The sequence below is a fragment of the Triturus cristatus genome, chromosome 5_1 (assembly GCF_964204655.1).
Source record: "Triturus cristatus chromosome 5_1, aTriCri1.1, whole genome shotgun sequence".
NCBI lineage: Eukaryota > Metazoa > Chordata > Amphibia > Caudata > Salamandridae > Triturus > Triturus cristatus.
Genome location: NC_140587.1, coordinates 39,014,032 through 39,298,384, shown reverse-complemented (window position 1 = coordinate 39,298,384; position 284,353 = coordinate 39,014,032). Strand labels below are relative to the sequence as shown.

The 284,353-nt window shown below is 45.5% G+C and overlaps 2 pseudogenes; both read right to left on the bottom strand.

Annotated features, from left to right (window-relative positions):
• Positions 1 to 68,363: 68,363 nt before the first annotated feature.
• On the bottom strand, positions 68,364 to 72,257 carry LOC146830100 (E3 SUMO-protein ligase KIAA1586-like; annotated as a pseudogene).
• Positions 72,258 to 92,104: 19,847 nt separating this feature from the next.
• On the bottom strand, positions 92,105 to 227,953 carry LOC146830099 (uncharacterized; annotated as a pseudogene).
• Between the last annotated feature and the right edge of the window lie 56,400 nt (positions 227,954 to 284,353).

The window sequence follows — 284,353 nt, the reverse complement described above, 5'->3', positions numbered from 1 at the left end:
GAAATTTTACCTCAGTGGGTACAAGAATGCCAAGTTAAATGCATGTTTTCATTTTGTTAATGCACTTTATTTTGGTAACTTTTTATTGAGTTTCAACTAGTCAAAATGCATCAAAAAAGTATGGGAACTCCGATCCGAGTGCAATTTATTTATTTTATTTTATTTTAAATGTTTTATATAGCCCTAGCTTGACCCGTAGGTATCAGAGCGCTTTACATACATACTGTAAAGAAAAAAACAGACAGAAATTGCATTACATAGTAGGCAGGCAGTAAGGAAGCAAAACCAGGGATAAAAAAAAAATACAGCATGGAAGATAAGGTGGTTAACACAGTCCGGTTACCAACTATCCTTGAATGTCAAGAGAGAGGAGTAAACTCGGATATTGAAGTCTAGGTTAGTTGACGTTGGTCAGGAAAGTATTTGTTAAGGAGATGGATTTTCAGGTCCCTTTTGAAACAGGAGAAGGAGGGGTTGCATCTGAGGACCCTAGGGAGAGCGTTCCACATCCTGGGAGCGTTGCCAGAGAACGATCGGTATTGTGTGGTTTTCTTTTTCAGTTTCGGAGGAATAAGAAGGAGTGAGTTGGAGCTTCTCAGCGTTCTGGATTGACCTGCTCTTACCAGTTTGTTGTTCAGGTAGTTAGGGGCCAGAGAGTGAAGGGTTTTGTGTGTGAAGCAGGCCAGTTTGTAAATACACCTCTTTTCCATGGGAAGCCAGTTGAGGGAGTTGAGAGCTGGAGTGATGTGATCAAATCTTTTTACTCCAGGTACGAGTCGAGCGGCCATGTTCAACACTGCCCTTAGAGGGGCTAGGTGAGCTTTTGGAGTCCCTGTTAGGATGGCGTTCCCGTAGTCGATTTTAGAGAGAACTAAGGATTGCACTACTGTCTTGAGGGAAAAAAAGGTTTCAATTTCTTGCGGTGTTTTAGAGAGAAAAGAGCACTTTTTGTAGAGTTTTTGATGTGGGCCTCCAAAGATAAGTTCTTGTCAATGGTGATGCCTAGAGACTTAACTTAGTCGGATAGGACGATGGGGCAGTTCAGGGCGACCAGATTCTTGAGCCACTCTTGGATTGGACGATGGTTGCTTTTTGGAGAGAGTAGGATTAGTTCTGTTTTATCTGGGTTGAGCTTTAAGTCGTTAGCGTTGAGCCAAGTTTGGCTCTCGGTTAGGGTGGCATTGAGGTGTTGGATGTTGTTGGGAGACTTGATTTTGAAATAGATTTGGGTGTCATCAGCATAAAGGTGGTAATTCACTCCAGCTTTTTTCAAGGTGATTGTGAGGGGCTCCATGAAATGATTGAAGAGGGTTGGGGAGAGGATCGAGCCTTGCGGAACCCCAAGTATGACTTTTGTTGGCTTCGAGAGACAGGAGTTGATTTTAATTTGTTGCGAGCGGTGTTGAAGGAAGGAGGTGAACCATTTTAGTACTGTGCCATTGATGCCGGAGCGCTTTGACAAGGTCTCCAGAAGCGCTTGATGATTTACTGTGTCGAATGCCACAGATAGGTCAATAAGGATGAGTAGGCAGGCATCACCTTCATCTAAAGCCTTGTGAATATCGTCAGAGACGTTAAGCATAGCTGTTTCCGTGCTACAGCCTTTCCTGAATCCTGATTGAAAGGTGTCGAGGAGGTTGAACTCATCAATGTGTTTGTTGAGTTGGTGGAGAACGCATTTCTCCAATGTTTTTGCAAGGAATGGGAGGTTGAAGATAGGTCTGAGGTTGTTGAGATCATTAGGGTCGGCCCCTGGTTTTTTGAGAATGGGTGTGATTTGTCCAAGTTGAAGGGAGTCTGGGACACAGCCTGAGGTGAGAGAGGCATTGATGATTTTTGTCCAGAAAGGGGAAATGGTGTTGTTAAGTTCTTTTATGATTGTCGATGGGATGGGGTCCATAGTGTGGGAGGAAGGCTTTAGGGTAGAAATTATACTGAAAACCTTATTTTCCGACATTAGCTCAAAGTCGGACCAATGCGCATTGTTTTTTAGCTGGAGGCAGAACTGATTGTCCTTGGTAAGAACTCTTTCTGAATGATCAGGGGTGGTTAGAGTGGGGCAGGTTAAGAGGGAAGGAGGGTTAGAGGTTTGGATGAAGGATTGATCAATTTTCGAGACTTTATTTGTGAAGAAGGTGGCAATTTCTTCACAACGCTCATTGGTGGCTTTGATTTCTTGAGAGGGAGTGCAGTTAGTTTGGCTTTTGACAATGTTGAAGAGTTATCTCCGTCTGTTTTTCGCCAGATCTAGTTGGCTGCAGAAGAAAGACGCCTTTTCACTGAAAATGTGTTTTTTGTATGCTTGCCGAGCAGATCTAAGGTGCGCTGGGTGTAAAGTCGAGGGGTTTAGTCTCCAAGACCTTTCCGTTTGTCTGAGTTGACGCCTTTCCTCATTCAGATCCACGTTAAACCAGGATTTAGATTTGGTTTGCCTCAATTGTTTGAGTTTGAGAGGAGCTGCTTGGTCTTGAACCTCTGTCATTTTTGAGTTAAAGTGTGTAGTGAGGTCATCGACCGTCGTTGATGAGGGTTGGAGTCGAAGATGGGCATGAATCCTGGATTCAAGTTCGGATAAAAGGATTGCTTTGATATTTCTGGTCCAGTGTTTGGGTTTGTCATCACGAATAGGTTGGTGGAAGACAAGTGCATCAATCTTGAACAGAATGAGGTGGTGGTTGGACCAGTCAATGGTAGAAATCGCTCTCAGAGAGACCAGATCATTGTTGGTAATGGTCACATCCAGTGTTGCACCTTTGATGTGAGTTGGTTTATTGCAGAGTTGTTTGAGGTTATATATTTCAAGTAGGTTGGATAGGTTCTGGGCAGTGGAGTCTTCTGGGTCGTTCCAGTGGTTATTGAGGTCACCCAGGAACACGTCTTTAGTGTTTGTCATGGAGAACCGTGATATTAGGTCTGTTAGTTCTTCGGGGAAAAGGGTACGCTCTCCAGGAGGATGGTAGATGGTGTGGAATTTGATGGGTGAGGTGCCCTTGGCAGTGAGTTCGAAACCCAGGTATTCAAACGATAGGTATTCTGCAGTTTTAAGTTTGGTAATCTGTATTCCTGCCTTGTGGATGATGGCTAGACCTCCCCCCATTTTGATCGGTCTGTCTTGTCTGATGATGGTGTACCCTGGAGGGGTGAGAATGTCAAGAATGGGGGTGGAGTGGACATTGAGCCAGGATTCAGTGAGGAAAGCGATGTCACTTTCTTCAGCGAGTAGAGCTTCGGCAATGTCTGTGGCATGTTGTACTGCTGATCTGCAGTTGAGGAGCATGCAAGAGAGAGGACGGGGAGCCTCGATGATGGGGGGAGTAAGGTGGTTAGAGGAGTACTGAGCAGGAGGTCTAGGTGAGTGGACATTTTTAGCGATTCTGTTAGTGCCAATAATAACAGGGATGGGAAAAGGGGCTGACTTCTGGCTCAAAGCGAGGTAAGAGTCGTTGATCTCATCAGGTTTCGGTATCGAAAAGGGTTGGCGATCCCGGTCGGGTCGAAGTGCCTGACTCGCTGACGGACTGGAGGGACAATGGGTGCAATGTGGGCCAAGGGAGCGGTATTGAGTGGGGTGGGGGGAATCTACCCAGGGAGAGGGAGCACGGCGGCTTGGTCCTGTTGAGAAGATCTTGTTGTAAGTATAGAAAATCAGCAGCAAGGGAGTTAATCTTCAGCTCCATTCTGTTCAGTTGCTGTGCTATTGAGCTGAAAAAGTTTAAGGTTTTAGGCAGGGGCCGAGAAAGACTTGGGTCTTTGGAGGGAGAGCGGACAGTGGTCGGGGATTGGACGGAATCAGTGGGGTTAGGAGAGGGGAAAGGTTGGACGCGGGGAGCCGGATTAGTAATGCTCCCATTCAAGGAGCTCAAAGGAGGAGTAGAGGGTCTACTGTCCAAGTGAGGAGGGAGAGAAATTCTAGGTAAGAAGTCAGAGTTCCGGGGAATGTCAATGAGATTAGCGGTGGAGGCAGGTTGTGTATGTAGGTGTGCAACAGCGAAGGGGGAGCGTGTAGTGATAATAGGGGGGAACGAGTTTATAGGATTGGTGACGACGTTGGCCATGGGGATGTCACGGGGGTTGTCATTGAGGTAATCGGTGGTGACCGATTGTGTCTGTGGATGTGGGAGGGGCAGTGTGCAGTGGTAGTAGGGGGGAGAGTGACCACTGGATTGGAGATGACATTGGACATGGGGGAAGTAAGGGTCGGGGGAAAAGGGTCTGTGTTGGAGGAAGAGGTAGTTTGTGAGGGAGGGTCCAGATTATCAGGGTTCGAGCGGAGAGCGCCTGTGGGGATTTCGGACGCGGGATCGCAGAGGTTAGAGTCCGAGCTGTCAAGATCTAGATCGGTCTTGTGGTGTTTGTTAATTGTGAGTTTGTTGTTCTTGGTGTGCTCAGTAGATGTAATAGTTGTGCGTGTTTGGCGCCGGAGAGTAATGATAGGGGTAGTGTGATTATAGTGAGTGATTGTGGAAGGCCATGAGTTGAAGAGAGGTTCTTCAGGGCAGGGAGATTGGACCAGTTCCACGTTATTACTAAGGGTGATGGTGGGTTGGGGAGATATGGTTTGACGGCTCAGTTGAGTTAACGAGGAAAGAAGTGTGGGGACGTGGCGGTAAAAAGTGGTGAGGTGCAGGTCGGTGGCCTGTATGAGAATGGTTCCAGTTCTGTAGATGTAGATGGTGAGTTCCCCTTTGAATGTCTGGGAGATGGTAGTGAAGATTTTTTCACCATAGGGAATGATTACTGACTTGGCGACTTGAAGGTGAAGAGAGAAGGTGGTTTTCCATTTAGCCGGGCGATTTGTGTAGAAAATGAAGTTAGTTTTCGTGTTGCTGTTGGTCGCTGTGTGGTAGGTATCTACAATGAGTGTTTGCGTGTGTTGTTTTCGAGTACTATGCTTGAAGTTCTTTTTTGCATTACTGGTCATTTTGTCTGGATTGATAATGGACCAGGAGTTGGGTTCGTAGCGCACAAGATTCGAGTTCCGGGTGGGGTAAGGTGGGCGCATGGTTGAACGGTAGAAATTCCGAGATACAATCAGGACTCAGGCTGAAGAAGAAATGCCGAGGCACAGTCCGGAATCAAGCATAAGGCAGGGTGGTAGTTATCATACAGTTATATGCAGTATATACACTAAACTTTAAAGTGCCATATTAACTGCAGTGTAAAACATTTATAGCTGTGTATTTCCTAAATCACAAGAGGTCAGGGCCCCACCAACCATGTTTTTACAGTATCTGCTGTGCCTTCAGGGGGGTGAGGGTGCAGTGCAGGCCCCAGCCTCTCAAACCTGAGCGAGAACCTCAAGCGAACTCCCGGTCCGCACCTGGACCAAGTCTAGTCAGGCACTCAGGCCAGCCGAGCCCTCACCCATCGGCAGTGCCACCTGGGCCACACTCGAAAACAAAGCCCCAGCCTCACCTTGAGCCGCAGTCACCACCATCGATCCAGGGATGCGGCGAAAACCAACGACCTGCCAGGGCACCTCTCCTGTCCCTTCTTGAAGCGTCCCGGCCACTGGCAGTGAGTCCTCATTCAGATAGGTTACCCAGCATGGGTCGAATGATCCGATATCAGCTCGGGGGTCTGATGTACGGGGTGCGAGGCCAAACAAGTATTACAGCTTGCTTGAGCAATCCTCAGCCTCGGAGCTCCCTCCTGGAGCTCCTCACCATCCGGCGGCCATGGTGGATGACATTTACTTTCCCGACCTCATAGCATTACTTGCCTCAGGACTCCTGTCACTACCCCTAACCTTTGACACTGAGACGTCTCACCTGTGCCAAGCTGTAAGGTCTCCACGCGCACTCCAAGGTCGTGAAGGGCACTGCCGGCTTGCCTCCGAAGACCCTGCTGAGAGCGCCTGGGGCTTCAGCTATCCCGCACTGCAACATCTTTATTCGTCGAAGGGTGCTGGAACAATTCAAATCACAGAGGGCTTCGATGTCTCGTCAGGGGTAGTAAGCGCTACATAAAAATGTAGTCTGTGGGATAGATCTGATGTTATTACAGACTATTGATAATACAGCAAAGCACTCCCACTTTGACCCAAGCGTTAACACTGTAACTTATTATGTACACGCCAAATCCTCAGCATACAGCAAAACAAGAAGAGGTGGGCTCCCCCTCATCAGCATGGGGCCGCCAGTCCAGAGGGTCAAAGAGCACAGGGGTCACCTGGTAGTACCTCACTGACCATCCGGGTACTTCACCCACTTGTCCCCAAGTCCAGTCCACAGCGGCAGTGCAGTTCTCAGCTAGCTTGCCCCACCCTGCACGTAGAGCACCAGCAGGGGGCAAGGTCGTAGATGGGGGCACTTCTATGCATTCCGCTCTGGGGGGGGTTTCCGCTATTTCCACTTCTGTGAACCCACCAGTTGTGCCTCTCAATGGCACCCCCGTCGTCAGGAGCCACTACAGGCACACAAAGTTCTCTCCACAGCCCACCCGCGGGGGCTCACGCTTCAGGCCTCCCCGGCATATCTGCAGCCTTCAAATTCAGGTCGCCAAGCCAGGAATCGCCACCAGCTGAACCAGTATTGCACCCAGATACCTCTGAGTAGCCACAAAGCAGTCCCGTCTAGGTCCCCTGCTGCAGTCCACCACAGCTAAAGGTGCCGTACCGGTTGAACAACAGCCGGAGGAAGCCGCAGCCCAGGTCCATTCCAGCGCTGATCCGCAGATCACAGAATCACCCCCGTACCTCAGGGGAACGTCTGTGTGCCCCCAGTGTAGGCCCATTCATCAATGCGGGTCGTGGTAGGCTCGCTGATGCACTTCGCACGACGCAGCCAGTGTCCTCGCCCTGGGGCTCAGAGTCGCACCCCCCAGGACCAGCCAGGAAGCTCACCACGCGGGTGACGGCCCAGTCTCACCGCCGTACTCTGCAACTCGTCTGTGCCGTCTACGGTCCTCGGATCTCCACCAACTACACTACAGCTCCCCGGTCTCTTCACAAGAGGGCCGCAACTTCCGCCGGTACCGCTTTCACCTTGGGCACCAGAGGCACCTGTGCACACTATACCTCACTTTGGTATAGTATGTACAGAGCCACCTTCCTACACAGGCTCATAACTCTGGTTGTATAATCACACGGGGATCAGTTATCACAGAACATTTCTTCAATAAACGTGCCCACTGGCAACTCCACACGATTATTCATAAATCCGGTCTCTCTTTGGGCGCCACATCAGTCCCAATGCAGTGGAAACGCCAGCAGTCAGGGAACACCACTGCTCTTCCCCATTCCTAACTTGCTTCACTAGGGACTTGCTGTATATTTCAGGTAGGGTTTTTATCTGCGGTAGGTGGTTATCTCGGCTCTGTTCAGTCTCCTGCCCAAGAACCTCCTGTCAGTGCCTCGGGTGAACCGGCCACGATGACCACCACGTGGTCAGTGAGCATGGGGGCGAGATTAAAGGCGTGGCTAAAAAGATTCACATTTTCTGAAACTATTTTGTTGATCTTCACCATCAGGTCAGTGCATCTAAAACAAGACACACCTTAAATGAAAAATAAATGCATGCTAAAGTAGTCAATGAGGGATGCACTATTTTACGTTGAGAAGGCTCTTTTAGTTAATGCGATATCTGCAGATATCTTTGTGTGCACCCACAGAGCCACATGATTGAGTTCTGGATGGTGAAGTGGGGAGTAGTGATGTCTGTTTTTAATCTTACGAGCTCCCACCCAGTAACAGAAAGTACTACTGCGCAGAATCGGACGGCTCTGGAGATCTCCAAGTGACATCAGCTCCTGTAAGCAGTATGTTCCTTGTGAAGGATAGGAGCATGGAGGGTTGCCAAGTGATGAACGGTGTGAACTACCAAGGGGACAATGGATTATTAGAATTTCGGAACTTTTGCTTGTGAACCATAGAAAAGATATACATTTGCTCTCTGCCATGCCAGGTCGCATGGGAAACCAGTCGAACATGAGAAAACTCGGAGAATTTACAAATTGAATTGGATTAGCCAATTGGAACAGTTTCTACCCCTAAAATTGTTGCATATTGATCTGAAGTAAGCCGGAATAGGGTATAAAAGACTCTGATCTGTCAAAGGGGGTTGGTTCATTGGGCTGATCGTGTATGGCGTTGGGTCTGCGTTGAACTGATGAAGATTTTCCTGGTTTACCTTGTGTTTCTTTAAAATTTGGGAAAGCTGTTTCATCTGATGAGTGATTATTGTTGCGGGCTGGACAGTTTATTCTGGAGATTGTAGCCGTGACTTTGAATATTGCATCCCTGTGATCGGAGGGTCACCAACTTTGAGATCTTGGTAAATGTAAAGGCAATGCAAAATATATTTGCTTATGTTTTAAAGATTTAATGATTTCCGGAAATAAAACAAACTATGTTTTATGCTGTAGCATCTGAATGCTAATGCGAAGAAAATTAATATTTGATAAACAAAAGTTGGATTAATAAGAAATGAGTTTGTGGTTCTTTTAATTAGGTACTGAAAATTAGTCAAATGTTTCCTAGGTTTTAATTGTGTTTTAGCCGGTTCTAAATCACCATCAACCAGTCCAACTAATTAATCCATCGACCAAGTGGTGGAGTGCCTTGATGTCAAAGTCAGGATTCTATAGGTGCAGATGTATATAATGTAAAGAAATTTACTCCCGACAGGTAACAAGGTACCCCCACATGTCCAGCGCTTTTCATCCTGTGTACAGATTCGAGTGAGACAAATGTGTGTTGGTGTTATGGGCCCTACCAATGAATGAATGTATTTATGATTGAGGTAGTGCGATGACGAGTCTGTGACATAGGGAGAATATGTAAATTTGCCCTTTCCGCTGGAGCAATTTTATTGGTAGCAGAGTTATTGTTTTATTGCATTGGTTTGGTAATTATTGATTTATGTTTAACAATTTATGTTGAGTTTGTGTTGCGTTTTATGTTGTGAAAAGTTTGAAGACTTCCGGGAAGTAGGAAGTTGGTTGCCCTGTATGTAGATGGGGAAACGTGTGGCAAGTGAAGTCGCACAGTGCATTATCTGGTTTCAAGGTGGTAACATCGTTGTGTGTTATCGGTAGGTACATTTACCGTATGAATGTGTGTGAGTGAAATAGCAATAGGTTCTCTTGTGAAACTCTGGTCTTAATTCTCAGGAGCATTGTAGTCTCCACATGTGTTTTATTCCCAGAGAAACGGTTATCCTTTTTGCTTGTTAGAAGGGTAGGGAAGAGGAAGGGCTACTTTATCGGCGAAACAGAATAATTCTGTGGTAGGGTAGAGGTAAGCGCTGCCTACTGGAAATACAGAATTGTTTTATGTTTTTACTAACAGATTTTGAGTAAAGAAAACATAAGAAAACGTTTGCCGATTAAAATTTTGTAAAGGAGGGGTCAGCAGAAGCAGAAGTAGCGAGAAAGGCTGACGTCAGACAGACCACGCTGGGATTGGTCAGCCGTAGAGAGACGAAGCTTTCACTGATTGGTGCGTTAGTGTGAGTCGCGCTAGGATTGGAGAGCTTCAGGAGTGACGTAGACGACCAGGATTGGTGCGATAGTGTGAGTCGCGCTGGGATTGGACAGAATAAGGAGAAGCCGTGAAAGAAGTGATTCGAAAAGCCTAATTGATTAAGAACTTGGAAAAAGAAAAATTATGTACTACGATCCACCTGAGAAAGAGAAAAAATCATGGTTTGGGAAAATCAAAAATGTATTTAAGAAGGATAAGCCGATTGTGACTAGGGAAGGTCAGATACTTCCTCCACTGAAATCGCCTGCATCTTTTATGGTAGCGAAATATGGGTACCATACATGTATCTGGTTGGAGAATTGGGCAAAGTATACCAAAGAAGATGGGGTACTAGCGTTTCCAGAAAGTGGTTCGTTTAGTTTGGCTGTATTATGAAATTTGAGATAAAGAATGATGAGGTTAGAACCGAAACCCAGACCTACCCAATTCGAGGCTTTGACGGAGTGGAAAGAAGAGATGTATGAAAGGGAAAGGCATCGGAGTGGAAGAAGGTACAATTACATGTTTGGTAGACATTGTGGTCAAGAAAGTCATGATGACCGAATGAGAAGATGGCGGAATGCGAATATGACTGATGATATGTTTACTCTGAGGAATACTGAAGAGACGAGTGGTAGAAAATATACAGAAAAGAGAAATAACACAGGGTCAGAAGGTTATAGATATGGAGTGAGTGAATCAGAGGATGAAGTGCTGGAGGACATGTTTTATAAAAATCCTCCCCCATATCAACCGAATTCTGCGTTACTGACGCAGAGTGTGCCGGTAAAAGAAACCATGATAAATAAAAATTTTGAGCAGACGCAACCTAATTTGGGAAAAATGAATCCATTTAAAGATTCCGAAATGCCACAACCCGTTAGAACTGGAAATGAAAATTCAGCTGAGTTAGCTAGAACTACACTGGAATTAACTGAGAAAATTAGAGAGTTAACTGAGAATATGGAAGCAGTGACCGTACCTGTTACTATAGGGCCGGTGATGCCTGTCTTTGATAAACAGAAAGATAGTGAGCATTGTTTAATAGTTTCCTACAATTGTGGTATACAAATAGAGCCAGAAAGAAGCGGTTCTGGAAGAAATGAATTGAAAAATATGGCAGGAACCTCAGGTTTGAGTACTCCAAAAAATTAATTTGACTGTAAATCAAAGCCCAGCAAGTAAGACACTTATGACAACAGAATCAGCAACAGAAACCCCGGAGAGAAATACGGATTAAATAAGAAGCAAGACAACCCCTGTAGGTCCAACTTCTGAAGAATTAAGTGATTGGTTAAGAAGTTTACAGAGAAAAGATACAGAACCACAACCTTTAGATGTAGCGAAATTGAAGGTAACATTAGAAGAATTAATCGTAGGAACCATTCCAACTGAAAAATTAAAAGCATATCAGGATGAGGAGCTAATGTTCCTCTGCAAAAGTATAACTTGGAGTGCGAGAACTTTGCATGAAAAATTAGAAGAGACAGCGAGTGAAATGGAAATTGATTTTGAGAAAATAAGATCGTTACAGAAACCGTATATTTTGTCATTTACCAATGATTTTCTGAGGCGAAGAGAAAAACCAGTTGAATGGTATCGACATGTGTCGAAAGTGTTGTGGATAGATCTGAACGGTCTTTTTGATATAATTGTACCTGCAGATTTATGGGCAGAATGTAAGATTACAATAGATTGGCCAACGCAAGAGTATCCTAGGGATCCTAAGACGGGAGCCCCTGATCCAGAAGTAATGAAAAAATATGATCAGGTAATTACTTTTTTGAAAAATAAAGTACCTCCAAAGGAAACTGACTGGATACAAATTGACAGAACTCACCAAGAGGTTAAAGAATCTGTTCATGCATACTATGAAAGGTTGTTGCTAGCTTTTAAACAATATAGTGGAGATGAGAAATTAAGTGAAAAGGATCTGAGTCATTTTGTGTATAGGTATGTTTATGGTTTAAAGCCAGAGGTTAGTGAAATGATCAAACAACGTACAGTAGATTGGCAGAATAAAAAGATAGATGAGGTGTTACGACATGCAAAATATTTTAGTGGTGAAATTGAAGCTAAACAACGTAAACTGAAAGAAAAGGCAATGTGGGCACAAGTTAAGGTAGCGGAGCAACAAGAAGCCCAGCTGATTGAACAAGCTAATGGCATGGGCCAAGCTAAACAAAAGTCTAATTTTGGTAAAGGAAAAGGACAGATCAGCCTAGGAAAAGCTAAAAAGAAGTGGCCATGTCATAATTGCGGAAAATTAGGGCATTGGAAATCCGAGTGTAAATTGCCACCGAGAGCTAATGGTGATAATGCATCATTGAATCCACAGGTGCAGAATGAGGTGAGTTGCCAAGTTGTTACCCAACAGTGTCAGGTGCCATAGCCACCTTTTCCACAGCACGTAAATCCTCAGAGATACAGTAATGAGACAGGATTCTACACCGAGGAACAGGTAACACGCTAGTGCTGTTTCGCAGTATTGGCTGCAACGCGATGAGAGTGAGTCAGAAGAGAGTTATTGACGGTGCCTAGGAGAGGAAGAGGAGTGCGTACTTGGCACAACTCTAGAGGTAGACCAGACAGGACCCTTTGTGGATGGAAAGGTAAATGAAGAAAACATTACTTTCCTAGTGGATACTGGTGCTACTCGTTCAACTGTTAGATCAGCTCACTGGTGAAACAATCCAAGTAGTTGGAGTCTCAAATAGACAGATAAAAACTTATCTTATGGATCCTGTAAAGGTTAAAATAGGTAAATTCACCGACATGCATAGATTTGTCGTGTGTGATACTAGTCCCGTAAATCTGTTGGGGAGAGATTTGTTGTGCAAAATGAATTTCACTATTTTCTGTACCCCTGATGGCATAGCTTTTGAAACTCCTGATGAAGATGTACTGTATAGAATGACAATAGCAAACTTAGAACCTGAAATCACTGAGGCATTTGTTGTATTTGATCCAGAGGGATTGCCTCAAGAGTTGAAGAAAACCGTAAAACCCGAAGTATGGGATTTCACAGGAGAAGATAATGGATTGATTAAAAGAGTAGATCCTGTGAAAATATTTGTAAATGAAGGAGTAAATTACCCGAATATTCCTCAGTATAAACTGACACCAGAAATAATTGCAGGAGTAACGCCTGTGATTGACAGAATGATTGAACAAGGAATTCTGAGAGAAATAATGAGTAGTCCATGTAATTCTCCGATCATGGGTTTGAAGAAACCAAATGGGACTTTTAGGATAGTACAGGATTTGAGAAAAGTGAATAAAATTGTTGTTCCATGCTGTCCCATTGTACCGAACCCTTCAGTAATCCTATATCAGATTCCCCATGATGCGGAATGGTACACAGTCATTGACTTGTGTCATGCTTTCTTTTCTATCCCATTGCACGCTGATAGCCAACACATTTTTGCGTTCCGGTTCGGCGAGCATATTTTGGCATGGTGCCGTATCCCTCAGGGGTATACAGAAAGTCCATCGATATTTAATCAGATTCTAAAGAAGTCCCTGGAAGATTTAAAAATGCCCGAAAGTTCAGTGCCCATGCAATACATCGATGACCTATTGGTGGCGTCGAAGAGACGAGAGGCATGTGTGGTGGACACAGTTGAACTGTTTTTTTTTTTTTTTTTTTTTTAAAACCTTTATTCGGATATTTCAGATACACAGCTATTCAGCCGACAACCCGGAGGTTCGGCAGCTCGTCAATCAACATGTGTAGTCTTCTATAGCTTTCAAGCAGGAGAGGAAAGAAGGTTTCAATTTTTAAAGTAAAACATAACAAGCAAGGCAATATACATCATGTGTTCGCGTCAGTTCCCACCGATGAGGCGGCCCCGTATCCAACATCAGATCAGCCCTCAGGTGTGGAGGGGAGGGAGAGGCAGAGGCACTAACTTTCTATCAGATTTCATCAGCGAAACTCAAGTCGGAAGTGGGGCTAGGGGGAAAGGTGCTCCTCTGGTGGGTCAGTGGCAGGAGGCAGGCAAATGTACCCCCTATACTGGTTCCAACCCCCCCACACCTTATGCCATTTCTTGGGCCTCCCCAGTGCACAATACACTGTTTTCTCCCGAAACATGCACCAGTCCATGTTATCCTTCCATGCATCCAGGGTGGGCGGGCTAGGGGACCCCCACAATCGTGCAATATCCCGCTTGGCTACCATATTACCAAGGGTCACCCATTGAGTCTGCGCAGCGTCGTAGTCTGTAGGGCCCCACACGTTCAAAAGACAGCGCCGCGCCTCTGAGTGCAACACAATACCCGTGACCTCCTGCATCACAACGTGAATCTGCTTCCACAATTCCGCAATCACACCACACTCCCATATAATGTGCAGAAAGGTGCCCACCATCCCGCAGCCCCTCTTACACAGCCCGTCCTCGGAGAAACCCATGTGGACCAACCGGGGGCCAGTGACATAGACTCTGTGGAGTATCTTAAGCTGGACCAACCGCAGCCTGGCGGGGATGGCAACCTCTTTCGGGGAGGAGACAGCGTACTGCCAGTCCTCATCGTCCAGCTCAAGACCGTCTCTAGTCCACTGGTCCCGCACCCCCAGGAGGAGATCGGTACGGACGTTCACCAGCTTCTTGTAGATGAGAGAGATTGTGCTCTCCGGCACATGGCCGTCCAAGATCCGGTCCTCCAGCGGAGAGGATTCAGGCACCTTCTCCCCCTCAACGAGGACTGACCGCAACGCATGGCGCACCTGCGCGTACCGGAAGTATTCCGTGCCCTCTAGCGCATATTCCGTCTGCAGCTCTTTAAATGACTTAATCCGCCCCTTGGCCAGCATGTCCCCCACCCTGGAGATACCAATCAGGTCCCATTTGTCGAAACCCTTAGAATGCCAGAGTTTCCCCAGCATGTCGGAGTCAAACAGCGGAGTGGCCAGTGTGAGTCTATCCTTCCACCCCAGGGAGTTCGTGACTGCCTTCCACACGTGCACCGCCACCCCGGTCGGCCCCGTGAGGGACCCAGCCGGGGCCCTTGAATAAAGTGCTCTATAGTAGCCACCACCCCGCAGCAACCACCGGTCCATAGCGAAGCCGGGGCTAAGCGCAGGACCGTAGACTCCGTGGTTGATCGCGCTCAGTTGGGAGGCCCAATAGTATCTCCGGATGTCAGGAAGCGCGATACCCCCGTCATACCAAGGGAGAGTTAATTTTGCTATCGCTATACGCGGGCGGCCGTCCCACAGCAGCGAACGTTGCAGACTCTCAACCTCCCGAAAGTAACTGGCCGGAACCAGCTCCTGGGTGTTCTGCAGGGCATAGAGAAAACGGGGAAGCGACATCATTTTAAAAAGCGCCGCACGACCGAGGAGGGAAAGCGGCAGCCGCCTCCAGCCTGCCACGTCCCGCCGCAGGCGCGCCAACGGAGGGAGCAGGTTTCGCTCATACCGTACCGTGGGGTCGGCCGAAATATAGATCCCAAGATACAGAAAACCCTCCCGGGCGATCTGGATCGGGCAATTCCGCGGGGGAACCGGAGCGTCTCCACACAGGGCGTACAGATATGACTTACCCCAGTTGATGGTGAGCCCCGAGTTCCTCCCGAAGGAAGTCAAGATGTCGCAGACAACTATAAGGGACTGCCGGGGTGAGGTAAGATAGAGCAGAATGTCGTCGGCATAGAGGGAAATGCGGTCCTCGTGGTCGGGGGACCAGCGAATCCCCCTCACGTCTGGGTGCCACCGTATCCATGCCGCTAGCGGCTCAAGGGCGAGAGCGAACAACAGCGGCGAGAGGGGACAACCCTGCCTGGTACCCCTTCCCAAGTCGAAGGGACTGGAGGCCCTCCCGTTAACTGCAACTTTGGCGAGAGGTCCTTCGTATAAGAGCCTCACCCAGCCCACAAATCCGGGCCCGAAGCCGAACTTCGCGAGCGCGGCCCACAAATATGCCCACTCAACCGTGTCGAACGCCATCGTTGCATCGAGCGCAGCCACCACAGCCGGTTCCCGCATCGTCCCGACCCTTGCGATCACACCATGAATGCGCCTAAGATTCAACGCAGTATTACGATGTGGGATGAATCCGGATTGGTCGGGGTGGATCAGGTCACCGACCACCCTGACTAGCCGGTTTGCGAGGATTTTAGCAAGGATCTTCGGCTCAGCATTAAGGAGCGAGATCGGCCTGTATGAATTGCACCTGTTTCTAGGCTTGCCATCTTTATGGATGACCACGATCGTTGCCAGGCGCTGGTTGAGCGGGAGGCAACCCGTCGCCCGCGCCTCCAGAAACATGGCTCGTAAATGCGGAGCGATCTTGTCCGGCTGGAGTTTGTAGAGCTCAATGGGCAGACCATTCGGACCCGAGGCCTTGCCCGGACGCAAAGAACGGATCGCCCCCGCAATCTCATCGACCGTGATGTCGCCATCAAGATCGTCCCTGTCCACGTCGGAGAGGCAAGGCAGGGCGAGATCGCGCAGGAGTGCACATGAGTCCTCCACTGGCCTGTCCGACACGGATGTATAGACCGTGTGGAAGTAATCCGCAAAGCACTGGACTATGCCATCCGGCTCCGTGACCGTGACGCCATCCTCCGTCACTAGGTCCGGCACTACTCGATTGACCCTCTCCTTCTTGTCCAGCCACGCGATCAATTTCCCGGCCTTGTCCCCGACGTCGTACAGTCGGCCCCGCTGTTCCCTACTCAGAGCCTTGGCTGCGTCAGTCGCGAGGGCCCTGTACTCCGATTGCTTAAGGCTCAATTTGTGCAGCGCCTCCTCCGTGACCTTCCCCTCCAGGGCCAGCTCCAGGTCTGCGATCTCCGCCTCAAGCTGGGCGACTTCCGCGTCTTTCTGACGCTTGGCCGCTGTAATCAAGGAGAGGGCCTCACCCCTAATCACGGTTTTGAATGCTTCCCACAAGGACACCGCCGACGTGACCGAACCGAGGTTTTCTTGAAAATAACGGTCGATCGCCTTAAGTACCTCACTACGAGTCACGGGGTCTCTAAGATGCCACGGGTTAATTGGGGCCACCCTACCACCCGCTCCTCTGGCAACATCCATACAGATCCACACCGGAGAATGGTCAGAAATACCTCGTGCCATGTGCCTGGCCTCAGAGACAAGGGAAGCGTGTGCAGCCAGAGTAAGGACATAATCAATTCTGGAGAGACTGCCATGCGCACCTGAGTGGAAAGTGTACTGCCGTTGTGTGGGATGCAACATTCTCCAACAATCGACCAGCCCTAGGGTATCTATGAAATCAGGAAGCCACTTCTGAGCCCCCCCCGAAACCCTCTGCGGGTGCCTGTCAATCAGGCCTGAGCCGACCGCATTAAAGTCACCACCCACCACCAACACTCCCTCTGGGAGATCCAGTACTGTCCTCTCTAAGTCCGCTAGGGTAGAGGGCTGCAATGCAGGGGGGACATAAACCGACACCAGGACCAGCGTCCTGCCCTCCCACCGTCCCGCTACTGCCGCAAAGCGCCCCCTATCGTCTACAGTAGTGGAGTCAACCTCAAATGGCAGAGAGGACCTGACTAGTATTCCCGCCCCTCTGGAACCCGAGGTGAACCCGGAATGCGCAACAAATTTATAACCTTTACGATTGAGTGCATGGCACGTGTTGCCAATCAAGTGCGTCTCTTGCAAGAGGACAATATCAGGGGCACATCTCTTCAGAAATTGCAGGACAATCCCACGCTTAATACGATCCCCCAGGCCATTCACATTCCAACTGAGTATTTTGAGGCCCCTACCCCCCATCCCAGCATGTAAGGAGACCACCACCACCCGCGTGGAACCCGACCCGAATCACAGGAGCTTGCATCTTAACGCCTTGCAGAACCAAAAACAACAACAACCCCAACAACAAACCCCACCCACCCCCCACCCTGCACCCCTGCGTAAGCTCTAAAGTGCCCCCCAACTTGCAGTGTGCCTGTCGCCCCTTATAAAACTAGTCTACGGAAAGAACCCCAGAGGAGGAAAAAGCTCCCCTACTGCCCCCGCCACCCCCCGGACTATCAACCTCCCGGAGGGACCGGAGTCATGGTACTTAAGTCCTGGTTCAATGTTCGTCACCAACACCATCTGCGCCACCAGAGCGTTCCACGTCAGGCCACCCTTGGGGCAGAGTGTCCAGCCAGTCTCCGACCCTGTCGGGTGCCTCAAAAAAGAAAGTTCGCTCTTCGAACACCACCCGCAACCTTGCCGGAAAAAGCATGGCATATTTTAGTCCCATCTCACGCAGTCTTCTCTTGACCGCCATGAAGCCTTGCCGCTGCTTTTGCACCATCTGGGTGAAGTCCGGATAAAAGCTTACAGTAGTGTTCTGGAATGGCAGCGGGCCGGCCATCCGCGATGCTTGTAGTATGGCATCTCGATCCCTGAAATTAAAGATCCGGGCGACAATCGGCCGTGGTGGGGCCCCCACCTTGGGCCTCCCGCCAGGAACTCTGTGGGCCCGTTCGACGGTAAAGAACTTGCTAAGGCCTTTGGGTGCCAGATGGTTCACCACCAGGTCCTCCACGAACAGGTCCACCGACTGTTCCTCCGAATTTTCCGGGACCCCAATGATGCGCACGTTGTTGCGCCTTGCACGGCCTTCAAAGTCTTCCAACCGACGGGCGAAGTGATCATTTGCTGTCCGGAGAGTAAGGACTTCCTGCTGGAGGCTGGAGACATCGCCCAGGAGGCCGGCAGTCTTGAGGTCCAAGGACTGAACCCGCTCATTAGTTTTGCCGAGGTCGGCCCGAACCAGATTGACGTCAATCGATATGGCATCTACTTTTTGTGCCAGGGTCTCAAATTGCTGCCCAATCGAGGACTTCATCCCTTCGATGGCCCCCATGATGTCCTGCAGGGTTAATTCTGTGGAGGGGGATGCCGCGTCCTTCGAGGCTTCCGATGTCGGGCCTGATCCGCCCGGGGACCCCCTCTGATGGGCATAGCGGTCCATGTTATTAGTCTGGGTGTAGGTGCCCCGCCTGGTGTTCTTGGGCTTCTGTTTTTCGGCGTCCGATCTGGTCGACATCGCAGTCTGCCGTGTAGACAATCTCCTGGCCCGAACAGGGTAAATGGGCATGCAACCAGTGGCTGGCGCCGCGCACGCCCCGTCCCGGGCGCCCTGGAGACTGGAAGGCGAAAGCGAAAGTGAAAGTGAAATCCCTCCCCTCCGCCGACTCTTCCCCAACCAGGCCGCTGTTGTTCAATTAGGGCACGGGCACTGTGCCAACGCAAGTCCCGGGCACCGTGCGGGGAGTAGGCCCCAAACTTCCAGGCGGTATAACTTCGGTCTCCGGTGGGCGATTTTGACCCGGACAGCAGCTCCCGCCTCAGCAGCGGCTCCCCTCCAATAGTCCGGGCATCAAGTACAGGATAATAGGCAGGATAGATGCCGGAGGGAGCGAGGGTCTCGGGAGCTCTAGGCTCACGCGGCCATCTTGATCACGCGCTAAGCTCCTCCCCCACAGTTGAACTGTTAAATCATTTGGCGGATGGAGGACTCAAAGTATCCCCACCGAAGTTACAGTTTTGTCAGAAGGAAGTACAATACTTAGGTCATAAGATTAAAAAGGGTCTGAGAAAGGTGACAATGGACAGGATTAGAATAATAAAAGGAATGAGAGCACCAATGACACAAAGAGAAGTTAGAATGTTTCTTGGGATGGTAGGATATTGTCGCCAGTGGATCAGCAACTTTTCACTGATTGTGAAACCATTGGTACGCTTGACAAAAAGTGATATGAAAGATCCCCTTGAGTTGAATAAACAAGAGATGAAGGCATATAGACAATTGAGAAACAGCTTTTGTGAAGCACCATCTCTTGGAATGCCTGATTACGAAAAGGAATTCGAGCTGTACTGCAGTGAGAGAGATGGATGTGCGCTTTCTGTGTTGGTACAAAGGCATGGAAGTCTAAGATGACCGATTGCATATTTTTCGGCTGTACTGGATCCTGTAGCTGTAGCATTGCCTGGTTGTTTAAAAGCAGAGGCTGCCACATGTAAGAGTTTGGAACAGAGTGAAGGAATCGTGATGGGATATCCTGTGAGAGTGTTTGTGCCCCATGATTTTGCGATCCTTTTGACAAGGAGCCAAACGCAATTTATGATGCATAGTCGTCTAACGAAATATGAATATGTCATTTTGGGTGCAACAAATGTGAGCCTTGTAAGGTGCCTTAATGTGAACCCTTTGACATTACTACCTGATGCTGTGAATGTGGAATTGAAGGACGATATTGATCGGAAGTGCTTGATTTCTGCACCAAACCACGTCCGGACATAAAAGATGTGCCTCTGAAAGAGAGTGACTGTGTGATGTTTGTGGATGGGTCATGTCTGTGAACTGGAGAAGGGATTTTGAGTGCTGCGTATGCCGTGTGTACTGTAACGGCTGTGTTAGAAGCATCTTGTTTGAAAGGAGTAAGAGCCGCTCAAGTTGCTGAGTTGTTTGCACTAATTAGGGCATGTAAGTTGGGAAAGAATCTGCGAGTCACTGTGGTGACCAACAGTCAGTATGGGTTTGGAATGGTGCACGATTTTGGGCAAATCTGGTCCCAAAGAGGGTTCTTGACGTCGAGTGGAACTCCAATCAGAAATGCTGAAATGGTTTTAAAATTACATGAGGCAATATAGCTGCTTAAACAAATTGCAGTCTTAAAATGCGCAGCGCATACAAAGGGAACGGACTACGTGTCAGCTGGCAATGAGTTTGCAAATGACATAGCGCAATCCTGTGCGTGGAATCAAAATTCTCTAAATAGAAATCGGGAGAGAGAAATGGAGTCATGTCCCTTGCTTTTTACTAACACTGTAAGTACATGGGATGAGGTAAGGCAGTTACAGGAAGAGGCAGGAGAAGAGGAAAAGAAACAGTGGATAAAAGCAGGATGCGCACCACGAGAAGTAGACAGAGTTTGGGTTTATCGTGATAGAAGACCAGTAATGCCTGATAGCATGATCTCTTCCATGGCTCACATAGGTAGGGATGCCATGATTAGACTTTTCAAACAGACCTGGTATAATGCAAAGTTTCGGCTTATAGCTGAGAGCCTTTGTCAGAGATGCATTATATGCCAGAAATATAATACATGAAGAAAAACAGTGGTGAGTTTGGGAACCATAGGATGGAAGGGAGGTCCTTTCACTAGAATGCAGATTGATTTAATTGAGATGCCCCCATGTAACCGGCTAAGATATGTTCTAGTAGTTGTCTGCCTGTTTTCACGTTGGGTGGAGGCTTACCCGACCAGAAGGAGTGATGGAGTTACTGTAGCGAAACGTCTATTGAGAGAGTTCATTCCTAGGTGTGGTTTCCCAGTAACAATTGAATCAGATAGAGGAAAGCATTTCCAAAATCAGATTATAAAATTGATTTGTGAAGCATTGAATGTACAACAGAAACTGCATTGTGCCTATCGCCCAGAGGCTTCTGGAGTGGTGGAACAAATTAATGGCACCATAAAGAACAGATTGGGGAAAATGTGTTTGGCCACAGGTCTAAAATGGCCAGATGTCTTGCCTCTTATGCTTAGGACTATTAGGTCAATTCCTGATAGGAGCACTGGTCTGAGCCCCCATGAAATTATCATGGGTAGAGCAATGAGACATGTTTTCATTCCTGTCAACAAACTACGCCTATATCTGATGACTTTGTCTTGGTTTATTGCAAGGGGTTGGCTGATACAGTTCATTCTGTGTTTCATCAGGTTGGACCAGATGCGACCACTCTCGAAAAGAAGCCAGCTCATGACTTGAGACCTTGAGATTGGGTACGCATCAAAGTACAAACAGAAGGAGAAATTGTCTGGTTCCACGCTGGGGGAAACCACGTTAAGTGATTCTGACCACAATGACTGCTGTGAAGTGTGCCAAGGTAAAGAATTGGATTCATGCTAGTCACACTCTTCGAGTTTCTGGTCCTGCAAATAAATCTGAAGATGAGCATCTGGAAGAGTTAGATACCAGCTCTGAATCAGAATCCGAAGAAACACGAACAAGAAGAACCTCAAAAGCAGGAGAAGCGGATTTAAGCCCAGTAGTGGGGCAGGAAAATATACCACTCAAGAGACGACTGGAAATTTCTGATACCAGCTCCAAATCAGAGACAGAACAAGTCAAGAAAGGATAAATGAAAATACTGGAGAAACTGAACAAGAAATCTTTGATAGAGAAGCACCAAGTACAAGCACGAGAGAAATTCCACCTGAAATCGTAGAAATTGAAGGTGAGGAATTGGATAAAGAGAGTGAGGGTAAGATTATTGCGGAAGACCCCCGAGGAGGTGTAGGGACGACACACCCAGGTAGAAGAAGGAGTAGTTAATCAGCAGGAAGATTGCGTGGAAGAAACACGAAGAGGGATACATGTAGATAGTGAACCTGAGGTTCTGAGAATAAAATCCAAAGAAAGTACAAGCCAGATCGATACTGAATCCGAAGAGAGTGAAAAAGAAAGCAAGGAGGGAAGAACTTTGAGGAAAAGGGCTTGGAAAACGGAGTGAGAAGGCAAAGGAACAAAGTTAAAGAGGCCGTCAAAAGAAGAAATTTGGCCCAACAAACTTAAAATATTGAAATACCGATTAACGAGAATAAAATCTTCCAATGCTGAACAAGTGAATGAAGTGTCTAGTCAAGAAAAATCAGAAGACACTGATCAGAAACACTTGCAAGAAGCAAGGAGGATAAAGAAACCGAACCAGAAGTACAAGTCACCGGAATGGACATATGTGGCACTTCCTGATATACAAGAGGAAGCAGATAGCCAAGAAAGTCTAGGAGTGACTGTGCAGGAAGTGGTTGAAGAAGAAGATTTGAAAATCCTGAGAGTTATCTTATCTAATATCAGAGAAGAAACGGATGATCAGGAAGTTCTGAACAAAGATTGTGAAAACAAAGACGATCCATGCACGGATTGAAATGACAAAGAAAGACTCAAGGAATTAAAGCTCCGGACATGAAACGTGACCAGAAAGAACTGAGTAGGCAATCAAAGCCTTAGGTTTAGACAAAGGTAAATTGTGGATGAAAAGAGGCTAAGTCAAAAGACACTGATCATTTCCGAAATGGCAAACACAGAAGGTAGAAAACCTACATATGGGTTTCTCCGAAGATGGTGCAAAATATGTTTTTGTTGTACAGGATTACTAATACTTGTCTGGATCATATTAGCAATAACAATTTCATTTAGAGTAACATTCGAAGAACACCAAGAACGGAACTAATAAGGGAAATATTGATGACAGTCATGTTCCTAAACTGGTAGATAGAACCGAATTTCACAAGGATAAGTCCATAAACGATTTTTCTAATAATGTTTTTTCAAAGTTACTGTATGAATATGTAAAGACTATGGAAGTTAGAGACTGTCATGTTTGCATGCAGTTACCTGCATCGGTGTCAGAGGGTGTCACCTATCATCACCTTCCTTTGACATATGGGATAACCTGTAGTGTGTTAGCTAGTTTGTTCTATAAAACAGGGAAATTAGAATACTATTATACTGATGTAGATAATGTTTTCTCACAAATACCTGTAGTTCCCGAACTAAACAAGGTGATTCCTGGTAGAATCTTAGGTGAATTTTTCTTGGAAACAAGGGAATTAACTTTAGAAGAAGTGTTTAAGAATAAACCTACTTGTAGTCTGAGAAAAGAAGAGAAAACATTCCTGAACATGGTAGAGGAGAGTTAAGATGCAAAGAAAAGTGTCTGGGGACAAGATGGAAACAACATTTTGGGATGCTAGAAAGGAAAACCATTTAAAGGGAGAAACAAATCCCGCAATGGCTTTAGATTGGCCTCAGAGAGGGAAATTGTGCATCAGTAGAGATAACACTGTTTATGATAATTACTTTGTAGGTGCAAGTGAATGCCATGACTTATATAAAATCATGGGAGGATGGGGATTTAAAGGAGGAAATGATCCGGTATTCCCTGGAATATATTACATCTGTGGGAACAGGTCTTATTATTGGTTACCGGACCACGGGTATGGCACATGCTACCTAGGCCTGGTCTTCCCAAAAATATTTCATGTGGGAGGGGGAGAGGACGGTTTGCACGAAATAGGTAGACAACTAACATGTAGAAGGAGGAAGAGTTGGTCAGAGATTATAGGGGATATTTTTGGAGCACTGATGCCAGCAGTTGGAATATCTCTGAATGCACATAAAATTAGAAAATTGTCCACAGTTGTACATCGTTTATGAACAAGCACAGCTGGAGGGTTCTTAATGGTGAATACCGAAATGGTTGCCATGAGAGCTATGATTATGCAAAATTAACTTGCCCTTGATATTATATTGGCCAAAGAGGGAGGAATCTGTGGAATGCTGAAGGTACAACATTGCTGTACTTACATTCCTGACGAAAGTCAAAACTTAAAGAAGTACATTAAGAATAGAACTGATTTGCATGAAGAAATTGTTCCACTGGAGGTTCAAAGTGTTTGGGAAAAACTTGGTAAAAGTTTTTCTACTATTAAGAATTTACAAACAAAATTAGGTAGCTCTTTTGTGGGTAAAATACTGATACCTGTGTGATAATAGTAGTACTGATATTGAGACTAGGATGTATGTGGTATAAAAAGACAAATTACAAAACAGGATAAAAAGAGAAGTTACGAAAAGAAAAGAGAAGGAAATAGGAGAAAGAAAAATAGAAGCTATAGAATTAGAAGAATTAAAAAGAAACTATGCACAAGAAAACAAGAGGAGATGATATGGGAAATACTAGGATGTAATCTAACAAATGCAGTAACTGAGTAACCATTTCTGTAGAATTTTTAATTTAGTGATTGGTGGTGATGTTGAAAATCACCAAAGAGGGGATTGATGGAGCAGGTAAAACAACATGTTGTATACCTCCTCTATTTTGCATTAAATTAATTACGTAATCATTCTAAGTATTAACTCGTACTAATTAGTTTGGAGTGTGACGACTAACCAACTTTTACACCTTAATAAACACGAGATACTTGTGGGACTAAAATGCGAACTGCATGGCAAACAATTAAAATAATTAAATGTGGTACGCAAACTAACCTTAGAATGTGGTGAAATAGAGAATTGCACGATTCATGACGCTTTTGTGATGGTTTGTGCTTCCAGTGCTGCAGAAGGGTGAGTATTATTGCTTTAAATGTTGCCACAAGCTAGGAAAATACTAATATATATTGAGATTAGCGTGGGATTAAACATTAGAATCTTCATTTCTATATTCTAATTACTGTTATGTCTCTTTTTGCTTAAGTTGGCATTCGGACCTGCTAAGCCGCAGTACTTAAGATGGAGCTCCTAGGGTGCCACCGTCATGTGAGCGCGATGTCTACTGCGCAGAATCGGATGGCTCTGGAGATCTCCAAGTGACCTCAGCTCCTGTAAGCAGTATGTCCCTTGTCAAGGATAGGAGCATGGAGGGTTGCCAAGTGATAAACGGTGTGAACTACCAAGGGGACAATGGATTATTATAACTCCGGAACTTTTGCCTGTGAACCACAGAAAAGATATACATGTGCTCTCTGCCATGCCAGGTCGCATGGCAAACCAGTCGAACATGAGAAAACTCGGAGAATTTACAAATTGAATTGGATTAGCCAATTGGAACAGTTTCTACCCCTAAAATTGTTGCATATTGATCTGAAGTAAGCCGGAATAGGGTATAAAAGACTCTGATCTGTCAAAGGGGGTTGGTTCATTGGGCTGATCGTCTATGGCGTTGGGTCTGCGTTGAACTGATGAAGATTTTCCTGGTTTACCTTGTGTTTCTTTAAAATTTGGGAAAGCTGTTTCATCTGATGAGTGATTATTGTTGCGGGCTGGACAGTTTATTCTGGAGATTGTAGCCGTGACTTTGAATATTGCATCCCTGTGATCGGAGGGTCACCAACTTTGAGATCTTGGTAAATATAAAGGCAATGCAAAATATATTTGCTTATGTTTAATGATTTCCGGAAGTAAAACAAACAATGTTGTATGCTGTAGCGTCTGAATGCTAATGCGAAGAAAATTAATATTATGTAAACAAACGTTGGATTAATAAGAAATGAGTTTGTGGTTCTTTTAATTAGGTACTGAAAACTAGTCAAATGTTTCCTAGGCTTCAATTGTGTTTTAGCCGGTTCTAAATCACCATCAACCAGTCCAACTAATTGGTCCATCGACCAAGTGGTGGAGTGCCTTGATGTCAAAGTCAGGATTCTATAGGTGCAGATGTATATAATGTAAAGAAATTTACTCCCGACCGGTAACAAGGTACCCCCACATGTTCAGGGCTTTTCCTCCTGTGTACAGATTTGAGTGAGACAAATGTGTGTTGGTGTTATGGGCCCCACCAATGAATGAATGTATGAATGAGGTAGTGTGATGACGACTCTGTGACATAGGGAGAGTATGTAAATTTGCACTTTCCGCTGGAGCAAATACATAAATACGATTTATTCTCCGTGTGAAACACAAAATATTTCCCGCCACACTCCCAGCCTTTCTGTGCCAGCCTGATACATAAACTAAGAAAAACACATCTCTAAATGGTGCAAACTAACAGGAATTGCTCCCTAGTATGGGTAAGCACATGCTGCAGAGATCACATGAACACTGCACAGTCGGTAGAGCGAGGAGCACTGCAGAGTCTGTAGAGTGAGGAACACTGCAGAGTCTGTAGAGTGAGGAGCACTGCAGAGTCTGAAGAGTGAGGAACACAGCAGAGTCTGTAGAGTGAAGAGCACTTCAGAGTCTGTAGAGTGAGGAACACAGCAGAGTCTGTAGAGTGAGGAGCACTGCAGAGTCTGTAGATTGTGGAGCACTTCAGAGTCTGTAGAGTGGAGAGCACTTCAGAGTCTGTAGAGTGAGGAAGAATGCAGAGTCTGTAGAGTGATTAGCACTGCAGAGTCTGTAGAGTGAGGAACATTGCAGAGTCTGTAGAGTGAGGAACACTGCAGAGTCTGTAGAGTGAGGAGCACTTCAGAGTCTGTAGAGTGAGGAACACTGCGGAGTCTGTAGAGTGATTAGCACTGCAGAGTCTGTAGAGTGAGGAGCACTGCAGAGTCTGTAGAGTGAGGAACACTGCAGAGTCTGTAGAGTGAGGAACACTACAGTCTGTAGAGTGAGGAGCACTGCAGAGTCTGTAGAGTGAGGAACACTGCAGAGTCTGTAGAGTGAGGAGCACTGCAGAGTCTGTAGAGTGAGGAACACTGCAGAGTCTGTAGAGTGATTAGCACTGCAGTATGTAGAGTGAGGAGCACTTCAGAGTCTGTAGAGTGAGGAACACTGCAGAGTCTGTAGAGTGATTAGCACTGCAGAGTATGTAGAGTGAGGAGCACTGCAGAGTCTGTAGAGTGAGGAACACTGCAGTGTCTGTAGAGTGAGGAACACTGCAGAGTCTGTAGAGTGAGGAGCACTGCAGAGTCCTTAGAGTGAGAAACAGTGCAGAGTCTGTAGAGTGATTAGCACTGCAGTCTGTAGAGTGAGGAGCACTGCAGAGTCTGTAGAGTGAGGAACACTGCAGTGTCTGTAGAGTGAGGAACACTGCAGAGTCTGTAGAGTGAGGAGCACTGCAGAGTCCTTAGAGTGAGAAACAGTGCAGAGTCTGTAGAGTGAGGAACGCTGCAGATTCAGTAGAGTGAAGAACACTGCAGAGTCTGTAGAGTGAGGAACACTGCAGAGTCTGTAGAGTGAGGAACACTACAGAGTCTGTAGATTGAGGAGCACTGCAGAGTCTGTGGATTGAGGAGCACTTCAGAGTCTGTAGAGTGAGGAACACTGCAGAGTCTGTAGAGTGAGGAACACTGCAGAGTCTGTAGAGAGATTAGCACTGCAGAGTCTGTAGAGTGAGGAGTATTGCAGAGTCTGTACAGTGAGGAACACTGCAGAGTCTGTAGAGGGAGGAACACTGCTGAGTCTGTAGAGTGAGGAACACTGCAGAGTCTGTAGAGTGAGGAACACTGCAGAGTCTGTAGAGTGAGGAACACTGCAGAGTCTGTAGATGGAGGAACACTGCAGAGTCTGTAGAGTGAGGAACACTGCAGTGTCTGTAGAGTGAGGAACACTGCAGAGTCTGTAGAGTGAGGAACACTGCAGAGTCTGTAGAGTGAGGAGTACTGCAGAGTCTGAAGAGTGAGGAACACTGCAGAGTCTGTAGAGGGAGGAACACTGCAGAGTCTGTAGAGTGAGGAACACTGCAGAGTCTGTAGAGTGAGGAACACTGCAGAGTCTGTAGAGTGAGGAACACTACAGTCTGTAAAGTGAGGAGCACTTCAGAGTCTGAAGATTGAGGAGCACTTCAGAGTCTGTAGAGTGAGGAACACTGCAGGGTCTGTAGAGTGATTAGCACTGCAGAGTCTGTAGAGGTAGGAGCACTGCAGAGTCTGTAGAGTGAGGAGCACTACAGAGTCAGTAGAGTGAGGAACACTGCAGAGTCTGTAGAGTGAGGAACACTGCAGAGTCTGTAGAGTGAGGAACACTACAGTCTATAGAGTGAGGAGCACTTCAGAGTCTGTAGAGTGAGGAACACTGCAGAGTCTGTAGAGTGAGGAACACTGCAGAGTCTGTAGAGTGAGGAACACTGCAGAGTCTGTAGAGTGAGGAGCACTGCAGAGTCTGTAGATTGAGGAGCACTTCAGAGTCTTTAGAGTGAGGAACACTGCAGGGTCTGTAGAGTGATTAGCACTGCAGAGACTGTAGAGTGAGGAGCACTGCAGAGTCTGCAGAGTGAGGAGCACTGCAGAGTCTGTAGAGTGAGGAACACTGCAGAGTATGTAGAGTGAGGAACACTGCAGAGTCTGTAGATTGAGGAGCACTGCAGAGTCTGTAGATTGAGGAGCACTTCAGAGTCTGTAGATTGAGGAGCACTTCAGAGTCTGTAGAGTGAGGAACACTTCAGAGTCTGTAGAGTGATTAGCACTGCAGAGTATGTAGAGTGAGGAGCACTGCAGAGTCTGTAGAGTGAGGAACACTGCAGTGTCTGTAGAGTGAGGAACACCTTAATAAGCACGAGATACTTGTGGGACTAAAATGCGAACTGCATGGCAAACAATTAAAATAATTAAATGTGGTACGCAAACTAACCTTAGAATGTGGTGAAATAGAGAATTGCACGATTCGTGACGCTTTTGTGATGGTTTGTGCTTCCAGTGCTGCAGAAGGGTGAGTATTATTGCTTTAAATGTTGCCACAAGCTAGGAAAATACTAATATATATTGAGATTAGCGTGGGATTAAACATTAGAATCTTCATTTCTATATTCTAATTACTGTTATGTCTCTTTTTGCTTAAGTTGGTATTCGGACCTGCTAAGCCGCAGTACTTAAGATGGAGCTCCAAGGGTGCCACCGTCATGTGAGCGCGATGTCTACTGCGCAGAATCGGATGGCTCTGGAGATCTCCAAGTGACCTCAGCTCCTGTAAGCAGTATGTCCCTTGTCAAGGATAGGAGCATGGAGGTTTGCCAAGTGATGAACGGTGTGAACTACCAAGGGGACAATGGATTATTAGAGTGATTAGCACTGCAGAGTCTGTAGAGTGAGGAGCACTGCAGAGTCTGTAGAGTGAGGAACACTGCAGAGTCTGTAGAGTGAGGAAAACTACAGTCTGTAGAGTGAGGAGCACTTCATAGTCTGTAGAGTGAGGAACACTGCAGAGTCTGTAGAGTGAGGAGCACTGCAGAGTCTGTAGAGTGAGGAACACTGCAGAGTCTGTAGAGTGAGGAGCACTGCAGAGTCTGTAGAGTGAGGAGCACTGCAGAGTCTGTAGAGTGAGGAACACTGCAGAGTCTGTAGAGTGAGGAGCACTGCAGAGTCTGTAGAGTGAGGAACACTGCAGAGTCTGTAGAGTGAGGAGCACTGCAGAGTCTGTAGAGTGAGGAGCACTGCAGAGTCTGTAGAGTGAGGAACACTGCAGAGTCTGTAGAGTGAGGAGCACTGCAGAGTCTGTAGAGTGAGGAACACTGCAGAGTCTGTAGAGTGAGGAGCACTGCAGAGTCTGTAGAGTGAGGAACACTGCAGAGTCTGTAGAGTGATTAGCACTGCAGTCTGTAGAGTGAGGAGCATTTCAGAGTCTGTAGAGTGAGGAACACTGCAGAGTCTGTAGAGTGAGGAACACTGCAGAGTCTGTAGAGTGAGGAGCACTGCAGAGTCTGTAAATTGAGGAGCACTTCAGAGTCTGTAGAGTGAGGAACACTGTAGGGTCTGTAGAGTGATTAGCACTGCAGAGTCTGTAGAGGGAGGAGCCCTGCAGAGTCTGTAGAGTGAGGAGCACTGCAGAGTCTGTAGAGTGAGGAACACTGCAGAGTCTGTAGAGTGAGGAACACTACAGTCTGTAGAGTGAGGAGCACTTCAGAGTCTGTAGAGTGAGGAACACTGCAGAGTCTGTAGAGTGAGGAGCACTGCAGAGTCTGTAAATTGAGGAGCACTTCAGAGTCTGTAGAGTGAGGAACACTGCAGGGTCTGTAGAGTGATTAGCACTGCAGAGTCTGTAGAGGGAGGAGCCCTGCAGAGTCTGTAGAGTGAGGAGCACTGCAGAGTCTGTAGAGTGAGGAACACTGCAGAGTCTGTAGAGTGAGGAACACTACAGTCTATAGAGTGAGGAGCACTTCAGAGTCTGTAGAGTGAGGAACACTGCAGAGTCTGTAGAGTGAGGAGCACTGCAGAGTCTGTAGAGTGAGGAACACTGCAGAGTCTGTAGAGTGAGGAGCACTGCAGATTCTGTAGAGTGAGGAACACTGCAGAGTCTGTAGAGTGATTAGCACTGCAGTCTGTAGAGTGAGGAGCACTGCAGAGTCTGTAGAGTGATTAGCACTGCAGAGTCTGTAGAGTGAGGAGCACTGCAGAGTCTGTAGAGTGAGGAGCACTGCAGAGTCTGTAGAGTGAGGAACACTGCAGGGTCTGTAGAGTGAGGAGCACTGCAGAGTCTGTAGAGTGAGGAACACTGAAGAGTCTGTAGAGTGAGGAGCACTGCAGAGTCTGTAGAGTGAGGAACACTGCAGAGTCTGTAGAGTGATTAGCACTGCAGTCTGTAGAGTGAGGAGCACTGCAGAGTCTGTAGAGTGAGGAACACTGCAGAGTCTGTAGAGTGAGGAACGCTGCAGAGTCTGTAGAGTGAGGAGCACTGCAGAGTCTGTAGATTGAGGAGCACTTCAGAGTCTTTAGAGTGAGGAACACTGCAGGGTCTGTAGAGTGATTAGCACTGCAGAGTCTGTAGAGTGAGGAGCACTGCAGAGTCTGTAGAGTGAGGAGCACTGCAGAGTCTGTAGCGTGAGGAACACTGCAGAGTATGTAGAGTGAGGAACACTGCAGAGTCTGTAGATTGAGGAGCACTGCAGAGTCTGTAGATTGAGGAGCACTTCAGAGTCTGTAGAGTGAGGGACACTTCAGAGTCTGTAGAGTGATTAGCACTGCAGAGTATGTAGAGTGAGGAGCACTGCAGAGTCTGTAGAGTGAGGAACACTGCAGTGTCTGTAGAGTGAGGAACACTGCAGAGTCTGTAGAGTGAGGAGCACTGCAGAGTCCTTAGAGTGAGAAACAGTGCAGAGTCTGTAGAGTGAGGAACGCTGCAGATTCAGTAGAGTGAAGAACACTGCAGAGTCTGTAGAGTGAGGAACACTACAGAGTCTGTAGATTGAGGAGCACTGCAGAGTCTGTAGATTGAGGAGCACTTCAGAGTCTGTAGAGTGAGGAACACTGCAGAGTCTGTAGAGTGAGGAACACTGCAGAGTCTGTAGAGTGAGGAACACTGCAGAGTCTGTAGATGGAGGAACACTGCAGAGTCTGTAGAGTGAGGAACACTGCAGAGTCTGTAGAGTGAGGAACACTGCAGAGTCTGTAGAGTGAGGAACACAGCAGAGTCTGTAGAGTGAGGAGTACTGCAGAGTCTGAAGAGTGAGGAACACTGCAGAGTCTGTAGAGGGAGGAACACTGCAGAGTCTGTAGAGTGAGGAACACTTCAGAGTCTGTAGAGTGAGGAACACTGCAGAGTCTGTAGAGTGAGGAGCACTGCAGAGTCTGTAGAGTGAGGAACACTGCAGAGTCTGTAGAGTGAGGAGCACTTTAGAGTCTGTAGAGTGAGGAACACTGCAGAGTCTGTAGAGTGATTAGCACTGCAGTCTGTAGAGTGAGGAGCACTGCAGAGTCTGTAGAGAGAGGAACACTGCAGAGTCTGTAGAGTGAGGAACGCTGCAGAGTCTGTAGAGTGAGGAGCACTGCAGAGTCTGTAGATTGAGGAGCACTTCAGAGTCTGTAGAGTGAGGAACACTGCAGAGTCTGTAGAGTGATTAGCACTGCAGAGTATGTAGAGTGAGGAGCACTGCAGAGTCTGTAGAGTGAGGAACACTGCAGTGTCTGTAGAGTGAGGAACACTGCAGAGTCTGTAGAGTGAGGAGCACTGCAGAGTCCTTAGAGTGAGAAACAGTGCAGAGTCTGTAGAGTGATTAGCACTGCAGTCTGTAGAGTGAGGAGCACTGCAGAGTCTGTAGAGTGAGGAACACTGCAGTGTCTGTAGAGTGAGGAACACTGCAGAGTCTGTAGAGTGAGGAGCACTGCAGAGTCCTTAGAGTGAGAAACAGTGCAGAGTCTGTAGAGTGAGGAACGCTGCAGATTCAGTAGAGTGAAGAACACTGCAGAGTCTGTAGAGTGAGGAACACTGCAGAGTCTGTAGAGTGAGGAACACTACAGAGTCTGTAGATTGAGGAGCACTGCAGAGTCTGTGGATTGAGGAGCACTTCAGAGTCTGTAGAGTGAGGAACACTGCAGAGTCTGTAGAGTGAGGAACACTGCAGAGTCTGTAGAGAGATTAGCACTGCAGAGTCTGTAGAGTGAGGAGTATTGCAGAGTCTGTACAGTGAGGAACACTGCAGAGTCTGTAGAGGGAGGAACACTGCTGAGTCTGTAGAGTGAGGAACACTGCAGAGTCTGTAGAGTGAGGAACACTGCAGAGTCTGTAGAGTGAGGAACACTGCAGAGTCTGTAGATGGAGGAACACTGCAGAGTCTGTAGAGTGAGGAACACTGCAGTGTCTGTAGAGTGAGGAACACTGCAGAGTCTGTAGAGTGAGGAACACTGCAGAGTCTGTAGAGTGAGGAGTACTGCAGAGTCTGAAGAGTGAGGAACACTGCAGAGTCTGTAGAGGGAGGAACACTGCAGAGTCTGTAGAGTGAGGAACACTGCAGAGTCTGTAGAGTGAGGAACACTGCAGAGTCTGTAGAGTGAGGAACACTACAGTCTGTAAAGTGAGGAGCACTTCAGAGTCTGAAGATTGAGGAGCACTTCAGAGTCTGTAGAGTGAGGAACACTGCAGGGTCTGTAGAGTGATTAGCACTGCAGAGTCTGTAGAGGTAGGAGCACTGCAGAGTCTGTAGAGTGAGGAGCACTACAGAGTCAGTAGAGTGAGGAACACTGCAGAGTCTGTAGAGTGAGGAACACTGCAGAGTCTGTAGAGTGAGGAACACTACAGTCTATAGAGTGAGGAGCACTTCAGAGTCTGTAGAGTTAGGAACACTGCAGAGTCTGTAGAGTGAGGAACACTGCAGAGTCTGTAGAGTGAGGAACACTGCAGAGTCTGTAGAGTGAGGAGCACTGCAGAGTCTGTAGATTGAGGAGCACTTCAGAGTCTTTAGAGTGAGGAACACTGCAGGGTCTGTAGAGTGATTAGCACTGCAGAGACTGTAGAGTGAGGAGCACTGCAGAGTCTGCAGAGTGAGGAGCACTGCAGAGTCTGTAGAGTGAGGAACACTGCAGAGTATGTAGAGTGAGGAACACTGCAGAGTCTGTAGATTGAGGAGCACTGCAGAGTCTGTAGATTGAGGAGCACTTCAGAGTCTGTAGATTGAGGAGCACTTCAGAGTCTGTAGAGTGAGGAACACTTCAGAGTCTGTAGAGTGATTAGCACTGCAGAGTATGTAGAGTGAGGAGCACTGCAGAGTCTGTAGAGTGAGGAACACTGCAGTGTCTGTAGAGTGAGGAACACCTTAATAAGCACGAGATACTTGTGGGACTAAAATGCGAACTGCATGGCAAACAATTAAAATAATTAAATGTGGTACGCAAACTAACCTTAGAATGTGGTGAAATAGAGAATTGCACGATTCGTGACGCTTTTGTGATGGTTTGTGCTTCCAGTGCTGCAGAAGGGTGAGTATTATTGCTTTAAATGTTGCCACAAGCTAGGAAAATACTAATATATATTGAGATTAGCGTGGGATTAAACATTAGAATCTTCATTTCTATATTCTAATTACTGTTATGTCTCTTTTTGCTTAAGTTGGTATTCGGACCTGCTAAGCCGCAGTACTTAAGATGGAGCTCCAAGGGTGCCACCGTCATGTGAGCGCGATGTCTACTGCGCAGAATCGGATGGCTCTGGAGATCTCCAAGTGACCTCAGCTCCTGTAAGCAGTATGTCCCTTGTCAAGGATAGGAGCATGGAGGTTTGCCAAGTGATGAACGGTGTGAACTACCAAGGGGACAATGGATTATTAGAGTGATTAGCACTGCAGAGTCTGTAGAGTGAGGAGCACTGCAGAGTCTGTAGAGTGAGGAACACTGCAGAGTCTGTAGAGTGAGGAAAACTACAGTCTGTAGAGTGAGGAGCACTTCATAGTCTGTAGAGTGAGGAACACTGCAGAGTCTGTAGAGTGAGGAGCACTGCAGAGTCTGTAGAGTGAGGAACACTGCAGAGTCTGTAGAGTGAGGAGCACTGCAGAGTCTGTAGAGTGAGGAGCACTGCAGAGTCTGTAGAGTGAGGAACACTGCAGAGTCTGTAGAGTGAGGAGCACTGCAGAGTCTGTAGAGTGAGGAACACTGCAGAGTCTGTAGAGTGAGGAGCACTGCAGAGTCTGTAGAGTGAGGAGCACTGCAGAGTCTGTAGAGTGAGGAACACTGCAGAGTCTGTAGAGTGAGGAGCACTGCAGAGTCTGTAGAGTGAGGAACACTGCAGAGTCTGTAGAGTGAGGAGCACTGCAGAGTCTGTAGAGTGAGGAACACTGCAGAGTCTGTAGAGTGATTAGCACTGCAGTCTGTAGAGTGAGGAGCATTTCAGAGTCTGTAGAGTGAGGAACACTGCAGAGTCTGTAGAGTGAGGAACACTGCAGAGTCTGTAGAGTGAGGAGCACTGCAGAGTCTGTAAATTGAGGAGCACTTCAGAGTCTGTAGAGTGAGGAACACTGTAGGGTCTGTAGAGTGATTAGCACTGCAGAGTCTGTAGAGGGAGGAGCCCTGCAGAGTCTGTAGAGTGAGGAGCACTGCAGAGTCTGTAGAGTGAGGAACACTGCAGAGTCTGTAGAGTGAGGAACACTACAGTCTGTAGAGTGAGGAGCACTTCAGAGTCTGTAGAGTGAGGAACACTGCAGAGTCTGTAGAGTGAGGAGCACTGCAGAGTCTGTAAATTGAGGAGCACTTCAGAGTCTGTAGAGTGAGGAACACTGCAGGGTCTGTAGAGTGATTAGCACTGCAGAGTCTGTAGAGGGAGGAGCCCTGCAGAGTCTGTAGAGTGAGGAGCACTGCAGAGTCTGTAGAGTGAGGAACACTGCAGAGTCTGTAGAGTGAGGAACACTACAGTCTATAGAGTGAGGAGCACTTCAGAGTCTGTAGAGTGAGGAACACTGCAGAGTCTGTAGAGTGAGGAGCACTGCAGAGTCTGTAGAGTGAGGAACACTGCAGAGTCTGTAGAGTGAGGAGCACTGCAGATTCTGTAGAGTGAGGAACACTGCAGAGTCTGTAGAGTGATTAGCACTGCAGTCTGTAGAGTGAGGAGCACTGCAGAGTCTGTAGAGTGATTAGCACTGCAGAGTCTGTAGAGTGAGGAGCACTGCAGAGTCTGTAGAGTGAGGAGCACTGCAGAGTCTGTAGAGTGAGGAACACTGCAGGGTCTGTAGAGTGAGGAGCACTGCAGAGTCTGTAGAGTGAGGAACACTGAAGAGTCTGTAGAGTGAGGAGCACTGCAGAGTCTGTAGAGTGAGGAACACTGCAGAGTCTGTAGAGTGATTAGCACTGCAGTCTGTAGAGTGAGGAGCACTGCAGAGTCTGTAGAGTGAGGAACACTGCAGAGTCTGTAGAGTGAGGAACGCTGCAGAGTCTGTAGAGTGAGGAGCACTGCAGAGTCTGTAGATTGAGGAGCACTTCAGAGTCTTTAGAGTGAGGAACACTGCAGGGTCTGTAGAGTGATTAGCACTGCAGAGTCTGTAGAGTGAGGAGCACTGCAGAGTCTGTAGAGTGAGGAGCACTGCAGAGTCTGTAGCGTGAGGAACACTGCAGAGTATGTAGAGTGAGGAACACTGCAGAGTCTGTAGATTGAGGAGCACTGCAGAGTCTGTAGATTGAGGAGCACTTCAGAGTCTGTAGAGTGAGGGACACTTCAGAGTCTGTAGAGTGATTAGCACTGCAGAGTATGTAGAGTGAGGAGCACTGCAGAGTCTGTAGAGTGAGGAACACTGCAGTGTCTGTAGAGTGAGGAACACTGCAGAGTCTGTAGAGTGAGGAGCACTGCAGAGTCCTTAGAGTGAGAAACAGTGCAGAGTCTGTAGAGTGAGGAACGCTGCAGATTCAGTAGAGTGAAGAACACTGCAGAGTCTGTAGAGTGAGGAACACTACAGAGTCTGTAGATTGAGGAGCACTGCAGAGTCTGTAGATTGAGGAGCACTTCAGAGTCTGTAGAGTGAGGAACACTGCAGAGTCTGTAGAGTGAGGAACACTGCAGAGTCTGTAGAGTGAGGAACACTGCAGAGTCTGTAGATGGAGGAACACTGCAGAGTCTGTAGAGTGAGGAACACTGCAGAGTCTGTAGAGTGAGGAACACTGCAGAGTCTGTAGAGTGAGGAACACAGCAGAGTCTGTAGAGTGAGGAGTACTGCAGAGTCTGAAGAGTGAGGAACACTGCAGAGTCTGTAGAGGGAGGAACACTGCAGAGTCTGTAGAGTGAGGAACACTTCAGAGTCTGTAGAGTGAGGAACACTGCAGAGTCTGTAGAGTGAGGAGCACTGCAGAGTCTGTAGAGTGAGGAACACTGCAGAGTCTGTAGAGTGAGGAGCACTTTAGAGTCTGTAGAGTGAGGAACACTGCAGAGTCTGTAGAGTGATTAGCACTGCAGTCTGTAGAGTGAGGAGCACTGCAGAGTCTGTAGAGAGAGGAACACTGCAGAGTCTGTAGAGTGAGGAACGCTGCAGAGTCTGTAGAGTGAGGAGCACTGCAGAGTCTGTAGATTGAGGAGCACTTCAGAGTCTTTAGAGTGAGGAACACTGCAGGGTCTGTAGAGTGATTAGCACTGCAGAGTCTGTAGAGTGAGGAGCACTGCAGAGTCTGTAGAGTGAGGAGCACTGCAGAGTCTGTAGAGTGAGGAACACTGCAGAGTATGTAGAGTGAGGAACACTGCAGAGTCTGTAGATTGAGGAGCACTGCAGAGTCTGTAGATTGAGGAGCACTTCAGAGTCTGTAGAGCGAGGGACACTTCAGAGTCTTTAGAGTGATTAGCACTGCAGAGTATGTAGAGTGAGGAGCACTGCAGAGTCTGTAGAGTGAGGAACACTGCAGAGTCTATAGAGTGAGGAGCACTGCAGAGTCCTTAGAGTGAGAAACAGTGCAGAGTCTGTAGAGTGAGGAATGCTGCAGATTCAGTAGAGTGAAGAACACTGCAGAGTCTGTAGAGTGAGGAACACTGCAGAGTCTGTAGAGTGAGGAACACTGCAGAGTCTGTAGATTGAGGAGCACTGCAGAGTCTGTAGATTGAGGAGCACTTCAGAGTCTGTAGAGTGAGGGACACTTCAGAGTCTGTAGAGTGATTAGCACTGCAGAGTCTGTAGAGTGAGGAGCACTGCAGAGTCTGTAGAGTGAGGAACACTGCAGTGTCTGTAGAGTGAGGAACACTGCAGTCTGTAGAGTGAGGAGCACTGCAGAGTCCTTAGAGTGAGAAACAGTGCAGAGTCTGTAGAGCGAGGAACGCTGCAGATTCTGTAGAGTGAAGAGCACTGCAGAGTCTGTAGAGTGAGGAACACTGCAGAGTCTGTAGAGTGAGGAGTACTGCAGAGTCTGTACAGTGAGGAACACTGCAGAGTCTGTAGAGGGAGGAACACTGCTGAGTCTGTAGAGTGAGGAACACCGCAGAGTCTGTAGAGTGAGGAACAGTAGAGGGAGGAACACTGCAGAGTCTGTAGAGTGAGGGACACTGCAGAGTCTGTAGAGTGAGGAGCACTGCAGAGTCTGTAGAGTGAGGAACACTGCAGAGTCTGTAGAGTGAGGAACACTGCAGAGTCTGTAGATTGAGGAGCACTGCAGAGTCTGTAGATTGAGGAGCACTTCAGAGTCTGTAGAGTGAGGGGCACTGCAGAGTCTGTAGAGTGAGGAACACTGCAGAGTCTGTAGAGTGAGGAGCACTGCAGAGTCTGTAGAGTGAGGAGCACTGCAGAGTCTGTAGAGTGAGGAACACTGCAGAGTCTGTAGAGTGAGGAGCACTGCAGAGTCTGTAGAGTGAGGAACACTGCAGAGTCTGTAGAGTGAGGAGCACTGCAGAGTCTGTAGAGTGAGGAACACTGCAGAGTCTGTAGAGTGATTAGCACTGCAGTCTGTAGAGTGAGGAGCATTTCAGAGTCTGTAGAGTGAGGAACACTGCAGAGTCTGTAGAGTGAGGAACACTGCAGAGTCTGTAGAGTGAGGAGCACTGCAGAGTCTGTAAATTGAGGAGCACTTCAGAGTCTGTAGAGTGAGGAACACTGCAGGGTCTGTAGAGTGATTAGCACTGCAGAGTCTGTAGAGGGAGGAGCCCTGCAGAGTCTGTAGAGTGAGGAGCACTGCAGAGTCTGTAGAGTGAGGAACACTGCAGAGTCTGTAGAGTGAGGAACACTACAGTCTATAGAGTGTGGAGCACTTCAGAGTCTGTAGAGTGAGGAACACTGCAGAGTCTGTAGAGTGAGGAGCACTGCAGAGTCTGTAGAGTGAGGAACACTGCAGAGTCTGTAGAGTGAGGAGCACTGCAGATTCTGTAGAGTGAGGAACACTGCAGAGTCTGTAGAGTGATTAGCACTGCAGTCTGTAGAGTGAGGAGCACTGCAGAGTCTGTAGAGTGAGGAGCACTGCAGAGTCTGTAGATTGAGGAGCACTTCAGAGCCTGTAGAGTGGGGAACACTGCAGGGTCTGTAGAGTGATTAGCACTGCAGAGTCTGTAGAGTGAGGAGCACTGCAGAGTCTGTAGAGTGAGGAGCACTGCAGAGTCTGTAGAGTGAGGAACACTGCAGGGTCTGTAGAGTGAGGAGCACTGCAGAGTCTGTAGAGTGAGGAACACTGAAGAGTCTGTAGAGTGAGGAGCACTGCAGAGTCTGTAGAGTGAGGAACACTGCAGAGTCTGTAGAGTGATTAGCACTGCAGTCTGTAGAGTGAGGAGCACTGCAGAGTCTGTAGAGTGAGGAACACTGCAGAGTCTGTAGAGTGAGGAACGCTGCAGAGTCTGTAGAGTGAGGAGCACTGCAGAGTCTGTAGATTGAGGAGCACTTCAGAGTCTTTAGAGTGAGGAACACTGCAGGGTCTGTAGAGTGATTAGCACTGCAGAGTCTGTAGAGTGAGGAGCACTGCAGAGTCTGTAGAGTGAGGAGCACTGCAGAGTCTGTAGCGTGAGGAACACTGCAGAGTATGTAGAGTGAGGAACACTGCAGAGTCTGTAGATTGAGGAGCACTGCAGAGTCTGTAGATTGAGGAGCACTTCAGAGTCTGTAGAGTGAGGGACACTTCAGAGTCTGTAGAGTGATTAGTACTGCAGAGTATGTAGAGTGAGGAGCACTGCAGAGTCTGTAGAGTGAGGAACACTGCAGTGTCTGTAGAGTGAGGAACACTGCAGAGTCTGTAGAGTGAGGAGCACTGCAGAGTCCTTAGAGTGAGAAACAGTGCAGAGTCTGTAGAGTGAGGAACGCTGCAGATTCAGTAGAGTGAAGAACACTGCAGAGTCTGTAGAGTGAGGAACACTACAGAGTCTGTAGATTGAGGAGCACTGCAGAGTCTGTAGATTGAGGAGCACTTCAGAGTCTGTAGAGTGAGGAACACTGCAGAGTCTGTAGAGTGAGGAACACTGCAGAGTCTGTAGAGTGAGGAACACTGCAGAGTCTGTAGATGGAGGAACACTGCAGAGTCTGTAGAGTGAGGAACACTGCAGAGTCTGTAGAGTGAGGAACACTGCAGAGTCTGTAGAGTGAGGAACACAGCAGAGTCTGTAGATGGAGGAACACTGCAGAGTCTGTAGAGTGAGGAACACTGCAGAGTCTGTAGAGTGAGGAACACTGCAGAGTCTGTAGAGTGAGGAACACAGCAGAGTCTGTAGAGTGAGGAGTACTGCAGAGTCTGAAGAGTGAGGAACACTGCAGAGTCTGTAGAGGGAGGAACACTGCAGAGTCTGTAGAGTGAGGAACACTTCAGAGTCTGTAGAGTGAGGAACACTGCCGAGTCTGTAGAGTGAGGAGCACTGCAGAGTCTGTAGAGTGAGGAACACTGCAGAGTCTGTAGAGTGAGGAGCACTGCAGAGTCTGTAGAGTGAGGAACACTGCAGAGTCTGTAGAGTGATTAGCACTGCAGTCTGTAGAGTGAGGAGCACTGCAGAGTCTGTAGAGTGAGGAACACTGCAGAGTCTGTAGAGTGAGGAACGCTGCAGAGTCTGTAGAGTGAGGAGCACTGCAGAGTCTGTAGATTGAGGAGCACTTCAGAGTCTTTAGAGTGAGGAACACTGCAGGGTCTGTAGAGTGATTAGCACTGCAGAGTCTGTAGAGTGAGGAGCACTGCAGAGTCTGTAGAGTGAGGAGCACTGCAGAGTCTGTAGAGTGAGGAACACTGCAGAGTATGTAGAGTGAGGAACACTGCAGAGTCTGTAGATTGAGGAGCACTGCAGAGTCTGTAGATTGAGGAGCACTTCAGAGTCTGTAGAGCGAGGGACACTTCAGAGTCTTTAGAGTGATTAGCACTGCAGAGTATGTAGAGTTAGGAGCACTGCAGAGTCTGTAGAGTGAGGAACACTGCAGTGTCTGTAGAGTGAGGAACACTGCAGAGTCTATAGAGTGAGGAGCACTGCAGAGTCCTTAGAGTGAGAAACAGTGCAGAGTCTGTAGAGTGAGGAATGCTGCAGATTCAGTAGAGTGAAGAACACTGCAGAGTCTGTAGAGTGAGGAACACTGCAGAGTCTGTAGAGTGAGGAACACTGCAGAGTCTGTAGATTGAGGAGCACTGCAGAGTCTGTAGATTGAGGAGCACTTCAGAGTCTGTAGAGTGAGGGACACTTCAGAGTCTGTAGAGTGATTAGCACTGCAGAGTCTGTAGAGTGAGGAGCACTGCAGAGTCTGTAGAGTGAGGAACACTGCAGTGTCTGTAGAGTTAGGAACACTGCAGTCTGTAGAGTGAGGAGCACTGCAGAGTCCTTAGAGTGAGAAACAGTGCAGAGTCTGTAGAGCGAGGAACGCTGCAGATTCTGTAGAGTGAAGAGCACTGCAGAGTCTGTAGAGTGAGGAACACTGCAGAGTCTGTAGAGTGAGGAGTACTGCAGAGTCTGTACAGTGAGGAACACTGCAGAGTCTGTAGAGGGAGGAACACTGCTGAGTCTGTAGAGTGAGGAACACCGCAGAGTCTGTAGAGTGAGGAACAGTAGAGGGAGGAACACTGCAGAGTCTGTAGAGTGAGGAACACTGCAGAGTCTGTAGAGTGAGGAGCACTGCAGAGTCTGTAGAGTGAGGAACACTGCAGAGTCTGTAGAGTGAGGAACACTGCAGAGTCTGTAGATTGAGGAGCACTGCAGAGTCTGTAGATTGAGGAGCACTTCAGAGTCTGTAGAGTGAGGGACACTGCAGAGTCTGTAGAGGGAGGAACAATGCTGAGTCTGTAGAGTGAGGAACACTGCAGAGTCTGTAGAGTGAGGAACACTGCAGAGTCTGTAGAGTGAGTGAGTAACTCACCCGACTGCTGCTCGTCGACAAGCACCTGGGATTGTGTCTCCCAGTCTGAGGCTTATCCGGTTAGCTTCATCTTGATATTCAACATTTCTTGTGGCTGAAGTTCTTCGCTAGGCTGGGTGGGGTGGGGCAGCGTGGGCAAGTTGGTTACGGGCTTTATATGAGTTGTGTCTAAGTGGACAGATACACATTATAAAAAGAGGAGTCTGATGAAATGTGCTTTACATGACTACCTCAGAGTGTACTTCCTGTATGGAATAGGTGGACGCTCTTTTCTTGTTTTGACTTTTTGAGTGAAAAGGAATTACCTATTACATATTATTTGTATGAATATTTGCTTGTTTTTCTTTGTCTTTTATATGTAATTGTTGTATATATGTGTTTATATATGTGTATACTGTATGTTTGAAAATAGTGTGATAAAACAGGATGAAGTATCTCCCTGGATTACTATAATTAAAATTTGCAATCATGTTTTCAATGGTATGTGATCGTTGCCTATTTTAAGCACGATATTGAATTACAGGACATTGTCCCTATAATAGGAGAATTTATAGTCCCCTTTTATAAAAGAGTATAGAGATCGATCCCTCCTTTCCAGTTTGTGTACTTACAAGGTAAGTGAACCGATAGTCACAGGCAGCAGCTCTCCTCTCCTCTCCCCGGCCGGCTGCAGTGGAGCTTTTCTTATTGTGTGTGCTTTGTCTGGTAGCCTCCCTTGTCCGCAAGAGACCAAAGGAAATAAGGGCGACCACCCGGCATGGAGGCAAATTCTGGACAGGACTGTAAAAATTCTGCTAGAAGAATCAAAATTCAAACCACAAATTCAGAATAAAAAGATCAGTTTTACAGACACATTGAAGGAGAGGCCGCACACCACTACTTCATCAGGGTATCTATTCACTGTTTTCTACCATCCACTGTTCATTCATCATCATCATCAAAATCCTTTATTCGATATTTAAAAAACATCATGAAAGTACAATATACAGTTAAAAACATTTCAGTACATTTCATTTTGCATTAACATTTAGGGAACCATTTGCATCAAGGCATTCAAAGTGACCCTCTAGTGTGTCTCAGTCTTATTGCAACTCTAATAAAGTTCATAATGCAAGCTAACGTCAATGGGTTCTCGGCCTTTTGTAAGTATAAAAGCGCAATTTTGGCATGTCTAAACTTCAATTGTTTTAAAAACCTTACTAAAAAGCGGCGTCTGGGTACTGAATAAAAAGGGCAAAGTAATTCAAAATGAAGGGTATCCTGCGGAGACCTATTGTCGCAGCCGCAGGTACCCTTCTGCTCAACCGTGGCAGTAAAGCCGGGCGGATCAGCCAAAAGGTGATGTAAAAGGTTGAGCCTCAAACGGGTAATTAAAAATCTATCTTGTGCATTATATAGTAAGGCAAGATATGGTCCTAGCCCTTCAGCTGACTTAACTGAGCTATAAATACGGACTGTAGATTTACTTTCTTCTGAGGCGGCTCTGTGTGCAATCTCCTTTGCCAAAAAAATTCTTTTAATGTTGGTTTTTTCCTCGGCGGTGATTGTTGTGGGTTCAGTAAAGAGATGCTCACGGTCTAATCCAGTCAAAGCACCCTTTACGTAACTCAACCATGGGATATCCATCCCCTTGTCTCTACCCATACAATCTCTAATTATTTGTCTGCTCAGGCCAGCCTCACTATTAGTCCAAATTCTTAACCAGGCCATAAGTGGTCTAACTTTAATCAGGTCCTCCATATATACCCTTCCCAGTTCTGCATGTGTGATATAAGCTGACGTGCTTTGTGGGATTTGTAAGACCTTCCTCAGGAATTTGTTTTCCTCAGTTTGAATTTGTGTGGAGTTTACAAAGCCACAAACTTCGGCCCCATACATTATCTTGGGACAACAAACTGAGCCATAGAGGTGCATGACCTGTTCAGGCGACCACCTGCCCAGCCTACGTCCATAGTTCATTATGGCCCCTGTTAATGCCACTACTTTTGCACTTCTCCCTTCCATTAAAAGTTTAAAATTTAAAAGCCCATCAAATAAAAGACACAGATAGGAAAAGGTTTTACGTGTGAGACGATTTTATAACAAAACTTTTTACATGGTTTAGAACCAGCCAACAGTATATATGACTTCGCTAAATTAGCCGATAAATCTAAACTAGCCATAAAGCTGACAAACCCATACAGCAAAGTCTGGAGGCCTTTCGGAGTTCGAGCTAAGAGTACCGCATCGTCGGCGTATAATAACACCGGTACTGCTCGTGCGCCTACTCTAGGGGTATCTACATTTAAACAACATAGTGCCTGTTCTAGCCCATTTATATATAGTGAGAACAAGAACGGGGCCAGGATACAGCCCTGGCGCACCCCGCTGGTGCAAAGGAAGGGAGCTGTAGTATCACCCTCCAAATTGTAACGCACTTTGGCGGAGGTGTTCCAGTGGAGTGCTTTTAAGATAACTACCAGGCCTTCATCTACCCCTAGTTTGATCATCAGGTTCCAGAGTTTTTCTCTATTAACATGGTCAAAAGCCGATGAGAGGTCCATGAACCCCATGTAAACCGACTGGTTACTTGCAATAGTGTATTTAGCTGTTAATAAATAGAGGTTCAGACACTGGTCTGTAGTTGACCTTCCTGTTCTGAACCCATATTGCAAGTCTGTTATTATATCATGTTCGTCAGCCCAGTCTAAAAGGCGATTCAGGACAACTCTCCCCAATACTTTGGCCGTTACATCAATTAAAGAAATCGGTCGGTAACACCTGGGGTCGTCCTTTTTTCCCTTTTTAAAAATTTGAACTATTGTGGCTGTCGACCAGGATCTTGGCATACCTGTGGAGACTGCCATGTTTATTACTCTAGTAAGGATGGGTGCCCAAAGATCAACTTTACTTAGGTAGAGATCCGGGGGGATACCGTCCGGGCCTGGGGCCTTGTTCTGCGTCAGCCCCTTGATCCCCACTACCAGTTCATCCACCGTGAATTCTACATTTGTCCTCCATGGGCAGATTACCCCGCCCCCCCCCCCCCGGTTGCTCATTAGCGTGGCTATACAGAACTTTGAAATGGTCAAACCATTGCTCCGTTAAAATGGTTGTGCCAATTTCCGGTGCAACCACGTCCTGGAAGCAAGGGTTGTTTATTATTTCCCAGAATGCCCTAGGGTCTTTTCTATCTGCAGCCTCCCGTAGGTTTTCCCATGTTTGTGATTGCAGAGCCAATTTCCTTGATTTGATAGCTTTTTTGTATGCTAACCTACATTGTGCAATACACCCCTTGTCTCTGGGGACCTTTTTTAGACTGTCTTTTAGTTCGTTATGGGCCCTAGAGCAATCTCTATTGAACCATCTAGGGGAGCATTTCATTGGCCCTGACACAGGAGATTTTAATAAGCCATCGATGACCTGTGCCATTGCCTCAAAGGCTTTAACCACCATAGAACCCTTAAGTGAGGTATCTAAGCACACCCCAATCATTTCTTTACCGTCCTCCACTGTTCATTCACTATGCTTACTATGTGATTGCCTCTACATGTGCTGCACATTATGTCCTTGTGCAATAGTAAATTAACACCCCGGAGCACAATGCCAAGAGCATCACCCCTACCCAAATGTACCCACTCTTTCTTGGAGAGAAACCAACAGCAAGATTTTGATTATGTTTCTAAACATTTTAAAACCCATGGCAGACAGTTTAGGGAACATTTAGGTAAGTGACGTTTTACCTTCTGCTAGTTTAGACAAGATGAGCAAAAACATCTTGCTCACCTCAATCTTCACTCGATCATTAAACCTAAAGAAATTACTGAGTTAATCACAACTTGTCTGTGGTCTCACAGCACTAGCGGGTGCGTCCAGGACTCTATATTTATCTCAAAACCGAAAGCGCAGAATACCAGACAAATAGAATCAAATAGCAGGATGAAATTGAGATCAGAGGGGAGATCCAGAGCAACAGATTCAAAGGGTTGGAAGAGAAGAACAAGGTGGGACAATTCCTAAAACCAGACAAGCCGGGGCCTGCCATGAGTATTGGAAAGCATTGTGCACCTGGGGAGTTGTCTTGGTAGAGAGGAGAGAAGAAAAAAAAGGACCTGTCAAGTGGTTAAGCAAGCAGCCCCCACTCACTCTGGAAAACTCTGCTGGTGCACTGGTCTGCTGATCATGCTTGTGGAGGGTGAGATGGGGCTGGACCACTTGGAAGGTTGTGCCCTGGGCAATTGCCCAATCTTTCCAGGTCTTAAAATGGTTCTGCAGTCGAACCAAGGCTGAACTAGTGATCTGACTCATCCCTAAGTGCCAATGTCCCTGCAGAATCTTCAAAATATTTGGGATGTAAATTGCACAAGCAAAATGCAAGAACATGATAAAGATTTTAAAATGTTAGATATTTTTCTTTCACATATGCTAGCATTTGCCTCTTAATATACAAGTGGACTCCAGACTGAACCGAAAAATCAGTTACCTTTCAATACCTTCTGTTAGACCTGTCAGCCCTTTGGGTGGTCCCTCCTCATCATTATTTATTTTGTCCCACTTTTGCCTCAAACCCTGTTATAATTTTTCCTTTTTGGGAACCACCAGACTTTTTAGTGTTGATGCAGGGTCAGGGAGCCATTTTCCCTACCCCTGGAACTTCTGTCTGAGGGCCTGAGACACAAAATGGTGGCCACCCATTGTCACCTGTGACATCACCAGAACTCACTGGAGGTTTCTAGAACCTTCTGTAACATTCTAGAACCCTGTGACAGTGGGAGGCAGTTTAGAATGTTGGGAGGCCATCTCAGGGTGGCAGTTGGCATCTGACTGGAGAAGAGAGAGGACAGATATAGAAGGAGGTCGGAGTAAGGCAGCAGGGGTGGAAACCAGTGCTTAGAGTGGGGTCCAGAAACCCACCCTTGATGCTAGTCCCTACTGACCAAGCCCAGCCTAAAGCCCTGTGTGGGACCAAGACCAGAAGAACTATCTTAAGGATCTGAACATTTGGAACAGGCCTTAAAGAGGAAAAACAGCAAGCTCCTGACCTGTTCAGCGGTGTCCTCCTGGAGTCCTGACGTCGAGAAGCCTGGAGACCTGGGGCCTGAGGTAGAGAAGCGGCGCTGACAGAAAGCAGACGTCGTACCCGGAGCCACCAGAGGTCAAGTGAGGGCGCCGACGGAGGTCGTGGAGAGGCGCCGGAGGTCGAGTAAGGAGTCACCTGAGGTCGAGGTGAGGCGTCGACGGGGGAGTGAAGACCGCCCACCGGAGTCGCCGGAAACTGAGGTGAAGCGCGCCGGAGGTCGGGAGTGGAGATCGCACTCCGGAGACACCCGGAGCGGGGAGACCGTGTCCCTGCGACGCCGGAAGGCGACATCGAGTCAAGACCGCCCAGCGACATCGAGTCGAGGCCGCCCAGCGACATCGATCCGGAGCCGCCTCACGGCGTCGACACGGCGCCGAGCGGAGCCGATCGTCGAGGAAGGGACAGTAAGTGGTAGAGGGGCGTCTAAGGCCCCGTGGAGCCCTAAAAGACCATTCTAGGGGCTAGAGGGGTGTTAGAACCAGCCTGGGAGTGCCAGGGGTGAACTAAGACTGGTGCAGTGACATCTATGAGGGGCTGTGTAGTTTGGAGGGCCAGATCTTTAGGTTACCCTGGTTCTGCCTCAGCTTAGGCCCCAGCCTTGACCAATCTAGGTGGGACACCCCCATGCCATCCAAATGACCACAAGCTGTGTATGGGCAAAGTAAGACCAAGTTACCTCATGAAAGTGATCTGATCTGTAACTGTCATTGATTGCTTTTCCTTATTTATTGAAGGTGCTTTATTTATTGTCTTCCACTAATTTATTCCTGCACTGTATTTATTGTCTGACTGTATTTATTTGCCGTCTGTATTTATTGCACATCTATTTATTCTTTGCTTAAGGAGGACCTGAACCTATTTATTGAAATTCCAAAGTAGCATTGTTTATTTGACCTGCTCTTTTAAAGGAAAATCCTATTGTATTGTATTTATGTTATGAAACCTGCAACTAAGAGAAAATAAGATAAAGACATATATATTTTCATCTTGACTTCCATAATTTTTACGGTGTAGTGTCGTTTTTGGAACGGATGAACGCATGGTTATTGTGAGGGTGTGACGTACGCTTAACACGGTGCCTGACCCCCAACCGCTCGAGCCAAGCTACCACTGTGCTGGGAACCTGGTGACTGCTGCTAACCCGGTTGCCCGGTTTCCAACATAAAATTGGTGTTCAGTGGTGGGATAGAGCTGTGCTTGCGTCTACTCGACAATAACTTTGGGTAGTCCATAGGCCTACACCGGGAGTTTTCTCCAAGCGGACTTCCTGATTTTGAGTTTTATTTTTTCCAAATTTACTTCTGGTGGTGGGAGGAGGTATTACAAAAGGTACCCCCCTGCATAGCTTCTGTAAGCAACTGTCTTCTATCCTGAGTGGGCAAAATGGAGTTTGTATTGGAGGATGTGGAAACTTACACTGTGGCCCAACTCAGAGAGTTTTGTCAGCGAGAGGGTTTTTTTTGTCCCCAAGGTGCAAAGAAGGGTGAGCTCCAGACCAGCTTGAGGGCTTGGGGGGAGGCACGACGAGAAAGTAAGGTTGAGAAGGAGGACAGGGATGGAGAGCCTGACAGCGAGGGGGCTGGTTTGTACCAAACTGAGGTGGGGAACCTATTAGCGGGGCCCAGAACACTTTCAAGGAAGGGCAGCAGTGTCTCTAGCAACGGCTTATTAGAAGCAGAATTAACTGACCGGAGGGAGAAAAGACAGCTCACATGGGAGTTGGCGAAGCTGGAGAAAGAAAAGGAGGAACGGAGGATGGCTCACGAGTTGAGGCTCAGGGAGATAGATCTCCAGATCCTACGGGTCGGGGCACACACTGTTCCTAATGGTGGCAGCGAAGAAAGAGAAATCACCAGGGAACCCAAACCTTATTTGCCAAAAGACATAGTAGCCAGCTATAGTGCGGGAGATGACATCGCCAAGTGGCTAGCGGCCTATGAGGTCTCTTTAAGAGTCCATGGGGTTCCAGAGAAATATTGAGGAGGGGGATTGTACAAATACATGCCTCCAGCTGGCAGGGATACATTATTGGCCCTAGAGCAGGATGAGCAGACCCACTACCCCACCATGAAAGTGGCGCTCGTGAGGAAGTTTGGACTAACACCCGAGAAGTACAGACAGAAGTTCCGGGGTAGCCACAAACTGGGCACACAGAATTGGGTGGATTTCCTGGACTATGCAAAGAAGGCATTAGAGGGTTGGATACAGGGCAGCGAGGTGAGGGACTACGAGGGGTTGTTTGATTTGATGTTGAAGGAACACCTGCTCGAAAAATGTTTCCCCGAACTGCGTCAACACCTGGTGGATAGCAAGCTGACCAAACCCCGGAAGCTTGCTGAGGAGGCGGACATTTGGGCTAGTACCCGGGTGTCCACAAGGGGGACTGGAGGGGACTCTCAAAAGACCGGACAGGGCGCCCCCCAGAAGAAAGAGGGAGGGGAAAAGAAAACGGAGTTCTCTAAAGGCCCCCAAAATGGTTTCCAAGGGAAGGGAACGGGATTCACCCCTAGGGCTAACCCACCCAGAAACCCTAATCCTGGCCAGAGTCAGCAGCCAAGGGTTGTCCATTGCTTTGAGTGCGGTGGTGTCGGACACTATAAGGGAGATGTGAAGTGCCCGAAAAGACCACCCCCTCCCATCGGAGGAAAGGCCCCAGGAGTAGCTAGTGTAGTGCTCGGGGAGGAGATGCCTTTAGATAAGGGAAGGGAGTGGGCGGGTGTCACTTTAGTGTCCCTGGGAGAACGGGAGATGGTTCCTAAGATCCAGGTGCCCGCAAATACCACAAAGTATGGGCAGTGGGTCACCATCAACGGCCAAAGAGGGGAGGCTCTGAGAGACACAGGAGCCAGTATGACTATGGTACGTAGCCAACTGGTGTCTCCAGAGCAGGTGATTCCCAATGTACTCCACCCTGCCGCGATGGCTGACGGCAGAATGGGCCACTATCCGGTGGCCGAGGTTCCATTTGAATGGGAAGGGGTTGCAGGGTTGCTTCGAGTTGCCGTAAGCCCTGCCGTGCCAGTCGATTGTCTGCTGGGGAATGACATGGAGCATAATGCTTGGAAGGAGGTGAAATACCGGACTCATGCTGAGATGCTGGGTACACCTGACTGGGCCTGTGTCAGCACAGGGTCTGCGACTACCCGGAGGGGGAGTTCGTTTAGGCGGGAGCCTGGAACAAAGGCACCGCCGGCTGCCGACCAAGGGAAGAACCGAGGGCAGGAGGAGCCTGCCTCGGCATCCGCGCCCCGTGTGACGGATAGGCCACCGGAGGTGGTGGACCAGGAGTCCGCAGAGGGGGATGTTACCGAACTGGAGAACCTACCCATCCCGGCCGAGTGGCACGTGGAGGGAGGGCCGACCAGGGAGGAATTCTGCAAGGGCCAGAGGGAGTGTCCTACCCTTGAGGGACTGAGGCGACAGGCCGAAGCCCAGGCAGCAGGGAACGTTGAGGGGAACTACAACATCTACTGGGAGGATGGCCTCCTCTACAGTGAACCCAAGGCACCCATGCACGGATTGTCACGGGCCTTGGTTGTCCCTCAACGTTACCGAGCCTTTCTCCTGGAATTGGCTCATGAGATCCCCTTGGCAGGACACCTGGGGCAAGACAAGACCTTTGCCCGGCTTGTCCCACACTTTTATTGGCCTCAAATGAAAGTGTCGTCCGACACCTACTGCCGGACGTGCGTGTCTTGTCAAGCCAGTGGGAAAACAGGGGTGAAGCTGAAAGCTCCCCTGGAACCACTTCCTGTCGTTAGCACCCCCTTTGAAAGGGTGGGCATCGACATTGTGGGTCCGTTAGATCCGCCTACTACAGCTGGTCACAGGTTTATCCTGGTTCTGGTGGATCATGCCACACGGTACCCAGAGGCTATACCTCTGAGGACCATTACTGCACCTGTTGTGGCTAGGGCCCTGTTGGGAATCTTTACCCGAGTGGGTTTTCCCAAGGAAGTTGTGTCTGACAGGGGGACCAACTTCATGTCAGCATACATGCGGGCCATGTGGAAGGAGTGTGGAGTGACCTACCGGTTCACCACTCCTTACCACCCCCAGACCAATGGTCTGGTGGAGAGGTTCAATAAAACCTTGAAAGGCATGATCAGAAGTCTGCCTGAAAGCCTGCGGAGGAAATGGGACGTCCTCCTACCCTGTCTATTGTTTTCTTACAGGGAAGTGCCACAGAAGGGAGTGGGCTTCAGCCCCTTCGAGCTTTTGTATGGGCACCCTGTGCGTGGACCTCTCAGCCTGGTGAGAGACGGATGGGAAAGAACTCCCAGAAAGCTTCCCCAGGACGTGGTGAGCTACATGCTGGCCTTCCGGAGCCAAATGGCTAAGTTGTGGAAGCAGGCTTCTGACAACTTGGAAGCCAGCCAAGCAGTAATGAAGGCGTGGTATGACCACAATGCTCACCCGGTGGAATTGGAGCCTGGCCAGAAGGTGTGGGTGATCGAACCAGGAGAGCTTAGCGCCCTTCAGGATCGCTGGTCAGGACCCTTTGAGGTGTTGGAGAAGAAGGGTAAGGCTACCTACTTGGTGGATCTGAAGACCCCACGCCAGCCCCTACGGGTGCTGCATGCCAACCGCCTCAAACCCCACCATGAGAGGCCCGAAGTCATCTTGCTGATGGTGACTGACGGAGCAGAGGACGTGGAAAGCGAGCCTCTCCCCGACTTATTTGCGTCTCAAGAGAAGGATGGGTTGGTGGAAGGAGTGATTCTCTCCCCGTCCCTAACTCCTGATCAGCAGGAGGACTGCCGCCAGGTCCTGGGGCAGTACTCTTCGTTGTTCTCCCTTGTTCCGGGTAGGACTCACCTGTGCGTCCATGACGTGGACACAGGAGACAGCCCACCTGTGAAGTCAAAGATCTACCGGATGACAGACAAGGTGAAGGCCAGCATTCACAGTGAAGTCACTAAGATGCTGGAGCTAGGAGTGATTGAACCTTCCAGCAGCCCCTGGTCCAGTCCGGTGGTATTAGTACCAAAAGCTGCACCACCGGGAGCCCAACCGGAACTGAGGTTCTGTGTGGACTACCGGGGACTGAACTCAGTAACCAAGACTGATGCTCATCCGATTCCAAGGGCGGATGAACTGATTGACCGGCTGGGAGCTGCCCAATATCTGAGTACCTTTGACCTTACTTCCGGGTACTGGCAGATCTCTCTGACTGATGGAGCTAAGGAAAGGTCAGCCTTCTCCACGCCCAAGGGCCACTACCAGTTCTGCGTGATGCCCTTTGGGCTCAAGAACGCACCTGCCACGTTTCAGCGTCTGGTGAACCAGATCCTCGCTGGAATGGAGAGTTTCTCTGCTGCTTATCTGGACGACATTGCCGTCTTCAGTAACAGCTGGGAGGATCACTTGCGTCACCTGCAAGCTGTTCTCCAGGCCCTGAAGCACGCTGGTTTAACGATCAAGGCCAGTAAATGCCAGATCGGGCAGGGGTCGGTAGTGTACCTTGGACACTCGGTGGGTAGGGGAGCGGTGCAACCCCTCCAGGCGAAAATCGAGGCCATCATGGCCTGGGAACCCCCCAAGACTCAGACTGAGGTCCGAGCTTTTCTGGGCCTCACCGGATATTACCGCCGCTTCGTGAAGGGGTATGGTACCATTGTGGCCCCCCTCACGGAGCTTACGTCCAAGAAGCAACCTCGACGGGTAGTCTGGACGGAGGCTTGTCAGCAGGCCTTTGTGAAACTGAAGCAAGCCATGTGCGAGGCCCCAGTCTTAAGGGCCCCAGACTTTTCCAAGGAGTTCATTGTCCAGACGGATGCATCGGAACATGGCATTGGGGCAGTGTTATCGCAACTCAATGAAGAGGGTCTGGATCCACCCGTGGTCTTCCTATCCCGGAGACTACTTCCCAGGGAACAGAAGTGGAGTGCAATAGAGCGTGAAGCCTTTGCAGTGGTATGGGCTCTGAAGAAGTTGCGGCCATACCTGTTTGGCTCGCACTTCCTAGTTCAGGCCGACCACAGACCCCTTCGGTGGCTGATGCAGATGAAGGGGGAGAATCCCAAGTTGCTAAGGTGGTCTATCTCCCTACAGGGAATGGACTTTCAGGTGGAACATCGGCCTGGAGTGGACCACGCCAATGCAGACGGTCTCTCAAGGTATTTCCGCCTTAGTGATGAGAACTCCCAAGGGGTTGGGTAGCTCTCCCCACTTTCAGCTGGGGGGGACGCGTGTTAGACCTGTCAGCCCTTTGGGTGGTCCCTCCTCATCATTATTTATTTTGTCCCACTTTTGCCTCAAACCCTGTTATAATTTTTCCTTTTTGGGAACCACCAGACTTTTTAGTGTTGATGCAGGGTCAGGGAGCCATTTTCCCTACCCCTGGAACTTCTGTCTGAGGGCCTGAGACACAAAATGGTGGCCACCCATTGTCACCTGTGACATCACCAGAACTCACTGGAGGTTTCTAGAACCTTCTGTAACATTCTAGAACCCTGTGACAGTGGGAGGCAGTTTAGAATGTTGGGAGGCCATCTCAGGGTGGCAGTTGGCATCTGACTGGAGAAGAGAGAGGACAGATATAGAAGGAGGTCGGAGTAAGGCAGCAGGGGTGGAAACCAGTGCTTGGAGTGGGGTCCAGAAACCCACCCTTGATGCTAGTCCCTACTGACCAAGCCCAGCCTAAAGCCCTGTGTGGGACCAAGACCAGAAGAACCATCTTAAGGATCTGAACATTTGGAACAGGCCTTAAAGAGGAAAAACAGCAAGCTCCTGACCTGTTCAGCGGTGTCCTCCTGGAGTCCTGACGTCGAGAAGCCTGGAGACCTGGGGCCTGAGGTAGAGAAGCGGCGCTGACAGAAAGCAGACGTCGTACCCGGAGCCACCAGAGGTCGAGTGAGGGCGCCGACGGAGGTCGTGGAGAGGCGCCGGAGGTCGAGTAAGGAGTCACCTGAGGTCGAGGTGAGGCGTCGACGGGGGAGTGAAGACCGCCCACCGGAGTCGCCGGAAACTGAGGTGAACCGCGCCGGAGGTCGGGAGTGGAGATCGCACTCCGGAGACACCCGGAAGCGGGGAGACCGTGTCCCTGCGACGCCGGAAGGCGACATCGAGTCAAGACCGCCCAGCGACATCGAGTCGAGGCCGCCCAGCGACATCGATCCGGAGCCGCCTCACGGCGTCGACACGGCGCCGAGCGGAGCCGATCGTCGAGGAAGGGACAGTAAGTGGTAGAGGGGCGTCTAAGGCCCCGTGGAGCCCTAAAAGACCATTCTAGGGGCTAGAGGGGTGTTAGAACCAGCCTGGGAGTGCCAGGGGTGAACTAAGACTGGTGCAGTGACATCTATGAGGGGCTGTGTAGTTTGGAGGGCCAGATCTTTAGGTTACCCTGGTTCTGCCTCAGCTTAGGCCCCAGCCTTGACCAATCTAGGTGGGACACCCCCATGCCATCCAAATGACCATGGGCAAAGTAAGACCAAGTTACCTCATGAAAGTGATCTGATCTGTAACTGTCATTGATTGCTTTTCCTTATTTATTGAAGGTGCTTTATTTATTGTCTTCCACTAATTTATTCCTGCACTGTATTTATTGTCTGACTGTATTTATTTGCCGTCTGTATTTATTGTACATCTATTTATTCTTTGCTTAAGGAGGACCTGAACCTATTTATTGAAATTCCAAAGTAGCATTGTTTATTTGACCTGCTCTTTTAAAGGAAAATCCTATTGTATTGTATTTATGTTATGAAACCTGCAACTAAGAGAAAATAAGATAAAGACATATATATTTTCATCTTGACTTCCATAATTTTTACGGTGTAGTGTCGTTTTTGGAACGGATGAACGCATGGTTATTGTGAGGGTGTGACGTACGCTTAACACGGTGCCTGACCCCCAACCGCTCGAGCCAAGCTACCACTGTGCTGGGAACCTGGTGACTGCTAACCCGGTTGCCCGGTTTCCAACACCTTCGGATTAAAATCTACCATTTCTCCAATGATTTGTAGGATAAAAATCTAGGCAGAGCGACACTGTCCCTCAGAGCTCAGTTTCCATTTCGGTCTTATTTTACAATTTTAGTAATTAGCCACGTGGCACTGGTGAAGATGGTGGTGCTACCCCAGGGATTGTATTATTTTGCAAATCTCCCCCTGCTCATTCCTCGTTCCTTCTTCAGACACCTCAACACATCCTGTAAATCTCTGATTTGGGGGCTGGGGTGCTGCCTGGTAGTGCTTTCCACTCTAAAGATCCCCGTGGGGGGGTCGTGGCCAAGCAAGGTGGCCACTCGGATGCCTTGAGTCCAAGCTCAGTTGCCCCAGTAAATTCTCCTGAACCTGGTATCAGACCTCCCCCGAGCAGAGTAGACTCTTGGAGTCTGTCAAAGTACACAGAGAAAGGAGCAGAGTGGAGGAGGGATGTGAGGAGGGGTGTCTACAACTGCCTCATACTTTCACCAAGGACAAAGCAAGACAGGAATCACTGTGGTTTAGAACTGGCATACACAAAATCCTATCGGGGGCCCAGCAGTAGAGCTGGGGCAAACACAAATCTGTGTCGGTGTCTCTGGGGAGGGGGAAAGGAGTGAAAATGCCCCTCACTGCTGGGAAAACACATGGGCTGAACCACCCCAGGTGGTGAGATAGTCTTACTAGGTCAGTGGGGCCTGCAGTACTGAGACGGAGGGCACCCCATTCAATGAAATGAGGGGAATCACCGGACACAATAGGGCTGGACTCGGTCAGCAACTGGCTTGCTCAGGCATTGGAAGTGACTGGAGAGCGCAGACTGTGCTGACAGTGTGCCTGAACACTAAGGAACTTAACCCCACTGGAAGTGGCCCGAAGCAGGGAACAATGCGTAAAGGGTACGGACTGACTCGTGGGGCTCAAATAACTGTGCACAACAACTGACACACTGTGCGAATACTGGTGACAACTGAATGCGCACTGAAAACTGAACGAGGTGGGTCTCCCAGAACCAACTATGGAGAAAGATAAAGCAACAAAGGCCAGCAGAGCAACACAATCACCCCTTACGCACTGCCGAAGAGTCTGCCGCAACGCAGTACACGCCAGACCGGTGCACAAATGCCAGAATGAAAGGAGTAACCTGTCAAGGGCGGCTCTGATGGAGGCAATACAGGGGACCCGCAACATATTGGAAGGCAAAATAAACATGGTTGCTATAGAGGTGGGACTCTTGCATGTAGCCCTCCATAATGTGAGTGACAGTAACTGAGCAAACGGTTGTCGACCTGGGCCAGTAATTTGCCACCGTCAACGAACAAGTAGCGAAATTGACAGCCACAGTAAAGATGCTGGAAGACAGAGCACAGGACGCTGAAAACATATTCTGAAGTAACAAGCTGCACCTGGTGGGGTTCCCAGAAATGGCAGAGGGAAACTCAGCGGAATCCTTCCTAGAGGACTGGATTCATAACACTCTTAAGCCGGAGGGCCTATATCACATGTTCGCGGTGGAGCAAGCACATGGAGCACTGGCAATGCATCCTCAACGGGGGCCCCACCGAGAGTCAATAATGCACGCATCTTTAACTACCACAACAGGGATTGCAACCTTAAGGCGGCTCAGGATGCGGGAACGCTGCAGTTTGAGAATCACAATCTTGCTCTCTTCCCAGGCTATGCCTGGAAAGTCCAATCTCAGAGAAAGTCACTTGTAAAAGTCAAGCAGAGACTTAGGACTCTGGGGTTCTCATACATGTGGCTGTTTACCGCAAGGCTCCAGGTGGTCGCACAGGCCAGGACCAACTTCTTTGTGATCGTCCTGAGGATGTTTGGGCCTGGTTGGAACAATGGGACAAACTACCGCATGGAGAAGGACTTGTCTGAGTGGACAAAGAGGGCGACAAAGAACCACATTATGGAGCATATCACTAGGACAGTCGACGGCAGGAGGGGATACAGAATCTCGGATTGAAGTGCAGGAGGATGGCACGCTCATAGATGGACGACACCGGCCTAATCAGCACCCAGAGCAGTGGGTAGGGGGGCCCGGTCCCGACTCCATCAGGGACGTCTGAATCCCAGACAGGTTAAAATGTCTGAGTTACACTTGGTGGGACTGCCCGGCCATGGCCCTGGTATGTAAGTAGTTTGAGGGGAGGAACGGGAAGGTGAGACAAAGGAGCTGTATGTGATTCAGTAACACTGGGTAACAGGGTGCTCAACTTGGACAATAGGTGCTATGTGCATTTGGCAGGCATTATTATGGTATCCTGGCTCCTATGCGGGTAATCATTTAGGGCTGTGGTAGGGCAGCCAAGGTGAGACCTGGTGTGGAACTTTGCCATGTTTGAGGTAGGAAAAGCACCAGAATTATTCACTTCTGCACTTTGGGGGAAATAGTTTAGTTACTTGTGCTCGTTTGGCACAGGATGATGGGCGATCACAATTGGTTTGTCTCTTGTTGTCGTAAGATTGTCTTGGGTAGGAAGAGGAGGAGGATTATGTAGTTGTTTTAGTTATAGTACATGTCATACTATGGAATGATCAAGTGATGTACGCAGGGATGCAGGATGGAAGGAAAAGAATGATCAGCTTCTAAGGAAGAGTGAGAACAGGAGGCAACAGAATTATAAGATAATCACATGGAATGTCAGAGGCCTGGGTAGCTATGTGAAAAGATATATCGAGTGCACTCCTATTTAATACGTACTGGTGTATGGAGTATTGCGTTCCTACAGGAAACACACCTCACTGAGAGTGAAGCGGATAAACTAAAAACAAGATGTAGGGGCCAATTGATCAAGTCCATCTTCTCTTCCTATGCTCGTGGAGTGGCGGTATGGGCGGCTCCTGGAGTCTCCTTCCATCTGCTCTATACGGAGGCGGACACGCAGGGTCGGTATGTCCTGTTACAGGGAGTGCTGCACGGATGGACATAACCATTCTGAACACATATACCCCCAATGTAGATGATAGGGATTTCTTCACAAAAATGCAGTCACTGATGACAGATTCTATAGTTGAGACACTATTATGGGTGTGGGACTTGAACTGTGTCCAGAACCACAACTAGACCTAGAATGGTAGACACGCTGACTAAAGCCATGCATAATCTGGGAAGTGAGGATGTGTGTCGAGAGAGATATCTGGAGGAAAGAGTACTCCTGTTATTCAGCCACCCATGGTACCTGCGGCAGGCTGGATCGAGCTCTAGGTACAGCAAAACCAAAGGCAAGATACTCAGAGGGTTGCCTACCTGTGTAGATTCTTATACAACCACTTCCCTCTATTGCTGGAGTGGAGTAGATCACGAGTTCAGGATGGAAGGAGACACTGGTGAATGCAGACATACTCCCAACTTGATGCACCATCTAGGCAAATGCTAGGTGATAAGATCACAAAATACCTGGAGGGTAAATGGGTTCGACGAGGGGTCATTCGAGGGGAATGTCCAGGTAAGGTGTGCGTTCTGAACCAGCGATTGCAGAGTGAGCTTGGGGACCTGGAGAATAAGCTGGCAGAGGCCCACATAGGAGATAAGTCATGAAGCAGCACACATGAAAGTGACAGAATGGCATTCTAGGATTGTTTATGTGCAGGAAGGGACACCTTCCTACACATAAACAATCCTCCCCTGCACGCAGACACCCTTGCACTCTGATGCCTGCGTTGGCACTAAGGGGCATATGTATCAAGCCCTTTTACGAATTTTCAGAATCGGCCCGTTTGCGAACGGGAAAAAGCCTTTTGGGATGTATCATTCCAAAAGGCCATTGCAAAATAGGGAATGGCAAAATTTGCCATTCCCTATTTTGCTAATGCATATAAGGAATTGCAAATTGCGATTTCTTAAATGCAATTCTGGAAGCACCCAAGTTGTGCAAATTTGCCTTAAGAAATCGCAAATTACCTAGAAAATTGCACTTTTTAGCATTTTTCAAAGTGTCACGTTGCACACATACCTGCCCTTAGGGCAGGTATGTGCGCCACATGTGCACACATGCATATTTCAGGGGTGCAACAGGGTGTCCTTTTGACACCCTTGCACCCTTAAAATTGCATTCGCAATTAGCAAGTTCCTAATGGGTACTCGCAAATTGCAAATGTCTCCCCATTCATTCCTATGGGCCTCTAGGCCCATAGGAATGAATAGGAAGTTGTTCCTTAATTGCGAATCGCTATTTGCGGTTCACAATTAAGGAATATGTAGGAATCACAATTAATATTGTGAATCCTACATACGTTGCCTTTTGCGCGTCCTTAATAGCGAATCTCTAAATTTCGCTATTAAGGACTCGCAAAACGCTTTCTTAATGCACATGCCCCAAAGTTGCTAAACTCAGCGCCATTGCGGGGGGAAATGCAAGGCTACACCACATCCTTGTAAATATGGTGCAGCCTTGCGTTTCAGAAGTAGCGGAGCATGACACACTCCGCCACTTCCTTGTACATATCTCCCAGAGTCCTCTAACACTCAAAGACTACCCTGGGGCATGTGGGGATGGCAGCAGCCACTGCTGGATCTCAGTGAGCGAGGGGATCTGGAAGAGGGGGAACTACGGAGTCACCCAGAAACTGAGAATGGCTGCATGATGAGTGACCAGTTAGGACTGAATTGGAGGTAATAATGGGAACCCCTAGGATAGAGATCCAATAGAGGGAGAAGTATGACTTATTTCCTTGTTTATGTTGTAGCTGCATAGTGTCTGTACCCTTCCATGTTACTGTTATTTTTCATATTGGTGGAGAAGCACATGTATATGCATGACATCAATGCAATATTTTTTATTGCCCTACTGAGGGTGAAATGCTGACCAATGACTAATAAAAATTAATGTAAAAAAAGGCTACCTCTGACTGTGGATGGATTAACCCTTCCGGGCTTTGAATGCTATTACTTTGCTGCACAGCCTTGATGGGTGTCTCGATGGCTGTCTGACTGCTCCCTGCATGAGATGAGAGTAACCTGAAAAGATTAGAAAGGGCTTACTGCAGTACTTATTGCTTCCTCCTGACCCTTCAACCCAAAACCACCCAGGTTTATTCCACACAACACTCTTTTGCCCTAATAGAACCCGTATATTCACTAACTTGAAGAAACCCTACACTCCCACAATACCTTTGCTAGGCCTCCCACTCGCACAGGATGGCTTCGCTCACAGTATCTTCGTCTGTGACATGCTGGAGGACTGTGCGAATCGGGAGATTTGTTTTTTGACGGTGAGCTACTAGATTTCCAAACACTTATGGCAGACTACAATCTTCAACCGGGCCAATTCCTTACTTACAAACACATTAAATAATAGTTTAATGCCCTATTTCATGTCTGCCATCTAGCACCAACACCGCATAAGGTGTACCAGATGCTATACACCATAGGCACTGGAGGCAAACTGATAAGATGAATGTACAGTGTTTTTTTTTAATGCTTTATTTATTCATTAATCAACAAAGAAAACATTACATTCACACACCTGGTCATATGCAAATTAGGCTCAATACCATCATTGTCTAGACATTGTACATTGGGTACTACCACACGTCCACATTAGCCCCCCCCCTGCGCCATGCCCCGGAGCGACAGCCCAGTTATAGAATAGTGCCATCCGAGCAAGCAATACCACACAGTGTCCAGATCAGGAAGCATAGGGTCTCGGGCCGTGTTCAATAGCGCAATTCTCCAAAGTCCATCGTCGACCAGATCTATCCCTCTCCCATCCCCCCTCCCGCACCCTCCCCCTAAGGGACATCGCAACTCAGCCCTCCCCAATAGTGGCAGAGTCGCCGCGTGACGCTCGCGCAAGGGAAATAAGGCAGAGAGAGGGGGGGACACCGCAGGCCTCGGCAGGGGACCTTCGAATGATATGATCCGTCCCAGGAGAAGCAGCGCAAGGGGCGGACAGCCCATATGGCAAACCATTCGGGAATGGTGCCCGCAGGACATCCTCCCCAAATGGGACCGGCTATTGGGAAGCTATCCTTCAGCGACGGTAGGGGGGGACATCTGATCCCCGTGTGCAGCGAGGTACATCGTTAGTGGTACCCATATGTCAGTGGGGCGAGAGGCAGATGGGAGCAGCTCAGAGTATAGAAGGACATTTTCCTGACAAGAGAGCATGTCTCGCAGCCATTCCTTAAATTTGGGGCTTCTCCCCCGTCCCCACCTGCACGCTATGCGACGCTTGGCAAGCAGTAGTGCACTAGTAATAAAGCGCCGATCTGGCCTAGGTATGTCCCGAGTGTAGCCCAACAGTGCCTGCAAAGGGGAGGGGTGTAGTGGGGATCCCAGCATTTCCCCCAGGGCCGTGTAAACCTGGCTCCAGTATTCATCCACACTCGGGCACGTCCAGGCCAGATGTAGGAAGTCCGACCGGGGGGAGCGGCACCTGTCACATCGATCATCATCTCGGAGATGAAACCTATGCATCCCTACCGGGGCACAGTATAAGCGATGCAGGAACTTGTAATGAAGGACTCGGAACCTGCTGCTAGAGGAGATCATTTCAGTTTGTGAACAACAGTACTCCCATTGGTCGTCCGTGAGGGCAAGGCCCATCACCGCCTCCCAGCAGGCCCAGGACACCGCCACCGCCCTCTCAATATGATTATATAGTCGCCGATAGAGGGAGGAGACAATGTGCGACGGGGAGGGGGAGCCAAGCATGTAATGGAAATGGTCCAAAACAGTAGGTTCATGCGGATATGCCGGCAGTATTTTCTGTAGACCACTGCGGAGTCGTACAAACACGAAAACCTCCAGAGGGGTGGGGACATGGTCTCCGTAGAGGAGCGGAAGGTCGCGGAACCTGCCCTCATGAAATAAGTCCCCCCAGTTGGTGATTCCCATTTTCTGTTTTAGTTGCTGAAACAGCCCTTCTTCTAAGAGCGGGAGGGCTGCATGATACACCAGAGGCATCAGTGGGGAGTAGAGTAACTTTGCACCCATGTGATCAGCAATATAATTCCAAGCCTGTGTCGTGGTATGAACGGGGTTGTGCTCCGCGTGAGACAAGGGTACCCCAGCCAGGACCACTCCCTCCAGCGGGATCGGGTCTGCCAACCAATGTTCAACCGCGGTCTGTGGCATGAAAGGGGAAGGCCTATACCAATAGTACGCGAAATGTGCCTGTGCACAGTTATAGTAGAGTTCGAAGTCAGGAATATCAAATCCCCCTTGTATGTACGGGCGAGTGAGCACACTCCATTTTAGCCTCGGTCTTTTTCCCCCCCACACCAAATGGATAAGTTCAGATCGTAGTGTCCGAAAAAAATAGCCGCCCGGATGAAATGGTATAGTGAGCAAGAAATAAAGCAATTTGGGAAGTATATTCATCTTTATAAGTGAAGTCCGACCCGCCATGGTCAACGGTAGAGTCAACCACCTGGTCACATTTGACCGTATAGTTTCGAGAGCCCTGCCATAATTCATACGCATCACCTCCTGCCGATCTCTAGATACTCACACTCCCAGGTACTTCACATCAGTTTCGCGCCATTCTGATGGAAAGTCCAGAGAGACCCTTTTGACACCATCCGTCAGAGGGAAGACAGCAGACTTGCCCCAATTTATATGTATTCCGGAGTACAGTTCAAACCTCACGAATTCTCTGAGTATGGGGTTTAAATTGTCCCGGGGATGTTTGATGTATAACGTGAGATCATCCGCATACAACAACAGCAGAATTTGCCGCCGTTGACACCTCAAAGACGCCGCCAGATAATTCTGCCGGAGACGAGACGCCAACGGTTCTATCGCCAAGGCGAAGAGGAGTGGCGACAGTGGGCACCCCTGTCTGGTGCCTCTAGTGACCAGAAAAGGATCAGACACCTGACCATTAATGAGGACTCTTGCCATTGGGCGATGTTATAGAATGTGGATCCATCTGGAGAATGCCAGAGGCATACCCATGTTCCTCAAAATCAAGTGGAGATAATCCCACTCAACCGAGTCAAATGCCTTGGTGGCATCTAGGAACCCCGCCACCAGGGCAAGAGAGGGATCAGCGTTCTGTAGGATCGAGAAAAGCGTCCGTAAATTATGGGACGTAGATCTGCCAGGGATAAAACCCGGCAGAATTAAGTCTCCGATCAAGAGATTAACGCGATTTGCCAAGACTTTAGCAAGAATTTTAACATCGCAATTGAGTAGAGAAAGGGGCCTATAGGAGTCGCAGCAATCCGGGGGCTTCCCAGGCTTAAGAAGAGAGACAATTAGGGTCTCAGACATACTGGGTGGCAAGGAACCAGTCTCATTTGCCTCCTCAAATACCTCTTTTAGAACCGCCGCCACTGGATCTATGAAAGTTTTATAGTACTCGACAGGGAACCCGTCCAATCCCGGCGCCTTGCCCGACGCCGTTTGCATTATGGCGACTTTGATTTCGGCTAGTCCAATGGGAGCCGCGAGGAATTCTCGCTGGGCGTCAGAAAGCCAGCCCAGTGTAAGGTCCGACAAGTAGTCAGACATCTCCAACGGCGACTCTCGTTTGGACGTATATAGGTTGGAGTAATGAGATACGAAGGCAGAAAGTATTGAATGTGTGTCACGAAGCAGCGTGCCATCTGGGGCTTTAACTTCCAGTATGTGACTAGCGCAGCGCGGGGGGCGGACCACGCCCGCCAAGAATCTACCGGGCCGTTCACCCTCCCCGTATGCTCGTGCAGTAAAGTACTTACTGCAAAAGTGGACCTCCCTGTCCGCCGCAGCTTTGTACTCTGTAAGTTTGGTGCGGTAGTCTACTTGTGCCTTGGGGTCATTCATGAAAGCAGGGGCCATCTCTAATGCATGTAACTCACATTCCAGGGAACTCAGCGTAGTGCGAAGCGAGCGCAGGACCCCCGAACCTTTGGAAATGCAAACTCCTCGCATGGTGGCCTTAAAGGCCTCCCACACCATCGCCACGCAATCCACCGATCCCCTATTTCGATCCAGAAAGTCCGTGATCTCATCGGACATCTCGGTCTTAAAAAGCTCATCGAGAAGGATATTAGGCTGCATGCGCCAGGGAAGTGGGATCCGAATGCGTACGGGACAGGTGCCGGGCACCTAGCAAGGAGGAACCCAAGCTTCTGGAGATCAAGACATAATCTAATCTGGCCCAAGTAGAGTGCGGCGCCGACCAGTGTGTGCCTTCTTTCACTCCCGGGTGAGCATGACGCCAGGCATCAAGCAGCGCGTGATGGGCCATTAGATCAGACAGGTATGTCTGAGTGTGCGTGCGATGTGTGGTGCCCGCATGAGACCGGTCCAGCGCAGGATTCAAAGTGGCATTAAAATCCCCTCCCCAGATTACGTGTGTGAACCCTATGTCTAGTATGACCTCCCACAGGGAGATGAAGTGTGCAGGTTCGTCTGAATTAGGTCCATAGGATGAAGCAATGGTAATGGTAGTAGCTCCCATCCGTCCCCACACCACACAGAACCTCCCTCCCACATCCGTTTTTTCCCCCAAAGGCACAAATGGAGTATGTTTTTTAACTAATATGGCAGTGCCCCTGGAGTATGTCGAGTATGAGGAGAATAGGGAATAGGCCGCCCATCGGGATGCAAATGTCGGCACTCGGCGGGGGTCTGTATGAGTTTCTTGCAACAAAGCAATATGTATCTGGTGACGATCAAGGTAACTCAGGACCTGTCTGCGCTTACGCGGATTCCCCAGCCCTCGTATGTTCCAAGTTAGAACATTGACCCTACTATGTGGATCCCGTTGCGTAGTCTCACCCCCCTGCGCCATTGCACATAATTACATCCAACAATGACCACTGGCACGTCCCATGACCGACCCCCGCCTCCCACGACCCAGCCCCTCCCATGTGTTTATCATGTTGCACCATCCCTCCCGGAACCCAGCACAGAGGTTGCCATGTATTGAAGCCAAGTGCATGAACGTGTGTGTCCCAGCGTCCAAGTGTGTGTCTGCAGTTACATTCCCCTCCCATTCCTTTGCCATCCGACTTCCCCAACATGTCGGAGGAGACCCTCCCCAAAAACATTTCCCCTGGCAACGAGTCCGTGTCTCGTCCCACCCCCTCCCACCACGACAGCCCAAACCTGCCGGGATATACATCCCTCCCACCAACCATAAACCACATAACAGATGTTGTGGGGTATTCCCTCTCTGGGGGACACCAGTGGACTGAACCTGCCCTCCCCTATCCTGATATTTCACCCACTGCACCATCACCATGCTTGGCGAGGGCCATAAGTGGGGTGGGGGGGAGTGCCATGGCGAATAGCGACAACCACAACCTTGCCAATAAACCATGCTGGAATAAATGGGATTACAGATAAAGCCTTAATGTCTTGTTTCCCTAGTCCCGCATATGCAACAGAGCTAAGACTAGAGCGGAGGGAACAAAAAAATGAAAGGAAGAAAAAATGCAACATCAAAGCAACTTGACAGCAGTACTCATCAGTCCGGAGCAGATGTCGGGGATCGGGATCCGGACCTCGCCCCGGGGCTCCGCCGCTGAGAGGCAGGGGATTGCTGTTCTTTCTTTAGGAAGTCCTCCACCTGCTGGGGGTTGCCGAAGAAGAAGGCCCTACCATGGTGCGTGATCTTGAGCTTGGCAGGATAGAGCATAGAGTATGAGATGTTACGCTGCAATAGTTTTTTCTTCAGTGAAGTCTGGGTAGAACGAAAGAGTGGTATTTTCGTGTAATATCGGTTGGTTTTCCTGGGCCAGGCGCAACAGGGTATCGCGGTCTCTGTAGTTTAGGAACTTGATGATGACAGGGCGCGGCGGAGCACCAGGAACCGGCCGGGGCCCTAATGAGCGGTGGGCACGCTCCACCACCAGTTGTGGCGAGAAGGAATCCCGTCCAAATTTTTCAACCAGTAGGCGCTCTATGACCTCCTCCATGCGGCCCCCACCACTAGATTCTGCAAGACCAATCAGGCGGACATTGTTCCGGCGGGAACGCGCCTCCAAATCCTCATTTTTCTCCGCAATAACCCGAAGCAGCCAGTCCATCTACGAGAGTTTGTTCGCGCTAGTACTGGCCCCATCCTCTAGTTCCGATACCCGCTCCTCTGCTTCTTTCAGGCGCTCTCCGTGCTGATCCAACCTCCGTACCACCCCATCCAAACGATTATTCATACTGTCGATTTTAGCATCAATGGAGGTAAGGCTCCTCTGCATGCCCACAAGGAGGGCCTTCCAATCCACATCCGTGTCATCACTAGGGTCCGGCTCCGCTCCATCTGTGGATTGCGCGCGCGTTTTCTTTTTAGGGGCATTAAAATGTAACGTGGTTTGCTTCGCGTCCATTTTGCCCATACTATCAGCAGACGCTAGCCCAGGTCACCAAGCGCAGTCAGATTATTGAGTGCGACCCGTGAATATCACGACACGCTCCGGCCACGAAGCCCAGCCACAGGCCACGCTCACCTCTGTAGTCTTCCGCGCCTCCGAGCCGCCAGTCTGGGGCAGATAATTCAATTCAGCAACCACCAAGGGCTCCAGAAGACCAGCCAGGGGGGGGGTCCAGCGGTATACAGGAGCCAGCAAAGTACTGCAGCGCCCCCCACTCTCCTCGCACCAGAGGAGGCCCAAAAAAGTCAAAATTCAAGGCCCCATGTACGGGCCTCAGGTCCATCCTCCAAGTCAGCCCCAGTGCACTCCGCCAGCGAAGGGGGGCAAAAATACAGTGGCGCCGCCAGCCCCACGCTGCACCGTGCCCTGACAACTCCACAGGCGTCGCACAGACTTCGTCGAATCTCGCAAGGCACTTCGCGGCCCCAGGGTAGGCCAGTAGGGTAGGCGGATGCGGCCCAGGCACACCCCCAGCTCCGATATACGGCACTCAGGCCGCCGGCACAGCAGAGGCCCAAGACCAAGCCTCCAGTGTCCGCTGCAAGCCGGAGTATCTCTCTCCACAGCGGTAGGCCAGACTTCCGAGCGGGTGGGGGGCCCTCTCCCCAGTGAGCACCCGGGGGGGCGATAGCGGCAGTGCCCCAGGACCAGAGTCACAGCCGCGGCCCGGCAGGTCCCGCAGATCCCCGGTCTGTAGAGGCGAGGTCCGCCGCGCCGCCGATCCGCATCGTGCACCGGAGCTCTCCCTGCAGATCGCAGCGCCGATATCTCCGTCGCCAGACCTCGGATCCGCTCCAAAGTTTCACCGAGTGGTCTAAGGGGGCTACACCACTCGTCGATGTCTTCAGGCCTTCAGTAGCTGGCAAGAAGGATGGTGCTGTAGGATTCAGATTCGCCCGGCTGGCTGGAGCCTCACTAGAGCGCAGCCATGTCGGTCCAGCGCCACCTAGCGCCCTCAATGTACAGGGGTTTCCTGCAATATGGGGACCACTGCAGGGCTGGGAGTTTGACATTGCAAAACTCTGCGCAATGCAGACTGGGTTCAAACTGGAATACCCCGCAAAGTATCCAGCGGCTCCCATTGTGAGAATATTTAATATTATGAACCAAGCCTTTCTTACTGTAAGACAGTGCCTGGTTTTGATGTGGATTCAAATGAAGTGCACAGGGTCCCTGCCAACCAGGTCCTCTGTGCCACTTCTCCTTCCCTAAAACAAATCCCTAATTGACACTTCTGCCCTCTGTAAGTCCCTAGTAATTGGTACTCAGCATACCCAGGGCCTGGGAACTGAAGAGAGTCCCCTGGTACACCCCTCACAGGGGTAATGACACTGACTTCCAGCTTGCATGCCTCTGTGAGGGAAAAAACAACAAGGTCGACATGGCACCCTGCCTGGGTGCCATGCCAACTAGCTTCTCCTGAAGGCATAGGTAAGTCACCCTTCTAGCAGGCCTCAGAGTCCTAAGGCAGGGTGCACTGTAAAACAGGTGAGGGCATATATTGCATGAGAAGATATGCCCCTACAATATTGGGGTCAATTTTTCTAATAATGTAAGTGCCAGTGAATCCATGGAGAGTACATGGGCTGGAAACCTGACAACTCAAGTTCCACAGCACCATGATGGCTTCACTGAAAAACAGCATTGTCTGGTACCTTTTCATACATCCACACTGATGCCAGTTTGGGATTTATTGTACCATGTACCCAGAGGGCACCTCAGAGGTGCCCCCTAATACCTGCCAACCCTAGTGTGGTCTCTGACTGTCTGTAGGCAGCCCGCCATCAACAGACATGTTTCTGGAACCCTGGGTAGAGATCCCCTGCTTTCTGGGAATCAGAACAATGCACATCCTGGACAGAGGTATCATGCCTCCTGCCCCAGGATGGGCCAGTGCTCAAAGAGGGGAGCTTCAAAGGCCTGCCACCTTTGTTATGCGACCCCCCAGTCTCTGCTACTATGAGCAAATTGGAGCCGCTGGTTTACACTTACACTTTGGGTGGAAAAAGCATAGTGAAAAATTCAGAAGAATAGGACGTGTATCCACCTCTGCCAACCCCACACGTAAGGTTGGGGAGGCGAGGTGAAGCACAACTTTCAGTACCCGCCATCTTGAAGATGGGGAGACCCCTCCAATTAGGGCTAGGTCTTACCACCCCCTCCCATAGGAGGGTGGCAAAATAGAGGGTATAGTCACCAATGTTCCCTCTAATGTTTTTCCTCTGAGTGCAGCAGTAGAGGGTCTCTGTGCGCTGCAACCATGGCTATGTGCGCCAGGAACCAGACCACACGCGTGTGCAGTGCCAAATATTCTCCAAACGTTTACTTAAAAAAGTGAAAAGATGGTGCATTTTCACACATACAGCGCCACGTTAAGGGTCTTAAGGCCGGTTTGCAAATTGGATAAACACGCCATGACATGAATTGGTTACACAGGCAAGTACACTTCAGGTTAAGAAAAGCACAAGACTCCAATGGTGGTACCATCATTAGATTTGACCAAATATTCTTAACTGGAGCACTGTTCATTGGGTGGGGAAATGTTGAGAGCCTATACAATATCACATATACACAATAAGTTACAAAATTACATAACATATTTACAATTTGATGTGAAAGCTACTGAGTAATGTTGGGCTATCCCGCCAGAGATAGTTTGTAAAACTTTGACATCCAGGCAAACATGGACTGTGGGAGAGGGCCGTTCAGACATGTCAAGTGGCATCACTAGATGGGTGACAGGGTTGCTTCTCACGGCGATCTTTGGCATTTTTCCAGTGCTGATAAACTCTATCAAGGTCAACTTTCCCATTCAGGAGGTAGGCCTTTGTCCTCATCAGCATATCCAAATGCTTCTGCTCTAGTCTATTCCTCAATTTACTCTTGATAGCATTCATGAGGCTGAATCCTCGTTCACAATCTGCGCTAGATGCTTGAAACGTTGCGCAGACATTAACAAGATGAGACACCACACTATACTGAGCAGCATTGCGTACAGTGAAATCCACCATGTCTTGAAAGGTGGTAAATAATCCACCCTTTACATGTTCTGCCACCACATATTTATAGTCTCTGTATTGTCGAACAACATCTTCTGGTGTTTCGCAATCACCCAGGAACAAGACATTTTTATGCTTTTCAACAAGTCTTTGTATATTCTTAGTTCCAAAATCAAAATGTGATTGTGTTGCCATTGCCTGGATTTCAAAACTTGCCCATTCTTTCAGTTCATCTTCAGGGAACCTTTTTTGCACGTGCTCACAAAGAAGGGAACCAAAAGACAAAATAGGACCACTGACAAGCTCTTGCCTTTCCTTGTACACCACCATCATATCTCTTATATTGCTGCTCCAAAAGACAGTGTCCCCCAAATACTGTTCCTTAATTTGGCCGATCTTTGCTCTCGCATACTGTACAGCTTCAACAGTAGTCAAATAACTTTTTTGGAACAGTTTGCACAAAGATGCAAATTCACTCAGAATGTCATTAAGTACTGCAAGGGAAATATGGTAGTTTCAGTTGGATAGCTTTTTGTGACAATATTTAGCAACTGAATCATTCACTTCAGCTTTCTCATGCTCAAAGTACTTAAGAACCGCCTCGTAATTCCGAATTAGTGCACCAACTGCAAAATGCCTTGAAAGCCACCGAACTTCATTCAATGGTCGAAAAGAGACTACTTCACAATCAGTGACCGATGCCATTTCATCCAGCTTGGACTTCCTTGCAGGAGATCTGGAGAACACAGTGTAGACAGTCCTCAATAATGTCTCCATCTCTTTAATCATTGGAACCCTCTTCCAGGCATCATCAACTCTCAAATCTTCTCGATGAGCGACACAATGATGCTCAAATAGATGGGAAATGGATTGTTTAAGGCAAGTACGGGCTGGACTGTTCCCATGAGTCACAGGGTCGGACTGATTTGCATATGGCCATGTCGGAACTGGGGTGGCAGAGTGGGCTAAAGAACGGTGATGGATTAAACCCAGATCAGTTGTCTGGGGGTGAATGCTTGCAATGTTCAACACTCCGTCCATCATTCCCTTTGGTTTTGCTTTGTTCGCCATAGGTTGGCAGGTTATGCTCAGACGTGAGTCCCTTGCTCACTTTGCCACTGGATTCAAGCAAGCCTGGCTGAAGACGGCTGAAATGCCAGAAACCGGTCCTAGGAAGCTTGTTTCCGGTCCAGGGAGGACATGGCTTGGCAGTTCGGGCTGGACTGTTCCCATGAGGCACAGGGTCAGACTGATTTGCATATGGCCATGTCGGAACTGGGGTGGCAGAGTGGGCTAAAGAACGGTGATGGATTAAACCCAGATCAGTTGACTGGGGGTGAGTACTTGCAATGTTCAACACTCCGTCCATCATTCCCTGTGGTTTTGCTTTGTTCGCCATAGGTTGGCAGGGTATGCTCAGACGTGAGTCCCTTGCTCACTTTGCCACTGGATTCAAGCAAGCCTGGCTGAAGACGGCTGAAATGCCAGAAACCGGTCCTAGGAAGCTTGTTTCCGGTCCAGGGAGGACATGGCTTGGCAGTTCGGGCTGGACTGTTCCCATGAGGCACAGAGTCAGACTGATTTGCATATGTCCATGTCGGAACTGGGGTGGCAGAGTGGGCTAAAGAACGGTGATGGATTAAACCCAGATCAGTTGACTGGGGGTGAGTGCTTGCAATGTTCAACACTCCGTCCATCATTCCCTGTGGTTTTGCTTTGTTCGCCATAGGTTGGCAGGGTATGCTCAGACGTGAGTCCCTTGCTCACTTTGCCCCTGGGTTCAAGCAAGCCTGGCTGAAGACGGCTGAAATGCCAGAAACCAGTCCTAGGAAGCTTGTTTCCGGTCCAGAGAGCACATGGCTTGGCAGTTCGGGCTGGACTGTTCCCATGAGGCACAGGGTCAGACTGATTTGCATATGGCCATGTCGGAACTGGGGTGGCAGAGTGGGCTAAAGAACGGTGATGGATTAAACCCAGATCAGTTGACTGGGGGTGAGTGCTTGCAATGTTCAACACTCCGTCCATTATTCCCTTTGGTTTTGCTTTGTTCGCCATAGGTTGGCAGGGTATGCTCAGACGTGAGTCCCTTGCTCACTTTGCCACTGGATTCAAGCAAGCCTGGCTGAAGACGGCTGAAATGCCAGAAACCGGTCCTAGGAAGCTTGTTTCCGGTCCAGGGAGAACATGGCTTGGCAGTTCGGGCTGGACTGTTCCCATGAGGCACAGGGTCAGACTGATTTGCATATGGCCATGTCGGAACTGGGGTGGCAGAGTGGGCTAAAGAACGGTGATGGATTAAACCCAGATCAGTTGACGGGGGGTGAGTGCTTGCAATGTTCAACACTCCGTCCATCATTCCCTTTGGTTTTGCTTTGTTCGCCATAGGTTGGCAGGGTATGCTCAGACGTGAGTCCCTTGCTCACTTTGCCACTGGATTCAAGCAAGCCTGGCTGAAGACAGCTGAAATGCCAGAAACCGGTCCTAGGAAGCTTGTTTCCGGTCCAGGGAGGACATGGCTTGGCAGTTCGGGCTGGACTGTTCCCATGAGGCACAGGGTCAGACTGATTTGCATATGGCCATGTCGGAACAGGGGTGGCAGAGTGGGCTAAAGAACGGTGATGGATTAAACCCAGATCAGTTGACTGGGGGTGAGTGCTTGCAATGTTCAACACTCCGTCCATCATTCCCTTTGGTTTTGCTAAGGCAAGTACCAACACCATTATTTTTACCCAGCATCAAAGACGCACCATCGGATGTGAACATGACCATTTTCATGAGGTCCAGTTCATTGGCAGTGTAGAATTCTTTCACAGCAGTAGTGATAGCCTCAGCATTACAACTAGTCAGCTTCACTATGCCCCCAAACAGTGTTTTGTGCTCTGTTGAAGTTACAGGTCGGAACTTGAAGTACAGGATGAGCATTTTTGTAACAGAAATATCTGTGCTCTCATCAATTATCAATGTGTGATACAAAGCGTTACAAAGTTCTGCCATTCCTTTGCAGTATATCACGCTATTGATGGCATCAAGGAACTCAAAGACATAGTTCTTGCTCCTCCAGCTGTCTGGTATCTTCACATACAAAGCTAGGTGGTCATGGATGTCTTTTACAGATAACATTGAAGTATTCATCTTGACTGCCTGCAACACATTGTTGATGAGAATCTTGATCTCCTCAGGCAGGGAGCTTTGTCGTTCAACTACTTCCATTCTATTTGCTTTGTCAGTGGCAGTTTCTGTCAGCATTGCCCGCACTCCAAAACCAAACCTGGCAGCAGCACTTCTATTTCTCAATATCACCATGGCAGACTCGTGTACTTTGCTAAGTAGATGGTGTTTCATGTAATCCAGTTTCCAGCCATCACTCCATTTCTTCCCTGTAGAAAAGTCCCCAACAATCTTGGCTTCTGCATATGCTTTGCAAATCAAGCCCACGTCTGGACTGTATTGAAATAGTTTCCCAAGTTGCACGCAAACCTTGCTTCGTGATTTCTGTGTCTCAGCCTCCGCAATTTGTTTCATCCACTCTTCCTTGAATACAAGGCAACATTTCTTCCTTTGTGGTGAAGCATCACACTCTGCAGAAGGTACAACTTTGCGCTTGAACATATTTGTGATAACTGGGTTTAGCCTGCTACCCCACAAAGCCTGCAAAATAAAGGAACATGGCTAAAGTTGATGCCTATGCTTATGATTGCAATCTGTCACATAATAGGGAGGCATCGCCGGCAAAACATAGAGTGTAATTACCTGGAATTTTCTGTTCACTGCCCTGCCCTTCCAAACTTAGATGTAGAACTGTCCGTAGAGCCTACAATAGAAGTAAAGATTATTTCAGCACATTGTAAATTTGTGATACAGCAATATACCATGTGCACCATAAGGGAACTCTACCAAGCAATTACCTGTTGTGCTTGTACTCACGTATGCCCGTTCAAAGGTGTGGGGTACTGTCTGCGAAACCTGCAACAGAAGAAAATATGGGTAAGGTATGTGGTTATACTACAATGCACACGATGCACCACAGTTTAACTCTACCAAACAATTACCTGCTCTGCTTGTACTCACATATTCCCGTTCAAATGTGTGGGGTACTGTCTGCGAAACCTAGAACAGAAGAAAACATGGGTAAGGTATGTGGTTATACTACAATGCACACGATGCACCACAGTTTAACTCTACCAAACAATTACCTGCTCTGCTTGTACTCACATATTCCCGTTCAAATGTGTGGGGTTCTCTCTGCGAAACCTAGAACAGAAGAAAACATGGGTAAGGTACGTTGTTATACTACAATGTACAAGATGCACCACAGTTTAACTCTACCAAACAATGACCTGCTCTGCTTGTACTCACGTATTCCCATTCAAATGTATGGGGTACTGTCTGCGAAACCTTCAACAGAAGAAAACATGGGTAAGGTATGTTGTTATACTACAATACACAAGATGCACCACAGTTTAACTCTACCAAACAATTACCTGTTTGTTCTGCCTGTACTCAAGTCTGCCTGTACGCCTGTATTTGTAGCACGGTCACACAAACCTGCAAAAGAAAAGGGGTGCATATTGTGAATCTATTTACCCAGCACCCCCCAAATCCAATGTGGAACATAAACAGGATTACCTTGTCTATGTGGGTACTCACGCCTGATCATTCAAATCCAAATACCTTACAGACTGCAAACCTGCAATTGAAGATGAGATGGTTAGCAAAGGCTCTAAGAGTTACAAACAATGAATGGGACTGGCCCAGATACTCCAATAGGAAAAATGACCAAATCGTTACCTGGGATTCCAGTTTAGGCAAATAGGCACGTGCCCCTGTGCTCCATTATTAGCATCCATTAGGCTAAACTTATCTGCACCTCCCCACACAATCTAGCCACTCGCCTGCATTTTCTTGACCTTTTGCCATGTCAATGTTTTAACAGATATGCGTCCCATTCACACACATTTGCATGTTATCACATTTACAATAGAACATGGGTACTCACAAATATTTTCCCTAGGGTCAAAAATATTTGGTTGTGGTGTGACCGCACTGATGCGTGCAGGGTAGTGGTCAGGGACTTGGGAGGTGTTAAGGTGGACTTGGAGAAGTATGTACATTTAGTGGCTGAACAATGTGGTACCAGAAAACTTGGGATCAATACTGGCTTCTCTGCTTCACTTTGGCTGGATAACTCTGGAGATTGATGGACAAGCTGCAGAGAGCTCTGATTTTTGTCTAGTGAAAGGTTTGACTCATTATAAAGTAGTAGAGGAGGTCAAAATGCCTGATGCAAAGCAGGTGAACCATACAGATCACAAAGTGCATGCAATGTAAATAGATCACTGCATTACTGCTTCTGTCAGAGAGCCCCTTTTGTTACTTGCAGTTTATAAGTTTAAATCCTAGTATAGAAAAGAGTGTAATAGATTGGGGTGGAGTGGGTTAGAGTAGTGTGGGGTAAGTGGTGTGGAGGGGAGTGTCATTGCATCTTGTGGAGTGCCTTGGCGTGGAGTAGCATGTTGTACAGTGGAGTGGCGTGTCAGAGTAGAAGGGCATAGAGCGAAGTGGAGTGGTGTAAAGTGGAGTATGCATGGTGTGGTAGCGCGCTACCCTTAAAGACAACATATTTTCAATTAAAATGAGCATTACATTTATACCAAAATGGGGTAAAACACCACACAAACAATAATGTGTGCATAAGTCATCACCTAGTGTATCGATGTGTTTTTATCATTGTCAAATATTTGTTTCCAGCACACTTTAGAGTTAAAAAAAAATTGCTCCATTTGTACTGATATTAATCTATTTGGAAAAATCAGCACAGTTCATTTTTTTATGTGCTAGGAAAAAAAATCCTACCCCCTCTCCTCTTACATGGATGCTCAGCAGGATTGTCACATACATTCTCTCACTTTGACGTTAGAGAAAGAAAAGTAAACACCAAACCGCCTCTGAAGCGAGAGCTTGACATTTGAATGCACCGCAAATGTTACAAGATAAGACCAAGATGTAAAGACCAGTTTGGACACAAACATATGCAAATCTGTTTTGCCTCATGGGAACAGTCCATCCCCAACTTCCAAGCCAGGCTCTCCCTGGACTGGAAACAAGCATCCTGGGACCGTTTTCAGTGCATCACCCCTAATAGCCAGGCTAGCTTAAATCCAGAGGCGCAGTGAGCACAGAACCCACATCTGGGCATACCCTTCTCACTTAGGGAAGCAAAAGGCACAAATGATGCACAGAATGCTGAACAATGAAACATTCACCCCCAGTCACTAAAGATCTGGGTTTAATCCATCGTTTCTCTCAGACACTACATCTCAAAAGAGAATTACTTAGATATGCATTTGACTTCTGGAGAAGCAATTGAAGAATAAAAGATCTTCCACATTTGGTTCATACTGCACCTACTGCCTAGCTTTTATTCTGCTTAATTTTGCGAAAATTGTTTAGCAACTGGAGGTAGCCACAAATCAACCCTGGGCACTAAATAAAAACTTCATGAATTATATATAAATCCACTGCTCTGTCAATCTGTCTTTGGTATGAAATTTACCTTCGGTTTACATGGGCAAGATTCCTCTTTAGCTCTAAAGTGCTTTTTGGAATAAACGAAGAGCATCTTTTAGTCTGTGCGAACAGCGTGTATTTACATATACGCCATACTTTACCTCATAATGGGCCATATTACTGAAAGTGCACCAGCGGTGCAAAAGGCATGTACACTCACTTTATGCACCCCCAGGGCACTTTGGTATTAGAGAAGGGGTCGCAAACGTTTTTGCAAACCCTTCTGTAATACAGATAGCGCTTGCACACATGTAGTGCCAGCTCTATCTCAAGAGGGCATTCCCTCATTTTCATGAAGGTAAAGCCCAGTGCAAATGACAGAATCTCTTAGCCTCTGTGCCGCGCTGTATTATGGACGCATGCGCAAAGCTAAAGAAGTTGTCAGGAGGCAGACTAAAGTGTAACACAAAAAAGTGGTGACCTATCAGTATCCCCCCTGATGGCAGCTGTCTGGAGGGGGGAAAGAGGGTCCCATGGACTCCCCAGACATCCCCTTGCAGGGGGGTGCAGTCAGTCACTGCACCCTCCTGCAAAGGTATCTCTAATCCTTCTTTAAAGTGCAGGTGGGCGCTGCCGCCACAGCGAAACACAGAGTAACTTTGAAACCGCCCTAGTCCGTGACTGCCCTGAGAGCAGTGCATTTACTGTAGTGGGGTGCACTTTCTCTGTGTGCTAATGGCGCACCTATTTAAAGGTGCACCATGGTGCAAACAGGAATTTTTCATCTTATGCGTAATAAGGCCCAAGGGAGTTCTCAAAAGCATCAGGTGAATTTATAAATATGAATCATAGAATGGCTGTTTTTGTGTTGTACGTCTCTGGTTGTCAGGTTAGAGTAAATGTCTAATTAAGACCACTTCCAAATGGTGTATTTTAACTTTAAGAGTGGGAATACTGGAGTAAAGCATCTGCTGTGTTATTTATGCCGTTTTATGTTACATTATGTTAGATGGGTAACACACCATCTGCTGTATCATGGCGGGTACAGAGAACTGGGGCGTGCTGCACAATTGTTCAACAACCAAACTGCGGCACCCACGCTAACTCGCTCACTATAATATACCCAATGACATTCTGAAACTAGCAGTAGAAGCCAGAGACACTCGAGCAAGTGAGGTGGACTAGGAGAGAGCCTGTGTAGGTTGTAGTCATAGAAAATATACTTATTTTATCTGTTTAGAGGTGATAATGTAGTCACCTTGGTGTGCAGCATTAACGATTTCAAACACCATAGGTAATGATATGAAAAGTGTTGTCAATGAATGATAACAAAATATGCATTTTATTAACAAAAGCAAATTTGGAAAAAATATTGTACCAATATCTTTACTCAGTCTAAACATGTTTGGGCTAAAAATAATTCTGTCTCTTTTTCTTATTTTTGCTGAGGTTTTACTTATAAACGCGTTCTAGATACATAATTGTTTAAGGTTGATATCTTTTATTGCCAGACACGGCCTGTCCTTCCCTACATGGATTCCAGATAATGAGTTATTTCCAACTGAAAAGCTCCAAGTGTATTCTGAAAATAACCTCGTCCAACTGCAATGTCAAATCCCGCAACTGGAGAGCTCTGTTTTTCTCCCAGAAATGCTTGTTACCGAGAGGTTACAGATGGCCTAGCCATGTGTCATACCATAGCTTTATTAGGAGACTGTTTTAAGTCCTTCTCTTTCTGTGTAATCAGAACTATAATTTCTGCAGGTTATTTTAAGACCCAGCCAGGAAACGTGGTTTTATTCAGAGCTCCAGACATGTCAACGCAGCAGATGTATGATGGTACAACGCGTACCATCACAACGCGGTATGTTACATCGCGGTTTTGACAACGCAAGTCGTTACATCGACTTGCGCTGGAGGGCGCTGGATTTAGGAATAGTGTGAATTACTATTCCAACTCCAGTCTACGTACAGTAGGGAAGGTGTTGGAATAGTAATTCACACTATTCCTTAGTCTAGAGCGCCCTCCAGTGCAAGTCGGTGTAACGACTTTCGTTGTAAAAACCACGATGTAACCATACCGCGTTGTAATGGTTGCGTGGTAAAGGATGCCTTCCCAACGCAGCAAAGCGGGGCTCCAGTTAATGGGCTATCTGCTTACATAAAGCCCATCTTTCATTTGAATAATGCTGGAGCAGGCTGCTATAGGGTAACTTTTATGCAGGGAATCAGACCTGGGCACAGAAGGGCTCTTATGCAGGGCCAGACCTGCAGCCCAAATCAGCCCTGGTAGTTTCCTTGGACAGTTTCCCTGTGGCAGCACTGCCTTTTGTAACTGGCGGCCAAAAGTGTAACACTGCTGCAAAACTGGGCCCAGTCGTAAAAGCAGCCCCCACTGCTACAAAAACAGCCCCCACCCGTCAAGCTTCCCAGGGAAACGCCTGATGCCCGGTACAGCCGGCCCTGCTCTCATGCGGTGTGGGTTTCTTTGTGTATGTAGTATGTAGTGTTTCCATTGTGCAGACACGGTGCTCTTATCATACGATTAATGTTGGGAGCTGGCTGCCGTCACAGGCTCTCAGCCACTCCTCATCACTTGGAAAGAGCGGGACACGAAGCACAAGGAACACTGAGCGCGGCTGCCTGCTAATATACCATCCAGCGCGTCCTTCACTAGGGAGTAGTGTTCGAGGCTGCCTGCTCAAAACAATACAGCAAGTTTAAAAACACGGCGTGTGCGTTTTAGGGTAATCTGCCTTGTTTGCAGACTTGCTGTATTGTTTTGGTAGTAAAGCGAGGCTGCGGGGGAGATTGTGTGCTTTTATTTAAGTATCCATGTTAATTGCAGCCCCTTCACGAGCTGCGATTATCATGGATACTTAAACAAAAGCACTCAATCTGCCCGCAGCCCCCCTTTACTATCAAAAACAATACAGCAAGTCTGCAAACAAGGCCGATTACCGTAAAAAGCACACGCCGTGTTTTTAAACTTGTTGTATTGTTTTGTTAGTAAAGCGCGGCTGCGGGGGAGATTGTGTGCCTTTATTTAAGTATTCATCGCAGCTCGTGAAGGGGCTGCAATTAACATGAATACTTAAATAAAAGCACACAATCTCCCAAACAGCCTCGCTTTACTAATAAAAGAATACAGCAGACAAACAGTGCGTGCACTTCAGGGCAATATAAAAGCACACACAGCAGAAACAAAAGGACAGCAAGTGGCCGCATTATAACACTTACCTCCGTTCCCGAGTGTTCACTTCAAAGTGGTCACTTCCGCCGCCGTCCTCCACAATCTGGAAATGCCAGTTTTTTGCGCCGCTCGCCTTTTAAAATACCAAATTACCTGAAAAAACATTATGCAAGTTTTCTAGAGACTTGTTTACTTGTCTTATTAAAGTAAGTAAGCAAATGTTTACCTTTTGTAACTCTCCAGTTATATTTTGCAGTTGAAATGTTTGGGTCTGTTGATTTTTATTTAGTGCTGTTAATTTTTATCTAGTACAGCCAGCACTTCTAAAATACTTTTTAGAGTGCCATGCATTAGCAATATTACACTCAATGAGACAGAGGGGATTGTTGGATTTATATTTTCTCTTGTTGAGAATAAGGAGGGAGAGATTTCTTCAACAAAGACTCCACTCATTGCAGCTTAGTGTGGCATCTACAATAATTTCATCTGCTTTGAACACCAGCTACCACTTCTGTTCTGAAGCCTGAGCCTATCGAGTCAGTGATCGACACTTGCTTTTGCTGGATCATCTACTGGGATACTCTGCTGGATTGTCTTTCCATCATTGGCTGAGGGGAAATGCTTGGACACAAAGGGGCAGATTTACAATCCCCTTGCGACATCTTTACAACACCGTTGTGTCACTTCTGTGACACAGCGGTGTAATAAACAATGCACCAGTATTCAACATATGTAGAATATGACACATCTATGGAGATGCGTCACGTTGTAAAGCCCTGCGCTGCATTACACCTGCGTGTATGCAGGGTGGGCGTTCCGTCGCAAGGAAGCTTCGTAAAGGTGATGCAGTGAAATCTACAAGTTTCACGGAGTCACTTTTACGACGCTACCACGTCAAAACCTTGCACCTGCTTGAAGCAGGCGTAAGGAGTGACGCAGCATATTAGGAATAGGCATTCCTAACCATTGCTGGAGTTGCGTCATACTTGTGGCACAACTCCAGCAATGCGCTGCCTTTTCGATAAAAGATGCGTCACGCATCTGTCTATTCTTGCGCCACAGTGTGCCGCATGGTGGCGCAAGGCTATTTTACCATCACGCAAAATAACTGGTGCATCTCTGCTAGTATGCAGAGATGCGCCTGTTATTGTAAATCTGCCCCAAAGTTTCTTATGAAACTTGGTAAAGTAGATCTGGTATCTTTCTTTTAGGAGTGAGCTGTTTTTAACCAGATTCATCTTCCCTATTCACCTGAGAGACTTGTAAATCCCTTATACGTTGCTTGGGAATTTTTCCTTTTCCCTTAGACTCGATACAAACCTCATTAGACCTTAATATTTGTGTGGTCATTTGCGATTTCTCTATTTGCCATACACCTGTTTAAAAGGCAATAATAATCTACCCTGCTAACACTGGTGTGTAGCACTTCACAGTGGAAGGATTATGCCAAATCATTCACAAGGCCACAAGCCGCATGTGGTACTGTAAAAATCAGAACCGTGTAGGTGGCATGGTCCCACCATGCCAAGTTTGGTATCAGCGAACCGTAAATGAGCAACGCGGTATGTATGAGTGTTTTCGTCATGTTCCACTGATGAATTCACCGTGTATACGATACTACATATTGTATCCATGGGTTCCATTTTACAGTAGTAGCCATTTTGTGGTTGCCCTCACATAGGCTGCGCACTAAGGCCATGCCTAGGCTTAAAGGACACGTACACCTTCTGTGACTTCTCTCTGACCTGTGCAAGCCGACTCCGCTGCCCGAGGTCAATCCTGTCCGGCCGGTTCCTTTCTCGTGGCCTAATGTGATTAGCATCAGGGTTCGACCCATCATAAAACCCTGTTCGCACACGATCCCTGACTAAGCTGTTTTCACACCTGACTCTGTTTCCTACTTTATGGCTTGTTTTACGAGCAGGAGGTGCCCGTTTTATTGGGGTCTGCTGTTATCTGATGAGGGTTCTGAGCCTTGCTGGGTACAATAACTGCATGCTTAATGAACTGAAATGTGGGATTGTCATTATGGCTCTGCTATTCCTTTGAAACTAAAATATGTGAATGACCACTTGTAAAACAGGGGCGGTGTTGCCCCCAAAGCGTAATTTTGTGTATATAAGTTAAGAGTGGTTTTTGGTTCGGGAGCAGTGTCCTGAGAACATACATCGTGTTGTACTTCTTGGATATCTGTTATTGGTCTGCAGCCAATAAAGACGTTCTTTGAATTCACCTAGAAGACTCTGTGTTTCTGTGGGTCTGAAACAGGAAGAATCCGAAGTCTTAGGGTGTGTTCCCCTGCACCGCTGGGTTCTAAAAACCCGGTACTTCAGTTGGCGCCCAACTCGGGGCGATTTCAGTGGTACCGGTCCAAGCCAGAGGTTCGTGAGGAGCTTCGTGTGGAAATTCTGGAGGAAGGCCGCCACTTCATCGACCCCTGCATGTCGACGTGGTCCGAAAATCTTTTCTGCGAGGTTCTCCGCGTCCCGACGGCTACTAAGGACTGCTGCCCTGATTAATCGCCCTGTTTTGGACCCTTGATGATTTGGTAGAGCGAAACAATTGAGAGAGTCTTCTGGTGAAGTCATCGATACCTCAGTTAAGTATAAGTGGAGCGTCTCCCAGTTTGTTTGGTATCCTTCGGGATTTTGGTATCCTTCGGGATCGCTTTGATTTGGGTCTTGCAAGTGCCAAAGCCAGAGGACTCGTGTATTCACGAGACTATCGTATTCGATAATCCTTTGAAGTTTGAAACTAGACTAGTGAGCAAAGATGCCTGGTTCTAGTATATTTGGAAATTTGTTTTGTTTTGGTTGTAAAAGGGACTCCCGATTGGAGGATTCGTGTCCGGTTCCTCCAATTGGAACTCCAACTTATGAGCTTTATGTGAAACATGGCGTGGGCCCCATTACGAATAATGAAGTATGGGCCCGATACACCAGAAAGGATGGTGTTTTAAAATGGCCCCAAAATGGTAGTTTCGACACAGAGATCCTAGATAATTTAGAAGTTAAATTGTTCAAGAAGAAAGCCCGGCCGGCGATGTTTGATTCCTTCCGCCTATGGCGAAAGGAAGCCAAACAAAAAGAAATTAAATTAGCAAAGAAACATAAAAGAGAGAGAGGTATGTCGATCATGCAAGCAGCTTTGTAGTTTAAGGATAATGAAGAGGACCGAATGGATGAGCAGTTGCATAGGCAACGCAAACTAGTCATTGATAAATGTTACCCAGTTTTGCCACCCCTTCAAAAAGATGAGTCAAAAGAGAAAGAGAAAGATTCCCTAATGTCCCATTTGCTAAGTTCGCCACACCCTTATGCGCAAAATGCTACAGCGCCTCCACAGCCCGTAAATGTGCAGCCTCCAGCTAATGCAGCGCAAGCTTTCCCGCAGCCGCCAGCTCCTCCTCAGCCGGGTCCTAACCTGGTAGCACAGCCTTCCCAAGGGCCGCCGATTTTGTTACCTACCACTTCTGCGTCCCCTGCGACTTTACTCAGCACATCAGCTGCCTCCCTTGGTGCCCTACCTGCTGCTACCCCTGTATCTGTATCTGCACCCGTTTTCCTTCCCTCTGCTTTTCCCCCGGTTCTTGCCTCGACTTCTCCTTCTGCACGACAGCGAATAGCTAGTGCAGTCACTAGTCTTATATCACCCCTCTTTGGGTCGTCTACTACGACCCCTGGTCCACAGCGTAAGCAGTTACGTAGTCAAATACCTGGTTCTAGAGAGAAAGAAGAACTGGACCGCATGGCACGTAGATGGATTGTTTATCCTTCAGTGGGAAGCACCACAACAGAGGTACGTTTTTGAGAAAATGTGTGAAATCCTATGTGAGGAATTGGAAGATAATGATGTAGACTCCAGTCCGCAAGAGTTGTGTCAAGTGCGATTTGAATTTGGAAAAGGCACGATTGTGGGTTCTGATGTTGAGAAAGCAGTTGCGACACTGCTGTCTTTCAGGAATGGGGATTGTCAGCAATCGCTGTTTTGACAGGAATTCCCTGAAGGGAAACAAGTAAAAGCGCGACAATATCCGATGCGTGAGGTTCCTCCAGTTTGGAGACCTGGTGATGCGAATGCTAATCCACCTGTTCTGGCACATTTTCAGCGTGTTTGGGTACATGTTCCCTGGAAACGATCTGAAGTTTTAGCCCTTAAGCAGACATTGCCTGACCCCCGTAAGAACCCTGCAGGATATTATAAGGAGTTATCGCAGACTGCAGAATCGTGTGTCATGAACCTGGCTGACATAGATATGTTGTTCGGAAATGTTGTTCCACAGCCTTTGTGGGGATTGATTCGTAATGCAGATCATGCTGCAGAGTTAGGTGACACATGGGCTAATATCCTTAATGCGGACAATAGACAGGTCGGTGGTGCCAAGCCTGAGCCCGTGGTAGCAGAACTCCCTGGTAGAATAATTAATTATATGAAAACTTTAATGCCCGCAATACGTGTAAATTGGGATAAATTATCAGCGTGCAAACAGAAGAAAGATGAAACAGTGTCCGATTTCTTCACTAGGTTTGAAGAAACATTTATCAACCACAGTGGTCAGGACATGAGTACAGAAGGTGGCCAACGATTATTTGTTGATAAATTTGTGCATAATTTGCTTCCAGAGTTGTGTAAGAAATTAAAAGATTCGGAGAGTTCTTGGGCCGTTTCCTCTTCAGCACAAATACTGGCTACTGCACAGTATTACGAAAATAGGGATAAAGATGAGAAGGATAGAACAGACAAGAAAACGAAAGAGTTGAAAACGAAGGTTCTTTTTCAGCAGGCTTATCCGCCACGTGCAGATCAGAATAATTATAGGCAAACCCAGGGTATCTATCAGCAACCCCAACAGTTCCAGAATAATCAGCAAATGTATGGGTATTATCAACCACGTGTCCCTATCGGTCCCAATCAATGTTCATATTGCAAGGAGGAGGGTCACTTTAAAAATAATTGTCTCAGATTGTTGCAACGCACAAATAATGCTTATGGCGCAAGAGGTAGAGGTGGCCAGCAAGCCCCAAGAGGTAGAGGGCGTGGAAATGTTCCCCAGAACGCGCGTCCTCTTCCGCCTCAAAATACGATGAATAGTTTTGATCAGCAAGCCAATGCAACTGGCAAGACAGCGCAGTACTATAATAATGACTACTAAGCAGAAGATGATAATACGGAAGGGAATGATTACTAGGACAGCCGTAGACAGAGAGAGGGAGTTGTTTCAGTGCCAGTGGACCAGAGCGGACCGTATGTTAAGGTGACTACAGCGGATATAACAGAGCCCTTTCTGCTGGACACTGGTGCTGCAAAGAGTTCTATTATGCGCTCCAAACTCCCTGGCGCGCCTTTGTCTGGCGAAATGAATGTTTCCGTAGGTTTTTCTGGCGCCCCGGTTAGGAACCCGATCTCAAGTCCTATGGCCCTTTCTGTTGGACCTTGTGAGCTGAAAGCACCCCTCATCCTAACGACAGGATGTAATGAAAACTTGTTAGGATTGGACCTGTTGAAGAGATTACATGCGACATTATATTGTTCCCCCTCAGGAGTACAACTTACGCTGGGTAAGGAAGTGATTTCTCCCATGTATTTGTCAAAGAATGAACTACCAGCTGAATTATCGTCTCTTCCTGATGCCCTTTGGGCCACTGGCCCTAATGATGTGGGCCTTTTGGAAATACCGCCTTATGTTGTCACTTTAAAAGCCAATGTTAAATTGCCCCGCATTCCCCAGTACAAGATCTCTAAGGAAGGTGAAAAAGCGTTGTTAGCAATTATCTATGATTTAATTGAGAAGGATGTCATTGAAGAGACAAGAGGCAACGTTTGCAATAGTCCGGTTCTGCCTGTTTTGAAACGTACTGACCCTTCTCAGCCACCTGTTTACAGATTTGTGATCGATCTTAGAGAGGTCAATAAGGTAGTTGTGCCACAGTTTCCAGTGGTCCCTGATATAACCGCCTTGTTGACTATGATCCCAGCTTCCGCTGCTTGGTTCTCAGTGATTGATTTAAAGAATGCTTTCTTTAGTATCCCGATTGCAGAGGAGAGCAGAGATATTTTTGGCTTTTGTTTAGGAGGTCGAAGCTTCCGTTTTAAACGTGCTCCACAGGGCTACTGTGAAAGCCCATCAATATACAGTCAGGCTTTAAAAGCATAGCTTGATGCCCTTGTTTTACCTAAAGGTGCTACCCTTATCCAGTATGTTGACGATTTACTAATCGCTGCAGATACTGAGGAGATTTGTAAACGAGCCACATCATCATTGTTGCGTCATTTGTCTACCTTCCATCACAAAGTGTCTCTCTCTAAGCTGCAATATTGTCGACAAGAGGTGACCTATTTAGGTCATCTCTTCTCGAAGGAGGGAAGGAAGCTGACCCCAGAAAGAATCCAAGCCATTGCACAATTAAGCGTGCCAAAGACAAAGAGAGAAGTGCGTGCTTTCCTGGGCATCACTTCATATTCTAGGCACTGGATCCCGAGTTTTTCTTTATTGGCAAAACCATTGCTAGCATTAACATATAAAGATATACCAAATCCTGTCCCATGGTCTGAAGAGTGTCAGAAAAGTTTTGTGGAATTACGAGAGGTATTATGTTCAGCTCCTGTGTTGGGTACCCCCGACTATAGTAAGCCTTTTACCCTGTATGTTTATGAAAGGGACGGTTGTGCATTGTCAGTACTAACACAGCCTTTTGGAGACAGACCGCACCCATGCGCGTATTTTTCATCGACTTTGGACCCTGTAGCGAGGGCATTGCCAAGTTGTTTGAGAGCTACAGCGGCAGCAGCTGCGTCTATTCGACAGTCTGCTGGACTAGTGATGAATAACACATTGATTGTAATGGTTCCTCATGCAGTGGACACATTGTTAAATAGGACCAAGACACAGCATTTAACTAATGCTCGATTGTCAAGTTACGAGTTGACACTGCTAGCAAGTCATGTACTCATAAAGAGGTGCAATATGTTGAATCCAGCCACATTACTGCCAATTTCAGCAGACACAGATGAGGTTGAACAGCATGATTGTCTGTTCAGAACAGAAGAAGAAACAAAAGGGAGAGTGGATCTTAAAGATACTCCCCTGGTTGAATGTGATGGTACCTTGTGGGTGGATGGTTCATGCTTCAAGCTTCCGAATGGTGATACGACTGCTGCGTATGCTGTCACGACTCTGCACACGATTGTTTAAACTGCACGCATAGCACATAATTCAGCCCAAGCAGCAGAATTAATTGCACTCACAAGAGCATGCGTGTTGTCAAAAGGAATGAAAGTGAACATATATACTGACAGTCAGTACGCTTTTGGTGTGGCCCATAGTTTTGGGCGTTTGTGGAAAGAACGCGGGTTCCTGACTTCGCATGGAGCTAAGATTCAGAATGGTCAGTTAGTGAATGATCTCCTTGAGTCGCTGACCTTGCCATTACAAGTTGCGATTGTGAAATGCAGCGCACACAAGAAGGTTACCGATGATGTTGGGTGGGTAATGCATTTGCTGACGAGACCGCGAAAGAAAAAGCAAAAGATGTGACAACCCGAATGTATGTTGCAGGCCCTGCAAGATGGGTTGGTGATTTTGGAATGTGTGAAGACACGAAAGAGAGTGTGAAGTCCCTTCAAGCTGAAGCCACAAAAAAAAAGAATTGAGTGTGTGGAAAGAGAGTAAGGGTAAATTAGATGAAAACGGTTGTTGGATTGATTTGTCAGAACACCGGCGTTGGTTGTTACCTGATGCGTATGTGCTTCCAGTGGTTACGATGGCACATGGAATGGCACGTATCAGTGTGAAAGGGATTTGTAAGTTGTTGGCTCCAGTGTGGCAGAATGCAGGAATCCCTAAATGTGCAGAGAATGTAGTCAAAAATTGCATGGTATGTCTGAAATACAATCGTGGTAGGGGAACCCCAACTCCACCTGGTCATTTTGCGCCTCCATCATATCCTTTTGAAGTTCTGCAACTAGACTTCATCCACATGGAAAGGTGCAACAATTTGAAATATGTACTGGTTGTTGTTTGTGCCTTTTCAAAATGGATAGAAGCATATCCCCTAAAAGACAATACTGCCTTATCCACAGCTAAAGCCCTAGTTAAGGAATTTTTTCCTAGGTTCGGAATGCCAAGGATGGTATGGAGTGATAACGGGAGTGAATTTGTAGGCCGAGTGATGAAGAATGTGTGTGAGGGACTAGGCATTAAGCAAAAGTTTCACGCTGCAAATCACCCCCAATCAGCTGGACTAATAGAGTGCTACAATGGCACCTTGAAGCTTAAGTTGGCCAAAATTCAGGCGAGCTCCGGTCTTAAATGGCCTGACGCTCTGCCCTTAGCACTCCTATCAACAAGAATGACTGTACATTCACGAGTGGGACTTAGTCCATATGAGATAGTGTTTGGCCGTCCGGCCAATGTATGGGGAGTGCCAAGGCCGACAAAGTTCAGTGAAATCGAATATCCAGTACTGCTTGATTACCTGTATGAATTGACGGCTAAATTGCGTGTCTTACACCAACAGGTCCACGATACTCTGCCCCAGGCCTCTGAAGCTCCAGGACACCCTATTAATCCTGGAACGTGGGTGCTAGTTAAAAATTTTCAACGTGCAAAGAATGATGAGCCCCGTTGGATCGGCCCCTACCTAGTACTGCTATCGACAAGATCAGCAGTTCGAGTGAAAGGGAAAAAGAATTGGATTCACGGCATACACTGTAAGAGGATCCCTTTGCCCCTACCGTATGACCGGTGGGCCCAGGAGGGGATCGCTGACTCCGAGGCTGAGACTGTGCCTCGTTTTGTGCCTTTTAGCGATGCACGTGTAAAGGGGACAAATACAGAGCGAGAAAGTGACGACATTCTGCAGGAAGCTATATCGCCATCAATTTGATTGGATACCACAGAGCCTGAACTCTTGTTTCAAGACCAGACAGTGCCTGGCAGAAATAGGTATAATTTGAGACCAAGAACTATGGACAAATAAAAATTCTTTTTCTTTGATATCTTCAAAAGTGCAGCTCTATCACCTGAAGAACCTTTTTGACTTTTTGTTTTTCGAACCACCATCCGGGTTCAGCTGCAGGGTCGCGGTGCCAAGACTTTGGGGTACAAGCCGAAGACGTTAGGTCAACGGTTCTGGTTGGTCTAGGGCGTTCCCTGAACTGACAGGTGTACTCCTTAGCAGAAGATACTCATCCGCCGCGAGCAGCACGATCAGAGGATGGAGTTTTTCAGGATGAAGAGGCCCACCGAGGAAATTAATTTCAAGAGCAGAATATGTAAAATAATGAATAGCAAATGTTTTGTAGTATTATGTCTGGTTTGTGCTCTCTAGCATAATGATGTTTTCTGTAGGTTGCGTATTATTGTCTTTCCAAGTGTCATTTGCACCCACTGTACAGCCCACACCTCTTCCTACTGTTTCCCAACACTCTTTCCACCCTCTGCCAGAACACGAACAAGCTAGACGTGCTGAATTTGTAAACAATTCGTTCATTCAACTCCTGCACCAGCACCAACTAGTTATGAATACAACGAACTGCTGGGTGTGTGGTTTGATGCCGCACACCATTAATAAGGGCATCCCATATCTAGTACTGCCATTCAGCTATAATGGTTCATCATGGGCATTCCAGACCATGTTTCTTTTTGCGCTTGAAACCTACTCCCAGCGACCACCGCGCTCCATTAGACCTAACTCGAATAATAAAGCCTTGATGAAAGAAGTTGCAGATATGAGTAGAGATATCGATGCATATACATCTATTCCCAAGGATGAGTTGCGAGCTTATGTAGGTTGGAACGCGACTGGGTATAGCATCAGTTTGGGTGAAAAACAGCGCAAAAGTTCATCTCCGATTTGGGTCGTACCCCACATAGGTCGGTTCTGTCTACAAGGTAATGGTCAGAATCCAAGAGCTCAACTAGGGAAGAGTAACTGTACTGAGACATACACTTTTCCATCACAGTTTTCCCCTGCGTTTTTGGCTGCCAAGGGTACATACTTTGTCTGCAATGATCGAGCATATACATGGTTGCTCCCTGATTTCTCGGGCACATGCTATGTTGCGAATTTGCTACCGCCAACATTTACTGCCGCCTCGGATTACCACAAGACAAGAGTTGTGAGAGGCGTTGTTAGTAAGGAAGATACTGCCGGTCAGGAAGCGGGAGACTTTTTCCTGGGTTTCCTGCCGCTTTGGGGACCAATGGTCAATAGTCGGAACCTGAGACAAATGACCCATGTAGTTGAATCCACTGTTAATGTAACGGCCGGTGCCCTTGGTAACTTGACAGCTGAGCTTCAAGCGGATCGCCTGATGACGTTGCAGAACCGTATGGTTCTAGACGTCATACTTGCAGACCGTGGTGGGGTATGCAAGGTCATCCAATCAAGCTGTTGTATTTTCATACCGGATAATGCTCCGACAGTCTACCAGGCCATTTCCAAACTGCATAAGATTTCTGAATCCATTCACGTAGATAAAGGAGATTGGTCGCTGATGGGGTGGTTCTGGGGACTGATATCAGCTTGGGGATGGAAGATTTTAATAGTCATTGGAATGATCTTAGCCATTCTTTTCCTGTTCTGTTTATGTATACAGTGTGCCCCAGTAATGTGTAGCCTCTGTGTTACATCATGTGTAAGGAAACCTATATCGAAGGACGGGCTAAGCAATAGGATGTTGCTACAGCAACATCTCCATGACTTCATGAATGTAGACTTGCAGATTAGTATAGTTCTTGCCTATGTAAGGGCAAAAGGAGGGTCTGTGGTACTGTAAAAATCGGAACCGTGTAGGTGGCATGGTCCCACCATGCCAAGTTTGGTATCAGCGAACCGCAAATGAGCAACGCGGTATGTATGAGTGTTTTCGTCATGTTCCACTGATGAATTCACCGTGTATACGATACTACATATTGTATCCATGGGTTCCATTTTACAGTAGTAGCCATTTTGTGGTTGCCCTCACATAGGCTGCGCACTAAGGCCATGCCTAGGCTTAAAGGACACGTACACCTTCTGTGACTTCTCTCTGACCTGTGCAAGCCGACTCCGCTGCCCGAGGTCAATCCTGTCCGGCCGGTTCCTTTCTCGCGGCCTAATGTGATTAGCATCAGGGCTCGACCCATCATAAAACCCCTGTTCGCACACGATCCCTGACTAAGCTGTTTTCACACCTGACTTTATGGCTTGTTTTACGAGCAGGAGGTGCCCGTTTTATTGGGGTCTGCTGTTATCTGATGAGGGTTCTGAGCCTTGCTGGGTACAATAATTGTATGCTTAATGAACTGAAATGTGGGATTGTCATTATGGCTCTGCTATTCCTTTGAAACTAAAATATGTGAATGACCACTTGTAAAACAGGGGCGGTGTTGCCCCCAAAGCGTAATTTTGTGAATATAAGTAAAGACTGGTTTTTGGTTCGGGAGCAGTCTCCTGAGAACATACATCGTGTTGTACTTCTCGGATATCTGTTATTGGTCTGCAGCCAATAAAGACGTTCTTTGAATTCACCTAGAAGACTCTGTGTTTCTGTGGGTCTGAAACAGGAAGAATCCGAAGTCTTAGGGTGTGTTCCCCTGCACCGCTGGGTTCTAAAAACCCCGTACTTCACGCATCGGAGCTATCTTCTCTTCAAATTTGCCCCCCACTCTCTGACCACCATGACCAACCCCCCGTTTTGAAGCCAATAAGTGTGGCTACTCAACCTAAAAAGCCAATGCATCGTATGGCTGACCGCAAAGTCGGGGATGAGGACGTCTACACACAAGGGGCACGAGCACACCAACCTCTTCTGTGGCCCTATTGTCTCATATAAACTTTAACTAACGACCAGCTCTCCTCTGGAGGGTGCAGGCTACTCTCCTCTATCGGATCTCCACAAAGGTATGGCAGATTGATGCACCACCACACTCCTTGCCACACCATATATTTACCTCACCATATTCCCTTAAGTGGGGTATAGCACTGTGTGCCAAAAAGACAATCATCAAATCTCCATCTCCGATGGCTTTTCGCCATGTGCCATGGTGAGACAGCCTATATAAAATAGAGACGATCCAAATCCCTTGTCACACTGCTCATGCCACTGACAAGCGAAGGGCTGATAAACTAGCAGATTACAGCAAACATCACAGTGATTATCTAGGGATCTCTGTCTTGAACCACCTCAAAAAAGACAAGGACCAGGTTAATGATAACGAGCAGTGCACTTGAACTCGGATAAGGACACCCCTGGGCATCCCAAAAAACAGCACACTACCTTCCCACCGCGAGGTCCGAGGTTGGTCACTGTCTATCTCTGCCACTGAGTAGCTGGATCAATACCACCCCTGCAGCAAACAAGGGGCGAATCAGTACAGGTGGATGAGAATTAATGGTGTTTCCGCTCCTTGAAGGTCACAACATCTTGGGTCTTTGTCCCCACAGGCTTTCAGGTCCAGGCACAGGATTTGCCCAATTTTCAGCTACAACCGCCAGTGCCTCCTGTTCTGTGACCGTAAGCCCTACAGCAGTGCAGTGCAGTTCCCCTACAATGAACTTTAACTGAAGCAAGAGATCACACCATATTAAAATAAATATTTGCATTTCATTACATTATGTCTTAGCTCCCTGTCCATGACAATTTTCAGCCTTTCTTAGTTGTGATAACTGTTATTCTTTTAGGAGGCCACTCTCAAAATGTCCAAGTATTTCAAGTTCCATCACTTTACTACTCCTACATTTTTATACAACTCCTGTTAGTAAGATTACCAATCATAATGTGAGATTGGACATGAAACAAATTTCCTGACTGCATTCATGCTTGGAGAGATTACGTTCTAAAATGTGCTTGACTCGTTATGTTGCAATACTTCAGTCAGGGAATCCCATAGACTGTCATTGCTGAATCTCCTTAATGTAAAATTCAGCTTGGAGAGATTTTTTCTTTAAAGTCACCAGGTTGCACTTCTTACTGCATCTTTTACCACATCCTATGCAGTTGTAGCTTTTCTCACCAGTATAGATCATCTGATGTGTGAACAGTTTGCTTGTCTGAGCAAAACTTTCTCCAAATTCTGTTTCCAAACACGGTTACTCAGCAGTGTGGATTTTTCTCACATTTCCCACACTACATCCGCCTTGATTAAGTATGTGTCCTCCAATGCTGGAACAGACCTTCCTTTGAGTGAAGTTTTTCCCACAATCTGTAACTTTATTTAGTTTCTCCTCTATGGACTATTGAACAGTGTTCTGTTCAGATTGAAGCATTTTCCACATTATGTTCACAAATAGGGTTTTTAGTGTTGATTCTTTCATGACTTAACATATTTTTCATAAGAGTGAAGCTTTTCTCACACTTTTTACAATGATAAGGTTTCTCACCCGAATGGAATCTCTGAAGCTTCACCAGTTATACCCTTACAATAAATCATTTTCGTATTATGTACAGTTGTGGGGTTTTCACCAGTATGGATTCTCTGTCGTACCAAATGCCTTTTCTTCAGAGTAAAGCTTCTCCTACATTCTTGTGTGGTGCAGCAGCCAGTGGAGAGGTGTGGTGCAGCGGCCAGGGCAGCTGACTTTGGAGCACAGGGTTCACGGTTCGATCCCCGGCTCCGGCGGCAGCTCAGCTCAGCACCATGTGACTCTGGGCAATAGCTCACTTAATTTCCACGATGGCCCCCAGCGCCTTGAGACCCGTAAGGGTGAGTAGTTCGCGCTTTACAAATACGGATTTACATTTTTCTTGGAAATGGTTTCTCACCAGTATGGATTCACTTGTGTGACAATAGTGTTTTCTTTACACTGAAGCCTTTTCCACACTCTGTACACTGAAATGGTTTCTCACCAGTACGCATTCTCTGATGTACCAACAAATGGGATCCATGAACAAAGCTTTTTCCACATTCGGTACACTGATAGGGATTCTCACCAGTATGGATTCTCTGATGCTGCACCAGGTTGCCCTTCACACTGAAACATTTGTCACATTCAGCACAGTGGTAGGGTTTCTCACTAGTATGGATTCTCTGATGTACGAGCAGTGCGCTTACGTGAGAGAATCTTTTCCCACATTCTGTACATTGAAAGGGTTTCTCACCAGTATGGATTCTCTGATGTACCAAAAGGCTTCCCTTCTGAGTGAACTTTTTCCCACATTCTGTACATGGATATGATTTCTCACCAGTACGGATTCTCTGGTGTGACAACAGTATGCTCTTTATACGGAAGCGTTCTCCACATTTTGTAAATTGATAGGGTTTCTCACCAGTGTGGATTCTCTGATGCTGCTCCAAGGTACACTTCACACTGAAGCGCCTCCCACATTCAGCACAGTGGTAGGGTTTCTCACCAGTATGGATTCTCTGATGTACGAGCAGTGCACTTGTCTGAGTGAAGCTTTTCCCACATTCTGTACATTAAAAGGGTTTCTCACCAGTATGGATTTTCCGATGCTTCACCAGCCTATGCTGCTCACTGAAACTTTTTCCACATTCAGTGTATTTGTAGGGGCTCTCACCAGTATGGATTCTCTGATGTATGATTAGTGCGCTTGTCAGAGTGAAGTGTTCCACACATTCTGTGCACCAACAGGGTTTCTCACCAGTGAGGATTCTTTGGTGACTTAACATATTTGTCTAACGAGTGAAGCCTGTCCTCATTCAGTACAGATAGGGTTTCTTATCAGTATGGATTCTTTGATGTAACAGTGTGCTCTTCACAGCAAAGTGTTTCTCACTGATAAGGTTTCTTACCAGTATGGATTCTCTGATGCTCAGTGAAACTTTTCCCAAATTCCATACACTGGTATGACATATCCTCATAACAAACATTTTGATGCCTGTGTAGCAAAGAGCCCGTAGTGCAGCTGTTCTCATGTTACTTACACTGCTATGTCTCCCATATACACATTCTATGGTAATTCACCTGATTTCTTTGGTGAGTGGAGCTCTTCTAATCCTCCTTACAATGGTATGGTTTCTCCAGAGTATGGATATTCTGATGCTTGCCTTCACTTGGCATTAGAATGAAGATGTCACACTCTGAGCACCTCTGTGCTTCAGTCTCTTATGGATCATCTGATGCATGTACAGATATGAGCTCTGGGTGAGGCTTTTCTCCGACTCTGTACACAAATATGGTTTAATCGCCAGAACACAGCCTCTGCGGTACATATAGATGAAAGCTCTAAGTGAACATTTCTCACTCCGTAGATTGATGAAGATTATTCATGGTATGGAGCTTCAAACTGTCCATAAAAATGAGCTCTGTAGGAAGGTCTTGCTTAAGCTAGTTCACTATTTTTCCCCAGAATGTATTGTACAGTGTGTATACAGAGCAAGCTTCCATGTGGATGTTTTCGCAGACTCCTCACACTGATACAGTTTTTTCTTCTGGCAATGCTGCTCAGGAGTTTTTTGGTGCAGAGGAACTGTAGGTCTCTTCAGTAACACCTTTGATTCTGTGGATGAGAAACAAATATCTGTGAGTTTGTCACAGCCAGGTGGCTACAAGACAGAAAAGTGGGATGAGGAAGGAGCTACTGTGAATAGGGGAGAGGAACTGAAAGAGGAAAACTGAACAACATATCCTGTGGTCTGAAGTCACACTTACAACCTACCAGTAAAATACAGTGCCCTTGCACTAACTTCCGGATTAGCAGGTTAGGTGGGCACTGCTGCCAATCAATCATAAGTCCTGATCGCAACAGCCCAGTTTTGAGATACAGCCTCTAAGTCTGGTGCCTGTGAACAAGACACTTAATTGGTTTTCAGATTAACTCCAGCACCAATAATCTCTCCTAACTTAACAACGGACTGTAAGGACCAGTTGACCCTGTGAAAGTTTCTCCATTTGCTCAGACTCCCAGCAGCAGATAACTGGTAGCACAGTTTGAAGGATGGCAGGCTCTGGTCGACTTTTTGAACTCAATACAATCACAAGTTCGAAGGAGGGTCTGAGGGAAGAATTTTGAGACCAACATGGAGATATTCCCCAAAATAGAGCTATAACATAACCAAATATCCACAGGTCTATCTCTTCTACTAAAGAAGACCTACCTACATAGCACGGAACCGAGGACCTTTAATTTTGCCTGAAAGAATCCCTTTTAAAAGGACGGAATCCCATCACCCACCGAAGTGGCATGCTTCATCATCTGGTATCTCCTCTTGGTTGCAAAACCAAGAAACCAAAGAGCTACACGTATTTTAATTGTCCCTTGGAAAACAAGTGGTGAACCCATGTTATCAGAGATAATAATTGGAGTCGGATCATTAAAGTTTTTCCTGACATTAACCTCAGATGATCTACAAACAGTAGAAGGAAAACTCAACAACAGTGAAAATAGACTAAATGAAGTGTATACAAAATAGAACATTTAAACATTTTTCATCTGGAGGGCAAGAACTTAAATTCAAAGTTCACAAGTTCTATTAAGCCTAGAAAGACTAACAGAAGGGAAAAAGGAGAAACAACGTGAGCATTTATTGCATATCTTGAGGAAGAGAAAAGGGACAGGCAATCTCCTATTCTAAACAGCTTGTTAACCAAACTACTTGTTATCTTAAGAGAACTTCTCAACATTCCATTCACCTACTGACGAGGCCCTCTAATCTGTATTCCAATAACCCAAACTCTAGGGGCATAATTATGTTCCAGGACCACAGGTAAAGAACCACTGATGTAGAATATACCCAAGCCTCCATGATTCTGTACGCTGCAAGTAAAACAAGAGAAAATCACTTGGGTGCCCGGCAAATCTAGCACTACTACAAAAAAAGATGTAGGACTATCAATGAAACAGTATCACATCAAATATGACATCATCCAACATTTTGGCTTCTGTGGACCACCTTCTCTAAATCATTATTGGAATCCAGAGAGAAAGGAGGCAAGATGGCGCCCGTACGAGCGGTCGTGTCGGACGTGTGAGCTGACCTCTCTCTCTGACCCACAGGTCTACGATATGGAGCTGCCGTGCTTAGCTTGACCTTTGTGGGGGCGCTGGTGGTTTGGAGCCTGTGATGATCTATGGAGACGAACAATCTCTTTTCTACAACTGCAGTGTTAGGTTGGAAGTTTGCTACGGGAGAGCTGGGCACGCCGAAACGCCGAAGCGCTGATGCTGGAGGCAGTTGCTGCGCTGGTGAGACTCCGCAGAGCCTGGTGGGCGGTAACCTTCACAGGTGCCGCGGCTCGGCTGCGCGGTGAGCGTCGTGTGAGCATCAACTCTGATCTTATTCGGTTTCAGAAAACTCAGCCTCTTCATGCGAAGATCTGGCTGTACAATATTCCAAACAAATGTGCATGGAGGCTGAGAGTGAATATGATGATGACCTGGCTGAAGGCGGTGAATTTGGGGAAGAGGATACTCCTGTTACAGTGAGAGGCGGAGGTGGAGGCGATACGCCTATGACAGAAGGAGCAACTGGGTCTCAAGGAGATCAAACGGGGGATATTACTTTTGCCACGATATATCAGACTATTCTGAGCCACATGGATAAAACGGCCTTAGAAAGTCAAAAAATTCAGAATTCCTGTCGAAAATTGCATGGATCTATTAGAAGGCTAGTGAAGGCACAGTCGGACTTTGGAGAAAGATTTACGGAGGCTGAGACTAGAATCTCCAATATTGAGGATGAATTGGTTAAACAGAAAATGGTTACAGAGACTTTAAGCGGTAATAAAGAGGATTTATTATGGAAAATGGACGATTTTGAAAATCGCGCTCGGCGCAACAATTTAAGATTAATGCAAATTCCTGAAGGCAAGGAAGGGCAAGATCCGTGCAAATTTGTAGTGGAACTTTTTCAGAAGGCATTTCCAGGCTTGAGTAAATGGGATTGGGAGCAGGAGATTGAACGGGCTCACAGATATCCCTTTAATATTCAACTTCGCTCCGGGCAGAACCCCACTAAACCTAGACCCTTCCTAGTTGCCTTCAACAATTTTCGTGCCAGGGAAGATATTTATATGCAAACTCGGCCAAATAGTAAATCTATGGCGGAAGGATTTACTTTCTTTGCCACACCTGACTATTCTAAATATACAATGGATAATCGCTGGCAGTTGCGACAGTTGGTGAATCAATTTCAAATAAAAGGCGCTCAAGCGTACATCATGAATCCAGCAAAGCTTAAAGTGATTTACAAAGAGAAAACACGGTTCTTTACCAATGTTGTGGCAGCTAAGGAATATTTACAGTTCATGAAGGACTCTTAACTTTTAGATAAAACAATTGGACATCAGTGAGTAAGGAATTGATTTCTTGAACTATTTGATTTATACTATTACGAATATAGTATTAGTAATGTCTATGTTTTTTTTTCCTCAGGATCTTAGTTCAACATGATTAAGCTAATTTACGAGTTTGGCGGTATGGCAGTAAAGTTCTAAGTCAGGACGAATACTTAAAACAGAAAGGAAAAATATATAGCCTTTTTCTTTTATTATTTTTTTGGGATAGCCCTGTGGGGATTGACAGAGGGGGCAGGGTGCTCAGTACCATCTATAGGACCTGAGTCCTAAAGCCTCGGCAAGGGGGGGTTTGGGGGGTTTCCTGGAGGTTGGGGGAGTATAGAGGGGTAGGGGGGGTGGTAGGAGGTGGAGGGCAATGGGGGGGAGGGGGTTAAAGGAAGAAAATCCACGGTGATTCTAGGTGGCAACAATGAAAAGGATATTTTTGTTTGGTATAGACACATCAATGTAAATTTAATTGAATCAACTTATTGGTTAGGTAGAATCAATTTCGATTTGAGGATTCTGATAATAATACTGTATGTCACGAAACATTAAAATTTGCTCATTTAATGTATCTGGGCTCAACTATGGCAATAAAAGGAGGAGAATAGCAGCGGAAATTCGTTTTATTCAACCAGATATTCTTTGTTTACAAGAAACTCATCTGGCATGGGACAAAAGGACACTCATAGCAGACTTAGGCTATACTCTAATTGCTGCCTCTCAACAAACTAATAATACCAGAGGTGTAATGATTTTGTCTAGACCTGGTTATTGTACTGCTGGTCGTAAATTAACCGACAAGTGGGGTAGATGGGCTATATCAGAAATAACAGCTGGAGGCGGAATCTTTACAATATGCTCAATATATGGATCTAATACAGACGAGGCTGAAGTTTTGGAATTATTAAATATAGAACTTGCCAATTGGCGATCTCCGCTTATTATATGCGGAGATCTGGACATCAATTTAAATACTATGGAGTTAGCAGCAGGTTTAGAAAATTATAAGGGGCGTAAACCACGAGTTTTTAATGCTTTACACAACTTGGTTACTGATCATGGCCTGGTTGATATTTGGAGTAAAAATTACCCTACTCTCCCAGGATATACTTATTATTCTGCACCACATAAGAAATTTGTCCGGTTGGACTATTTTTTCATTTCCATATCTATTCATTGTCGGACAAAGATACAGATATTTCCTAGAGTCTCATCGGACCATTCTCCAATTTTAATGGAATGTCCAATCTTAAAGGAGATAGGTCGTTTAAGAAGCTTCTCATTTGATAGGAAGCTCTGTCTTGACGAACATTATAGAACATATATGACTGAGTGGATAGCAGAATTCTTTAACATCAATTTAGGCACAGCTAACATTGAAACAGTTTGGGATACATTCAAGGCCTGTTTTAGAGGAGAGGAGATAAGATTTGGCTTGTATCATCAAAATAAATTACGCTCTCAAATGGGGGAGCTGTATAACTGTTTAAGGGCCACGGAAGAAGAGTTAATGAAAGAAATTGTGAAAAAGGATAATTTATTGAAAATATCTAAAGGGGAGGCTAAAATCGCACAATGTAGGGCGAATATAACTGGGGTATGGGCTGAAGAGATCGCCCGGAAATATTTAGTAAATAGACGGCACACTCATGAATATGGAGAGTCTATTGGCCGGTCCTTAGCGTTAAGATTGAAAATGAAGGCGACCTCTCGTTTGATTGCCAAATTGCAGGATCAGTGTGGGGTGGTTCATGAGGAGCCGAGGGAAATATTAGATATATTTCATCAATTTTATACGAAACTATATACTCAGCAGCCAAATTCCATACTAGATCAGGCATGGGAAGAAGGCATGTTTAATCAATTAAATAATACTGAGTTGGAATTTTTGGATAGCCCTTTCTCCATGGAAGAACTTGCGGTTAGAAGCATACCGAATGGTAAGGCGGCTGGTCCTGATTTTATTCCTGGGGAAGTTTATAAATGCTTTTTTGAATCATTGAAAAAGGTTATGTTAGAAACTTTTAGGATGGCACAAAGGGGAACTGCTCCAACCACATGGAATGATGCCTCAATTGTTGTATTTAGTAAGAAAGGGAAGCCCCCGGAGCTACCGGGATCTTATCGGCCAATATCCTTGCTTAATTGTGATAGCAAGCTTTATTCTAAAATGATTGCGAATCGCCTATCTAAGGTTATAACATCACTTGTAACAATAAATCAACATGGTTTTATTCCAAAAAGAGGCACGGTTACACATATCAATAGAGTTATTACCTTATTTGATATAGCAGAAGTGGAAAAGAGGGATTTAGCACTGATTTTGCTTGATGCGGAGAAAGCTTTCGATCGCGTGGAGTGGGTATATCTATGGGAAGTGATGAGAAGGATGGGATTCGGGAAAGCTTTTTTAACCGCAATTCAGGTCTTATACAAGACACCCAATGCTAGAATCGCTGCTCTGGGTTTAAAATCTGAAAAGATTAATATAACTAGAGGGACACGACAAGGGTGTCCTTGTTCCCCTTTGCTTTTTGCTTTATTTATTCATCCTTTTATCACTAGTCTACAAAATTCACTTTATATTAAATCATTTTTAGTTAAAGGAATCGCATACTCAGTGTTCGCATATGCGGACGACATTGCTATAGCAACAACCGATCCTAGAGAGGCAATAGGGGAGATTGAATTATTAGCTAGAGACTTTGGAGCCATGTCCGGTTATAAATTAAATTCAGCAAAAACCCAAATTCTGTGCACAAAGAATATACAATTTAATGATTCACGGGTAACAGATGAAGTTACATATTTAGGTATCAAAATTAAAACTCAAATGCAAGAGATAGTTGATAGTAATTGGAAAGAGATCATACATCAAGTTAAGCAATCATTAGAGAGATGGAGTCGATTGCAATTATCAATAATAGGAAGAGGGAACATCATTAAGATGAATGTTCTTGCTAAGATCTTATATTTATTTCGGAGTATTCCACTGGAATTCCCATGTAAATATATACAGCAACTTCAGTTTATTTGTGGGAAATTTTTCTGGGCTCCGGGTAAAATTCGACGAGCTATGAAATGGCTGACGCTACCTGAAGAAAGAGGGGGACGTGGTGTACCCGATTTTTTCATTTATTATTACGCTTGTTTTTTTACAAAGAATGAGGTTTATGTTGACAGGTGAGCCTCCGGAGGATGAAGCGGACGCCCCTTCAATCTTTTTTTTGTTATTAGTAGAACAGGCAAAAGGATGCTTATTAAAGGAGTTGGAGGGTAATTATTACAAGCACACCCGCTTCAAGGTATTAGCTTCAGCTTTTAAAGTATGGAGAAATGTCAGAAAATTGATTAATTTGGGTAAAATTACATATTATACCCCTTTTGACGCTGATAAAATACTTCCTTCTATTTTTTGGGATAATACTGCAAAGGTCTGGTCTAGAAATGGGGTTTGTAAAATGGGTGATTTATATGATGTTAATGCAATATTGGTTACATATGCAAAATTGGTCGATAAATATCAGCTGCCCCATTCATTGTTTTTCAAATATCTTCAAATTCGAGATTTTTGTTTAAAAAATCAGATTAAGGTTTCTCCTAATACTTTAGTAGAAGGGATTCGCCTTCAAAAAAGGATTGGCCTACTCTACCTGATTTTGATTGAGTTTAGACAGGATGACATTCAAAAATATAATCTTTATTGGCAAAATCAGCTAGGAGACTCTCAAGTCGATATTCTAGAAACCTTATGTCTGGCTAAGGAGATATGTTTGGCTGCTAACTTAAAAGCTCCAGTTTATAAGTCGGTCTTTAGGTTATATTACACTCCTAAGCGGATGGCAACTTGGGGTGACAAATATGATGGGAAATGTTTTCGATGCGGGGATCCCGATGCCGATATGGGGCATATTTCTTTTTATTGTATTAAGTTGTCACACTTTTTGAATAGCATTGAAGCATTTATAGTAATGGTGTTGCAGCGCCCTTATAAGATTTCTCCTACACTTATGTTATTGGGAATAGGCCAAAAAACATGCAATTATCCTATATTAACTGAGCATAAATATTTTCTATTTCTTGCAATGACTGTAGCGCGTTTATGCATCGCAACGGAATGGTTGTCACCTGAGGCTCCGACTTTTGAATTTTGGAGAGCCAAGCTTTATAGTATTTATGAAATAGAATGGAGTTTGTATGCTCTGAAGGGGGTTCGGAAGAAACAAATTGGATTGTCAATTTGGGGTGTGCTCACAAATTATTTTGAGGCAGGATGAGCTTAGAAGCATCCAATATATTATTGTAATCGGTTAATGACTGAGGATTATTGAATAAGCATTAATTTTTTCTCTTTTTCTTATGTGTCTCCTTTATAATTGTCTCAATTGTATGAATTCAATTGTAATATTCATTGTCTGTTGTAAGGGTATGTATGTATGCCACTAGAATTGCCGTGGAAATAAAAAGATTAAAAAAAAAAAAAGGAATCCAGAGAGAAAGAAATGAAGCTAAGAAAGTCCATACTATCCTTGTACTGAGAGGGTATTGTAACATGTACATTAATGCTATCATGTACTCAATATCTACTGCAATGTTCATCACATACAAAAGATGTTTTTTCTAAAGTTGACTCAAAGCAAAAACCTTGATGTGTGGCACACTGCCAATCTGACAAAGCAAGAAAACACGTTTGTCTCCAATGATCATAATTGACACGTGAGTATCAATTACTTCCAACATCAAAACACTTACTCGACATCCTCACTGATGTCAACTTTGGATAAATCATTGTATCAGGTCACTGGTACTTGACAATACATCTGTCCAGTTTGCAGTTACACAAAAAATTGCTGAACAATCTAGATATAGTTAATCATTTCAAACAATTCCCTAAGGAATTCTGTATTTATGGCACAGACATCATTTCAAAAAAGACTATTTTAGGGTGCTCACAAAGCAACTCTTGGTTGAGAAAATACGGCGTTAGTCACCAAAACAAAGCTACAGACTATGAAACGCTCTGAAGCACTACTAAAGAAAAGTAAAAAAAACTAGAAAATTAGCACGTTAAGGACACTAACCGTTCTACCTAGAAATAACTGCTGAAACTGAATTTAACAAGAAATGTACATATGTTGCTGACATCACCCTCTAATTTCAAAGCGTGCAGGTGGATGCATACTCTGGACTCTGTTAACCAGGGTCTCAATGAACAAGAAGAGACCTAAAGACAAATGGTCAGCTTGAGGCTACTTAAAACCTTGTCATCCTTACACCATGGTATCCAACAAAAACCCTGCATCATGCATGTCAGGGCATGTCACCCCTTTTCTAATATGAAAGGCTCCCATCTGTGATAACCGTCTCATCTAACTGTTCCTATTGTGCCTCTAGCTTCATGCATACCTTGTTCATAATTGCTGACTATATGGTTTGAAATGTTTACATTCAAACATTGTATGTTTTTTTTTAGATCCAACAATGTGACACATTTCTTGTTCCGTTTAAGCCTACCAAACGTTGTGCTAAGTAAAGTACTTGTGCGTCAGAAGACCACTTTATGGGACACGATTGTTAATATGTCTTAATGCTGCGTAATTCACTTGTACCGGTGATTGTAACACGTCTCTACTACAGCAGATTTTTGTAATGTGTGTGCTTTGACTAATCAGAAGGGTTTCACAATGTGAATGTCCTTGAAAAAAACACTATATGCTGCAAGATGTTTTGCATGGATAAGACTGGCTCTTGAGCTTGGTCACTGATTTATGTATAATCTTTGTAAATATGTCACTAGTTCCTACAAAAGTCGTATTGATGGCTTTCATATCGCCATACAACAATAACTGCCTGTATTTTAATTATCAGAAGGTTTTCACATTTAGTTTGCTCTATTAAGATCGCCTTATGCTATTAGATGTCTTGTTTAAATACGTTCCTGCTACAAATGTTCCACATTTAATATGGTTCTATATTTAGCATGTACCAAACTTCATAATTAACTATTGCCTTCTGCCACAACCTTTTCGCGCAATAACAACAATCTACTCACCATTATTATTTTAGCAGAAAAGGTCACTTTATTAAGACAGGTAAACAGCATATTTTCCTTTGAGAATCAACATTGCCATATCAAAAATAAAAACATTTGCAATTCAAAATCCCCAAAACATCTTATCATAATAAAACTAACTATTTCAAACAAGTCTTCAGATATTCCCGTAATGTAATGTACGAAGCCATCATTCCTTCCCCCTCATTTGTTTTATTGACCTTTTTCTCCCCCCTCCCCCACCCCAGAAGGATGGATAAGCCTGCTTGAGACTATCCAATCCCCCTAAAAAAGCGCCACCCAGGAAAACCAAAGAGTTTTCCTGGCCCCACCCCCAAGATTTGTTGCAACAGAAAATCATAATACACTTTTATTGCACCAAAGGTTTTCATTCCCAAAATTTGCCAATAGATCTCTCATCTCCAAAAGATAATACGCTTGACCCATCTGAGATAAGTGAGCCCCATCCTCTCGGAACAGATGATCTTCTGTACCTGCGATATTATCATGAGACAAAACTTTAATACCCATAACCTGGCAAAAAACTTTAATTGCCCGATTGAGCTTCCTGTGAGCCTTCTCAATTGCAGTGGGATTGCGAGCCCCCCTCCAATGTTGCCTGTAAATAAATTCAGTCCGTACCAAAGACGTACCCTCCCAATTGTTCTTTATTACTGCCAAGTCCAATTTTATTTGTTTCATAAGAGATAAACCCGACAACGGCACTAAGTCATTTTCGCCTAGGTGGATGAGTAACGTGTCAGGAAATCCTCTTGCAGCGGATAGCTCTGTTAATAAAGGAAACAAACCCTCCCACCTCATACCACCTTTCCCTTTCCAGAAAACTTTGTGACCTCTGCTGTGAAGTCCAAGTGCTCTGCCGTAAATCTGTTGTTCTGCAAAGGTGGCTGCCCATTTAATGAAGTAGTGACCTACTATCCACGTACGCATTTTTGTTGACAATGCGTCTTTTACAGAACTTAGACGGAGAAAACAAAATTAGGCAAGAGCAATACTGCAATAAAAATATTATATTATTATTTCCTGAAATAGCGAGCGCAGCAAGCAGATTTCCATCTACCAATCCTCTTGATGTCCTCCCAACCCCAACACAACCTGGCCGCCCCTATTCGAAAAGAGTGTGTCCCAACCAGTAATGGGTCTTTTCCCAGTTTAATCAAAGTTTTTCGTAAAACCACCAAAAAATGAGCACTGGAGATCTTAGACCCATTCCTATGAGAGAATATTGCCCCAGGTGAAAAACCAGCGGAATTTACAAATGACTCCCACTCCCCCAAAGGGCAGCAGTCCGGCACTCCACTGCTGTTTAGTTGGACCCAAGTGCCTTTGCCCAACTGATCGGTTTTAGACCTCTTCAACCAAAACCTCAGTTTGTCACCGTGTACTTGGACCTCACTGCTCTGAATGCCCATCTGGTCTCTTAAGCCCAATAATTCGGAAACCCTGGAAGCACGAAAGAACAACCAAATCATGCAAAGCCTAAAACGTGAAACCTCCCAAAAATCATAACAGCAAACTGGCAGTTGCAACAACAACTGTTGTAACAGAGCAAAAGAAACTGCCTCACGTATCGGCAAGGAATAAGAGCGCTCTCTGCTAAAACCTTTCAGCATACATCTTAACAAAACATCCCCCACCAAGTCCTGACCCCACCATAACTGTCCATAAAAGGAAATCCCATCCAGTTTCCCAGAAATGGTCGTGTGCGACAGGCCCCTGTTAATCAAGTGCAATGCAAACTGTAAAATGAAACTTCTGTTACCAACTGAGTGCCCATCAAAGTTATGAGATTCTGCGTAACTTAAAAATTCACTCCAGGCCTGTAGATAACTTCGTCTGTTGGCAGGAGCTATAGATTTTTCCATCAATTCGATGATCCTCAGTCCCCCAGCACCCAGGTGTTCTTGCAATCGGAGTTTTGAAGTTGTCTGCCCCAGGCACCAGACTGCGGAATTTCTGCCAATTAAAGCGAGACAACGCGTCTGCTATAGAATTGTTAATGCATGTAATGTGTCTAGCTTTGAAAACAATATTCAATTTGAGGCACTGCAGCATGAAAACACGCAAAAGGTGTAAAACCCATAGGTCTTTTGCTTTTTGATTATTGATGAGATATACAACCGCCATATTATCAACGTGAAAAAGCACACATCTATCCCGAAATTCTTCACACCAAACTAACAAAGCAACAATAAGAGGGAATAGTTCCAGAAAGGCAATACTGCGACCCTGCTTCATCCACTGAGATGGCCATCTCTCCGCATATAATAAAAAAATCACCAAAGTCAAACGAGACGTGAAGAACTATAAGATAGAGAGAACATACCCCTATCTAGTTGAAGACTTCTACACAAATAGAGCATACCTGGGCCCAAGAATACAGCGCCCCTGGGGAAGATTTAACAAGCAACAGAATATAGTCGGCTTTTCAGATACATCGGCCGATTCATCTGAGAACTCAGACTCAACTGAGGACCCCAGTACATCCAGAGGTAGAGGAAATACAAATTTTTTAGGCCAAGAACAGGGCCGCCAGCCAACTCGCGGAAGATCACGTCCACCTCGCTGGTACAGTACTCCAGGGGACAGGCAAACACGCCAGAGATATTACCAGTGGTAAATCCTCAGCTATCTCAATCTGCCCACAATTTCGCCCATATTACTAACACCAGGCCTCACCACAACAACGTACCTAGTACCACCATGCCTGCCCCAGAAGCCATTCCTATTTTTAACCTTTCCAATCACCAACTCTCGGAGAATGAAATTGCGGTACTAAGCAAAGGACTTTCATTCGTCCCTACCACTAGACCAGACTTCCTACAACTACAGATCGAACTGTTACGGTTCTTTAGGAAAATACGCCTACAAGCATTCTTTCAAGATACTCCCTATATTCCTTCCACTGCTTTCACGACATTCCGCCCTCCCTCAACTTTCGCCCCACCCAACAACAGTATTCCAGCTGAGATAGTCACCTTCGAAAAACTTATTCTTAAGGAAATCTCAGAGCTTGAACACACACACAGATTTATCCCATACAACCTCACAATTCAAGAGAAGTCTGCTTTACAAGAACTCAAACATATGGACAAGTTAATTATCAAGCCTGCTGATAAGGGTGGAGGGATTGTTCTCCAAGATATAGATATATACAAACAAGAGATCCTAAGGCAACTATCTATACCTGAACACTATCTAAAACTTCCCTTTGATCCCACCAGTGAGATACAAAAACTGATCCTCGATGCTACAGAGGAGGGCATTCATCAAGGCTACCTGAGTAAAAAGGAATATCTGTACCTTAATACAAAATCTCCACGTACACCGGTTATTTACACCCTACCGAAGATTCATAAAAACGCCACCACCCCCCCGGGACGACCTATCGTCTCTGGGTGCGGTTCCATACTTGAACCCCTTGGGAATTACATTGATTTTTTCATTAGGGACTTCGTACCCCAAACATCTTGCTATATCAAGGACACCATGGCTATGGTCAATCTTGTAGAAGAACTCCCCTTTGACCCTCTTAACCATCTACTATGCACCCTTGATGTGGAATCATTATACACAAACATCCCTCAAGAGGAAGGCATTGACATAATTGGCATTACCCTCAACTCCAGACCCCAACCCCACGCTGTCCCTACCTCTTTTATCATAAAACTCCTCAAAATTTGTTTGACTAAGAATTTTTTCTTATTCGATGGTAACTACTATCAACAAGTGAAGGGTACCAGTATGGGTGCCGTTTTTGCTCCAAATTTTGCCATACTTTATATGGATTGGCTTGAAACACACCGCATACTATCTCCCATGAATCCCTTCAGAAATTCCATTCTAGAATGGAAGCGGTACATCGACGATATTTTCCTGATCTGGAACAACAGTGAAGAGAACCTATCTGAATTTAAGGATTGGCTCGACTCACACTGCAATGGCCTCAAATTCACTGCAAATAATAGCAAAAATGAGATTGCCTTTCTTGACCTATCCATTATAGCTTACAATGGCGGTCTTTATACCACACTTTATCGCAAACCCACAGAAAAAAACACCCTACTATCCTACAACAGCCATCATCCCAGAGCCTTACGAGACTCCCTTCCCTACTCACAATTCCTAAGGATACGCCGCAACTGTTATCTTAAGAAAGACTATTTTGCGGAGGCCTCTATCCTTTCCAAAAAATTGACCAACAGAGGCTACCCACGTAAACTTGTGAAAAAAACCCTCAAAAGGGCATGGTACTGCCCAAGGGAAACCCTACTTAGTCCCAAAGAAAAAAGAAGGGACGATAGGATAGTCTGTGTGACCACTTTTTCACCTATCTCTAACACAGTTAGGAAGAGTATTCTTAAACACTGGCCTACAATTAATGCCGGCAGTTTGAAGTTTGAACGCCCTCTTTTCGCTTTCAAAAAAAGCTAAAACATAAAAGACCATCTTGTCAGGGCCGCACTCCCCACCAAAACTAAGGACCAATCCCTCAGAGGTGCCTGGGGTCTACCACCACTATTAGGCCATTTTAAGTGCGGGAACTGCAGTGTTTGTAACTTCACTAAAGACACGAAAAAATTTGTGCATGGTAACACTGATGTCACTCTTTCACATTTCTCAAATTGTAACACTGCCAATGTGATATATGCTATTACCTGCCCTTGTGATTTGATTTATGTTGGACAAACAACCCAAAAGATCAGGATCCGGATTTGCCAGCACAGAAGTCGTATACGCTGTAAAACACCGAATGCGCCACTTGTGGACCACTTCATCACCCTGAACCACACGGAGGACGACATCAAATGGCAAGTCATTAACGTAATACATCAACCCATAAGGAACACTAATATTGCTGCTATTCTGGACAAAGAAGAACTAAAATGGATAATTCGTAGTGACAGCTTACACACCGGGCTCAACCGCCTGGAGGACTGGTCCAATCTTCTGTAATATTATCATTGTATGATTAATTTGTACACCTACTGTGACTGACTTTAATCCCAAGCCAATGAAACCAACAACAAACCCCCCCCCTTTTTTTTAACCTTTATCCCCTTTATTCTAATTCTAATCCCAACCCAACCCCCCCCCACCGTTCCCCTTCCTCCCCTTTTCCCGCACTCACTGCATTCTACCCCCCACACCAACACTACACTCCCTTGCCATCAGTGCCTTTTCTTTCCCCCTTTCCACCCACCTCATACCTTATTTACTGATTCATCGTCCTTCCTCCCCTTATTACCTTCCCTACAATCTCCTGGTCCTTCCTGCTTATTTCTCTAATTTTTAAATTTATCTTATCACTGCTCGCCGGGACCCTCTCCCTGGTGCACTGCACCTTTCTCCTCATTCCTCTCTGTATCCACATGACACTGCTCCCCTTCCGTGTCCTTTCTCCCTTTTCACATTATCCACATTCAGGACACGCCCCCACCTCCTACATAGGAGACTTCCTTATGACTGCCCCTTCCGGTCCGTCACTTGCTGCAGACCCGGAACCCCCATTCGAGTATCGTCCTCGCAACGAAGATTGTGCAGACTGAGCCGATCTCCATTCAGGTAACACAATCGCCTCACTTACGGTTACTGGTTCCCTGTCACCCTTCGTTCCTGTCCGCCTCAGCAGCAACCATTCTATTTATTCCCACCCCTAGATCCGCCATCATGGGCTGCCCTTAATTCCTTCCGGCACGAAGTTTTACTTACACGCGGATAATTATTGCCGTTTTTGCCGTACCAGGAAGATTCCATACTGACCTTGTTCAAATTCCAGGTAATTGCGATCCTAACTCACTACCGGCCACCGCTCTGGTTTTACTATTCGCCATTCTCGGCAATTCCTTACCGTTTCCCTCCCCTTTTCCCGCCATTAGAACAACCACCGCTCGATCTCTTACGACTGTGCCCCCCCGCACAGGCTCATCCAGGAGCGCTTGAAGCATTAACCCTCCAGGTAATTATCAACCTCCCCTCCCCTCGCATGGCACCAAAACAACACAGTGACACTCCCTCACTCCTTATTCTCCCACCCTTCTCCCTATCTAACACAGGAGTACCCCTCACCTCTCCAGAACTGCTATCGAGCAACGTGCGCGATGATTTGCACTCTCTGCTGCAATTGAACAACGTGCCTAGTACGGCTCCTGCATTAATTTGCCTTTTCAGCTGTCCCCTGTACAGTAAGTTCCTCTATCTTTTCCTCCTCCCATCTTCTCTTGGCACCACCTCATCCCACGCCCCTTCTGGTTATCCCTACCTTCGTTTATTTCCTTCACTCACACCCCCACTCCGGTAAATTCCCTCACCTTCAATCCCTCTTACTGTTATCCTTAAGATATACACCGCTCTCCCCCTTCGGCATAACTTTATGCTTCAATGCACCACACTATGCTATTACCCACAACTCCTTTACCTTCCTTTCCCGCAAATTAACTCCTTTCCCTTTTTTCTCCCCACCCCCCTCTTCCTTACCCACCCAGGCTCACTTTCCCAGGCATTCCATCACCCTTTTAGTCCTGAAGAGATCCCACCATCAAATTGGGGATCGAAACGTCGTCGACCTACATCTCTAATCTCTTGACGTTACACTGGAATTTTCTATTCAGAGTATGAGATGTTTCTCAATTGTGACTTTAAATAATCTTTATTTCAGATACACAAAAAGTCACTTTTTAAGTCACTTGCCTGCGGTTAGGAAATCGGCTGATTTCCTTGACTACTCACGGGCTGCTCACTTATTTCACCACGTGCATTCTTGTTCTTAGCAACTGTATTATATCTTAATTCATCTTCTGAATAAAACATTAAATCCAATTTTTGATTGGAAAATTGTGATATTTAAAATTGTATCTATTTTTGAATGGGACCTTGTTTCTTCTAAATAATCTCTCCGCACACCAGCACCCCTCCCAGAACAGACCGAAACCATGGCCCCAGTTGCGTCTGAAAAAAGCTGGATCTGCCAGATGGTATTGTCCTCCACAAAAAAGAGAGAGACTCCATTAAAATCTTCCAGAAATTTTAACCAAATGACAAGATCCTCCTTGATGGCTTTAGTAATTCTAATCCTGCGATGAGGAAGGAATGATCCTGGCATTGCCATCCCCAAATGTCTACAGAAAGTCCTGCCTGCCCTGACCACACGACAAGCAAGGATTAGGTAGCCCAATAAGCGCTGAACCTGCCTGAGCTCAAGTTTGTCTTTACCAAGAACCTCCAATAATAAGGAATTAATTTCTTTCACTTTTTCAGCCAGCAAACGAGCCATCATAACTTGAGTGTCGATTTCTATGCCCAAAAAAGTGAGCCTGGTGCAAGGATCCTCAATTTTTTCCGGAGCCAGCGGAACACCGAACTCCTCAGCCGTGTCCTGAAAGATGCCCAAAGCTCTGTGACACTGATCTGAATGTGCTTCACCAATGAACATAAAGTCATCCAAATAGTGACATAAATATTTGTGACCACTTTGTTTTGGAAAACACCATTGTAAAAATGTACTAAACATTTCAAAAAGAGCACAAGACACTGAACAACCCATAGGGAGAACTCTGTCTACATAAAATGCTCCATTAAAGAACATGCCTAGAAGCTCAGAATCTGATGGATGTATGGGTAATAAACGGAAGGCTGACTGAATGTCACTTTTAGCTAAGTCCGCACCCGTCCCTGCCATACACACCAACCTTAATGCATCATCGACCGAGGCATAAGAAACATTAGAGTCATCAGGGGAAATGAAGTCATTAATAGATTGCCCCTCCGGCCATGATAGGTGATGAATTAAGCGAAATTTCCCGGTCACTTTCTTAGGTACTAAACCCAATGGGGATTCAATCAAATTTTGCATAGGGCACTGCCTAAAAGGACCCGCTATCCTGTCAGCTGTTAACTCCACATCCAGTTTCTTTTGCACAATCTGTGGCAATTCCTTGGCAGATTTCAGGTTATCAGCCCAATGATTATATCTTGGCCCTTTGATACCCAATCTTAAAACCATCCTTAAACCCCCAATAGAGTTTAGAGGCAACCTCAGAGTCTGGGTATTAATTCAGCCATGGTTCCAGTCTTTAAAGCTTAATTGGAGTATGAGCCCTTTGGCATAGTTTGAAAAACTGATCCCCTCCCCCTTGGGATCCGCCCTTGCTCTCCAAACCGCTGATTACTGAACCATTGTGTAATAGCATGTTTTCCGCCACATTGTGAACATTCATGCTTGAACCTACAGAATTGTCTGGTGCATACACCCCGGTTAAAGTTCCAACAGGCTCCAGATATTGGAAACTGACCCCTACCAAACCATCCCGCCCCGATTTGGGTGGGGCGAGGCTGAAAGGGCCGGTAAGTAATAGGCAGACCACTTGCTGTATGTGTCGATGCAGGCGGTTGGGTAGAGGACACCCATTGAAGCCAAAGTTCCTGATCAACATCGCCCCAAGGTTTATCATGGAACAAACTGGCTCTAGCCCTGAATTCCTCATCGTAGCTGAGCCACGCGAAACCCCCGAAGTGCAGTTGGGTCCTACTACTAATGTCCATGTATTTGAACAGAGCGATTGCTCTATCTTGGTGCTTTTTACAATACACACTGGCGTATATCAAAAATGCTGCGGTCCAATTCTCAATGTTTTTATGTACCCTGGGACAGCTAGCAAGCTCCCATTCCTCTTCCTTGGACCCTTCCTTAGCCTGAAAGTCCCTATAGAGCAGTTTAAACACATAAACAAACTCGTGTTGCCAAATCTTATTTTTGGTCTTATCGGAAAGGTGTGTCCCCAATGGCATAGCTAAACCCATATAAGAAATCTTGTGAATATTAACCTCAACTCTCCCCGCCTGACCAGAACTAGATCTATCGATACCAGAAATCTGTGTAACTTGACTTACATCCTTACTGGTCACTGGAACGTTGTTTATTGTTGATGACTGATCTGCCACATGCACTACACCCTCCCCCATAGGCAACCCAACTGCCTCAGTCACAGAAGCATCACCCACCCCCACAGAATGTGTATTGCACTTGACAGTCGAAGGTTGAGACCAAGAAGCCCACCAACGAGGCTTACCTGTTGTTAGCTGTGTTGTAAATTGACCCAGATCACTGTTAGCATGAGCTGAAGCCATATTGTTTCTGGCAGCCATCTTGACTGACCATGTGCTCCTTCCATCTTCGCTGTTGCCTACCCTTGTGCTTTGCTAAAGAACTGGCTATACTTAGCCCCTGCCACACTGCATATGCTCAGAAGACGTCTGTAGCTGCCCATGCACCTGACCTAGTCTGTTACTGTCAGGCTGTTTTAACTGATGTCAGCAATCATTACCCCTCCTTCTTTGTTGACTGTGAATTCTCTGTATGACCATCTATGTGTATAACTCTTCCTATGTAGTACTTGTACCGCCTCTTTTTGAGCTCTTGTGTGGGTTATAAAAGACCCACAGTTCTTCTACTCCTTGTGCTACCTCATACACTGCCGAAGGGTTTTGTATAGATGTAGTTCCACATCATGACGTTTAATAAACTATTCCCTTGATATTCTAGCTTCAGTGCCAATCTCTACTTATTGGTCTGTGGACTAGAATGCAAAGAAGGGTGAACCCCTAGCTCCGATAGGCCTTGCTGAGGTCTAATTCTACAAATTGACGCCCAACGTGGGGCTCATCGGCGACTCGGATGGCCGACGGAGTGGTCTTGACGGAGGATTGGAATCTCGCTGCGGATGATCAATGCCCGAGGAGACCTGTGTCTTGGCAGCCAAGGTGTTTTTCTACTTTTCCCGATCTGACCCTCCAGGTGGTGCCTGTCCTCGACTGAGATTCCTTCTGGTGTTTGCTATTCAGAGACCATTTGGTCGATTCAGAACTTGGCACTTGGAGGCTGGAGACTTTTGCTTGGTAAGGTCGTCTGATGCAACACTCTTTGTTTGGCCAAAATTTTGGAATTGTTTGGATATATATAAATTGCAATTTATGTAGGCAGGTAATGAGGAGATTTTTCTCTAACTTTTGAAAATTTGAACGGCACACATTGTGTTAAGTGTCAGCGTATTATATTGTATATGCTACAATATTTTTGGCATGCCCGTTTCAAGCACACTTTGTAGAATGTGTTGCTTTTTTGGAGGTACCAGTATGGATCTAGAGCAGAATCATCCGGCTCCCCCCGAGGGGACACCAAATAGGGATATGTACATTTAAAACGGTATTTCTTCTATAATGTATAATGCACTATGGAATAAATATACTAGCAAAGATCCTGAGTTGCGCTGGCCTATAAATGGGCCATTCGATCTTAGAAAAATTCAGTATGTGGAACAGTGTATGTTTAACCCCTTTGCCGCAGCGCGAATTTCACCGCGGTGCGAGGGTGGTGGAGTTGGGCACAGTGCTGCGGTGCTCATGATGGCTCCTGGCCATCATAAATCACAGTGGACGTGTGCTCATGATGGCCGGTAGCCGTCCGAATCCCGCTCACGAATTAATTCTCCCACACAGGCGTGGAATTAATCGTGCGTGGGCGGAGTGGCAACGTTCGGACGGCTCCCGGCCATCATGAGCACACGCCTACTCTGACTCATGACGGCCGGGAGCCGTCATGAGCATGGAAGAGGTTAAGCGCAAAAGTAGATAAGATATGTTTGACTGTGTACGAATGTGAAAGAAAGAAGCGCGTGAACGAGTGAGAAGAGAGCAAGCTTTAGCAGAGAAAGAACAGCACAAAAATATCTATGCAAAAGCGCTGGAGATGAAAAATAAAGAAATGAAGGAAATAAAAGAGAGAGAGGACAGGGAGCGTTGTTTACAGGTATATTGGTGAATACCCTGTCCTCTACTTAATAAACCACAGGACGATTCAATTCTATTGGATCGCTCTCCGCCTCCATATACTTTTCCCTCTGCCCCCGAGGTTGATTCTGATGATGGTAAGTCTCTCTCAGATCAGGAAAAGACAGAATCGGATGCTAAACGACAGACTTGCTCCTTTCTGACTGCTGACCGTGCGGCCACTCTTAGGTCTATTGCCTGAAAAGCAGCTCTTGGTGGCACTTCTTCTCCAGGTCTTATAGCGCAAGTTCAGCAATGGCCGGAGTCAGAGCAGTTATATTTTACAGAGTCGTTTACTGGAGAAGTAATTGAAAGGTTCAGGAAACATTCCAAAGAATAAGAGTCTGTTGATATAAAAAATGATCATAAACAGTTCAGTGACGGTCTTTTTCTCCCTTCCCAGGTGGCTGACTTAATTAGACGCATGGTTAAACTGCAAGCTGATGCATTCCGTTTGCAAGAGGAGAAAAAGGCAGCTGCTACAGCTGCACAAACAGATCAGACCTCCGTGCCGCAGGATGACAATCCAGGGACAGATAGGGATGTTGTAGTTCATGGGAAACCAATGTGTGAAGCTGTGCCTTTGTATGTCCCTCCTAGGGGTGCGGGAACAAGTGACAATAAAGATTCAACTGATGCGAAGGGATATTTTATTTATAATTGGGTCTATACTCCTTGGAGTAGAGTGGATGTCATGGCTCTTAAAGCTGCTTTGCCTGGTCCACAAAAATATCTGGCTGCTTTTTATGAAGAAGTTGAAGGAACTATTAGTTCTTGTACCATGACTTTGTCTGATATTGATATGTTTTTTGGGCTTATCCTACCCCCTGATATGTGGAGATCTATTTGTAAAGCAGATGATCCTACAGCCTTTGGAGATATTTGGAAGGAACTAGAGAGGATAGATGCAGAAAGGGAACCCGCACAGAAACCGCTACAAGAAATTTTAGACCTTCCAATGACTATAATAGTTAAATTGAAAACTCTCATTCCTCCTAAAAAGATAGACTGGACCATGTTAGCATCTTGTAAGCAAAAGGCAGATGAATCGGTCTCTGACCCAATACAAAAAGGGGAACCCCTGTAACGAGAATAAGGGTAGAGATTCAGGGGAAAAGACAAAATGAATACAAAGAAAGGGTCTCTACCCGTAATTTTGCAAACGTACAACGTATCGTTATTGAATAGATCAACACTAGGACTAAGGAAAGGGGAGGGAACAAACAATAAAGTCAAAACATAATCAAAAAAACACAATTTGGAGGAGGAGCCAAGATGGCGACCGGGACGGCAGCGTAGACTCCCGGCTCCGTGAACCTCCGCATCCCGCACGGATATCCTGCATGAGATCCTCAGCCTGCGCTACGCGCTCGTATTCGTGAATGAGAGTGGCAACCGACCGTGTGACTCCGAAGTTTCTGGCGGCTGCACCGCCGGAGAAATGTGCCTTTGAAATTTGCGGCCCGTACGGCCCTGGAGCCAGGACCTCGAGTGGACGCCTTGGCCGGGTGGCAGTTCAACAACAACGGCCTGTGGTGACTGGGTGGAGTCGGACCGCCGGAGCGGTGCACACCTCGGCCTACATTTCGCCGTGGTCGTTCTTACCACTAAGCGTAGCGGACCGAGTGCATGCCCGGGGTGGCAATTCTGAGATTCTCCGGTGATTGCCCCTGCCCTTGACGGTGAGCTGCCCGGACGCCGCCCGTCACTTGCCCTGATTCTTGCGGGCTGCTCCCGGATTTTCGCGGGCGCTGGTCCGTGGTGGGGACGACGGTTGCCCGTGACCACATAACGGATAATTTTTGCCTGCCCCCGGAACCCTGTTTCCAGTGACGTGGACCTTGAGGCGCTTGTCCCTGGGTCCCGGTCCCAATACGGGTCGGGCCTACCCGGTGGCCATATTGTTATGATGCCTACTATCCTGTCCACCGGGTCACAGCAGGATTGGGAGTGTGTGTCTTTCGGGAGTGTGGCGGAGCGATCGCAGAGAGCTGTGCTGGGGTACGGCGACCTCCTCGAGGCTCTCGGTGCCCTTCATTCCACCTTGGTTCATGGCATCGGGGTCTTGGGGAGTAAGCTCGATGGTGTGGCATCAGCGTCGGGACAGTGGCGGCCTGCCTGCCTGTCCTCAGGTACACAGGGACTTCCCACACTGCAGACAGGAGGACAATGCCGCGGCCACCCCTGAGATTAGTGAACAGCTGGAAACTCCGGACAGTATGCTTCCGTGTGATCGGCTGGTTGCGGGTCTGATCTGTTCCGGAGGTATTGGACCTGAGTGGGAGGTGGTGGCCTCGTCTCGTGCACGGCCTCTGGCGACCCAGGGAAAATTCAAGCAACAGTTGTCTACTTTGGCTGATTCCGACTTCCTGGACCTTGTGTGCAGTGCAGATCCTGGGGCAACACTGGGAAAGACGTCCCTCCATGATGCGGACTGTGTTGGTACTCAGAGACTTCCCCCCCACCTGTGTGCGTCGCTTCCCGGTCGTTTTTGGACACTCCTTTACCTTGTACCATTGGACATGGCGCTGGGTCGAGGGGTATGCATGGGCAGATTTGCAAAGAGCGGTCAAGGATAAGGCTGATCCTTCAGGGGTGGTCATCTAGTAGACGGGCGGTCTCAGGGGTTGAGTGCTCTCATGGCATAGCTATTGGTATAATTGGTGCATAATGCTCCCCATTTTTCTTTGGTATGGTCGATTTGGTGCTGCTTCCTGTTTGCCTTGGGGAAAACTTACCGTGCGGGAGGGAGAAGCCGGGGGCATGTTTTGAAGGCCCTCCTCCAGTTTATTAATACTCTCTCTACCCCCCCGTCTGGTGGGGTTCTTTTCTTACTTCCTTTTCTCTGTTCTTCTATATTTCGGGTCTGGTTCCAGGGCGACAGGCACACTGCTGGGGGGGGGGGGCCGTACTCATCTGCAGAGGTGCAGGGTGGGGGGTTGGGGAAGGGGATTCTTTAGTCTTTACCCTTTTTTTCCATGGCCTCCTTTTTCTTCTCTGATTCTTCTTTGTTTTTCTTTTCTGGGATCAGTGTGGTACAACTCCTTTGTTGTGAATCACTGCTTTTTAATGTGTGCCACAATTTCCGGGGTGTTTTCTGGGCTTCAGGGCATGGGACTGCAGGCGCAACTGGTCATGATACTTCTCTACATCCTGCACTTCCTGTTTTAGCGCCATTGACTCGATAGATTGCCGTTTATTGCTTGCGTTTGTTATTCTGCCTGCCATTTATCGCTGCTGGGAAATTGTTTGGCACCTGATCCTTTCGTCTTTCCCTATTATAAAATGAGAGCCTTCTTAATCCTGGGGTCCTACTTGCGCCATTCACTGGCCGAGAATATATTAGCATGGAGATTCTGCTCCCCGAGGTTCTGCCTGTGTCAACATTGGATCTCTGTTGCTTTGATTGCTTAGCGGCCGGCCCCGGGGGGTTGTAGGCCCATACTTGTTATTGGTTGAAATGCTAATAAAGGTTTTTCAAAAAAAAAAAAAAAAAAACACAATTTGAATGTAATAATATTTTTTAATTTTTGAAAAAAAGTTTTTGGGGGAATATATTAAACCAATTTCAGATGAATGAATTCAGTACATAATCAATTGCGTAATTAAAGCAAAAGAGATTTTCAGAATAACAATGAAAATATTGGACAGGGTCCCAGGCGTACTCAAAGAATCACACACTTACACATTCATACCGGGATCAATCCACAGAATCAGCACTCAAAATATACATTCGCATATAAAAAGGATGCTCAAAAGAAGAGCATGACTCAGTATGTACACAAAATGAAATGAACATTCAAAATCGTATTAGGCGACATATGTTCAGTTTTGAGGAATGGGGACTTGGGTGTACCACATGTAGACGCCGACGCGCGTTTCGGTGAAAGCACCGAAATGTAGGTGCCACCTTCCTCAGGGCAAAACAGAGTCTTGGACTGAATATAGTTACGTGCTGGGACCTATCAAAAAACATAATAATGATGAAGTGCTTATATTATATAGATAAATAACATTGCTTGTCCAAAAGTCAAAAAAACATAAGTGATCCAAAATCCTTAGTCGTAAGTGTTGACAGTACCACTGACAATAAATGGAACTCTTGATCCCTACATGGAGGGGTAAAGGATAAATAGGAGAATACAGGATAATTATGGTGGTAGTCATTCAACACTAGCGTTGAATGACTACCACCATAATTATCCTGTATTCATTTCGTATGTGATTACGCAGGTGAGCGTTAACGATCCTTTAAGCCCTCCTGTCCTCTTTCTTCTTTCTCTTCCCCCCCCCCCTTGCCTCCTTTCTACCCCCCCCCTTTATCTACCTTTCTCTTCCTGTCTGGCTATATGTCTTGGCTTATCTAGTGTATTCTCCTATTTATCCTTTACCCCTCCATGTAGGGATCAAGAGTTCCATTTATTGTCAGTGGTACTGTCAACACTTACGACTAAGGATTTTGGTTCACTTATGTTTTTTTGACTTTTGGACAAGCAATGTTATTTATCTATATAATATAAGCACTTCATCATTATTATGTTTTTTGATAGGTCCCAGCACGTAACTATATTCAGTCCAAGACTCTGTTTCGCCCTGAGGAAGGTGGCACCTACATTTCGGTGCTTTCACCGAAACGCGCGTCGGCGTCTACATGTGGTACACCCAAGTCCCCATTCCTCAAAACTGAACATATGTCGCCTAATACGATTTTGAATGTTCATTTCATTTTGTGTACATACTGAGTCATGCTCTTCTTTTGAGCATCCTTTTTATATGTGAATGTATATTTTGAGTGCTGATTCTGTGGATTGATCCCGGTATGAATGTGTAAGTGTGTGATTCTTTGAGTACGCCTGGGACCCTGTCCAATATTTTCATTGTTATTCTGAAAATCTCTTTTGCTTTAATTACGCAATTGATTATGTACTGAATTCATTCATCTGAAATTGGTTTAATATATTCCCCCAAAAACTTTTTTTCAAAAATTAAAAAATATTATTACATTCAAATTGTGTTTTTTTGATTATGTTTTGACTTTATTGTTTGTTCCCTCCCCTTTCCTTAGTCCTAGTGTTGATCTATTCAATAACGATACGTTGTACGTTTGCAAAATTACGGGTAGAGACCCTTTCTTTGTATTCAGAATCGGTCTCTGACTTCTTTACACGTTTTGAGGAGACATTTCACGATTTTAGTGGCCAGTCATTGACAGATGACACGGGCATCCATCTGTTTGTCGATAAATTTGTCGCGAACATGTTGCCAGGAATAGCTAGTCGCCTAGAGGACAATGAGAGTTCATGGACTATGTCTTCTCCAGTCTCTCTTTTAACTATGGCTCAGTACTAGGAACAACAGGAATTGGAAGCTAAGGGCAGTGAGGATAAAAAGGCTAAGGATTTAAAAACAAAGGTTATGTTAGCTCAGGTTTGTGGTCCATCCTATAGAGGTGGTGGCAGAGGCAGATGTGCAATGTATCGCCCTGGCGCACCCTCTTACCCCGAGCTACTCTGTCTTCTGATCAGTGCGCTTATTGTAGGGAAATTGGACATTGGGCTGTTGAATGTCCACGTTTGCGTACTCAGCAGTACCAGCGTGGTGGAGGACAAATGAGAAGTCTCCCGGGGAATTCAAGACATAGGGGTATATGGATGATCACACAATGTTTGAAACTGTTGAGCATACTCAGAATTCTTCTAATACTTTTGATAGACACAACCAATATCAAATGTCTGATTATCCGATCGCTGATTTGAAGGATTCTGCTTATGCATAGGAATGCCTAGGATGGGGTAAGGAATCAGTTGAAGTCCCAGTAGCTCAGAAGGGTCCTTATGTTAATGCACGTGTTTTGGGTTCCACTGATCGGTTTTTGATTGACACAGGAGCAACTCGTAGCGCCCTGTCTAAGCAATTGATTCCAAGGGCTCCCCTGTCTGGCTTAATCATTACATCGATAGGTTTTGATGGGATACCTTCTCTTAGCCTACTGTCACAACCACTTGCATTTCATGTTGATACATTTTCTGCTCCATGTCCATTTTTGCTTTCTCCTAACACGCTGGACAATATTGTGGGTCTCGACATGCCCAAGTATTTCAGGGCTACGATACGTTGTGCCCCAGAAGGTGTGCATGTTATTTTGAATGACAACTCTTCCTTGGTTGAAAAATCTTGTCTTGTTAGAGAAGATATTGCATTGGCTTCACTCCCTAGTACTTTGTGGGCTACGTCAGACACAGATGTAGGACAAATGGTTATCCCACCAGTTCATGTTCAAGTGAAGAAAGGTGCTTCATTACCTCGCTTGCCTCCATACAAAATTTCTCGAGAAGGTGAAGAGGCACTCATACGTATTATACACAATTTGATTGAAGTAGGAGTTGTGGAAGAAGTCCCTTACAATATTTGCAATAGTCCTACCCTTCCCATTCTGAAAAAAGACACTTATACTAAAATCTATAGGTTTATCATTGATTTGCAAGAGGTTAATAAGATCGTAGTGCCCCAATACCCGGTAGTCTCTGACATCACAACACTCCTTACCATGGTTCCTGCGACTGCGACTACCTTTTCTGTGATTGATTTGAAGAATGCTTTCTTCTTAATCCCTATTCATCCTGACAGCCGATATTTGTTCATCTTCACTTTGAATAATCAATCCTTATTTTGTAGAGCTCCCCAGGGGTATACAGAGAGTCCTAGTATTTACAGCCAAGCATTGAAAAGGCAGCTTGATTCTTTCCCTGTGCCAACAGGGGCGGCACTCATACTATATGTTGATAACATCTTGTTGGCAGCTGACACCTCTGAACAGTGCGAAGAAGGAACACTGTCATTGCTTTCCTTTCTTGCATCACATCATCACAAGGTTTCTCGGAAGAAATTGCAATATTGTAGACAGCAGGTTACCTATTTAGGTCACCTCCTGTCTGAGGAGGGACGTGCATTTACACCTGATCACATTCAAGTTATTTTAGACACGCCTGTGCCCCGTACTCAGAAAGATGTTTGTACATTCACTGGTCTTACTTCTTTTTGTAGGCAATAGATCCCTATTTTCTCACACATTGTTAAACCTTTGTTGGCCCTCTTGACCAAAGACACTCCAATGCCCTGCCCATGGACTACTGAATGTCAGAATGCTTTCCAACAGTTGCATCAAGCTCTCTGTTCTGCACCAGCATTAGGCACTCTAGACTACACTAAGGTTTTTACACAAGAGGGATGGTTGTGCACTTTCAGTTTTAGTACATACACACCGTGACAAGCAGCGTCCTTGTGCATTTTTTTCAGCTGTCCTTGATCCAGTTGCTTGTGCATTGCCTGGGTGTTTTCGTTCTGGTGCAGCGGCAGCTGTGTCCATACGTCAGAGTGAAGGGATAGTCTTGTCACACAGATTGTTTGCGCTAGTACCCCATGCAGTTGATGCCCTCTTAAACCAGACTCAAACCCAGCATTTAACTAGTGCTCGTTTGACAGGATATGAATTGACACTTTAGGCCCCTCACATCACTCTGAAAAGATGTTCAACTCTGAATCCGGCTACTCTGTTGCCATACCCGGTTACTCAATCCCAGTCACAAGAGCCTCAGGACTGTATATTCCTTACAGAGGAACAGACAAAGAGTCATGTCGACTTGCAAGATACACCCCTTTCAAATGTTGATGGAGAATTGTGGGTTGATGGGTCCTGTTTGAAATTACCAGATGGCACAACATCAGCTGCATATGCAATCACAATGCTTCAGACGGTAGTATCCCACAGAAGTCAGCTCAGGCAGCTGAGCTAATAGCATTGACGAGGGCGAGTGAACTTAGTACTGACTTGTCTGTTAACATCTCTACCGATAGCCGCTATGCCTTTGGAGTGGCCCACGATTTTGGGTTGCTCTGGAAGGAAAGAGGCTTTCTTACATCACATGGGACACCAATAGTGCATGGAGAATTGGTACATAATCTTCTGACTGCCTTGACATATCCGAAGAAGATAGCGATTGTTAAGTGTAGTGCACATAAGAAGGTGACAGATAGAATAGGACAAGACAATTCTTTCGCAGATCGCATAGCCCGTGAACCTGCAATGCAGCGAAGCACCACATCTCTGTACGTGGTGAAGTCCCAGGGTGAACGTTGGCATGATGCCAGGCAGGAGATACTCGATATGCAGCGATCTGCCTCTGCAGAAGAACTTGAGCAATGGTCTAAGGAGGGAACATTGGATGATGAGGGCTGTTGGAGAAATAAAGACATGACTAAGTGGAGACTGCCCACAGCCTATTTACATCCAATGGTTCATATGGCACATGGGCCGGCACATGCTGGAGCCTCCTCGATAACAAATGTTCTGGTAGTGGTATGTGCCTTCAGTAAGTGGATAGAGGCGTACCCTACAAAAGACAATACAGCTCTTACTACAGCGAAGGTGCTTTTAAAGGAGTTCTTCCCGAGATACAGTGTTTTCAAACGTTTGTGGGGTGACAACGGACCCCATTTTATTGGGCAAGTTGTCGAGTATGTCCTGAAATGATTAGCGATTAAGCAGAAGTTTCATGCTACCTTCCACCCACAATCAGCAGGGCTAGTGGAACGGTACAACTTTACCCTCAAGCTTAAGCTAGCTAAGATTCAGGCTTCTACATCCTTGAAATGGCCTGAGGCACTACCCTTGGCATTGTTGTCCGTTAGATCAGTGCCACATTCATGATCTGGCCTTACACAGTATGAGGTGGTATTTGGAAGGCCTATGAATATTTGGGGAATTCCTAAGCCACGCCCCATACATGATGTACCTTGTGTCTTGATGAGTGACTACCTGTCACAGTTGACTGACAGCTTACTTTCTATTCATCAACAGGTTCGAAAAGCTCTTCCTGACAGGTCACAGGGTGAGGGCCATGATCTTCGGCCCGGTGACCAAGTGATGGTCAAGTCCTTCCAGAGGTCGAACAGTCTAGAGCCCATGTGGAAAGGCCCTGAGCAGGTCCTCCTGGCGATGAGAACTGCAGTCCGAGTGACGAACAGGAGAAACTGGGTGCATTCAACGCACTGCAAAAAGGTGCTGTCTGCCCTGGTGGAACCTGCTGCACTTAACGACCATCGACTGCTCCTGGACACAGAGAGATGCCAAGCTACATCCCCTGAATAACCTGAGGGAGTCTTCCCGGACCACACGATCCCTGGTACATCTCGATATCAGCTGCGACCGCGGAGAAAAACTGCATTGCTGAAAGAGACTGGTTGAGCAACCATCCTGGGTTGGTGAGAGACTGAAATGGTGAGGGGGGAATCTTTTGTTTAGTGACAACCATCTCAGCCCTCAGTGAAGAAACCAACGGCTGCCCAGGGCTTTAGAGCTCCATTTATTTCACTTTGCTTCAACATTGAGACCATAATGTCTACATAGAAGATATCGACCATTGCAAGAATCTGTGACAAGAAAACCATGTTCATTGCTGGGATTACCGGTTCCATGATTATCGCAGCAGTAATAACCTGGGTTGTAGAGGAAGTGGCCCCTGCTCGACAAACACTGAATGCCACTACTCCAACCCCCATTGAGCACCATTATTTCTCCCTTCCCTATCATGAGCAGCAGCATAGGAAGTCCTATCTCAACAATACTTTCATTCAGATGTTGCACCATACCCACAGCACCACAAATATGACCAATTGTTGGGTGTGTGGAATGATGCCAGCTCATCAAAAAAAGGGAGGAACACCTTTCATTCCTCTTCCATTCTCTCATAATGGTTCTTGTCAAGCCTGGTTCGCACTTTTATTGGCTTCTGAGGTGGCTAATATTACTGATTTTGGTGTAGGGAAATTAAACTACTATCTTAATAAAGTGTGTTATCCTGATGAGGAAGGTGATCCGCAGGCTAAAGGGACTATATGGGAGATGGAGGAGTACAGACGAGGAAATAATTCTACACATTATGTTTACCCAAATACTCAAACATCCACGGGTAATGAACCTCCTGTTATAGCTGTCACTAAAGCCCGAGCAGATTTATTTGTGAGTAGTGTTGGGAAAATTCCAGTGGGAAGAAGTGAATGTGCTCTGGTTTTGAACATTACTGGCACCAACAATAGTAGCTTCACGTCTTCACACAACACATATTTTATTTGTGGTAATAAGGGATATTACCATCTACCTATTGGATGGACTGGAATTTGCTATGTGTCCTTTTTATTGCCACCTGTATTTTTGGCTCCTGCATCTTATCATAAGGACTATCGACTCTTTAATGACATTTCCAAGAACAGATACAAAAGAACAATAAGTAATGATGAGGTAGATCAAACTGACACTGCACTGCAGCAATACATTCATTTCAATTTGGGGTTGTTTTTTTTTGTCGGTGCTGCCTTAAACAGCAGGAAAATAAGGCGACTGAAGCATCTTGTTGAAGCTGTGACCAACCATACAGCTATGGCACTTGGGAACATTACAGAAGAACTACAGATTGTGAGGATTGTGGCCCTCTAAAATCGTATGGTCCTGGATGTTGTCCTAGCTGATCGAGGTGGTGCATGTCACATCATCAGGAGTAGTTGTTGTGTCTTTATCCCTGATCATGCCCCTTCAGTTTTTGATGCAGTATCTAAGCTACATAAAATAACTGCTGAGATCCACCCTGATACCGGCACATGAACTTTGACCAGTTGGCTATGGGCACTGTTTACCACCTGGGGCTGGAAGTTGTTGACAACATTATGTATATTGCCTGCGATTCTGATGACCTGCTGTTTATGCATACAATGTGGACCGATGCTTTGCTCCTTCTGTATCACTGCTTGTACACCTGCCAGACGTGATGTTAAACAAATGAATGCCCACCGTATACTAGACAAACAAGTTGATGAAATGATGCAGATCGATGTATATGATGTTTATTTAGATTATAGATGTCTTCAGCTAATGCTAAAAGGGTCTCTGGGGGAAATTGACCAAGATCACTGTTAGCATGAGCTGAAGCCATATTGTTTCTGGCAGCAATCTTGACTGACCATGTGCTCGCCATGTGCTCCTTCCATCTCTGCTGTTGCCTACCCTTGTGCTTTGCTAAACAACTGGCTATACTTAGCCCCTGCTATACTGCACATGCTCAGAAGACGTCTGGCGCTGCCCATGCACCTGCCCGAGTCTGTTACTGTCAGGCTGTTTTAACTGATGTCAGCAACTCATCACCCCTCCTTCTTTGTCGACTGTGCATTCTCTGTATGACCATCTATGTGTGTAACTCTTTCTATGTGTACTTTTACCGCCTCTTTTTGAGCTCCTGTGTGGGTATTAAAGACTCACAGTTCTTCTACTCCTTGAGCTACCTCATACACTGCTGAAGGGTTTTGTATAGATGTAGTTCCACCTCATGAGGTTTAATAAACTATTCTCTTGATATTCCAGCTTCTGTGCCAATCTCTACTTATTGGTCTGTGGACTAGGATGCAAAGAAGGGCGAACCCCTAGCACCGGTAGGCCTTGCTGCAGTCTACTTCTACAGCTGAGCCGCACATTTTTGAAACTCTTTGGGATCATCACACTGACGATAACCGTGTCACTGTTACCGATCCGTTGCGCTGTCTGCTCTTGACTTCTGAAACATACTAAAAACATTGGTTGCCCCGACACTCCTTTTGAGAAAACATGTCCGTGCCTCAATGCATTTACATTAACATCACTTCCTTCCAACAATCCCCTTCATTTGTATTGTCAGAAACATCCCCATATTCAAATTGATCATCAAAGATTTTCAAATCCACATTGCTACTACCAGGCATTTCCCCGTCCCCCACCCCCATCATAAAACTTCCAATTAGTCACAGGCATCCGCTCTGAATAGGAAGAGGTGTGGCGCCGCGGCCAGGGCGACTGACGCCGGAATCTGGGATCACGGTTCGATCCCCAGCGCCGGCGGCAGATTAGCCCAGCACTATGTGACTCTGGGCAATAGCTTGCTTAATCTTCCCGACGGCCCCCAGCGCCTAGAGACCTTTACGGGTGATTGTTTGCGCTTTACAAATGTGGATTATTATTATTATAATGCCCGGCCATAACCCATAAATCCGCACCTGATCCACCCTGTGTACATGATAATGTACCCAAAGCCTCAAAATGCTCCGCATTCACAAAACTGGATGGTGGCTTTAAAAGCTTCCCATAGGACTGTTGCACTGTCTACTGACCCCTTATTTTGTGTGAAATATTGTGTGATGGCCTCTCTGATTGTGGGTGTATATACTGGGTCAAGAAATGCCTCAGAGCAGAATCTCCAGGTGAACTGTCTGCAAACGAGTTGTGGGATATGCAATTCAAACTTCACTGGGTTGTGGTCTGACAAGGTACGTGGGAGCCCGACCACATCCGCCAACCAAGCTGAGCCACGCTCGCTCATTAACCAATAATCAAGACGTGACCAACTGCCGTGCGCAGTAGATGCATGCGTACCTTCCAACGGGTTCACGTTATGCAGTTGCCATATGTCTGTAAGAGCAAGCTCCTCCATACCATCATGTATAATTCTAGAGGCCCTAGGTGAGTGACCCACCGTCCCACTGGATCTATCCTTGGCCGGGTCTAGGTGAGTACTCAAATCGCCTCCCCATATTACCGTAGCAGCCGGCCATTCCTGCAAGTATCAAGGATCTGGTCATAAAAATCAGTGTCATCCACATTGGTCACATTTACCTGGGTAACCAGTTCTCCCGCTAACTTGCAGTGTATTATAACATACCGGCCGCATCATCTGTGCAATACTGAAAATCAGTGAATGGTAGATTTTTTTTAACAAGAGTGATCACCCCCGCGCGTATGAGGAGTATGACGATGCCCGTCTATAACCGGCCCATTTTGAGCCCATTTGAGCTTCAGTGTGTTTCGTTAAAAGTGTTTCTTGTATGAGGGCGATGTGTATCCCATGTCTGTCTAGATAGGCCATCACTTGACGTATATTTTTCAGTGAATTGAGCCCCTGTACATTCCAAGTTAGACAGACAATGCTTTCATGACCGATTTGTGATACCAACATAGAGCAATCTGTATGCATTACAATATTTAAATCCTGCGTCACAGCGTCCAACACTAGGAGATGTCACAAAAAACTTTAGCTACGTGAAAAAATAAAACCCCAGTCCCCCCACCCACTTCAGCAACCCCAACCTGCTAAAGCCATCCTGAACTAACCCAACCGATATCCAGTTGAAAGAGAAAGCTGCCAGAACAGCAATGGGGAACACCCATAGGGGAGCGCTGGAGCACAAGAACCCTCCCAGTATGAAAAGGGAGGTGGCCAGAAAGTTACATAAACAATTCTCAGCCCTTGTGCGATATGAAATAAAACATATCCTCCAAATCAGTCACACTGGCAGTTTTTACAAACAGAAAGAAGAAAAGCTTATCTGCTCAGTCAGAGTCCAGAGCTGTAAACCAGCAGACTTGCGATATGAAACAAGAAAGAAAAAAAAGAAAAAACAACAACGCCTGGGCAATTATGGTTCAGTTGTAAGGCAGACAGCATTGCGTGAGGCCCACACGCGTGCATAGGCAGGTATCCCATCACTCCTCGGTCCCTTGTGAGGAATTGCCCTGATCAGCACAGTCTTGGTTAGAGGAGTCACGACTCCCCTGCTTGAGTGACTTTGCATAATCCAGAGCAGATTTGGGTGTGGTAAAAATCTTTGGTTGTCCATTCAATTCAATACGTACTCTCACTGGGTACAGAATAGCATAGGGAACTTTTTCGGCCATCAGAAGTTTAATCGCTGGTAAATATTTCTTCCTTGCCGCCTGCACCACAGCAGTAAAGATTGGATAAAACGCAAGGGAGTTTCCTTCATGCACAATGTTCCCCTTCTCCCTAGCCAAACGGAGGACCGTGTCGCGATCCCTGTAGTTGAGAAGTCGTGCAATGATAGGGCGTGGTGGAGCGCCCGGCGGAGGCCTAGCAGCTAACGATCAATGTGATCTCTCCACGATCAAAACAGATAACAAAATGCCAGCCCCAAAGATCGCTTGCAGGAGTGTCTCAATGTACCTCTCTAGGTGGCCCGTGTTGGTGGATTCGGGTAAACCTGTTATGCGTAGGTTATTCCGGCGTGACCTCGCCTCTAAATCTTCATTTTTGGACTGTATCACTGCAAGTATTTTCTCCATGTCCGAAGTTTTTGATGTCACATGTTGTAATCCATCCTCGGCGACTGACAAGCGCGTCTCCACCTCTCCAAGACACGACGCATGCTTGTCTAGCTTGTTGGACATGTGGTCTCGATAGCAGATAAGCTGTCTGTGGGAGCGTCCATTTCAGAATCTGAAGTCTCCCGCTGGTGTGTTTTGGTTGACCTGCGAGGTTCGAATGTAAGGCGAGATTGACTGAGCTTGGTTTTACCCATTGTGCAAGACTGCGCACGTTCCGCACGCAGGAGCGATGTAGAGATTTTGTCACCACTGGGAGTAACGAGGAAGTATGTGCCGTGACACCCACCACTATAGCGTCGAACTCAACTTAGGCGGCAGGATCAGAGAACACGCTGCTCTAGTGACCAGTCCTCGCATCTGTGTCGCCGCTATGAAATTAGTCACCTGGATAGAGGAGCTTCACTTGCTGGACATGAACAAGTGATCAACAGATGGGTCCCCTGGGGCACCACCAGCCTCGATGGTGCAAATTTCAGAGCGATCCAACCCAGACAAGCCCACGTGGTAGCCCAAAGTGATGAACATTACGTGTGACACTTCATACTCTCAATAGCGCAAATATGTGCACATCCAGACAGGGAAGTAGTCGGCTGGAGATGATGCCGCTGCCCTCCAAGGCCTGAACGGGGAGAGGCGAGAACAACACCAGCACAGGATGCAGGAGCCACACCAAACCCACAGTTCACCTTGCTATCAAGTGAGCCGCACGAGGGCACCCCCGCAGTGAATGTGCTGTACGTGCGGTTTCTCTGTTTGTAGAAGTGCTGCACCGCAAAGCGGCCCACACCAGGCACGACGGCATCCGTCGCAAGATTGGGAACAAATAATTTATGTAGCCGGTCCCGCAGTTTCCCACAGGAGTACGTTTCCAGAGTGATGGTCAATATATCCGCTGTGGTGCAGCAGGCATTATGAACAATGTTGAGCTGGGGGGCTGTAAGAGGCCCAGACCTAAGACATGTGGAAGTGGCAGATCAGGAGGCACCAGTGGCCACCCAGGGCGGCTCACTCCTGTCTCCAAGGATATAGTCAACGGGGCTTATGGGTATCACTCTGAGGCCGGCCCCAGGTTGCAGATCCCAAGCAATAGGGACAGTGTAGGCCCCAGACGGCGCAGCAGTCCCCTTCACTCACAGCGAGTTGGTAGGTCCTGGAATTAGCAGCGTTGATCAGGGGTGAAGGGCACAGAGGCCCCGCTCACGTGAGGCACAGGTCATTGCACAGGCTTCAGCACGGCCCGACTGGAGATCCTCTCTCCCATGGCCGGTGCCCTCCACGATCCCCAGGCCGCGGTCGCTGATGCGGCTGGAGCGACCCCTCCACTGCCGCAGTGTCATGCTCCCCTGAACTCTGGCATCGGAGCTGTGAGTGAGGGCGATAGCGCGTGCAATGCGTCTCTCGCCAGGACTACAACTCCCATCATTCCCGCAGCGTTAGTGCGCGCGAGCACCAACTGGTGACGCGACGCAATACCCGGAAGAACAAATACCGGGTGGGTGAGTCAATTCTTTGCTGCGTATTCTGTTTGGAGCTTAGACCGGAGCAGGGGCATAATCGAGTAGAGCGAAGACGCTTGACATCTGTTCCTCTGCAAGGGCGGTAAGGGTTACACAGTCACCATTCATAAATATAGTAAAGCTTGATAAGAGCTTTCCGGATAAGCCAGGTATTCACCAGCATCCTCGGTGAGGGGAATATACTGTCACGCTCCGCTGAACGCTGGTGTCGGAGCTGTGAGCGAGGGCGATAGGGCGTGCAATGCGTCTCTCGCCAGGAGTACAACTCCCATCATTACCGCAGCGTTAGTGTGCGCGCACTGGTGACACCACGCAATACCCTGAAGAACAAATACCGGGTGGATGAGTCAGTTCCTTGCTGCATATTTTGTTTGGAGCTTTGTCCGTAGCAGGGGCATAATCGAGTAGAGCGGAGACGCTAGACATCTGTTCCTTTGCAAGGGCGGTAAGGGTGACGCAGTCACCATTCATGAATATAGTAAAGCATGATAAGGTATCAAGCCTCTTCGGAGTCCTTTTGGCAAGCTTCTAGAACTTCCTGATTGTTACACTCTGAAGTCATTGATTGTACAGGGTGCTTTATTCTGTTTGTATGTGAACTTGATTCCATGACGTTTCTGCTTATGAACGGGTCACATGGATAATTGGGCTGTGCTTGAACAGTTAACATTGTGAAGGGCATGATATAAATGCCTATTCTGAACGTGAACCTTGACGAGATGACATCGACATTACTTTATGTTTGTTCTTATGTTTTCCTTTTTAGCAGGGGATAAGGGTGTGTGTTGTGTACTCAACCTCCCCTGTGATGCCAGATCAATTCCTTTTTGTGGTGGGTAACGATTGGAGTGAGCGTGTGCAGTTCTTGCTTATGGTTTGTTTCACTATATGCTGATTGGTGTTTTCTTCTCTTTAGAGAGCCTTCAAACGATAAGGCATCTCACGAAAAGGATGTTTACAAGGCTTTGTGTTATTTTCCTTTACAGGTAGTTACAGCATCTGTTTCTAGATTGTATCTTGTAGGATAGTTAGAGTGGGAATGGAACAGTCATTTAATTGTGTTTCTTGTGTTTTAGGTCTCTCTCCATGGAGTCCCCATCCTTTCCTTCCCGCGCTTAATCATTCCAACCCTATGCGCTATTATAGCATCAGAGAGTGGGGCGATTGGGTGATGGACCCATTTGAGCAATGTACCGATCCTGGGAGTTTGGAATAAAACCTTGACAGAATACGCAGCCCAATAATTTATTCTCTCCCGATTGGTATTGGTTGATGATGGCCACCTTAGAGGATGTAATGGCCGCTTTGGTTTTAGTGCAGCAGGAGTTAACCGCTTCTAGAGCAGAAACAGCAGCTTTACAAGACCGAGTAGACAAACTTCAGAGAAACCCATTTGATGTCAGCACAGGAAAAGGGTTTGGTGGTGCTTCTTAGCCTCATAGTGCTTTAGCTGGAGCAGCATCACCGGTGTCAGTAGAAATGCCCACAGTAATACCGTTGGCGGCCCCAGAAAGGTTTACAGGAGATGAGAGCAAGGTGCAGGTATTCATGACACAGGTGTTGCTACACTTTACTATTAAGCCTCTGGCGTTTCCTACTAATCAAGCTAGGGTAGCCTTTTTGATTTCGTACCTGGCTGGGGATGCAGCTTTGTGGGCTGTTCCGTTAGTACGTAATGACGATCCTCTTTTTTATGATTGGGACGAATTCAGAAAGGAGTTTGAGAACATATTTGATAGACGAGCTCATAGTCTCTCAGCGGACAAAGAGTTGTTGGAGTTGAAACAAAGCAACAAAGACTTAATAATATATCTAAATACGTTTCAACTATTAGTTTCAGAAACTAGATGGCCTGAGAAAAAGAGAGCCGCCTTGTTTCATCAAGGGTTGCGGGACGATCCTATGGATGTGATTGCAAAAGTAGATCCACTGCCTAACACATGTTCTGACCTTATAAATCTGGCTCTGAGATTAGAGAGCAGGATAATTGAGCGTAGGAATGAACATGGAAGAATAAAGGATAAGTTTTATCCTAAGTATGACAAACCCCGGTTTCCTAAACCTAGTACAATGAGTGTTCCCGAACCTATGGAAATAGGAATGGTTAGGGCTTCTTTAACACCAGAGGAACATGATTAAAGGCAAAAACAGGGGTTGGGAATATATTGTAGAAAGAAGGGTCATTATGTTAGAGACTGCATGGCTAAACCCAAGAACAAGACAGGGTTTGGTAACGGGGGTAGTTTAGTGCTTCCAAGGTCGGAAAAATAGCATGCTCAAAGCCGAAAGAAGGGGGCTTTTTGAGCGGATTAGAAATCCCTTCAGCACAGGAAACGGGTGTACTTAAGACAGAACACTTTAGAATCCCCATTCAAATACGTTTAAAAGGTGGAAGGAACTGGAAGTCATGATAGACTCTGGGGCAACTGGTTTATTCATGGATGACGAATTAGCGGCAACTGTACAATTGTCCTTAGTTGTAAAAAATACACCGGAGATTGTTTTGCCCATTGATGATAGGCAATTGACAACAGGACTAGTCAGTCTTTCCACGGAACCGTTAGAAGTTTGTAGTACTCCTCTTCATTATGAATCCTTAGTCTTCAACATAATACGTGCCCCACAGTATGGAATTATTTTGGAATTACCCTGGTTGATAAAGCAGAATCCCACCATTGATTGGGTTACCCAGTCCGTTCTTTTTCACAGCCAAAGGTGCAAAAAACATTGCTGTCAGGGTCACAGAGACTCTCTGGTGCAGTCCTCAGCCTCCCTGCTTTACGTGGCCACCACAGCGGAAAAAGACACTCAATTGCCTGAAAGATATGAGCAGTATCGCGATGTCTTCAGTGAGAAACAAGCTAATGTGTTGCCTCCGCACAGATCATATGACTGCCAGATAGACTTAGAGCCAGGAGCCGTGGTACCATGTAGCAGAATTTATGCTATTAACAAACCGGAAAATGAGCATCTGAAGACGTACTTGGATCAGTACCTGGCAAATGGGTTTATAAGACCTTCCAAATCTCCTGCAGCCTCGCCTTTATTTTTTATATCAAAGGCTAATGGGGAGAAACGTGCTTGTATTGACTTCAGAGCTTTGAATCACATTACCATCAAGAACAGGTATCTGTTACCCTTAATCCCTGAACTGCTGGACAAGGTGAAGAATGCTCAAATCTTTACACGTTTAGATCTGAAGAGAGCCTATCACCTGGTTCGGGTGAGAGAGGGGAATGAGTGGAAAACGTTTTTTCTCACTCGCTCTGGATTATTTGAGTATACGGTGATGCCATTTGGCCTGTGCAATGCTCCCGCGGCGTTTCAGTTCTTTTTTAATGAGGTGTTGAGGGAGTATCTGGATGTGTTCACGGTGGTATACATTGATGATATTTTGATATATTCCAATGCGTTGCATATACATATTCAACATGTTTGTTTGGTATTGCAAGCCTTGTGCAGCAATGGTTTGTATTGCAAACTAAGCAAGTGTGAATTCCATGTCCAGAGGGTGGAATTCCTGGGTGCAATAATCTAACCTAAAGGATTAGAAATGTCTGAACGGGAAATACAAGCAGTGAAGGATTGGCCGCGTCCAAGCAATGTTGAAGGAAGTTCAATGTTTCTTGGGCTTCGGTAACTCTTATCGGTGATTTAATTATACCACAGTTCGCAAAGGGGGTATCTCCTATCACTAGGTTGCTTTGGAAAAACACTCCATTCGAATGTAATGAAGAAACTGAATCCTCTTTTTCTTTACTAAAAGAAGCCTTTACGTCCGCTCCTGTGTTGGCCCATCCCAACACCGAGACACCTTTTGTGATAGAAGCAGATGCTTCCGTTGTGGTGAGGAGGGCCATCTTGTCTCAGAGGAATGAGACAACATGGCAACTTCATCCCATAACCTATATGTCGCGCAAATTGAACGAGGCAGAGAAACGGTACACCATTGCAGAGAAAGAACTTCTAGCGATCAAGGTCTCTTTTAGTACTTGGAGACATCATCTAATGGATGCAAAACACGTGGTTACTGTGTATACAGACCATCAAAACCTGCAATTCATGAGGTCTGCACTCATGCTGTCTCCTAGACAAATGCGTTGGATGCTTTTCTTTTCTGAATTTGATTAGATAGTCACTTACCGGCCGGGTGCAGAGAATGGGAAAGCAGACGCTCTCACCAGGCAAGAAACGACCTGTAGTTTGGAAAATGAACAACCTCTTTCTATCTTGTCGCCTGATCAAGTCATAGGCGCCATACACTCTGAACAGTTCTTGAGGTCGGTGGCTAGGGTGAGTACGACTCTTATCTGGAGAAAACGGCTCAATGAACATCCGCAATCGAAAATGAGACAGACGGGTGCCTATCAGACAGAAACAGATGTACAGATGTTGGTCCCCATGAAAGTGTTACAAGAGAGAGTGCTTCACTGGTGTCCTGTGGTTCCCAATGCAGGTCATAACGGTGTGGATAAAACAATAGATAGAGTTCTTCGATATTTCTGGTGGCCCTCTGTCAGGACTGATGTGGTACAGAAGGTAAAGAAATGTGAAACATGTGCAAAAGCAAAAACTGATCATGGCAAACCCCAAGGTTTGATGTGACCTCTACCCACACCTACTGTTCCATGGAATACCATATCCTTAGATTTTATAGTGGGGTTACCTAAAGATCAAGGACACACTGTGATATTGGTTGTAATCGACAGCCTTACCTAGATGGGACATTTTATTGTGTGTAAAACGATACCTACATCTGGGCAATTAGCCAAAATACTTCTTTGTCATATTGTAAGATTGCACGGTGTGCCATCCACTATTGTCTCTGATCGTGCCTCACAATTCACTGCCCATTTTTGGAAGGTGTGGTGTGCTGCATTACAGATAAAGTCTGCAAAGTCCACGAGTTTCCACCCCAAACAGATGGTCAGACAGAGCATTTGAATCAAATGTTAAAGCAATATCTACATTGCTATGTGAAAGACAATACCAATGAATGGGTGGACCTCTTGTGGGTAGCAGAAACAGCGTACAATAGTGCAACACATCAATCTACAAAACATACTCCATATTATAGCAACTATGGGTTCCATCCTCGGTTTCTGCCCTGGTTACATCCAGGAATGGATCATAAACTGCCCGAAGTTTGTGACAGGGTTTCATGATCCTCCAGCCTTTAGGGATTTCTATTGTGTATATGGGCCAATCCTTGCAACCTGCGCAGTATGTTGCAGTATGTACAATGTCACTGACCAATGTAGCCAGCACTGTGCAGTGGAGGCCAATCCTTGAAACCTGCGCAGTATGTTGCAGTATGTACCATATCTGTGACCTATGTAGCCAGCACTGCGCAGTGGAGTAACCAGAGTCATGACCTATCATCCAAATGAACACAGTGCCTTTATACGGTAGAAACATTGACTTGATATCTTGTGTGCCTTTTCTGTACTTTATTGTTTAGCCGTTTCCAATCCCCATGCTGCTTTTATTGTTCTTGTTTCCTTGTGGCTGCTTGAGGGTTAAATGCGCTTTGGAAGCATTTTGCCCCTTTTCAGCTACCGTCAGCAACACTCCTGGTATAAAGGAGGCCATGTCCAGCCGCGTCCTTGCGGATTATTCCAGGTTCCACGAAGAGTCAATACAAATAATGGCTTGGCATCAAGAGGAATCACGTTTCAATTCACGGACCTCCACTGCTATTGGGAATAGCTATTTCCCATCCACCGGCAACACATCCAAATTTTAGCCAGGTCCTGAAACTCTTGAATTTCAATATAACAACCTGCAATACAGCCCTTCATAGCCTCACGCAAAGTATGACACCACAGCTCACAAAAAAGTCAGAAAAGTTGAGACGTGAAAAGTGAAAGATGAGGAGGCACCTCACGTACGCAACACCAGGAAGGCTGCCAGCTGGTTCTCGCTGGTATGCCCACGTTTTGTCATCACTGGTCGCCAACTCATAGAAAATAGTGTCCAGTAAAGGAAAGGTGGATAGACAAAGAAAAAGAAATGATTTTTAAATGGAAACTTTGCTGTCCCCATAGACAAAGAAAGAGAATGAAAAACCCAGTGTATTGCCAAGAACAGGTGTTCCAAGTAATATTAAAATTGAGTTGAAAACTCACTATAGGTCACCCTCTTTATTCACAACCAGTGAGTTCACTCAAAAATAAAAGCACTATATGTCGCTAACCTTTATAAGGAAGGCCAACATGTTTCATTGCATTAATCTGTATTGTGGTAATTTCGTCAGGGCATGGGTTTTTTTTATTCACTCGCCTCACTGGACATCCACTTTTGTGTTACAGAAGGGCTGTATGAAAAGCAGGAAAGAAGAAAAATAGAATTGCAGTTTTCCATTTACTCTTCAATAAAATATGGACCAACCATTCATCAATTACACCAATTGCTCGTTCCCATAGGTGTATTTACCATGTAAAGGCCGAGGACATTCATACCAGCCTTCACAATGTCAATCGGGGTTCTACTAAATATTCCTTTTGCCGATTCTTGGAAATGCGCTGAAACTAGCGCGTGTTCCACCTTTGGAAAAGAGGTTTGCAACTTATCATCAAGTACCGTGCATATTAAAAATGGTGATTTCCGCAAGTATATGACCATTGCATCACCTGCAATCTCATTTTGTATGTCTCTAAAAGCCAGTTCAATTCAGCCACCGTCAGTGTTTGGACCACAAGTCCATTTACCTCAACACATCAATGCTAAACATGGTCCCGCCTTGGACTCGTTATAGCAACACAGAAATTCACTGTCATTACATTTACCAACCCCCGGCACATCGTGCCGCGTCCGCAGCGTTTCACCACCTTTGTACCGGGGTCCTAAGAGCTCTCACCGTAACCTCTATGGGAGCGATCCTTATCTCGTCACCGCCTCGAGTGAGAATCATTTCACAGCCTCTGATGTAGTCTCTCTATGCCGCGCCCCTCCGTCCGCCTCACGTATAATAGTAGCGTCGGCTCGAAACTGTAACGACCATGGCGGCCATCTTAGAGCAGTCACTATCGCTCACGAACAGCTCTACCTCAGCCCTTCAATTGTTTAATTCTCCAACATCACAGCACAATTTAAATGTAATACACAGATTTCTCATATACATTCCTCAAACCATGCAAATAGCCATTTTTAGAACTAAATAAGTCTGTGTCATTATTAAAGGGGCATAGACTCCTGCAACTCCTAACTTCAATATGAAGCTCCTGTCGCTCATAACATGTTTCGATGTGTTCAGTTGTTTAGTACTCAACTACAACGTCGCAATTATCCACATCAAAGGAAACCCCTAAGAATAGCTAATATATTCCTCAGACCATATGAATTGCTAATGTGGAGCTAAATCAGAATGTGTGGAGTGGTGTTATTGACTGCTCACTTTATTCCACTGATCGTTCAGGCCTATGAGATCCGCCTTCTCAGTATAAATCCAACGGGCTACTCTGGTTGCCAGCACTTTATCTATGGTATCATTACTGGCCAACACCCTCTCCAGGACAACCCATCTCAAGGCTTGCAGGTCATGTTTGGATTCACCAAAGTGTTGTACCAGGCGCGTGGTGAGCTTGCCGGCTTTGATGGTACTCAAATGCTCCTGAATCCGTATCTTTATTTTTCTGGTGGTGAGGCCTATGTACTGTAGCCCACACTCACAAGTAAGTCTGTAAATCACATTTGGCGTGTTGCAATTTGAAAATGTATTCAGATGCCATTTTTTGCCACTGTTGAGATTGACATAATTTGTCTTTTCTGTCAACTTACAGACTGAACATCCACCACACGGGTAGTGTCCAGCCGGCAATGAGGAAGCTCTTTGTTTAGCTTGTGGTCGCGTGTGCACCAGCTTATCCTTTAAATTCGTTGCGCGCCTAAATGCAAATCTGGGTTGTGGCATTTTGAAATCTGCAGTGGACAGCAATGACCAATGTTTTCTCATTGATTGCCTAATCTTAGAGGCCAAAGGGTCAAAAGTCATAACCACCGTGAGGCAATCACTAGTCTCCCTTTTATTCCTTTCTAGGAGCGCCTCCCGTGGTGTATTGCGTGCTCTTTTACACGCTCTACTGATAACTTTTTTGGGGTATGCTCTTTGTATCAGTTTATTCGAAAGCTCATTGGCTTGTTGAGCAAAAGTTTCAACAGTGGAGCAATTACGTCGATATCTGAAAAACTGGCCTACCGGCAGGTTATCACGTAAGGCTCTCGGATAATATGAATTGTAATGGAGGAGTGAATTCCTATCTGACCCCTTTTGATGAACCATTGTGTTCAAGGCCCTACCCTGTACCTTAATGTCAAGGTCTAAATATACCGCACATTCATTACTGAATGTCCAAGTAAATTTTAGACAGGGGTCAAGACTATTGAGCCAATTCAAGAATTCTAGAAGTGTGTTCTGATTCCCTTTCCAAATGCACAGCACATCGTCAATATACCTCTTCCAGAGGCAAATATGTCTCTGGAAGGGGTTCGATGTGTGATACAGAAAATGCTCCTCAAACTGGCCTACATAAATGCAGGCCAGACTGGGCGCAAAGGTTGCGCCCATCGATGTTCCGGATACCTGTAAATACAGGTCATCCTTGTAACTAAAATAGTTACGTGTCAAGGCGAGCTCAATGCATTGGAGCACGAATGATTGGGGCGTGTCATAAAACCAATCTTGATCCCCCAGGGCCTTCGCTGCTGCCACCAGCGTGGCCTCCTGGGGGATACTGGTATAAAGTGACTCAATGTCGATAGTGAGCAGGACCTGCTGCGATGAGTCGAACTCAAGCTCATTAAGAATATTCAAAATGTCTGTTGTGTCCTGGACATATGATTGTTGTCTCAAGACGGATTCCCTTAAGAAAAAGTCCGCAAATTGGGAGAGTGGCTCGAAAATAGAGGAAATTCCCGAGACTATCGGACGCCCAGGGTGGGGGGCGTTGAGCCTTATGTACCTTCGGGAGTATATAAAAGGCTGGGGTTCTCGGCTTGGTGTTGACTAAGAACTCCGCCTCCTTACTCGTAATCCAGTTCTTGCTCCTAGCTTCCGCCACCATTTTTGTAATCACCTCCTGTAGTTCATGGACAGGATCTCTAGGGAGGGGATGATAATTCTTCCGCTCACTTAGCAGTCTTAATACCTCATGATTGTAGTCTGAGGTATTCATCACCACTATGGCTCCACCCTTATCTGCGCTCTTTATAGTGATAGCAGCATTGTTCTGAAGGGTCTTAAGAGCCTCCCAATCTCCATGGCTCATGTTGTTAAAAGGGCGCCCCCGCTGATCCGATTGTTCCAATTTGGAGATCTCCTCCAACATCTTTTGTTCAAACACCATAACTTCAGGACCCATAGTGGAGCCCGGAGGGCAGAACTGGGAAGGACGGTGTAAATTAGTAGAAAAAAGGGACTGAGGTTCTGATTCTTTATTCGCAAAAACATTTTTAAGTTTGATTTTTCTCATGGTCTCGAAAAATTCAGTCCTGCATTTAAAAGCATCATGTCTTGGGGTAGGAACATATCCTAACCCTTTGTTCAGAACACACAATTCGCCAGTAGTTAATACATAGTCAGATAAATTCATCACAATGTTACTCATGTCTGGGTCCTGCCCCGACTGCGAGTTATCCGGGGGAGAACATGGGCCATTGTTGTCCTTGATTGTGAATTTGTCTTGCCCTGCCTCTGCCCCTTTGTCCGCCCCCTCTGTTGCCCCTGTTGGTGTGTCCTAAAAAAGAGCGGAACAAAGCCCCCAAGTCCTCGTTGGATTTATACTGTGAATCAAATCTACCTCCACCCTGATTAGATGTTTGGGCACTCTCTTCCTCTTCACTAGACTGTTGTTCTCGGCTCGGCACCCTTGATGCTTTTGGGTCCGTTTCAGTTCCTGCTGCGGTGCTCCCGGTAAGAGTTCTTTCATGGCACTGCTCCTCCTACAGTGATTCCAGTGAGTGTCTTTTGAGGATACAGACAAAGAACACAGGTAGGAAATACCCGTTTTCAGTTTTATTTAAGATTTCCTGAAGTTAATGAAAGCTTTTCATTTCGGCACTGCTAATCAAAAGAAAGGGTTTGTTAAGTCTGATTTATTCTCTACAAGAACATTTTAACCTTAATGAACCCTTGGGACAATTTCACAGTGAAATACAAGGCTCCAGCTAATTCTAAAGGTCATAACGGCAGTAAAACATCTCTCTTATGGCAATTAGTGTGTTCACTATTGAAACATGATGAAAAGAGTCATGCCATGTATCGATGCTTTTTGAACTGCATTTATTATGGAAAAAAACAAGACATGTCATGTATTAATGCTTTTCTGAACTGTGTTTCTAATTGAAACATAAGTAAAGAGACACGCCAATCATCAATACTGTTTGATGTAAGTACGCATAAGAGGAATATGAGAAAGAGCTAAAGATCCTAAAGATTTCAAAGCTACCCACAGAATGTGGTTGGTGTCTCTACTAATTGTAAAAAACTGCTTACAGACTTTGGTGAGATACTTCTAAGAGGACCTCTCTGTATTATTTTGGAAACTGCGAACTTTGCTAACAATTTTATTTTCAGGTAAGAGTGGTTCTTAGTGAATGTAATATATAGTCATTCATTAGACCATATCCACAGAGGTAAACTCAAATGTACCTTGCTGTTGTTCCAGATCTCCCTCCCCGCAGTACCCTCCCTAACTCCCTTCCCCTCATCTGGCCACTTTGATCCTCTGGTGATTTTTACTCAGAGTCAGAGCTGCCGGAAGGTGGGCCACTCGAGAGTACTGCTCCTGAGGAACTATACGCCTCCTGACACAGGGTGAGATAAATACAGCTCACCATAAAAAAGACGCAACAGAACTTATTGAACGCCAAACTGCGTTACAAGAAACATGCAGATGTACATCGTAGGGAATGTATTTCCTACAAACTGGGTGACATGGTATGGTTATCCACAAGGAATATCAGGTTCCATAGGTAAAGCATCTTCAATCCAGGCTATGTTGGACCATATAAAGTGAAAAAATGTATCAATCCAGTCTATGTACCTCTTGTACTGCCGAAATCCATGGGAATACATCCAGTGTTCCATGTATCCTTGCTAAAACCCTCCTACACCACCGTGAAAAGAAGGCCTCCACCTTTATGGGTGGACAGTGAACCTGAATTCGAAGTGTCTAAGATCTTGGATTCCAAAAGGAGGGGTGTGGCCTCGTGGTACTTGATTTCATGGGAAGGGAATAGTGCAGAGGAGAATTCATGGGAACCAGCAAGGAGTGTTCATGCACCCAGGTTGATACAAAGGTTTCATGAGAGCTTTCCGGATAAGCCAGGTATTCGCCAGCATCCTCGGTGAGGGGAATATACTGTCACGCTCCGCTGAACGCTGGTGTCGGAGCTGTGAGCGAGGGCGATAGGGCGTGCAATGCGTCTCTCGCCAGGAGTACAACTCCCATCATTACCGCAGCGTTAGTGTGCGCGCACTGGTGACACCACGCAATACCCTGAAGAACAAATACCGGGTGGATGAGTCAGTTCCTTGCTGCATATTTTGTTTGGAGCTTTGTCCGTAGCAGGGGCATAATCGAGTAGAGCGGAGACGCTAGACATCTGTTCCTTTGCAAGGGCGGTAAGGGTGACGCAGTCACCATTCATGAATATAGTAAAGCATGATAAGGTATCAAGCCTCTTCGGAGTCCTTTTGGCAAGCTTCTAGAACTTCCTGATTGTTACACTCTGAAGTCATTGAGTGTACGGGGTGCTTTATTCTGTTTGTATGTGAACTTTGATTCCATGACGTTTCTGCCTGTGAACGGGTCACATGGATACTTGGGCTGTGCTTGAACAGTCAACATTGTGAAGGGCATGATATCAATGCCTATTCTGAACGTGAACCTTGACGAGATGACAACGACATTACTTTATGTTTGTTCTTATGTTTTCCTTTTTAGCAGGGAATAGTGGTGTGTGTGGTGTTCTTGGTGCAGATTAGGGCATATACATTCTCCCTACTTCCACAGATAGAGTAATTTCACAGATACACGCACATGCACTCATCATACACTTGGGCCCATTTCACTAACATACGCTCGATTCACTAAACCTGTGGAAGAAAACCCCTAAACACCCTACATCTACACTAAGGTCGATAAGACCAAATTGACACTGTCTTGAGTCATGATATAAACAATAAACCACATTAGAGTACTCAATAATTGACAAGAAATAACCACCAACACTGTATTTAAAATAATGGTACTTTATCTAAAATTAGTCATAGAACATTAATCAATAGGAAACATTATTCTCATAATTACCTATTCTAGCTAAATGTCATGAATGGGTCAGGACAGGTCTCTCAGTAGAAGTCTCCTAAGTCGCCGTCCTCACAGCATCAATCCTCACCAACGCAGGTTTGGGAAGAAGTGGCCTCCAACCCTCTCTAGGCTAACAATATTTATAATGAATCTAACAAATTAAAGAAACATAAAATGTTCTAAACGTCCGCTGAACCGCTGAGCAAAGCGAGCAAGAAAGGATGTAGCATCGCTACATTTGAAAAATCTCCGCTCAGAAAAATCACAAAAATAAAAAGACGGAAGACGGAAACTCAAGTTTACAAATGTTTCTTTTACGTTCTCATTTCCTCGGAACCAGCGCTGCAATCACAAAGTTCATTGTGGCTCCCTTGTCCTCCAAGGACACTTGGACATTCGCCCAGAGCTGCTGTCCTCACGGAAAATTTTAAACCAGGCGAAGACTGTGGTCAGATGACTCTCGACCATATTCAGCAAGGCCTTCTCATCATGATTCGACTACTTGAGCGCAGGCTTTAAACGGCGGCCATTTTTTTTGTAGGCCAAAACGTACCATCTTAATTAAAAGAGACAAAAACAACGTTACCACAGCATAGTGATTGAACAGTGTTAACCCCACTAATACCCTTATGTGTATGTAATTATCTAGCCTTTGCAACACAGAAAAGCATTAGTACACATTATTTCAAAAGCGTTTCGTGCTTTAAATAAACAGCACTCAGCAACATTCATTTAATTAAACCCGCACATTATTAATAAGCAACATGAATGCATTCCCACGTGTAGTTTTTCTCTTGTTAGTTCGTATTGATTAATCAGAACATTCACACAAGACAAATAATTAATAATTACAAGTTAATATTTTTTAATTCTCGACATATAGACAACCAGAGCTTAAAAACCCAATAGATTTTCAACTGAAAACTCTGCTCCAGCAATCCCCCCTTTGGTGATATTATCACCAAATAAACAACCCAAAAAAAAAAAATTTAGTCCCATTTTAGGAGATATTGGAAATGTCTTTTTCTCCTTACACAACACTACATGCCAGACTCCCTTTCATCATCCCTTTTCGTCTCTAAGTAAACACTCTCCCTCAATTCTTCTAATTCTATTTCTTGTGGTTCTCTTTTTAACCTCTTATTTCTCTTTTCATTATTTCTTTTAATTAATTTCTTTTTCCCTCCCCTGTTTTTACAACACAAACACACCAATCTTAGCATCAATAAGGCAACAATTATACAGGTCAAAGGAAACAATATCTTACCTATAATAGTACTACCTATTTTTGCAATAAAACTCTTAACAGCAACTATTTTATTAGCTATTTTAGTCCAAATACTCTCAGCTTCCAGTGGTACTAATTCTTCATGCAAATCAGTAATATTTTTGATATAGACCTTCAGGTCTTTGCTTTCGTCTGGAATGTAAGTGCAACAATGTTGAACTTTCAGCATTCCACAGACTCCACCCTCTTTGGCCAATAGAATATTATGGGCAAGTCGATTTTGCATAGACATGGCACGTACGGCAATCAACTCCGTATTCACCAAAAGAAACCCTCCAGCGGTATTTGTCGATAAGCGATCCACCACTGTTGACAGTTTCCGAATTCCATAAGCATTCAAAGAAATTCCCACTGCTGGAATTAAAGCTCCAAATATATCACCCACAATTTCAGACCAACTTTCTCTCTTAAAACGCGTTAGTAAATTAATATGTTCTACATCTTCTATTCTATCTATATGAAAGATCTTTGGAAAGACTAGGCCCACATAACACGTGCCATACCAATGGTCAGGCAACTTGTAATAAGCCTTGTTCCCACAAACATAATACACTCCTGGGAAAACTGGATCTTCTCCTCCCTTGAAACCCCATCCTGTTGCAATGAAGTATGTATCATGACACTCACTAGTCCCAACAAAATATGTATCATATTGGGATTTCCTTCTTGTAATGCACAGCTTACCCTTCTGTGGTGCATCTAGAGCTAAAGTTGGACTAGCTCCATTTCTCAATTCTTTTCCCATTTCAATGTCCCAAATTGTCTCACTCATTTTATATTTCCCTGCCTTTTTATGCATGCTCATTCTCCTTTCCTCCACCATGTTTAGGAAAGCTTTCTCCTCTTCTTTCAGACTGCAAGTTAAATTGTTCTTAAAAATGTAATCTAATGTTAATTCTTCTTTTTCAATAAAAATCTCACCAAAAATGTTAGCTTCTTTAGCTGGATTCAGCTCTTTGTTCATAGGCAATTGCCCAAAAATGTTATCTTTGTTAGACATCTTATAATCTATTTTCCCTAACAAATAAAAAACACTACTTAACACACTACAAGAAATCCCATACGTAGCTGGTAAATGGTGATAAGTAACACCCTCTGAAACGGATGCAGGTAACTGCATACATACGTAGCAATCCCTAACTTCCATTGTCTTTACGTATTCATACAACAATTTTGAAAAAACATTACTAGAAAAATCATTAATTGACCTATCTTTATGTATGTAAGTATTACTAATTCTAGTTGGAACTACTTTTTGTGAACTCTTCCCTACATTAGTCACATTCTCTGTATGCATCTCAAATGTACCTATTGTAACTCTAAAAGTAACTAATAAAGCTAATACACCCCATAGTAGCATTAATAATCCAGTACAGCAGCAGCACATTTTACACCATCTTCTTAGGAAGGCACTTCTACTTTGGTTATTCTCTATGTTAGCCATTTTACTACTTTGACCGTGTCTTTTGACTTAGCCTCTGCTACTCCACTACTGGAATTACTAGAACTCTGGATTACTTCAAACAACTAAATTTTCAGTTTTTCTTCTTTTCACTTTCTCCAAGTGATTTCTTCTGTTCACTCAGTTTGGATACTCATCACTCTTTACTTCATCTCCTTCAACATCAAATTGTATTAGATCTCCAACAATATCCTCAGTATCCGACTTTTCTCCAATGTCAGTCAAGATTACTTTCAGGATTTCACCTGTATCTTCCTCAACCACTTCTCGTACGGTCTCCTCTGGATTTCCTTGACTTACTGCCTCTTCACCTTCAGACAGTGCCACGTACGTCCATTCCGGCGACCTATACTTCTGGTTAGGTTTTCTTATCCTCTTGATCTCCTCTGGTTCTTTTGACTCTTTTCGCTTTTCACCTTTTGCTGAATTCTGACTCGATACCTCATTCACTTGTTCAGCTTTCGAAGTATCTGCTCTTATGAGTCTGTATCTCAGCCTCTTTATTCTGTTGTTAGGCCAAAGATCTCCTCTTATAACCTTTTTCGGCCTTGTTTCTTTATTATTTCTTTCTCCAATCCAAGTTCTTTTTCTCAGAATTCGACCCTCTGATTTCTCATTTTCACTTTCATCCGATTCTGTTTCAAATGCCTCTTGTTCTTCAGTAGTTTTCTTTAGCTCCACAGTCTTTTTCACCACTGTTTGAGACTTCCCTATTTCTGTCCCTCCTCAGGTCTCCGACACGCAATCTTCTTGCTGTCTACTTGTCCCTTCACCTAGCTTATCAAGAATGTCCCCTACACCTCCTCGGGGGTCTTCCGCAATCTGTCCCTCTCTATCTTCTTCTGACCCTGCTTCTTCAGGTATAATCTCAAGTCGTTCTTCAATCTCCTCTTCTGATTCAGGAGTAGTCTCTGTGGAATTGCTCTTTTCTCTTCTTTTTCCTCCACTGCTTCTTGGAACTTCAGGCTCTCTAACAGAATCTGATCTCCCTTCTGAGACTCTCAATGGTCCTCTTGAAGCTTTTTCTGATTCTCTTTCTGAACCTTGATTTTTTCTCACTGGTTCTGTGTCCTCATCATCACTGGAATCTGACTCTTCAAAATACTCCTTACCAGTCCCATCCTTTGGGTTTGGAACTCTCAGAGTATGACTTGCATGTACCCAGTTTTTCACACCAGCACACTTCACTGCAGTTGTCGTAGTCAGAATGACTTGTCTTGGTCTTCCCCACCTTGGAACCAAGCAATTTCTTCTTCTGTGCACTTTAATCCTCACCCAGTCCCCTGGACTCAGATCATGAGCTTGCTTCTTCTCAAGTGTGGTAGCGTCTTCTCCAACCTGGTGAAACACAGAATGAACTGCGTCAGCCAGGCCTTTACAGTAATCCAAAATCATGTCATCAGTTATTGTCATCAACTTATTGACAGGTACAAATGCATGACGCATTGCACGTCCCATCAAAATCTCATGTGGACTCAAACCAGTAGTTCTATCTGGAGTAGATCTAATTGTCATTAGCACTAGAGGCAAGACATCAGGCCATTTCATTCCAGTGGCTAAACACATCTTACCAATCCTGTTCTTGATCGTGCCGTTCATCTGCTCCACCACGCCAGAAGCCTCTGGCCTGTATGCACAATGTAGCTTCTGCTGTATGCCCAATGCTTCACAAATCAAACTCATGAGCTCATTATAGAAGTGTCCACCTCTATCAGACTCAATCGTTACTGGAAATCCGTACCTAGGAATCAGCTCTCTTAACAGTAACTTTGCTACTGTTATTCCATCATTTCTCCTAGTCGGATAGGCCTCCACCCATCTTGAGAACAAACAGACTACCACTAGAACATACCTCAATCTGTTCACTTGGGGCATTTCAATGAAATCTATCTGCATTCTCGTGAAAGGACCACCTTCTCTGCCTATCGTTCCCAGACTCACCACTGTCTTTTTCCCAGTGTTAAATTGCTGGCAAATCAAACATCTTTGACAGATGCTCTCTGCAATTGTCCTGAACTTTGCATTGTACCAAGTCTGCTTAAAAGACCTGATCATCGCATCCCTTCCCAAATGTCCCTGGCCATGATACATCCTTGCCATTGTCGACAGCATAGAGTTAGGCATGACTGGTCTGCCATCTCTATAGACCCAAACATGGTCTGTTTCTCTTGGGGCACAACCTGCCTTGATCCAGTCTTTCTTCTCTTCCTTTCCTGTCTCATCCTGCAACTGTTTCACCTCATCCCACGTCTCTAGGACATTAGTAAACATCACGGAACAAAAAGACATTTCCCCTTCTCGTTCCCTATTAATCGAGTGATTATTTTTAGCACAATACTGTGCAATGTCATTCGCAAATCTATTGCCAAGAGTTACAAAATCATCTCCTTATCCATGAGCAGCACATTTCACAACTGCTAATTCTTTAGGCAGCTGTATCGCCTCAAGTAATTTCCCAATCACTTCAGCATTCTTTATTGGAGTCCCACTCGACGTCAAGAAACCTCTCTGTAGCCAAAGCTGGCCAAAATCATGCACAACTCCAAATCCATACTGACTATCAGTCATCACAGTCACTCTCAGATTCTCTCCAATTTTGCAAGCTTTTGTCAATGCCACCAATTCAGCAACTTGTGCACATTTCACTCCTTTCAACGGTGATGCTTCCATGACTTCTGAAACCTTGCACACTGCATATGCTGCACTCAGCACACCCTCATCATTCCTCAGACATGATCCATCCACAAACAGCACATGATCACTCTCAAGCAATGGAAGATCCCTTATGTCTGGTCTCGGTTTTGTACAGTAATCCAACACATCCAAACAATTGTGATCATCTTCTGTTTTCACACCCACATTTTCAATATCTGGCAACAATGTCGCTGGATTCACATTCACACATCTCTCAAGAGTCACATTTGATGCTCCCAGAATGACTTTCTCATATTTAGTCAGCCGACTATGTGACATGTACTGGGTTCTGCTTCTTGTCAAAAGAATTGCCACATTATGAGGTACAAATACCCTTACAGGATATCCCATTATGATTCCCTCACTCTGTTCCAGACTTCTGCATGTTGCAGCTACAGATTTCAAACAACCTGGTAAACCTACAGCTACAGGGTCAAGTGTCGATGAGAAGTACGCAATAGGCCTCCTCAGCTGTCCATGTTTTTGAATTAACACTGAAAGTGCACATCCAATTCTCTCACTGCAGTACAACTCAAACTCCTTTTCATAGTCTGGCATACCCAAAGCAGGGGCTTCACACATTCTGCTCTTCAGCTCCTCAAATGCTGCCATTTGTTCTCCATCAAGTTCTAATGGGTCTTTTACCTCACTCTTTGTCAGCTTAATCAGTGGTCTTGCTATTAGAGAAAAGTTACTAATCCACTGACGACAATAACCCACCATCCCCAGGAACATTCTCACTTCCCTCTGGGTCGTTGGGGCCTTCATTCCCCTGATGATTTTGATCCTGTCATCAGTCACCTTTCTCAGACCTTTTTCAATATTGTGTCCAAGATAATGCACCTCTTTCTTGCAAAATTGCAATTTGGCTGGAGATACTTTTAACCCTCCATCTGCCAGATGATTCAGTAAAGCTTTGGTATCTACTTCACAAGCTTTACGTGTCTTTGATGCCACAAGTAGGTCATCAATATAAGGCACTAGTACTGAGTTTTCAGGCATAATCAAACTCTCCAATGACTTTTTCAATAACTGATTGAATATCGAAGGACTCTCTGTATACCCCTGTGGGATACTACACCATGCTAAAATACGCTGACCAAACCTAAATGCAAAAATCGGCTGGCTGTCATGATGCAATGGAATTGAAAAGAAAGCATGACACAAATCAATCACTGTGTACCACTCAGCATCATGTGGAATCTGATACAAAATCACTGACGGATTTGGCACAATTGGACAACATGCCACCACAATTTTGTTAACTTTTCTCAAATCTTGTACAATCCTGAATTTCCCATTAGGCTTCTTTAGCCCCATTATCGGTGAGTTACACGGGCTACTCAGTAGTTCTCTCAAAACTCCTTGCTGAATCATTTTCTCAATAATAGGAGTTATTCCTTCAATTATTTCCGGTGTCATTTTGTACTGAGGAATGTTAGGATAAGTAATTCCCTCTTTCACTGAAATTTTCACAGGATCTACATTATTCATCAATCCCACATCCTCTCCAGTAAAATCCCAAACTGTTCTTTTCACTGTGTCTCTCAGTTCTTGAGGCAAATCCTCCGGATCAAACACAGCATATGCACCAACCATTTCACTCTCTCTATTTCCTAGAGTCATTCGGTACAAAACATCCTCATCTGGTGTTTCAAAAGCTATTCCATCCGGCGTACAAAAAATTGTACAGTTCATTTTACATAACAGATCCCTGCCTAACAAGTTCACTGGACTAGTGTCACAGACAATAAATCTGTGCATGTCTGAAAATTTCCCTATTTGTACCCTTACTGGTTCAGTAAGTCGTGTCTTGATTTGTGTATTTGCTACACCAACTACTTGGATTGCTTCATCCGAGAGAGGAAGATTTTTAATATCTGCTGACCTGACAGTTGATCTTGTCGCACCTGTGTCTACTAAAAAAGTAACACTTTCTTCATTTATTTTCCCATCTACAAATGGTCCTGCCTGGTCTATTTCTAGAGTTGCACCAAGTATGCACTCTTCCTCCTCTCCTCGGCACCGTCAATAGTCACCTTCAGACTCACTCCCTTCATTCTTTAACAAGTACTGTTGTACCTGGTTAGAACGCCTTGGTTTGTTTACCTGCTCATCATTGTAGAATCCCGAATCCTTATTGTACTTTTGTGACCCTCTATTCTGCTGCAAGGGCGGTTTTGGCTCTTGACTCTGCTGTCTCACAACCTTCTGTTGTTGCTGCTGTTGATTATTCCCTTCGTTCTGCACCTGTTGATTTAATGTTTTACCCTCATTATTCGCTAATGGTGGATTGGTACATTCAGATCTCCAATGTCCCAGTTGGCCACAGTTGTGACAAGGGAATTTCTTTTTGGCTTCCTCAAGATTCCCCTTTCCTTTCCCTGCATACCTGGGCCTATTCCCTGCATTATTTGCCTGTTCCACCAACTGTGCTTCTTGTCTTTCCGCAACTTTCACTTGTGCCCACATTGCTTTTTCTTTCCGCTTTCTCTGTTTTGCTTCAATTTCATCACTGAAGTACTTTGCATGTCTTAGAATCTCATCTATTTTCTTACTCTGCCAGTCCACTGTATGCTCACGAATTCTCTCACTAATCTCAGGTCTCAGGCCATATACAAATCTGTATACAAAATGACTCAAATCTTTATCACCCAGGTGCTCATCCCCACTGAATTGTTTAAAAGCCAGTATCAGCCTCTCGTAAAAAGCATGAACTGATTCTTTTGCTTCCTGATGTGTTCGATCTATTTTAACCCAGTCTGTCTCTTTTGGGGGTACTTTACTTTTCAGGTATACAATCACCTGATCATATTTCCTTATTACCTCTGGATCTGGTGCTCCTGTTCTCTGATCTCTTGGATATTCCTCAGTAGGCCAACTTACAACTATTTTACACTCAGCCCACAAGTCTGCTGGAACAATTATATCAAACAGACTATTCAGGTCAATCCACAGCACTTTTGACAATTTCACAAACCTATCTACCTGCCTATACCACTTGACGGGCTTTTCTCTCAGTCGAGGGAAATCATTCGTAAATGATAAAATATCCTGTCTGGTCCATGGAACATGTACATATCCTCCTCCAGGTATTTCTCTCATGGGATAAGCATCCACTGTTTTCTCTTTTTCTCTCACAGGAAATGCTGAATAAGTCCTGTCCACCGATTCTTCCCTTTTCTTGTACCACCTATCCTTCCACTTCTCTACATCACCCCATCTTCGCAATAATGCGACCATTTCTTTAATCTGTCCTGTTCTACCAGCACCATTCAGATTTTCAATATCTTTATCCGTGAAATCCATTCTGTAAGACTTCTGCAAGGCTTTCACCTTATCAATGTCAACTCCCTGCTCATTCGCTACTGCTCTTAACCTGTCATGTGTATTCTTTGCTCTCCAGGTGATGTTTTTGCACATAAATAACAGTTCACCATCATGATGATTTTTTAGAATTTCTGTAGGAATTGTCCCTGCAACAAGCTCCTCTAATTCTACCCGTAACTTGGCCACATCAATTGCCTGTGAATCTTTATCTCTCTTTTGAAGGACTCTCATCCAATCATTCAAATCCTCAGCTGTTATTTCAGTAGTTTTTCTCACTGGAACCACTTTCTTCTGCGGTTCTAAAATCGGCATCCCTGAACAACTAGCTTCACTAGCATCCAATCTTGAATTAGACTGTACCTCTAATCCTTCCCTACATGTGTCATGTCTGGATTGTCTCAGATCACTACTTTCTGTCCTTTTTCCTGAGTCTCCTGAGGGACCAGCCAAACTTGTTATCTTATTCCCAACATATGGAACCACCAAACCATTTTCACTCGTCCTCTGCTTATCAAAAATAGGCATAACCGGACCTATGGTTACAGGCACCGTAACAGCTTCCAGATTCTTTGTCAGTTCTCTAATCTTTTCAGTCAACTCCGTTGTTGTTCTGGCTAATTCTCTCGTATTCTCATCACCACATCGATTCTCTCTCTCTCTGAAAGGATTACCACTTCTTAACTCAGGTGTCACATTTTCTGTCTCAATGATACGCAATGTATCTCTTATCGGAGAAACAACTGGTGTACTCTCTTCTGGTTCTGGTCTATATGGAGGTGGTCTCTTGTAAATCATGTCATTCAAGACCTCATCCTCATACTCATTAACTCCATATCTTCTCACTCCTGCCTCAGGAACCTTTTCTGCACCCTTATTTTCTTCCCTCTCTTCAACTGTTCTCATAGGATATAATCCCTCTGACATACTAGCATCTCGCCATCTCTTCATTCGATCATGATGAGTTTCACGATCATGCCTCCTACCAAACATGTATCTGTAGTTGCCTCCAGACCTCTGCTTTTCTCGCTCATGTACTTCCTCTTCCCATTCCACTAAAGCCTCAAACTGTGTCGGCCTTGGTCTTGGGTCAAGACACAACATCTTTTCCCGTAAATTTCTCAACACAGCCAGATTAAATGAACCATGTTCTGGGAATGCTAGGACACCATCTTCCTTAGTATACCTAACCCAATTCTCCAACCATATGGGTATGATACCCATATCTCGCAGCCATGAAGGATGCAGGCGTTTTCGTTGGAGGTAACAATTCACCTTCTCTTGTTTTAACATCTTTATCCTTGTCAAACCATCGCTTTATTTTTCCGAACAAAGATTTTTTCTTTTTCTCTTCTTGGTAATACATTTTAACGTTTACCAAAACTTTCTAATCCCTTCCGTATTACAACTGTACAGTACGATATTTCATCCAATAACAGCGCGACTCACACTAACGCACCAATCCTGGAGCGTCTACGTCACAAGAATATAGGGTGACTCTTTCCAATCCTTGCGCGGCTCACACTAACGCACCAATCCTAGCGCGAGCACTGTACTGATCCAATATCCAATCAGAGCGCGGTCTGTTTGACGTCAGCAGTCGCTGCAGTCGCTCCTGTCTCCTGTCTCCTGTCACTCGTCTACCCCTCCTTTACAAAAACTTCTCAGTAGACTTTGTGTCAAATTCTACAAAATCTATTAGTTACAACATATAAACATATCCATTGTCTGCTTCGCTAACAACAGAATAGTAAAGAAAATCTATTTCGCAAGAATCCCGTCTTTCCCGGAATTAATACTCTCGTTGACACAGTAGCACATCCCTCTACTCTGCCCTTCTATCATGCATTCATTAACTGTTTCCTCTAGGACTTGTCCAAAGAGTCTTACAATCAACTAAATGCTCATACATTCACACACATTCATACAAGAAAATGTAGTACATACACACAGAATCCTGCCTTCCCGAGAACAGCGAACAGTCTGTCCCGCTACAGAATTATAACACACGTTAACCAAACAGCGTATACCTCTGCCCAGTCCTTCAGTCAAGCTCAGAGAATACCTATTACCTCTCCCGTGATAAGCTTTAACGGTGAACCTTACGGATCCCTGGGACTTAAGACCAGAGTTTCACAGATAACCTTCGCTACCATACGCACTCCTTTTATACCAGAAATATATTTCTAATAGTAACATACGACAATGTCACTGATTCCGAACCCAGACAATGTGACGCGCAACTTCAATTGTCACACGTATCTCCTGCATACATACAGGACCAACAATCCCGTCTTTCCCGAGAGCAGTATATACTTCCCTCTGCCTTACTACGGAACTGCTACTAGCTCCCAAGTTCCAGAAGCACTACATAAAACTCAACACGACGACTCCAACATATAGTATTAGTACATATATCAACATCAATCAATAATCAATAAATCAAAAGCCAATATACAAGCAATCTAATCAGATCAAGACAACCATCAAAACCATCAAATTCTGCTACCAGGAAATTGGTGCAGATTAGGGCATATAAATTCTCCCTACTTCCACAGATAGAGTAATTTCACAGATACACGCACATGCACTCATCATACACTTGGGCCCATTTCACTAACATACGCTCGATTCACTAAACCTGTGGAAGAAAACCCCTAAACACCCTACATCTACACTAAGGTCGATAAGACCTAATTGACACTGTCTTGAGTCATGATATAAACAATAAACCACATTAGAGTACTCAATAATTGACAAGAAATAACCACCAACACTGTATTTAAAATAATGGTACTTTATCTAAAATTAGTCATAGAAAATTAATCAATAGGAAACATTATTCTCATAATTACCTATTCTAGCTAAATGTCATGAATGGGTCAGGACAGGTCTCTCAGTAGAAGTCTCCTAAGTCGCCGTCCTCACAGCATCAATCCTCACCAACGCAGGTTTGGGAAGAAGTGGCCTCCAACCCTCTCTAGGCTAACAATATTTATAATGAATCTAACAAATTAAAGAAACATAAAATGTTCTAAACGTCTGCTGAACCGCTGAGCAAAGCGAGCAAGAAAGGATGTAGCATCGCTACATTTGAAAAATCTCCGCTCAGAAAAATCACAAAAATAAAAAGACGGAAGACGGAAACTCAAGTTTACAAATGTTTCTTTTACGTTCTCATTTCCTCGGAACCAGCGCTGCAATCACAAAGTTCATTGTGGCTCCCTTGTCCTACAAGGACACTTGGACATTCGCCCAGAGCTGCTGTCCTCACGGAAAATTTTAAACCAGGCGAAGACTGTGGTCAGATGACTCTCGACCATATTCAGCAAGGCCTTCTCATCATGATTCGACTACTTGAGCGCAGGCTTTAAACGGCGGCCATTTTTTTTGTAGGCCAAAACGTACCATCTTAATTAAAAGAGACAAAAACAACGTTACCACAGCATAGTGATTAAACAGTGTTAACCCCACTAATACCCTTATGTGTATGTAATTATCTAGCCTTTGCAACACAGAAAAGCATTAGTACACATTATTTCAAAAGCGTTTCGTGCTTTAAATAAACAGCACTCAGCAACATTCATTTAATTAAACCCGCACATTATTAATAAGCAACATGAATGCATTCCCACGTGTAGTTTTTCTCTTGTTAGTTCGTATTGATTAATCAGAACATTCACACAAGACAAATAATTAATAATTACAAGTTAATATTTTTTAATTCTCGACATATAGACAACCAGAGCTTAAAAACCCAATAGATTTTCAACAGAAAACTCTGCTCCAGCATTCTCAACCTTCCCTGTGATGCCAGATCATTTCCTTATTGTGGTGGGTAGCGATTGGAGTGAGCGTGTGCGGTTCTTACTTATGGTTTGTTTCACGATATGCTGATTGGTGTTTTCTTCTCTTTAGAGAGCCTTCAAACGATAAGGCATCTCACGAAAAGAATGTTTACAAGGCTTTGTGTTATTTTCCTTTACAGGTAGTTACAGCATCTGTTTCTCAATTGTGTCTTGTAGGATAGTTAGAGTGGAAACCTAACAGTCATTTAATTGTGTTTCTTGTTTTTTAGGTCTCCCTCCCTTCAGTCCCCATCCTTTCCTTCCCTCACTTAATCAATACAACCCTCTGTGCTAGTATAGCATCAGAGAGTGGGGCGATTGAGAGGTGGACCCATTTGAGCAACGTACCGATCCTGGGAGTTTGAAATAAAACCTTAACATGCAGGGCCGATTCCACCACACCAGGACGCGCCAGAGTAGACCTTGCGTCACCATGCAGTCAAGGCCAGCTGTGAGCCTACACCATGTAGTCTTCAAGCGATCTAGCCGGCCAGACCACGTCCGCTCACGCAGCACACAAGTGGCAGCCTCACGCAGACCCCCAGGTCACAGGGCAGTTGTGCCGACCCCAGCCGTGATCGTCAGCAGGCTCCTCTGAAGCGCAACAGTAGAGGCGCCCACCGGCGGCAGGGAATTCAGGCTGCCATTTTGAGTGAAGGAGGCCTGCAGTGTATCTCTCCTCTCACAGCCCCTCCACAGCCTCCTTCCGCCGATTTGCAGACACAATCAAGAGCGAGAGATATGCGACTTCATATCCCGTGATCTGAAGCAGATTTGTTGGGCAGGAATTGTAAGATTGTACAAAGATAATAACTGCAGCCGGCAGAGCTGCACTACAACGCGGCCATCTTGCTTTGTTATGTACATAGCCCATCTCTGACTTCACTTGTCACTTTATTTCACCTAATTTCACAATAGTCACCTTCTTTGTTTCGCTGCAAGTCAATTGTGCTTGTGACAGCCATATTCAACTTCCTTGTAATTAAGAAAAAGTAAAAACACTCTGGGCCCGATTCACAAAAGAAATCTGAGACAAAATCCTAACTTTACGACTTTCAGTATTCACAAAAGGCATTTAGTAGTAGTAAAGTTAGGATTCCTGAAACTGACACACAGTCCAGCCCTCACCTGTTGTTGACGTCTGGGCATTTATAGGCATCAACGTCCGCTTAGCCTTAGGGGGGGCTTCTCCAGAGATCTTTTGTGATGGCTCTACAGTGTAAACATAAAAAATATATATTAGAAAAAAAGAGCCTGTCCAACTGTTTACAGTCTCAAGCCCGCCCCTTCCTGCCTAACTTCTACATCACATTTTCTACCCCTACAATATGCTGTAGGAACAAGCTGTTAGAGAGAAAAAGACATTAGGGTTCTTTTGACTCTGCATTTTGTAAAAAAACACATCTAATATGTTCCTTTGCGGTGCCCCTTGCTTTGTAGCAGGAAGTGTTTAGGGGTTGTAGGCCTTCTTTTTTGGGCACCTCTTTGGACCCATCGATGGCTCGCGGTTCTCCCTTTTATGGTGGTATGCTGTTCTTGTATGCCTCTAGGGGACCTGTAAAGAAAAAAAAGACATAACTGTCACATTTTACAGTATATTAGAAGGACTTAGCCTACTCTCTGATGACTCCTCCTATAGGACCTCTATGGGGTTTTGGACTGTCAGGTTTAATGCTTACATTGCGTTTACACCGGGACCCATTTTATTTGCCTGCAATAGCCAAATTAGGCAGTACGCTGGTCGCTGCTTTTTTGAGCCAGCTGTACTCCAGCATCATAACCTGTAAAAAAAAATTATAAATAAGACACCACACATACACAAGAAAACATTTTTAGAAAATAAAAGAATTAACAAATAAGGCGCTTTTCACACATGAAGGTTAGCATAGGTCTCAGAACTATAACGCTCTAATATCTGTACCTCAGCCACACAGCTCTCTATCATGCCCTATAATTAGTCACTCTTTGGTACAGTGAGAAGCTCTTTATGCCTTCTGCCTCAGCCACACAGCTCTCTATCATGCCATATGTGTCACTCTGGGGTACTGTGAGAAGCTCTTTACGCCTTCAGCAGCAGCCACACAGTTCTCTGTCATGCCCTATAATATGTCACTCTGGGGAACTGTGAGAATCTCTTTTTGCCTTGAGCCTCAGCCACACAGCTCTCTATCACGCCCTAGGAAGTGTCACTCTTGGTTACTCTGAGAAGCTCTTTACGCCTTCAGCCTCAGCCACACAGCTCTCTATAACGCCCTGTAATGTGTCACCCTTGGGTACTGTGAGAAGCTCTTTACGCCTTCAGCCTCAGCCACACAGTTCACTATCATGCCCAATAATGTGTTACTCTGGGGTACTGTGAGAAGCTCTATGTCATCAGCCTCAGCCACACAGCTCTCTATCACGCCCTATAACGTGTCGCTCTGGGGTTCTGTGAGAAGCTCTTTACGCCTTCAGCCACAGCCATATAGCTCTCTATCACGCCCTATAACGTGTCGCTCTGGGGTTCTGTGAGAAGCTCTTTATGCCTTCAGGCTCCGCCACACAGGTCTCTATCATGCCATAAGTGTCACTCTTGGTTACTGTGAGAAGCTTTTTCCGCCCTCAGCCTCAGTCACACAGCTCTATATCATGCCATATAATTAGGCTGTCCGGAATTTGGTTTACACCGATTATCCCCGACAGTACCCTACCGCCTAAAAATCAGCTGACCTGGTTTAAACCGAGTGTCACTGATTTTCCACATCCTTATACTGCTTGGCCACTTGAGGGAGCCAAGGCAGCACAAAGCTGAACTGTACTGAAAAGGTTGCTCTGGGAAGTTTAGAACAACGGAAACCTCTCAGCTGCCCGCACTGGCTCTTTTTGAGGGATTTCCATTGTTTGTTTCCCTGTGCTGCTCGTTAAATTGTGCAGATTTGGCTAGTGTGCACGTGTGGTCTTTTTTAGTGCAGGAGCTCAGGCTGGTGCCCCAAGAGCTGTTAGCATGCTGACTTCTGGAGGGGCACCTTTGTATCTGTGGAGAAGCGCTAATTTAGTCTTCACCCTGAGCGCAAAGCCCACAGGGATCAAAGGGCTTCGGCCAACAACCCACCCTTCGAGTCAGCCCGGGCTGAGACAGCTTCCCGGGCGCACACAGAGACAGGTTTTGAGCCGCACCCGAGTACTTCACAGGTCTTTAAAAGACCATTTACGTGTTAATGAGGCTTTGTAGTTTCCTCGCTCCTTCATCTCCACTCTGCCTATTGCTAGAAGAATTAGCCCCCGAAATGTGGCTCTAGTTGCGCCTGAGAAGTCCTCCACAATTGTTATCCCTGCAGCTGCTTACGTTTGCATTTTCCATTAATATTCTTAATGCCAACATAATCAGTTTTTTTATGTGTATGGCGGATAGGAACCAGCCCTCGTTCTGACTAAAAACGTACACAGTTTTAATTTAAACTGTGCAGTGCGTGCTGCACCGGAGTCACGCTGGTGACAGACTGGGGGCTGACTCTGCAATAGACCTCATTAGTAATTGAATGTGACCCATGACGCCAGGGTGCATTTCCTGAAAGCCCATGAAGGAGGGAAGGGGATTCGCCACTGTGGAGGGAGGGGAAAATTGAAATGTGCTTAAAAACAGGTGTGAAAAACTTGCCACACCACCGCTCAGTAACTGCTTTCCAGTTACAACTGGATCGAGGGGATAGTGAAAATCATTCACCACAGCAAGGTCACGTTGTGTTCTAGTCGGCTGGAGACTTACTTAATCGCTTATAAATGTGAAATTCAACCAGCGCGTTATTTCACCTGATGTAAAAATAATCTAGAACGCGGTCTCCTTTAAAGGTTAGTACTTAGTATGGAGACTGTGCCTCATCTGATTTTCAAATCCTGGCCCACTCCCCCTCAGGGCTAATCCCCACCATAACCACAGCCCACGTGTCTCTTTTAATTCTTGTCAGTTTTCATGTGATGTTTAACCTGACAGTCACGAGGTGTATATTGGATTCATATAAGACACCTCTTCCTTTGTTTTTAGTATCTCAGGTTATTTCTGTCGACCAGATTTTATGATTAACTTCCCAGTACTCACTCAGTGTTGAAATCTGTGGCTCAGATTTTTAAGAGGAAGATGCATATTTCAGTATTGCATTTATTAAATTTCCCAGAGATTGTTTCTGCTGAAAAGTGGACATGTGCAACAGAAATGAAAGAATAATTACTGGATGCATTGAAACTATCTCAGAGGCAGAACTTAATAGACAAGTTCCAATGCTGGCACTGACTAGGAAACTAGGTACCCCTGGCAGCTCAGCAGGTGTTTAGTAGTCTGAACAGCCACCACCAGAAATGCTGCCCAACTTGTGTCACTCAATCAATAGGAGGCACTCTTCAATACCAAATAAATGAAAGCAGTGAACATGCGTGCTTTTAGGCAGATGTGTTCTAGTTTGAGATACTACATATTTTAATTAGCATTTTTCGATACACTCACATGTGCAGCAAATAAAGCAAAAGTAGTTGTGTGGTTTTTCTACTGCAAAACATCAATATGAATGTGTAATAAAATTTCCTACAGAATTTAAGTTTCCACCCAATTAAAACACTTCGGTAATGGTTTGCATTGTCAGTAATACATTTTTCCATCCCAATGTTCACAGATTGTTAATTACGCAAATGCTTGTTACCATAGCACTATTTTATCCTGTCACAAATGTCTATATTCAAATCACACAACCACACTGAGAAAGCATACTCCATGTAATGCATATTCACAAAAGACCAATGTCTTCCTTAAAAGTTCTGTTAGGAGAAATGCAATTATTTGTTCAAACCATGTGGTTCAACTGTAAATTATATTTATATAGCTCTGACTAGGCATTGAAGCACTCTGCAGCAGCAAACAGCACGCTACTTCGGAGAATTAAGGTTCACTCAGCACAAATAACAAAGATTTACTGTGTCTCTAAATAACATTAGAATCAGAGGCTGATTGGGGGACAATCAAAATCAAGTCCATCGTTATCAATTTAACAGAAATGTGATGGAAACAATACAGATAACCCTAATCAGTATATACATTTGTAATCCTGATTTCCCGTAAATCTATTACCATAATATTGTAGGACATTTATTGAGAGGGTGAGTACTCATCTCAAGTAATACCCATAACCCTGTCAGGGTGAACTCTTAAAGTCACTAAATTGACCTGAGCTCAAACCCCTGGTAGCTATACTAAACAGCAAATGGGCCTCATTTAGATGCAATGTATAAAGTATTTGTGCAGTACTAAAACAGCAATAAAGTCAAAACACTACACACAAAAAAACCCAACCCAATTTTGAAAAACAGAGTACATTTTAATAATGAAAATGACAACTGACACCACAACAACAAAAATCCAATAAGGGAAACTTGGAGTTATGTTAAGTGTGAAAATAGCACTAAAAAGCTTTAAGTGCCAACCATGATCATCTGGTTGCATTTGACTGGTACCTTGGCACAAGCTATGGCAGACCGCAATGGAGTTAAAATGGAAGTAAAAAATCCTCAGATGGGAAGGTCAACAGGCTGTGGCCGAAGAGGGCCTTAGTTGTTGGATAGCTGCTGGGCGAGGTCTGGGTGAAGTCATTGACATTTGGTGGAAAATCTATAACTGAGATTGATTTGAATTTCACACCCAAAGAAGGTCTCTTGCCAGTTGGATACTTTTTGCACCTTCGCTAGTGAGGATTTCTACCTCCGGACATAGTCACTTTATTGGACCTCGTATTCTTCCAGTGGGGCAAGGCCGTAGTCTTAGATCGCTCCACAAGGTGAGATACCTTCTACACCAGGTCCAGCTGAATTGGATTTGATGCTGCAGAAAAGCTCAGAACGGGAGCAACCTAATTTTTGGGTCCGTGTCAATGCAATTTCGTCAGATCAGCTTAGCAGGAGGTCTTGAAGATCTAACTGTGATTTGGGCCTTCTCAGCCTGTGGTGGACACTCCTGTTTTAGCAGATGCAGGCTGTCAATCATTGGCACATCTGCAGCACTACAGAGTCTTTGCCTACATACTTGCTACTGGGTTGGCATTGCTGCTCAAAGTGTAGCTGACTGATTATCTGCACAGACAGTTCTGCACCCACACTCATTTCTAAACTAGATAGCACACTTAATCATGTAGCCCCAGTCTCTCTTTGACCTATAGAGGCCAGTGAACAAACTATAAAAAAGATATATTACCTTCCTTACACACATATATACCTTCCATGTACCTATGTATCTTTATATTTCTATCTTTACTCCTAATTCAGCATCTCCAATACACTACCCTATACCACTCATTATATTCTCTACCACTACTCTGACTCATCCCATAGCTCATTCTACTAATCTGCACAAGTTCCAGATCCCTTCCGTAAGGGTGAGTTTTCTCCAGACTTTGATAAGTGCAGCTTCATTTTTTACTACTTCAATAAATCTGAGGGCATATACACACAGTTCAATGCATTTGTTGTAGCACCTGTCCCAGAGAATCACAATCTTCAGGTGCACCAGAATTGGCATGGAAAGCTGTCAGTGGCCAGAGTTAGCAAATTGTGTACTGGCTGTTTTGACGTTGGCCGTCTCAATTGGCAATGTTGAGAGGGCCTTTACACAGATGACAGTTTACATTGGAAGGAAAGAGCGAGTGTGCATGATCAAAGACTCTCAGAAGAAGTGTTGTATGTTGTACTACAATAAGTTTGATTTGTAAAAAAATAGTTTGGACCCCATAAACACTGAAGTACATTGCCTATATGCTATTCACTATCATTGCAGAAAGCAAGCAATAATAAAAGCAAAGGGTTCCATAAACACCGGGAAAACACTGTTTCTGTTGTTTTTAATGGCACGAAAATGTATAACCACTGTTTTTTTAAGGTATTGAAGTCACTGGAAAACACTGAAAAAACCCCACCAGAATTTACCAAAAATAGAAACTGAAAACAGGAAAGCCTACATATAATGTGTCACACTGGGGTTCTGTGAGAAGCTCTTTACACCTTCAGCCTCAGCCACACATCTTTCTATCATGCCCTAAAATGTGTCACTCTGGGGTACTGTGAGAAGCTCTTTACTCCTTCAGCCTCAGCCACACTTCTCTCTATCACGCCCTATAATGTGTCACTCTGGGGTACTGTGAGAAGCTCTTTTCACCTTCAGCGTCAGCCATACAGCTCTCTACCATGCACTGTAATATGTCAGTCTGGGGTACTGTGAGAAGCTCTTCATGCCTTCAGCATCAGCCACACAGCTCACTATCATGCCATATAATGTGTCAGTCTGGGGTATTGTGAGAAGCTCTATGTCATCAGCCTCAGCCACACATCACTCTATCACGCCCTATAATGTGTTACTCTGGAGTACTGTGAGAAGCTCTTTACGCCTTCCGCCACAGCCATACAACTCTCTATCACGCCCTATAACGTCTCGCTCTGGGGTACTGTGAGAAGCTCTTTATGCCTTCAGCCTCAGCCACACAGCTCTCTATCACGCCCTATAAAGTGTCACTCTGGGGTACTGTGGGAAGCTCTTTACACCTTCAGCCTCAGCCACACAGCTCTCTATCATGCCTTATAATGTGTCACTCTAGGGTACTGTGAGAAGCTCATTACGCCTTCAGCCTCGGCCACACAGCTCTCTATTACGCCCTTTAAAGTGTCACTCTGGGGTACTATGAGAAGCTCTTTACGTCTTCAGCCTCAGCCACACAGCTCTCTATCATGCCTTATAAAGTGTCGCCCTGGGGTACTGTGAGAAGCTCTTTATGCCTTCAGCCTCAGCCACACTGCTCTCTATCACGCCCTATAATGTGTCACTCTGGGGTACTGTGAGAAGCTCTTTACGCCTTCTGCCTCCTCCACACAGCTCTCTATCACGCCCTATAAAGTTTCACTCTGGTGTACTGTGAGAAGCTCTTTACGCCTTCAGCCTCAGCCACACAGCTCTCTATCATGCCCTATAATGTGTCACTCTTGGGTACAGTGAGAAGCTCTTTATGCCTTCAGCCTCAGCCACATAGCTCTCTATTACACCCTATAAAGTGTCACTCTGGGGTACTATGAGAAGCTCTTTACGGCATCAGCCTCAGCCACACAGCTCTCTATCACGTCATATAATGTCTCACTCTCTGGTACTGTGAGAAGCTCTTTACGCCTTCAGCCTCAGCCACACATCTCTCTATCATGCCCTGTAATGTGTCAGTCTGGGGTGCTGTGAGAAGCTCTTTACGCCTTCAGCGTCAGCCATACAGCTCTCTACCATGCACTGTAATATGTCAGTCTGGGGTACTGTGAGAAGCTCTTCATGCCTTCAGCATCAGCCACACAGCTCACTATCATGCCATATAATGTGTCAGTCTGGGGTATTGTGAGAAGCTCTATGTCATCAGCCTCAGCCACACATCACTCTATCACGCCCTATAATGTGTTACTCTGGGGTACTGTGAGAAACTCTTTACGCCTTCAGCCACAGCCATACAACTCTCTATCACGCCCTATAACGTCTCGCTCTGGGGTACTGTGAGAAGCTCTTTATGCCTTCAGCCTCAGCCACACAGCTCTCTATCACGCCCTATAAAGTGTCACTCTGGGGTACTGTGGGAAGCTCTTTACGCGTTCAGCCTCAGCCACACATCTCTCTATCACACCCTATAAAGGGTAACTTTGGGGTACTGTGTGGAGCTCTTTACGCCTTCAGCCTCAGCCACAAAGCTCACTATCATGCACTATAATGTGTCACTCTGGGGTACTGTGAGAAGCTCTTTATGCCTTCAGCCCCAGCCACACAGCTCTCTATCACGCACTATAATGTGTCACTCTGGGGTACTGTGAGAAGCTCTTTACGCCTTCAGCCTCAGCCACACAGATTTCTACCACGCACTATAATTTGGTATGTTAAAATTATTTGTAATGCGCTCTTACACCAAGCGGTTTCATGGCGCTAGTGGAGGGGATATGGCAGAAGAATAGTGACAGGGGTTTACTCGTATGCCTGAGAGAATAGAAGGGTTTTAAGGAGAGTTCTAAATTGGGTATATGAGGTTACCGACCTGAGCTCGGTAGGAAGGGAATTCCAAAGTTGAGGGGCCAAGAGAGAAAATCTGAGACCACCGTGTTTTTTCCGCTTAAAGGAAGGGGACAACAAGCAGGTTCAAATGTGAGGAGCGAAGTGCGCCTGAGGGAGTATAGCGGAGTATCATGGACGAGATAAAAGACGGCCCTTGACCGGCCAGGGCTTTGAAAACTGTGCAACCCAATTTGAATGCGCAGCGGTCGGCCACCGGGAGCCAATGGAGGCTCTTCATCAGGGGGCGGACATGTTGATGTCTGGGTTGGTGAAAAATAAGCCTAGCTGCTTGGTTCTGGACCAATTGTAGGAGTCAAAGCTGATAGGCCGGGATGCCAACATAGAGTGAGTTGGCGTAGTCAATACGGGAAATGACCAAAGCCAGAAGAACCAGGATGAGGGCCTCGGTGGTTAGGAATCTGGAGATCTTTCAGATTCTGCATAGATGAAAGAAGCAGGATGATACGACTGCGCCAATTTGAGCTTTCATGGACAGATCTTTGCTTATGATGACACTAGGCCTGGGCGAAAATTTCGTTCCGTTCGCGGAAATTGCGATAATTTGACATTTTCGCGTTCCGCGGAGTGCGCGAAAATGTCAAAATTTCCGCATTCCGCAGCTTGGCGATAATTTATTTCTTGCTCGCGCTGTAAAATAATACATTCTCGCGTGCGCGCAATCGCCTTACCTGAATCCCTGCGTTCGCCGACAAGTTTTCTTGATCCGGTCACGTTCTCCATGAGATGTTGTATTGTTTTTAGCCATTTGCACTGTCTCGCGACAGTTCGCACCCGCAGTGACGTCATGCGTCGCGCGATCACGTCTTTCTTCTCGCGATCATGCACCGCGAGACAACTGAAAACAAGAGGGCCGCGCCTGCGAGCAACCACATGGGTAAGTTGGCGAGCCGCAACCATGCAGAAAATCACGCGAACATGCGGGAAAAAAACTTCCGCATCTTCGCGATATTTCCGCGTGTTTGCGATAATTTTTAACATTTTCGCGATAATTTGCGAAAGTGGATTTCGCAAATTCCGCCCACCCCTAGATGACACCAATTCCGCTGGGTGAGGAGGTTTGCCTAAGAGAGGGGGCCAGAAGTTAGTGTTCCAGGGATTGGAGATACCGCCAGTCAAAACTAGCTCAGTCTTGTCAGGGTTGAGTTTCAGTTGATTGGCGTTCATCCAATTACTGATGAGGTACAAGGTGGACTGAAAGTTTGAAGCCGAGGTGGTAGAGGGGTCGATTTTAAACACTAACTGAAGGTCGTCGTCGTAATTGAAGGTGGCTACCTCACAGTTGCATAGGGAGCGTATCAGGGGGAACATGTATAGGTTGAAGAGAAGGTGGGAGAGAGAAGACCCCTGAGGGACCCCGCATGTCAGTCTTACCCTCTCGGCTGAGAAGGTGGCAAGGCGAACTGCCTGGGAACGATTCTCCAGGAAGGAGGAGATCCATTTCAGGGAGTTACCTGGATGCCGGCGCTGCCGACACGGTCGATCAGAAGATCATGATCGACCGTGTCAAAAGCTGCCGAAAGGTCCAGGAGGATGAGGGCCTGAGAGATGTTATGGTCGGCCCCCTTCCTGAGTTCGTCCATGACTGCAAGGATGACCAGAAACAGCGAGTCTTCAATAAAGGAGCTGAGACATTTAGCAACAAGAGCTTCTAAGATCTTGCTAAGGTAGGGGAGTAAGGAGATCGGGCGAAAGTTACTGAGTATCAAGGGGTCAGCATTGGGCTTCTTGAGGATGGGGACAACTTCGGCGATTTTAAAGGAGTCGGGGACCATACCCAGTCTCAGAGAGTTGTTAAGAAGCACTAGTGGGGGGTCAGGGCAGGTGGAGAAGGCTTCTTGTAGAATGTGCGGGGGACAGGGATCTGTGGGGGAGCCGGACCTGACTTTTTTTAACAGGTCGAGGAATTCCTCTTTCAATATCAGAGGTATTTGATCCAGCACCTGGGGGTTATTGAACATGATCGGAGAGTTCGTAGAAAGGTCGGGCGAGGGGATACTGATTTTGATGAGGGCAATTTCTCCATAAAATACACGTTAAGAGAATCGCATAGCAGTTGGGAAGGGAGTGGTTTAGCAATTACTCTGTCTGGCAGTGATAGTTCGTCGACTATGGCGAAGATGTCTTTGGTCTTAGTAGCTGAATTGGTGATTTTCAGGGAAAAGTACGTAGTTTTGGCCTGAATTATAGATTTTTTATAGTCTTTTAAGAGGCTCATGTAGGTGGCTTTTCTTTCCGGGGAATAGTCACGTCTCCAGCTGCGCTCGGCCTGTCTGAGTGCCAATTTCTTAATTTTCAGTTCATCGGAGAACCAGCGTTGGGTGTCATAAGGACGTTTAAGTTTGGATTGTCTGAAGCGAGCAACGGCGTTGCTGGATGAGTCGAGCCAGTGCTTGATGGCGGCAGCCTGATTGTTAAGGGAGTCCTGATCAACAGGGATGGAGGTTTTTAATAAGGTGCAAAATTCGCCAATGTTGGCCCGGTTCCAGTTTCTAGCCAAGTGGTTATCAAGGGGAGGGGGTTTTGTGGGGGGAGTGCAGTCCAAGGAGAAGGAGATAATGTGGTGGTCTGACCATGGACAAGGGGAGATGGAGGGTAGTGTAATTTTCAAGTTGGAGATCCATACTTGATCCAAGATGTGTCCCTTGATGTGAGTGGCGGTGTGTACATGCTGGATACACGTTTAGCCCGGATAGGAGGTCCGTAAATTCTTTGTGTAAGAGGGCCAATAGTTAAAGCCACCTATGATAATGATTTTAGCATTATTGATGACTAATTGGGAGATCAGTTCACCTACCAGCTGAGGAAAAGAGGGTATGTATTGGGGGGGTCTGTAGAAGAAAGCGCAGATAAAAGGGGAATAAGGAGAGTCACATTTTAAAATGAGGCTGTTGACTGATGGTATGCCAGTGACTGTTAAGGTAGTAAATCTGAGTTTGTTGTGGACAATGGCGGCAACTCCGCCACCAGGTTTCCCCAAGGTTCTGTTGGTCTGAAGTATGTAGTACCCCGTAGGTACCGCTGCCAGGATGTCAGGTACGGAGTTGGCGGTAAGCCAAGCTTGTGAAAGAAGGAGAATGTCAGGTTTGTTGGAGTCGAGTAGCTGGAATATTTCTAATTGGTGTCTGATCAGTGAGTGAGTGTTTAAGTAGTTAAACACCAGGCTTGTGTTTTTTTGGGGCGGAGGGAGGATGGGGTCAGGTGTTCCTTCTGATTTGGCAGGCGGGCACTCTATGGGCGGTAAGGCAGGGGGTTCAGGTGACAAGTACCTGGGATTGAGGATCCCTGTTGCGTGTAGGTAAGTAATCGTGCGGGGGTTGATGGGCCAGTTTGCCTGGTAATGTATCACTCTGTACTGTGTGTGAGAAGCTCTTTACGCCTTCAGCCTCAGCCATACAGCTCTCTACCATGCACTGTAATAAAGTGCAGTGACGTATTTTGTGCATCAAGTACATAAGTAGTGTGTTTTGAAACTACATCTTTCATGGTCACATAGTGGGGCATAAAGTTTGATTACCTTCTCCTTGTGTTCTTAATGCCGAACGTGATGTTTTTTATTTTTTGATTTAACATACGGCTATTGGATACGTTTTTGTATAAAACTCCAAACCCCCTACCTTCGACCCAGGGGACATATACTTTTACTTTTCTGGAAGTCGCTTGGTGTATAGTTCAGCATTGCTGTTGTGGAAGGCAAAAAAATACAATATAGTAGAGCAACTTTAGTATAAGAGTGACAGATGATTGAGACTCAGAGGTCTGAGGAATTTATATTTATTAAAGAGATAATGGTAAATGTGTTTTACTTTAATGGTTGCTTAATACCTTGCCTCATTTCTTCTCATATCGATCTGTTTGCTCGTGAAAGGGACTAACAAACATTAATTCAGCTTGTCTCCGCTAGTACAGTATGTTTTGTGTTTAACATGTTCATTTATTTTGACGATTCATGACAACATTGCTCTGGGGTCTCCTTTTCTCTGTGCGAGAGAAGGTGGGGTTCAGTGGGGGTTCCAGACTCCTCTTAATTGTTCACTCCTCCAGCACTGGTGCTGCCCATTCTGTAGTCAGTTCCTTATCAATTATTCATTTTAATGCTTGTGTAGTTGAACTAAGAGTTTAAAGAAACAATTAGCATTGCGGGACAGGCCCAGCCCCCTTTCAGGCGCCTGCTATAAGTGTGCCCCACTGTGTCTTGAGCCCTCTATCACCGTATTGCAGGTCATGGAAGGAAATAAATATTGTGTGTAAGCTTGTAAAGGTTCTGACATGGTTTATGCTTTTGTGTTTCATTAGCATGCTGCTAGCTGGCTACTAAAAAACAAAAGCGTAACACTTGTCAGAACCTTTATGCGCTAACACACTATGTGATGCTGTACAACAAAGTGTGCAGCGCAGGTAGGTACAAGGTCAAGTGACATAAATCACCCCTAACCACCCAGTACCAATTGAATCACCAGGTCACAAGTGACCTGAATGAGACAAAGTTCCTTGTAGGGAGCTCTTCTGCCTTTTAATGCTGTCTCATTTTGTCCAGTCTGAGAAATCCCAATAACTTCTATTTCCTCAGTAGATTTTATTTGTAAAGGTAAATCCATAAATAAGGAAATCTGTGAGGTACTCAGCATTGTTGTCTCAAAGTGTGTTATGAAATTCTCCGATTATACTGAATAAGCAGCTACATGCGTCATTATATGAAATCTCTTTACTGATTTCATAACAACACTTTCACAGTTGCTTTATTAACCTTTTTGCTTTCTCAAATTTTGCTTAAAATGAACCATTTGCCCACTCTTTTTTCAAACTTTTCCCAGGGGAGAGCCCCTACCCCCCCCCCCAAGACCATCTTACAACAGCTGGGCTCACTTGCTACGCTTGCTCGCAACAGGGCACTCATCCTGAACCTTTACGCCTCACCACTTTCAAATTTCACCAGCCTCCACTGACCTCCAGCCTCATCCACACAGCTCTCTATCATGCCCTGTAATGTGTCACTCTGGGGTACTCTGAGAAGCTCTTTACACCTTCAGCCTCAGCCACACAGCTCTCTATCATGCCCTATGAAGTGTCACTCTGGGGTACTCTGAGAAGCTCTTTATGCCTTCAGCCTCAGCCACACAGCTCTCTAGCACGCTGTGGAAATGTGGATTTTCCTGATCAGTTATGTCCCCTATCTTGGACCCCAACGGTTCTATATGCATGTTACAAGTACATGTATGTTCCCTCCAGTTCCAGTTTCCAAGACGCAAACATATGTGCGTCCACCATCAACATGTTCTCTGTCAGATCCGCCATCAATGGGCTGGATATTCGATTCCTAAGTATGAAAGGCCACCGACTTTATATGGCTAAGTTACTCTATTTTTATAGTTCAGGCAGAATAGGCCCGATTCTGTCCTCAAAGCCTTTCCCTGCTCTCTGTCTCTGACAGCTTCAGCTTGAGCTCGCATCTGTATCCATGAACTTTGTCCTACTCCCTGTGCAGCTAACGGTGCCTGCCTCGGCCAGTTTCGCCTGCCTGCCAAGAAGCTGTATTTCACCTTCGAATTATCTACTTTGCTTTTCAGCCGATGCATTCCTGTCTAGTGATTTAGGTAAACATTTCCTTTAGCTCCCAAGCAAAGGACTCGGCCTTTCCGTCCTCATGCAAGTAATTCATAGCCCTGTCACCATGGAATATTCCCATCCTCTCGCATTCAGTGTAGACACTTAGACGCTTGTACACACACGCACAGTCAGTATAGAATAGATTCTGTCCGAGAGTCCTTCCTTGTGGATAACATAGTTCTCTAAACATAGGATGTTAGATATGATTTGGGATTAGGTTGACTTGACCCCCCAGACTTTTCGTCTCCACATGTAGAGCTAAATGTCAAGTCCCCTTCACCCCCTAGTTGCACGTCAATTACACGTCATGCTGCTGCGCGCGCATCTATGTTAAGTATTATCTTATAGATCCACCTATGTATGATAATCAGAGCCAATCATGTTTCTTTTTGCTCATTATTACGCCTAGTTTCGATTACGTATTTACTATGTCATTTCTCTTATCAATTGTTACGCCTTCTACATTCGTTTCATTGTAATGTATGACCTATAAAAGTTACTTCTTGTCAATAAAGTATTGTACTTCACTTCCTGAACCCTCGTGGTGACGGAACCTGAAGGCCGCCACTCGAGTCGGCCATTTTGGAATAAAGCCCATTCAGAAAACCTCTTATACCACGGATTCTGCCTCTTATTATTCTGAGCTATTTTACTTTATTTTAGATTCCGTATGAAATTCAGTCTAGGTAAAAGAATATTTACCACATAATGGCGCCCGAACAGGGACACTTTCTCATCTCACGCGCCGGCGGTGCGTTGCAGGCCCGGTCTCCTGCCACAGCTGGACGGACCATAACGCGTACCAGCAGGATTTCCTGTAGCTCCCTCCGGTCAAGCGGGGGCGACTGAGGCTGCGATCAACCCAGACGAGGCGGTGAGAAGTGCGAAGTATTCCGACCAGAGCCTAGCTGAGAGAGCAAGATCCGAGGTATACAGAGGCCCACCAGGTTTTCGAAGTCCCGATGTCCAGAGGGTCCGCTGTCCGCAGTCATCGAGTCCCGTTCATTCTCTGAGGCCTTCCGTTTCAAGGAGCTACTCGGTGAGTACCATCGCCGGGGAGGCGTGTTGACGCGCACATAGGTTGTGCCGGTCAAGACGGATTTGGGTACACAAATCCGGTCTGCACTGTTTAGCAGTGTATATGTACTGTTTAGCAGTATATCAAGTATTCCGAAGTATTCAGTTATTGTCAAAGAATTCAGCTTGGTGATTAGTTATGCAGACTGTCATCATTGTCGGTCATTTTTAAAATGTTTAATGTTTAATGCTTAAAGTGTTTAAATGTCTTGCATATTGTGGTATGAATGATTGTTCATTGTTCACTGTTCATTATTGTGTTTTTTCGTATTAAGTGAGTTCAAGAGTAAGTATCAGATCAGTTGTCAATATGCCGCTCTTCTCGAAGTTAAGACAGATTACTACTAGAAAAGGGGTGCTTGAAGAAGCAGTTCCTATTCCTCCTAGGGACACTCCAGGGCATTTTATGTATCACAAGCATGGCTTAGATGCCATATTATTTCTTGATTTATGGGTAGATTATACCAAGGGATTGCCAGAAAGTCAAAGGTGGCCCGCAGCGGGAACCTGGGATGCAGAGTGCATCATGAAAGTGGAGGAAGAGTTATGGAAAAGAAAAGTCAGACAGTCACAGAAAGACGCTGTTGAGTTATGGCGTAAAGAATCTCATAGACGTACAGAAAAAGCACGTAGACAAGAAGAGAGGAGTAAAGAAAGTTCAAAGGAAGTTCAAGAAAATCTATTAATTGAGGAAGGTATCCGAATGAAATCAGAACAAGTAGATAGACAAAGAAATGCTCTTATGAATGGTATGTATCCCCTTCTAGCCGAAGGACTACCTAAGGCTGTTCCAGAAATGCCAAAAGACTTGCCACCCCCATTATTTCCAATTAAGGTACATCCTAAAGGGCATCCCAGAACCGCAGAAGATGTTTTTCTTTCCTCATATCTAGATGACGCAGCTCCCGAGTATGCTAACCCCGCACCACATAGACCGTCTGGCGGAGGGGTTCAACGTCAGGATCAGGTATCTGTTCCTGTGCAACAGCAAGTCCCGACACAAGCTCCGGCAAGCACATCTGTTTCCGCAATCGATTCTACAGTGGTATCGACACCTATAGTTGCTGTGTCACGTTCGACGAATCCATTCACACCCGACGCCCCAGATGGGGCCACGGGAGGTGCTAGCAATACTTTTACGCCACCTAGAATAAATAAACTTGTTTTTTCAAGAGTCAGCGCATTCACGTACACCCAAATTCGTAAGTGAACGTGCGCTTAAGGAACTCCTTATAGATTGTAGATATGACCCGGTGGTCGGTAAAGAGGACGAAATGGTCCTAGCATCATTACGTATCAGACGAGCCGCAGAGTATTTAGCGAGGTTACCAGGAATGACTACGCATCTAGATAAAATATATCATTTTGTTCAAACAGGGCGAGATCCAGAATGTATTAACAGAGCTATGGAATTCCAGAAAGTAGAGATACAGGGGGAACTGTTACGTTTCCTCATAAACTGTATGATCAGAAATCAAGACCGACCGGGGGTAGACCCGAATGCAATGCTTATTCTTACAAGATGGAGCCAGAATATATCAGAAGGGAGACACGATAAGCAAAACTGTATAATAGCCATGTGCCGAAAAATCCGTAAAGAAATAGAACGTATTCATGAAGAAAGACTGGAAACAGACGAGTTCGAGCAAGATGAAGTGTCCGAATCAGGGAATTCCGCAAGACAGTCAGAGACCATAGCCTACGTAGGCAGAGGAAGATCCTGTAATAATACTAGATGCTTTTCTGATCCCATACACTCTGTATGTCCAAATAATAGCAGAACGTATCCGACGCCTGTAATAAATCTGAAGTCTCCTGAACATTTGTTTCAAGCCGCAGATAAAATACTACGAGAACGAAGGGGTTACCACCTCCTCGATTCCATGGATGAGAAAGAATTAGCCAGATCAGCCGTTCACTGGATTGACAGTCCTGAAAAATACGGTGATGAGACCGTAGCACACACGTTTTTTAACCTCAGTGCAGATGAACAACGTTTAGCTGGAATCTATATGATTCAGCAACTCCTTATATTATATAAGAGCCAACATGCTGACCCTGGTCCTTTACCTGATATATTAACGGAACTACTCGCGAACAGATGGAGAGGTTCTAGTAACAAGTTAATTAAAGAAATATTAGTGTCACGTAAACAGTATGTCCTTTTTGTAAGTCCAGATTCTTTCTCGCTGCCCCGCAAAGAAAGAACGCCGTATCATATGGATAGACAAAACCCCTTACGAGAAGTGCACCCAATAAAAGGCGAAGACAATCAGTTCCACCGTGTATTTGTATACACACCCATAACAAAAATTGAATTGTTAGAAATGAAGAAAGTAGTACCCAGTCATGACAAAGACCCAGCGGGTTTCCACCGAGAAATTAAGGACATGTTACTGATGGGAGAGTATACCTATCCTGATATTATGACGATATTAAAGGTGCTCTTACCTGCTGGCATTTATGAAAAACTGAAAGAAAAAGAGTGGGAAGTGGGAGACCAAAAGATAGATTGGACAGCATTAGAAACGGAAGAAAAAGCCCGAACTGCAGGTTCAGGGCTCGGGGATAAAGTTAAAGCATTACCAGGTTTACTAGTACAAGTACTGCCACGTTTATTAACTACGAAAAAGGAAGATTGGGGTGCAATCTCAGCCTGTAAACAAAAGCATGATGAAGACACAAGTGATTATTATGCCCGATTTGAAAAATGTTTTGGAATAAATAGTGGTATAAAAACAAGTAGTGAGTCGTATCCACATTTATTTGTGACAAAATTAGTAGAAAATGCATTACCTCCAGTAAAGAATAGAATATTGAAATTCGAGAGTACCTGGCAAAGTAACACTCCGTCACAAATGCTACAAATGTTACAGTATCATCACAATAGAATTAGAGATGAACAAGAGCACGAACAAAGACGTATGAAAGATACAAAAATGAAAATGCTAGTGTCTCAGACAGTACCAGCTGAAGGACATAAAAAGGGTATGATACATTCCGATTCAGCAGGACCGGTAAAAGGGACATGCAATTATTGCAAAAAGCCAGGTCATTACGTACACGATTGTCCAGTTTTAAAACATAATATCGCCATAGGTAAAACACAAGAAAGACAACGGCCACTCAGACAGGATCAGAATGAACAAGGAGCTATGCAGCATGCCCAGGCCATGCCAGCCGCACAACAGCCAATACAGTTTGTGCCAGCTGCACCACCGTTGCCTGCTACTGCCACACAAACCACAACACGACAAATGTATCAGACCGCACAGTATGAATATCCTGAGTATCAGCGTTACGCATGAACTAGCCTAGAGAGGGAAGTTGACTTACCCCTTATCGAGATTCCTGTAGATCAAGAAGGACCTTATGTACATAGTGAATTATTAGGTCAAGATAGAAAATTCTTACTCGATACAGGGGCAAGTCGAACAACTATAAAACGTAGCGAAGTTCCAGGGGCACCCCTCTCAGGCTCTCAGAATATCTCCCTTGGTTTTTCAGGAAAACCTATTGTTAATGAAGTATCACAGCCTCTTCCACTTACGATAGGACCTTTGACACGAACTACAGATTTATTGCTTACTAAATCATGCCCAGAAAATCTGTTAGGAATTAAAACTCTGAAAGCCCTAGGAGCCATAATATGTTGTTCTCCGGAAGGAGTAAGGTTGTTTTTACGTGATTTTAAAGGTCACTATGTGTCTAGAGACATGGATCCCCGACTACAGACTTTACCTACACATCTATGGGCACAAGGCCCTACTGATGTTGGTTGCATGAATATTACACCATATCGAGTCACACTCAAGGCAGGAGTGGTACTACCACGAATGCGACAATACAAGTTACCGCAAGATGCTGTAGTGGCTTTGCTGAAAATCATTGATGAGCTAATTGCCCAAGGAGTAGTCGTAGAAACAGACTCCAATGTATGTAATTCACCGATAATTCCGATTCTTAAACGAACTGATCCTACTGCTCCGCCAGTATACCGATTGGTTATTGATTTGCGTGAACTAAACAAGTGCATTGTGCCACAATTTCCTGTGGTCCCCGATATATCATCATTATTGACAGCAATTGATTCCGAAGCAACATTCTTTACTGTAATTGATCTCAAGAATGCCTTTTTCAGCGTCCCCATAGATCCGGAAAGCCAATATTTGTTCGGATTCAGTTTAAATGGGCGCAGTTTTAAATTCTCACGCGCTCCCCAAGGATTCACAGAAAGCCCCAGCATCTACAGCCAAGCACTGAAACGAGAACTTGACAGTATCCACATGCCAGTCAATACTGCACTACTTCAATATGTCGATGATCTACTGATCACCGCGAGAAGCGAACCCGAATGTGAAAAGGCTTCTCTGACAGTTTTACATTTTCTAGCCGACAAGGGGCACAAGGTGTCTCCTTCTAAGCTGCAATTCTGTGTCCAGCGAGTTATTTATCTTGGTCACTCGCTGTCCAAGGAGGGAAGGCAGCTTACACCAGATCGCATCCAGTTAATTGCTAACATGTCAATACCCCAGACACAAAAGGAGGTGCGGGCTTTCATAGGCCTCACTTCATATTGTAGGCAGTGGATCCCTCAATATGCATTCCTAGCAAAACCACTCATTCAGTTAACCACACCGGAGGCAGCCACATCGACTGTTCTCCCTTGGACTCAGGAACATACACAAGCTTTTGAAAGCTTAAAGAAAGCTTTATGTCAAGCACCTGTTTTAGCAACACCATGTTATAGCAAACATTTTACACTCTTTGTTACAGAACGCGAAGGTACTGCCTTGTCAGTACTCACTCAGGAACAAGCAGGATCACGCAAGCCATGCGCTTATTTTTCCAGTACATTAGATCCCGTAGCTCAGGCTTTGCCTGCGTGCCTGAAATCAGTGGCAGCAACAGCTTTAGCAATCAGACAAAGCGATGCCATAGTGTTAGGACATCCATTGACAGTACAAGTACCACATGCAGTAGAGGTTCTTGTGAACCGAACGCAAACGCAACACTTGACCATAGCAAGACTTACCGGTTATGAACTGACATTGTTTCAGCCACACATAGAGATCCGACGTTGTAATACATTGAATCCTGCTACACTGTTACCTGTAATTGGAACAGACCCACTAGCTCATGATTGTGTTGAGATTATTGAAATAAAGACGAAACCTAGACAAGACTTGACAGACGTTCCATTGTTAGATCCAGACCTGACGTTGTATGTAGACGGATCGTGCATGAGAACAAGTGCAGGAGATTTAGTGGCCGCGTATGCAGTCACAACAGACACTGAAGTTATTGAGACAAACTGTATAGATACTTTGTCAGCCCAAGCAGCAGAACTTATTGCTCTAACACAAGCCTGTATTCAAGCCACAAATAAGAAAGTTAATGTATACACTGACTCACGTTATGCATTCGGAGTTGTACACGACTTCGGCGTGCTGTGGCGAGAGAGAGGTTATTTAACTTCCCACGGTGCCCACATTCAGCACGGACCCCTCATTCATGCCTTATTAGATGCAATACATCTACCCACTGCAATATCAATCATGAAATGTAAAGCCCACACGAAGGTTACTGATATCATTTCTCAAGGCAATGATCTAGCCGACAGAACAGCTAAACAGACTGCTCAAACTCAAACATCCGACGTGACAAAGACAATAGTCCCGACGCCAACACATTGTATGACGGTTAAAGATCCTACTCTTGACGTAATTAATATACAGACACATGCTACACCAGACGAAATAAAGAAATGGACTGAATTAGGAGGGATCCAAACGGATCAAGGATGGATGACGAAGGAGAAATCTGTATGGTTTCTTCCTGACTCTATGGTCCAAGCCATTATAGCTACAATTCACAGTCCGGCGCATTTAGGGGAGAAAGCTATGCTAGACAGCATTCAACACATTTGGTTCAATAAACATTTACGAGCAGCAGCTAAACAAAAAGTCCGTACCTGTATGATATGTTGTCAGTTCAACCCAGGAAAAAGTGTTCCCGTAGAACAGGGTGGATTTCAGACTCCTGATCATCCTTTTGAAGTGCTCCAAATGGATTATATCCAGATGGAACGATGTCGAGGATTCAAATATGTTCTTGTAGTTGTCTGCGCTCTCTCCCGATGGACTGAGGCGTACCCAGTATCAGATTACACGGCCCCGACTACTGCCAAACAGTTAGTTCGAGAATTCTTCCCACGGTACGGTTTACCACGTGTTGTATATTCAGATAACGGCCAGCCTTTCTCATCCGAATTAATGAAACATGTCTCACTTTTGTTGGGATATCAGTGGAAATTCCACTGTGTCCGACACCCCGAGGCAGCAGGTCTCGTGGAACGACATAATCAAATTTTGAAAATCAGATTGTCTAAAATATGTAAGGAGAAAGGTGTTGACTGGATAGTAGCCTTACCAGTTGCACTATTTTACATAAGAATGGTAGCACACTCTCGAACAGGGCTATCCCCGTATGAGGTGATCTTCGGAAGACCACCAAATATGTGGGGGACGCCTATACCACGTAAAATAACTGATGTTAATTGTGATATGCTAACAGATTACTTGGCTTCCTTGATGTCTGCACTACAATCTTGTCGTTCACAGGTGGCTGCAGCCTTTCCTGACAACACTGAGGTGAAACCCCATGACGTTGCTCCGGGTGATCTGGTGTTTGTGAGGAATTTCGACCGCAAGACCCAGTTGGAGCCAAGGTGGAAAGCACCGAAGCTAGTCCTGTTGACCACAAGAACAGCCGTGAAAGTTGAGGGCCGCAAGGGCTGGATACATTCCAGCCACATCAAGAAATTTCATGGACTATCCTCGGATATAGACACTGTGCCCTGCACTCCCTCACAGACTGATTCAAAACTTCCCTTTGTTGAGCAGAATGACTCTCAGAACTATAAATTAAAGCTTAGGCCCAAACAGTCGAGCAATTTGATTGTTTAAGTCCTCTCCAAGGTGAAGCGGTTGAATTGTCTCTGACATGTATCCCTTGGACCTGAGTAGAGAAAATACCCGAGAAATGTTGAAACGACAGGCGTATTGTAAATCACTGCGTAGCTACTGTATGAGGACATTATTAATTCTGTTTTTATTGAGTCTTTTAATAATTATTACGAGTGTGATTTTGCACATATATCATCCTATTTCTAGACATGTTTATAATGTTGCTGCTGAACATTCTTTTAGTGACCTACCGCCACATGAATTATCTTATAGACTTGCGCTGCGCAATAACACTTTCATTAGTATGTTACATCATTCCCATCAGACTAGTAATGCCACCAATTGTTGGGTGTGTGGCCGACTCCCTCCCTATCAGAATAACAAAGGAGTTCTGCCTTTCTTTCCACATCCGTTCACACATAATGGCTCCTGTGGAGCATGGTTTAGCTTACTAAATTCCATAGACCCAGACACAGCAGTTTATCAACAACATTGGATATGGGGAAATCTGAATCTAGTTTTATTCAACGTCTGTCACCCTAATAAGGAGGGTCACCCCAGTAGAACAGGAACTGATCTAGAAAATGAAGTGTATAAATTAGGTAATTTTACACCTAATCTTATGATTCTGAATGTCAAATCCGAAGTTGAACTAATTCTGCCCACTATGTCAGTATTTCCAGTTAAGGGTGAATTATGTGTAAGAAAAGTTGGTTCCATACATATGGGCCATAGCCAATGCGTTATTACAGTAGAATATAGTGATCGAGGTAAATCTTCATTTAGAGCTTCTCGCCATTCTTACTTTATATGTGGTCAGACGGCATATATGCGTCTGCCTCTAGATTGGGATGGTACCTGTTACATAGCATTCCTTTTGCCACCTGTTTTCCTAGCTCCTCCTGATTATTATCGAAATGTTCATTTAGTACACAATAGAGAGCGAAGAGATCTCCCAGTTGTCGATTATACTGAGACGGCATGGGACAAGTATGTAGATTTCAATAAAGGTATCTTTCCCTATATAGGTACAATATCAAATAGTAAGCTGATACGTAGACTAACCAAGACTCTTGAAGCTGTAGTAAACGAGACTATAGCCGCCCTAGGCAATCTGACAGAGGAACAATCAGTGATGAGAATTGTTGTTCTTCAGAATCGTCTTGTCCTTGACGTCATCCTGGCCGATAGGGGCGGAGCTTGCAGGGTCATCGGATCCAGCTGCTGCATATTCATACCAGAAAATTCGCCATCTGTATATAAAGCTATAACACGCCTTCATAAGATTGTGAGCCAGATACACGAGAATCCAGGCACTTGGACGTGGTCCGGGTGGTTTTGGAGTGTGATATCAGCCTGGGGATGGAGAGTTCTATCCTTCCTAGGTATTGGCCTTCTTATGCTCTTCAGTTGCTGTTTATGCCTGCAATGTGGACCAGCGATTTGTGGTCTGTGTGCCACATCGTGCATTCCATATCAAGGTTCTCGTTCAAAATGCCGGAAGAAGAAGGAAGAAGAAATGATGCTCCATGAGCAAATCGATGGAATAATGAAGATTGATATCTCTTGAAGGGCAAGTAGGGGACAAGGAGGGAATGTGGAAATGTGGATTTTCCTGATCAGTTATGTCCCCTATCTTGGACCCCAACGGTTCTATATGCATGTTACAAGTACATGTATGTTCCCTCCAGTTCCAGTTTCCAAGACGCAAACATATGTGCGTCCACCATCAACATGTTCTCTGTCAGATCCGCCATCAATGGGCTGGATATTCGATTCCTAAGTATGAAAGGCCACCGACTTTATATGGCTAAGTTACTCTATTTTTATAGTTCAGGCAGAATAGGCCCGATTCTGTCCTCAAAGCCTTTCCCTGCTCTCTGTCTCTGACAGCTTCAGCTTGAGCTCGCATCTGTATCCATGAACTTTGTCCTACTCCCTGTGCAGCTAACGGTGCCTGCCTCGGCCAGTTTCGCCTGCCTGCCAAGAAGCTGTATTTCACCTTCGAATTATCTACTTTGCTTTTCAGCCGATGCATTCCTGTCTAGTGATTTAGGTAAACATTTCCTTTAGCTCCCAAGCAAAGGACTCGGCCTTTCCGTCCTCATGCAAGTAATTCATAGCCCTGTCACCATGGAATATTCCCATCCTCTCGCATTCAGTGTAGACACTTAGACGCTTGTACACACACGCACAGTCAGTATAGAATAGATTCTGTCCGAGAGTCCTTCCTTGTGGATAACATAGTTCTCTAAACATAGGATGTTAGATATGATTTGGGATTAGGTTGACTTGACCCCCCAGACTTTTCGTCTCCACATGTAGAGCTAAATGTCAAGTCCCCTTCACCCCCTAGTTGCACGTCAATTACACGTCATGCTGCTGCGCGCGCATCTATGTTAAGTATTATCTTATAGATCCACCTATGTATGATAATCAGAGCCAATCATGTTTCTTTTTGCTCATTATTACGCCTAGTTTCGATTACGTATTTACTATGTCATTTCTCTTATCAATTGTTACGCCTTCTACATTCGTTTCATTGTAATGTATGACCTATAAAAGTTACTTCTTGTCAATAAAGTATTGTACTTCACTTCCTGAACCCTCGTGGTGACGGAACCTGAAGGCCGCCACTCGAGTCGGCCATTTTGGAATAAAGCCCATTCAGAAAACCTCTTATACCACGGATTCTGCCTCTTATTATTCTGAGCTATTTTACTTTATTTTAGATTCCGTATGAAATTCAGTCTAGGTAAAAGAATATTTACCACAACGCCTACGTATAATATGTCACTCTGGGGTACTGTGAGAAGCTGTTTACGCCTTCAGCCTCAGCCACACAGTTTTCTACCACGCACTATAATGTGTCAATCTGGGGTGCACAGCTCTCTATCATGCCCTATAATGTGTCACTCTGGGGTACTATCAGAAGCTCTTTACGCCTTCAGCCGCAGCCACACAGCTCTCCATCACGCCCTATAAACTGTCACTCTGGGGTACTGTGAGAAGCTCTTTACGCCTTCAGCCTCAGGCACACAGCTCACTATTCCGCTCTATAATTTGTCACTCTAGGGTACTGTGAGAAGCTCTTTACGCCTTCAGCCTCAGGCAAACAGCTCACTATTCCGCCCTATAATTTGTCACTCTAGGGTACTTTGAGAAGCTCTTTACGCCTTTAGCCTCAGCCACACAGCTCTCTATCATGCCCTATAATGTGTCACTCTGGGGTACTCTGAAAAGCTCTTTACGCCTTCAGCCTCAGCCACACTGCACTCTATCACGCCCTATAATGTGTCAATGGGGTACTGTGAGAAGCTCTTTACGCCTTTAGCCTCAGCCACACAGCTCTCTATCATGCCTTATAATGTGTCACTATGGGGAACTGTGAGAAGCTCATTACGACTACAGCCTCAGCCACACAGCTCTCTATTACGCCTTATAAAGTGTCCCTCTGGTGTAGTGTGAGAAGCTCTTTACGCCTTCACCCTCAGCCACACAGCTCTCTATCATGCCATATAACGTGTCGCGCTGGGGTACTGTGAAAAGCTCTTTACGCCTTCAGCCTCAGCCACACAGCTCTTTATCACGCTCTATAAAGTGTCACTCTTGGGTACTGTGAGAAGCTCTTTAAGCCTTCAGCCTCATCCACGCAGTTTTCTACCACGCACTATAATGTGTCAATCTGGGGTACACATCTCTCTATCATGCCCTATAATGTGACACTCTGGGGTACTGTGAGAAGATCTTTACGCCTTCAGCCTCAGCCACACAGCTCTCTATCATGCCCTATAATGTGTCACTCTGGGGTACTGTGAGAAGCTCTTTACGCCTTCAGCCTCCTCCACACAGCTCTCTATCACGCCCTATGAAGTGTCACTCTCGGGTACTGTGAGAAGCTCTTTACGCCTTCAGCCTCAGCCACACAGCTCTCTATAACGCCCTGTAATGTGTCAGTCTGGGGTACTGTAAGGGGCTCTTTACGCCTTCAGCCTCAGCCACACAGCTCTATATCATGCCATATAATGTGTCACACTGGGGTACTGTGAAAAGCTCTTTACGCCTTCAGCCTCAGCCACACAGCTCTATATCACGTCCTATAAAGTGTCTCTCTGGGGTTCTATAAGTAGCTCTTTACACCTTCAGCCTCAGCCACACAGCTCTCTATCACGCACTATAATGTGTCAGTCTGGGGTACTGTGAGAAGCTTTTAACGCCTTCAGCCTCAGCCATACAGCTCTATATCACGCCCTATAAAGTGTCACACTGTGGTTCTGTGAGAAGCTCTATACACCTTCAGCCTCATCCGCACAGCTCTCTATCACGCCCTATAATGTGTCACTCTGGGTTACTGTGAGAAGCTCTTTACACCTTCAGCCTCAGCCACACAGCTCTCTATTACGCCCTATAAAGTGTCACTCTGGGGAACTGTGAGAAGCTCTTTACGCCTTCAGCCTCAGCCACACAGCTCCCTATCATGCCTTATAATGTGTCACTCTGGGGTACTGTGAGAAGATCTTTACGCCTTCAGCCTCAGCCACACAGCTCTCTATCACGCCCTATAATGTGTCACTCTGGGGTACTGTGAGAAGCTCTTTACGCCTTTAGCCTCAGCCACACAGCTCACTATCATGCCCTATAATGTGTCACTCTGGGGTACTGTGAGAAGATCTTTACGCCTTCAGCCTCAGCCACACAGCTCCCTATCATGCCTTATAATGTGTCACTCTGGGGTACTGTGAGAAGATCTTTACGCCTTCAGCCTCAGCCACACAGCTCTCTATCACGCCGTATAATGTGTCACTCTGGGGTACTATGAGAAGCTCTTTACGCCTTTAGCCTCAGCCACACAGCTCACTATCATGCCTTATAATGTGTCACTCTGGGGAACTGTTAGAAGCTCTTAACACCTTCAGCCTCAGCCACACAGCTCTCTATCATGCCCTATAATGTGTAACTCTGAGGTACTGTGAGAAGCTCTTTACGCCTTCAGCCTCAGCCACACAGCTCTCTATTACATCCTATAAAGTGTCACTCTGGGATACTGTGAGAAGCTCTTCACGCCTTCAGCCTCAGCCTCACAGCTCTCTATCATGCCCTGTAATGTGTCACTCTGAGTTACTGTGAGAAGATCTTTACGCCTTCAGCCTCAGCCACACAGCTCTCTATCATGCACTGTAAAGTGTCACTCTGGGGTACTGTGAGAAGTTCTTCACGCCTTCAGCCTCAGCCACATATCTCTCTATAATGACCTGTAATGTGTCACTCTAGGGTACTGTGAGAAGCTCTTTACGCCTTCAGCCTCAGCCATACAGCTCTCTATCACGCCCTATAAAGTGTCACTCTGGGGTACTGTGAGAAGCTCTTCACGCCTTAATCCTCAGCCAGACAGTTCTCTATCATGCCATATAATGTGTCAGTCTGGGGTACTGTAAAAAGCTTTTTACGCCTTCAGCCTCAGCCACACAGCTCTCTATCACGTCCTGTAATGTGTCACTCTTGGGTACTGTGAGAAGCTCTTCACGCCTTCAGCCTCAGCCTCACAGCTCTCTATCATGCCCTGTAATGTGTCACTCTGGGTTACTGTGAGAAGATCTTTACGCCTTCAGCCTCAGCCACACAGCTCTCTATCATGCACTGTAAAGTGTCACTCTGGGGTACTGTGAGAAGTTCTTTACGCCTTCAGCCTCAGCCACATATCTCTCTATAATGACCTGTAATGTGTCACTCTAGGGTACTGTGAGAAGCTCTTTACGCCTTCAGCCTCAGCCATACAGCACTCTATTACGCCCTATAAAGTGTCACTCTGGGGTACTGTGAGAAGCTCTTCACGCCTTAATCCTCAGCCACACAGTTCTCTATCATGCCATATAATATGTCAGTCTGGGGTACTGTGAGAAGCTTTTTACGCCTTCAGCCTCAGCCACACAGATCTATATCATGCCATATAATGTGTCACTCTGGGGTACTGTGAGAAGCTCTTTACGCCTTCAGCCTCAGCCACACAGCTCTCTATAACGCCCTGTAATGTGTCACTCTCGGGTACTGTGAGAAGCTCTTTATGCCTTCAGGCTCCGCCACACAGGTCTCTATCATGCACTATAATGTGTCACTCTGGGGTACTGTGAGAAGCTTTTAACGCCTTCAGCCTCAGCCACACAGCTCTATATCATGCCATATAAAGTGTCTCTCTGGGGTTCTACAAGAAGCTCTTTACAAATTCAGCCTCAGCCACACAGCTCTCTATCACGCACTATAATGTGTCAGTCTGGGGTACTGTGAGAAGCTTTTAACGCCTTCAGCCTCAGCCACACAGCTCTATATGCCGCCCTATAAAGTGTCTCTCTGGGGTTCTAAAAGAAGCTCTTTACACCTTCAGCCTCAGCCACACAGCTCTCTATCACGCACTATAATGTGTCAGTCTGGGGTACTGTGAGAAGCTTTTAACGCCTTCAGCCTCAGCCACACAGCTCTATATCATGCCATATAATGTGTCACACTGTGGTTCTGTGAGAAGCTCTATACACCTTCAGCCTCAGCCACACAGCTCTCTATCATGCCCTGTAATGTGTCACTCTGATTTACTGTGAGAAGATCTTTACGCCTTCAGCCTCAGCCACACAGCTCTCTATCATGCACTGTAAAGTGTCACTCTGGGGTACTGTGAGAAGCTCTTCACGCCTTAATCCTCAGCCACACAGTTCTCTATCATGCCATATAATGTGTCAGTCTGGGGTACTGTAAAAAGCTTTTTACGCCTTCAGCCTCAGCCACACAGCTCTCTATCACGTCCTGTAATGTGTCACTCTTGGGTACTGTGAGAAGCTCTTCACGCCTTCAGCCTCAGCCTCACAGCTCTCTATCATGCCCTGTAATGTGTCACTCTGGGTTACTGTGAGAAGATCTTTACGCCTTCAGCCTCAGCCACACAGCTCTCTATCATGCACTGTAAAGTGTCACTCTGGGGTACTGTGAGAAGTTCTTTACGCCTTCAGCCTCAGCCACATATCTCTCTATAATGACCTGTAATGTGTCACTCTAGGGTACTGTGAGAAGCTCTTTACGCCTTCAGCCTCAGCCATACAGCTCTCTATCACGCCCTATAAAGTGTCACTCTGGGGTACTGTGAGAAGCTCTTCACGCCTTAATCCTCAGCCAGACAGTTCTCTATCATGCCATATAATGTGTCAGTCTGGGGTACTGTAAAAAGCTTTTTACGCCTTCAGCCTCAGCCACACAGCTCTCTATCACGTCCTGTAATGTGTCACTCTTGGGTACTGTGAGAAGCTCTTCACGCCTTCAGCCTCAGCCTCACAGCTCTCTATCACCCACTATAATATGTCAGTCTGGGGTACTGTGAGAAGCTTTTTACGCCTTCAGCCTCAGCCACACAGATCTATATCATGCCATATAATGTGTCACTCTGGGGTACTGTGAGAAGCTCTTTACGCCTTCAGCCTCAGCCACACAGCTCTCTATAACGCCCTGTAATGTGTCACTCTCGGGTACTGTGAGAAGCTCTTTATGCCTTCAGGCTCCGCCACACAGGTCTCTATCATGCACTATAATGTGTCACTCTGGGGTACTGTGAGAAGCTTTTAACGCCTTCAGCCTCAGCCACACAGCTCTATATCATGCCATATAAAGTGTCTCTCTGGGGTTCTACAAGAAGCTCTTTACACCTTCAGCCTCAGCCACACAGCTCTCTATCACGCACTATAATGTGTCAGTCTGGGGTACTGTGAGAAGCTTTTAAGGCCTTCAGCCTCAGCCACACAGCTCTATATCACGCCCTATAAAGTGTCTCTCTGGGGTTCTAAAAGAAGCTCTTTACACCTTCAGCCTCAGCCACACAGCTCCCTATCACGCACTATAATGTGTCAGTCTGGGGTACTGTGAGAAGCTTTTAACGCCTTCAGCCTCAGCCACACAGCTCTATATCATGCCATATAATGTGTCACACTGTGGTTCTGTGAGAAGCTCTATACACCTTCAGCCTCATCCGCACAGCTCTCTATCACGCCCTATAATGTGTCACTCTGGGTTACTGTGAGAAGCTCTTTACACCTTCAGCCTCAGCCACACAGGTCTCTATTATGCCCTATAAAGTGTCACTCTGGGGAACTGTGAGAAGCTCTTTACGCCTTCAGCCTCAGCCACACAGCTCCCTATCATGCCTTATAATGTGTCACTCTGGGGAACTGTTAGAAGCTCTTAACACCTTCAGCCTCAGCCACACAGCTCTCTATCATGCCCTATAATGTGTCACTCTGGGGTACTGTGAGAAGCTCTTAACGCCTTCAGCCTCAGCCACACAGCTCTCCATTCCATCCTATAATGTGTCACACTGGGGTTCTGTGAGAAGCTCTTCACGCCTTTAGCCTCAGGCACACAGCTCACTATCCCGCCCTTTAATGTGTAACTCTAGGGTACTGTGAGAAGCTCTTTACGCCTTCAGCCTCAGCCACACAGCTCTCTATCACGCCCTATAAAGTGTCACTCTGGGGTACTGTGAGAAGTTCTTTACGCCTTCAGCCTCAGCCAAACAGCTCTCTATCATGCCCTGTAATGTGTCACTCTTGGGTACTGTGAGAAGCTCTTTACGCCTTCAGTCTCAGCCACATAGCTCTCTATCACGCCCTATAAAGCTTCACTCTGCGGTACTGTGAGAAGCTCTTTACGCCTTCAGCAGCAGCCACTCAGTTCTCTATCACGCCCTATAATGTGTCACTCTGGGGTACTGTGAGAAGCTCTTTACGGCTTCAGCCTCAGGCACACAGCTCACTATCCCGCCCTATAATGTGTTACTCTGGGGAACTGTTAGAAGCTCTTAACACCTTCAGCCTCAGCCACACATCTCTCTATAATGACCTGTAATGTGTCACTCTAAGGTGCTGTGAGAAGCTCTTTACGCCTTCAGCCTCAGCCATACAGCTCTCTATCACGCCCTATAAAGTGTCACTCTGGGGTACTGTGAGAAGCTCTTTACGCCTTCAGCCTCAGCCACACAGCTCTCTATCATGCCCTATAAAGTGTCACTCTGGGGTACTGTGAGAAGTTCTTTACGCCTTCAGCCTCAGCCAAACAGTTCTCTATTACATCCTATAAAGTGTCACTCTGGGATACTGTGAGAAGCTCTTTACGCCTTCAGCCTCAACCACACAGCTCTCTATCATGCACTGTAATGTGTCACTCTGGGGTACTGTGAGAAGTTCTTTACGCCTTCAGACTCAGCCACACATCTCTCTATAATGACCTGTAATGTGTCACTCTAGGGTGCTGTGAGAAGCTCTTTACGCCTTCAGCCTCAGCCATACAGCTCTCTATCACGCCCTATAAAGTGTCACTCTGGGGTACTGTGAGAAGCTCTTTACGCCTTCAGCCTCAGCCACACAGCTCTCTATCACGCCCTATAAAGTGTCACTCTGGGGTACTGTGAGAAGTTCTTTACGCCTTCAGCCTCAGCCAAACAGCTCTCTATCACGCCCTGTAATTTGTCACTCTTAGGTACTGTCAGAATCTCTTTACGCCTTCAGTCTCAGCCACATAGATCTCTATCACGCCCTATAATATGTCAGTCTGGGGTACTGTGAGAAGCTTTTTACGCCTTCAGCCTCAGCCACACAGTTCTATATCATGCCATATAATGTGTAACACTGTGGTTCTGTGAGAAGCTCTATACACCTTCAGCCTCATCCACACAGCTCTCTATCACGCCCTATAATGTGTCACTCTGGGTTACTGTGAGAAGCTCTTTACACCTTCAGCCTCAGCCACACAGCTCTTTTTTACGCCCTATAAAGTGTCACTCTGCGGAACTGTAAGAAGCTCTTTACGCCTTCAGCCTCAGCCACACAGCTCTCCATCACGCCCTATAAAGTGTCACTCTGGGGTACTGTGAGAATCTCTTTACGCCTTCAGCCTCAGCCACTCAGCTCTCTATCACGCCCTATAATGTGTCACTCTGGGGTACTGTGAGAAGCTCTTTATGCCTTTAGCCTCAGCCACACAGCTCACTATCATGCCCTATAATGTGTCACTCCGGGGTACTGTGAGATGCTCTTTACGGCTTCAGCCTCAGGCACACAGCTCTCTATCATGCCATATGTGTCACTCTGGGGTACTGTGAGAAGCTTTTTACGCCTTCAGCCTCAGCCACAGAGCTCTCTATTATGCCATACAATGTGTCACTCTGGGTACTGTGAGAAGCTCTTTATGCCTTCAGCCACACAGCTCTCCATCACGTCATATAATGTGTCACTCTGGGGTACTGTGAAAAGCTTTTCGCGCCTTCAGCCTCAGCCACACAGCTCTCTATAATGCACTGTAATGTGTCACTCTGGGGTACTGTGAGAAGCTCTTTAGGCCTTCAGCCACCTCAGCCACACATCTCTCTATAATGCCCTGTAATGTGTCACTCTGGGGTACTGTGAGAAGCTCTTTACGCCATCAGCCTCAGCCATACAGCTCTCTACCATGCACTGTAAAATGTCACTCTGGGGTACTGTGAGAAGCTCTTTACGCCTTCAGCAGCAGCCACACAGTTCACTATCACGCCTTATAATGTGTCAATCTGGGGTACTGTGAGAAGCTCTTCATGCCTTCAGCCTCAGCCACACAGCTCACTATCTTGCCATATAAAGTGTCAGTCTGGGGTACTGCGAGAAGCTCTTTACACCTTCAACCTCAGCCACACAGCTCTCTATCACGCCCTATAAGGTGTTGCTCTGGGGTACTGTGAGAAGCTCTTTACGCCTTCAGCCACAGCTATACAGCTCTCTAGCACGCCCTATAATGTGTCGCTCTGGGGTTCTGTGAGAAGCTCTTTACGCTTTCAGCCTCAGCCACACAGGTCTCTATCACGCCCTATAAAGTGTCAGTACAATGGTAAAACATTATAATTAAAACTCAATAGGAAAAAGTAGGCCTTACAGAGGAAAACTAATATGTGTGTTTTACACAAAATGTTACAGCACTATCCTTTGATACATTATATTAAATATTAAAAGGCTTTCACATTATCTGAGTAATTGGTTGCTGCTAAAATAAAAACGTCCTTCTTTTACCACACTGTAAACGATATATTTTGACTGGCTTGGAATGCCTGGGTTTTAAATAGAATGTACCAAGCTCATTCTTAGCACCAGAAAGAGAGCTTTTAACAGCTGCTCAAGCTGCCTGTCCTAAGGAAGCTGTCTGTCAGAGCAGAGGGAGGTAATTTTATTTATTCATTTGTTATGCGCATGGTTACACCACCCGGTGTGTCCCAGCGCTGAGACATAGCTAGTGAGTCTGCTGCTGCCCCCAGTAAGACCAGTCGAACTGTATTTTATTCAGATTTTGTGAACAGCCATGTTTTCAGCTGTCTGCGGAAGATACTTTCACTTGGTTCAGTTCTAATGGTGATTGGCAAAGTATTCCAGATTTTTGCTGCTAGATACCTGAAAGAGCGAGCCCCCATTCGTGCTCTGAATATTCTTGGAACTGTCACCAATGCCATCCCCATGGATCTTAGACTGTGTCCTGGGGTGTATTTAGTCAGTAGTGGTTGAAGGTATCTAGGGCCTTTATTTGATAGGATGCGGTGACAGTAGCACATTGCCTTAAACACGACTCTCTTTCCCACTGGCAACCAGTGTAAGGTTGTCAGGGATTTCTTCGTGTTGGCTCTCCTTCGGAGGCTGAGAACCAAATGTGCTGCTGCATTATGTAACCTCTGCAATTTGGATAGGCCTTTTTTGGAAGCGCCGAGGTATAATAAGTTTCTATAGTCCATTTGGGAAGTAAGTACTATGGTTTTTCAGGCATTAGATGGTAACACATCTATGACTCTCCTCAGGGTGTTCATGGTCCCATAGCACTTCCCAGCTACCTTCCGAATCTGATTGTCAAATGACAGTTTGAGTCGAACCAGATTCCAAGGTTTTTCACCTCTGTTTTTGGGGTGGGGACTTGGCCCAGGGATTCTGGCCACCATGTGGATGAGCATATGGTCGACGTCTTGCCTACCACCATTACCTCCGTCTTGTTCCCATTTAGCTTGAGGCAATGGTTTGACATCCATCAGCCACCTCTTGTAGACATTTAGAGAAGTGGATAGCTGCCTGATCTTTGTCTTGGGACAGCATTACAATTATCTGCGTGTCATCTGCATATGACACTATCGACACCTTATGTTTCTCCACACATTCTGCCAGTGGTCCCACATACAGATTGAAAAGGGTGGGCTCAGAATTGATCACTGTGGGACCCCTTGAGGCAGAGGGAAGCTTTCGGACCGATGCGTCTGTTGTGCAACTTGTTAGCTCCGTTCGGATAGAGACGATGTAATCCACTTCAGGGCGTTCCGCCTGATGCCACAGGCCTCTAGTCTTTGGAGAAGCAGTTGGTGCGAGGCGGTGTCAAATGCCACACTGAGATACAGCAGGATCAGTGCGGCCATTTGCCCTTCGACAACATATTTTCTCAGCGTCTCTGTGGCCACTATAATGCTGACTCCGTGGAGTGCGCCATTCGAAAACCTGACTGGGATGGATGTAGTAAGTCATTAGTATTGATATGGTCAACCAACTGTCTGTTTGTAATTTTTTCTGCGATCTTAGCCTCGAACGGTAATAATGAGATCGGGCATAGGTTTTCTAATACTGTATATTCTAACGATGGTTTTTTCCTGAGTGGTCTGAGGATGGCCTTTTTCCATTTGGTTGGGACCACTCCTGTCTGGAAGGAGCAGAGGATGAGTTCCGCGATGTACGGCAGGATCGTGTCCGCCCCCTCCATTACTCTTTCTTGCAGGATCTAAAGGGGAACCAGATTTTATTTCTTTCGCTGTGGCTTTGAGTTCCTTTATATCCTGTATTTTAAATTCATCCAGAGTTGCTCCTGTAAAGTTTCTATGACTTATACCAACTAAGTCGGTGCCCTGCCGTACTTCTATTGGGAAGGTCTTGTATATTTTTGTTACTTTATTAGCAAAAAATTCTGCCACCTTATTACAGCTCTCTTTAGAGGTTGTTATGTCCGTATTCTCGTCATGATTTTTGAGAGACTTCAGAATTGTGAACATTTCTTTATGGGAGTTGCTGGCGCTTTCTATTTTAGCCGTGTAAAATTTGCATCTGATTTTCTTGATTAATGAATGATAGTCTTTTAGTTCCTTTTTATACTCTTCTTTGGACCTATTACAATAGTCTTTCTTCCAGACTCGTTCTAATTTTTTACACCTTTTTTTGGCCTTCATTAATTCATCATTGATCCATGGTGCTGTTACTTTTTGTCTCTTAGGGATTCTAGTGCTCCAAGGTGCTATCTTATCTAGCGCATCAGTAATCCACATCTCCACCTGATTATTGGCTAGATTTATATCTTTATCCAGCGTGAGATTCTGCTCCTTGAGAGCTCAAGTGAAGGATGCGGAATTGAATTTATTCCACTTTCTATTAGTGATTTCCTTCATTGGGTGTTGTGTCTTCCTTCTATAAGATGGTACTGTGAAGGGGACTAGGTAGTGATCCGACCACAGAACTGGCCATGGTGCTCCTACGTCTATCTCAGTAAAATTTGAGAAAATAGGGTCTAAGATCTGGCCCCCTTGATGGGTTTGTGACTCCACGTTTTGTGTTAGATTCAGTGTTTGCATATCCTTACATATTGACCTTAATTCTTGGTTATGGGTGTCATTGAAATGTATGTTTAGGTCCCCCAGCACCAGAAATTGTTTGTATCTCAGGGCTGGGTGTACTACCTTATCTTCCAGGCTCACCATAGACGACTTTTTCTGGCCGGGTGGGCGGTGGATTAGAAAGCCAGCTATGGTGTTATCTTCCGCCGTGGATAGGGTGAATAAGAATGCCTCACAGTTGTCTAGGCCTGATGGCTTGATTTCGCACTTCATGTCGGATTTATAGATTATGGCAATTCCTACATCTCTTTGGCATTCCCTATCTTGCCTTACTAGCATATATTCGTTCAGGATGGCGTCTAGTACATCTGGGGTAGAGTCCTCGTTAAGCCAAGTCTCGGTCAGGAATAGAGCATCCAATGATCTTTCACTTAATAGATCGTGTATCTCATGTTTGTGTCTGGCCCTTGACCTGCAATTTAGTAAGGCTAACTGTAGCTTAGTCTCCTTAATATTTTGTGTTTTGAAAAGGAGTGCCATATTGCAATGCCTGCATATTGGTGCCATGTTGTCTACATTTAATTTATGCCTTCATGCTGTGTCTGTGGGCTTTAGCAATTTAAGTAGTTCCTCCTTAGAGTACATGATCCTATCTTGTGTCCCCTTAGAACCAGGGTTTCTGGCACCTGGTCCCAGTCGGGCACGGACAGGCGCAGACGGGCTTGCATTGGCGCGCCAGCGGCGCGCCCGCTGTGTGCGTCCGCTGCGTGGCCGCGTACACATTAGTGTTTTTTGTAGGGGGATCAGGCGGGCGGCTCTGCCTCTGCCCGCTGGACCGGAAGTTATGCCCTAGTGACACTCTCTGCTCCGCCCTCCACACAACGGCACACAGCCGGGATGGACCGGGGCGGGCAGCCTAACGCGGTATGCTAGTAAGTTTCTTTGTTAAAGCAATGAGTTGTGCAAATTCAGCAAAATAAAACCAGTACACTTATAATTTAAACGTTTTAAAAAACGCAACAATCCCAGACTCTTAGCGTGCACACTCAGCAGTCTCACCCGAGTGTCTCTGCGCGGCCGCATTCACCTTTGTCTTTTGTAGGGGGATCAGGCGGGAGGCTCCGTCTCTGCCCGCTAGACTGAAGTGATGCCCTAGGGACACGCTCTGCTCCACCCTCCACGCAACGGCACACAGCCGGGATGGACCGGGGCGGGCAGCCCAACGTGGTATGCTAGTAAATTTCTTTGTTAAAGCAATGAGTTGTGCAAATGTGCGTCTACTCACCGCCTCCCGAGCCTGTCTTCTCCACAGGGCTTGCAAAGCCACCTCTTGTCTCTCACTCTGGTTCCCAGAAGGGCTGTTGGTTGTACGCGCCTCCTTTCTTCCACATCTTCCTTCAGCTGTCCCCGGCACGGGAGTCCCTTGGCTCACTTCTGTGGCGTCCTATGAGTTTCCCCAGATGGCAAGGCCCTGAGTGTTTCACACCGCCATCCTCCTCTGTAGTACGGTCTTGCTCACCTATTTGCGTCTATTCGCATTCCAGAGTCAAATGAGGCTCTGTATGCGGATCAATGGAGTGGGTATATTTTGATTTGCAGGATAAACGAGGGTACGGATGTGGAGCGTTAGGAGCTTCCGTCTGCCATGTTGGCTGGCTAGCAATGCCCCCCTCTCTGTTACTCATGCTATGTGATATGAATATGTATCTGTCTGTCTGATTATTGTGTTGTTGCGACCAGCGGGACTGATTAGAGTAAGTAGCTGTATGTCACCTCCTTGAGGTAACCTCTAGAGTAAGGCTCTTAGTTGGCCTTCTTGTACTTTCAGACAGTAATACCTGCACCCACGGGACACACTCTGATGACTTTAATATTTTATACTAGACTGGCTATCAGTTGACTATTTGACGTTTTCACCATTTCCTGCAATTTATTCAGTTGTTGGCATGGAGTGCTAAGTGCTGAATCAAGTTAACCTCACTTTTTTTTACCAGTTTCTTTGTTGGTCCTCCCTTTTTCTCTATTTCCACTTGATTCTATTATAGATCTGCGGTTGAGGCCCTACACAGTGGCTTGAGAGTGGACTATTTTCATGTTACCATAGGTAAAATGTCTCATGTGGTATACTCAATGGGCATCACTTTGGTTTGTGATAGGCAATGCATACACCCAATTTAAAAAGCATGAGTAGAGACCATGTTTATCCCTTCAGTTGAGTTCTTGAGAGTGCTTCTTACTAATGAATGCATTATTCGTTCTTTTCAGAACCACAGAGGACCCAGGGTACATTCAAACCATCACTGTTCTCACCAGGCTTACCTCTATGAGGCCGGTATTTTCTGCATTGTTATCTTTTTGATTAGAAGCAGAGTGACTAATTATCCAACTCCTGACGAATGCCCCAGAACCCCTTTTGGGGTCGATAAAGGGCAGAAACATGTTGACCATCTGTAGAGGTTACCTATGGTAAGATCCCATAGTCCTCTCATATTTTTAGCCCTATGCCAGAGGACCATCCAATAAAGTATATTTAGTCCTCTGGAGATAGTTTAATCCATCTCTTTTTCTTTGCACTCTGTCCCTCACTTACCCTTTGGCATCGCTCATCTTTCTACAAAACCGCTCAGCTCCTCCCCATCGGGTAGCTGTAGCCCACACGATGGACACTGCGATCCGGGTGTGAGGAGGGAACCCAATGATGAAGCACGTCACCCTCGGGTAAGTGAGGATATTTGTCCTTTTAAAAACTGTCTTCTTTCAGAAATATGCACATAACATACATGTCATCCATAATTCTCTTTCACTTTGCTTCATGAATTTACCAGACATACTTTTGTTGAGTTTTATGATACATAGGGAGCACTACGTGCCTAGTTGTGCCTCACTCGCTAGATCCCTTGTGTGAATGTGAGGTAGCCACTGTGACCATAGCAACAAATAGAGACCTGGCCGTGCACATAATTGCTTGGAGCAGGCTGTAGTGGTAGCACCCAATCAAATGAATAGTTCACGTGCCGTTGGTAAGTTGGCATATGTGGGTTTTATTTATGCAAATAATCCAGAAATGCGAGCCCATCAACCAGGGTCCTGTCTGTCCTGCAATCCACTTCCCACGGCCACCACCGGCAGCCTTCGTTCCATAATCGGAACACAAGACACAGGAGAACACTAGAAGATGCACCCCAACAACATTCTACTAACAGGTAGTGGCATAACAAAAGCCCCCGCAGTGTGGGGGGGCCCCCTCTGGTACTCGCAGGTCTTTGGCCTTAGATCTCCAAACTGGATCAGGAGCGAGGGGGGCCCCTGCAGGTACATCGCAGGCAGGCCCCCTCAAGTTTCGTTACACCACTGCTAACAGGTAAGTACAAGTGATAATATACCAGGAAGAAATAATATGTTTAAACACATATAATAACAGCTAAAGCAATTACAATAAAGAAATACACACTTACACTAAGTATACAGAATACGACACAGGGAGCAGCGCATAGCAAGCCAAAGCGCGAGGGAGCTGTAATATGCGTGACTAATGTATTTTAATGCCGTGATGTGGACACAGGCACTAAAATGCATTAATCTAACCCCTGATGCGTGGTCCTTGGCAGGGCTGCCAGTTCTACTTGTTACAGTGAGCGTAAAGGTTTTTTTGATGAGGGGGATGAATATGTTTTGGATCTCCCTTAAGGAGAGGGTTGGACTGACAGCTTGGAGCGAAATTTCACTATAAATAAAGCGAATAAATGTGAAATTAGAAACCCTTTGGTTGAGTTGATGTTTAATCGTGTTGATATTCGTCATCCACGAAGCACAGAGCGGTGGCCTTTGGCACATGTTAGTGACGTCATAGCCTTCTTGATGAGACAGCCCATGGAGAGAGGAGCTAGGAATGTTATAAAGGCAAAGTGTCCGAGGCTCGTGGTAGAAAAAAAGGTCTGTGTAACTCCAGGCCTACATCCAGATTTAATGATGTTTTTCTTTACATGGGTAGCGGTCCAAGGAAAAGATTACAGAGAGCACTAAAGCAGTGCAAGGACCGTGTGCCTGAAGTGGTAGAACCTTTAGGTAGGATCTTGGATAACACCAAAGAGGCAAATTGTAAAGATGTACAGGTAGATTTTCTGCAGGGAAGGAGCCAACAAGCTATATGTTTAGTGGGAGCTGCTAATGTGGTTTTAATTTTTCAGAGATGTAAAGCCCTTACGGTGCGTATTAGCCCTTACCTGTTCAAGCTTGCTAGGAGGGAACTTGTGGAGCATTCAACCGGACTTCTGTTTGTTGACAGTGTGGTGAAGACAATTGGCAAGTAGTCTCCATGTTCACTGCTTTAGAAAAGGCTCAAAGTTACTTTAGGAGATTCTTTGGAGGCAGTGCAGGTTTTGGAAAGGCTGAGGGAAGGAAACATTCATCCAGCTGTGGTTTCCACTGGTCACAGTGTAATTCTGGAGGAAGAAGGGTGTTTCATGAATTCCATTCTAATACACGATTCTTCCCACAAAGACAGAGCTCGAGTAGAGGACGATCAGGAAGAGGAAGAGCAACGCTATGTACCGGGGTAAGTATGAAGAGTCTCCCTTGTTCTTTCCAAGAAAAGGAAGGTGAAAGATTGAATCTGTTTCCAGACAATTGGAAATTGACTGCACGTGCGATCCATAGCTGCTGCAAACTGTGAATGGCTATGTGATTCAATTTGTGGGAAATCGGTTACAGGAAAGAGCATCACACAGGTAGAATTCTCACAGGACGAGAGATCTCTGGTGGATTTAGACGTAAGTGACATTTTGGACAAAGTTTCTGCTGTGCACATGGCGAAAGACTCAAAAAACCTTACTTTGTAGAGAAGAAGGACAAAGGATGGAGTCCAGTGATAAATTTAAGAGATCTAAATTGGTGTGTTGAATACCATCATTTCAAGATGGAGGGAATTCAACTACTAGCAGTATTCTTCAGGAGGAAGACTGATCAGTGAAACTGGATCTGAGGGATGCATATTTTATGATTCATATGGATTACGTGTGTCAGATTTATCTCCAATTCAGATGGGATGTCATATTTACCAATTCTTTTGTTTACCTTTTGGCATGGCATCAGCACAATGGTGTTTCCCAAAGATAATGAGACCAGTAGCAGCATGGTTGAGCGAGCAAGGTGTGCATTTGATTATGTATCCGGACGACTTTCTAATTACGTCTTAGACCAGGGAGCTGTATTTTTTTGTGTCCTTAGAGTAAGTTGTAGAATTGGATGAGATTCAACTTGGTTGCGGTGAGAGATTAGACAGTTTACACCTTGGGGGTAAATGGATGAAGAGAGAGATTGTCTCATATAAATTATTTGGACTTGAAAGTAGGTCTGTTTGCACTTTGATGTTTTTCAGAACATGTAGACAAATTTGGGATTCTTCTATGATAATTGAATTGTGTAATGAACAGCTCAAATATTTTCTTAAGGGGGAAGCAGATTGAAGAAGCTGGCAGAATTGGCATTAGAGTTCTGGAATTATTACCTAAAGCATAAAATCCTGGTGATGGCAGAGTTTTTATCAGGTCAGGGTAATGAGATAACTATGGAATTCTCAAGAAATCCGGGATTAGAGTCATTGGAAATTGAATCAAATGGTATTGAGGATAATTCAGAAAGTTTGGGGTCCTCTGAGGGTAGATCTATTTGCGTCAAGGTTGAACACCCAGCATCTAATATATTTTAGCTGGAGACCAGATCAGAGTTTCTGATTTCTGAAGGGTATGCTTTTTCTACCCAATTTAGGTATTCAGAGGTTATTGATGAAGCTCAAGAAGCATGGGTGTCAATTAATATTGGTGGCTCCTTTTTTTAGGTGTAGGTCAACTGTAGCAAATAAATGTACTCGGAATGAGTCCACAGCTCCAAGCAGGAGGAAATTCTCTTTAATGAGCAGCGGAAACGAGTGTACAAACATCTTCCCCAGCCACCAGCAAATTATGCCGAATTTCAAACTCCATTCCCTTTTGTCAACCTCCCACATGCTTCCACCAGCTTCCACTGAGACATTAAGTCAATGTGGGATGAATGTGGAGTGACTTATAAGCCTCCACATCCTATCACCCTCAGACCAATGGGCTTGTTAAGATGTTCAACAAGACCCTTAAAGGCATGATAATGGGCCTACCAGAGCACATGAGGTGAAAGTGGGATGTCCTCTTCCCATGCCAACGCCTAGAGGTAGGGGCCATAGAAAAGAGTAGGGTTCAGTACCTTTGAACTCCTGTATGGCCACCCTGCTAGGAGACCTCTCAATCTGGTGAAGGAGGGGTGGAAGCAAGATCCCATGAAGCCCCACTAAGATGTAGTTAGAGTTACTTACAATGGCACTGGCAAAGTTTTCACAGACAAATGTACTTGTACATAGTAACTGTCACATAGTTACTGGCACAGAGTCAAGAGTACATATATCAGCTAACACTGTGTGAGTTAAGAGGAGGATTCCTGACATTAGCTACATGTTGGCTCTCAGAAACCAGATACAGTGCTTCTGGAAGAAGGCCTCTGAGAATCCGAAGTTAGCAGGAGGTGATGAAGCCCCGGCATGACTGTAGTGATGATACCTATCTCCCTATGTACAATGCTAAGATAGCATCACCGCGTTAGATGTTAGAAAGCCACCTTGCCGCTTCTGCTGCTTTTGCACGCGGCACTGTTGTCACATGTTATTAATTGAGAAATGCTTACTCGACTTTGCTTCACATGAGAACTGTCTGTTGTTTAACATCCTTAACAGTGAGCAGCGACCTTGGTCTGTACATTGTGTAAAGAACCAGTCTGGGTCGCTAGACGGTGCATGTTTTTGTGTTCAGGTTAATCGTACCACTATTTAGACATAACATGCACGCAGCTGCAGATACCTGAAAGACGAGTGCTTTTTAATATTGCAGTGCAGCATGTTTTAGAGTTAGTCGGCAGAAGAGTGTTCCCAGGAGAGAGCCTAGCTGATCCTGTGATGTGATTCCACTAAGCTGATCTATACGGTATGGGGTTCCCTATTCAAGCCTAGAGACCTTCTATTAGTCTAATAATAATACTATTAGTTTACTAGCGAAAGGAGGGTGGCTGATTTCCACTGTCATTTTATTATGATTGCTCCTTTCATTTTCTATGGTATTGTAACAATGCTGATGGTTCTGATCTTAACCATTTGTCTGCTTATGTTAGCCAAAATACTGCATCTTAGGACACGAGGTTTATAAATTAAACTCTTTTGAACTTTAACCGTGTCTCTGTTTATTCTGTTGTGGACTGATATGAGAATAATAATGAAAAGGTATCTCATTTTCCAACTTTATTTCGACTGAATTAGTCATAAAAGCTCATACAAAAAATACAGTGCATTAGGATATTTGTCAAAGAAGTAAATGTAAAAACAATCTTTCCAGGGCTCCAACTGTAAAATACTGTTGATCGGGTGAGTATTAAGTTATACAGTAGACATTCATCATATTAATACCAAGTCAGGTTATCAAATTCAAGTTAAAAACAGCTGTAATCTTCATATCCTCCACATTGATGCTAGGAATGAAAAGGTATCTCTGATTCCCACCATTCCTGAGAATATTCTAAGTCGCTTGTTCTGGGTTGTCTATACATTGGGACCGCCGAGCTAGATCTTGGATAACGAATGGGACACTAAGCTAGTCGGATAAGGGGTTCTAGGTTCTGAGGGGAGTTTTTGGTACACCACAATTCTCTGAGGTCCTGGGTTCCTGCGCATAGTTCTGTGCATAAGCAGAATCCCTGCAACCTGGCGCACCCAACGTTTGGTCTATTGATTTGAGACGCCTTAGTAGTGCTTATATTAGTCCACAACACCCTCACTCTGGTTTCCGGTTGACGGGAGTGACGGTTTACCCTACCTAGGTTTCGACTAATAGGTTCATTCAAGCTTGATCATTAAAAAGGTTATTTTTCCTGAACCCCGGTGCTACACTTGATATCGTTGTTTAGTGTGTCCTGATGGCGGTCGACATAGCCGCGCATAGTCGTGTACCTCTGCGCCGTCATTTGACGATGTATGGGGTGCCAGATGAAGGGATGGCTTATTTTTGTGGTCAGTGCTGATGCGTCATACCCGTATGAGTTGTTTTACTCATGGGTGACTTTTCCAGCGGTGGATGACGAAGATACGTTTCACACCTATACTGCCACTCAGCTTCCTGCGGTCTATACCCCATATAGGACACAAGAAATTCCGATCTCTGCCTGGCAGCATACTCTTTGGTTTAATGGCGCCCTTCCCCATGCGGTTACACCGGCGAGAATGGGCCCGTTGTCTATTGCAGGGGCCACATGGCCGGTGCTAGCCGGATTTACGCCTCATCCACGCTATCTCACGGTGGTGGTAGCTGAGTTGCGTGTGCTCCACACTGCCCTTATTACAGTACATAGGGCTTTAGTGCAGTACGTGTCACGCACCGTGCAGACGGGTGCACCTGCTGTTGCAGGACAACCTACAGACCACCACGCAGTGGTTATTAGTCCTGTTATGGTTAATTCAGTGGTCGGCAAGCGCCCCACCAGTAAGGATGAATTTCCTTATTGGCTTGCTGAGAAATTTGATCAACTAGAAGCAGCTTTTCCAAATACTACTCCTGTGGAGAAACACAGGATACTCACCATTACTTTGCCTAAAGACCTGGTCCCGGACATTGCCGATTGTGACAACTGGGGGAAGGTCTTTTCGGCGATCTATTCGAAGTGCTATGGCACTCCGTCTATGTCTGTACTACCCTCCGTCATCAAGAAGGTTAAGGAGAACCATGGTGCGGAGGCGGCTATTGAATTAGGAATGAGGCTTGTCGACAGCTTCGATGTGGTTTGTTCCATGGTGATGGGCAACCTCAAAGGAGATGCCATGCAGTTCCAAGTTGGTAATATGCTGGAACTTGTGGATGTGAACGACAGGCCCAGGGAATTCGCAAAAATTATTGCGAAAGCATACAGAATGGTAGGACGTAGCGCCTTGGGTGTGAAACCCACCGTGATCATTCCTGATGTAGTACAACAAACTAAGGTGAGTTTGTCAACTAAAGACGAAAAACCCAACTTTCCAAAGCAAAGTCGGAGAGCAAAGAAACAGGGGAAACAGCAACAGAAACAGGGTTCTCGTTCTGCCTCACCCGACCGGTCGTCCAGTGACCGCACGTATGATCTGCGCGATCGTTCTCGTATTAAGTCACCTGATAGATTTCAGGTTTCTGAACAACGCTCTCCTCGTTCTTCACAGGAAACATCGGCTTCACAATCCGGTGGCGGAGACCGTGGGAAAGGAAGGGGTGCTCAAGGTCGTGAGCAACCTTGCCAGACCGACGGTAAAGGCAAACAGGACGAGTCTGCACATCAACGGCCCCCGTTTCAGAAAAAGAAAGTTGCTGCACTAACGGCGAGGTATGCCTCAGATGGTACGAAGACCGCTTCTGAACCTGACATGGGCGCTAACGCTGCTAGACAGCACGGCGGAAGTTATAGTAGTGCGGCAAGCACTGCGTCCATATCTGGAGGTGACAGCAACTGATACATTTGTAAGTGTTGAAACTGCTGATACCCGCGTGGCTCCCCCTGAAAGACTGTTTGAAATTATCCTTTTAATTGAGGGTGACATACAACGCAAAATTAGAGTGGTTTTTGGGATAATCTGACCTCCACCTATGATATTCTTTTGGCGGAGGCTGATTGGCCCCCGGCTTTCGTTTTAGATGCTCCTCGAGGGGAGGACGTGATCCTCCCGTCCTTTGGGCACACAGTGCCGACGGAACATTCTACGAGGTTGGCCGGGGAGTGGGCGCAGGTGCTTGCGCCTGCGTTGTATCGTAATCAGGTCGGCTGGGACAAATTTTCTCCCAACCATGACATTCCGTTGCGGTCCACGCCCCAGCCACAACCCCAATATCCCATGCGTCGTGAGGCACGACCTCACGTCGCTTCCATCCTTGATCAATTGGAATATCAGGGAGTAATTGAAACATGTGTGTCACCTATGAATAATCCTTTATTCACTGTGACGAAGCCTGACGCATCGTACCGCCTAGTTTTGGATTACCGGCACTTAAACTCACACTGCCGGACGTGCGCGGTGCAAAATACCCACGGTTCTGCTCTCGTCGACAGTCTCATGAGAAAACGGTTTAAAACCACACTTGACATTTCCAATGGCTTTTATAGTCATAACCTGGCCCCTCTCAGTTATGAGTGGACTGCGTTCACCTCGGGTGGCATACAAAAACAATTCAAAAGGCTCCCGATGGGCTATCAAAACAGCCCTGGGGTCTTTGCTGCTCGAGTGGTCTCTCTCTTAGAGATGGTAGACCCGGAAGCGTACTCGTATGTCGATGACATCTATCTAACAGACGACGAGTTGCTGCCACACCTTGCTCGCGTGGATAACATAATTACTATGTTTGCTGACTTCGGTTACAAGTTTAACTTTGCGAAGTCCCACATTGCCGAGTATACAGTGTTGTTCTTGGGGTACGAAGTCAACAATGAAGGTCGAGGATTGGCTCCGCACTTCCTTGAGAAATGCGCACGCCTCCGTGCTCCTACTACACTGACAAAATTGCAATTCCTGCTGGGCTTTCTGAATTTCGGTCGCACGTACATTTCTGACTATGCCCAGCGTATCAAGCCACTTTATGCCTTGGTACAACCTACTTTTTCCAAATCTTGCTGGCTGCCGGAGCATTCAGCTGCATTACAGTTATTGCAGGCTGACCTTCTAGCTTCAAAGTACTTACAAACGCGTGATAACCACACTAACCTGGTCATTAGAATTGTACCGGGTGCAGTGGGTTTCACATACTTAACGTTCAATGAGGGCGACACCGTCCCCATTGCATACAAATCACACCTGTACACTTCGGCTGAGCTGCGATTTTCCGCTGTCGAAAAAAAGTACTGACAGCAGTTCAGATGGCAATCCTGAAAGAACGTGCGCTATCACAAGGGAAACGTATGCTGGTGGTAACACCATATCCTGCCCTCGAGGCAGTGACGAAAGCTAGTGTACCAAATTCCAAGGCTTTGCATCCAAGGTGGATACAATGGGCCACTTCCTTGACTTCGCCGGACGTCACATATATCTTTGACGCGGCATTAGAGACTCAGGAGTTCTTGTAATATGAATTTGTTCATCCACCTCCTCTGTCTTTGCGCCCGCTCGAGGATTACCATTGTGTCATTTACACTGACGGGTCTGCGCAACCCGCAACTGGATCAAAGCACGCCTATTCAGCGGCTTGCGCAATTGTGGTTGGTACATTCGTAAATGGTGCATTCCAATCCGATGTTGTGCATACACAGTCATTGGGTGATTGTACCGCGCAGTTGGCAGAGCTTCGTGCTCTGGTGCTTGCACTGGAGTTTGCTGATCCTCGGGTCACAACTCTTATAGTAAGTGACTCGTTTTATTGTGTCCATGCCTACAACGACGATCTACATTTTTGGTCTCAAAATGGCTACCATGATTCCAAAGGTAGCACGATTAAGCATAAACTGCTTTGGATTCGAGTGGCAGATCTTAAAGAACGACTGCCTCTCGTGAATGTAATTCACACTCTTGGTCACCAACGTGTTGGCGTCCATGCTGTCGGTAACAGTTTGGCTGACGAGGCAGCAAAAACCGCAGTGGCGACATACTTAGTAGCAGCAGTTACAAGATCCAAAAGTAAGATCGATGATGACATCTTGGCAGCAGTTGCTGCTACAGAGACGGGAAAAGGTTATCTCAAAGGTTTCCCTTCTCGTTACCATTATCACTTAAGTCCTGATAACGTCCCGTTAGTGAGGATTAACGACGCTGGTGACAGATTGATTCCCAACGCGGACTGCAGACCATCTTTGATATCAGCAGCCCACGAGGGCATGGCGTCCGCGCATGCCGGCGTTTCGGCTACGGTATCTTTATTACAGCAGCGTTACTGGTGGTTCGGCTTGCACAAACAAGCGCGCGCCTATGTTCTTAATTGTGACATTTTCCAGCAGATAAAACCTTCCTCTGCGGCGCGTCCACCACAAACGCAGTTGTATATATCTAATAAACCACTTGTTTGTGTTTATTTAGATCATTGCGGTCCTTTTACCTCTGATACTGCGTACAAGTACATCTTGGTTGCAGTGGATTCGTGCACACGTTTTCTGTGGGTGTGGCCACAAAGGAGTGCTGATGCCCGTACTGTCATCAAGGATTTGCGTGTCTTTATTGGAAGTTTTGCGTGTGGTACCTTTCATTCTGATCACGGCCCTGCGTTCGCCTCTAAGGCGTGCAAAGAAGCCATGAGAAATTTGGGGGTCCAAGTCAAATTTTCGTCTCCATACCGGCCTGAGGGCAATAGTGTAGTGGAGCGAATGAACCGTGACTTAAAGCAATCTTTGACAGCCAGGGTTTTAGGTTCTGGCCGGAACTGGCTAGCCCACTTGTATGACGTCCAACGTGCACTTGATAATCTCCGTAGAAGGTCTCTGGGTGGGCGGACCCCATACATGATGCTCTTTGGCATACAAATGTTTGTCCCGGACCTTGATGGTCTAGACATGGCGGCGTCGGCCGCACCCTTTGACCTAGATGATCACTGTGCTGTAATGCATAATCTTCAAGAAGCCAGAGACACTCTAGCGAAGGAACACGTATCCTCCACATCTGAGGCTGCACTTCAGATTCCGGAGCTACCTGGAGTTGGTGACCTGGTCCGTGAGAAGGTGGAGAACAAGAAGGAGTTCGGCCCCTCTTATCGTGCACCAGTTCCAGTGCTTGGAGTACAGGGTACACGTACAGTCATTTTACCTCCACTTCCTGGTCGCAAGGATAACAGGTACATCTCTATTGACAATGTCAAACTACAGCGAGTGGCCAATACTTCTTAGTATCTTCTGGGCACCACTCCCAAACCAACGGACCACGCACGCAACCTCGGCTTCATCCTGGACTCCTCCCTCTCGATGACCAGACAAGTCAACGCCGTCTCCTCTTCATGCTTCAACACCCTGCGCATGCTCCGCAAGATCTTCCGATGGATCCCCACCGAAACCAGGAAGACCGTCACCCAGGCACTCATCACCAGCCAACTGGACTACGGGAACACCCTCTACACCGGAACCACAGCCAAACTTCAAAAAAGACTCCAACGCATCCAGAACGCCTCCGCACGACTCATCCTGGACATCCCACGACACAACCACATCTCCGGCCACCTGAAAGACCTGCACTGGCTCCCCGTCAGCAAGAGAATCACGTTCAGGCTCCTCACCCACGCACACAAGGCTCTCCACGACCTGGGCCCAAAGTACCTCAACGATCGCCTGACCTTCTACACGCCCACCCGCCAACTACGATCGACCAGCCACGCCCTCGCCTCCGTACCACGCATCCGCCGAGCCACCGCCGGAGGAAGATCCTTCTCCTACCTGGCAGCCAAGACTTGGAACTCCCTCCCCATCCACCTTCGGCTGACCCAGGACCACCTCTCCTTCAGGAAGCAGCTTAAGACCTGGCTGTTTGAGCAGTGACGGACCCCTCCCCCCCAGCGCCTTGAGACTCTCCCGGGTTAGTAGTGCGCTATACAAATGCCTTGATTGATTGATTAATTGATTGAGTATGACACCAGCGGTTTCTTGCCCTTTGATGCTAAAAAATTCTGTTGTGGCCCCTGCTTCTAACACCTTGCCTGATGTTGCCGTCGAGATGCATTCAGTTACTGGTCCTTTACTGCCACCAACGGTTGGTGGTCTGCCTGAAGATCCTGAGTATGCTTATCCTACGGAAGTCCCGGTGCCTCTTTTACAATCAACCGCGATAAACCAGTCACATTCTTCTTTTGACAATAATTCCATGACTTCCATTGCCCCGTCGAAAGTTTCTATTTTTGTTGCCTGGTTCAAAAGACATTTTTTAATTCCCCCTTGAACTTACATTTGGCTGGTGCTCATATGTATTTTTTTGTTTATGTCCATTGGCTTTGTGGTAGTGTTTTTTTAGACTTATCAATGGACACTACCTGAAAGAAAGATCTACAATTCGTTTAATTGATGGAGCTTTGGCCCCCCACTCCTCATCACATATCATGAAAAGGGACCAGACATTTGTGAACATTACCGCCTGGCCTGTCCGTGATGGGATTGCTTGGGATGCTGTTAAATTTCAAATTCATGGCCCCACTGAAGTGATTAATGTGCCGAATGTATTTCGTGTTTCTATGGGTGATGTGGTTAAACAGAACACCCACTCGGATGATTGGGATGTCAAAGCCATTGAAGCACTGTTTTCTGATTTGAAATATTATGCTGCATTTGATGCTGAAGATTTGTATTTAGTTACTGCAAATTATGATGAGCAATTCTGCTATCAACATTATGGCACACACTTCCTGCACAAAGCAAATACGTTTAGAAATTTTGTAAATTACACACAATGGGAACACTGTCCCGCCCCTAGGCTGGGTAGCTCAGCCACGTTGGTGAACAAATACACTTATTTTTCAGATTTCAGTGTGTCAAACCCGGCCTCCTTTTATTTTAAGGTAGCGGCTGAGTCTGCTTCTAAAGTTAGACTGACACACACCAAATTGTTGTATTCCAAGTCCTTTATGGACGAGTTGGCAATTGGAGGATATGATCTGTGGAAAGCTACTATTGATGTTAAGTCCCTTTGGGGTACTAAACCATGGCAGGTACAGGGAACGGAAGCTTTGCATCGTGCCTGTCTTATCCCGAATCACATGTTATTTTTAAATTCTTCAATTTTTCAGACCACCTGTTTTGGATTGGGTACTACTAAAAAATTAAATTCTCCCTCAATTCCGGATCTGGGTGCTTACCCTGGTTGGGGTAATCATACGGATCTTCCCCTTTCTAAGTTGCAGACATAGGTATCCAACACATCCTTCAACATTACTGATTTGAATCCGGAAGGGTGGTTGGTGTGGCAGACAAGTTCAGATGTCTGTCAACATCGTTTTCTTGGTTTCGAACAGGGGTATACACAAGTTCGAGTGGACCCACGTTTTGAATCCTCTCATAGTGTAACTACCTACTCCGAGGGGAAGTTATGCCAATCCTGGCTGCAACATTCCACTTTAGCGTCTGTTAAACTTCATTTATCAAAATTAAACGACAAAATAGAATTGAATGATTTTGTTAAGGGTCCTGCTACAGGCAGGTCCAAAAGATGGGTATATGCTATTTACAACGAGGTTTGGAAGCTTTCACAGATTGAGGCTGCGTCCAGATTACGGGCTATTGGTCAAGGCAATATGGAGAAGGTATTGGCTGTAATAGATAATAGCATTAACACACTGTCTTCCAGAATGTATACCTTAGATAATATTGTATCGTCTGTGTTAGACATTGTGCAGGATGATTTGTCTGTATTGTATCATGGTCAAAATCAGTTGGGTTCTATTATGCAGTTTGCGTGGACATTGCAAACGTTAAAGGCAGGGAATGTCCCGTGGGATTACATGAATGTTTCATCTTTGTTCCTCCCTTTTAATTTGACTGCAAAGCAACAGTTTATGTCCATGAAAGATGCTACTTACTCACTACTGCACATTGAGAAATTAGAACCTTTACCTTTCTCTGTTGCTGAATTAAATTCTGCCGTGTGGCTTATCCACGGGTTGATCACATTACCTTTTCCCCTGTTTAAGTTTAGTTTGTGCATGAAACATTATGCGCTTGGCAGATATGAACAACTTGGTACTGCCTTCCTGCACGAAGTTTGGTCACTCCCATTCACTTATAGATGTGTGAGAGACGGTACGAAGGTTTACTTGAAAGGGGAGGAGTGTACTTCCACTCCAGATCACTCTGTAGTGTGTAGACACATTCAGTTACATGGTGCTTGTAATATACACGCCCCTAATTTAGCTTGCATCCTGAAAGGGATTCCGGTGCCAGTTATAACACCGTCTTTTACGCTGCTTGCTAACGGTAGTTATTTGATATTAAATAATGAAGCTTGCTGGGGGATGTTTGTGGGAATTCCTTACATAGTAACTGTATCACAGCGAGTAGTTTGCTGCAATAACGTCCTTTTCCCGCCCCCGCATGGCCGGCTCGATGTCTCCATCTGGCCTTCTATTCCAACCTTGAAAGCAGAGTTCAACAAGATGAGCAGAATAAGGGCTCTATTGTCTCAGAAAGAAGTTGCGTTGACTTCATCCCGTGAAACATTTGTCCTTCACGTAGCTAACACACGCACGGAAGTACAAGCTCTTTTGAATACTGATCTCCCACTACATTTTGGAACCCTGATTCAGACTATCTTTAATGCCTCGTCAAGTGGCTTGGTTCATTTTTTTTTTAATTGTGGGCTCCGGCCTCGTGACCTCCTTTCAAACTATTTTTGGTGTGATCCCCGCATTTTTTCATTCTATTTTTTCCAGCGTCTTCGGAGGTCTCCCTTTGCTTCTCGCCCTCGTAGCTGGGGTACTTCTACTGATTTGCGTGCTGCGCAATGGCTGCACAACTTGCGTACCAAGGTAGCATGCCCCGGCTGCTCCATCTGCATAACCGGATGCTTGACAATTATGGCACTTTACCGTTGGCGACCTTAAGCAGCGCCTATGGATTGTCATTCCGGTTTCCCTTCTTTACTTGTGTGCAACCTGTCTTTCATTGCCTAGATTGTCCATTCCAATGGGCTGTGGATTTGTGCTTGTCGTCCTCGGTGTCTCCTGCCCCGGATTATGCTCAGCTAATGAGCCCCTTAGTGGTTCATGAGTTGGACTGTTCTGGCATCGGGATTATGGCCTGTGCGGCTGCGCATGGAGTCCTTGGTAATTGGGACATCGGAAAGGCTGCTGCTGACTTCTTGGAAAGGAGTTATCTTGAAGAACCCGCCTGTTGTCCGAGTGTGGTGCTTGGGGCTCCATTAGTCGAGGAACCCGTGTGTTCCTTCCCCTTGCTTAACTGGATGGCAGAAACTTTTGCGGACCGTTCCAATGATTTTCTCTTGGAAGCTGCTGCAACTTATTGTGCCTACACCCTGATGGATTGACTTTGTGCCCTCTTCATTTCATGGTGCAGCCATCGATGTTATGCTTTTTTCCCTTTTTAAAGAGGTTTTTTTCCTAAAAACATCGTTTTTATTCTTATTTTTTCTTCGAACTTTTTCACTTACCTTATATGGACTTACAGTTCATGCCCTTGGTTCCGTTCTATCAGACTTGAACTCTGCGTTCTTGAATGTGCGCCCCTAGTGGTTAGTGGTCCGATCAAAGGGGGGTGTATTGATGATACCTATCTCCCTATGTACAATGCAAAGTTAGCATCACCGCGTTAGATGTTAGAAAGCCACCTTGCCGCTTCTGCTGCTTTTGCAAGCGGCACTGTTGTCACATGTTATTAATTGAGAAATGCTTACTCGACTTTGCTTCACATGAGAACTGTCTGTTGTTTAACATCCTTAACAGTGAGCAGCGACCTTGGTCTGTACATTGTGTAAAGAACCAGTCTGGGTCGCTAGACAGTGCATGTTTTTGTGTTCAAGTTGATCATACCACTATTTAGACATGCACGCAGCTGCAGATACCTGAAAGACGAGTGCTTTTTAATATTGCAGTGCAGCATGTTTTAGAGTTAGTCGGCAGAAGAGTGTTCCCAGGAGAGAGCCTAGCTGATCCTGTGATGTGATTCCACTAAGCTGATCTATACGGTATGGGGTTCCCCATTCAAGCCTAGAGACCTTCTATTAGTCTAATAATAATACTATTAGTTTACTAGCGAAAGGAGGGTGGCTGATTTCCACTGTCATTTTATTATGATTGCTCGTTTCATTTTCTATGGTATTGTAACAATGCTGATGGTTCTGATCTTAACCATTTGTCTGCTTATGTTAGCCAAAATACTGCATCTTAGGACACGAGGTTTATAAATTAATCTCTTTTGAACTTTAACCGTGTCTCTGTTTATTCTGTTGTGGACTGATATGAGAATAATAACGAAAAGGTATCTCTGATTCCCACCATTCCTGAGAATATTCTAAGTCGCTTGTTCTGGGTTGTCTATACATTGGGACCGCCGAGCTAGATCTCGGATAACGAATGGGACACTAAGCTAGTCGGATAAGGGGTTCTGGGTTCTGAGGGGAGTTTTTGGTACACCACAATTCTCTGAGGTCCTGGGTGCCTACGCATAGTTCTGTGCATAAGCAGAATCCCTGCAACATGACCAGAAGGCAACTCTGGTGGTGTTTAAGCCTGGAAAAAGTGTGTGTGTTATAGAGGTAGTTAAGCCCAGGGCCCTCCAAGACTGTAATCAGGGCCTTACGAGGTGAAGGAGACACCTACATGGTGTACCTCAAGACCCCAGGAACCCCTTAAGGGTATGCCATGTTATTCGCCTCAAACCACACTATGAGAAGTCTGAAGTCACCATGCTCCTTTGACAGATGATAGGGTGGAAGAGCAGAATTACCTCTTCCTGACTTCCTATATTCCAATGAGTAGGATGGGTCAGTGGAAGGTGTCAACCTCTTCCCTAGCCTGACCCCAGAACAGTAGAGGGACTGTCACCAGTTGCAGGGCCAATTTGCTGACCTGTTATCCCTCACCGCTAGGCTTACAGTTGTTTACTCAAGCTCTACATACTGTGGACAGCATGCCTGTAAAGAACAGAATTTACAGACTGTGTAACAAGGTGAGGGTTAGCATCAAGAAAGAAGTGTCCAAGCTGCTTGACTTGGGGGTGACTGAGCACTCCACTAGTCACTGGTCCAGCCCAGTGGTGCTGGTACCTAAAGCCGCCCAACCAGGCACCACCAGAGTCAAATCAGGATCTATGTGGATTGTAAAGGACTCATCCCAGTTACCAACACTGATGCTCATGCCATCCCCCGAGCCGATGAGCTCATAAATGGGTTGAGAGCCGCCAAGTTACTCAGTACTTTTGACCTGACTTGTGGGTACTGCTAGTTGCCATAACAAAGGGGGCTACAACGAGGCCTGCGTTCTCCATTACAGAGCAACACTTCTAAATGAGAGTGATGACCTTTGGGTTAAAGAATGCCCCTGCCACCTTTCAGAGGTTGGTCAACAAGGTCCTGGCTGTGATGGAGGTATTCAGTGCCGCCTACCTGAATGACATCTGTCTTAAGCTCCAGTTGGAAAATCACCTGCTCTACCTACAGCAGGGGCTTCAGGCTCTGCAACAGGCAGGCCAGACTATCAAGGCCAGCAAGTGCTAGATAGGACAGGGATCTGTGGTGTATCGGGGATACCTGGTGGGCGGGGGCAAGATGCAGCCCATCCAAGACAAGACTGAGACTGTCCTGGCCTGGGATCCACCTAGGTCTCAGGCTGAGGTGCATGCTTCCTGGGTCTCACTGGATACTATAGGAGGTTTATTAAGGGCTTTGGCACCACTGTTACCCCCTTACCTGAGCTGACTTCTAAGAAAAAGATCAAGGCAGCGATCTTAACTGAGGCCCGCCACAAAGCCTTTGATACTCTCAAGCCTTTGATACTCTTGAGTAGAGCACCAGTACTCAAGGCCACTGACTTCTACAAAGACGTCAAAGAATAAAAATAATTCACCATGCAAACAGATGCTTCAGAACAAGGCATAAGGGCTGTGATTACACAGCTAAATGAGGCGAAACTAGACCAACCTGTGTATGGACTTTACACTGGAACACCGTCCTGGGGCAGATCACTCCAATGCTGATGGTTTATCTGGGTTCTTCTGCCTTAATAATGAGAACTCCCAGGGGGTGGGCAGCTATCCCAGCTTACAGCTGCAGAGAACACATTAGATCAGACAGCCTTTGGTGTAGTCTTCCACCAAATGTTTTGCCTGCTCCCCTCCAGTTTGCTGAAATTAGTTTTGGTACGCTTTAGGACATTGTGCACTTTACCACTGCTAACCAGTGCTAAAGTGCTTCTGATTGGCCCTTAAAACATGGTAAAACTGACTTGCACCAATTGATACATTTAATTTACTCATAAGACCCCAGTGAAGTGGCATTAGTGGGCCTGCAGCACTTATTGTGCCACTCACTTACATAACTCTAAAACATATCTACTGCCTGCCATTGCAGCATGTGTGCAGTTTTAAACTGCCAATTCGACTTGCCAAAATCAACCTCTGCCAAGCCTAAACCTTCCATTTGAAAACATATATGTTGCTTGAGGCTAGTTTGGTACCTGAGAGGACTATCCTGCTGCTGCCAGAGGTTTGTCCTGCTGCTTGGAGCCTGCCTTGTACCCTCAGAGGACTCTCCAGCTGCTTGAAGCCTGTCTTGTACCCTCAGAGGACTGCTCTGCTGCTTGAAGCCTGTCCTGTACCCTCAGAGGTATCCTCTGCTGCTTGAAGCCTGTCTTGTACCCTCAGAGGACTGCCCTGCTGCTTGAACACGACTACAAGAGAGACTCCAAAGGCTAGTTGGTTGGCGCCAAATTCTGAGCTCAGGGACACAGCAACCTTGAACCGGCACCTGGACCCTGCCTGAATTGTGCCCCGACCCCTAAGTGGTCTACAACCAGTCCTGGATCCTTGGACGTGGTGCTAGAGGTGCTGTACTAGCCTTACCCTAAAACTTGGGATTGACAATATTTTCCACCAAAAAGTGGCATGAGAACTAACTGGAGACCAGGACCAAACTGCTTGCCGATTTGTCCAAGGCAACTCGCCGGTAGGCCTGTTTTTGCGGTAGCTCCAGCTACGTTCTTTTCCGCCACAGCAAATCCTGTTCAGCTGCCTCTCTTAGAAAGGGTATCCGGCCTTGTGAATCCCTCATCAGCTACAACCTGCAGCTCTATCAATCTAGAGATTTTTGACTTCTGAAAAAGTGACAAAGTCAGAATGTAGAAATCTTCACCACAACTTGATCAAGCTGCTCCACAGCGACGATGTGGGGCAAGGCACCTCGAAGTACACCAGCTGCATTGCCCCACTGAACGTTACCGTCTGAGCAACTTTTTCTTAACATTTCTTCTAAGCCTGAAGGTAAGCTGGAACCGGGCCCAATCCACACCATGTAGCCGAACCGTGCTCCACTGACCTGGTCTTGTGCGACCAGACACCAGTCGTGGCGCTATTTTCAACCTTAAATAAAAAAAAAATCATAACTCCAGTTCTACTGCTTGAATTTTCTCTGTTTTTGAGTCATTTTATTTATTAAATATTATTTTATTATTGTGTGGGATTTTTCTTGTGTTGTGTTTCTACTTGATTACTGCTTGGGTGCTGCATAAATACCTAACACAATCAATCAATCGGTATGTTAAGCAAGACTACTCACCCGTGAGGGTCTCAAGGCGCTGTGCTTCTCAGTTAAGCCTGACTCTTTTGTGCCACATTACCTGAGGGTTGAGCACAGGTAAATTTGGTGACCTTTTGTGGTTCACCTGACAAGGATTTATGGTTGTTGCTTGAGAAGAGTTAACACACGCCTCAAAAAAAAAAAAATATTTCTTACATGTGGCATTTAGCTATCCCAGAGTGCACACTTCTGCCAACTTGCAACATGGCTCTTTAGCCCATCCCATAGCTATGAATACCTGGGGCTACACTCCCTTGAAAAAACAGTTTGACAACAACTTTTCCATCTGTACACGAGAAACCAGCTTGTCTGTCTAAACAAAAGAGCAACACTTCTTTTTGCGACTACAAATTGCCCTTCAATGTGATGTTGCAGGGATTCTGCTATGAACAGAACTATGCTTGTTGTTTGACCTTGTCTAGTGTGTTCAGACTAAATCCCAGGAAAATAATAAAATACAAAAACATGTGCAGATTCTGTGTGAAAATACAATGTGTCACAAAGGCAAGCGTGTTATATAGTAATGTGTGTAAAATAAAAGTGACCTACAACGTGCGCAGTTAGGCTAACAAAGGCTAAACGACAATGGTTTATGCAAGAAACACACAACACCCTCCCTTTGGTCAGGATAATAGCACTAAATAGTATGAATGTAATTACAAGCTTAAGAAAACCAAAGCATAGCTTTTAAAAGTCATATTCTGAACATTTTGAAAAGGAATTGTCAAAAATAATCATATCATGGTGCCTCGGAGGAATACATTAAGTCACTTGTCAATTCAAAGGACCGGGACTCCATAAAGGATTCTGATTCAGCACAAGATAACTAATCTACAGCCCAAGTCATAAATTCCAAGGAACAAACATGACCCTCGTTTCCAGCCAATGCTGGAATAATTACCGAACAACCTGCATCCGTGTTAGTAGAGCCTGTATTCCGTGATCCATGTGCTGTTGCACATATTACCTCAAAAGTGAGTGGCTCAAACCTCGCATTGTGAAGAAGTCCCAAACCCGAGGGGCAATCCTGAAAAGGGGTTCGCTAAGGGACTCATTAGCAGTCCAATGTTCACAGCAGCGGGTGTTTGCCAAGAAGGGAACTATCCAGTGTCCATTTAAAGGGGCACCAGAGTCAGTGGAACACGTTCTGTAGGCAGGTAAATCAGACAGGCCGGAATGTTAAGGACCAGTCCAGATCCAGCTCTTGCCGTAGAAATATTCCAAGAATCTGAAGCATACGCTCATAGTAGTGTTGGAGTGGTTGTAGTTCCAGAGGGCCCACAAAAGGAACATCCATTGCTGAGAAGTAGACATAGGATGAGAATGCTGCAAATGAGGAATAATAGCAACGGACAGCCTCCAAATACACTGGAAAAAATTGGTTGGTATTATTCCAAAGACAGTTTGGAACAAATTGACGAGGCCGGAGCCGACAACTTTAAAAAAGTGTGCGAGACCGGCCATATTAGAGGCATTAAAACTTTGATGCACTAATTCACCGAAATGCAGGGGAAGGTTTGTATGTAACAATGACTGTATTTCACTCTAAATTCTAGCCACCTCAAATTTTTAAGTTTTACAAGCAGATGTGAGAGCTACCTCATGTTGAAACAATAATGCTTTGAGTCCGCTTAGGTTATTGAAGTCTGCCTTCAAAGTTGGAATGGAAGGCCACAACGAGCTATTTACAAACCAATGCGGAAGGAGAAACAAGACGTTGTTGCAACAAGTGATGAGCTGGGAAAAGGAAAAAATATGAGGGAATACAGCTCGAATTCTGCAGCAATCAGAATGGCTAAGCATTAAATAACTCCAATTTGAAAGGACGGTAATAAGGGGAGGAATTGCAGAAACAGGCAAATTCGGCGCTGAAGTATTACATACGCTGTGGATTTTAATGCGTTTGTAAACGAGTGAATGTCCAACAGAGTCTCATTCTTTTCCAGTAAGAAAAACTTCCTTATTGGGACATTCACAACGATATGTAAAGGGAAATTCCCACAATTAATGAACAAAGCTGCTCCCAAAGGGTTCATATTTACCAACAGGAAAATGTTTCATGCAAGGTATGAACTGAATTGTCAAGATGGTAAAGAAGAAACATTGTGTATCAACCATACAGCCGAAGGTGTTTCACTTATAGTGAATGGAAGTTGTCCCAATTTCTCTAAATGCAGAATTGTGTAAGTTGCATCTTTCATCGCCATCAGTTGTTCTTTGTGTGTTAAATTAAAGGGCAGGAATAAATTAATGCAATTCAAGAACTGCCATGGTACACGCCCATTTTTAGGAGTTTGAAGCGTCCAGCTAAATTGCATGATAGGTCTAAACTGACTTTGCCCACGATACAGTGTTGACATGACATTGTATAATATCAATAACAGACAAAACAATGTCATCAACTGTAAATACGAGAAGACAATGTATTAATACTATTATCAACAACAGCAAGCACTTTATCCAAATAATCTTGGTCAATTTGTCATTATATGTAGCATAAAGAAATCTTTTAGAACGTGGAGATTTGGGATCCAAAAGGAAATCTGATAGATTCATGTCTTCAGACAGGAGAGAAAGATGTTGTTTCACTGCAGACAGTGTGAATTATTCCAATCACTGTTGAGGTAACTTTCCCACTGAATTGGTGGTAATAGTACCAGAATAAGGTGACTGAGAGTATCGGGGATCAGGTCTGTTTGAGTTGAACCCAGTTGTGGAATTAAGAAAACGAGTATAATAACCATTAGTGTCTACTGGCCACAATAACCACCCGTCAGGACCCGAAAGTGTGGAATTGAATGTACCATTCTGCAATTTGCGATTTAGCTCTTCTTCGATGTAAATTGTCAAACCTTGTTAAGCAGCAAAACGGGCAATAGAGGGAGTTATTGGGACATTCACTTCTTTAATCTCTGCCAGTCCCAGACATGTAAACAGCTGGACTGTGTCTTCCAAGAAAATCATCTGAGTGGGAATTAAACAGGCTTGAAACAAGGTTTCCGTGCCCAGAACCCGCCATGATTATGTTCACCAAATCAATTTCAAATCTATTGAATCCCTCCAGTAATCACAGCCCAGAGGGTCAACTGGTTGACAAATGAAGCTGTATACACAAGCAAGGATATATCCCCACGGTGGGGCAGGAACTAATCTGAAATAACAAGACATGGGGTCCAAAGAGTCACATCCTACAAAATACATGAACCCGCCTCTATGTGCTCTGGAACTTCCCTGGGGGAAAGCCAGAAAATGCCCCCACCGCATACAACCAACATGTGGACGCTGACCACTGGTAGGAAGTGATGTCCACAATGGTGACACCAGAACATGTTAGCAGAAGTAAGGCACAGGTCTTCCGATTAAAAAACTGTACAATACCCCACCTCTGAAAACAAAATTCAAGGTTTCAACATCTCAATCATCCAAATGCAATGCAGCACTATTACATCACCCATAAAAAACTTGAACACATATGGCATCTGCAGGGTCCCCGCAGGGCAAAATATAGTGAAAGGAACTCTATCCAAAACAATCCCATCAGTCACTGGAACAGCGGAAATGTGGACTAGGGATAAGTCTCCCTTCAGTCCATGCAAAGAAGAATTGGGGGCCAACACACCATTGACAAGCCTCGCAGTAGACCGCTCCAGAAGGCAGTGGCCATTGATCAACAGGAAAAAAGTCACAAATCCAATACACATGAACAAAAAAAAAACAAGGAGAGTATGATCCAGACATATATCCAAGGCAGGAATAGCTAAGTGTGTTTCAGCCATGAAATAAAAACAAAAATCTGTGCTGGAGGCAGATGCAAAACAGAAGATCTGTCTGAGGAAAAATCGTCTTGATCCATATAGTACCTGGAGGAACTTACCTGAAAAACTGGAGGCTGGGATTCAATATTAGGACTCTGAAAATCCAACAGAGAGGGATCCTAACTCGGGGATCAGTATAAATGACATCAGCTGCAGAAGACACAGTTGTATAAACATTCATTATTTTGGTCATGTCGTCGAAGGACTCAGCCTCCCCCCAACCGGGGAGGAGCAGCATCGTTGGTGCTCACAGGCTGCAAAGAAACATCTTGTGTAGGAGCACAAACACTTCATGACATACTATGTAGAATCGGCCACATGGAGTAATTTGACATGGAGATAAAAATAAAATCTTTAGAACCAGGAAGCGGTGGCAAGATCACAGTTCTTGTAACCCGTAAGCCAAGGACTGGGACAGGAGCTTAGCAGGTTGGACCAAATTCCTTCTAAATTGCCACCTTCTCTCAAACCAGATCTCTAACTTTAGGAAGCCAGCCACAAACTGTAGTCTGTATGTCTGCACTCAGAGAGCGAGACCTAGGCAAGTATTTGCTGGATTGAGCATCACGGAACGTTTGTAGCTCCTGTAAGACAGAACAATGGTTATCTACGTCAAAGGTTGCGGCAGCCGCCCCAATGCCTGGATGTCAAGATATGGAACCTACATTTTAATGCCAAAAAGTACTTTGTACGGGGTTCGCGCACCCAGAGATCATTTAGGGAGCTTATTAAAACCGTGTTGTACTGCACAGGGATGGTTCAACCACCCACGCCCAGTACTGAAAACTCTAGCTGTTAAGGACTGCTATAAGTCATGATTCATTCTTCCCACAACAGAATTGCCCTCGGGCCTACATGGAGTAGAATAATGCACATGTACATCCAGGGAAGTCACTGAATCTTGACACACTTTAGAAGTGAAAGGTAGACCCTGGTCCGAATGTAAAGCACAGCATGCATGAAGTATCAACAAAGACTTGCAACTCTTTAATATCAGTTTGAGCGTCAGCCAATTGCTGTGGCCAACCCTAAAGGAATCTAAAGCAAGAATTAACTGCAACTAGAATAAATTTAAACTCAGTATCTGAAATCAGTGGACCACAATGATCCAGGTAAATACAGTCAAAAGGCTTGTTAGAAATACAGAGGTGTGTCTGTGGAGGACGAGCCAAAGTGGAGCCATCAATCTGTTGACAGATGTCACAACACAGGACATATATTTTGGCCTGCTGATATAAGCCCTGCCCCCAATACCATGCTGTAGCAGCGAAATTGTGGCTGACACTCCAGCGTGGGCAGACGCATCGCCCTTATGTGCAACCACAACTAAAGCGTGTCTGCTGTCTTGGTTGGAAATTAAATGATCTCCAACCCTAGAAATAGCTACAAAAGGAATATTCTGGTTATTTAAATGGTAAAGGTATATAGAAGGAAAACCCTTTAGAAAAGGGTTGCAGTTGTTATCAATACGGATTTTAGTGTGTGTAACTACTGCCAATTCAGCTGTGGCTACTGCAGATTTGGCAGATTCATCAGCGAGAGAATTCCCTACAGTTTATGCTCCCACATGTTGATGACTCAGCGTATGTATTACATGAATTTGTGGCAACCTCGCTTTAAGATCTGCCACCTTGACCCAATGCAGTATATGCTTGATTGTGCTACAATTTGAGTCCTTGAATTCATTTGGTTGCCAACAAGGTAAATTATCATTAAAGGACTGAACACAGTAATGCGAATCACACACCATAAGCTTGGGGAATTCAGGATCTGTATGTTCAAGTGCAAGAAACAAAGCCTTCAGTTCAGCTAACTGTGCAGTGCAGTCTCCTAGAGACTGTGTCTGAGTTGTTTGAGGGTGGAAAACACCATCTAGCATAATACCAATAACGAAAGCTCATGCAGCTGAATATTGCTGCTTAGAACCTAAGGCAGGTTGAGCTGAACCATCAGTATAATTAATATATTTATACTGATTGAGAGGCAGAACAGTAGATGGCTAAGGATATACATGCTGCTACTGTAGAAATTCTTGCGTTCATAAAGAATGGTCAAACATAAAATCGACATCAACAGGTGTTAGGGATGTAGCCAATTATATCCATCTAGGATGGAGGGCCTTAGTGTTAAGAAGGCTAGCTTTGGTGACAGCCTCTAAGGCTGGCACGGGAGTGACTACAATAATGTGTTTCCCTTAAGCAAGTGGCCGTTCTTAAAGGATATCTGTACAGCAGTCAGTATTTTTCAGTGAAGCAAAACGCATTTCCGCTGTGTAATATAAATGAGATTTATATGCTGTAGGCACTATTTCACCTTCGTTGAAAGAGATGTAAGTAAATTCAATTGCACCCAGAAAAATAGGGATGACCAGGTTCATGTTATTGACATGTGTATGCAGGTGACATGTTTCAAGCAAATCCGATTGTAAAGATCTGAGTGTATCTGTGTGGTCTGATGTCCAGCTTGCAGTCGAAAATCAGGGGGTATTGATGCATAAAGAGGTTTGATGCGTTGTGCATAATCAAGAATGTATGTTCTATCAAAATTTAGAAATCCTAGCAGAGACTGCAATTTTTTAAGTGTGTTTGGAGGTTGTAATTGTTCACATTTCTTGAAAAAAATAGGGTCAAGACTCTCCCTCATTTGTAAGTTCATAGCCTAGTAAAAGGACACTTATAAAAGCTCTATTAGATTTCTTGATTTTGAACTTGTAACCAAGTTCAGCAAATTGCAAAATTATGAGATCTACTCTGGCCAAGTGGAGATTTAATTTATCGTCCGTCAATTAGATATCATATACATAAGACAGAGCGTCAGGGTCAATGTCATGAAGGGATCAACACAATTTGTGCTGCAAACCCCCCAGGCTGTTCTTATAGCCCATAGGATGTCCTACATAGCGCATCTGAAAACCCAGGGTGCTAATTGTGGACCAGTCTCTGCTTTCAGGACCCAAATTGTGACAAAAAAAACGTTGGAAATGTCCAGGGTGTTTTTCTTTTTACGGACTACATTATTAATTAATGCTGTACGGTGTGTATTTTGCACTGCGAATGTGCATTTATGGCTATTCAAATGTCGATAATCTAAGACAATGCGATAGAAATGATCCGGTTTTAAAAGAGGAAAAAGAGTATTATTCATCTGAGAAAAATAGGGTTTAATTACCCCCAGTACTCTAATTGGGAGAGAGTTTCTTTAACGGGTGCCTTAGCGTCCTGGTTAGTAGGATATCCTGGTCGTACCTGTTGGGTGGGCCTTATAGGAATAACATGATAAGGGGAATCCTGATCCCAACCCATATGATTACGGTAAAGTGCAGGGGCCAATGCATGGGCTGTTTCGGATCTATAAACTTGTTTGACTTTGTCAGGGAACAGGTAAGAAAAGGAAGAATTACATCCTCCCCTTGGGGGGGATGTGAGTACAAATGGTACAGAATATTGCTCTAATGGTGTGTTTAACGACACCTTCAATTTGAATATCTAAGTGATATAATCTGACTGCAGTGGCTAGGGTGTATCAGCGGTTTCAACTGTAACAAATCTATCAGTTGCTTTCGCTACCAGAAACTCCTTGAGATTCTAGCTTACTATGGAGTCACTGCCCAACTTCTGTTCAGGAGGAGGGTTCTCGCGGTCTGTGGCATATCTTGCACTCAAAGCAGCTACTTTCTTTTCCTGAAATGTGGCTTTATATTGAAGAGTCTGTCCACCTCCTTTTTCTTGACGTCAGACGAGGATTGTGTATCACATTATGGCCTCACGTACTGTTCTTGTCTGTAGTCAGATCTCCCGCCTCTCTAAAACTGCTGGTCAGAGGGCTCCTGAAAGGAACAAGTCGATGGTATAAAGCCAGAGATGCTACTTGACCTTTAAGATTAGATTCATATCGGAGACTACATGAAAATATTACGCATTAGTTTAATCCCCAAATCTAGGGCAGGAGCTGCCCCATGTTCATTCTGTATCTTTTTGAGAAAGTTTGGTAGAACGGCCATCATGGGAGTGTCATGACAGAGTATAGATTGTGGCAAAATAGTACCACATTAGTAGGACATTTGCCCATAACTGAAAGAACAATTACAGGACTAATAGGTGCTGCAGGAAACTGGGTTTGTGCTTGCAGGGCAAGTCTAGATGGACCAGCTAATAATATACGAAAAATAAATTCAATTAGGTGTCTATATAAGATAAACAGAACATTGAACAAGTCACGTGTTTGCAAAAGAGTTAGATTACCTAAATCTGAATATGGTATATACCCAGTTATGCTGGCCAAGTAGCCCCCTTATTGCAGAGAGAACCCATTCAAACTGACCCAGGCACATGGGGATTGGCACCATTAAACCAGGTCTGGTGTTCCCCAAGATAAGAGGAATTTCAGCAAGTGCATAAGGTCTGCTTGCAGCAGGTGCCTGTGGGACAGTGCATTCATGAAAAGTGCTAATGTTAGCATACACAGATAGAAATGTGACCCAAGAATAAAAAACATCAAAGTGGAAAGGCAGTGTTCCCTTATACTAAAAAGATTTTAGAGGGCCGTGGCCAAGATGGCAACCGAGTAGGACGTGCCTTCTCGTTACTTTGTCTCACCAGCCGAGCCCACTGTTCTATTTTTGAGTCGCAGGGCCGCCGGGACCGGAAATTAAGCTTACCGGCTGGTCTGAAGCTCGGGCTCCCAGCGAACTCACTTCTGTGGAAGAGAAGGAGAGAAATCAGCGCCCGCAGCGAGGAGTGCGCGGCCGGAGAGCCGACCTGGTCGGAGAACCGGGCCTACGACAGAGAGGCCGCGCCAGAGAGTAGAGAGCTGTGGAGGAGGGGCAGAAAAGCGGGTCCCAGGACCTGCGGGGACAGTGGATCGGTGCGGCTGACGTCTCTGACTGAAGCTGTGTCCCTGCGCCAGCCCGTCCCACCCCTGTGGCCAAAGAGAGGCCTCTCGCCGGGCGTATTGCATCTGGGATGGCCGGGAGACGGAGACAAACAGGCGGTGGTGGGTGAAGGACCCACGAGCACAGCATAGACGCTCATAAAGTGCCGGCGGCAGAAGGGGTGCAGAGGTGCCCTGAACAGCTAACAGAGGCCACTGGAGGAAGAAACGAGTGGCGGGCTTGCGGTGTTTTATGCCAGGCAGGTGGGGTGCGGTCTGCAAGACACGCCATAGATGCAGAAGGCCTGCGGGTGCCTGAGAGGAATGGAGCAGAGGCGTAGAGCGGACGTGTGTGCCCCTGAGACCACTGATTACAGCAGCTCAAGATTTTGACAGTGGACAATAAAACAACATGCGCAGCACCAGTACCAAAAATGTTATGATATTTAAATACAAAGCAATCCTGTGTGCAGCATTCCAAATGTGCCCCCTGTCCAGAAGCACCACCCCTCACAAGGTGATTAAGTATAAAGAAACTGGATTGGAACTGCACCACTGCTAATCAAAAAAGTCCACAAGCAATTGTCCATGCATATTAAACAATCACAATTTGATGTAGAAAGATAGCTGCAACTACAAGAAATATAGCATTCTCTTCTTTATTTAGTTCACAGAACGCATTTCGTCCTTTTAAACATAGGACTTCTTCTGGGCTGAAATTAAAAAAAAATTATAAAAAAGACATTCACAAAAAACTCACTGTACATGACCAACAGCACTTAAATATACATGACAGATATAATACATGAACATAACATTAAAAACGATGATACAATGTCGTCTAGCCATCCTAATACATAAAAAAATCTGTCCCTTAAACACCATATCCAAGGTGACACACATGACAAACTACATAGACAATTTATACACAATAATGGACCGTGTTAACCCGCATATATGCAAAAAGAAACAGAAAAACAGAGAAAGAAAAAAGGAATAAGAGTCAAAAATCCAAAGTCAACCGAACCTGTATTGTAGACAGTAAAATGTCTGGGAAAGTCGCTGATCACAGCAGCTTGGGACTCCGGTAGAGGCTGTGTCTGCGTGCCGGGCCACCCAGCCCCAGCAACTTAAATTTAGACCCACCGCCGAGCTTACCGCATTTGGGCGGGCCAGGAGACTGAGACAGCCAGGCAGCACAGGAACCACAAAATCAGACCAACGCCCACAGAGATCCGCTGCCAGTGGGGGTGTGGAGGTGCCCCAAAACGCAGGTAGCGGTCACCAGTGAAGGAAATGACAGGAGGTCTTGTGGGGCACAGCCTACGGGACACGCAAGTGCCGCGAAAGCCTACGTGGCAGAATCGAACTGGTGGCCGCACTCCCTTGAGTCAGATTTGGATATAGGAAGACGAATTGAGCAAGGAAAAGAGATGGCCGGAAGAGAGGACTACAGAGACGGAAGAGGTGTGGCACAGCGGCCAGGGTGCCTGACTTCGGAGTACAGGGTTCACGGTTCAATCCCTGGTGCTGGCAGCAGGTTAGCCCAGCACCATGTGACTCTGGGCAATAGCTCGCTTAATCTTCCCGAGGGCCCCCAGCGCCAGGACACCACTTCGGGGGTAGTTGTGCGCTTTACAAATACTGGCATTTCATTTCATTTCATTTCTGCCTCGCCTACAACAGCATTAGCGCCCATGGCAGTCAGCACAGCTAGAGACTTGCCTGAAGATACGTTCCCAAGCACGCCATCTGACGTCATTTGAGAAGTGGCTTCTGTCCAAGTCATCTGATTCTCACCTTATCAGAGAACTATATAACTACTTATGGCCCCCTCCCTCAACCATCAAATCCCCTGGCCAGAGGAGATGGGAAACTGAACTGGGAAGAGAACTAACATTGCGCGAGTGGGAAAACATATACTATAGAGTTAGGCACACAGACAGAAACGTAGCAAGTATAGAAACAGCCACAAAAAGAACTACCTATTGGTACCTCACACCAATCAGATTACATTGTGGAAACCCTGCATGGGACCCTTTATGTTGGAGGGGGTGTGGGGCTCAGGGAACCTTGACACATATCCTGTGGGACTGCCCAAAATTATCTGAAAATTGGAAGCAGGTCCTGAATGATATAGAAAGTGCTTTGACATACAACTTGCCCGCTTTCCGAACTATGTTTTGCTGGGCATAGCTAATGATCATATGTTTCCGCTTAAATCTCAGAAAGGCAGACAGATAGGCCTTGCTCTAGGTGCGGCTCTACACAATATTTTGGCATTGTGGGGTACAGAGAGACTTCCAACCCATACGGGCTGGCTGCATCGCATATGGCATATCATTGGCATGGAGCGGATATCCTACTCTGGCTAACAAGGGGACTTCTTTTTCCGAACTTTGAACGCCATTTATAGAGATGCTCTCAACTGAATTTAAGAAATTCACATGCCCCAAGTATTTATGAATATTAAGACTTAGGAAACCAACACATGTCGGAACATTAATAGATTGCAATGGTGAACTTTGTGACAAAGGGCCGGGGCTGGGGGAAGGAGGGGGAAAGGGAGTAGGAAAGGAGGTTGTTGGGGTGGACTCTTCAAAAGGGGGTGGGTGGGTGAGGGATACAGTTAAGCAAGTTTTTTTTTCTTCATGGTTCATTTATGTACCCAACCTAAAATTGAATGAAAATATTATAAACCTAAAAAGATTATAGGAGCTCCCACATTAGGGATTCCAAGTTGTGTTAAATGTGCCTAGACTGCTGGTCAGCACTCATTTGTAATAGCAGTAGGTTGCGCCACAATTAGTTACAAATAGAAACCAAGTGTAACAAACTGGGTTGTAACCTTTTAATAGTCAAGCTTGAAAAACCAACATAACTAGTTGATCCCTAAAAACTGTGGAGGATTAATCCCCAACACCACGGATGTCTCCGGTAAAAGGTGTGAGGGTATTATGGACAAGCACAAACATGATTTAAAGTTCCTGCAAATAAGTACCTGACCAAAACGTTGGTGGTGCCATGTTGCATGGATTCTGCTCAGGAACAGAACTATGCTTGGGACCATAGAACATCAGCATGTAGGGACTGAGTCACCATACCATTTCAGTATCTATGAGCCTGAGCCCGACTACATACAGTGCCTTACTTACCCCCTACCTGTTCCAGAGAAATAAGTGAGTTGGCACCCCAGAACACAACACTCTCGTTCCTCTCAGGGATTGCAATAACAGAACCCACCCTTTCGCTCTCTCACTGATACTTGTCAACAATAAGATAAACAAGACACACAAAGGAAGTTTATAATATTTATTAAAACTATTGTGCTCTAAGAAGTAGTATTTGCACCACAATTAGACAACAAATGTATATCAAAAATATAAGTAGCATGGTTAACAAACCATCTACCATAAAAAGCCCTGTCATGTTATAAGACAGCTTAGCCGAATAACCCCCCCCTTTCTACTGAAGCTACATGATTATATATTATAGATCTCTGGGAATTGTGGTGGACCCCGTACCTCAGCATACATAGGTGGATGTTTTACATCTCAGCTGACGCAGCACTCTTGCTTTAGGACCTTGACTCAGTGTGTATTTTTTCAGAACCCCTGACTTCAGTTATATGACAATATATGTGTGATCACAAACAGAAGCTGCATTCTCTTGTTATGTCTAAATGCTAGTAACTGACCAGAATAAATAACAAGGGGCATTGTTGTTTGATCATTTTTAGTGTGTTAAGACTAAATACCAGGAAAATAATAAAATACGAAAGAATGTGCAGTTTCTGGGCGAAAATGCAAAGTGGCACAAAGGCAAGCGTGTTATATAGCAACGTGTGCAAAATTAAACCGCCCTTTAACGTTTACAGTTAGGCTAACATAGTTAAAACAAAAATGGGCAATGCAGGAAACACACAACAGTGGTTTTCCCTTTCAAGCTTGATTTCTCGGCTCAAACCCCTACTGGCCATCCTGCCAGAAGATAACACCTCTTACCCTGGGCAGGTTGTTTGCTCCTCTTCCTGAGAATTGGTCTCACATCTTCCCAGGAGGGCAGCAGGCTGTCTCAAGGACAACAGATGGGTGCAAACAAAGACGGTTACTGGTATGTTTTTGGGCAACTAAGTGACAACTTTCTAAAAATTGCCATTTATAAAATAGTTACATTAAACTCAACGTGGGCATCTAGCTTAATTTAATGCAATGATTCTTTTGTAACCTTAAAGTTTCACCTTTAGTAGCTCCATCTGGAAGTTAGCCATACTGAGTTGTCAGTATTAACTCCACACTAACCAATGGGGCTACTAGTCTCAATACAGTGAAAAAGACAAAGCAGGGTTTTTGTGGTCAGGACAGGTAAAACATAACTGATATAATTCTCTTTCATATAATGCACCCTGCCTTTGAGGCTAGTTAGACCTACCTTAAGTGTGACTTACAAGTATTAAAAAGGAAGGTTTAGACTTTGCCACAGGTTGAACTGGCACAGTCGAGTTAGCAGTTTTAAAGCTGCTCTGCCAGCCTGCATTGGCATGTGTGGGAGTAATGTTACACCTTGTCACACTCATGGTGGCACAATAAGTGTTACAGTTCATGAGGAACACTTAACGTATAGACCTCGAGTACATCGGGTGTCAGAAAATTGTAACCTTCTGCCAATTGATGATAAGCCAATTAAACATACACTTTTAAGTGTCAGAGTAGATGCACCGAGGCCCGGAATGCAGGGTCCACAGGCACTACAGAGTCAATACACAGCAAAAAGTATACGGGGAGCCTGCAAAAAGACTCTCTCGCACACTTAACTACATACAGGTACTTTTATTACAAATAACCTAACAGTATAGCATTTCACCTACTGATGAAATAAAAATAAGTCTTTAAAAAAAAACAATGATAATAAACCGCATATTAGATGTTACGGATCTCCATACGCCATGATATGTTTTCATGCGAATTAGTCACGTCAGTCACATTGCATTGAGGCTTTAACAAGGAATTTTGTCACAATAAGACATTTTTGAATCTTGTTACGTTGTTGCAAATAATTTTTTATTGCACATTTCTTTTCACAGGTGTGTGTCTACATGTGTGCATATGAATTTATGATACAAGTAGTATTTTTTTTTAAAGGACAAGCCGTTGTCATTGCGGGGGGACAAACAGTTGTCATTGCGGGGGAATCTTAGAAAGTGAGTGAATGGAGTAATACGGACTTTAAAAAAGCTCTAGATCTGACACCATGGCGATGATGATCTTTACCTTTATACTTTCGACAATTACGCACAGATTTATATTTACCAGTCTCGTATCCCTGTGCAGGGCGAGAATGCAATGTTTATAATAGGAAGAAATGTCAAATTATAGAATTCATAAGGTGAAAGAGAGGACTCACAATGGATACGAAAGTGAATAAAGAAGACAAATTCAAAATACAATCAATCTCCAAAAATACGGATATATTTCATGTTCCCTTGCTTCACTAGTATTCCACATTCTAGGCTATGAGTTTTCTACAGTGAACAGATTCTCTGATTATTTTACAATATCTGCATTCTTGTGAAGCTTTTGTCATGTTTGCCACAATGAATTGCCTTTATTGAGGGTATCTGAGTGAAGGTTTTCCTAGCTACGGAACAATTTAAAGGTTTCTCATCAGTATGTATTCTCTGACAGTGATTTCTTATCAGTAAATCTTTCCCTACATTCTGTGCATGGATACAGTTTCTCACTAGTTTGGGTTATTTGATGTCTTAAGAGAGCTTTCTTCCGAGTGAAGCCTCTCCCACATTCACTACACCAATGCGGTTTCTCACCAGTATGGATTCTCTGATGCCTCAATAGCGTAGCCTTCTCAGTAAAACTTTTACCGCATTCTGTGCAATGATAGGGTTTCTCACCAGTATGGATTCTCCGATGGGTGAACAGCGTACTATTATGAGTAAAGCTTTTGCAGCATTCTGTACACTGATAGGGTTTCTCGCCATTGTGGATTCTCCGATGCTTCAACAATGTGCTCTTCTCAGTAAAGCTTTTCCCGCATTCTGTACACCGATAGGGTTTTTCACCAGTGTGGATTCTCTGATGTTGCAACAAATTGCTTTTCACAGTAAAGCTTTTTCCACATTCTGTGCAATGATAGGGTTTCTCACCAGTATGGAATCTCTGATGCGTCAACAGCATACCCTTCTCAGTAAAGCTTTTCAGGCATTCTGTACACTGATAGGGTTTCTCACCAGTATGGATTCTCTGATGGCTCAACAGCGAACACTTTGCAGTAAAGCTATTTGCACATTCTGTACACTGATAGGGTTTCTCACCAGTATGGATTCTCTGATGGCTCAACAGCACACCCTTCTGAGTAAAGCTTTTCCCGCATTCAGTACAGTGATAGGGTTTCTCACCGGAATGGATTCTCTCATGCCTCAACAATGTGCTCTTCTCAGTAAAGCTTTTACTACATTCTGTGCAATGATAGGGTTTCTCACCTGTATGGATTCTCTGATGCTTCATCAGCGTACACTTCTGAGTAAAGCTTTTCAAGCAATCTGTACACTGATAGGGTTTCTCACCAGTATGGATTCTCTGATGGTTTAACAGCATACTCGTGCCACTAAAGCTTTTTCCACATTCTGTACACTGATGATGTTTCTCACCAGTATGGATTCTCTGATGGCTCAACAGTGCACCCTTCTGAGTAAAGCTTTTCGCACATTCAGTACAGTGATAGGGTTTCTCACCAGAATGGATTCTCTCATGTCTCAACAATGTGCTCTTCTCAGTAAAGCTCTTCCCACATTCTGTGCAATGATAGGGTTTCTCACCAGTATGGATTCTCTGATGCTTCAACAGCGTACACTTCTGAGTAAAGCTTTTCCAGCAATCTGTACACTGATAGGGTTTCTCACCAGTATGAATTCTCTGATGGTTCAACAGCATACTCGTGACACTAAAGCTTTTCCCACACTCTGTACACTGATAGGGTTTCTCACCAGTGTGGATTCTCAGATGGTTCAACAAATTGCTTTTCCCAGTAAACCTTTTCCCACACTCTGTACACCGATAGGGTTTCTCACCAGTATGGAGTCTCTGATGCTTCAACAGCGCACACTTCCAAGTAAAGCTTTTCCCACATTCTGTACACTGATAAGGTTTCTCACCAGTGTGGATTCTGTGATGTTTCAACAAATGGCTTTTCACAGTAAAGCTTTTCTTACATTCTGTACACTGATAGGATTTCTCCCTAATATGGATTCTCTGATGCCTCAACAGCGTATCCTTCTGCGTAAAGCTTTTCCCGCATTCTGTACACTGATAGGGTTTCTCTCCAGTGTGGATTCTATGATGTTTCAATAAATTGCTTTTCATAGTAAAGCTTTTCCTGCATTCTGTGCAATGAAAGGGTTTCTCACCAGTATGGATTCTCTGATGCCTCAACAGTGTAGCCTTCAGAGTGAACCTTTTTCCACATTCCGTGCAGTGGAAGGGTTTCTCTCCAGTATGGAATCTATGGCGTTTCAACAAACTGTATGTCTAATGAAGCTTTTCTGATAGTCTGTACACTGATAGGGATTCTACCCATTATGAAGTATCTGTTGTACCAACAGTTTGTTCTTTGCAGCGAAGCATTTCTCTCATTCCGTAAACTGATAGGGTTTATCAGTGGAATGGCTTGTCTGATGCATCATCATTGTGCCCTTCTCACTGAAGCATTTCCTAAATTCTGTACAATGATAAGGTTTCTAACCAGTATGGTACTCTGATGAATGTACTGTATACTAATCCAAGTGAAGATTTTCTCACACTGATAGCGTTCCTCACGCGAGTATACATTATATTAGACTTCACCAGTGTGGCCTTATCAGTGAATCTCTTTCTAATTTCTGTACAGTAACATGGTTTCTAACCAGTATGAGCTATATGACAACAGTGATTTCTTCTCATCAAAGTTTATCTCACATTCATTACACTGACAAGGTTTCTCGTGAGCACAGGTTATGTGCTGCTTTACAAGTGTGTCATTCTGAGTGTAGCTAATCCCACATTCCAGACAATTATAGCGCTAATCACCTGTATGGACTCGCTGGTCTCTCAACAGTTTCTTTGGTTCAGTGGAGATCTTCCCACATTCTGTACACTGGTATGATCTATCCTCAGAAGGAACTATTTGATGTCTGTGCAGCGAAGAACCTTCAGTGCCGGTTTACCCACATTCCATATACAGCTAGATTTTCTCCCCAGTAAGCATTCTATGATATTTCAATAGAAATGTTCTGGGTCACACTTTTCTCACACTCCTTACACTGGTATGACCTATCCTCAGGATATTCAGATTAACTGTTCTCATTTTGTATTAGAATTCCAATTGCGGGAGTTCTGAGAGAAGCAAAGGTTTTCACACTCTGTATACTCCAAGAGATGATGTCTGGTGTGCATCTTTTAAAACTGTCCATAAAGAGGAGGTCTGCATGAACTTTTTCACACACTAGGTCTACGTATATATATCGTAGAGTGTGTATCCAGGTCCAACCTCCAGCCGAGGGTTTTCTCAGACTCTACACAATGATATGGTTGATCATCTGGTGCTGAGGTGCTGCACGTCTCTTCAACAGGTTCTTTGATTCTGTGAATGAGAAACAAACCTGTGAGGATGGGAATCAAATCAAAGAGACTATAAAAGACAGAAACTGGATGAGGAAGGAGTGATTTTCAAGAGAAAGGCAGAGAAGGAGAGAGGAGAAAAGCAAAGGGGTCTGCACTTGAGATGTTAAGGTTTAATGTCACAGCTAGAGCATAAACGTAAAGTACACTTTTCTGATTGCAACTGGTGAACTGACTGTTCAGTTTTGAAAACTTCCATAAGTAATACTGGATTACTTCTCTGTACAAATTAGCAGTATTTCAAATCTAAGGAGTGGTTTCATATCATTGCAGACATATAATGTCCTAAGGTAAGTTAGTTTTCTCCCATAAAGCAGCGATGTGATGGCGTGTCATGCCATTCAAAAATCCATATAGAAATTATGCAGTAGAATCTTTCTCTCCTGTCTCTGATTGACTCTAACTGGGTAAGGAAGCATAAAAGAACCAACAGAGAATAGACACAACCAACTGGTCTCTGGAGGAAAATATTTTATATTTACTAATCCACTACTAGTAAATGACACACAGCAGTGAATCATAAATCACGCAAGCATACATGGGAGTACAAAGCCAAGAATTATTTATGATCCCAACACAGGCAGCCCTACCTCGCAGAGCACATGTGGGATCCAAGACAGCCAATGCCTGGTACTGTGAGGAAGGGTAGACAACATCCTTCTCTCACCAGAAAAGAATCCAGGGCCATGATAGCCTCCCCAGCCTTCCAAAGTAAGGAAGCCAATGCATACCCCATCAGCAATCATTTCCTGACTGTGCTGTTCCAAGGGAATAGGGGTCGGGGTAAGAGGCGTGATAAAGATTCAGGGGGATCTGGGAGGATTACACCCACCTTTGCCAGGGACCACTGCGCATGCTCAACATAGAATTGACTGCTGGGTAGTCACCTCCCTAAGACTGAGCACGACTGGGAGTGTCTGCCAACCTCCCTCCTGCATGGTCTACATTTTGTTACCTTAGTAGAGAGGGGATTTTCAAGATGCAAAATAGAGACCTGGTCCTAGACTAACCCCAGACAACCTTTCACTGATACATTTTCTACACAACCATTTTGCCACAAAGTCCCTCCCTCTTTATGCACAAATTTCCAACACACAAATATTTCTTTCCCAGCTCTCTATGCATTCCACACATACCAAGAGAGGAACATGAATATTCCAAAGTTCATAGTCCACAGGGAAAAAAGGACTCTCCAGAGAGAGCTTAGATCTACAACCATGTAGGTTTTGACATGATATGTGCCATGAGATGCAGGGGTGGGGGCAGAAATAATCACCCTCCTCAGCACACCAAGAAACACAATGTGCCCAGTAATCAGCCCTGGCAGAGGGGTATCGCGCAGCCAGGATAACGTCTGCCACTTTATCTGCAAATCAAGAGTGCTTGCATATCCTTGCTCAGTATCGAACCATAAAGGTGGAGAAATGTTTTTGCAGAATGTATTTATTTAACCCACACCAGGCCTATTCTGACATTGAGGCATTTTAAGATTCAATACAATTTAAAATCAACACTAGATGTGTAAGTGATTTCAAAGTTACCTTTCAGTGTGAGAGGATTAGAAAAAGAACACTGAATGCATACAGTGATTACAAAGGTACAATACAGGATCAGTACAGTGTATGCACTCATCTGTGACCAATTCATATTTTTGTATAAAGGAGACGTACCGCATTCCCAATCAAGGTCCTCGCCCCATTCTTAGTGAGCCTCATCTTTCTCCACAGAAATATATCCAGCCACAATCCTACGTGGGGTTAGTGATGCCCAAGCTCTCTCATGACCTATGGAAACACGCCAAAGTCATCCCTCTTTTGAAACTACCCTTGAATGATGCAGCTCGACCAGGAAACTATCAACCAATTTCTCTTGTTCGGTGCTCCTCTGATGCAACAGGGAGCTCAGACGAGCACTGGGGCTTCAGGGAGCTCAGAGGAGAATTAAGGCTGAGGGGAGCTCAGCCTGGCCCGCTCACTCTACGTGAGCTTCTCACAGGTGCTGCACTGAGGCAGATTTAAAAGTTTCCATCAAACCTCAGGGCAGCCAGGGCTGGAGTGGATAACCACGCATCAAGCAGCCGTGACACACGACCCCCGTTAGCAGGCAGAAGAATACCTTAGAAGTTGCCACCCTTCCCTGCTCCTCGAACTATGTTCACAGCTCACATTGTGCAGCGCCCAGCTCCCACCCCTGCCTGTGATGAAAGATGGAGTTCATGGGGGCCAAGAGGTGGCAGATCGAGCTCTGGGATGGCCATCACTTGACCTCCTTTGCAGCTCCAGTCCAGTTTCTAAGTAGCAGGCAACAGACTTGCATCCACTGCAGTCTACAGCAGGTTTTCCCAATTCTTGTTTTTCTACCACCCATTAAATACTCTCTGTAAAGAGTACCTTTCATAAAGGAAAGTTGGCTCAGTAAAGAATTCAAACCGCTGAGCCAGAAAAAACATTTAAATAGATAAAATATGAATTTTATGCATATTTGCATTATGATTCAAAAACTGTTTTTTGGTTCAATTGTTTTTAAAAAACCTATGATTTTTTACATACCAATGTCTATTAAATATATTACTTAGTGCACACCTTGGTTTTTTCTGGATTGGCAAGGATGGCATTGTAAACTTTTCATCCAAATTAAAGGCCCTGCTTTTGTTGTTTACATGTGAAACGTCTGCCTATTGCACAAGTAATGTGCGCCCTGTGCTGACTGTAGCAGTCTGAAATACTCTGTATTGAGACACAACTAATATTTTTTTGGGGCTGAAAGTGTAAGATTATTTTTTTGGTTTTAAAGTTTGGATGTGGGGCTCAAACGTGCAAATCTGAATTTTAAGCAACTCCACATGTGTAGTGGACCTCGGAAGCCTGTGCCTTAAAAGGGAAAAGTAAATCTACGTACCCAAGAATGCAAAGCGTTGTTGACAAAAAATGTCATAATATGGGGCTCACTTGTTATTTATTCTTTGACTCCAGTCCAAATTAACAATCTGGATTGTGCTTTAAATATACAGACAGGTGACCAGGTTTCAAAGCTTGTTCCATGGAGAGCAGAATTGCTACATAACCTCCATCATATTTTTTCTGTGGGTCGTCGATCCCAACCTATGCGTGCATGTCTGAAGAAGCTTGTAGTATTGTTGACTGCCAGTCCGATTTGGGGTGATGCTGTTATAGAGAGATTTGATGATGATATTATTCATTTTTGAGAAGTTAGTTCAGTACTTGGAGCATTTGTAGTGACAAGTTAGAACCTGGCTGGGCCTACTCTGCCTTTCATCTGACTGAGGTTAAGACAAGTCTACAACATTTTGATAATGTACTGACAGCTATCCCAGAGAAATGGAGTCCTTAAAACTCATTAACAAAGCACTCTGTTCTGTGACAGTAGTGTTCAGTCACATAATTTTCACAAAAGTACCAGATTATAATAGTTTTGCTGATAATAAATCCTTATTTGAAGGTCCTTCCTTTAGCATAAACGACTAAATAGAGAACGCTCTCAGACACTTTAGACATGCTTATTTCAAAGTTGAATACTCTGCTAAAACAGTATCCATTCATTTAAGGCTGAAAAGGAATGATTACAAATAAAATAAAGTGCTGCAATAAAGCTGCAAAATTTCAATTTTTGTGGCCCCAAATTAGCAGATTTATGCCACAATATCCTGGGGGCCTGCTCGGTGCTTCTCTTAGCTTCCTGCAGCCTCAGTGCTCCATTGAGCACCCTGAAGCTTCTGTGCTCCTCTGAGCCCCTTGCAGCCTTGATGCATCCCTGAGACTCAGTAATCCTCGCAGCCCACTGCACCATCTGTATGTCTCTGAGCCTTCAACAGCCTTAGTGGTCTTCTGAGCGCCCTGCAGCCTCAGTGCTCCCCTGAGCTCCCATGAGCTCTCTGCAGCCTCAGTGCTCCCCTGAGCTCCCTGCAGCCTCAGTGCTCCCCTGAGCTCCCTGCAGCCTCAGTGCTCCCCTGAGCTCCCTGTAGCCTCAGTGCTCTTCTGAGATCCAAGCTGCCTCAGTGGGCCTCTGAACCCCTGTAACCTCATGTGAGCCCCCAGCAATCTCTGTGCCCATCTGAGCTTCCCGCAGCCTCAGTGCTTCTGAGAGCTCCATGCAGCCTCAGTGCTCCTATGATCCCCTAGCAGCCTCACTGCTCCTCTGAGCCCTCTGCAGCCTTGGTGCTTCTCTGAGCTCTCTACAGCCTCCATGCGCCTCTGAGGCCACTGGAGAATCAGTGCGCCTCTGAGCCTTGAGCAGCCTCAGTGCTCCTCTAAGCTCATTGCACCCTCAGTGCTCCTCTGAGCCTGCTACAGCCTTAGTTCTCCTCTGAGCTCCCTCCATCCTCACTGCTCTCCTGAGCTACCTGCAGCCTCAGTACTCTTCTAAGCTCCCTGGAGCCACAGTGCTCCTCTTAGCCCCAGCACTCTTCTGAGCTCCTATGCAGCCTCAGAGCTCCTCTGAGCCCCTTGCAGCCTCAGCGCTCCTCTGAGCCCCCTGCATCCTCAGTGTTCCTCTGAACTGCCCCCAGCCTCAGTACTCCTCTGAGCTCCCCCCAGCCTCAGTGTCCTCTGAGGGCTCAGAGGAGCACTGAGGCAGCAGGGGCTCAGAGGAGCACTGAGGCAGCAGGGGCGAAAAATGGTACCTCACTTGTGTGGGTAGGCCTAGTGCCCGTGACAGAAAACGGCCCAAAACGCAAGGTGGACACGCCACATTTTCACAGTGAAAAATTACCCTTTTTTTAGGGCTCGCCTACGCAGCGCGCATGCGCTGATAGGAGAGACCTTTAGCCGTCGCTCTGCTCTTTTTAAAAGCACATACTTGTGCTTGTGGCGGCATCCACCTTGCGGGAGTGCGCAAAGGCGCGCCACAAGCACGAGTATGTGCTTCTAAAAAGAGCAAGCTGCGCGCGCACGCATGCACGCACACACCACTCCCGGGCCAGCAAACACACGATTTTAGTGCCAGCAGTATGTTTTGATTCTTATACTGTGACAAGCACGCGTGTGGCGTGTGCTTTAAAATATCCGCAAAGTCTTACGAGAAAAATGGTATCTCACTTGTGTGGGTAGGCCTAGTGCCCGCGACAGGAAACGGCCCAAAACGTAAGGTGGAAACACCACATTTTCACAGTGAAAAATGGCCCTTTTTTTGCAAAGTGCCTACCTGTAGTTTTTGAACCCTAGCTCTGCCGGCACCTAGGGAAACCTAGCAAACCCAACCTTTTCTTACCCAGAATCCCCTGCAAACCTCAAATTTAGCTGAAAAAAAATCACTTTTTTTACACATTTTTGTGTGGTAAAGTTGTGGCATCACCGGGCTGACACAAATTATCTACAACCCGGTGTTCTCCCGGGTCTTCTGATAAAAATGGTGCCTCACTCGTGTTGGAGGCCCAAGTACCCGTGACAGGCAAGAGCCCAAAACGTATTGAGGCAACAACAAAATTGCCCATCATAAAACGACCTGGTTTTGCAAGGGGGGGGGGTCACCTGGATTTGTGGCCCCGTGCTCGGCAGCCACATATTAGGTGCTCGGCTGCCACATATTGGGGGGCCCCCACCCCCAATTATATATTTTTTTAAATCCCTGGTTTCCAGTAGCCCCCATATGCCCCCCAAGGAGGGCCAACAACTGCAATTTTGTGGCTGGGGGTGGGGGCATTGGCATGCCCATATTGGGCAGCCCCCACCCCTAATTAAAATATAAACATAAATCCCTGGTATCTAGTGGGCTTTCTGCCCCCCAAGGGGGCAGATTGGAGGCTACTGCCCCATCTGCCCTCCAGGGGGGGCAGAGAGACTAAATGTGCCCAAATGCATATGGGGGAGCAAAGGCCCTTGCCCAAGGAGCCGCTTCCTCCTCCCTGGTGTCTAGGGGGTGGATCCCTGCTTGGGGATCCACTGGGGAGGGGTACCATTTTAAAGGGGAGATTCTCCCCTTTCCAATGATACCCCTCCCTTCTTTCTACGTGCTCAGGGGGCTGAGATAGCCCCCTGAGCACATAGAAAGTGAAACTGAAATGAGCCTAAAGGCTCATTTCAGTTTCGGTTTCTTTGAAATGATGTCAGCGCGACGTGCGCAGTGATCGTTAGTTCACAGAAATGACGAGGGGGGCCTCGGGAGCTGGGGAAGCTGTTCCCCAGCTCCCGAGGCTTTGGGGGAGAAAAGAAATCCCTCTGCAGTCTGCAGCAGAGGGATTTCGTGCCCTGTCCTCATCACGAAATGGTTCCGTAATGAGCAGAGGCGCACCGATGCTCATGACGGAACCATTCTATCATGAGCATCGAAGGGGTTAAACATCGAAAAATGCTAAAAAACATACACAAAGGAACAGGAGGCATGGTCCGGGGACAGCACTAACACAACTGTAGAATTGAGAGAGAGTGGGAGGGAGGAATGCTATAGTAAAATCTAAGCAGCTATGGCACCAAAGCTGAACAAAGGCAGACAGTAAAAGCAGGAAACCAAGAACAAAATAGACCCCTAAAGAACAGATTAAAAAAGTAACGTAATGAGACAGTACTTAGTACCTGCTGCAAGAGAGGAACTGAAAAGAAAAAAAAAAAGGAGGGACACAGAGGTAGAACTGACCACTAGCAAGCAAGGATTTTTAAAGGACAGTAAAACAAACAAATCAAAAGCAGGGGGATGGCTTCAAGCCCACAAGAGAAGTTACAACAGGTTTTGAAGGCTCTTCCTAAAAAACTGTGCTGCATCATACCACACAATTTGCCTTTTCTTGCTGCATAATTTGGTGCTCTCCTGATGCATATTTCCAGTGGATCGGATTATAAGTGCCTTCTCAGTGACTGCCAGGCTGAACCAGATACTGTTTTCAGGACAGGCTAGGCAGTGGGGCCATCGGGCTGCAAGCAGAGCCGACTGAAGGCTGAGGCGCCTCAATAGTGTTTGGCTTTAGACGGTAGGGTTCGCGAACAGCAGTTTGTGTCATTGCTCACAATCTTAATCACATTTCCTGTTCTGCTATACCTATTCTGCAACCCTATTCCAGTCCACAGCATTAAACAGGAACTCTTACTTCGCTGGCATCCCATTCTCTCGAGCCTCTCCTTGGCCACTGTTAACCCTCTTACACATCCCATCCCTGGTGTGTCATGGCACTGCCCCTTTAGCACCCTCTTTGTAAACCATGGTCTTGTACATGCCTTTTGCTACATTCCCGCTTTATAAAAGACAAACATATTTAATTGGCTTGAAGTAGGAAATGCTACTTAAAAAAAACATTGCTTTATGGCCTGCAAGAAAATGTAAAGCAGATTTACAATAAACAAGACTGTGATTAACTCTAGTTGTCCAGATGTATCCCTCTAGGGGTACATCTGGAAAAAAATGTAACACACCAATGCTACACAGACATGACACAATAGCACAAGGCTCTTCAGAGCAGGCTCAGAGATTAGGGATAAAGTGTATTAGTCTTGGAGCAAAGAAGATTGTGCGAGATGACAGACAAAGATGCTGTATAGGATGAGAGAAAAACACCATGTAGAGATGCTCAAGTCACGTAGCCCTGGAGAACTCAGGACCATGTTCTGTGTCGCTCAAGGCGGTTGATGATGGATGCTTGACCCCAGGGGGAGGTGAACCTGGGATTTTTTTTCAACCCTGTGAACAACTAACATAACCGTCCGTCTCCTGCACCCGTCCTGCTTCCTCTCGCCACAAATTCCTGATCCCAAGATCCATTGCATCATAGAATGCTATGACATGGAATGGAACCTAGAATCAACTCTACACACATCTACCCCATTTCAATAACAAAGTACAAACCATTTTTCTTTAATATATACATACATTTCAGGTATAATAATAATTATTATTAACAATAAGTATGCAATTGTAACATACATGCAATTAAAAAACAAAAACAAAGTAGCAAAAAATATGAAAAACTCATATGTAGACTTGCAACAGAACCTATAAAAAAAATACAAGATATAACCTGTGGTTTATGTTATGGTAATGCACAACCTTCCCTGAACGACATAATATTGATAACTTAAACTACTTCAAAACATAATCCTGGACCCTAATAATAGGCCTACCAACATGACTAAATTGGCTTCCCACCATATTAGCTTCTTCCGTCTGTTCCCCAGAGCTAGACCCAGTCTCATCAGCTTAGACAGTTTGCTCCAGGCAATCCTCCACTGACATTTCCGACCCCTCCACGCCTGTTTTGTACAGCAACTGATCACAGACCTCCCCGGTAAACACAGGAAAATCACATCCTTCTTTTCCCTATCATCTTGCAATATGACCGAAATGCCACGTTCTACCATCACTTAAGCGTACCATACCCTACCATCATGTAAGCGTAGTGAATATGCCACACCCTACAGTCACTTAACGTACTGAATATGTCACACCCTACCCTCACTTAAGCGTACTGTATATGCCACGCCCTACCATCACTTAAACGTACTGAATATGCCACACCGAACCATCACTTAAATGTACTGAATATGCCACACCCAATCATCACTTACGCGTACTGAATATGACACACCCTGCCATCACATAAGCGTACTGAATATGCCATACCCTACTGTCATTTATGTATACTGAATTCCTCACACACTCTACCACCTTTAATGGTTCAGAGAAAGAACTTTGAGCGTTTGGAACTCTGCCTGCCTTCTCAACACAGACCCATTCCCCTTCAGACAAAGCCACATCAGTAAAAGCATGCTTGTCATTATAATAATCCTTATAAACTTGATACGCCTTCATTAAGCTATTCCTCACTTCCTCCGCAGACCATTCCACCTTTCTAGACTCACTCATCCATGTTGTCCTTAGTATACCGTTTCCCACTTCTCATTAATTGAAAAGGACTATATCCAGTAACAGAAGAAGGGGAACTACAAGCTCAAATAATTTTCTTTACTTCAGCTAACCAGTCTGTTGGGTTGTACATGTTGTTTTTCTTGTAACCTCAAGGAACTCTCACCTCGTGAGGTTCCAGAACTAGAGGTTTGGGGAAGGGAGTTGGTTACTGCTGTGCTGCTGTGCCGTATGGTCCAGCGGTCCTTTGCTCTGTCTTGGTGGCAATAAAGAAACCTGAGCACTTACCTGAAGACTTCCAGTTGACTTCTTTTCATTGGTGATGATCTTCGTGGCCCCCAAGACGTCCACCCGTGCCTGCCATATTCAAAGCTCATCTTCCTGCCTTTAGTCGACAACCCGGAGCAACGGACCTTTCTCAGCCTTTGAAGTCGTCCACAAGAATCTTGCCATTCCCGAGAATGAAAACCGCATCTTCCTCTGAGGTTGTGGTGAGAATTTATAAATTTTCACGCTTTAAGCTGCTTTTCGCTTATTTCAAAATTGCTCCCTCGCGGTGCATGCACGTCCGTGTTCCAAGCCAGTCTCTTCTATGACATATATACGTTCAGCCTTTCCTTTCCATCTGGCTGCCAGGACGCTGCGTCTTCCCTGTCCGTGCCACCATTTTGCTTACTCCGCATTTGGTGCTTGCATTTCATCACCATAGCAACGCCAGCCCTGCCGAATCTGCTGCCTGTTTGTGATGTTCTGCGCGACGCTTCCACCTACGCAAGCTTGCCTAACCTTCTGGTGCACTCCTACACTGCCTCCCCACATTGCCTGCCTCCATTTTGGATTCAACTTCTCTACATTATGTTTCCATGGCAACGTTCATTCCTTTTCCAACGCTGATGCGCACAGCTGTTTGACTTGTCATTTTTCATGCACACAGTTTTCAAGGAAATCACTTATGTGCACAGCTCATTTACATTTACTCAAAAATGCTGTTTTTGCATGCCATTTATATTAAAGCACAGAGTGTGAATTTCACGGTGATACACACACCTTTCCTCTGTGTATCATTTAGCATGTACTAAAAGTCAACAGTGACACACTCATCCTTTCTACTGTGTGTCATCTCTTTCAGCCATGCAACAATCCTTGCTGCCTCCTCCTGCGTTTTCAACAAATTCTTCCTCTCCTGAGTCCGATTGGGAGAAGTGGAAGGAAAGTTTTGAGGCATATTTAGATGCCCTTGATGGTGACTCCTTCTTGCACAAGAAAAGATTCGCAATTTTAAGACATTGTCTAGACACAGAAGGTCGCACTTTTCTTAAACATATTCCAAAGGTTCTAGTATTGTTCATTGAAGGCGAAGGAGATGGAGTTTAAGACGAATAAGCCACAGCCATCAAATCACTGGACACCAGATTCAAGGCATGCAGGAATATCACGTTGGAGAGGCATAAATTCTATAAAAGAGCACAACTTTCTGGAGAGCCTGCATCCAGTTTTGTCTCCGCTTTGCGAATCCTAGCAGCTTCGTGCAATTCTAAGACATTTGAGGAAGAAATGATTAGAGACCAACTTGTGAAAAAAACCAATAACAAAAAAGTCCAAGAAGCTCTTTTGTCCAAACCTGATTTGTCTCTACAAAAAGCACTGGAATTAGCCACAAGGATTGAGAGCACTACTTCTTACCTGGAACAGATGTCAATTTCACTTTAACCCCTTCAGTGCCCGCCCCTTTCCCCGCCCTGTGCCGGCCGTTTCATTAGCGGGCAGGGTTTGTGACGAGCTGGTCTCGTCATGGGCACAGCGCAACCGCGGCCCATGACGAGACCAGCTCGTCACGGGCATTGAAGAGGTTAACTTCTTCAACGCAAAACGTTTTGGCCGTCAAAAGTAAATACAAGTCCTCAAAAGAGAAACCACACCAAGGGAAACCTGGAGAGTGTGTGAGAACTGGCACCAGACCCTCTACTAAACGTTGGGAGTGTTACCGTTGCGGTAGCACCCCCCACCTCGGAAATGCCAGATTTTATCCTCCTTTGGAAAAAACCTGTGCCAAATGTTTTAAGAAAGGACACTTCGCCAATGTTTGTAGATCTACCGGCAAACCAATCCGCAAATTCAAAGTGGACTTCTTCCAAAAAGATCATCAACATCGAGCGGCTCACCGGAGAATCATCTTCAAGTGATGAGGACCAAATTTGTTTTAATATCTGAATCCCAATGCACTGATATTGTCTCCACCGTTTTGCAAGGGACAAGACTTCCTTTATGTATCCTCTCCGTCAATGGAAAAGATGTCAAGATGTTGGCTGACTCTGGGTCCCCATTCACAATTATCAGTGACAAAATATGGGAAGAAATTTTTCAGCCTCAAGGGTTCAATTTAAACCATTCAACTGTCCGTCCTGTTGGGTACGGTGGTAAAACCATTGACGTGTTAGGTGAATTTCATGCCAATTTGTGTAGCAATGCACAAGGTGCTATTTATGTAGCCAAGGATGATACCTGTTTGCTAGGATGGCATGACCAGGGTAACCTAGGTATCATTTTAGATCCCAACGATCCTCACCAGGTCATATTGAAGAAAGATTTAATTTGCATACAGAGTGTCAAGGAAGGTACATGGGAGTCTCGATATTGCGAAATCTTTAATGACAAGTTGGGTCTATTTAAGGGATTTAAACATAAAATCAGATTGCTCAATGACGCAAAATCTGTGGTACACAAAGTTTGCAGAGTTCCTCTAGCCTTACGTGATGCACTTAAAAAAGAATTACACAAGCTGTGCTCTAGTGATGTAATAGAACCCATCGAATCCTCCGATTGGGTTTCCCCCATCATTTTGGCCCGCAAGGCCAATGGTGCGTTGCGCATGTGTGTTGATCTCCGCGATTTGAACCGTCACATCTGGGTTGATCAACACCCTTTGCCCAACATCACAGAGATGATTATTACACTGAATGATGGTAAGTGGTTCAGCCTACTTGACATGACTTCAGCCTACCATCAAATTGACGTACATCCTGACACCAGACATTACACTGCGTTCACAACCCCGGAAGGTCTGTACCAATACAAATGCATGCCCTTTGGACTTGCTTCTGCATCTGCAGTTTTTCAAAGGATTGTAGAAAGCATGTTCATGGACATACCCGGGGTGATGGCATTCCAAGATGATGTGTTGGTCTACGGCTCATGTCAAGATCAACACAATGAAAGGCTGCACAATGTCTTTTCCATTTTACAAGAAAAGGTTGTCACACTGAGCCTTGAGAAGTACAAGTAGTGCAAGTTAAATGTAACTTCTGTAGATTATTTGGGGTACAGAATATCTGTGAAAGGTGTTGAGCCCAAAGCCACTCTAGTTAAAGCTATTGAGGATTTCTGTGCACCTAGCATAAAGATCAGTTGAGGTATTTTATGGGACTCATCGAGGTCTATGCAAGGTTCGTACCCAATTGTTTAACTAAGACCTTTCATATGAGAAACCTCCTCAAAAAGAATGTCATTTTCAAATGGAGCACTGAATGTGCTGAGGAGTTCCAACTAATCAAAACAGAAATTGCTCATGCCATTCCGCTCAAGCCCTTCGACGTCAATGACCATACCTTAATCATGACTGATGCCAGTCAGAAGGGTCTTGGCGCTGTGCTAATGCAACATAGGAATGATAGAGATGAAGTAGTAGCCTTTGCTTCCAGAGGTCTCAAGGGTGCTGAGACTAAATACTCAGTAATAGAATGTGAAGTGTTAGCCTGTTGGTGGGGCATTGTTCACTTTAAGCAATATTAATGGGGCTTCACTGTAAGAGTGGACCACAAACCCCTGGTCCATCTTTTTACTACCAAAGGAGGAGACAAAGCCACTCCTCGGATTGCCAAATGGCAATACAGGCTTTTAGAACACAATTTAGATGTGGAGTATATTCCAGGCATACGAAACTTTTTGGCGGACTGTCTGTCCAGTTTGTCCAGTAGTACGTATGAAGTGAGTGATGATGACAATAAGAATTTTGATTCTGACATCTTCTGTTACGCTGTGTCTTACCCTAATGGAGCCATTTTAGAGAGCGAGTGGAGAGATGCGTATGATTCTGATTTAGAAATTAAGAAACTTATGGATGTGGTTCACACAGATTGGACAAGAGAATGTTCCCACGATGATGATATCAGTAAATTCAAGCACGTTTTGATGAACTTTCTGTTGTGAATGGTCTTTTGTATCGCTCTTCCTTACTGGTAACATTGGCCAGAGTTGAAATTTGTTAAAGCTCCCACCACTGCTTGTGTGGTAGAATTCCTTTAATTTTTATTTGCTAGGGAAGGTGTTCCCGATTAAATAGTCACCGACAATGGCTGTCAATTTACTTCCTCAGAATTTGAGAAGTTTTTAGACTTCATGGGAATTAAACACACCAGAACCTCACTTTACCACCCTAGGAGTAATGGTCTCGTTGAGAGGTCGAGACGCTTGGATCCAGAGACCAGTATGAGGCTTTTACGCTCGTCGAGAGAGAAACAAAAGAACTTTTTGATTTATGAGAGGTTGAGACATGATTAGTGGACTAAGAGATTGAAGTAACTCTACTTCATCTGTCCTTCACTCGGAAAAGAAAAAAGAAACGATTTAATTTATAAAGATTCTAATTCTCCTAAAATTCGGCCCTAGATTACACAAGATTACAGGCTGGCAGTTTCTTAATCTTTTCAGAATAATTGGTCAATTCCAATACGACTTTACTGAATGACCTTTGTCCTTTGACACGATTGTGCAAGGATCTCTGAGCATCTACATTTGTGGATGTACCGTTCAACTGAAAAGATTGTACGTACACTCTATGGGAGATTGTAATATTTGTCCTGAAGAAGGTGGTCCTTTATTTCTTGACTTCCACTGAAACGCGTCGACACAAGGTTTAGAAGGCAGACTATAGATTGTAGTCTCATCTGTTTTCCGAACAATCAAGTATTTGTATCACTGCCTAGGGGAACAGTTGATCCGGATCTAATGTCTTCCTATTCTAGTGGATAAGAAAATAATTTTCTTACATGTTCTCCCCATTTTTTTTATTTTTTATTGTTGAGTATTCACTGTATAGAACATTAATTTGTGCTTTTAACCTTTTTAACTTTGTTGTATACATTTGGCTATTGTGTCGAAATAACTTTGTCAATTTTAATAAAATACATGGATACAATTCATGTAAATACCTGACTGGGTCGAGGCTCTGGTGTCTTGTTCTGGTGACCGATTGGTTTTATATGTGAACTAGTGTGTGGAACTGTATATGTGCCGAAAGGGGGACATTTTTCTTGACTACTCGTTGAGAGGTTCTACAGGGTGATCAAGGACAACATACAATTATCAAAAGCCAGTAGTTTAACTTGCAAAAATAAACTTAAAAACTTGCTGTGGGCCTTATGCACCACCCCCAACCCTGACACTGAGGTTTCCCCGTTTATTTTACTAAGGGGCCGTCTACCTTCTTCAAAGTTGTTATGGAACTTGGATGGGTGCGTTTGAATTACCAGCTGCTAAGATAAAAGAAATAAACAAGAACAGGGTAAAAGCCCAAAATAAGTATGTCCAACATAGTTCTAAAGAGTTGAATGTGAAAGTGGGTGATCGAGTCAGAGTCAAATGTTCTCAGATTTTGCCCAAGGGCGAATCCAAGTTCTCTAATCGCAAGTCTGTTGTAAGAGATAAATAGAGAGCTGTACAATTGGAGGACAGAAGATGGTGGAACAAATACAAGATTTATGTTCTCAAGTCATCCCATGTTTTGACACCTAATCATTTTGGGTTTTGCTCTGTTCATCGTGTTCCTTCTTCCAGAACAACAAGATTACCCAACAAATTCCAAGACTATGTTATGTACTAGCATTGTTATGTACTAGCATGTTTCGCACTTTATTTATCCTTGCCATTTTGTTATTCTGTTATGAATTCTTGTATTATGTTTTTTTTTTGTTCTTCCATTTTATTCATATAGGGGGGAAGATGTGTTGGGTTGCATACGTTGTTTTTCTCGTGACCTCAAGGAATTCTCACCTCGTGAGGTTCCAGAACTAGAGGCTCGGGGGAGGGAGTCGGTTACTGCTGTGCTGCTGTGTCGTATGGTCCAGCGGTCCTTGGCTCTGTCTTGGTGGCAATAAAGGAACCTGAGCACTTACCTAAGACTTCCAGTCAACTTCTTTTCACAGTCCTTACTCCCCATTTCTGCCGACTGATTTGTGACCTTGCCAACTCTGTTGAACCTCTCAACAGTACTGTTACCTGCTGACACGCTGATGTAACCCATTCCTTTGTAAGTACTCCTTAGCCATGTCAGACTTAAACTGTGCACCATTGTCACTCAGTGCGGGTCCTCCTCTAGGACAGAGGAGCATCCCCCACCTGGTGAGTGTGTAGCAGTGAATGAACAACAAATGCATTAATAAAATGGTATCACTCTCATTACCATTTCTAGCATGTGCTTGGTACTGGCGAGTGTGCGGGCGGGACCCGGGTGATTCCTGCTTATTGACAGCAGCGGGATGACAAGAAAAGTGCAGAGTTCACAAGTCGGATTGGCCGGCTGTCTTGCGATGGCCAGTCGGACATGCACTCTTCTGTCCACAACAATCCAGCAACTGCATAACAGCCAGAGTATTGCAGCCACAGGCCACCAGTCACAAAAGGAACGCTAGGTTGGCCTGCTCCATCAAATCCTGGTGCTTCTCTCATGCTGAAAACAGGATTGGGTCGTGTGCAGGATTGGTTAGGTTTGCGTTAGAGTGACCAGACAGCAGACTCAGAGCGGACAGGCTTTTGCGGTGGACCTCCCTTTGTGGAGAAGTTAAACTAATTTTACCCGCACCCTGGAAATCTCTGGTTGTGGTGAGAGCCCCGTCCCTCACCTTCCCCTGGGACGGGACTATGTGTTCTTGGTTCACAAGAATGGAGTAAATGCAGTAACTGGACAACTCCGAGGGGGGTTCCACTCTATTTCAAGTGAATGACCGTTGTCGCCTCGCACAGGGACTCTACCTTCGAAGCCGCTGAGTCCCCGATCACCACACCTTCATTGATAAAGACCTTCGGAGCTGAGGTATGTTGTGATTTAGGTGACATCAGTAACGCTATTTGCACGATGAGCTATGTAACCACAGATAAAATTCCAATCCTGTTCTCATTTTATTTGCTCCAGTTCCGAATAGCTCCTTATAAATGTCAGGGAAAGGATTTTGTGCTTGAAAGAAGGCCAGGTCACGCACCTATTTTGAGAGGCACACACGTGCAAATATTCGCATGGTTCACTTATGCTCAAACACATACACACACTAAATTTAATTAATGAGAAAATTGATTTTACCTCTTATAAGTGCTTTAAAATGTGTTCATTGCAGAGCTGGGCTCTCTGTGCAGGGCCTTGCGTTAATGTTGGTGTGTTCCAATTAAGACAGAGAACATGAGCTTCAGAAAGAAAAAAAGAACAACAACAAACAAGCATATGCAATGCAATCAGTCTCGCCTTTGGGACCTTATATGTATTTAGCTATGCAGCACATTAGCCTGGGTGCTGAAATATCTACTGTTCTTTAACATGGATGGAAAGTAAGAACCAAACTAAGTGACACGCCAGGTATGGGAACACATGGAGAGAAATATTGCCTTTCAGTGGGAAATGGTATAGTCCAAAGCTGTGTTTTTAATATAAATTCAGGGCCTTCGGTGGTCATATCACTGAAAATACAAGATTTGAAAAAAATATTATTGTCTACGGGTGCTCGTGGAAGACAATTTCTATGGACTGGAATCTAGAGAATGCTAAAGTGATTCTGGTATTTTACTGACCTCTGCTGGTCGTTTTATATCAAGAAAGTTCAATGTTGGCAGAAAACAATTTAAACAAAGAAAGCCCCTCAGCAGAAAGCAATTCTGGTATTTTACTGACCTCTACTGGTTGTTTTCTATAAAGACACTTAAATAGAGGCAGTTGAACAAGTAGAAAGCAATTCTGGTATTTTACTGACCTCTACTGGTCGTTTTCTATCAAGATATTTAAATAGAGGCAGTTGAACAGAAAAAAAGTCCCTAAGCGGAAGCAGACAAGTCCTAGGGCTGATCTCCAGAGCCCACAAAGTACATACACATATAAGTATATACTAAAGTATATACAAGAGGTCTCGAATGTTCGACCTAAAAAGTAAAATTTCACGTTGAAGAGAAAATTATCTTAAACATTAAATAAGTCAGTGGCTACAGTGTCACCCTGGACGTCAGAACAGCAACAGTTAAGAAAAGATTAAATATGTAAAATAACAGTGTTTCAATATCGCCCTAATAGGTCCTTGCCTACAGTGTCAAAGTGTCTCAATCACAGCACGAGCAGTGGATGGACACTAATAAAGACATTAATCAGTACTTGTTCCATGCGTCATGGAAGAGAAACACATGAAGACAGATGTGAAACTGGCATGTGCTGACCAATGAGAAGTGAGGAAATGAGAGTGTCAACCAAGTCAACAAACGGTAAGTAATGGGCGGGTTATAAGCCCCCTCAATGTTTAAATTCACAAAAGATCTCTCAAGGGGCAGAAAACACCTAACAAGCATTGAAAATGCAATAGGCCTCGCCTTTTATTAAGCTAAAGCCATTTGCTTTACTAATGGTATTGTATGGCAAACCAAATGGCTTTAACTTAATGAAAGGCGAGACCTATTGCATTAATGCTTGTTTTTGTTGTTTTTGGGGGATGTGGGGGGATGAGGGGGCTTGGGGGCAGGGTTCAAAAGTTCCTAGTAGGTACTTCTTGGCAGGATGCCTTCAAGACCCCACCTCCTCATCACACTGTGAGATTGTTCTTCAAGCTGGCAGGTATGCATCTAGTACCCCAGCATGGGTTGTGTTTACTCCTTTGAGTATTACACTGAATGACGTTAGGTCTCTCTTTCTGGATTTGTATGTTACCGCATGGACTGCACCAGCCGCACTCCACGAGTCCTCATACATAACATATAACAGATCCGGAATAAATATGCACAAATATGTATTGACGCATTCATGTGCTTTATCTCCGGAAGCCAAACTAGTACAATGAAATAAAAAAGAAGCCCCTGTACGGTTAAACCCGTTCCAAGCTGTCTAATGCCCTTGTTGAAGGACGTGGCGGTTTGGGCTGCACGTGAAGGTTCACGCAGTACGTCAGTCCACGCACCATCGACCGGTCGCAGATATTCAAAGATGGCGGACTGCGGACACCACACCCTGAATCCTGATCAGTGCTTAACAGAAGCCATTGCCGTTTTGTGGCCTCTCTTAGCAGTGGAATGGTATCTGTGGGTGTAAATCACGGCACCTCTGGCAGGGAGCACGGCTGACATTTTCACAATTTAAATCATCCTGAGTAATAGCCCTTTTTAGATGACTAATGCCTCTGAATTTCCACATAATAATAATTGTGCCAAGTACAATCGGGAAGCCATTTTGCCGGGGTTTGAATGTGAGGTGAAGAGAGGTGTACGGAGCTTCTTTCCTGCCGATCTGCAGATCCCCGCCGTCCTTCCAGGAGGAGGTAACGCTCAGGGCCCTTTAGCATGCCACAGTGGTGGCTGTTAAGTCTGAAAAGGACACCTATTTAGGAGTTGGCGTGGTATGCTCGTAACTGCTTGTCATGCATTATGTCTCTTAGTAAGCACAGGGAACTCCCTGTACAGGCAGAACTGGCACCACCCACCAGAGCACATGCCCTTGTGTGTCAGAGCAAGCCAGCGGAGCAGTCGCCGGACCGGGAGGAGTGAGCCCGGGTCCCCGACATTGCAGGCGCGCGATGCAACGCCAACAACAACTCTCTTTTAGAGCGTCTCAGTTGGACTGTCTCGCATGACTGGTTTCTTATCTTTATGGGGCCATGTGTTTGGCCCCATAAAGATTTAAAAAAACTTTTACGCCAGCAGTAAGTCAGGGCAGCCAGTCCAACTGGGACGGCTCTAAAAGAGAAAAGTGTACGTCACTAGATGCTCTTTTCCAATGGCTGGCTACCGTTTAGCATACACGGTGACGCCAGCCAATGGAAAAGAGGGGCGGGGCCTTAAGCCCACTAGAGAAATCTCCTAAAGTCATTAAATCTCGCCAGCGAGACTGCGCATGTCTGCGCAGTCTTACGCCAGGCGAGACCTAAAAAGGGAACAAGGAAATCAGGAAAAGGGCCAATTACTGAGAGACCTTTTCTCTGGAATTTGGGTAGGTAGTGGTCATTTACCACAAGAATTTGGATACTAGTTTTCTCCAACTGAATATCAAAGTCAACACCAGTTTTAACTGAACTCTCAAAGAATAATAGGTCTATGCAATCAATGTTTACACCAGCACGCTGTAGTAGGTTCAATACTCCTTTACGGTTTGTCATAGTAACTACACTCAATCCCCTGTCAGAGCTGAACCTCTTAAAACAATGGTTATATATTTTACAGGCAGGTAAAGTGGATCAGTTAAAATACTGAACACCACAAAACAGAGCATTCTAGTATCTTCTGAGACAGATATATAACCCCAGTTTTAAGGCACATACTTGATAAGGCACTATAAAAGAACAAGGGAGTCCGTCAAACAATGGCATCCTCAAAGGTTCCATAGAATGTGAAAAAGATGCTAAACGGGACACAAAACTGAATGTTATACATGTACTAAATGTTTTATGATATATTTGCCCACTGTCCTAGTTTCTCAAAAGTCCTATGATAAATGGAGGATATGTAGTGAGTTTGTGCTAATGCAGTTGAGCTGAAAAGCTGCCAAAAACATTTTAAACACACAACCCACAAAATGAAGATAAGGTAAGGTGGTAAGTTATCTCTAGGTGGATCAGGGAACAAAGTTGAACATACAGCTGAATCAGTTTAGCCGGATCTTTCTTCTTTCTACAGGACAATTGAGCCGGAGTGAGCCTATAAGGAAACAATAAATCCTTGCTTCAAGGCAATGGCCCCAGTTACAAGTTTGTCATAATTATATTGTTATTTATTGCATGCAATAAATAACAATACCATGGGGTTTGTGATTTATCAGAAGCAATAAATAACAGTGATTATGGTTTGGACTGGAAAATGGGACATAATAAGAGGATTCAAGTGCTTGGTTTGAACTAGCCAAATTTACTGCATGAATTATTTTTTACAAACTTATAATTCCAACACTGTTGCAAACAGTGGTTTTGTCGGAACATTACATGGCAAGCATAACTGGGCCCTAGAGGGTTTGAACTAATCATTCAGAAAAGAAAAATGGTGGTGAAGCACCACCTTGAGATGCAATACGCGTATACTTCAAGAAGACACCAACTTCTCAGCACATGCAACCACATGCATGTACCAACAGTTATATGGTAATGTAAGGCTTTTACACAAATGGATTGGTAGACTGTCTCCCACGCGTACATGTAAGGAGGAGTGTGGCCCCACACTACATACATAGTGGATAGATTATGTGCTTTGCCCAGAATGACGGGATGTTGAGCAGACGTCAGGACTAGAACCTGGTTCCCCAGTTCCAAAGTCAGCAGCTGTGGTATTAACACCACATCCTCTCCTACAACTAGGATGAAAAGTGGGCGATTAAGGGTCCTTAAACTTGGTCCTGCACAGGGCTCTGAGCAAAGGCTGGTTCTGTTTTTTTTTTTAACTTTATTTTTTCTTTTCTTAATTTAAAGATCAAAACAAGTTGTGGCAAGCATAATTTACAAAGATATACAAAAACCAGTAAATGGAAAGATAAAGCAAAATACATGAAAAACACAGCGGAGAATAAAAACTGAAAAGCATATACAAACAGCAAAGCAAGACAGCTGAAAAAAAGCATTATACATAGGATTTACATTTGGCCCATTTCTATGGTAAGAAATCACTACTTTAGCCATTCCACTAGCGGGGCCCAGATCTTAGAGGCCAACTCACGCCTCCTTCTCCCCCTTAGCAGGAACACTGAGGACTCTAAATTGTACAAAGCTAACATCCTAGCTCTCCAGTTAAAAAAGGTGGGGGCTTCGCAGCTTAACAATTGGGACGTGATACACAGCAGAATCAAAGCCATCGCTACAAAGAAAAAGGCAGTGACATATCTAGTTCTTTCGATCATGACAGTGCCATCACATCCCATTATCACTATCTCTGGGGAGATAATAACCGGAATACCAAGCGTCGAATTTATAAAACACTCCACTTCACGAAAAAATTCCCCCAGATTTGAACACGAAAAGAACATGTGTATAGCATCAGCTACTTGAAGCCCACACCTAGCACAGGAGTCGCCATGCCGGCCCCCCCACTTAGCAATTTTAGCCGGTGTGTAGTATAAGTCAAACATTGCCATGTAACTTTGAGTCCGCAAGCTGCCAGAAACTAAGACATAGCTTGCCAACTCCAGTGCAGGCCTTATATCCACCCCAGTCTTACCAAATTTCGCCTCCCACTTAAGATTCTGTAGATCAAGATCATCCGGAAGACCGGATAACAAATGTTGATAAATTGTACCTATTCTAACCCTCCTTTGAACTAATTCAATTACAGTAAACTTATCAAACATTGTGGGGGTATCATGTTGATGTTTATCAATAAAACTTCCGATCTGGAGATATTTGAAAAAATCATGAATATTTAAATGAAACTTTTCCTTTAAAGAGGAAAAAGAGGCCATTTGCCCGCCAGAGCTTAGATCACCTATGTCCTTCAGACCCAGTAGCTGCCATCTAAAAATGACCTGATCCTGAAAAATAGGAGGTAAAACACCAACAGCTGTAAAAGGCGTGTAGATATTGATATTCGAGATTGACCGTTTATTGCGGATCTTCCGCCAGACCAAAAACAGAGCCCCAAGGACTTTAAACCTTGTTTTTTTAAAGTAGCTCGGCTCGAGGATTCGCATTAAGATACCCTTAGCCGCCTCTCCCAAGCCTATCTCATAAATAGTTGGTCTATTGGAGAGCGGAACCTCTGTCCTATCTCCCACCAACAGTACCCCAGAGTGTTGCAACATAGCTGACCAATAATAAAGTAAGAGATTTGGGACCGCCCAACCCCCCTCCGACCCCTAGGAAGACACATCCACTTAGCTGCCCTGCGTGAACAACGGTATCCCCAGAGAAACCTATGGCAAATCCTTTCAGCCCGAACCAGGCTCACTTGTGAAAACTCTAGTGGGATAGTTCTAAACAAATACAAGAACTTTGGCAGGACTAGCATTTTAAGTACATTACAGCGGCCATATAATGAAAGATGCAAATGATCTAATATTTCCAGCTTAGCATTAACTGATTCAACCACTGGAAGAATATTCAAATCGGGAATATTGACTACAGAGGCAGTAATTTTGACCCCTAGATATGTTGCTTCCGTAACCGCAGGAACATCCGAGGGACCCATAACGGTTGATTGAATAACCTGTGTTTTTGAAACATTCAACTTATACCCTGATAGCAAGCCAAATTGTTCAGCAAGAATCTTTAGGGCTGTAAAGGCGGGGCCAACATCTCTGGTTAAGACCACAATATCGCCCGCATAGGCCAGCGTCTTATACTCTGTACCATTGACCCTAATAGGCAGGATATCTAAATTCCCTTCAATTTTGCTAAGAAATGGTTCAATGTACAGAGCGAAGAGCAAGGGCGAGCAGGGACACCCTTGCCTGGTGCCCCTGCTGATGTTAAACAGCCCTGTCTCCTGACCAGAGATACAAAGTGTTGCAGCTGGAGAGATATACAGTGCCTGGACAGCCTGAATAAATTCGATGTTAAAGCCCTTCCAGCGGAGCACTGCCCATAGGAACCCCCAGGAGACCCTGTCGAACGCCTTCTCGGCGTCCAACAGGATCACTGCAAGGGGAGAGCATGTAGCCTGAACCCAGTCCAATAAGGCAATGACCCGGCGAACATGGTTGGCCGTATCCCAGCCTGGGATAAACCCATGCTGGCGTAGAGAGACTAATGGGGTGATGATCTCCGCAAGTCTAGAAGATAAACATTTTGAATATATTTTGCTATCTGTGTTTATCAGTGAAATAGGCAGATAGGATGAGGGGTTTAGCTCGGGCTTGTCTTTTTTCTTAAAGAGTACCATCGTGGTTTGCCGCCAGGAATCCGGTATGATCCCCCCCGTGCTGCCCTAAAGACTGATAGCATATCCTGGCGGATCTCTGAGCAAAACGCCCTGTAAAATTCTAGAGGAATGGCATCAGGCCAGCAGCCTTTCCATTAGCCAAAGATTTTATTGCCAGCTCAACCTCCTCCCACGTAATTGGGGCAGACAGAGCCTCGTTCTGCCCTATTGTGACTTTTAGAGTATCAATATCCTGAAGAAAACCCTCCGTCAAAGACTCACTCTGAAGTCTGGCGCTGTCTTCCTTATAAAGTAAAGTGTAAAACTTCTTAAACACATCCATAACCCAATCCTGCGTATCCAGAATATGACCCTGCTGATTCTGAATTCTAATAATTCGGTTTGCCAAACTTTTCTGTTGAAGCCTTTTGGCAAGAATTCTACCCGAGTTCTCCCCAAATTCGTACATCATTGTACAATTATGCAGATAATTTGCGGCCAGATCTTGGCCAAAAAATTCCAATAATTTAGACTTAATTATGGCCACCATCTGCTGATTCTGATCTGTGTTAAGGCCATCCGTGATATTGCATATTAGTTCCATCTCTGCCACCCGCAACTCCTCCATACGGCCCATGATCTGCTCCCGAACAGTCTTCCATCGATAGGCGGCAAAGTTTTTAGTCTCACCGCGCAGTGCAGCCTTAAATGTATCCCAAACTATGCAATCAGAGGCAGTTCTTCTATTAATATTTAAGAATTCAATTATCCACTTTCTCATATGATCCCGATAGGATTGATCCAACAATAGTTTTCTTTCTAATGCCCATGGTCTGGGAGCTCTCACCACCCGCGCCAAAGGACACTTGACGATCAATGGATTATGGTCAGATAGGATTCTTGGGGATACTACAACGGAAGCCACCTCTGCCAACTGATCTGACATAAGGAAATAGTCGAGCCAGACTATTTTCTTATGTGGGGCAGAATAATATGTGTACCCATCTTTGTCTTTATTATGTCTATACCATAAATCTACCAATCCATGCTCCAGAACTAGGGTCTGGAGGGCCTTAAAGACCCTGGGTTTAATGCCAGAGTATTTTTGGGCATTTGAGAGATTAAAATTGCCTGCCAAATTAATATTCAAATCCCCACACACAAACATTGGGCGCGGCCATGTTGCTAATTCTAAATTTAACCATTTTATCACATCTGGATCATCTACGTTTGATCCATATATTGTGCAGATGGATAGAGATCGACTATCGACCACAATTTCAGCTACAGCCCATCTGCCTGCACTATCCTCTCTCACTTTTTTACAAAACCCCACCCCTCGCTTTAACAAGATGGCCACACCTCTAATCATAGATGTCTGTCAGGAGCAGGCTATTAAATCAAAGCCAGGGACTTTCAGACACTCCCGCTTCCCCCATGGTATATGTGTCTCTTGTAAACACAAAACGTCCACTTGCATAGTTTGAGCAATTATAGAAAACAAGGCCCGTTTTTTCCCATCATTTAGCCCACATATATTCCATGAGCTAAGACGCAATCTACTCTGCCCCATTTAAACAAAAAATGAAATCTAGTCTCCACTCAGGACCATTGTCCTTTTTAATCACAAATTCTAACAGCGCAAAAGCTGCTAATACCAATGCCACGACTATAGCTTGAGTCCAGAACCTTAATGACCCCGCAAAGCCCCCCTTCACCCAACCTCTACCCTCTTCCTTAACCCCTAAGTCCCCCCACCCCTTGCCCCCCCAACCCCTTCACCCCCCTGGTAAGGCAACAGGACCTAGGTCCTTGTGATGGAATGAGCTGGTTTCCCCCGCTCCCCCCTGGATCCTTCCTCCCATTATTACACACATACGGGGGCTTGAGCCCATTGTGATTGAAGAAAGACAGTAATCAAACAAAAATACCACTAACAATCGGCTCACCCCCCGTCTTTATAGCTCGAAGCCCCTGGAATGGTAAGCCAATAACACAGTGGTTTTAGCTATATAGAATTCAAAAACTCCTTCACCTGAATTTCAGATAGAAAAAATCTAGTCTGGCCGATGGATTATTTTCAGCTTTGAGGGATAGAGCAAGAAAGCTTGAGTGCCCTTTGCTTGAAACGGCGCTATTACCTGGCGGAGCTACCACCTCCACTCAACAGTTGCCGGACAGAAGTCTGGTCTAACAAAAAACTTGCAGTCTTTCCCTACCCTCTTCCTGTCTGGCCTAGCTAGGTCATAAACCTTCTCCCTAGCCCAAAAATTACTTAGACAAATTAATATTGCACGAGGCTTGTCACCAGCCAGGCCAGACTTCTGTTTTTGCTTAAAAGGAAAGCGATGTGCACGTTTGACTTCCCGTTGCCAGTCCCACTGCGTTATGTCTGGAAAAGCTTCGGAGAAAAGTTCCACAATGAACTGCCTGATGTCCGACCCTTCACTGCCTTCCGGGATTCCCAGGATCCTCAAATTGTTCCTCCTAACCCTGTTTTCGAGATTGGTCAGTTTACAGAGCATGTCGTCCCTTTGTACTTTAATCAGATCGGTGAGTCCCTTCTGGGTTGCCAACTCGTCCTCCAGAGTGGAAATCCTTTCCTCAGCTTCTACAATTCTGACCGCGATATCAGAACATGTTTTGGCCACTCTACGGATTGAGTTTTGCATCCTGCGACAGGGACCCTGCGTGCGGGCACTCTCCTGACACGGCTAATAGTCTGGTAAATGATGGAGAGTGTCATTACTCCAGAGGGCACTTAATAGGCAATGTAGCACACCAAAAAGTCACACATTTATATAGCAATATCACAGTGTTTCCACTTGAGAGACCATGTCCATCAAACCATATGGATTACGAAAGACTACAGATCATTGTCCAATTCTTCGTTGAGATGTTATGTTCAATATTTTATTCCCAATTCAAACAGCAGCCGACGCGCGTTTCGCCCGCAGGGATTTTTCAAGGCTGCAAATATTATATACAAAAGTCAACAATCTTTTCTTAATCATATATTTACATACATCATAGAAACGATTGCAGTCTCATTTGCCATGTATATAAAAAAGTGAGATTATTCAGAGACACCCGTGATTTCAAAAAGGACCTCTATCAAAAAATCAACCACCAACTGATAAAATCCATTTAAAAAGGGTAAGTTGCACCGAAAAATTGTGACGTGAATAGATTGGATAGTTGTCCAAGAGAAAAGTATCATTAGAGATTAGTGGAACTGAATTCTAAAAACATGTTCTATAATAATTGTTCTTAGTAGTGAGAAACATAGATCTCACCTCGAGAAGTTATTGTTTTTACGTGAGCAGTGAATCTCTCCTAACGATATCAAGATTTGCTTCATGAATTCTGCAAGTATATCCATAATAGTACATGTTGAGTAAAATTAGTGTAAGAATTCCTCTGTAAGAGACCAAATAGAAGTACAGTCCCTGAGCAACTATATTTGTTAATATTGCCTCCTAAATATGAGCCAATTCTCACCCGATTAAATTTTCCATCACATGTTCATAAATCGAGTCACCATTGATACGCAATTGTAAATTCTTATATCTTCTTTGTATATAGGGATTGTTCACACTAGGACCATATTACGTCCTCTCTGTTTGAATGAAAAAAAGGAGTCCTTATTTCACATTCATTGTGTATGTATGATTGCTAATCAGACACCCACTTAATCACTATGAAATATGTGTTAGCATGCAAACAAATGATATGTGGTGATCACCCACAAGACCTTATAATTTGTGGCCCACACTATCGATCCTAGTCTGATAGCGAAAAAGTATAAGAGAAGACTACAATATGCACTTTATTTACTGATATGCCCGATTGTGAAGGAAGATATCTATAAATGGCCACACGTCCATAACTAAAGGGCGAGAACAATTATTATAGAACATGTTTTTAGAATTCAGTTCCACTAATCTCTAATGATACTTTTCTCTTGGATAACTATCCAATCTATTCACGTCACAATTTTTCGGTGCAACTTACCCTTTTTAAATGGATTTTATCAGTTGGTGGTTGATTTTTTGATAGAGGTCCTTTTTGTAATCACAGGTGTCTCTGAATAATCTCACTTTTTTATATACATGGCAAATGAGACTGCAATCGTTTCTATGATATGTGTAAATATATGATTAAGAAAAGATTGTTGACTATTGTATATAATATTTGCAGCCTTGAAAAAGCCCTGCGGGCGAAACGCGCGTCAGCTGCTGTTTGAATTGGGAATAAAATATTGAACATAACATCTCAACGAAGAATTGGACAATGATCTGTAGTCTTTCGTAATCCATATGGTTTGATGGACATGGTCTCTCAAGTGGAAACGCTGTGATATTGCTATATAAATGTGTGACTTTTTGGTGTGCTACATTGCCTATTAAGTGGATTTGATTCTTTGGACTACTTGTAGTTACTAAGAACATTATAATACTTTAAGTGGATAAGTATTTGGCTCTGTATTAGCACCCAATATTGTTGTTATAAAATTTATTGACATAAACCTATATTATAGGTGTACAAATAATGATGTGCAGATCTTTCCAGCATATCCACTCAATCTTTTCCACAAACACAATATTACTCCAGAGGGCGCCTGAGGGGGATTGGGCACACTACCTTCACCCGAAGCTGTGGAAAGGCTGGTCCTGAGCGTATATTTGACCAGGTAAAAAACTGCTGAGTGATTGCAAATTCACTCTCCTTTTTTCCCCACCTTCGAAAACGTTTTACTCATGCACTTGGCAGGGGTACGTTTACTATATTTTCCACTGTAGGAAGAGACAGGAGAGGAGCTGGCTAATACCCAAAAACAAGTTGGTTTATCATAAGGCATGTCAAACCTGGAACTACCCCTTTCTGCCCACTTCCCACCCCTATGGTTGTATTTTATTTGTGAAAAGGAGGCAAAATCACAACTGAACTAGAAATCAAAAACAGACCTAATATAAACCATAACATAATCTGAGAGACTATCACCAAAGTTCTGCTATAATAAGAATAATGCCATGACTAGGCATATCACTGCATGTCACCAAAAGAAATACATGGATCATTTTATATGACAAGTAGGCTTCTGAAGCATCCGCCCCCCTATAAAAAGTAGATATTTTATAAAATTCCACGGAATTGATGTGCTGCGCATATCACAGGTATGACTCTAGCAAGAGTATCTCAGGCTTCAATCACTCCGAAGTCGGTAACCTGAATACCTATACCTTGCGAAATATTAACACGTTATTTTACAGAGCTTACTAAATTGCAAACATTCGGAAGCGCTATAAAAAACAAGTTATCATTAGAATCACAAATAGCGAATGTCATTGGATAAAGAAACAAATATGTATGAGTGATTTCATAAACTGGCTTATCTCCAGAATTCGGCCTCGTCTTCAGATTTGGATACCAGGCTTTGCTTGTAAAATAGAACCAAAGGGATCAACCTAGAATTGCGCTGAGCATGAGATGACTAGCGAAGACTTCCTCTGGTATTGTATGGGAAAACAGATCAGCCTTTTCTGCTGCATATGGAACTCATAAGGCAGACTATACCAGAGCTAAAAAATAAACAAAAAAAGACTGCACCTAATTTTAAGAAGGATTAAACATACTTGACAATGGGGGTCCTAGCTTAATATAATTTAAAAAATAACCAATTGGTCTTTAAAATAACTTGGAGCTCGACCAACCTGATAAATAAGATTATAAATGGAGAAAGTTGGCTTACTGCAAACACATCACTTGCTGAATTCAAAAACACGAGCCACCCTGACTGGGCCAGGTAAAGTTACCCGATCTCTTACATGCGCTTCAGCTGTCAGCATATGATGGGAGAGTCAGGAATCGGTGGCTAGTGAAGTGAGGCACAAACACCACATATCTAACCCCCAGCGGGTTAAAAGGAGAATGGTCCATGTTGAGTGTAAGGGAGGGCCGATATACAAAGACAAAATGTATAACTTGGGGACTGGGGCTATACACCATTGTGAGTACTGCCCCCCAATCCCGTGTCGTGGGGGGGGGGAGTAAAGGCACAAATGATCAGGATTAGTGCCTCGGTGATACCTGCTGTAGCGTCCCTTCAGTATCCTTACTAATACATGCATTCTCTCGGGAACAGGAAAGACAGGGCCTCTGTGTACTCAAAGGCGCTCTGTCCACTCTTCCCAGTGATCGCTGCCGGCTGGACTCTCCGAAGAGTGAATGGAACACTCCAGGCATATCCCTCCATCCCGAGAGTGAGTGAATACTCCAGGCACACCCCTCCATCCCAAGAGTGAATGAATACTCCAGGCACACCCCTTCATTCCAAGAGTGATTGAATACTCCAGGCACACCCCACACCTCTCCATCCCAAGAGTGATTGAATACTCCAGGCATTCCAAGAGTGATTGAATACTACAGGCACACCCCTCCATCACAAGAGTGAATAAATACTCCCGGCACACCCCTCCATCCGAGAGTGATCGAATACTCCAGGCGCACCCCTCCATCCCAAGAGTGATTGAATACTCCAGGCGCACCCCTCCATCCCAAGAGTGATTGAATACTTCAGGCACACCCCTTCTTCCCAAGAGTGAATGAATACTCCCAATGCTTTTCAACCGGGCCTCCGCTCCTCAATTGTCCTCCAATTCAGGACTCCTCAGTTACCTTCGGATCAGGTCCCCCTCCATTCCAAGAGTGAATGAATACTCCATGCACACCCCTCCATTCCAAGAGTGATTGAATACTCTAGGCACACCCCTCCATCCCAAGAGTGATTGAATACTCCATGCACACCCCTCCATCCCAAGAGTGAATGAATACTCCAGGCACACCCCTCCATCCCAAGAGTGAATGAATACTCCAGGCACACCCCTCCATTCCAAGAGTGAATACTCCCGGCACACCCCTCCATCCCAAGAGTGAATGAATACTCCCGGCACACCCCGGCCATCCCAAGAGTGATTGAATACTCCCGGCACACCCCACACTCCTCCATTCCAAGAGTGATTGAATACTCCAGGCACACCCCTTCATTCCAAGAGTGAATGAATACTCCAGGCACACCCCTCCTTCCCAAGAGTGATTGAATACTCCCGGCACACCCCTCCATCCCAAGAGTGAATGAATACTCCAGGCACAGCCCTCCATTCCAAGAGTGATTGAATACTCCAGGCACACCCCTCCATCCCAAGAGTGAATGAATACTCCAGGCACACCCCTCCATCCCAAGAGTGAATGAATACTCCAGGCACTGCCCTCCATTCCAAGAGTGATTGAATACTTCAGGCAAACCCCTCCATTCCAAGAGTGATTGAATACTCCAGGCACACCCTCCATCCCAAGAGTGAATGAATACTCCAGGCACAGCCCTCCATCCCAAGAGTGAATGAATACTCCAGGCACACCCCACCATCCCAAGAGTGAATGAATACTCCAGGCACACCCCTCCTTCCCAATGCTTTTCAACCGGGCCTCCGCTCCTCACCTGTCCTCAAATTCGGGACTCCTCAGTTGCCTTCAAGTCAGGTCCGAGCCCCGCCCTGCGGCCCCAACAGTCCTTGATTACTTTTGTTTTCATTTGTTGCACAAAGACTACTGCCGGAAGTAAAACGGAAACCAGAAACGCGTTCCTTGCCCGGGTTCCTCTACCTTGCCACCCATTGGAGCAGGCGGTTCACGGGAGCGGACTAGCTTCACCAGTATAGGGAGCAGCTGCCAAAGACACGCTAGTGACGTCACCAGCCCGGAAAAGCGGCTCGATGCACTTCCGGTGCAGAAAGAAACGAAAGTGACTGCAACAATAGAGGATCTTCTTCTAAAGTCCGAGGTCGAAATTCGTTATTTAAAACGTCACCAGGGCGTGTATGGCAACATTTGGGAAACACAGAATGGAAATTAATGTAAGCGATCATTTCTGCTTTGTGGCAGTCTGTGGTCCCCTTTCATATCCAGCAGCACCGCCTCCCTCGGGCCCCTGCCTCGTTCTCCCACGGGCCCCAGTGTGTGTCCCCCTCACTGCACATGGGGACAGGAACAGATGCATCAGGGAGCTCCTAAGACCCGAGCAGGCAGGGATAAATCATTCCAATATGCACCTTTTGACATAACTGCGAATAACCTGGAGTTTAAGGTTCGGCATTTTAACTTAATTTGGGCACACGAATGTTAAGGATAATTAAAGGAGGCACTTTGTTAAGGAGCTTTGTTCTGAATTAACGTTTCGACCTTGAAATAGGTTCATGAAGTGCTAAGAGATAGAAAATGGTTTTATGTTATCCAGTCATCCAAATGAGGAAAAAAACGTGTTATAATTTGCAGACTTTGCTATGGAGCAGCTAGGGTTACCCCCGGGGTCGTTTATACCAGTATGACCTCTATTTTTACGTCATACCTGTAAAGTTTTCAGGTTGCTTATGTGTGACATGTCCATTGTTTCAGTGTACTTATGAGTGACATACACCTTCCAAATGTGTGACACTTAAAGTGACACTTCCTCACAAGTTACAGCAGGCAATGACACTGCCACAGCAATTGTACTCATGAGTTCAGTGCTCTGCTACACTCACCCATGCCACTGTAAGCTTTACCACTGGAGTTATGCGATTCTGCACCTCCAGCTTTTCCCCGCATAATTAAAGACTTGCCTCATAATCCATCATCTGCTGCATAATCTGCAGATTTTATTTTAAAAAATCGTTTCTAGCTCAAATGATCCAAAGTTACAAAACACATGGTGATAAGTGGTGATACGAGTTCACGCACGTTGGAGGACCCTTCTCAAAGGTTAACTGGTCACCTTTCAGTTGCCTATGTATGTATTTGGTTGTTAAGGTGTTGTTAATGAAGTGAAATATTTGCACAGACATAATTACCATGTGTAAAAAGCACAAAATAGTGAAGTAATACTATCAAAAACTGTGCTGCATTATGCTGCACATTTTGCCTTTTTCTTGCTGGATAATTTAGTCAACACTGCTGCATAATTTGGTGTACCCCTGCCCCATAATTCCAGTTGCCCTGATTATGAGTACCTCCTCAGTAACTGCCAGGTTGAATCAGAGAGCATCTACAGTCCAGGCTAGGCAAGGGGGCCATCGGGGTGCAAGCAGTGCTGATTGTAGGCTGAGGCGCCTGCGCAGTGTTTATCTTTAGATGGTAATGTTCCAGTGCAGCAGTCCCTGTCATTGCTCACTATCCTAATCATGTTTCCTGTTCTGCTATACCTGTTCTGCAACCCTATTCCAGTCCACAGCATTACATAGAAACTCTCACTTCACTGGCATTACATTCTCTCAAGCCTCTCATTGGTCCCTGTTAACCCTCTTACGCATCCAATCCCCAGTGTGCATGACACTGTCCCTTTTGCATCCTCTTTGTAAACCTCGCTCTTGTACACTGCCTGTTGATACTTTCCCGCTTTATAAAGGTCACACATGTTTCATTGGATTGAAGTAGGAGAAGCTCTTTAAGAAAACATTGTTTTATGGCCTGCTTGATAATTTAAAGCAGATTTACAATAAACAAGACGCTGGTCAACTCTAGTGGTCCAGCTGTATCCCCCAAAGAGGCATCACTCATGCATTTTTCTGTAACACCCCACCCATGCATTCTTGTCTCCTTTAATAATCTTACCCATGATTTATACTGACCTACACTCCTTGTGACAACAGTCTGATCATTATGCCAATAACTGATGTCATTTTGATGCAATTCAAGACACTCATTTTCAAAAGAAAAGACAATAGAGGGCAACATGAAATCTGGTATGTTCTTGTTGCCTATGATAGGCAAGTCTTGGCCACTGAAATGGCTTTTACCAGTCTCAGAATAAATTTGCTATTGAAGTTTGGTAACAGAAGTTCAACATGGCAAGTCTTTCAGCACATACCTGCCACGAAGATCCTGTAACAGAGCACTTATCCTTAGGTTGAAGAAGGAAAAAGGGCTAGATGGAGTTGGATGTTTAGAGAATAAGTTCTTCTAAGGATGCTTCAGAAGTGACCGCAAAGGCTGTTTGCCTAGATAGGAGATTCCTCTTTCGGTCCGAGAGGTGTTGAGATGTACAGAGTTCCTGCATCTGTTAGCCTGGGCACATGAATGAATGAAATGGAATTTTTAAAGCGCGTTGGCTACCCGGAGGCCTCCCAGCGCTGCAGACAAGAACAAACGAAGAGCACAGCATGGAAGAGCTAGAACAGCCAGGTTTTTAACAGCTTACGAAATGACAGGAAGAGAACTCTGGTAAGAAGGTGTGTGTGTCAGGATAGGCTCTAGTGGGTGGTGCCTGACAAGCTTGTGCCACTCAAGTGGGTGGTTCGTTTGGATAAGTCTGGAGAGCGTGCGTCTGAGGCAGAGTGTTCCTTTGGGAGGCTCAGGAAGGCCACTAAAGACAGCAACGATCCTTATGTAAGAGATTTTACTGACAAGGGTCTCTCTGCTGGCAGCTACATAGACACAAATTTAACAAGTCAAAATATGATAGATTTAGATGATTGAAATCAAGACAACCATTAGGCCTTCCTCTTGGCAGCACACCAGTGCACTGCATTGTACGTTGTCTCCACTATTAAAGAAGAGGATCATCTATATCAGTGTTTCCCAAACTGTGGGTCCCGACCATGTGGTCTCTCATGAGCTGGTGAGGTGTGAATGTCCAAGCAATAACTAAAGATGCCTTTAAATTGCGATTCTCCTATTAACATGACCAGAGAATCTGTATTTCATTAAAGACACGGAGGCTATCATTATGCATTAATCCTTTAATGCAGTCACAAGCAGCCGCACTACATCATAAAGAAAGAAACAGTTCTAGAATGTAGTGAGCAGGGTACAAATGGCATGAGGCACAAACAGACTGCCTCTTTTAAATGCAATGAAGTAGATAAAGTTCAGAGGTGAGGTCCAAGTTGATCTTGAAGCTGAAGGTAGTGAGAAGTCCAAAGAGAAGTAAGCTGAAAGTAGGTGATTATGCAGAATTATCTGAAAGAAAGAGGAGAATGGTAATATGATAATAGAAAAGATAATCGGATAATAAAGTCATGAGTTGATATATAATGCAAAATACAAATTATAAAAATACATAGTTCAATAATTAAACCAACCAAGGGAGTGGAAAAAGAGTGGGATAATGATAGCCTCTGTGTCTTTAATGAAATCCAGATTCTCTGGTCATGTTAATAGGAGAATCGCAATTTCATTACAAGACCGGAGGCTACATTATGCATCTTGGTAGCCATGAAGTACAACATCAGACATATGTTCAATAGGTTTACAGTAATGGTGAGCAAAGGTTGAAGCATTAGACCAATCGGCCGCTTTAAGAATATCATCCAACTTACCTCCAGACCAAAAGGATTTGCTTGCCATAGCACCTCTGAGAGAATGAGCTTGGAATTTAGAAAGATCAATTCCAGCTAGATTCATTATTGATTTGACCCATCTAGCGATGGAGGAGGAAGCAACTGGTTTAAAGGGTTTAACAAAAGAGATAAGGAGTTGTTTGGCATCTAAAGGACGAAGGTCTTTCATTCTCAAGTCATATTCTCTCATGCAGTCTATGGCACACAATTTCTTGCAAAGATCAAAACGAGGATTAAAAAATAGAGTCCGACATGGTTTTAGTTCTTCTGAATATATCAAATTTAACTCCAAACATATCATAAGATCTATAAGAAATATCCAGACATTTCACATCTGAAACTCTACGACAAGAGATTAGACATAGAAGAGTAGCAAGTTTAAGCGAGAGGTATTTTCTGTTAAGGTAAGCATTATCTGGCTAAGAAGAGAAAAGGTCTAAGATAGCTTTAACATCCCACATGTATTGGTACTTGGGTCTGGGAGGTCTTTTTAGTCTGATACTTTTCATAACTCTACAAATAATATTGTTCTTACCTACCGTCTTACCATTGACGAGGGAGTGTCCAGCAGAGATTGCTGATCTGTAGCAAATAATAGATCTATAAGATAATCCTCTGTCAAATTGTTCGACAAGGAAATTAACTATATTGATGATAGGAGCTTCCAAGGGATCCAAGTTCCTCTCCATGCGCCAACAAACCCATTTTTTCCAAATGTTATTGTATCTATAGTGTGTTCCGGGTGCCCATGATTCTCCGAGGAGAGAAAGAGCAGATGACGAAAGGCCAGACAGTTCGTTGGATTGCCTGACACTTTCCTAGCAAGAAGGTTCAAATTCCCTGAAGAGATTAGGTGGTGATCTTCTCCGTCTGCGTTGGTGACCAGACCCTTGCTCGCTGGAATGAGGAAGGGGATGTCGCAGGAAAGTTCGAGAGTGGTCGGGAACCATGCCTGAGAGGGTCAGAATGGGGTTATCAGAACCAGGGAGCATTGGTCTATTCTGACCTTCTGTAGGACCCTTTGAATCATAGCAAAGGGAGGGAAGGCGTAACCCTGAAGGTTTGACCAGCATTGTAGAAAGGCATTCACCGCTAGAGCTCCCGGGTCTGGCATCCAACTGAAATATTTTGGGAGTTGGAATGACAGTCTGCTGGCGAACAAATCCACATCTAGTGGACCCCAAAAAAGAGAGAGAGTATTGAAAATGTTCACATTGAGTTTCCAATCGGTACGGTCTGAGAGGAATCTTGAGTTCCAATCTGCAGAGAGGTTTGACTTCCCGGGAAGGTATTCCGCCTTCAGAGAGATTTTGTGTTCCAGACAGAACATCCAGAGTTTCTTCGCTACAGCAGATAAGTCTGCTGATTTGGTACTGCCAAGGCGGTTGATATAGGATACTGCAGAGATGTTGTCCATCTTCAGAAGAACAGATCTGCCTTGAAGAGAGTGTTTGAAGCTCATTAGTGCATATAGACTGGCTGTAAGTTCTAAGAAGTTTATGTGGTGGGAAGATTCCGAAAGTGACCATGCACCACCAGTGTTTTGATCGAGGAAGCGAGCGCCCCAACCGTGGAGACTTGCGTCTGATTCTAGGACGAATTCCGGGACAGAGCCAAAAATTGCTTTGCCATTCCAGGCATCCAGGTTCTCTAGCCACCAGGAAAGTTCCAATTTGCCCTCCTGATCCAGAGTCACAGAGTCTTCGTACCAGAGACCAGACTTGAGAGCTTTCCCCTTTAATCTCTAAAGGGCACGGTAATTGAGTGGGCCCGGGAAGATAGCTTGGATGCTGGAGGAGAGGAGACCTATAATTCGGGCTAATTCTCGTAGGGTTATAGAATCTTTTTTAGAACGTACCTGATCTCTTTCCGAATTTTGGCGATTTTCTTGGTAGGGAGAAGGAGGAGACAGCTCGAGGTATCTACAGTGAATCCGAGAAATTCCAGAGATTTGGAGGGTGTGAGGATAGATTTCTCTCTGTTTATAATGAAGCCGAGACTTCCGATAAGCTGGATGGTGGTATTGAGGTCTTTCTGAATTTGGGAGTACAGTTGAGACATGATGAGAATGTTGTCTAGGTAAATAATGAGGCGAATACCCCTCTCTCTCAGGATAGAAACAATAGTTCTCATGATCTTGGTAAAGCACCAGGGGGCGGACGAAAGGCCGAAGGGAAGAGCTTTGAATTGGTATAGACGTTTTTTCCAGGTGAATTGGAGAAAACGTTGGTGTTCTTGTGCCATAGGAATTGTAAAGTAAGCGTCCTTTAGGTCTAGTTTTACTAACCAGTCTCCTTCCAGAAGAAGGTCCCTCAGAAGGTGAATACCTTCCATTTTGAAATGTCTGTAAACTAAGTATTTGTTCACTTCTCGAAGGTTTATCACTGGTCTCCATCCTTTGTCTTTTTTTTTAACTAAGAAAAGAGTGCTGATAAATGTTTTTAAAGACCAAGGTACCTGTATGATAGCTCCCTTTTTGAGCATTGAAGAGATTTCCTCTTCGACGATCTTCTGATGTTCGACTGAAAGAGTTAAAGGATTTGGGGGGTGAGATTGAAAGGGAATCTCTATAAAGTCTATTTTGAAACCCTGGAAGGTCTCTAGAACCCAGGGGTCTTGAGTTAGCGACTCCCATATATGGTAGAAGAGTTTTAGTCTGCCCCCTACTTGGGAAGAAGAGGAAAGAGGAGGAAGACTTAGTTGGAAGGTTGGAGATGTTTGGATTTCCGTGGGATCTGTAGCCTCTGTTGCGTGGTCCTCTGGTTCGGTGGGGGTATAATTGTTTATTTGAAGGGTAGAAGCCTCTACCAGAACCTCTGAAGGACGAGAAGGGCCGTTGGGTACTGCGGCCGGAAGAACGGCCCCTTCTTCCAGCCTGTCCAAAAAGGTTGGTGTTGAAGACACGCTTCATATTGGTTTGAGCCCTATCAAGGGCGGTAAAGGTGGCTACGTATTTCCGGATTGATTTGATCATGTCTTCTCCGAAGAGAAGACCTTTAGGGTTGTCAGATGGTTCTTTTTCTGCTAGGTCACTGAGTTTGGGGTTGATCTTAGTAAGGATAGTTCTCCTTCTTTCGATGTTTAGACTCGAATTCGCATTTCCAAGGAGAACAATAGCCCTTTGGCTCCATCCGCAAATGAGGTTGGTATCGAGAGGTGTATTTGAGATATGAGATTCCTCAGCTAGGTCTAGGATTCTGGTGAGGGGGCCAAGGACGTCAAGAAGGGGGTCCTGGCAGCCCTTGAGTGCTCTCTTTAGACCTCTTCTAGGGTCTTTCCCTAGTTTGAATAAGAATTTTATCAGGTCGGGGTCGAGGTTAGGGGTTTGAGAGACCTTGTCGTGAATGGTGGGTCTAGGGCACTCTGATTTTAGAGTATTCCTTGTTTCTCTTTCGAGAGAGTTTCTTAGCCATCTCTTAATGAATTTAGAAGCGTGTTCCTGAGGGAACCATTTTGAGCTATTAGGATGGGAGATACTTAGGGGGGAGAACATTTCTTCCCCTAAGGGATTGAGTATAATATTATCAGAAGAGGAGGGGGATTCTCCTTCGCCAGGATTATTACAGTCTAGGTCTTGGTTTGGGTCGTCAAGGTCCAGGACGAATTCATCATAAGGGGTGTGAAAATTTTCTTCCTCTGAATCAGAGTCTGCGTCATCCTTGGCGTCATAACGGGTTGTACCACGAGGGGCACGGTCAAATTTGTGCCGCTAGGGACACCCATCAAATTTATGCCGCGAGGGGCACCGTTCTCATTTGAAGCGCGAGGGCCTCCCAACATAGATGAGGTACTAGGACTTGGAAGATCAACTGAGGTGCTACGACCTCCCGTGATGTAATCAAAAGGATGTTTGCAGTTTTTTGATTTTTTTATTCTTTTTGCCAGGAATTCTGATGTCATATATAGGGTCATCTTGATTGTGGGGAAGAGATCTTTTAGTAGACATCACTTCTTTTAGTGTAGATAACATGCAGGATCGCATTTCTTTCTGCAAGAATTGTTTAAAGGAGTCATTGTTGTGAAGGGGAGAATTAGCGGTGGTATCATCAGAGTCAAGGTCTGACATTTGGGCGGTAAGTGGAAATAAAATAATCTCTGAAGATTATTTATATTAATTATGGTAATTACATTTTTTTTTTATACAATATTAAAATCTCCCCCCCTTTTTTTATTTTTTTTAAGAAGGTGACAGATGTAATATAGTAAATCAACTAACTTATAGAATATTAGGGAAAAATGAGATGGCAAGAGATTGATTAATAAATTATTTAGAGCATATATTGGAGGTTGTTAGGGTATTTCAGCCTCTAGGAATCCGTTTGGCAGTATAAAACTTTGTTTCTCTGTTGAAATCCGTTTAGACGCGATCTCCGGCAGCAGCTGATCGAAGCGGAGTAACTGAAGGTCACGCTCGAGCTCAGCTGCTGTCGGAGAAGTCGTCTGGGTTAGAGGAAAGTTCCTTGCGGGAAGGCCTGCGAGCGTGCGCCGTTGCTAGGATGCATTTCTTTAATGCTTGATGTGACGCGTTTGCTCGGACCTCGCGTCGAAGAGGTCCGATAGAAATACCAAAATTGGGCGAGGAACGAGCTCTCTAGTATGAGAGAGGGGAGAAGGTAATTGAATTACGAATAAGGTTTGGGAAATTTGGTAATTTGGTTTATGAAAAGAAAGATTTATACGCGAGCGCTGAAAAGGGGGATCACTTGAAAAGAAAAGGGTCGACAACCTTAATAGGAAGTCGGTGGGAGGGGGGTGAGGGGAGGGGGGTAATAGCCCATAGTCACCCACGCGAAGGCAGAGAGCTGTGGATTAAAACGTTAGAGGAATAATATTGGCATAACATTTGAGCAGCATTAGAATCGTTATAGATAGAAAAGATGATAACAGTAGATCGTTTTTTTAGGTTTTTTTTAAGTTAAGTAAGCAAGGTTCTTAAAAAACAATTTCTAAAGAGAGAAGAGAATTGTTACTTATCTGCCTGTGAGCCACATTTAAAAGATGCAGTCTGTTTGTGCCTCATGCCATTTGTACCCTGCTCACTACATTCTAGAACTGTTTCTTTCTTTATGATGTAGTGCGGCTGCTTGTGACTGCATTAAAGGATTAATGCATAATGTAGCCTCCGGTCTTGTAATGAAATTCTGTATTTATCTTGTCACATTCATTGCGCTTCATAATCAGAGGGTCAACTGTCTATGTCATCAACAAATTGCTGCTTATGTTTTTTAAACATGGGTATTGGTGTTTACAAATTCCTCTTAAAAGTTAAAAGCTGATGGCGACTGCCAGTCCAGCTCCCTTTTTGACGGGAGACCTGATGGGAAAATTAGGTAAAGCAGGAGGTGTGTCTACCTTCACCCTTTCACTATCCGCCATCTTGAGGATGGGAATAGTAGCTTATTAGGAGTCAGGGTATACCCACCCCCCAAGTGAGGTGAACATAAAGTTGGTGTAGGCACCCTACGGGTAGGTGGGCCAATTGGCTACTACCTGGCCTCTTCTAAAATGTCCCAAAATTCAGTATTTAGGTGGCTCCTCAAGCACTTGACCTCAGATTTGACAGACGAAAAGAGGACCGCTGGTGGTCCAGGAACTGAGCCCTGCTGCAGATGAAACCTGTCAAAAACCCTGCCAACTGCAACAGAACAGGCCTACTGTCCTACCTGAACCCTGACGAGGCCTCCAAAAAACCCCAATGCCTCTCCAGTCTGCGCCAATTGCCAAGAACCTCCCTTTGGGCCAGAGGCTCTAGTCCCACCGACAAAGAAACCACAATGGTTGGTAACTAGCCCGTACTGCCGACGCAACTCACAGGACTCCGACATCTGTATGCCTCCATCAACTCGAGAGATCCTCACAGAAAAGTGACTGACGCTCAAAACAGCTCCACTGCAGTGAGCACGTGCCCTTCTGCCAGTGGCTTCTACGGCGTGAAGCATCATGGGTGGCACGACCTCCTCTTCAGTGATGGAATGCACCGCACCTGGGGCCTGACCGCTGCCAGTGCCGACCAAGACCAGCCCACGAATTCCGGTACACCTAAACCAGGTGAAGTCTCAACTGCCTGCTGTGCCTGAGTCCTGGGCCTCCAATGAACCTTGCATCCTTGCAATAAACTCAAGCTTCGACCTCCAAGTGACCGTGGTCACCTGAAACTCCATGGCGGAGTCCTGCGCCTCATGACCACACCGGCACATGCGTGGCGGTCCTCCGCTATTCAACTCTACACCACCTGCCTTTGACCGCGACAGTCCCTGCGTGGCGGTGCTTTGGCTCCATTGAACCCCATTGGCCTCCTTCCAGTGACCGCAATGATAATTGTGTTGGAGGTCTTCCAAACTCCAATCGATCCGCTGCCTTCTGGCCATACCGCAGTGGTATTTATTCAGCTTTATTGACGACAGAGTGCCAAGATTCTAGACGTATTACATTTTTGAGCTGCACTCCAGCTCTTTATTCGATCATAAAAAGTGCACAAAGTATATTTGAATTTTGTAGTCTTGCTTCTTAAATATTATATAAAGATACTGGTTATTTTTATACACAATTGGTCAGAGATTTATTCTTGGATTATGTGACACGCTAATTGCCTCTGTGTGTGACAACAACCTGACCCCGTGAAAAGCTTAACTGCTCGCCTACATTACCACAAAATAGATTGTTAGTACTATCTACTTTACCTCGGACCACTTCGTGGGATTCTTGGACTCTCTACATACTGTACTTCATTTTAGTGCACTGTACAGAGCCATCCTCCTACATTTGGTGGTGTAGCGGTGGATCTACGACTTTGCGTTTGCTGAAACCGCTCTGTCAATAGGTGATCACATGAATAAATCTAAAAAAATGTCTTTATTCTAGTCAGTTTTTGATTAGTCGATTTTTCTAAATTTTGAAAATTAACTGATAGGGCCTTCGTTAAGTTCCTGAAACTAAGTAGTTAGAAATGTAAAGATCTGTACTCTAGTTAGGACAAAGAAAGTGTTGGTAGCTTTTTGTTTCTTTCCAAAACGGTCCCAATGTTAGTACAAAAATGCCTGAAACCAGTAGCCAGGATCTGGAGCTCGACCTGACCCCTTACAAAGACCTGAACCACTCCCGGTGCAGGACCCTCTGAAAAGGCTACGGTATCAGAACAGGCAAAGTCCTACAACAGCCTATCTCAGACAACTGCTAGCGCAGTTTGAGAAAGATCATCCAGACACAGTAGACTGGTCTTGAGATGAAGCTAATTCCGATGAAAACGATGCTGAGAACAGACACAAGTAAGTCCCCTCAGAAATAGCAGCTGTGCCCTAGGAGAAGGACCTCCAGCTAGAAAGGTTAGCCGAGAGGCTGAGCTTAGAAGCCCAACTCTTGGACATAGAAATACAAGGAAAACAGATGGGCCTAGGACCTATCTCTGGTGGCATCATACAAGTAAATAGGGAGAGGGAAGGGTATAATGCATCTAAACTCTCCAAAGGGATTGTCCCTAACTACACAGGGGGTGATGATATCACCCAATGGTTCACTGCATTCGAGAGAGCCTACATAGGTAGAAAAGTAGCTAAAAAATTGGACTCCTCTCTTGTGGGAGCTATTCTGAGGTAATTGCAGTGATAGACTCCTGACATTACCTGAAAAATATGCTAAGTCTATGACCTCATGAAGGATACCCTGATTGAGGGCTATGAACTCACTGCTGAGGGGTATAGGATAGGGTTCCGGGAGACTCTCAAAACACAGAGTTGGTCCCGGATCGACTTTGTTGACTTTTCACTGAACACACTAGATGAGTGGCTAACAGGAAACAATGTGAATGTCTGTGAAGGGCTTTACAGTTTAATCATGAAAGAGCCTCTCTTAAGAAATTATTACAAAGAGAAGTTACATAAGCATCTGGTCCATTTTCTCCTCTAAAATTGGGGAAGAAGGCAAACTACTGGATCAAATCAAGGGTGACCAGAACTACCACTGGCTGGGGAGATCAAAAGAAAGAGACCAAACCCCCCCCCTACCAGGGAAAAATTGGAACCCTAAAAACAAAGACTCTTTGTCAGGCCCCCAAAAACCTGTTCAGGAGGGTGAGTCCCATGACTCTTCACAGCCCAAGGGTGGGCACCAGGGTAAGATTTAGGATCCCAAGAAGGCTTAGTGCCAGGACTGTGGGCCCCTAAGACACTGAACTAGAGACCCCCGGCTGTAAAAACAACAAAAAATGCCTCTAGTCCACCTGCAGTTGCCAATCTCTAGATGGAACCCAGAAGAGCACTGGCCCGGCCAGAGAGCTCACTGAGGAGATTTTATTAGGGGAGGTAGATTTGCCACGCTAGCGCTTCGGCCCCCTTACATGCAAAAATACAGACAGCATCCTGTTGTTAATGGGATGAGGGTGGAAGGGTTGAGAGACATTGGTGCCAGTGTCACCATGGTGACCCAAAATCTAGTCTTCCCCGATCAATACATTTCTGGAAGGTCCTATCCAGTGGCCAATGCTGAAATTGTGATGACAAACCATCCTATGGCAATGGTTTCCTTTGACTGGAGCTGGGGGGTGGTGCTGGTAAGAAAGAGGTAGCAGTCTCACCCACGCTCACCGTTCAATGTTTGCTTGGTAACGGTTTGTAGACCTCACCCTGGGCTGAGGCAGAACTAAGGATCCATGCTGGAATCCTTGGAATCACACACTGGGTGTGTGCAAAAACCGAGCACAGAGCAGAGCAAAGAACAGGTGTTGAAGCCTGGGAAAGGTGCCCAATACTCCAAGAGAAAAGACAAGCAGACTGGGGTACCGGTCGCAAAACAGACACCCGATCTCTCCCCCCAGGGAGAAGAAGAGTCTTCACCAGAGGGAACTTGAGCCACAGGGTTGGAGCCTTACCAGGCTGAGCTCTTGGACCCAGGGGGACCCTCTAGGGAAAATCTGTGCCAGGGGCAGAGAACCGTTCCACTCTTGAAAGCCTGCGACAGCAAGCTGCTGAACAGGAAAGTGGTGATATTAGTGGATCCCACAAAACCTATTGGAAAGATGGGATCCTTTGCACCGAAGGCAGAGACCAAAAACCTAGTGCCACTCGGCGAGTGGAAGTGCCTCAGGTGTTTAGGGAGTTCCTCCTCACGTTTGCCCACGACGTCCCACTAGCTGGACAACTTGGTCAGAACAAATGTGAAGCAGGCTAGTCAGCCACTTATACTGGCCTTGGATGAACCAGAAGTTGAAGGAGTTCTGCAACTCCTGTCCCACCTGTCAAGCCAGTGGCAAGGCAGGTGAGCAACCAAAGGTCCCCTTAATCACACTCCCGGTAGTTGGGTTTCCCTTTGAAAGGGTGGGGATCGATATCGTTGGTCCCATTGACCCTCCAACAGCATCAGGAAATAGTAATATCCTGGTGCTAATGGATAATGCCACCTGATGTCCTGAGTCTATTCCCATTAGGACTACCACTGCCCATGCAGTGGCTAGTGCCCTCATTGGAATTTTCACCAGAGTGGGCTTCCCTAAAGAGGTGGTATCAGACAGAGATGACAACTTTATGTCTGGCTGCCTGAAACACATGTGGAGGGAGTATAGAGTTACCTATCGGTTCACTACTCCTAGTAATGGCCTTGTTGAGAGATTCAACAAGATCTTGAAGGGTATGATTAAATGACTCCCCAAAAATCTCCACAGGAGATGGGATGTCCTGCTACTATGGCTGATTTTCGCCTAAATGGAAGTGCCACTGAAGGCAGTGGGGTTTTCCTCATTCGAGCTTCTGTTTGGTCATTCTGTTAAGGGACCTTGGGGCTCACACGGGAAGGATGGAAGCGTTCTCACGTCCAACTCAAACAGGACATAGTGGGCTATGTGCTGGGCCTCCACTCTTGGATGGCTGAGTGTAGGAGAGTAGGATCTGCTTCACATGTTTACCCCCACTTTTTGCTGGTGTTTCACTGTTTTTCGACTTTAGTCTGGCTGGGACCCTGCTATTCAGGGCCCCAGCCTAGCTGCTTCCTCTCTAAATTGATTCCATGTACTTTAGGTACAGTTACAGATTGGATCTGAGGTGCACTTATAAGTCCCTAGTATATGGTATAATATGTACCCAGGGCATAGGTACCCCAGAGGCCTACCAGGGGCTGAAGCATGTATTATGCCACCCCTGGGAAGCCACCCAAAACGACACCACAGGTCTGCTACTGCAGCCTGGGTAAGGTGGTGAATGCACCCCTTACTGTGAAATAGGTTACCTATATCACTATATATATATATATATATATATATATATATATATATATACACACACATATAAACCTTTCAGTCACTCCTATGGCAGGCCTTATCAATCCTGAAGGCAGAGTGCTTGGTTCTTATGTGAGAGGGTGCCCCTGCTTGAGCAGAGCCCCTCTGCAGCGTTCGGAGACCCTTCTCTGATGCTGTTTGTAGTGCAGCCTGACCATATACTCTTAAGTGTATTATAACCCAATGGTAAATGCTAACTTTGGACTGGCTGCACGGAAACATGTTGTGGTTAGTGTCAAACACCTTGGAATCATACCCCCACACCAGTAACTGGTGTGGGAGTATGATCCCACCCTTCTAGAGGGAGAGACATCACAGCACTGGTATACCTGGTAGAAACATAATAGAGCCCTGGCATCACAAAATGGATGCTGCAGCCACAGACACAAGTCTGACCTCCTACTGCTGACCGAAACTCCGGCAGGAGAGGCCTGGACAATAGCTTTCCTGTCACAGGGAGGTGTAACTACCTCCCAGACAGGATTATGTGTATTGGGGCTGGGTGGGAGCACTCTCTGAGTACTTTGAAGTCCTGCACTGGGGGCACATTTGGTGTCCCTGTGCATAGTCCAGCTCAGACCGGTTCAGGGGCTTCCAGCCCCAGCTCTGGCGCGAAACTGGGCAAAGGAAATGGGTGTAGCCACCCCTCTTTCCAAACCCTCCCATAGGTGGGTCCCCAGAGCTAGTCCAACCCCTTCCTTAGGTATAAGTAAGGAACCTCTGTAACCAGAACTTTAGATTACCCTGGACGAAACTCTGAAGCCGAATCCTGGACCTTCGATGCTCTGCTAAAGACCAGAGGACTGAAGAAATCTCCCTTGGGGTCAAGGAGTGACTCCCCTGCTTGGCAGGCACCAACGAAGCAATTTGCCGGTCTGCATTATCGAACCCCTGCAGCTCAGGAAGAGGATTTCCAGACATCTTAGAAGCCAACCCGCAGCCCTCATGAGTAGCGTGGAACCGGAACTCCTGGTCACCGTGCATTTCTGCAAGTGCATTGACTTCTCGATGTCTCTTGAAGTCATGCTTGGGCTGACTTGTAGCCTCCACCTCGAGCACTGAATCCACTGAAGATTGTTGGCCTGGTCATTCCGAGTGACCCGTGGGCCGCCATTTTGTGTTTCGTCTCGAGGTTCCTTCGTGATCCCTGGTCCATTGACTGGTGGGTCCCTGAGGAGGTAACTTTGAATTTCCTTAGGCTTTCCTGGTTGCTCAAGATGTGCCCTGACTCCCTACCAAGTGGTGAGTCCCACAGACCTTGCTGGTCTGCACCGAAGCATCTTTCTCGTTTCTGCATGGGTTGCTGTTGCCAGGGCTTGTTGTGTCCAATCCGGGCACCAACGCTGCAGCACTCGTCATCCTTCGTGGAACAGCTCGAATCCAGCTCCTGGTCGTCCTCGACGCCTCCTGGTCCTCGTGGCTGAAGAGTCAAGCTTCACCTCTGTCACCTGAAATCACCCAACATCGGTGGGCATCTGTCCATCGCCTTCCTGGTCACTGGCTAGTGACCCAGACTCTGTTGTCCCCTCTGCTTTCAGGTTCTTCTCATCTTCAATCCAGGCTTGGATCTCTTCAGACACTTCACATCTTCACGGCAGCAGCACTTCTTAGCCAACTCCCATTGAAATCGACGACGCGACCTGACACCAAAAGACACCTAGGCACCTGGCTTCCGTGGGTGAGGTAACACGAGTACTCCGGTGCTCCTGTGGGTGCTAGCCCTAGAACTTCCTAAGTCCAAAAGGGTTTGGTCCTGACTCATTTCTAAGTGTCCCTAATCTTTAAAAATCTAACCGCGTCTTTCCCCATAGAAGCTAACGGGAGCTCGCGGCTGTGTTCACACACTGCACACGGCCCCCGTGGGTCCCCTGTGTCACTACCTTGGGTGGTTCCTTGGGGTCCCAGCAATTCTACAGGCTCTAGGCCTTGTTTAGTTAAGTTGTGGTTCTTATACCACTATTTTAGTATATGGTTTGGCTCGCCCCTAGGGCCTGACGTGTATTTGTGCTATTTTACTGTGATTATTGAAGTGTAACTTATGTGTTTTGACCTCTAAAGAGACTAGGAGGGTCATAAAGAGACTAGGAGGGTGTGTTTAGTAATAAATACATATATTTTATATATATATACCCGGTGTGGATATCTTTCATTTAGTGACTCAAGAGATTGTAGACTGGTAAAACAAGCTGCTTTACATTCCTTCAAGACTGAGCCTGAAGGCTGCTCTGCATAGCTACCACTAGGATAGCTTTCAATAAAGGTTGTCTTTAACCTATAACCAATAAGGGGTTGTTTGGACTGATACAGGGTGCCCACTATAACTAGTGTACAGCATATATCAGGCCAACTTCTCACATTGAGAACATGGAAAAAGCAAACCTAAACCTTGAGGCCAGCCAAGAGCTCTAGAAGCAGTGGTATGACCAAAAGGCTGCAATGGTCAAGTTTGAACCAGGGCACAAGATATGGGTGCTCGACCCAGTGGCTCCTAGGGCTCTCCAAAAGAGGTGGAGTGGGCCCTATCCAGGGCTCAAAAAATCCGAAAAATGGTACTAGTCCTGCAGGTCTACTGCCTTGGCAAACCCCCTCGACCTCACTTCAACCTACTTGACCTCTGTCTCCGAAAACAGAGCAAAAGTGACAAGATAACAAGTTTAAAGGCATCTTTATTGCTCATTCCCTTTGTGAGCAATAACAATGCCTTTAAATCTTGTTATCTTGTCACTTTTGCTTCGTTTTCACAGACAGAGGACAAAAGTTAGTTTCTCTTCCTACTCGCCAGAAAGGGCGAGTAGGACCTGAAAATAGCTCGTCCTCATCAATTCTCCCTCGCAAATGCGAGGGGGCAAGTGGATTTGTCGAGCCCTGCTATCCCATCCTAGAGAAAAAAAGGAAAGTCACCTACCTGGTGGACCTTGGCAGTTGCAGGTGCCCCAGGAACCTCACCCATATGAAGCCGATCAAGCCCTATCTTGAGAGGGCTGATGTGACCATGCTCATGGATACAGATGAGGATCAGGAAGCAGAGAGTGAACCTCTCCCTGACCTGTCCAACAACCCAAAATATGGGTCAGTCGCGGGAGTGGTCTTGTAAGACACCCTCTCACTGCCCAATGGCAGACTGATTGCAGGCAAGTCCTAAATCAGTTTGCTGAGCTCTTTTCCTTGACCCCTGGTAAGACTAGCTGGTGTACCCATGACATGGACACTGGCAGAAGCCTTCCTGTCAAAAATAAAATCTATAGGCAGTCTGATCACATCAAGGGGAGCATCAAAGCAGAAGAAAGCATAGTGCTGGGATTGTGAGTCATAGAGCCATGTGAGAGCCCCTGGGCAAGCCCAGTCGTCTTTGTCCCCAAACCTCATACCCAGGGTGGTAAAAAAGAGATGAGATTCTGCGTGCACTATAGGGGCCTCAATGCTGTGACCAGAACTGATGCGCATCCAATTCATAGGGCTTATGAGTTAATTGACAGGTTATGAATGGCCAAGTATCTGAGTGCCTTTGATCTCACAACAGGGTACTGGCAGATAGGCTTGACTCCCGGAGCGAAAGAAAAATCTGCATTTTTGACCTCAGACGGGAATTATCAGTTCACTGTGATGTCCTTCCTTTTGAAAAATGCACCTGCCACTTTTCAGAGGTTGGTGAACAAATTGGAATCCTATAGTGCGGCGTATCTTGACAATATTGCTGTTTTTAGCTCCACCTGGCAGGATCACCTGATCTACTTCATGAAAGTTTTCACAGGCCTCACTATCCAGGCAAGCAAGTGCCAGATAAGGCAGGGAAAGGTTGTATACTTGGGACACCTTGTTGGTGGATGCCAGGTTTAACCTCAATAGCCCAAGATCCAGCCAATTCTGGACTGGGTGGCTTCAAGTACTCAGACTCAAGTCAGGGCGTTCCTTGGCTTGACTGGGTACTGCCGGAGGTTCATGATGGATTATGGCAACATAGTAACACCCCTCACTAAACTGACCTTCAAAAGAATACCCAAAAAGGTGAAATGGACAGTGAGCTGTCAAAAGGCTTTGATGCTCTGAAGAAAGCAATGTGCTTGGCACCTGTTCTGCAAGCTCCAGATTATACCAAGCAATTTGTGCTGCATACTGATGCCTCTGAACATGGGATAGGAGTGGTCCTATCCCAAATAAATGACCTCGGTTAAGACCAGGCTGTGGCTTTCATTAGTAGGTGGCTACTATACTGGTAACAGCGTTGGAGTGCCATTGAGCGGGAAGCCTTCGCAGTGGCTTGGTCCCTGATCGTATGACTTATGCAAATGAAAGATAAAAATCCCAAACCGCTAAGGTGGTCCATCTCCCTACTGGGATTGGACATTAAAGTGGAACACAAACCTGGGACTACCAATGCCAACGCAGATGGCCTTCCTAGGTTCTTCCACTGAGACGATGAAGACTCTGTAGGGGAAGGTTAGTCTCATCCTCTTTCGTTTGCGAGGGTCATGTAGAAAAGTGCCTATTTTTGCAAGGTTAGACCCCACTTCTTGCCTGGTGTATGATGTGACTTCGTACTGTAAGTGTGCCGGGGCCCTGCCAACGAGGAGGACAAAGGATGGAGGGTATTCGACTACTTAGTGATATCCTTTAGGAGGAAGATTGATCAGTGAAACTGGATCTAAGGGATACATATTTTACGATTCATATGGATTACGTAAGAGTTATCTCCAATTCAGATGGGATGTCATCTTTACCAATTCTTTTGTTTGCCTTTTGGTGTGGCATCAGCACCATAGTCATTCCCAGAGGTAATGAGATCAGTAGCAGCATGGTTGAGCGAGAGAGGTATGCGTTTGATTATGTATCTGAGTGACTTACTAATTACGTCTTAAGATTTGAGAGAATTGGTAGATCATTTGAGGATATGCAGATATATTGGAGGGTTTGGGGTTTTCTAATAAATCTGGAAAAATCAATCATAGTCCCACGCAGAATATTGGATTTTCTGGGTTTTCAGCACTGTTGAGTCTTGCTTTCAAGAAAGTGAAATTAATCATTGTTAAATCTGGATCAATTTCCATTTAGAATACTTGCTCGAGTTTTGGGTCTCCTAACTTTTTCTGTTCATGCTGTTACCCTCATTACTGGTGTCTTCAAAGGTTGAAAGTGAATCATCTTTGGAAGGGAGTTTGGTACAGCGATTATTTGTCTTGGGCAAAATAAGCCAGGAAGGAACTGGCATGTTTTTTAGACAACTTCGAAGCCTAGAACGGGGAGCTGTATTTGGTGTGTCCTCAGAGTATGTTGTAGAATTGGATGACTGCCAAATTGGTTGCAGTGCAAGATTAGATAGTTTACACATTGGGGGTAAATGGACGAAGAGAGAGATTGTCTCGTGTAAACTATTTGGGCTTGAAAGCAGGTCTGTTTGCACTTCAGTGTTTATCAGACCATGTAGAAAAATTTGCAATTCTTCTACAATAAATAATTTGCATAATGAACAGCTAAAATATTGTCTAAGGGAGAAGCAAATCGAAGAAGCTGACAGAATTGGCACTAGAGTTTTGGAATTATTATATAAAGTACAAACTGTCAGTGATAGCAGAGTTTTTACAAGGTCAGTGTAATGAGATAACTGTGGAATTCTCAAGAATTCCAGAATTACAGTGATTGGAAATTGAATCAATTGGTATTTAGGAGAATTCAGAAAGTTTGGGGTCCGCTGAGGGTAGATCTATTTGCATCAAGGTTGACAACCCAGCTTCTAATATATTTCAGCTGGAGACCAGATCAGAGTATGGAAGCAGTGGATGCTTTTCTGTAGTACTGCACATTTCTGAAGGGTATGCTTTTCTACCCCATTCAGGAATTCAGAGTTTATTGAGCAAAGTCAGGAAGCCCGGGTGTCAATTAATATTGGTGACTCCTGCTTGGGTAGGTCAACTGTAGCAAAAGAAGGTCTTTGGAATGAGCCCACAACACCGATCGGCAAGTAACTCTCTTTAATGAGCAGTGGAAACGAGTGTTCAAATTGCTTTCCCAGCCACCAGCAACCAATGACAAATCTCAAACTCCATTCTCTTTTATCCACTTCCCACATGCTACCACATGCTTCAACCAACTCCCACTGATACACAAAATCAATGTGAGCTGAGTCTGGGGTGACTTATAAGTCTACACATTCTATCACCCTCAGACCAATGGGCTTGTTAAGATATTCAACAAGACCCTTAAAGGCATGAATATGGGCGTACTAGAGCCCATGATGCAGAAGTGGGATGTCCTCTTGCCCAGCCATCTTTCCGCCTAGAGGGAGGGGCCATAGAAAGGAGTAGGGTTCAGTCTTCTTGAACTCCTGTAGAGCAACCCTGCTAGGGGGCCTCTCAGTCTGGTGAATGAGGGGTGGGAGCAAACTCCCATGAAGATGTAGTTAGCTACATGTTGTCTCTTAGAAACCGGTTGCAGTGCTTCTGGAAGAAGGGCTCCGAGAATCTGAAGTCATCTAGGAGGTACTGAAGCTCTGGCATGACCAGAAGGCCACTCTGGTGGTGTTTCAGCATGGAAAACATGTGTTGGTTATGGAGCCGGTTGATTCCAGGGCCCTCAAGACTGCTGATCAGGGCCATATGAGGTGACGGAGAGAAAGGAGGTCACCAACATGGTGGACCTCATGAACCCCAGGCACCCCTTAAGGCAAGGGTCTTCAAACTGGGGGTCGTGCCACAGGTGATCCGGGGGGGAGGGGGGCTCCAGGCTGTGGCCAAAATAATCATTATGCTCCGTAATGGGCCAACACTAACATCTTTCTTCATTTATATCTTTGCTGGGAGTATGTGTCAGAAGTGAAGGGACTCCAAATATTCTTCAAAATCCGCAGCAAGCAATACAATTTAATAGAATAATTGTGAAAAATTCTCAGGGGGGGGCGATGATTTATTTTTCCACTGGGGAGGGTGAGAATGACATTTAATAGGTTTGACGGCCACTATAGGTGCGAAGTGATGTCAGAAACTGCTGTAGACTACAATTGAGGACTTCAGAAAAGATGCTGTTGGCAAAGAAGGTGAAAGTGTCCGGTGGAACCCAAAGTTACCTGCAAGCAGAGGGGACAGAGTCCTTACCACTCAGAAGTGACCAGGAGGCACGGAAGACGAATTTCCACCAATGTCGTGGATGCAGGAGAGTTGATGGTGCCCTTGAAGTTGCAGCTGTATGGACCAGGTGATGAAAAGGAGGACCAGGAGCCGTGCACGAACTGTCCCACGTAGGATGTCAAGAGCCAAGAGGTCAGTGTCCGGCGGGGGCATCAACAAGTCTTAGCAATGGCAACCAATGTTGCTGAAGAAAAAGGTGCAGTGTCGGGACCAGCAAGGTCCAAGTGACTCACAATGAGCAGGTAAGTCAGAGCAGGCCCGAGCAAGCAGGGAAGCCCACTGGATCCACAGAAGACCCCACGAGGACCCACGGGCTGAAGGCACAGGAGTCGCAAGATGACCTCGAGCAGCTCACCAAAGGATGAAGGCTCACAGTGCAAAAGATGCGGTGCAGGCAAAGATCTTGTCTGTAGGAGATGCTTGAGGCTGGAGCTTCTTGGAGCTCGAAGATCTCTGGAGAAGAGAGTCAACAAGCCTTGGCAACGGCAAGTTGATGAGGTGCTCAGGGGTTCTGTTCCAGCTGTTCCAACGAGGGATACTGGCCTCAAACTCAGTGAGAAGACAGTGCAGGCCTCGAGAGAATTGCAGAACCACCACCTGTGTTGCTGAGCCTTTCGGAGGCCGTGGGAGCCCAGGATCAGCAGCCCGGTCAGCTGTGTTGCAGTGCCTGCAGGGGAGTGACTCCTTCACTGCAAGGGAGATTCCTTCAGGTGTCTTGGATGTTCACAGGCCTTGTGAAGAACTTGTATGAAGCACAGGCACAGACATTGCAGCAGACAAGTCCAGCGAGGCCCAGAGTGCCAAGACAGTTGAAGTGGTATTCAATCTGAATCTTGTTCTACAACAAATCTAGGGACCCAGCCTCAGGTAAGCCCTCAAGTACCCTAGGGAAACGGTTGGAAAGATTCAGGGGTCCCTCGCAGAAGAGGGACTGGACAGTGAGGCGGATACTCCCATGTCCTTTGTCCAGCTTCACACCAGAGTGTGAGCCAATGGCTCCCTGAACTGGTTTGAATTGGAGTATTCAAGGAGGGCACCATATGTGCCCTTCAAGCAGTCTCAGTGGAGCTGGCAAGCACCCCCAGCCTGTCCCAATACACTAAGTCCTGTCTGGGAGGTGGTCACACCTCCCTGTGTCAAGAAACCTATTGGCCTGCCTTCCCCTGCTAGAGCTTGGCTCAGCAGCAGGAGGCCAGAATCGTGTCTCTGGTCGACAGCAGCCATAGTTTGCTGTCTGGGTCTAGAAGACTAGTACCGGGAGCACTGAGGGCCTCCCGGAGGAGCTTTACAGTGCATTGAATCATACCTGGGGGTATTATTACAACTTGTTTCGTACCAAACACAACAGGGTTCGTTACAGCCAGTTTAGAGATAACCATTGCATAATGATGCATGGCCACTCCATGCATCTTAATGGCTGATGCACTTACAACCCGGGAGAATGGACTCTGAAGGTTGAAGGGGTGTCCTGCTCATGCAAGGGCACCCTCACTATTAGAACCGAGCACCCTGTCTTCAGGATTCAAAGGCCTACCTTAGGGGTGACTTATAGGTTTTAAGTGTAGTGACCTCAGATATAGGGAAAAATATATTTCGTAAATGGTACTAGCATCATCTTACACAGGCTGCAATGGCAGGCCTGCTGTCACACTTTGAGTGGTCTCTCAAGTGTGGCATAATGCATGCTTCAGCCCATGGGAGACCCCTGGTGTACTTATGCCCTGGATACTTTTGTACCATATACTAGGGACTTACCCGGGTACACGAGTAGCCAATCTGGAGTGTACCTAAGTACTCACCATGTCCAATTTGGAGAAGAAGCACAGAGACTGGGGTCCTGATTAGCAGGATCCCAGTCAGACTAGTCAGTAACACATAATGACACCAGCAAAATGTGGGGGTGACCATGAAAGCAGATCCTACTTTCCTACACTCTTCCCTATCCTGACCCCAGAACAGTAGAGGGACTGTCACCAGTTGCAGGGACAATTTGCCTGCCTGTTCTCCCTCACCCTTAGGCTTACACAGTTGTTTACTCAAGATACACATACTGGTGATAGCATGCCTGTAAAGAACAACATTTACAGACTGTCTAACAAGGTGAGGGTTAGCATCAAGGAAGAAGTGTCCAAGACGCTTGACTTGGGGGTGATTGAGCACTCCAATAGTCGCTGGTCTTGCCCAGTGGTGCTGGGACTTAGTCACCCCACGGGGTGCAACCCCAGAATTCAGGTTCTACATGGATTATAAGGGGCTCAACTTAGTTACCTACACTGATGCTCATGCCATCCCCCATGCCGATGAGCTCTTAAATAAGTTGAGAGCTGCCAAATTACACAGTACTTTTGATCTGACTTGTGGGTACTGCTAGTTGCCATAACCGATGGGGCTAAAGCGAGGTCTGCATTCTCCACTCCAGAGAGCCACTTCTAATTCAGAGTGATGACCTTTGGGTTAAAGAATGACCCTGACACCTTTCAGAGGTTGGTCAACTGGGTCCTGGCTGGGATGGAGGCATTCAGTGCCGCCTACCTGAATGACATATCTGTCTTCAGCTCCAGTTGGAAAATCACCAGCTCCACCCTACAGAAGGTGCTTCAGGTTCTGCAACAAGCAGGCCTGACTATCAAGGCCAGCAAGTGCTAGAAAGGTCAGGGATCTGTGGTGTATCTGGAGAACATGGTGGCACCTGGTGGGCAGGGGGCAAGATGCAGCCCATGCAAGCAATGAATGAGACTGTCCTGGCCTGGGAACCACCTAAGACTCAGACGGAGGTCGAGGCTTCCTGGGTTTCACTGGATACTATAGGAGGTTAATTAAGGGCTTTGGCACCACTGTTGCCCCTTAACTGAACTGACTGCTAGGAAGAAGACCAAGAAGGTGATCTGGACTGCCTTTGATATCCTTAAGGAGGCTGTAGGTACATCACCTGTACTCAAGGCCCCTGCGTCTTCAAAGTATTCATTGTGCAGGCAGATGCTTCAGAACAAGGCATATGAGCTGAGATCACACAGATAAACGAGGGACTAGACCAACCTGGAGCCTTCATAAATAGGTGGTTATTTTCCAGGAGGCCGAGTTCTACTGAGAGAGAAGTCTTTGCTGTAGTCTTTGTACTGAAGAAGCTGAGACCATATCTGTTTGGGAATCACTTCCGAATTTAGACAGACCACAGGCCCGTTAGATGGTTCATGCAGAGATGAGAGTTGAGAATCCCAAACTGTCGAGGTGCTCCATCTCCCTACAGGGAATGGACTTTACAGTGGAACGCCTCCCCGAGTCTGACCACTCTAATGCTGATGGTTTATTCAGGTTCTTCTGCCTTAATAATGAGAATTACCAGGAGGGTGGGTAGAGAGCACAGCTTTCAGCTGTGGAGAACACGTTAGACCGGACAACCTTTGGTGTGCTCTTCCACCAAATGTTTTGCTTGCTCCCTCCAGTTTCCTGAAATTAGTTTTTGTAGGACTTAGGACAATGTGCCCTTTGTCGCGGTTAACCAGTGCTAAAGTGCTTGCAACTGAAAACATGGTAAAACTGGCTTACAACAATTGGCACATTTAACTTACTCATACGTCTCTAGTAAAGTGGTACTACATGTACCC